General features: G+C 37.9%; 23 protein-coding genes and 1 non-coding gene across 45 annotated transcripts; 11 read left to right on the top strand and 13 right to left on the bottom strand.

The window, feature by feature from the left end:
- Positions 1-4,138: 4,138 nt before the first annotated feature.
- Positions 4,139-43,684, bottom strand: elf1 (E74-like ETS transcription factor 1). Of its 2 annotated transcripts, XM_041990237.1 has the most exons (10): positions 43,515-43,684; positions 42,949-43,238; positions 15,456-15,765; positions 10,615-10,789; positions 10,239-10,343; positions 9,976-10,137; positions 9,755-9,838; positions 8,887-9,079; positions 8,307-8,648; positions 4,139-6,970 (listed from the first exon to the last, which is right to left on the bottom strand). In XM_041990237.1, exons 3-10 carry the CDS (start codon positions 15,525-15,527, stop codon positions 6,160-6,162), a joined length of 1,944 nt encoding a protein of 647 aa, XP_041846171.1. In that variant the 5' UTR covers positions 15,528-15,765; positions 42,949-43,238; positions 43,515-43,684; the 3' UTR covers positions 4,139-6,159. The 2 variants fall into 2 exon arrangements, with proteins under 2 accessions (XP_041846171.1, XP_041846170.1); XM_041990236.1 differs by lacking the exons at positions 42,949-43,238; positions 43,515-43,684 and adding an exon at positions 31,867-32,330.
- Positions 43,685-43,884: 200 nt separating this feature from the next.
- Positions 43,885-43,956, bottom strand: trnae-uuc. Its single transcript has one exon. It is a non-coding gene; the product is annotated as a tRNA-Glu (tRNA).
- Positions 43,957-44,619: 663 nt separating this feature from the next.
- On the top strand, positions 44,620-48,310 carry LOC121643359 (ubiquitin-conjugating enzyme E2 A). Its single transcript, XM_041990730.1, has 6 exons — positions 44,620-44,806; positions 46,034-46,114; positions 46,312-46,337; positions 46,716-46,805; positions 46,900-46,988; positions 47,192-48,310. The coding sequence occupies exons 1-6, from the start codon at positions 44,763-44,765 to the stop codon at positions 47,318-47,320; spliced, it is 459 nt and encodes a 152-aa protein (XP_041846664.1). The 5' UTR covers positions 44,620-44,762; the 3' UTR covers positions 47,321-48,310.
- Positions 48,311-48,369: 59 nt separating this feature from the next.
- nkrf (NFKB repressing factor) lies at positions 48,370-52,605 on the bottom strand. Of its 2 annotated transcripts, XM_041990720.1 has the most exons (3): positions 52,238-52,605; positions 51,766-51,890; positions 48,370-51,288 (listed from the first exon to the last, which is right to left on the bottom strand). In XM_041990720.1, exons 2-3 carry the CDS (start codon positions 51,854-51,856, stop codon positions 49,040-49,042), a joined length of 2,340 nt encoding a protein of 779 aa, XP_041846654.1. In that variant the 5' UTR covers positions 51,857-51,890; positions 52,238-52,605; the 3' UTR covers positions 48,370-49,039. The 2 variants fall into 2 exon arrangements, with proteins under 2 accessions (XP_041846654.1, XP_041846655.1); XM_041990721.1 differs by lacking the exon at positions 52,238-52,605 and having other exon boundaries at positions 51,753-51,864.
- Positions 52,606-54,476: 1,871 nt separating this feature from the next.
- Positions 54,477-71,328, bottom strand: sept6 (septin 6). Of its 4 annotated transcripts, XM_041990725.1 has the most exons (11): positions 71,222-71,328; positions 69,513-69,627; positions 65,412-65,607; positions 63,591-63,777; positions 62,234-62,395; positions 61,703-61,799; positions 59,820-59,988; positions 59,589-59,721; positions 59,313-59,503; positions 58,005-58,051; positions 55,859-56,928 (listed from the first exon to the last, which is right to left on the bottom strand). In XM_041990725.1, the coding sequence occupies exons 1-10, from the start codon at positions 71,249-71,251 to the stop codon at positions 58,048-58,050; spliced, it is 1,284 nt and encodes a 427-aa protein (XP_041846659.1). In that variant the 5' UTR covers positions 71,252-71,328; the 3' UTR covers positions 55,859-56,928; positions 58,005-58,047. The 4 variants fall into 4 exon arrangements, with proteins under 4 accessions (XP_041846658.1, XP_041846657.1, XP_041846659.1 ...); XM_041990724.1 differs by lacking the exons at positions 55,859-56,928; positions 58,005-58,051 and adding an exon at positions 54,477-54,917; XM_041990723.1 differs by lacking the exons at positions 55,859-56,928; positions 58,005-58,051 and adding an exon at positions 54,924-55,400.
- A 593-nt stretch (positions 71,329-71,921) lies between these two features.
- Positions 71,922-75,388, top strand: pttg1 (PTTG1 regulator of sister chromatid separation, securin). The gene is made up of 6 exons (XM_041990729.1): positions 71,922-72,034; positions 73,046-73,132; positions 73,208-73,344; positions 73,493-73,574; positions 74,232-74,393; positions 75,257-75,388. Exons 2-6 carry the CDS (start codon positions 73,051-73,053, stop codon positions 75,331-75,333), a joined length of 540 nt encoding a protein of 179 aa, XP_041846663.1. The 5' UTR covers positions 71,922-72,034; positions 73,046-73,050; the 3' UTR covers positions 75,334-75,388.
- Positions 75,389-75,466: 78 nt separating this feature from the next.
- On the top strand, positions 75,467-77,153 carry sowahd (sosondowah ankyrin repeat domain family d). The gene is made up of 2 exons (XM_041990728.1): positions 75,467-75,699; positions 75,866-77,153. The coding sequence occupies exon 2, from the start codon at positions 75,980-75,982 to the stop codon at positions 76,952-76,954; it is 975 nt and encodes a 324-aa protein (XP_041846662.1). The 5' UTR covers positions 75,467-75,699; positions 75,866-75,979; the 3' UTR covers positions 76,955-77,153.
- Positions 77,154-77,431: 278 nt separating this feature from the next.
- rpl39 (ribosomal protein L39) lies at positions 77,432-80,423 on the bottom strand. Its single transcript, XM_041990731.1, has 3 exons — positions 80,332-80,423; positions 79,914-80,017; positions 77,432-77,653 (listed from the first exon to the last, which is right to left on the bottom strand). Exons 1-3 carry the CDS (start codon positions 80,332-80,334, stop codon positions 77,605-77,607), a joined length of 156 nt encoding a protein of 51 aa, XP_041846665.1. The 5' UTR covers positions 80,335-80,423; the 3' UTR covers positions 77,432-77,604.
- A 970-nt stretch (positions 80,424-81,393) lies between these two features.
- On the bottom strand, positions 81,394-84,554 carry upf3b (UPF3B regulator of nonsense mediated mRNA decay). Of its 2 annotated transcripts, XM_041989610.1 has the most exons (10): positions 84,308-84,551; positions 83,922-84,028; positions 83,734-83,840; positions 83,527-83,625; positions 83,277-83,387; positions 83,103-83,146; positions 82,830-83,018; positions 82,594-82,748; positions 82,198-82,501; positions 81,394-82,112 (listed from the first exon to the last, which is right to left on the bottom strand). In XM_041989610.1, the coding sequence occupies exons 1-10, from the start codon at positions 84,416-84,418 to the stop codon at positions 81,975-81,977; spliced, it is 1,365 nt and encodes a 454-aa protein (XP_041845544.1). In that variant the 5' UTR covers positions 84,419-84,551; the 3' UTR covers positions 81,394-81,974. The 2 variants fall into 2 exon arrangements, with proteins under 2 accessions (XP_041845544.1, XP_041845543.1); XM_041989609.1 differs by having other exon boundaries at positions 82,594-83,018; positions 84,308-84,554.
- A 411-nt stretch (positions 84,555-84,965) lies between these two features.
- Positions 84,966-86,824, top strand: ndufa1 (NADH:ubiquinone oxidoreductase subunit A1). The gene is made up of 3 exons (XM_041989614.1): positions 84,966-85,221; positions 85,333-85,422; positions 86,732-86,824. The coding sequence occupies exons 1-3, from the start codon at positions 85,120-85,122 to the stop codon at positions 86,750-86,752; spliced, it is 213 nt and encodes a 70-aa protein (XP_041845548.1). The 5' UTR covers positions 84,966-85,119; the 3' UTR covers positions 86,753-86,824.
- A 724-nt stretch (positions 86,825-87,548) lies between these two features.
- On the bottom strand, positions 87,549-92,201 carry LOC121642744 (NFKB activating protein). Of its 2 annotated transcripts, none has more exons than XM_041989612.1 (8): positions 91,625-92,201; positions 90,515-90,595; positions 90,340-90,404; positions 90,159-90,254; positions 90,033-90,072; positions 89,760-89,951; positions 89,353-89,502; positions 87,549-87,980 (listed from the first exon to the last, which is right to left on the bottom strand). In XM_041989612.1, exons 1-8 carry the CDS (start codon positions 92,044-92,046, stop codon positions 87,806-87,808), a joined length of 1,221 nt encoding a protein of 406 aa, XP_041845546.1. In that variant the 5' UTR covers positions 92,047-92,201; the 3' UTR covers positions 87,549-87,805. The 2 variants fall into 2 exon arrangements, with proteins under 2 accessions (XP_041845546.1, XP_041845545.1); XM_041989611.1 differs by having other exon boundaries at positions 90,033-90,075; positions 91,625-92,200.
- Positions 92,202-93,183: 982 nt separating this feature from the next.
- zbtb33 (zinc finger and BTB domain containing 33) lies at positions 93,184-98,285 on the top strand. Its single transcript, XM_041989608.1, has 2 exons — positions 93,184-93,292; positions 94,605-98,285. The coding sequence occupies exon 2, from the start codon at positions 94,607-94,609 to the stop codon at positions 96,491-96,493; it is 1,887 nt and encodes a 628-aa protein (XP_041845542.1). The 5' UTR covers positions 93,184-93,292; positions 94,605-94,606; the 3' UTR covers positions 96,494-98,285.
- Positions 98,286-99,244: 959 nt separating this feature from the next.
- Positions 99,245-111,584, bottom strand: tmem255a (transmembrane protein 255A). Of its 7 annotated transcripts, none has more exons than XM_041990572.1 (10): positions 111,248-111,584; positions 109,158-109,300; positions 108,645-108,707; positions 106,029-106,118; positions 103,679-103,744; positions 103,448-103,533; positions 103,207-103,278; positions 102,679-102,841; positions 101,140-101,286; positions 99,245-100,572 (listed from the first exon to the last, which is right to left on the bottom strand). In XM_041990572.1, the coding sequence occupies exons 1-10, from the start codon at positions 111,306-111,308 to the stop codon at positions 100,429-100,431; spliced, it is 1,035 nt and encodes a 344-aa protein (XP_041846506.1). In that variant the 5' UTR covers positions 111,309-111,584; the 3' UTR covers positions 99,245-100,428. The 7 variants fall into 7 exon arrangements, with proteins under 7 accessions (XP_041846506.1, XP_041846499.1, XP_041846500.1 ...); XM_041990565.1 differs by having other exon boundaries at positions 102,679-102,847; XM_041990566.1 differs by having other exon boundaries at positions 99,246-100,575.
- Positions 111,585-113,383: 1,799 nt separating this feature from the next.
- Positions 113,384-119,662, top strand: atp1b4 (ATPase Na+/K+ transporting subunit beta 4). 2 transcript variants are annotated; one of them, XM_041990573.1, is made up of 10 exons: positions 113,384-113,464; positions 113,993-114,049; positions 114,224-114,291; positions 114,910-115,126; positions 116,618-116,746; positions 116,879-116,983; positions 117,333-117,532; positions 117,964-118,020; positions 118,097-118,189; positions 118,279-119,662. In XM_041990573.1, the coding sequence occupies exons 3-10, from the start codon at positions 114,229-114,231 to the stop codon at positions 118,438-118,440; spliced, it is 1,026 nt and encodes a 341-aa protein (XP_041846507.1). In that variant the 5' UTR covers positions 113,384-113,464; positions 113,993-114,049; positions 114,224-114,228; the 3' UTR covers positions 118,441-119,662. The 2 variants fall into 2 exon arrangements, with proteins under 2 accessions (XP_041846507.1, XP_041846508.1); XM_041990574.1 differs by lacking the exons at positions 113,993-114,049; positions 114,224-114,291 and having other exon boundaries at positions 113,389-113,464.
- A 1,311-nt stretch (positions 119,663-120,973) lies between these two features.
- lamp2 (lysosomal-associated membrane protein 2) lies at positions 120,974-130,852 on the bottom strand. Of its 3 annotated transcripts, none has more exons than XM_041990707.1 (9): positions 130,660-130,852; positions 128,703-128,815; positions 127,694-127,904; positions 127,442-127,603; positions 127,098-127,336; positions 126,862-126,981; positions 126,541-126,595; positions 126,257-126,424; positions 120,974-122,034 (listed from the first exon to the last, which is right to left on the bottom strand). In XM_041990707.1, exons 1-9 carry the CDS (start codon positions 130,703-130,705, stop codon positions 121,892-121,894), a joined length of 1,257 nt encoding a protein of 418 aa, XP_041846641.1. In that variant the 5' UTR covers positions 130,706-130,852; the 3' UTR covers positions 120,974-121,891. The 3 variants fall into 3 exon arrangements, with proteins under 3 accessions (XP_041846641.1, XP_041846642.1, XP_041846643.1); XM_041990708.1 differs by lacking the exon at positions 120,974-122,034 and adding an exon at positions 122,777-123,022 and having other exon boundaries at positions 130,660-130,851; XM_041990709.1 differs by lacking the exon at positions 120,974-122,034 and adding an exon at positions 123,229-125,837 and having other exon boundaries at positions 130,660-130,848.
- An 804-nt stretch (positions 130,853-131,656) lies between these two features.
- cul4b (cullin 4B) lies at positions 131,657-144,498 on the bottom strand. The gene is made up of 21 exons (XM_041990706.1): positions 144,432-144,498; positions 143,599-144,054; positions 142,586-142,701; positions 142,366-142,469; positions 142,194-142,263; positions 140,329-140,402; positions 140,092-140,254; positions 138,975-139,064; positions 137,443-137,525; positions 137,293-137,360; positions 137,062-137,180; positions 136,756-136,948; positions 136,557-136,661; positions 136,345-136,455; positions 136,130-136,215; positions 135,081-135,188; positions 134,857-134,970; positions 134,649-134,754; positions 134,378-134,550; positions 134,152-134,304; positions 131,657-132,238 (listed from the first exon to the last, which is right to left on the bottom strand). Exons 1-21 carry the CDS (start codon positions 144,466-144,468, stop codon positions 132,143-132,145), a joined length of 2,625 nt encoding a protein of 874 aa, XP_041846640.1. The 5' UTR covers positions 144,469-144,498; the 3' UTR covers positions 131,657-132,142.
- A 2,179-nt stretch (positions 144,499-146,677) lies between these two features.
- mcts1 (MCTS1 re-initiation and release factor) lies at positions 146,678-149,050 on the top strand. The gene is made up of 6 exons (XM_041990712.1): positions 146,678-146,870; positions 147,996-148,148; positions 148,240-148,337; positions 148,416-148,549; positions 148,647-148,714; positions 148,811-149,050. The coding sequence occupies exons 1-6, from the start codon at positions 146,860-146,862 to the stop codon at positions 148,890-148,892; spliced, it is 546 nt and encodes a 181-aa protein (XP_041846646.1). The 5' UTR covers positions 146,678-146,859; the 3' UTR covers positions 148,893-149,050.
- A 1,502-nt stretch (positions 149,051-150,552) lies between these two features.
- Positions 150,553-152,630, bottom strand: c1galt1c1 (C1GALT1-specific chaperone 1). Of its 2 annotated transcripts, none has more exons than XM_041990711.1 (2): positions 152,478-152,630; positions 150,553-152,053 (listed from the first exon to the last, which is right to left on the bottom strand). In XM_041990711.1, exon 2 carries the CDS (start codon positions 152,037-152,039, stop codon positions 151,083-151,085), a length of 957 nt encoding a protein of 318 aa, XP_041846645.1. In that variant the 5' UTR covers positions 152,040-152,053; positions 152,478-152,630; the 3' UTR covers positions 150,553-151,082. The 2 variants fall into 2 exon arrangements, with proteins under 2 accessions (XP_041846645.1, XP_041846644.1); XM_041990710.1 differs by having other exon boundaries at positions 152,473-152,630.
- Positions 152,631-156,550: 3,920 nt separating this feature from the next.
- urp1 (urotensin-related peptide 1) lies at positions 156,551-158,466 on the top strand. Its single transcript, XM_041990907.1, has 5 exons — positions 156,551-156,653; positions 156,819-156,918; positions 157,044-157,086; positions 157,592-157,697; positions 158,435-158,466. The coding sequence occupies exons 1-5, from the start codon at positions 156,551-156,553 to the stop codon at positions 158,464-158,466; spliced, it is 384 nt and encodes a 127-aa protein (XP_041846841.1).
- A 263-nt stretch (positions 158,467-158,729) lies between these two features.
- clic2 (chloride intracellular channel 2) lies at positions 158,730-163,020 on the bottom strand. Of its 2 annotated transcripts, XM_041990906.1 has the most exons (7): positions 162,945-163,020; positions 162,665-162,846; positions 161,411-161,520; positions 160,746-160,871; positions 160,540-160,640; positions 160,005-160,186; positions 158,730-159,365 (listed from the first exon to the last, which is right to left on the bottom strand). In XM_041990906.1, the coding sequence occupies exons 2-7, from the start codon at positions 162,716-162,718 to the stop codon at positions 159,204-159,206; spliced, it is 735 nt and encodes a 244-aa protein (XP_041846840.1). In that variant the 5' UTR covers positions 162,719-162,846; positions 162,945-163,020; the 3' UTR covers positions 158,730-159,203. The 2 variants fall into 2 exon arrangements, with proteins under 2 accessions (XP_041846840.1, XP_041846839.1); XM_041990905.1 differs by having other exon boundaries at positions 162,665-163,016.
- Positions 163,021-167,828: 4,808 nt separating this feature from the next.
- si:ch73-335m24.2 (protein eva-1 homolog C) lies at positions 167,829-172,115 on the top strand. Of its 2 annotated transcripts, XM_041990209.1 has the most exons (8): positions 167,829-167,991; positions 168,979-169,184; positions 169,308-169,431; positions 169,817-169,969; positions 170,129-170,272; positions 170,351-170,422; positions 170,509-170,589; positions 171,424-172,115. In XM_041990209.1, exons 1-8 carry the CDS (start codon positions 167,895-167,897, stop codon positions 171,807-171,809), a joined length of 1,263 nt encoding a protein of 420 aa, XP_041846143.1. In that variant the 5' UTR covers positions 167,829-167,894; the 3' UTR covers positions 171,810-172,115. The 2 variants fall into 2 exon arrangements, with proteins under 2 accessions (XP_041846143.1, XP_041846144.1); XM_041990210.1 differs by lacking the exon at positions 170,509-170,589 and having other exon boundaries at positions 167,830-167,991.
- An 810-nt stretch (positions 172,116-172,925) lies between these two features.
- Positions 172,926-193,924, top strand: ocrl (OCRL inositol polyphosphate-5-phosphatase). Of its 3 annotated transcripts, none has more exons than XM_041990207.1 (24): positions 172,926-173,396; positions 173,953-174,032; positions 176,400-176,491; positions 176,772-176,810; positions 177,165-177,278; positions 180,029-180,214; positions 180,348-180,585; positions 180,787-180,957; positions 181,107-181,208; positions 181,304-181,418; positions 181,917-182,033; positions 182,298-182,479; positions 183,333-183,444; positions 186,266-186,375; positions 186,840-186,975; positions 187,155-187,265; positions 187,442-187,607; positions 188,104-188,339; positions 189,042-189,065; positions 190,599-190,718; positions 191,160-191,244; positions 191,506-191,633; positions 191,764-191,875; positions 192,300-193,924. In XM_041990207.1, exons 1-24 carry the CDS (start codon positions 173,355-173,357, stop codon positions 192,422-192,424), a joined length of 2,943 nt encoding a protein of 980 aa, XP_041846141.1. In that variant the 5' UTR covers positions 172,926-173,354; the 3' UTR covers positions 192,425-193,924. The 3 variants fall into 3 exon arrangements, with proteins under 3 accessions (XP_041846141.1, XP_041846140.1, XP_041846142.1); XM_041990206.1 differs by having other exon boundaries at positions 172,927-173,396; positions 180,784-180,957; XM_041990208.1 differs by lacking the exon at positions 189,042-189,065 and having other exon boundaries at positions 172,927-173,396; positions 180,784-180,957.
- A 665-nt stretch (positions 193,925-194,589) lies between these two features.
- vimr2 (vimentin-related 2) lies at positions 194,590-213,193 on the top strand. Its single transcript, XM_041989732.1, has 10 exons — positions 194,590-194,699; positions 195,005-195,146; positions 195,265-195,420; positions 195,615-195,734; positions 198,094-198,189; positions 201,476-201,604; positions 202,761-202,889; positions 206,386-206,496; positions 206,616-206,740; positions 211,747-213,193. The coding sequence occupies exons 1-10, from the start codon at positions 194,590-194,592 to the stop codon at positions 211,787-211,789; spliced, it is 1,161 nt and encodes a 386-aa protein (XP_041845666.1). The 3' UTR covers positions 211,790-213,193.
- Positions 213,194-243,350: 30,157 nt separating this feature from the next.
- On the bottom strand, positions 243,351-265,816 carry apln (apelin). Its single transcript, XM_041990374.1, has 3 exons — positions 265,647-265,816; positions 252,037-252,209; positions 243,351-247,753 (listed from the first exon to the last, which is right to left on the bottom strand). Exons 1-2 carry the CDS (start codon positions 265,711-265,713, stop codon positions 252,043-252,045), a joined length of 234 nt encoding a protein of 77 aa, XP_041846308.1. The 5' UTR covers positions 265,714-265,816; the 3' UTR covers positions 243,351-247,753; positions 252,037-252,042.
- Positions 265,817-283,417: the final 17,601 nt, after the last annotated feature.

Here is a 283,417-nt window from a genome sequence, read left to right on the forward strand (position 1 = left end):
TCGGATTTGTGCATTATGTTAAGCTAAAGATGTATAGGTAAAGATGTTCAGACCATCAGCTGTCTTATGTGATGTACTTACTGATATGTTATTCTCCTATGTTTTCACCACTGCTGCAATCTATGAACTGTTTAAAATATTACTACTGTTCAAACATTTTCTTCTTTGCTGTAACAATGCATCAGCGTGTCGAGCTGAAGTAAGTCGCATCTGCAGCTAACAGATAAGCAAGCAAGATACACATTTGTAATTGGTGTTCTGTCATGACAATAACAAGGTGCATAAATGCCCAAGAGTATTCAAGCTATGCGAGAACACTCAGAAGTTGAACAGGCAGACAAAAATGGAGCACTCATGTTGTGATTGCTGGCTTTGAAGTCTTCTGTATGTTGCTTTTGCTTTACTTCTTTTTTCCAATTAAAATTTCATTGTATGAATAATCTCAGTTGCCGTCATTTCCTTGAAAGACTCTTGATACCCAGTGGTGTTTGTGTAGGAACTGATAGTAATATCAGTTTGAATCCTACTCAGGCAAACCATGGAAAAGACAGATTTCCCTCTCTCCTCTCCCTTAATCTCATTCCTCATTAAAAGACAGTTAGCATTACAGACAAGACAAAATAGATATATCTGTTTTTATTGTTTTGTGTGTTTGATGGATGATAATTCTTTGTTTACAGTGATATTAAGTATATCACCTGTTATATAAATATGGATGGTGAAACATCTGGGCCCAGTATGGTAATAATGTCAATGATATCAAAACAATTGACAATGACATAGATTTTGTAAAAGAAAAGAAAAAAAAAGCTAAAGCACTGTATATGTATGCAAACGTATTATGAATATGTTCATAAATGGAGTTTAGTCTGCAAGCATATTGTTATTTTTAAATCAATAATGTCAATAGCCCAAAGCAACATGTCAAGTAAAGAATTCTGGCATGAGTTAACAAATGCAATAATTGCAAACATACTTCAAATAACTGACAAGTGTACTGCAAAGCCCCTGAGGCAGTTCTGAAAAGTTTATAAAATCAGTGGTTATATAATTTATTTCTCACTATTTCCTGCTTATCACATCAAATAGTCAAGTCTTTATCAAAATGGATGCATTCAGCATGCTGCTGTTTGAGCTTTTGCACTCACAATGTATTACAAATCATTCTTAAGATGCTGCTAGTTGTCTATCTGGCAAGAACGATCTCCAAGGACTCCTTTGTGTAGCCATGAGAGTAAATTTCCATGGAAGCCCTGAGAGCCATTGTGAATGGGATGGTTCTCTCCAACTAGAGAGGCTGATACAGATATTACTGTCAGCTCCCTGAGAGCTGCTCATGCCTGTTGGGACAAAAGTCCAATATTAACCATGAAAGTCAAACTTTAAAGTACAGACATTTCACAATTAAAAATCATTATAGTGAAGACCTAGAATGACACTGACTGGTGGGAATACTGTAGATTACTCTATGTGAGAGTAAAATTTACAGTTTTGGTCAACATAACACAGAAATAAAAGAAAAATAACACGCACACACACAGACACACACAGGTGTTTGCATTTGGTCTTTATATTCCCTTCCAAACACCTGTTTATTTTGTAAATTATGTCATGTTAAGTATATTAGCATGATTATCTGGATGGTTTGTGATTAATATCAAAGACTTCTGGATCTAGACTTCTCAATCCCATTTATATATATTTATATATATTGTTTAATCTTTCTGGAAAGAAGTCTCAAGAAGCAAATGATGGGACAACATTTCTAAGTATTTTTTTTTTATCCTTAAACTTGCTCAATAATTTAGATGAAAATTGGAAATATGACCCACTTTCTATCAAAGCAGCTGCAACAGATAAATAATTTCCCAATGGCTCATATACCATCTTTCCACAGAAAAAAGGAGGTGTCTGAGCTGACATGGAATGAGCTTTATGCAAATAAGCAGTGACATCAAGCAAACAAGACAGTAGAGTTAAACTTAAAAAAAAAACTAAATCTCAACTGATTTAGTTCAATCAAATATTTGATTATTATTGTTTGGCTTTTTATAATTCAAAATGGAAGATTTTTTGCATTCCTATGATGTATGAAGTGTCTCAACACTGTTTCCATGAGATATGACAATAAACTCCTCCTTCACAGACCAGAATGAAAGAATATATCATTTCAAATTAAGTCCTGCTCTGTTTTTCTCATGCATTTTATATAAGAAACCAAACCTCCAGTGCTTGTTTACCCCTATTTTGATGAGGAGGGGAAACAAGATCAACTGCTCTACAGGATAAACACAGATAGTGAGCATTTACCAGGTTATCAAAGTTCAAAGGATTCTTTTCCCTACCTTGCCTGAGGAATGGCCACTTTTATTGAAGCTCAGGAGTGAATTAATTATTTTTGTTACTTATCAGAAATGCAGGAAACTTCACTCCCAGCTGCTTATTTTCATTTCAAATAAGTCCTTATTCGTTTGGACGCCCGACTTGCTATTCTGGGGCAAAAGAGTGAAAACCAATGTACGTGGAGTATCTGTATTTAGATTAGTGACCTGAAGGAATAGCTCTCCATAATCCAGACTGAGGCTCAGGCTCATCTCAGGAAGTGTGTATTACCAGTGCCATCTTGTGTAGAGAAATATGTACTACAGTCACAATACAAGAGGTGGTAATTTTATACCTTCTGTTTTTTGTTTTTTTTTTGTTTTTTTAAAACCATGCTGCTCCTGATGTCCTTAAATCAACTCACTGGTGTTTTTATGATTAAAACAGATCTTTTTTTCAAATGCCTATTCAAATCCAACCTTAACAACCTGCTGTCAAGTTAATATACCAAATTGCAGTTTCAGTGGCCAAGAGCTCCTTTTCTCTGTAATGTTGCAGTCAGTCTGGTGACCTGATGGTTAAATAAGCTCTCCCTGTACTGTTCCTGCTACAAGCTGGAGGCACAATAATGTCAGCCGTCATCCTTCAACCGCTCCCGCTGTGAGAGGCAGCATTGCACAGCAGTAAACACTCACGCTGTCAGTGGCTGCAGGCGACACAGAAATAGTCCTCCTCTCTCAGGACCCTGCTCTCGCTGTATCTTCAGGGTCTCTGACTCACTAACCAAAGGAATACCACAGACATAATGGCTGCCGGTAGCCTTTCATTATTCCAGTAATCTATAAGAGGCTCTCCTTCCATACTACCATATGGCAGGCAATCAATTAACCACTCAAAAAAATAAATAAATAAAATAGAAGCCAAATGTCTGTTTGAATGTAATGATCATGTTTAATGTAGAGCTTGTGCAATGATTTTTGTCTTGTTTAAAACATTTTCCCCTCTGTAAAAAGCTCAGCAAGATGTTTGCTGCAGTGAAGAAGGATGCGGTGGCTGTCTGAACTTACAGCCTTGTTTTTCTGTGTGTGTGTGTGTGTGTGTGTGTGTGTGTGATCACCCGATGGCTAGATTGAATTGTGTGGTACACAGCTGTGTATGTGGGTGTAAACAGAGCAAAGCACAGTAGGCAAACCCTGCTGCCCAACAGCTTCCTAAACACCACCACCCTAAATACACACACACATAAGCAGTCAATCGAAGAAATGCAACCTGAAACACACAGTCAATTTTTCACACACAAACACATTAACATGCTCTGAAAGTATCAGTCCATGTCATTGTAACCCTTTGTCTCACAAGCTGCAGCTTGAGCATACACAGACACACACACATTTCACTATGCAAGCTGTGGTGACAGACATAGCTGTCTTCAGCTCTGAGCGTGTCACATGCTAATATATTCATCCACCCACAGCAACTGGAGAAACAGTGTTCTTAAGTAAAGTCCAATCAGTCTTAGGATTGCTAAATGGCTCCAATCCAATTTCCTACAGTAGCTTTTTACTTTCTCTTCAAATGCCATGCGATCAAATGTCCCCGAAAGCTGCAGCAGCCCAACCAAACTGAGTTTTCAAGGCAGGAACTGCTTTAGCAGAAATTGATGGACTTAGTGCCCACTATTCACTTTCAAGTTTAATTTGGTTTTCTCTTTAATTCCTCAAAAATGTCGTTTTATACATTTTGTCTGTGGCTTGTGTGATTCACAAACCTATTTGCTTGTAAAACAGAAAAACAAACAAATAAAGTACAGCTGATATCAGTGTAAAAGATTTTGTTTTTAATTAGATTATTGACTTTTTCTTAAAAATCTATTCTAAATTCAAACAAAAGAGGCCATTGACAACCCAAGACAAGGAAGCAACATAAACACAGTGGACATACCTCAGCATTTCACAGACAACAGTGCTTTAAGGAAGAGGCAGAGAGGATACATGAATATATACAATTCGCAGCTTTAAAAAAAGCAGCATATCTCCATGGAAAGCCTGACAGATTTTATTGTAAATGTAACCCAGACTGATTGTCATAGATTTGATCATTTGTGTAATTTAAAAGAAAAATAAGCATACATTCAGAGTATCTGACTTCATCCCCAACAGGATCATCTGCCAATCAGATGGCTGGCCTGAGAAACTCTTAACCAAGTGGGACAGAAAATAAGGCACCGGCTCAACTGATCCAAGACCAGGACAGAAGACAAGAGCTGAGAAGGGCAAAGAAAGAAGTAGAGCTTTAAAGCTGCACTGGGGCCTCTTTTTGCCTAACAAATACAGATATTTAAGGTTAGATTTCAAAGACATACAGCACCGAGTGATACACTTGATGTTTGATGCAATACAGACGACATAATATTTTTAAATGCATAGCCTCGATTGCTTGACTGTTGGAAAAAGAGGTATGTCCGCTGAAGAGTGGGAACAAAAAGCATTCAGTACATGTTTAAATCAGACATATAACAGAAGATATGGACAAGAGAATATAACAGTGGAATAATGATGGTGTCCTGAACAATCTAGTCCAGAACTCAACAAAATACCCAAGCTGGTTATATGGAATGCTATACAAATGAAAAATGTTGGTCTTACAAATAAAAAAAAAAAAAAACTAAGATTAAAAACTACTAAATAAGCTTTCTGGTATTATCATTCATATTCTTTTCCCTCATGTTTACACATGTAAATAGAAAACAAATGTGCCTTTTTACAGAATTTAGGAATTCATAAAATAAATAAATTTGTTGTGGCCTTAAAATTGAATCTCAATTGTATATTATATGTGTACATATATATTTATAGATTTATTTATATTCCATTTTACATAAACAGGATTTAAACCTTGGAGCCTCTGAGGCAGAGGCTGATAAAATCTGTTTTATCCTGCATATTTTCTCTCTCCATTTGTGCCTCCCTATCTTGCTGTGCCTCCAGTCTGCAACTCTATACAAATAGTTTTGATGTTACACTGTCCTTGGTGGACAGAAAATGCCCATTTCCATAGTAACACAGTGTTTAAAGGCCACAACTAATAGAATGTATGCATACCTACACTGTTTCTAGCAAAACAAATGAATATTAAATTACTGGATGTCAAAGAAAAAAAAAAGTTTTTCATCAACTGCAGAGATCTTTACAAAAAAAAAGGGTCTTGAGCTGTTTTACTTCCTGTAAGGCACTCTTCAATTCAACTCTGAGATGTGTCTTTTCAGCAAATTGGATATAGCCATGACACTACAACAATCCCTCATCCATGGGGGCAGAAACTTGTATGTGGTTAAAGGAGAATGCACACACACATCCTCTTATTTCATTCCACCTTTTGGCATTCAGTACACGTTTTTGGTTTGTTGCTTTCTCCTCTTTAAACATATTAGTCCAATGAGATGTACAGTAAAAAAAATAACTAACTGGCACATTTGGTAGACAGGAATCCCCAGTTTATCCAATGGCAGTTCCCGTAGAAGGAAAGGCATTTTGTGTTTGTACATGTGTCTGTGTGTTGGGCTTCATGTCTACAGAAGATAATCTCAATATTAACTTCTTGGGGAAAAAAATCACTCCCTTGATTTCTAAAATTAGGCACATGGTCACACAATATGTGACTAAACAATAAATCCTGAGGCTGCACTGACCAACATTTAAGAGCAACATGCCGCAAGATCCCTCACTTATGACGTTTAATCAGATCACTGGGGTGGGGGGTGGGAGGACGACTGTTGTCAAATGGATTCTGTTTTTGTTTTTGGTTCAGCTTTTGTGGAAGAGTCCTCCAGCTCCAGCCCTAGGCCTCTGCAGGCTCAGTTTTTATCTGGATAAAGTTTGCAGGCAACTGAATAGACAGTGGCAACTCCTGCAGGCTTTTGATTCCCTGTTCAGGCTGCAGGGACATCTCCCCACGCACCTCCAACTCCTCCACAGGGGTCAGACCCTCACTAGGACTGCTGCTCTGAGAGGAATGTCCATTAGTTATAGTTTCACTTGGAGCCTCCAGGTCTTGGCTTTGACTGGTATCAATGATCACAGTCCTGTACTGCAGCTCTGCCTCCCCTGCTTCCATCTCTTCTCTTTCAAATGTATGTGCCGCAAGTGATGGATCACCATTTACAATTGACTGAAAGTAGTTGGGGTCCAGCATCTCTTCTTTGACCTGAAGCCCGGAGAGGTCGCTGGATTTCAGCACAGTGGCAATTACAGTGCCAGGCTGCTGCGCCACCATGGTCTGCCCACTGGTGGTGTTGATGGTGACGAGGCGGGGGAGACCATTGAAGCTGGAGGTGGCGGAACTAATGACTCCTGGAGGGGTGGTGCAGGAAGAGGAGGTGGAGGAAATGGGACAGGAGCCCAGACTGGTGACCAGAAGCTGCTGCGGGTGGCCGTCCTGCAGGCTGTTGGCTCCACCTGTGAGAGAGGCTGTCTGGATGGTGAGCACATCTTTACCACCTGCTGTCGTGGAGGGCATGGTGTGGAGAATAACCCGAGGAGGGGAGGAGTGGCACGAGTCCCCATTGGCCAGAACAGTAGTGAGGGGAACAGACTGAAGAGAGCCGGAAGACGTCAGCACCATAGACACAGATGTTGGACAGCTAATGGTTCTGAAGAGACAGAAAAAATAAATAAATATCTACTAAACTGAGCACATATAATTGAATTTTCTGTTTTATTTTTAATGGTCCCCTACTGAGATAGTTAACCAGAATACCGTCATGATGCTAAACTGCAGAACTAATGCTGTTATTAATATTACAAATGACAGAGATAACACTACAGCAGAAATCATTTTTCTCTTCAATTCCCAACTACAATGTTCAACAACTCAAAAAAAATCACTGCCTGTTCACAGTTGAGTCAGTAGACTTAACTATGCAACAGTAAAATGCTAAGAAAACCTTATAACAACAACAGCTGCAGTCTATAGGCAAAAGTGGTGCTAGACATTATAAACATAACAGTACTATTTACTGCTAAGCTATAATCTTTATTATATCTGCATTCTCCTTATGACATGTATCTGTAATGCAATCTTTCTCAACTCAAAGAAAAAATACAAGGTTTTAATATAGAATTAAGTTTCCTTTCAAGATACAGCAAGTAAGTAACATTTGATTATGTTTGATTCAGTCATATTCTGTGAATTTCAGACAAGTGCAGTGATATGCATGAGTGTGTAACATGTGTGTTATGAGTTATCAGGTTTAGGCCAGAGGCTGTCTCTCTGATGATGATATTTTTTAAGTTTATACTGATACAGGACAGGACTGATACTTGAGGACGCATTTTGACATTTTGGCAGAGTCCTATGTGGCAAAAAGATCAATACTGCTCTCCTATTTGCACATAGGCTTGGCAGCTTAACTTACCATTCACACTAAATATTTTACTGTGTTTAGATGAGACTTTACGTATTTAGTTTCACTTATACTTTATAGGCCATTTGCATAATCAATGCAATAACCTGAGTTGAAGAAGTGCAGCTATTTCTGGTCTTGGTGAACAAATGGAGTCACTTTATGGAGTCTTGTCATCACTGTGATGTTGCCAGGCAACCTGAAAACTAGCTGCTGGTTGTTGGAGTATTCATCACACAGGCATCAGAGTGATGTCAATCATCTCATCTAACTCTTGACATGAAAGAAATGAACTGATGGAAACATTTTGCAGCTGAATTGTAAAGAATGTTTCCTAGTAGGTAAACAATGTACTTGAGTAAATGTTTCTAAAGTCTATTTTTGCCCTCGTTTTACAGAAGTAAAGTTAGTTAGCATATCTGCCTACACATGAGCACACACAAAAACATATGCAAAATAAGCCAATTTGACTGACTTGTCTATCTTGCTTCAGGAATGAAATGAGAATATGTTCTAGCATCTATTGTGGTATGTTGAAATATAGAAGTAACTGATGGTTCCTCTTAACATGTATCTGATTTACCTCATAGCTTGTGCTGCATCTTGGACACCTGATCCTTGGTGGTCATGCATCATATGAAGGAGGTGTCCACCATTAGCTTCCTGGTAGAGATATTCATCATTGGGTTCTTTCTTCATCTGTTTTGCTGACACTTGATGTTGACTATGAGCCTTTCCGTGCCCTTTAGAACCTCCACGCACTATAGACCGCCCATTGGTAGATCTCTGGTTGCCATAGGTGGGGTTGGCATCAGAGCCTGCGTCTTCATCTTCTATCACCACCAGATCAGCTGGCATCTCTTTAAACTGATAGACCAGTCGCTGCCCCTCCACTTTAGCCAGGATCCCTCTCTGATAGTAGTACCTATGTGGGAGAAAGTTGGCAAGGGAATGATCAATATAATATACATATTACTATCCTAAAAGCTTTACAAGCCACGTAAAAGTTTAAATTGTTATGCCAGTTTGTTAATAATAATAATAATGATGATGATGATAATGTATCTGTGGAATTGTGTCTTCAAGGTTAAGAACTCAAAGAGAGCATATGTGCATGATTATGACACTTTGGAAAATGTTGCTCATTGGTATGTTAACCTTACCTGAGAGCTCTCCCCATGGTCTCATAGTTCATGTCAGGCTTGTTCTTGTGTTTTCCCCACAGCTTTGAAACAGCCTTGGAGTCCACCAGCTTAAAAATGCCTTTCTCACGCTGTGTCCACTTGATGTATTTAGGACAGGTGTTTTTATCCTGCAGTAAAGCCAGAAGGAATTCCCACAGGTAGATGGTGTTGCCTGCACAAAATGGGGGGAAATTATTTGAGTCACAGTTTTCATATTTAGCAACATCGACATTCATGGTAAAGCCTCAGAGCTGCGTTACAAACACCTATAATTCATTTAGCAATTCAGTTTACATAAGTCATGAGGTTACAGGAGAAACTAATCTTTTTTTCAACAGCTAGTGTATTGTGAGTTACGTGTGTGTGTGCATGTGAGCTTCAGACGGAAATTAATTATACCAAGCCTGGGAGTAGATTACTCTCATTTGTGAGACGCTTTGCCAGTAATAGTTAAAAACAGCAACACTCCCAGTAGCCACTTGAATCCCAGATATCGTGACAGGGTGATGTATATGTTTGCAGTTGAACCTGCCGTCCCCAGCCCCCTCCTCTTTGTGTCACACTGAATGGTGCAATGAGGGTCCACATATAGCGGCACTACTCTGCTTCTATCAGTAGAGCATCAGCGTGCCCTCCAGCCTGCAATCACTTCTGTTTCCCTGTGAAACACTGCACTCTGAGATCCCTTCATCCATTAACTCGACCAGATTCTACCCTGCTGGACTGCAGGGGTTGAGGACTTTTGTTTGCACACTCGGCAGGAGGAAACAAAGCGTACAGAAGAGGAGGAGAGACCTTGATTTTTATTGGCTCATTAAAGAAAAGTGGACTAGTTAGTGATCCTTACCTTTGCCCTCTTTGCTCTTCTTTCTGAGTGGCAGGTTAGGGGTGGTGATAGGAGAGCAGGGACGCACCGCCCGGGGCTTTCGCACTATGATTCAAAGGGGGCAGCTTGTTATAAAGGTGGAAAAATGCAACAGTATAATCATCTAATTACCTACTACATGGAATTTTTAGTGAGAGATTATTCCTGTGGTCTGACAAGGAGAACGGAAAAAACAATGTCACCTTTGTTTTTTTTCTGAGGTTTTGAGGGGCACTTGTAAGGAATCTCATCCATGGACGAGGTGTCCTCATCTAGCGACATGTCAAGGGCAACATTGTCCATCTGGTCAGGCCTCAGTGGGGCGTACGTCAGCTCTGACTCCAGCAGAGTGCTGTAGGTGTGAACTACACATACAAAACAGACACAGAAATATAAAATTACAAACCATAATCTGATATTGTCTGTTTATGGAGTTATAGATTGACAAAAATGCAAATTAACTCACTCATACGCTTCTCATCTAAAATGTTGTTTGGAGACTCCATGTTCAGAAGAGCTGCTGCAGCTTCGTTCGTTTCCATGCTGTCTTCTGCACCTGAAACTGTTGTTTCTGTTCACCAGATAACAAGAAATTGATCAATATAAAATTGTTGCCAGTAAATACTTGTGGATCTTAGTATGTGCAGGTCGTTGTTAAAGACATCTGAAAGAATACCATGACTGCAAGCCTCCTTTTTGTGTTTAATTAATTGAGAATTAGAAAGATACATTTGATTTTAGATTCACCAGACCTACTCAACAGGTTTACTGGCTGTTACTTAGTAAGGTATTAAAACTCAGAGCAGATTCATTTAAACGATCGTAAGGTGACATATTGTTACCTGGGAGGTCCACCCCTCCTGCCAAGATGGATGGTCCCTCCACCACATGGAGAGTGGTGTCCACCATGATACCATTGGTCACCTCGTCAGATTCGAGACCTGAGTATACCTGCAGCAGATCAGCTGGGGGCACCTGCTCAACAATCACTGCTGGGAATACTGACGGGTCGTCCAGCTGAACAGAAAGACAAGACACATACATATACATAGTGTAAAGTATGTAATGCTACACTGGTGGCGAGGGGATTGATTATCTAAAAACACCATTATTTCCTCCATTACACATCATGAATGCAATATAAAACCCCACATGACACAATATTAATGATATAACCTGATTCGGTTTCTTATTTTTATTGCCTTGTAAAATGTAGAGTCATACTCAAATTTTAGCTAAAGCAGAGGCATGCAGCATGGAGGAGAGCTCATTTCTGTGGTGTTGCAGGAGTCCACAGAGACCTGCTGAAGAAGAAGAGAACCAGCTGTTTGATCTGGCCTCCTTCTCCTGAGAAAGTAATCTTATGCTCAGAAATTATATAAGCCCAAATTAATGTTAATGGATCAGATATGAATTGCAGGCGAGCACCTTCTTCATCATGCTTTGGGAATTCCAAGTGCCGCCTCAGGCATTACACAGACTGATGCAGGAACGAGTGAGGGGGTTGAGGGAATAACCAGAGGAAGGGCGAAAGTGTTGAGCAACATCAACATGAGAAGCCAAACACATTCAAGAGCTCCTCAAAGACAGGTTTTGAGAGCGGTCATTAGGTCCCTGGTTCGTGACAACAGAAAAAACAGGATGACTAATAACATAAATTGTATCAGTGAGTCAAATGGGTTGCTAGAAGTAAATGCAGTAAAACATACACGCTGCCAGCTTGGTTGTAGAGTTCATCGATTTTCAGTAAAATTTTAATGATTTCTGGATTTCTTTTCAGTGTGTAAACGAAGGCGTCGTTTCAGGTACTTAAAGGCAACTTTCCACCAGCAGAGGGCAGCACACTACACTTTAAATGTGTGCTGATCCTTATTCTGACTACCAAGCAGCTCATGAAACTCTTTTGGCTATGTCAGGAATGAAATCTAAATGCTGGATGTGGCCAAACCTCACTGCCACAAATAAAGCTAATTTCGATTAAATGCCCATTTTATTTGCAACATTTTACCTCATCAGCTGCAGGGGAAATTACAAACATCTTTTTAAAACAAGTCTGTAAATATTTAAAGTAGCAGTAAAACACAAACATGGCCAAATCAAAGCTAAACGTTTGCAACATGTTGCTGTGTTGACTGGGTTAGAGGTGAGTCACTAAACGCTCACATCCAAAATCCACAAAAAGATAAATAAGAAAGTACATAAAAATAAGCAGCTGTTTGACTCTAAATATACAACGCAGGGCTTTTTTTTAGTTTTTTAAAAATGGGGATCAATAAAACTGACATGGATGGCCTGATTTAAGAGAGAACAAGATAGACAAAAAGGTGCTTTAGGAGGAAGATGAATAAAGGCTTATCTGTCTCTTCGTACACAAGTGTTCATTGTTGGTTTGGACCTCAGGGACATACCAGGTGCCCAGGCCTTGAGCTGAGTGGTGGGATGAGGGTGTAGTCAAGTGCATAGCTACTTACCCATTTCTGCTATACTTTAACTAGGAAACTAACAGACCGACTCATTATTTGGACAAGGTGTGACACAGTTAGGCCACCTAATCAGCTGCAACAGTAATTACTCCATGAACTGTTTATTGTGGACCCTTTAAATTGCAAATGATGAAGGTATTAATGCATCTAAAGCAAGATGGCACAACATGTTACTTTGACGATGAAAAACACACTGCTTGTGCCACCTCAGAAGTAAAACCACAAGACCGCCTGGGGCTAATAAAAACCCTGAGTTTTGCTTTGACTACAGACGCTATCAGTGTGTCTCTGACATCCACTGAATGTTTTTCATTAATCAGAATCTTTGGTAGACATTATCAGAAAGCTACACACAAAGACATTTTCTTGGGTGGACTGGAAATGATGTATACCGTCCTTGGGTGAGAGCTGTGTGTGAGTGTGCCTGTGTGTGTGTGTGTGTGTGTCAGTAGATAAAGACATTTTGACTTTTGGTCTGCTGAGCTCCTGGAACAACAGCACTTCCCACATCCTCCCATCAAATGCAAAGAGACTGAATCCCACATAGTTTGATGACAAAGCACGAGACATGAGAATCTGCTGTCTCTGCTGTTGTTTTGACCTTAACTTTTGCTTCAGACTTGTCCTATACTGTCATATAAGTGGTGATGTGACCATTTGAAAAACATGTTGCAATGTACTTGACAAGATCTATTACAGAAAGAAGCAAAAAGTTTAAAAAATGTGGAACAGTTAACCCGATAAACTAATGAACATAATGTGAATTTTAACTTTTAACTACTTCTTCCTCTTTATTTACTTGAATAGTATTTCTAATAGGGAAACAGGCACGATAGAAATCAGGCTGATTTGCATTTCTGAGTTCCCTATTCTGCCTTTGAAAGCAACATCATCTGTACAGGCTGTTCCCCAACGCCCCACTCTCTTCTGCTTTACCTGCCTAGCCACAATGGAGTTTAACTGTTGGTATGCTTTCAATATCCTCATTGTGACATCTGCCAAACTCAATCCACCTATCACCTGAAAAATACCATCATATTTACTTAAAAGGACATTGTGTAACATTGTCTGTTGTTTACTGGCCAAAATTTATGTCTGCATGTATATATGTGTTATCATTGATGTATAATGACCTCCAATAATGATCTGACACAATCTAGTTAGCGAAGAATTTAGCATTTGTTCGTACATGACGGGTATGGGGAAGCGGCATGACATTCTGCCATCTTGATACTGAGGCCGCTGGCAAGGGACAAATAGCACCAATGTGAGCCAACGTACAGTGATTGAGTTGGGAAATCTGTTAAATTGTTGGACCATGCAGGACCATGCATTAGCAGCGGCAGTACAAGAGCCTTTTTTACCATTGCCAAGAAAGTCTAAAAAGGACACTTAAAGGGCAGTGTGACCAGTTGATACAAATAAGGAGGATAAACATTGAGCTAGCTTTCCCCAGGTGGGAGGAGCTCAACAGGGAGAAAGATTTTAAAAGGCATGCTAAAGTTGCCCGCTTTCTCCTCGACAAGTAAGTCAACAGTGCTGCCTAAATGAGCCTAAAGCAACACTTTTTACATTTGGTTTTGTTAGACAGTGTGCTCATTACCATGGGCAGCATAACCGTAGTTTCTGCTAAAATACACCAGCCTCGTTGGTACAGAAGTGTATGTTTACCTGGTTTCAGTCGCTTTCATAGTCAGGGTAAACATTGGTTTTCAGTTGTGGTAAAGCTGGACTAAAAACCGGTGGGACGGCTTAATAACTAGGGCTGAGTTAAAAAAAAAAACGATTGATTGATTTTAATTGATTCAAATTAAATGAATCCAATATCGATTCATAAAACTTGCAGATTGATTATTTTTAATGTCCTCATTTCGGGTATTGTGACTCTACAGAGAGCACGCGTCTGAAAACACGTCAACCAGCTGAAAAGCAGACAAAAGCATGAGCGTTTTCTAAATTCTCTCAGGTAAGTGAAGATGGAGGCATCTTGCTCCAGTGAGGAGCAGATGGAATATTTCTCCTGCTCCGGTGTTATGCCGACAGCATCACGGTAGTCCTGGCAACGCACACAGCTGAATAGCTGTGTAATTATTACACAGCCAAGACATGTAGTATAAAAATGACCGGTTTCATTTTATGTCCAGATTGAAAGAGCAAGTTTAGATGGCATCCCACAATTGACTGATTGTGTCATGGCATTATCACATGATACACTTGAAGGAGCTTCTTATTGCCTTAAACGTCAATATAAGAGAGTTAATCATTACAGAAGATATACTATGATTTCACTCAGCCCCAATGTGTTTATAGTGGCCAGAATAAATCTATAAAACTTTAAGCTGAAATAAAACGGCATTTCAGCTTAATAATTAGTGTTTTCTTTTTTCTTTTTTTTTTCCTTTTTTTTCTGGGGGTTGGGGTGGGGGGATGTCCCCATGATTTTGTAAACAGGGGAAAACAGCTTGCATAATAGGCCGAGTCAGTGTGACATGGGACAAAACTAAAGCACTGGAACAATGCAAGATCTTTTAGTTGAATTATCCCCATCCCTTCCATGTAACAACATAACTGGTCTGTCAGGTTAGGCCTGAAGTGGTGCCATTCAGGGATCCAGTAACAGCTTGTGACTTTAGATACACATACAGATACCAGCACACATTAGCACACATACACCTACAGAAAAAAACAAGCCTGCTCCACAGGATTCAGACCCAGGTGTGGGGACCAGATAAATGCAAACCTGATCAGGCAACGACAAGACAGGCACAGGTTCACACTGTGTACCCACACAGCAACCTTTGTGCCATAAACACATTCACGTCTGAGCCCCGCCTGTTTCCTCCCACGCACCCTAACCTCACTGCAGTTTTTTTTTTAATCTTTCCATTTGTGCACTCCCAGCAGTCTTCCTTCCCAAACCTCTTTTCTGCTCAATCCTCCTCTCAGACGAGTATCAGAGTTAAAGACGTCAGGCTAATCCTGCCCCAATGGCCATGATGTATACACACGTCTGTTTTGAAGGTACTGCATTTATAAACAAGACTGCATATAGTATGTCAGATTAAAAAGGATGGATAGTCAAGCTTGTCCAAAAGTATTTTGATCAAGTACTAAAAAATGTATACTACAAGTTCACTTTATATATAAAAGTAGTAAACATTTATATAGTTTTAAATGTGGTTTCTGTGATTGACAGATACCTGATTGATTTCGTCCATCCCGTTGCTGGCAAATTCAAATACCAGTTCACTGGGTTGTACTGCAGTCGTCATGACAGTGGAGTTCAGAGAGCAGAGAGCAGAATAAAGTATTCCCACTGTGACTACTCCTCCTCCTTATTCTCTGCTTCACCTCAGAAAATGGCCTCTGTGTCGTCCTGTTTAATCTGAGCAGTTAGAGTTGTGAGAGACCGTGAGCTGGGTTTCAGAGGAGTGCCGTGGCCCAGGTGGGAGCAGCCTCGTCCCTCTCTGACACAGAGGCTGGGCCCCGCTGTGCCTGGAGCATCTACACCTGCCAGAGACACAGACAGAAATAGGGTCCAAGGTCAGCAAACATATTAGATCAGTTGAAATTTACTGAAAGACAACAGGCAGCGATAGTCTCAGTACAAGATGGTTAAAGAGGCCTTACTTGGTTGTGTAAAACCTAATTAGACCAACACATTTTCAAGAGAAAAAAATTATCTGGGTTATGATATTGAGGCTTAAAAGCCACAACATTTGTCCCTACGTGACAAATCTTTGCAGAAAATGAATGGTAAATGTTAAATGGTAAATTATTTAAATGGTAATGGTAAATTATCAACCCAAATAAAGATCAAGAAAAGCAACACCCACCCAATGTTGCTTACGCTTGCATGATGCTTTTATTTTGTCTGAAGAAGCTATTTTATCCTGTGCAGTTCCCTTTGGAGTACAATTTTAAAAACCCTAACCCTAACACAATGTACATCTTCATTTATCAATAATTGGGCATAAAATCAACGTGGATTACAGCACTAAATGTAATCTTCTACAACAACCAGAGCTGCTTTTTGTAATTGTTTTCCTTCTGGCCCTTTGCACCATGTCCTCTTTCTTTCTTTTCTCCTCTTCTTTGTCATTAAAATGATCTCCAACAACTTAGGGCTAAAAATCCCCCCCAGAAAATCTTCATCAATTTATTTTAGCAGCAACAACATCTCACCAAATAGCTGAGAGGATCTCAGTTCACCATTCATGGTGATTTAATTACTGACGGCCTTTTATTTCGTAACTCTCTGACCTTGACTGTGAGACTCCCCACTGCACACCACCCTAGATCATATGGTTCTGGGGTCTGATATTATGATCACATGAGTAGGTGCTAGGGTGGAGATGGTCTGACTGAGCCCTCCCCACTTCACACAAACACACATACAGATCACTTGTCTGATGATGCTTTGGAAGCCCCTCTGTGACGACCCTCGAGAAATTACTCTGATCACAGACAGAGGGGGAAGCCAACTAGTGGCCGGGCTGTTGTGTGTGTTCATGTGTGATGAGGTGTGCCCCAACAGCCCGATACCCAGAGGCAAGTTTTCTGTATGGTGGATGCCTAACGAGACCCAGCGGCTACCCCACCTCTACTCCCCCACCCCCACCCCCACCCCCACATCAAGCAACCTTCTCCTTTTCCAAAGACCAAAGACCTGGCAAGAGTAGAGAATTCAGATGGCAGTTTGGTACACCCCTCCTCCAACACTCACACGCCTTTCCCACTGCTGCAGGGTGGAGCTTATTTGCTTTGAAATGCCTGTGTGATAGTCAAAGTTACATACCAATTGTTTTTTGAAGGGGGTGTAACAGGAGAGGAGGTGATAGAGGACTTTTGCAGCTTGTCAGGCACAGGGGGCTAATGTTTGTGATTTAGTTTTCCAATCTGCTAAAGCATCCAGACAGAATAGAAACATGTGGCTGTTGTCTGTGAAGCCACACTTTGGATAAGAGGAGAGAGCCAAGGAAATTAAATCTGAAGGCTAGTGTTTCATTCCAGTCAATCCCCTCTTGCTGTCTCTGCCGGGCAGGGTCGCTACCCACCTCTGCCAGAGCTGGTCGCTGCTGCCACATGTTTGGAGCTCAGTGTCTTGGTCTACTTGGCCATGTTTTTGCTGGACACTATACACTATCAGACTCATGCACAAAAGATGAAAAATGCGGTTTGAGTTTTCCAAATTAAGGACGATGTAGCTATAAGTCATATTACTGAACAAAAGAGAAACCACTGAAAACAGTGTGGGTGGACATGCATTTGCAAAATGACTCCTTATTTGTGTTTCCAGTGAAAAAAATACATTTACAGCAGATTCCTTGAGTAACATTGCATTAACAGGTTATCAGCGGACTGATGGTTAGAAAATCTGCAAGAATTTTTGCCATATTTCTGTCTAATGTTTCATGTTTGCACACAATTTTATGTGCTATCTGTTGAATTCATAATACAGTGTCACAGACCATGTCAGTGGCTACATTTGTGTATTTTTTATATCCCTCCTGTCAGTGCTTCATTGATCTGGATGCCCCAGTTGGCATGGTACTAACTGCAGACAGGACTATAAGAGAGCCAGCCATTAGTCAGATCCAGCCTGCACAATATCCCCAAGCACATGACAACAGCTGCCTTGTCCCAGCACAGGGGCAGGTTTGTGACTGAACAAACTACGTCATGAAGAGAAGAGGAGGAGAACAGTGAAGGGAGGGATTTTACAGAAATGTTAGTCAATGTATAATAGTCCACAGAGCAAATAGACTGCCTGTGACTCGATCTGGGTGGGGCGCTCTTTTTACAGACTAGAATATTTTAGTATGGTTACCAGGAGTGGCGTCTTGATGAGGCCTAGAGGATGAAACGCTTAACTGTGGTGTCCTATGATGAAATACAACCAAACACAAGTGTCGTATGTACTGCTCTATATATCGGTCTCTTATTTCTGCTAATCTCTGTTGACACATTCTTTAAAGCCATGCTCTGAAACAAATAGATAATTAAACTATAAGAACACCTAATTAGGCACGTGAATCAGGATTAATATTGTATATTATGTGGCCTCCTGAGAGGAATAAATTTTTAATACAACAACATGGACATGTCAGATTATGTAGCTATTATCGCAATTAATATCAGCACACAGCTGCATTTTTACAGTACACATAACAAAGCAACCATTCATTTTGGACAATTTTCTAAACTCTGCCAGTTTAAGCGAGAAATCTCCCTCTGAAACATTGTGGTCACCAGGATGTCTCGTTTTCTATTAGTGTAAAAAAAATGTTCCCTTGTTTTTTTTTGTTTTTTTTTTTTTACTGCCGGCAGCTGCAACATGCAGTTGTATGACTGAAACAATAAAATAGTGGGACAAAACAAAACAACTGCTTTCACACTCCTTTTCAAAACTATTGAGAAGTGCAGCTTTCAGGACGCTGTCCAATTTTTTTCATAGATTAATTAAATTCTATCCAATTTTATTTTCTTGTCACTACCAACTTGTATGATACATTGTAATGTAACATGACTTAAGTTATCAAATTATTACTGTATGTCAATATGCAGAGATGATAGTGATGTCATGTGACCAATATCATGACATCATCTCTCAATTAACTCTACCCTGGTGTTTATTGTAATTAAGTGTAATATTCATACATGGCGACCTGGTGTGCAGTAGACTGAAACAGAGTAAGAAGCAAACACTTGCCGACTCCACCTCTGCAGCATGGTGACTGTCAGTCGCAATAACAACCAATTAGAGTCAGGATTCATGAACAAATGGAGCATTCCCAGAAGGCCCTACTTCCCCCGCTTTAGTCTCTTCAGCTGAGCTCATTGTTGACCATGAAAGGAGGTAATTTAAGCCAATTGAATGACTATGCAGTGACTCACCCTGCATGTGGTGAGTGCAAACATTGTGAGATGCAAGAAAAAAAAACAGGCAAACTTTACTTATCTGCCCATTCTCAGCTTAGGTTACAAAAATACATGTTTGCTCAGGTGACTGACTGTTCAGCAGTGTGCTTGTTTGGTTTTAATACAACAGTCACAGGTCTTAAAGATGGCTAAAGGTTGTTAAGGGAGTGTAATTGGTAGTCTTGATGTTTGAAAACTTTTTTTTCCCCACACAGGTGAAGACTTGGTAGATGACACCTGTTCAGTTTGATGTAGACAAAAATCAAGAGTCTCTTTAATGCCCCCTAATATATAAAAAAAAAAATTTAGAAAAAGTGTGATCTTGCCATCTGAAAAGGTTGAAGCGATTGATTACCAAGACGAATTATGTCAAAGTCCTAAAAAGATGTCTGCTTTCCCATAAAACACTAACATGGACAGCAGAACATTCAAAGGCTTAGCCCCACCATGTTATGAAATGGTTGTCAGCGTGCTGTTTTTGCAGGATCCTCTGGGTTCCTGTGAAGGAAATGACTCAGTGATATGAGACTGAAGCTCATTCCTGGAGCTCTGTGATGGCCCATATGGGCATCAGGACATCATGATCATAATTTCTGGACAGAAGTTTCCTCTTGTTTTACCCAGCTGTAATTAAACTGCCCACCAGTGTTTAACAATGGTAATTGTAGTGCCAAGAAAAATAACTCAGACACAACAGCTTTGGGAAAAACATGGCTTAATTTAGATGCAGAAAGAGAGTCAGTAACAATCACAAACTGTATGCATGTTTGTCATTTTACAGAGATAAAAAAACTGTTTGCTAACAGCATAAGAGGACAGCAATTAAAGGGTTGCAAAGATGGCAGACAAAGACCTCACAGACATGGTTTTTATGATTGCTGCAGCACTGTCAGCAGCATAAAAACTGTTTTGTATACAATACTTTTTGTGCATTCTACATTTACTCACCACCTACCATTGCACAATACAGCATGTCTCACCATGTTTCAAACTCAACTTTACTGAGCTGAGTAAATGAGCGCTTTCACAGCACTTTCCAGAGGCCGCACCATGCGTACAGCGGGTGAACGGCAGAAATGGGCACAGAGGCAGGCACAGACTCTGGCTCACAGCATGCAGCTGCAAAGCACAAGGCGTCAGAAACACAGACAAAACTGCATCTGAGGCAGAGCTCACTGTCTGTACTACACGAGGAGGTATTAGGCTGTGCTGTGCAAGAGCCAAACAAAAAAACGTCACCTCGAGCGTAGGCTTTCAAAAAGAGAATGGAATTTAATCTCATCTCCTGTGAAGGTTGTAGTTTTCCACTCAGGATTCAGGCTCTGTAATAACATTAGCTTATGCCATCCTATACAATTCTTGGTAAAAACTGGGGAAATAAATAAATAAATAAATATATATAGAATGTGACACATTAGCTCAGCAGGCGAATAGGGTGTAGAAATCTGGGATGAAAGCTCAGTTATATCCCCTGGGACTGTAGTTCAGAAATGTCCTCAGTGACCGCATTCCACCTCTCTTTTGGTCACATTTTCATCCTGATGTGTGAAAACATATTTTTCTCTGAGACATTATAGTTTGACCTTTCTCAGCTAACATTCTCAGCTAACATCTGGCAGCATGCTGGACTGTCCTGTTTCATGGCATACATTAAAAATAGGTGCTAGAAATGGCTATGTGTAAAAATGGGTAGAAAGAAAAAAAACACCCACAAACTGACCTGTGAATTTAGCATTCACAGGAACAGCATCACTGAACAGTGGGTTTCTGCAGCTTCCTGTCTGTTAAACCACACTCACAAGAAAACTCTTCCTCTGTGTAAGAGCGGAAAGTTCTCAACTCCCCCTCCTTCCTTCTCAAACAACATGCTATTACTCTACAGATATGAGTTTATTACACAGGTACCATTTCCCAAATGAATCATAAAGTTACTTGATTCCCTGAAAGAGCGATGAATAACACCAAACTGATTACAAGTGGATAATATTTTAGATAATGACTAAGTGTTGCCTATCTAACCAATAATTTCTTGTGTTTTAGTTGGTAAACTTGAAGAAAAAAATATTTCTAGTACTTTGGATTTACAAAAGTCATCAAATCAATACTAAGAACTGCATCACTGGCTTGTAAATATGTCAGTTATAAGACAATATCGGCAGATGTGACCACTGAATTTTCTTTCACATTCTGACATTCAGCTTGTTGCAGTTTAAAGACAGTGGAGTTGTATTCAAAAGGCTTACAGGGTATCTCAAAGTCATATTTGCCATTTGAGGAAATCTACTGCCCACAATGCTGACACAAGGCATGCAGAAACAGGCAGCACTGCAAACCCCCACCCTATCTATTGCAGATGAACATAACCAACTTGAGTAAGTTTCAGTGCAAATTCTCAGAACAAACTACAAAGTTCCTGTCACACGGTGTTCACTTATAGGTCAGAATGCATGACAAATATATCAGTATGAACATGTAATGAGAGCAGCCCACAAATGTTTCAATTGTTACTAAGAACTACAGACTTTAAGTACACCATCAACACTAAAAGCACCTTTTGTTCATCTCAGTTCAGCTACAAAAAATTGAATAAATAAAAAAGTAATGTGCTTACAAATGTCCAAACTCAAAAAACAATTCCAAAAATTCCATCTTTACTATGTTACTGATGTGAATACTACATACTGCCATAGAGAAGCATGTTTCAGTTTTACAGAGGCAAACTACCCCCAGTAGCTTATTTCTGTAATGTGGCAACAAGCCACATGTCACAGAAAGGAAGAACCACTATAGTTGTGAAAACAGGACAGGAAATTGCAGCAAAGTCACAGGAAAAAAAAAAAAAACAACTGCACCCTAAAGCATCACAATTTGATGTACTGTGTGCTCCTCTGATGTCCACTAAGCTGTTTATCAAAAGGATTTGAATGTTGTCAGTAAGACTGAAGTTAAGACTATGTGCTTATGTACTGCAGAAAGTGCATGTCATCGGCAGCAGTTAAAATCAGCCTCCAATTACGCGACATTTTAACAGGTTAAAGCTCAGTCAGGACAAGCAAAAAAGTGGAGAGCCAAAGAAGGGGGGAAAAAACTGCATTATACAATTTAATATTTTGTTATTTATATAGCATGTCCTGTCCTTCTGAAACTACAGCACTGGTCAAACCACCAATAAATGGCAACACTTCTATGCAGGTCTGAGCATGAGGGATGGTACAAGCAATACATGTGGAAAATAGTGATAGCACAAATGTTAAGTCATGTTTGTTGCTTTTATATCTAATTTCTATCACTGGTCATATCAGAGGACACTTCTTTTCTCACAGATGGCCAAGCAACAGCAATAACTTGACTGGTTAAATCACTGAGAGTGCTGCAGCTTCTTATCAAGGGCATTGCAGGAATTATGAATGTCATAGAACCCCTTTTAACTTCTCTACAAGACAAAGCTCTTATGTCCATTTAACTATGAATGAATAACATCATCTATCCAATTCTAGCATATAGAAAAACAGGCTTGTCATTGGAAAAAGAATGGGGCACAACCCTATTCTTAGTGCCATTTTTGTCCATTCATGTCTGACAGAAATATGTTAGATAATATTTATATTATGAATCTGTCCAGTTGTTTGTAATATCACTCCTTTTTGCCACACCAGAGTCTCAGCTTAGTCACGTTATTTAAAATATTAATGATTCAAAGTAAAAAAAGAAAAGAAAAAGAAAAAAAACAGGTGAGGAGAAAAACCATGCAAGTCTGTGCTTGTGTCAGTTGCATCTCACTGCCCTTCTTATATTTTCTTTGCTGACATAGTTTTAATGTTTTGCCTGACTTCCCAACTGTTGTTTTGGCTGCTGTGTGGAACCTATTTGATGCATGACTAGACTGAAAAAGCTAAATTCTCTCCTTTTACTTTGCATGCAAACCTCCAACAGGCAACATACATGTAAAGGAGGGCAGAACTGTGAATTAAGGAAACAAAATAGTAAAATAAAATACTGTAAATAAACTTTCACGAAAGACAGTATCTTAGCTAGATTCAAACCTAGATAAGTGATTTTAAAAACAATGATACAGTACTCACACATACATAGTTTGACGTGTTTACATTCATACCAACACTAACATGTCACAGCACAGGAATACTGGCAGCAGCAAAAGAGGATACCCAGAAAAAATACCAGCAGCACTCAAAACCAAGCTTAACAACAACAAGGGGAAGGATGACATCCCTAAGTTTTTATTGAAATATAAACTACACAGCCAACTTTACCCTGATGCAATCCATCACATTATGCAACATCCTATAACAGCTTATTATCTCAAAAGGAGAAATTCCATTTTAAGTTAATGTACAACATTAACTTTGCCAAAATACTTTCCAAATTGCCCTGCAACACTACAAGGTGTGTGTGTTTTGATGGAGTACAGAAATCTCAAGGCTCCAAGTTTGAGTCAAAGCTGAACATGGGACCTGGCTGTTGCACAGGAGACTGCATACCAAACAGGTCTGGACACACGTAGTCTGACGTGTCCACCCACAATCAGGCAACCAGTAATGTTACAAGGAACACATCTTCAAATGGAACAGTCACACAGAGATCAGATTATCTTATGTCTCCTCTGTCTTGTCATAAACTTTGTGTCCAGCTCAGCAACAAACAACATTAACATTCAAGTGCTGTGTAAAATAAGTCTGTTTGCATTTTTTGGCACACATGTATGAGAAATTTTTAAAACTTTGCTACAAGGTAATTAGCTGGAAACAAGCTAACAGAGCTAGCCTGGCTCTGCCTTAAGGTAACAAAAGCTGCAGACCAGTAGATAAGTTAGCACCAACGTATTATATAACTACACATTGTTTCTACACATTTTTTTGCACAGATTAAACAAGCTATGATAAGTTCATTTATGAGTTTTAGAGGTTCTAGAACATGTTTTTGTAACTTCTGGGCAGAACCTGACCAAGTGTTGCCCCTCTTTATGTTTAGCTTTGTTATATATTAGCAAACAATCAAGCTAACTGCAGTGAATTAGCTTTGTTAAATAGTTTGCTAACTGTCTTGTTGTAGCTCCTTGTTGGAGGGCGCAGATAAATGCCCTCTTCAAATTTAATTCATTTTCCGTAAATACACCCTCTAACATACTTTTTCAAATATAGAAGCAAACAGAACACAGAAACCTTATTTTCTTTCTTACAGCATGTACTATTGTTTATTTTATTATTAATTAATCATAACTTTTTTGTAAATTGTGAAAATTTGCAGCTTTAGCAGAAATATTTGTAAGATTTGTGTAGCTCATGTTTCAGTTAAATCACTAGCAACAACTATATCAACTTTTCCTGTCTGATCCTTCATAAAGCCTGACAGAAAGGACCACTCACACCGACTGCTTAGCCCCTTTAAGACAGCTTATCTGATTTCACACAGTTAGATACTGGGTCACAGTGTAAGGTGTCACTGGCCAATGTTTCTATCTAATCTTACAGCCAGTAAACATGTGCCCTGCCCAGATCTAAGGGCTGTTCAAGATGCCAGGTACATTCTTGGACTACAACAGAGGGGAGGAGAAAAAAACAAAAAAACAATCAAACTAACTAATTGTTAGGCCACATGAGTTATTAACAAAGTAAATTACAACTCGTGAAGTCGTGACTAAGTGTTGTGGGACAATATGTTTTATGTATGACATTACTTTTAACATTTCAGCTTCCCTTACATTTTTACAGCTATGTCTGATTTGTATGTCACTATGACAAATGTAAAAAAATATGATCACTGATGAACCCCAACATCAGTCTAGTTCACATATTCAGCTGTAATACATATCAAACGGAGGTTTATATGGAGAAGTGTTCTGTGCAGGAAGCAGAAGGACAGCCTGCTCAGGCAGGTAAATATTTGAGGATGGTTTATTAAATACACTTGTTTATGGCAGTCAGGGCATGAGAAAAGTGCTACAGGGGTGCACAAGATGAGGACAATAAACTATCTGGTTAAAGTCAGACGTGCTCAACTGGTTTATAAAACATCAGATTTGTGTTTTACAATATTCGTGATCTGTAATACTTAAACGTGAGAAAAAAAGACAAGCGATGATACATGTGATTATATAAGAAAATCATTTTGGTAAAAATGGCTCTAAAATGGAAAGTTTTTCAGGAAGATAAATGCATCATAGGCACATGTAAACACTGATCTTTCCCTCCAGTGTTATTTTGAATAAAGAGGCCTGAAAAGCAGTCTCTCAAGGGGCTGGGTTTATGTTGTCCTGATGAGAATCACGATGCAAAAACGCAAAGGTAAACAAGGAGTGGCAGTTGCTTAGGAACACGCAGAGGGAGAGGGCTAGTAAACCAGGCTCTGTGGTACATGACAAAGAGAGGCGGTGGGCCTCATTCAACTCAGTAAAGGCAGAGTGTGTTTGTTAAGACATTCTGAGGAAGTAGCATACTGTGATGAGCGCAAACAAGTGGATGGTTTTAAAAACTGTTTGATAAAATGCTGTTACCAGATGTAATAAAATAAATACATAAATTGTGAGACCTTTTCAGTATTTTTATAAACACAAAAACATTGTGATACAGAATGTTTTTGAGGGAAAAAGTTCTAAGATGTTAAGTGATTTTGCCACAACTAGTTAAACATTTCAAGTGGCTATGCTAAGCTTAGAGAACTGGTTGCAAAAAACAAGAGGGGAGTAAAGAAAAGCTGACATCACATTGGTTTGCTTACATGCTATATTGTAATATTGACTGCTTTGAGGTTGTCTATGTACATACTTGGCTTAAGCTGTGGGATCAGTCTCTAAGATCACAGATCAGCTCATGTTTAGTGCTCATAACTAAAACTTAAACATATGTCAATAGCAGGTTAAAAACGTTTTAATTAGTTTAAGACTTATTAATATCAATACAGTGGTTTATAAAATCTATAAAATATTCAATTCAATTGCAAGTTTAAAAACAAATTTCAGTTTACCATATTGCTTCACAATAACAGCTGCAATCACAGATATAAATAAATAAAAATAACAGGTAAATATAACAAACCAGGGTACAAACAGGGTACAAACCATTTAGTCTGTTACGTTTAACTAGACTTTTAAGTCAAGACTTAATATATACTCTCTGCGCTACCACAGAGAAGGCTCTGTAATATAAACTTATCACTGATTTTATTTGGAAGTGTTATTATATTTCTCATAAACTAACTAAGAAATGCGAGTAGGATTTTGTGGGGGATCAGATTTTGGCACAATACCAGTTTGTAAATGAGCAGATCTTGTATTTAATAGTGTGATTCAATTAGTCTTGATAAGATCCATCTTCTTTGTCTTTCTTCTTTTCCTTTTTCCATCTCATCCCCTCTTCACTTGATCTGACTGTTTTCAGCCAGAACAAAATCTAATCAGACAACAATGTCTTAAAGGAGTAATAAACAGAAAGAATTAAAAAATGGCTATGTGAATAACTAGAGGTGTAATTTCATCTGGAGTATAGCATGACGTCAATCCGTCTCTCTGTGTTGATCTCCAGCCCCATGTTTACCAGCCGGTCCGGCCGCACGTTCATGTACATTCATGTGAATCACCCTTGGCCCTCCCTGCCTATCAAAGGCTCGGGCAAGCGAGCAATGGCAGCTTATATTTTCAAAGTGAAATGGCGGAGAGTGGAAAGAAACGTTCACTTGCAGATGACCAGGATACGACATTAGCTCTAAAAAAAATATTTTTATCGGCTAAGATATTATCGTATGAAGAAAAAGACATAACCCGGATTAGCACTGGCCTGGTATTTCCAAAGTGGAGAGCACTGTGAGAGCTAAAGTGCCTACAGTTTGACAGTTGACTTCTTCTGGAGAGTAAGTACATAAACGTTTTAAGTTACTTCAACATGTTCCATAAAATGATGATATGTTTTGCTCAGTGTGTTTGCACTTCGCAAATTTGCTCACAGACAAGGCAAGTTTTGTATGTGTGTATGTGTGTGTGTGTATGCGCATGACACACACTGTTTTGGTCTACAATCAGCGCACAACAGCAAACCTTGCAGTAAAACGATTTATCTTTTTGCCCCTTTAAACAGAGGTAATGGGTGCTGACATCACAAGATGTAACACACCATGACCTACTTCTGCATTCTCTATTAAAAAAATAAGATCTTGCTATTTTTTTCTATAAGGAAGCATCAGTCAATTCTGTGTGTAGCATTGTAGCTACTGTATGTGAACATAGTCATAAAGACTAAAGTTTGAAATCTGTGTTCATGCTAACAATAAAAGTAAGTGTTAGTCACAAAAAGTAAACCATCATACTCGGTAATAATCATTTGAAGCTATATTAAAAACCTGCAAATGGTTTGGTCGGCACTTTGTAACACGCAAAAAAAGTGACAAGATAAGGAGATAACATGTAAATGAAATTAAAGGAAATTAGTTATGAATAGAAGGGATATTTAAGACAATAATTACTAACCAAACAGAAAAATAAAGTTTAATACCAGCCTCATTAACTGAGACTCTTCTCATTGACAGTTTAGCAGATTATTTGAGTTTTTGTGGGTATGGCTGGTTTTCTACATGAGAATCTGCTGTTGGAGCCGCTACAACCAGACATCACTGGAGCTGGGTGTCTGGGACCAAAGCCGCTGAAAACCATGTGCAAAATCAATTTCCCTCTGTGCCTGGGTCTGGATGTCTCTTAGTACCAAATGATACAATATGAGAGGCACAAGCTTACACTTTTTTTCCACTGACTTGTGTCAGTTTTACTTTCACATGCATCTCACACAGAGTGGTTGATTATAGCCTGATATCACCTCATGCAGGGTGGATGCAACAGAGGCATCTCAAACCTGCCTCCTCTACCCACACAAATACTGTGAGCAACTTCTGGGACAGATAAAACTTTTTAATCAACATCCAAATACCACAATTCCAGTGTAATTCACTTTCAAAAAGGTTCAAAGCATTAATAAAATGTAAAAATGCATAGTTCTATGAATTGTGTTCTAGTTAAAGGATAGTGATCGCTTTGCAGCATTATGTAGCTGTCTGAAAGTTTGTGATTTATCATAATTAATAATATACTCTTTTTTTTTTATCTTAATTGTCTGTTCACCTAATTACACCCTGAACTAATATTATGTCCCAACTGAGTCAAGAAATGTATTTCAAGCACTTTGCATCACTTTTTTTATTTTTTGTAATCTCAGCATAAACAGTTGTGAAAGAAGTTCTGAGATCTTTAGCTTAGATAAAATTATTTAGACTGCGTTTTAAAGAAACTATTCTTTTTAACATCACATTAGCACAGAAAGTGACTTTCCACAGAAATATGTAAATAAGGTACAAAATCCAAGTTACAGTTCCTCAAAACTGTACTTGCTACTTTCCAGCATTGCGCATGACACAGCGTTGCCACAAGATACAGCAGCCATGTCAGGAGGAGACTGAATCTCTGACCAGCATGGTGCATTACATAACCAGGAGACTTATCAAAAGGTGTGGCCTTATGTTCCACATATCAGCTTTTATCTTTCTTAGTCTTTGCCTTTAAAAACAATGCAGTTTTCTGTTCTGTAGGTCTTACTGAATAAGTATTTTTTTGCACTTATGTACTTGTCCACTCTTTCTCTGGCCAAATGATAGTAACAAGTATGAGAAAAAGATAAAAATCCATCATCACATGGGAGGAAATAAGTCTGAAGACTCAAGAAAATTACAATCACTGTTGCATCTTGGAGACCATACATAAGAAGTGAAGTCTATCTGGGTAGAAAGTCTCACCAGATGTTATGACGTCACAGCTCTAGTTCCAAATAAATTTCAGAGAAGTGGGCAGCCAGTCCCAGCACGCTCCAACTATGAGAGACCTTTGCAATGGAGCGGTAGTTGCTCAATTGATTTAACTTTATTCATCATAGAAGGATTTTCTGACAAACTGCTGCACATCAGCACAACTGAACAACTGGCTTACAGAATAAATGCAGAATGTGCCTTGCTCACTGGCACAGTAGCTGTTAAAACAGAGGAGAAAGTTACACATTAACTTTTCCACACCCAGATTTTCCCAGCTTGTCGTAAGAGTTCAAACTACCCATCACAAGTTCTCTAACCTTTAAGTCTGCATCCATTGCAAATGAAAATTAAAACTGCTTCAAAGACTAAACAAAAAAGGAGATATGATTAAAACTTTGGCATTATAAAGGAGATTATGTTCTTTCATAAAAACATTTTCAAGCCATGTTTCTAAAATAAAGTTACCGGAATGAAACAAGACACATGTATTACTAGTTTCACTATGAGTCCACTGGTTTTCTGCACCTGCCTCTAAAACTGGGACAGTGCAGAGATAGAAGTGATGATTACCTGACAACAAGGACCACAGCCACCACAGGGTCAGTGGGAAAAAAAAATTAAAAATTAAACATGGGAAAAATGTCATCACGCTGACTTTATATATCTGATCAGCTGTTAAGTCAAGAAATTCAACAAATATTTTCCACTTCATGCCCACTAAACAGGAAAAGTTAAAACTGGTTTAAATCATTATAATCAAAAGACTAAATAACTGACACAACCAATATGCATACTAAGAAGTTAATACCTTTCATACAGATTTCTGATGAACATGTATCTCACTACATTAAAATGGTTGTTAGTCTGTGTAAAGAATAACCAAGTTTAGGCCTGACCATACACAGTTTACTGTTTTTGTTTTCAGGGCATGTACCTGTAACATGAAACTGAGTAAACCCTCCATTTTTACATATCTCGGCATGCTGGAACTGTAGTAATAAACGAAACCGCACCTCCTCCCGCTTTCGTCATACCCTTCCCTCGCAATGCCTCTATGATCTTGCCCAAAGCCTAATGATCTAATTACAGGCTAAGACTTGTTGACTTGTATTGAAGGAAGAGCCAACCTGAAATTGTTGTTCAGTCCCCTCTCATGTGCCTTCCTACTCTTCTCCTTTAAAGGAGACAAACACAATGCTAGAAAACGGCAGCTACAATATGCGTTAATACTCTGAGGCACAGGGCCTCATTTACAAAACAAATCAGGGTGGGCATAGCTGAGAAATTTAGGGCAAATGCAAACTCATACCTGCTCCACAACAGAACCATTGACTCAGTGCATCATGTGCTGATGCTGCAGCTGGTAAGAATTCGGAGACAGAAGAATTATTCCTTTTCAGTCCCTTTACAAGGCAATTTTTAATAAAAGTTCAGTTACTGAAGCCATATGCAGATATATATTTGACATTTCTGAAAGAATCTGTTCTACAGTGCTTTTTGTACACCAAGACTCAACTCATATGGCAGACATTGCATCAACAACATTCGTGTTGAATGTGTTATTTTGCATTTAATTAAATAAAAAAGTCTGTATGCATGAAACTGTTCCGCATTGGCTCAGAGATTACCATAGTAAATATGATAATAAATAAATACAGACCATAGTGCTCTGTGTACTGCCAGTGCAGTGCCAGTTGAAGACAGTTTCAGACTAAAATGAGTCTGAAATCTGCATGCTGCTTAGACTGTAGACACATTTATTGAGTAATACAGCATGCACACGCTGTCTTATGTGGTTCAAAAAGTGCAGAGTGGATTCTGGTGAAACAGGAAGCAAGCGTTTATCTCTGCTGCACTGAGCAACTTTTAGAAATGAATACTAAATGACATTAAGCAGAATAATTATGTTCACAGGGGGCCAAAAATTAAAAAAAAAAAATGTCAGCTTATTTATGCACAAAAGAGGGATTAAATTACTGTAGGTTCAAACATTAATTGAGTAGAAATGACCTCCATTTTGACATCAATATTACAAGATGAACAACATTCTGTACTGGGGAGGATATGATGCATGAAGTACTGCATGGTTAACCTTATGCATAGAGCTGCCGCTGGGTACAGAAACAGCAACAAGATGTTTTTAAAATACAAATGTTATAACTCATCTTCTTTAACAAAAACTGTATCACATCTGGATGAAAAAGATGGATCAAAATCAACACGTGTGCAATTACTTATTAACACACCATGAGAAATACATGTGGGACTGGTTCAGAGGTTTGCAAAACTCTGCTCCCGCCCTAGCTCCAACATACCTTATATGGCAAAAAATTGTAAAAGAAATGCAACAAACATACACATCTGTTAAAATCAATCCTTTTAGTTCTTGAGATGGCAAGTATAAAAACTCATTCATTTATCCTATGAGTTGTGAAACTCAAGAAAATAGCAGGGTGTCTGGAAAATGTGAGTAATACATGCAAGCTAAGCTCCTGCAATAACAGAATAGTCAATGTTGTTAAGTTATTTCCATAATTGAGATTTGATCAAGAAGTAGGCAGGGAAGGAGTGAGATGCGGGAAACCATGCATCAGTTAAACTGGAATAACTTGTTAAAGCACCCTTCAGAAACCTTTCATATGGCAAGTTGTGCTGCTGAAATGCTGTAAACTCAATGGTGCTCATGATGTTAACTTAACTACCTTTATTACCGTCTATTCACACACACTGTTCCTAAATATACTTTAACCCCTGAGTATATACATTTGTATTTAAACGCTGTAGAACATTTATAGAAAACCATTTTAAGACATTCGTTTCACCATCACCACCAAAATTGTTTCAACCATACAACAAGTAAAAGTACAAAGAGAACTTTTCATCACTGACCTCAAAGACACAGGGTTCGGATGACAAGGTCCATTATAGCGATCAAACAAGTTTCGATCTCAGCAACCATTGAAAAAACAGAGAGAGATACACAACAAAGGGTGAAACTGTGAATAATCCAAGACGTATTAAGATGAGTAGAAAGGTGTCTAGAGATGAGGACTTGCCAGACCCACACCTCTTTCTCAGTGACAAAACAAAAGTAGAGAGGAGGGGGGAAAAAAAAGACAATGCAATGGCTGCTGTTTCAAACAGAAAAGGAGAAGTATAGTGAAGCAACTTGTCCTCTCCCTATGAGTCACGCAACACCATCGCCATTGGTAGAGGAAGCCTGAGGCAGAGTGCCTTCACCTGGCCAATCAGCGATGAGTATGCAAATCCTTTCAGGTGAGTTGTGCTCTGGCAGGGATTGGACAAAGCTGCATGGGGGAGGGGAGACTAGAGGCAACCAAGAAGAAGGCCACACCTAGACCAGCCTGAAAGACGAGCGACGGGTTTATCCTGCAAAGGCAAAGGAGTGTTGGAGTTGTAATTCAACAAATGGACAGGCATGCGCTTACTTTAGACTTTGACCATACAATATGTGCCAGACACGGTGATTAAAATCTGTAAGGTAGCTCGAGGGTAAAGTTCACATCTCTTTGTGTCCCATTAAAATGTTAACAGTGAAATGTGAGTCTATTAGTCAGAAAGTCAAGCTGCTTTGGAGGAGTTGATTTCCCTGGTGTATGAAACTGTCATCAAACAGCCTTTTGAAGGTTAAAAAAAAAGAAATAAAGCTGTTAACTTTTTACTTTTAGGTATGAGCAAGTGCTTCATGATAGAGTAGCAGAATTTCTTTCTTCCTCCCCCTCCTCTTCCTCCTCAGGATCACAGAAAGCTCTTGTGAACAATCATCACATGACTTGAGAGTTGATCTCAAGCATCTATTTGCATCTAAAAAGTCACATTAAAAGTGTTCTCAAAATATTGTGTACTGAAAGTGTGACAGATCACAAAGCCAAAAACATTATTCTAACTTTAGCTTGCTGAGTTGACGTTGATATAGCTGAGATATGACAAAAATCGTTATCAGAAATGACACTTGAGCAAACAGGAAGTGGTGGTCTGTGGTGAAGGTTGAGCTCTCTGTATGTTCATAGTGTGTGCACACTAATATGTTTCTCATTGCACGCTATATTTAACAGAGACAGAAGTCAAATGTTTATACAGTTAAACTGAAATAGTTCTAATTTGGCATCACTAGAAAAGGACTCAGAGCTTAATAGTTCTAAAAAATTAACCCATTAAACACATTTTAAACTGGAGTTGGATCTGTTTTTCATGGAACACCCAAAATCAGTGTCTCCGTCTCCACCAAGTGCTCTCATCGTCACATCAATTCTTCCTGGCCTCCTTTTAGTACACTTCAGCTGTGAGTTGAAAGCAGCTGATCGTCTCAGAGTAAATTGCATGCTTTGCTGGAGGGAAAGTTAAACCAAGCAATCTCCACTTATCTGTCTTTGGAAATACTGTCCACAATCCTGAAGCCTTGGAGAAAAATATTCACTTCTGACGAAAAACTCTTAAGGCTATGCTCTGCAGCAAGGCTACAATCCAGGACAACCATGTAAACATAAAAAATACACAGACACAAGTATGCAAAAAAAAACTTGATTCTTATGTTATTTACTTCATAGATTGCCATTAGTACTAAGTGAGGCCTGTTGGAGAGTCCTTAAAAGTTGTGCCACCCAGCTTTTTTGAGTTCCCCATCACATCTTCATGATAAGCCTCGATCTGCAAACAATCCCAGTGATGTGGAAGACATCATACACTCCAGTTTGCCTACCAGCTCCAGCTTGGAGTTGACGACACCATCCTCTACCTGTTGAACCGTGTTTATGCTCACCTGGACAAGCCAGCCAGCTCTGTGAGGGTCATGTTTCTTGACCTCCAGCGTATTGAATAACACCATCACTGTACTGGGTGAGAAGATGACTGGGAACCGTGCAGGTGGAACCGGCATTGCGTCCCGGATAGTTGACTACCTTACTGGCAGACCACAATATGTGTCAGATTGGTCACAGAGAACGGCCCTGCCTCTCATCCTCTTCACCCTCTACACCAATGCCATCTAAAGGAAGGGTCAGAGCGGTTTCTATTTTCTGAGGCAGCTGAGGTTCTTTCCCCATCTGCCAAACGATGCTGTTGTGAGTTAGGAAAGCAGACTGAAGGTGGCAAACACAGACAGACTCAATTAAATGATTAGTAAGGCCAGTCATGGTGTTGGAGTGGAGCTGGACTCTCTGAGGATGGTGTCTGAGAGGAGGATGCTGTCCAAGTTTAAGAACTATACTGGGCAGGCCTTTCCACCCTCTCCACAACATGCTGGACAAGCTCAAGAGCACTTTCAACAATAGACTGATTCCACCTTGCTGCAATTTGGAACGCCACAGGAAATCCTTTCATCCCGTGGTTATTACTCTGAACTCAACCAGTTAGTCTGAGCCAAAACGTCTTAAAATATTTTAAATATTTTAAATATTTATCTATTTGTTAATGTCTTTGTTGTATTATTTATATGTTATATTATATAACTTATTTACATATGTGCATATATATATATATATATATATATATATATATATATATTTATTATGTTTGATTTCATTTATTTTTTATCCAGTTTCAACACATTGTTCTAATTTCACTTGGACTCCTCTGTTTTCTAACTCCTTTTCTCTAAGTGTATGTAATTGTTTTAAGGAGCAGTGCAATGCAGCAACTTCCCTCTGGGATTAATATTTAATTGAGTCCAAGTTGCATACCTTCATTCATTGTTTAAGTTTAAGTAAATATCAGGAATGTGTCGACTTAATTGCAATTTCTGCTATGAGAAAATTAAATTAAAGGTTGAAGATCCATGCATGCTACTCTGCAACAAAACAAGTGCTCAAGTTTCTTACACTTATACTGTTTACTAAGTTCAGCACATTCCCTGACAGAAAGCCTTTAAAAGGCCGCAAACAAATACATGAGAAGGCATGAACTGCATCCCTAGGTGAATATCAAGGAGTACATCTATTTTTTCAGCCCCCACCCAGTATCATCAGAACCAGATAGCCTTCTAGTTTTTGTTTAGAGGAACTACAAAAGAAGAACTGAAGCATGTGTATTAACTGTTCTGCCAAGTTTGTAATAATCAGGACAGAGGCAGGATCTGTGGCTCTTTACCTGCTCGAAAAACAGGATCTATGTTCATGAAAGGTGTAAGATTAAATTCACTATCATTAGGGTTAAGTAAATTAAAGTCAACACTATTAGAAAATAATCCAAAGGCTCCCTAACAAGACATTTAAATAGTGAAGAGAACAAGCCATTGCACTAATATGAACTGTACTGACAATACTTAAAATTGACTGAATATATTTGAATGATTTTCCCCATCTTACCAAATAAACCATTTATTAATAATTTTCCAAGATTTATTTTCTTTGTCCAAGAAATCTTCTCACATTGGGTTAAATATGATGAGAAGATATCACTGTTACAAGCACATCAACAAATTATTTGATAAAGTAACTACAGAAAAATTATTTGAGTGCTGATTGTACTCCAGTTTTCTACAAAACAGATATTGGCAAGAGTATCATACTAAAAATATCCAGTTCAAACATTCAAATGACTTATTTCTGTAAACATTTTACTGGAAGAAAAGAAGCACTTTCCACTTCCTCTATTTATTGAACGTTGAATTTAATTCTTGGGAACATACAGACATTAAACTGTTTGACTCTCCAGACCTAACTGCTCAGCAGCCTAAAAACAGTAATTTGTTTTATTTTATTTCATTTTTATTTTTTATTTTTGCATGTGTGTTTGATTTGGCACAATCATGACAACTTTTGACTAAATCATAAATTACATGAAAAAATGTATTACTGTGTATTTTCCCTCAAAATAGCAGGAGCCTCTGTCGCCTAAGAATTTACTATATTTCCAGTTACCTTCTATAAATGCAAACTCATCCATTTGCACACGCAATCACATCCATACGCTGGGAAAAAAACAATAAAATTAAATATGTTAAAATTGCTTTTGCTTCAAGACAGGTCAGTGGGATAAAATTGAATTCAAAACCCTGTGTGAAGACACAAAAAAGTGTACCACAGGGAGCAATGTGTTCTTGTTTTATTCTTACAGTGGTTGTGTATTAACTAGAGCAGAGAAAAAATGCCTTGATGTGTGATCAGTGTAGAGACATGTGACCATGCAGACTATTTGAGAGGACACACCTTTCCTTTGCAGCCTAAGAATGAAAATGGGGTCACTTGTTGCTCTCATGCACTTTCTGTGAATAACAGAGGCCAACAATAAACAGAAACACACCTCACAAAGCACACGTTTTCTCTGACATGTCTTCAATAAAGGCAGAGCGTAAACATACAATGCAAAGCCTGTCAGTGAGCTTAAATGTGACCCAAGACATCAGGTAACTAATAGCATTTTAATCTAATAACTACTGGATTCCTGTTAAAACACTAACAGTCAGTCTCGGTATGACTAAATATGTAAATAAACCAGAATTTCAGTTAGTTGTTCCAAGTCATGATGTTCTAACATATATCATTAAAGTAAAAGAAATGTCTCAAAAAGCATGTGTTATCTAAACACGTATGCTGATGTAAATGTTTGTGAACAACAAAAATTCAGAATTATGATGGAGAGCTGTGGATAAAAGTTTAAACAATCCTTGACAGTGTGAGATATGGAAGCATTTGGAGGACAGAATTATTTGCGTAGCTTAGAGGTCATCCGATGGCTGCTCAAATCAAGAACAGGCTGTCAGGATGTCAGTTAACAGTACACAAGTGCACCCCACAAGAGACCCAGAATGAGGTAAACAGGAGGGCAAATAGGCATTTTAATTAACCCCAGTGAGATGGCAAAAAATTTATGTATGTATTGCACAGAAAATATTTGTCAGGTGTGGATTATTAAGAAACATTGAAGGTAACCAAGGTCATATAACAGTTATTTAGTATGCCAGCTGGTTGAGGCCAGACTTATTGTTGCAACAATCTAGTTTGTTTAACAAGCTGACAGCTCATGGTGCTATGTACACCTTATCATTCTCGGACAATGAGTATTCTGAGCTGAGCCAGGACCAAAGATGATTCACTGTGCAAGAGACTAGATTTGTAGATCTAACATAGAGTTGAATGTGTTAACAGCTGACACCACATTCAGTATGCAGGAACTCAACCCCACTGCATCAGAATGATTCATTGACACCTCTAAGCAGAAAATGATGATCACAACAGCTCCATGCCACAAAATGTTAGACTATCAGTGGGTTTACTTGACTACACCCACAAACTGTGTACCCATTTACGGATGACTTCCAGTAGATATACTGGATATCAATTGGCTCCATTTCCAACGATTAATTTAATTTCTAGACACAACAAAGCTCACATACTTATTTCTCAACCCTCTTCATTACAATTTTGCATCTAATGTAAAATATTGACAAAAGAAAAAAAAAAGAAAAACACAAGTACAACCACCAAATAAATCCTTTTCCATTACCAGTAAAAAGCATGTTTACCATCAATGATCCAAGGGCCACAACATACTCACAGAACTGGCTTTATATTCAGTAGCCACCTGCAGGACTAAGCTGGGACAACATAAGGGGCTTAGTTTGCACTTTATACTGCTGGCCGTATTGGAGAACTTTCTTACCAGACTCACAGCTTCCATGTGACATGTTATGATTGGCAAATGTGCCTTTACGGAAAGACGAAAAAAACATGCAAAGTCTTGCAGCTCAGAGTGAAGTAGTCCCATTTGAAATTAAGGGTATTATTTTGGTGTTGTGATGCTCTAATACTGAGCTGAACCCAATAAGTAACCCGCCACTACCCCCAAAGTAAGTTGCACATTATCCATATTGAGCTAACCTGACCTATATTCCATACCCTGCATAAATATGGAAAACCTAGATAGTTATTTGCTTATGTACATGGCTTTTATGTATGTCTTTCATATTGGTAACTGTGGAATTAAGTTTAGTTCATGTAATACACTCACTAAATAACCAAAGCTTTGTGTTGGCTCAGATCTATAAATTGCAGTTACTAGTATATCAGCCTGTGTAAGTTCCTACATATATGTATTTTATATTACTGGCAGTATTGGATGTAACATACTTCAACGGCATGCAGTAGTGGACTTGGATAACTTTTTTGGGGAGGGTACTAGTAATGTTGTAGCAGTTTTGCAATTCAAGTAACCAGTTACTAGCTACTTTCTCAAATACAAATTCTTGATATTGTTAAAACTTCACATAGCAGCCATCAGTCCTGTAAATGTCAGGGTGCAAGAGCTTCTCAATCAGCTATTGAAATGGCATGAAAATGTCATGTCATATCATGAAAATTCTCACATTACTTTAAATGTATGGATAAAATTGCTTGATAATAGCAATGCGCTAATTAAACTTTTTTTTAAGTCACTGGCTTTAATACCAAATATGTAGCCAGTATCTTGTTTTATAGATCTAAGTTACTGCACAAAGAGGGTGTTAGTAGGTTTCCCCATGCAAATGAATAAGGAGAAATTAAATAACTACATATATCATAAGGAAAAAAAGGAGTCACCATCTCTAGGTGTACTGGCCCATAAACCTGGGGTCCTGTGGATATTTCAAGTACATCATAGTGTAGTTTTTGTAAATAAGTATTTCATTGATTGGTACCATTAGGTCTGCTGCTGTCCAAGCCACAGAGGCACATGCAGACAACATCTCATTAAATATTAAGAGCAGAAAATAGGCCAACAAAACTATTCACATCATCCAAGTCTCACCTCTGTGGGCTATTTCAGATACAAGCAAATAGATAGATAACCATGTTGTGTCATTTACCATGTAAATTGTCTCCTCTGGAAATAGTTTTAACAAGAATACATTTTTTAAAATGTGTGTTTCATCAACTATGTCAATGCTGTGAGCATGTTTGCTCCAGTTTGTGTCAGTAGAACGTGCATTTTAAACCCTTTCATTGCTGCCTTGTTATTAATAAAATGCCACGAGGTCCTCAGAGTATATTGTGCTGTCACTCACGGCCTTGATTATAATAGTCTGTGCCTGAATGCAGTTAAATAATTCAACAAGTCTGAGGACCACTTGTCATTCTGAAATGAATCCTAAAGAACTCCTAAACCCAAAAGGACAAAAGCTGCTGATCATGAGGACAGAAGTGGATTTTAGCAGAGGCAATGGTCTCCCAAAGCTCAGTGTAAAATTCAGCCAGCAGTGTCTTCACTTGTAAGACTTATGTTTGTTGAATGTTGAATGAGGATAGATCATTTGCCATCTTCAGGCAAAGCTCTCTGTTGAAATCCAAGCAGCACTGGCTTAGCTGACTCATAAGAGGCCTCCATGAACCACTCACTACTACCTCATTAGCTGTAGACATGAAAAATGATAGGCTGGAAAATCATTATGTACCAAAGTTGCAGACAAAGACAGTTTCTATTTTTGTGAGGAACTACTTTGTGTGGTCAAACAACAGTAAGCTAAAACATTACAAACTAAGCCACTCCTTAATGCGATTACATGTACATCAGAGATACAGCACACAACGCTGTGGGCCTACATTGACCTTAGCGAGCACCATAAAGTAATGTGGTTAACTAATCTTATGATGTCAACATGCTGTAACCTGAAGTAGTTCTCTCTACAAATAAAGAACACAGTTTGTGTGTAAAGGCAAAATATTCCATCAATCCACTCTCTATAGCGAACTTATCTTGTTCATAGCCACAGTAGTTGGGGTTTTCCAAGTTTCATGTTATGTGTGGCACTATTTTAAATAATGCAGTCTGGCCTCATAGTAAATTGTGAAATAGTAAATATATAAGTACCATTTTATTTTGTAGATTAACACAAGCTGTTATTGTTTATTTGTTTTGTTTTTTATGGTATTTTTTGTTTGTTTTTGTGAGAACCTTTAGAGTCCTGTATTATAGTAGGGATTTCTTTTATATTTGACTTCATTGCAGACTTCTGGCAGCTTTCTAACATGGGATGAACGTTACGAAGAGTACTATTTTAGACCAACACATGGGGAAGAAAGTAATGGCAAAAAAGAAGTGTAAAAATAATATACATTTACATGTACAGTCCCTTGCACATTTCCTTATACATTCATCTGCTACAGGCCCAGAACTATATACATATAATATTTACTGATGGGTTTAAAACTTAATAATTAAGAACTCTCTCTCTCTCTAGGTCCTATTTGTAAAAGCATATCCTCCTGTGATTTTCACCACAAACTCTTTGTTAGTATCGCAATTAGTAGTTTAGAATTTACTTGGTAAAGTCTCCATGACTTTGCAAAACAAACTTTTCCTTCTTTAATTACATCAAGACAAATCCTTGCAACTCAAGTCAAGTTGTCCTCCTTCACTGAGCTAAAAATAGTTTTGGCTGCCTTCAGATTACATCATGACAATGTACAACTTCATGGAGAAACCAAGGCATGACTATGCATCCAAGTCACATGCTTGTGAGACAGGCAGCATGAGAGTGGAATGAGGTTACAGGTGGAATTTCCCTCCTGCCTCCTTTCTCCCTGACGTCATGTCCACTGGCAGCTGTTTACTACTGCTGCTTTGCAATCTAACATGTCTGACAAGGTGATACTCAGTTGTGAACAGCTAGGAGTAGTTAAGCAGCAAAGTACAGTTAAGGAACTTTGCAAACACTTCCCTTGTAGGTATTTAACAGTAATCAAGCCAAGAGGGTGTAATTTTTTTACATGTTAAAAAAAGGGAAGTTCATGAGTTTTATTTCTCTTTTCACTAGTCAGTTCCTGCATTTCTGCAAGTCATTTGAGGTTTCAGTCATCTCATATGATTGTTTGTTTAGTCAGAGCATATAAACATTGCCATCTTGTGGTTATTTCTAAGGCACCAAATGAGACTAATTTACACCTTGACAGCAAGGCCATTACACACATTTGGTGGCCTCAGAAAATGTCATTATGCTAGTTTTAAACCTGCAAAGTCAGTTTATAAGAGCATTTTTTTAGACATAAAAGTATCAGGTAAAGAATATAATAATCTAATACTTTACTAAACACTGAAAGAGGAAAGTTGGTGGATTTCTTTTCTAAAGATTACAAACTTGCAAAGGAGAAAGCTGTAGTATTCATTAATCTCTTGCAGGGCCTCTCTAAAAGCTTTAGTGAAACTGAAGTGCTGCCTTCTACACGGATAAAAGCCCAGTTCTTTTTGTGAAGCCAAATCAATACCAAAGCCCATTAAGGCAGATTGCTACATCTTGGGCAAGAAGATGCAACTGATGTCTGAGGAGTCCTTTGTTACTAAAGGTAGAACAATGGACGGCACTCTGCTGCTGCCCTTGGTCATCATCATACTCCTCAGCTGCTCAGACAGCAGATGATGACATGACTGTCATAGGATAGGATGAGTGCTGGGAACTGCTCCAGCCTCAATACACACAACCGGCCCATATCAGTCAAAGCCTGGACAATATCAAAGCCATCAGAGCACAGAGGAATGAGGCAAACATGTTCCTAAAACAAGAGCACATGTTTGAAACAAACAAAATGACTCCATACTGGAGTGTATTTTAAAATTCTAGTTCTGGATAATTGTTTTCAGTGGATTCAAGTTTCCAATTATCCACTAGCCTCTGCCAGTGTTCCCACCAAGGAAGGGCTGGATGGGGGCGGGAGTGGAGGGCCAGAGTAGGGTTGGTGGGACCAGCTGGTCGTCTCTCTGGTGGGACTGACTAACTAACATCTTGTAACTCTCCCCTTCCCTCTGCGTCATGGCTGCCTGCTCTGAAGTGAGCAATTCTGACCGACCAATGAGGCACTGTTTGTCTGTCCCATGATACAAGCATCTCAACCAAAAAATGTAAACATCTGGCAAACATTTAGACTCCCCACAGATTTGGGATGATGAAGTGTGTAAAAATAAAAAAAATAAAAATAAAAAACAAAAACAACATACCATAATGTCCAACATTGCAAATCTATATTTGTAAAAAAAAAAAAAAAAAAAAGATCAGCTAACATTACTTTGCTTTTGTCTTCTATGTGAGCGCAGTAGGTTTATGAGTCTCCCACAGCAGTTTTCTACTATTTTAGTCAATATTTCAGCCTAAGGCTGCCTAATGGAATGAGTGGCACACTGTGTGTCAGTGCTGGCTGCTGTAGGTTTTCCATGTTTTTAGGCCAAACTGTATATTTAGCATCATAATGAAAACCACAACGATTCTGAGAGGGCAAAGTCCCCCCAAAAAAGCAAAAATAAAAAAGACAAAGTGATAACTAGCTTAATATTATTGCAGATTCAACTATAACAAAGGGCTAGTTATATTTTTAAAAAGTAACAGAAAATGTAAAAATTTGGACAAAGTTCCCAGCAGCCAGTTTGTCACAGACTCTCAGTGTCTGAACTTTCCAGACACAGAACTGGAGTTTCTGACCTGGTATCAAGAACATATCATAATCAGAAAATGTCTTCCTATTAAAACATAACATTTTTTTTGTTTGTTTGTATGTTTGTTTTTTGTTTGCTTTGTTTTGTTTTTGTTTTTTTGTCCTTTCTTTAATTCTGACTGCAATATTAACTTTACAAATTGCACATTTCCAGCATACTCACACCATCAGTGTAGTCACATGCCAGCTGACTGTCACAAAGGGGAGTCACTGTGTGGAGTAGTGTGGAAAGCAACGCCTTCAGGCCGAGATCCAAGCTAATAATAATATTTTCTGATTTCTGTCATATTTCTTCAGTCTTACAAACTTTTGAGTGTGTAAGGGCATTCAAATGCATCTGGTACAGTAACTATTTGAACATGTAACAAATAGTCATGCCATGAGCAACTAAAAGTGGTATTTCATATGAAATTCGGAAATAATAGAAAGTGTGAGAAAAGATTATCATAAAATAACCTCCACGCTAATGTAAGATGCATACACAGTCACATTTGTTAGTTCCAAAAAGCATAAAACCTACTATGAAACAGGGTATTAAAATTCAGACTAGACTTACCCTGATTGAAGTTGTCGTCAGTGAAGCATATTCACGGGTTTTTATAGAGGCAAGTTATCGGCTGCTCGGAAGAAACGCAGCGTCGTTTTAACACATGATTCTTGGTGTGAGGTGCTAAAGCTACATCATCACAGCACAGCCACTCTTCAGATTACCCTCCCGCTCCTTTCGTGTGCTTCCTAACACAAGGTCGCGGTTTTCTCCGACAGAGGCTGCTGCTGATACATGGGGAATTCCTCGCAGTCACATTTTCCTGGGAAATTGGCCCGGCAGAGAAGTTTGGTAAAAGCCTGATGGTAGTAAACGAGTAGGGCTGAGTTTTACAGTGTATGCGAGAAGCATCGCGAAAAGATAGCGTACTAAAAGTTGAATAGTCTTGTTAAATCCAGTTTCTCAGAGTTCATAGTCATACACTGATAAAACAAAATATATATCAAATTCCTAAGCGGTGATTAACGTGCGTGTTCTAATCCAAAGACAGGCTGAATTTACGCAGTGAGTTAGCTGACTGTTAAATAAACAGGTATCCAGGCTACAATAAATAATTTTTTTATATAAACACTTACTTGCGGGGGTGCATTTATAGACAATTAACTGCTTCAAACGGGATTAACATAATTTTCAGACGAAAAATGTTGGTTGTGCAAGAATTATTCTTCAGTGCCAGGCTCACTCAGTTAAGCCTTGACATGGGCAGATGTAAATGTTAATGTGCATCTTCCGGGAATGTCCAAGCCCTTGAGAGATGAGGGCAGTGAAAAGATAACTTCCCAGCGGGCGGGGTCTCTTTTTTTTTTTTTTTTTTTTTTTTTTTTTCTTTTTGTTTTTGTTGTTGCTTATATTTTAATTTAATCCGCTATTAAAACCGTTGGTTGTTGCGTTGTTTCCAAACAATAGCTGTATGGAGAACCGAGTGTCAAAATTAAAAAAAGCTAGTTCCCATACCGGGAGTCGAACCCGGGCCGCCTGGGTGAAAACCAGGAATCCTAACCGCTAGACCATATGGGAAACACAGCACAAAAGATACACAGAAGGGTTTTCATGGTTGACATCTTGTGCATGTTTTCCTATGCATTTCTTTTTTCTTTTCGTTTAAAGACAGATTAACAATCAAAATAGTTGTTCTTTATCATGGTACTTTACATTTAATTTAATGCAGTCGTACAAACTTGCTACTTAAAAAGTTGGCTGTTCTAGCAAAATGATTTACAAGACCTGGAACCTAGGCACCATCGTGTGGTCTTACGGTGGTACTGTACACTATAAACAGAGACACTGTGTTAAGCAGTCACATGCTTTGACTTTAATTCGACTTATTTAATTAAACTAAGTGAAGAAGATAAATTATAGCAACGGTTGAACTAAGCCGTAACAATATCTGTATCTCGATTCCGCTTACCGAACAAACGGAATATAGATGCAAACATATGACGTAATTTCAGTAGAATTATTCAAGTGTAGACACGGGGTCCTCATTACAATATAAAACGTTAAATCTATATTTGCTAGAAGTTTAAGCTCGTTTAAAAAGTTTAATAATAACACTTTACAACTTTACTTTTAGCCGTAATACACGTTCAATATTATGCAACTAATACGGTTTACAAATTTTGTGCATCTCCACAAACTGTGCCCTCTCCCTGGTTTAATTGGTAGCGCCCGTAGATTCAGACAGACAGGCAAATATTTGTCAAACTAGTAGCTATCGTTAGCTAGTAAGCTGGGAGTAGAGAAATCATAACATTTAAAATTTATTTATTTTATTTTGACACGCTTGTGTGTTCGCCAAGAGTTTAATTTTTCGAGTTAACAGGATGTCAACTCCAGCTAGGCGACGTTTAATGAGAGACTTTAAACGGTAAGCGACACGAAAACAACAGAGAAGTAGCTTCGCTAACGTTAGCATCTGGACGCTAGTTTGTTAGCTGTAGCCTAAATGGAAGTCCAAACTACAAACGCACCTTAAAATAATGCTCTATATAGTTATATAATATTACGTATAATTTAGTGTTCGTTTTATTGAGTATAAATGTCTCGTATTTTCACTAGCAGTAAGATAATGGTGAATAATCGGCATGTAACGTTGAAAGTACTAGTAGATAGCTGACACCGGCATTAGCACAGCAATCGGAAGTTGTAACGTTTAGGTTGTGTAATTTTAGATCACTGCTTAGTTTGGTGTTCTACGAACGTTACTTATATATATATATATATATATATATATATATATATATATATATATATATATATATAAATATATAAACTTACTCGAGCCTCTACTTAAACTATTTGTCTGTATGCGCGTGATTTTTTGAGGCGTGTATATAAGAGGTAAAAGGGATTGCAGTACATGTCTGGACGAAATGTTTAGTTTGATTGTCTTAATACTCAGCAATGTAGGAAGAACGAGAAGAGGGCTACTATCCTCCGGCGTTGATAGGTCATCACCTCAGACTAAGGATCAGCAACCATCTGCCATGTAGTTACTGAACACTTCAAAACCCTGTGTTTAGTCATCCGCTGCCCATGGGTTCTCTATACATGTTCTACTTTTAAAGTACAGATGGTCATCGAGTTTAATCCTGTATGGTCCATGGTTAACATCTATCTCTTTGGTTTAATTTCACAACTCAAATAATTATTAAAGTTAAACGAATCATCCATTTGTTATGTGGTTACAATGGCCCAATTGATAAAGAAACTGTGCAATTGAATTCGCGTATGAACTTTTCTGTTTTGTTTCTTAACATTTTACAGTAGTAATACAAGGTTACAAAAATGATCATTTTTAATTGGTGATGGCATTATTTAAGTCATGTTTGCATAGTGTAGCTATGCTGCTTTACTGTAGGCTATGTCTTGGTGAACAGTTTCCTTCTGAAAATTGGACAGATTCATCCTGGAACTGGCCAGTTTGAGGGTTATATGTACTACTTGTGGCCTGTATTCCTTTTTCATATTCAGAAAAATTTGTCTAACGTGTACATTACAACTTAGTTCTGTTATTTTTATTATATACCCTATAAACTACCTCAGGCCCATTATGGAAAAAGTTGGTGTATTATGTAATAATGTGTTTTTACAGGCTGCAAGAAGATCCTCCAGCAGGAGTTAGTGGAGCCCCATCGGAAAACAATATCATGGTATGGAACGCTGTCATTTTTGGGTAAGTTCATGTTTTTTTGTTTTGTTTTTTAAATAATCAGACAGGTTTTAGTCATTAGTAATGTTTGAACAAAGAGTAATTATATTTTAACATGTAGTTTAGTGGGTGTTTTTTTGTTTTGTTTTTTGTGAGTTTTCCTTTTTTAAAAAAAGAATCTTGCAAGGTGATTTACATCCTTTTTGTTCATTTTCTTAAAGACCAGAGGGAACACCTTTTGAAGATGGTAAGTCTAAAGTTTTTTATATACAAAAATTTTTTTCCAACCACTGTACTTAAAATAATTAGAAATGAATTAGATAATTTCTCAGTTTTATCTCAACTGTGTAATGGCTGTGGGTAGATTGCACATGGTGTCTTGAAGGTGTACCAACTTACAGTATTATTGCACTTAATTTTTTGAGGTTGTCTTTTTAGGTACAGCATAGAAAAGTTCTTTGGAACATGTCACCTGTTATCGCTTTAGGTTCTGATTAATGTAAAGTCTGTTTCGAATCAGAAAGCAGATAAAAAAGATATTTAATGTTTTATTGTTAGTTTATTTTAATCAATTAGATTTAATTTCTACATTTGTTTATACTATGCCGCTTCCTACTAATTTCAGGAACCTTCAAACTTACCATTGAATTCACAGAGGAATATCCAAATAAACCTCCCACAGTGCGATTTGTCTCCAAAATGTTTCATCCAAATGGTTTGTATATTATTTCAGAATTTTTTATTCATTTGCTTCCAGTAAAACTGACCAAATGACTAAAGCTTTGTGTGTTATAAATGCTCTTTTGCAGTGTATGCAGATGGCAGCATATGCTTAGATATACTTCAGAATCGTTGGAGTCCAACCTATGATGTCTCTTCAATTTTAACTTCAATACAGGTAATTTAATACTCCTTTATTTTAAAAAATAATAATTCAATGCATTTTTTTACCAGTGTGAACAATTTGCAATAACATACTTTGTAAACACATTGTCATTGCTTGTTTTGCACACATGTAATGACTAACTAGCCTTAAGTGACTGTGCTGCTATAAAACTTTACTGGAAACCTAACCTGCTCATGCTCTGTGTATATTTAAAGTCTTTACTGGATGAGCCAAACCCAAACAGTCCAGCCAACAGCCAAGCAGCCCAGCTCTACCAGGAAAACAAACGGGAGTATGAGAAGAGGGTTTCTGCTATTGTTGAACAGAGTTGGCGTGACTGTTGACCTTTGTTGTCTTTGGAGCATGAAGTGTTCAGCCCAGAATCAAGAAACCACAGATCAAGAAAACAAATCTCACAGATATGACACACCGTAAAAACCTTCAGTATATTTGTCCCCGAACTGTTGCAAAATTTGTATCCTGTTGTGTTGTGGCATTCTCTTCTGCCGAATGCTGTTGTTGGGCAATAGTGAATGTTTGTTCAGAGTTAATGTACCTTGTTATACTTGGGTTACTTGCTATGTGCCACAACAGTTGTCTCCTCTCCCCCCCTTTTTTGTGTGTGTGTTTTTTAAGAATTTGTTACAGCCAGTCTCTCAACTTGTCACTTATCCACCTAATAATACATACAGGAAGTAAACTGGTTGTATATAGTGACAGTTAAGTAGATGTGCTTGCTGTGGTTTGTTGTGTAGATACTCCGTTTGTATTTAATCTCTCCTCCAGACCCCCCCCCCCCTTTTTTTTATTTTTATTTTTTGTGTGTGTGTGTGTTTTGTTTCAAGTCCCCCCCTCTCTTTGCATGTTGAAAGCCTTTTGGAGGGATAGAAAATTAACCTGGCATGGGCATCCATCTCTCCAACAACTCAACAAATGCCTTTTGGGGGTCTTTTTTCAGCTTCGTTTTACAGGCATGCCTTTTAAATTTAAAATCTTCTAAATATTGGTAAACATGACCTGCTTCGATACAGGGAAAAGACATAGTGTACCCTTACTGGGCACTTAATTTAACTTTACACAGTCCCGTAATTCTAACATCTAACCCATTTAGACATCAGATGGATCTACCCATTGCCATACTTACAGGACACCTTAAGTCCTTATGGGTTAGGCTATAAAATATTTCAATAAAATTTTGCAATCTGACAAGTCAGCCATCATAAAAATCTGATAACACTGTTTAAACAGGATGGTGTCTGTTTTCTTAAGACTTTGCACTGGTAACCCATATAACAAACTGTACATTCTCTTGTAAATAAAATAAATATACATCAGTCCTTAGTTGTTTCTTTCATCTAATACAAAAAAAAACATTTTGATTGAGATTAGCCTGTTGATATCAGTTTGAATTTATTCAATATTTACACCTGTGAAAACAAGCAGACAGGGTAACCCTACTTACACAAATTAACATCTCACTTAAAGATCACAGCTTACAGATTTGAAGAACGTATGAGTGTTGGTTCAGTTTGCAGTGGTCTCCAGGTGTAGAAATATGAAATTACATGTATTACTGAAAACGGATAAATCACTCAAGTGAGACTGATATGAGCTTGTAGCTACAGTTTGGATGTTAATGCCATCTAATCCTTGTCTTCCACGAGTCAACCGCCTACAATATTTCCATGCAAAGAAAAGCTGCATTTTCTGCTAGGTTAATTGAACAGTACAAAAACGGGAGAATTTTAGTGCCAAATACTGTCATCTTCTGTATTAAAAATAAAATATAAAATAACTTATGAGTCATCAGAAGGTGATCCCACAATGCACTAATAGCTCAGAAAATTAAAGGCTGGAGACAAAAAATATCACATTTCTCATCTTAGTCTCCTGCTAAAGCTGAAGTACTCAATGCAAAGGAATGCAAAAACTGCAAGTGGTACCTGATAACATTTATTAATGTTTGTTTTAAGTTTGTCACAGTTCAGTATGCAAGCAGGTACACTTGGATGTCATTTGATTTTAAATCCAAGTTAATGAAAATGTCTAATTTTTCATGCAGTTTAATGATTGGCCTGAGGTTTAACAAGCTCATAGCGTCCCACCTGCCCTTCCTGTAAAAGCTGGCCAATAAGTTGGTCTTTGTGTACTTTTCGGCTGACAACGAGGAACCGTTGCCTTCCCTGTCCATATGACTTGCTTCGTAGGCCATACTTTTGAGATATCTGGTGAATCTGCTTGCGCTCGTCATTGGTGAGGTCGGTTGAGAACCGAAGATCATCCTGGCGCTCTGAACTGGCATAGTTACGAATAATGCCCTCAATGTCATGCTTGCTGAGCTGAGTTCCCGTTTTATCAGTGTCCATACCCAAACCTTCTCTTGAGAACTGCTCCTTCACTCTGATTGGTTCTGCAATACCTTCTCCATCTCGGCCCAGCCCACCTCCTTTCCAGCCCATCTTCCGGAGCAGCTGGTTTCCAATGTTGTCTTCTTTAATCTCTTGCCTTGTGGCTTCCTCACCTGAGCGAGCTATGATCTGAGAACGGGATATGGCGTCGGTGTGTCCCTCCTTCCTCAGGTTCGATTTGACTACAGCTTGTGTCTGTCTCAAAGTAGCCAAAGCCTCCTTTGCTGCAATGTGTTTTACTATTTTCTTAGGCCCAATTCCAGCTGCAACATACTGTCCTTCTAGGTAAACTTCACACTTCCATCGATGATCGGGCAGAACTGAAAACTTGTAATCAGCAGTCACTTTATTAAACTGAGCTGTATCATTAATGATACAGATTGCGTTGTCAGAGTTCTCTAAAATTACCAGTTCGCTCAGATGCTTCTTTTTACCACCCTGCTGCCATCCACCAGAATCTGTCTGTATACTTCCTCTGAAGTACTGTGATTCTTTCTGCTGTTGTTGCTGCTGCTGCTGCTGTTGTCGTCGTGCTTGGTTCAAGCGAAGTTTTCTTACAGCTTCTCCAGCTGCAGCATGCTTTGAGCTCTTTTTAGTACCCGTTGCCTGTCCCACCAGCTCATCCTGCACAAAAACACTGCACAGCCATGCGTTGTTGTCAGGTAGTGGATCAAACTTATAGTCTATCTGCATGCGACTGAAAGCCGCAGAATTGTTCAGTATGCAGATGGCATCGTGAGCGTTGTCCATAACCACAAATTCTGTCCAGTGTTTATGTTTGTCAGGCTCAAAATGACCCTTAGAACTGGGTGTTGGTTTATCGTCTGGGTTCCGGAGTGCAGGGAGAAACGCTGGTGTCGGACTGTGCATCTGGCACACAACCATATCATTGACCATTAGGTGTCTGTATTTACGCTGCACAACACGAATCTCAACTGGTTTAAAGAAAAGTTTTACTGCCTGCTCAGAAGCCCGGTCCCTTGCTCCATTCTTACTGCCAGAGTATCCTGTAGCAAGATACACACCCTGACATCTCAGTTCACAGGCATAACCATCTGTTGGTACTTTCCTATTCTTCGGTAGGTCAGCCTGAGGAATATCCTTCAGGTTAACATAAATATACTCCGGGTTGGTTTTGCAGGCCTGGATACTACGGCTTAGCATGAAATTATAGTTTGGTGAGTCACTTCCAGTCATCAGCACAGGGTCCCTAAAGGCAACTGCCAATGCATTTGCAACACTTGTTATCAGCCTTTGCTTTTCTTCCAATGTTGACTGAGATATCGGAAGAAGCTGTGAAGACCCTGGTTGAAACACATTAGGACTGCTCCTGCCAGGGCTGTTGTAGACTCTGATAAATGGTCGGCTTGATGATGGCCTCTCCTGATGACTGTATCCCAAACCCTGACGTCCCGATTCCCAGCCTCCAGACCTGCTCCCTCCCCCATATCCATTATATCTCTGGGGCTGACAATAAGAGTCTAAACTGTAAGAAGAAGCGTGGGCTTCATACTTGGCTATGTAGTCCTGCTGCGTTTTTGCCATGAAATTTGAAGACGATCCATGACCTCCATAGCCAAGTCCACCTGTGCTACCTGAGGAAATCTCTCTGTCTCTATCTCTGCCTCTATGAGAACCCCAAGAGTCAGATGTGTATGATGGTACTCTGTCAAAAGAGGGCCTAAGGGAAGAGAAGCCTTGTGCTCTGCTGAAGCTGGTGTGGGAAGAGTGTTTAGAATCCCACTGTCTCGCTCCATATGACTCGCTCTTCCTGCGTTCCTTATTGTTCTCCTTCTCGTCAGTGCCAATTCCTCCACTGCTTCCACCACTGACAAAGTGCACAGGCTCAAATCGTGGTTTGGAACCAAATTTTGTCACAGGCATTTTCCTCATAGGTTCGTCTCCTGCAATATCAAGACCTGCTGTTAAAAAACAGGTAAATCCTCTGCAATGTTAGAGTATTTGTGAATGTATTAAGAGATATGACAACAGTGAATAAGTTGAAATTTGTCAGTATAGTTTTTTATTTATTTGTTCATTTGCTAAAAACTGTAATCACCAAATGCATTTATCATGGCCTCTTTAAAATAAACTATTCTTAGTGGGAATGTAAGGGTTTGACACTATCCTTTAATAGAAGAAGGAACAACAAAGGTTGTCACAAGCTGAAAATAAAGGCACAACTTGCTCTGCTTTTGGATCTATTGTAATATAGTTTCAGCAAATAAGTTATTTCCTTGTTTCTTTAACTTTAGGGTCATAATTATGCATTTCTAACATTTCAAGATACAAAACACAAATATTTTGGTGTAAATTACAAATATGTTGAAGAAAAATACCAAAACAAACACAAGAACATGCTCACAACCTATATCACTCACTGCCATCAGAAGACGTTGGTCTCTTTTTTGCTTCAGCGCTAGGACTTGAATCAAAAGAGGGCATTTCGCCGGTGCCAGTCCCTTCTGCCATCACCAGCACCTTCCAAATCAAATCCAGGCCATACCTGTTAATGAAGCCAAAGATACGGGTCAGTCTTTAATAAGAATGGGCGAGCCTCTAAAGCTAATGGGTTAACATTACATGCTACCGTCAATGGTACCATCTGCCAGCAGCAGGCAGTGGCTGCAATACAATCGGAATACAATACGGATAATCAAACGTTGTCATAGACTTTTGTATAATTATAAAGATAATATGTGATAGGCTGGAATAACAGCTGATTTTCGAGCCAACGCCAAGCATTGACAAGAGTGACGCAATAGGACAGGAGGGTTCATCTCTCATCAGTGAACATGTTTAACATAGTAAACTACATATATGTCTATAAAGTTCACTATTCTGTGGTCTTACCTTGAGGTGTAGCCTTCGGTTTGACTTGTACTTCCATTCTACTGCACAGGACACTGCGCACTTTAAGTTTCACTGCCTTTAATTGTTGTGCCAGCCACCGTTGCCAATCTACTATGGGGAGCTAATAGTAGCCACCTAGCTGGCTCTGTAGTCAACCAACCACTTTAACCGTTAAGGACCGTTTTATAGAACTACTAATTTTACCGCTGTCGTTACGGAAACCAACAAGTTGGTCTGTAAGACCGGTGGGTGAAAGCGCTGCGTAATAAACAGATACACACTGGACTAGCAGGAAGCATCCATTTTCTGGTCACAGCTTCGTTAAAATCATGGCGTCGCATTCCGCACTGGCCCACAATGCATTGCGAAGGTCAAGAGGCATTCAAAACACAACAGCTCTTCATTAACGTGAGCTTGCGCGCGTGTGGCTGCTGCGTCTGCGTCTGCGTCTATTATAGTCTATCGGCTTTTTCTAGTTTCCTTTTTTAATTGTATTTTCCGGTATACTTTTTTGAGTGCATTGTATGCATCTTTGGAAACAAAACATAATAAACATCTAATCATTGACAAAAAAGAAAATGTTTACTTATGATGATAACTTGATTACTTTTTACTTCCCACAAACTGCCAGTGGGAAGTGGCTTTGAACGTTGCATTGAATCCAATAAGTTGTGCTGAGCAGTTACTAATTTATTCAAGAAAATGAATGGGAATTTGACTTTTTTTTTTATAATAAATTATCAATAAACCATATCAATCTTACTTTACAGTCTAAACACAAGCAGCCAAAACAGTAAAGCTGATGTTTGATACCGTTTTTGGTTACAGCAAACCTCTTTGTACTTTTAATTAATCCGTTAAAGTCATTGTCAGGTGTATGTGCGTGTTATGTTGATTTGATGCTGAGAGGGACAAATGTAGACCAGACACACCTAAAGAAACTGAGCAAAACGGCTTTGACAGGCTGTGCGCCCTCTCAGATCGTCCTTTTTTTGCGAGGGAACGCTAAATAATCCCAGCGGACTCCGTAGGTTTTGTATATTTTTTTCTAAGTTTAGCATGGAACTAACATATTTTTTATACAAAATATGTCCTGTATTTGGTGATTACAAGTACCGCCAAATGAGAAAAATTGGTGTTTTTAGCGTACAAATGTAGCTGCGGACATACCATTTCCTTTGGCCAGGATGTAAGATTCAATAACAGACTATGTGATCTGATTCTGCTCTCATAAATTATCTTAAGGTCCCAGATTATGTTGCTTTTAGTTAATTGTATTTTTGCAACACAGATAAACAAGAGACATTTTATTCTTGTGGAAAAGCTGAGATAAAGTACTCAAACATATGTGCGATGTAATGCTTTATGAAACTCAAGACTCTTATGCCTAAAAGTTGTACTTTGCTGTTTTGTGTGTGTGTATGTATGCGTGTGTAAAAGGAAGACAGAAGTGTCATGAGGTTGTGGCATTTTGTTTTTTTATTCAAAATGTACATCAATGGAATCAAACTAAATTAAGATACTGAATCATTGGTGTGGGAGAGGTTTTGACTAACGTGAGGTGCTGACTGATTCTAGAAAAATGTATGGCAAATCCTGACACCAAAATGTCACTTCACACTCAGAAACACGTTCAAAGATCATAGGTAATAAACAACAAATCTCCACTCCAATACACAAAATATATCCTTATAAATTATATAAATGCACGAGTATTTTAAATACTCTTATCTGGGATTCAGTTCAACTCCATTTAATACTAAAAATTTGGCAAAATGGGAGCTGAAATCAAAGGAAAGAGCAAATGTACATGAAATATATGCACCATGTTGAATAAAACAGCAATGAAGGGAACATACTGCAAAACTGAGTAAGGAAGGGGGGGAAAGCAGATCAAAGATCACAGCAGTGATGAAATTCAGTTTAAAAAAAAGATGCATGCAAAATATAGAACAGGCTGGTGAGTATTAAAGCACAATGTGGAATAAAAGGCCATGACATGTGACCTCCATGGTATTTAACAGTGGCGTGTAAACATGGGAACCATAAAGATTGCTTTGGCTTTTCTATCATTAAAACCTATTTTAAATTGGAGTTTAAAAAAACTGTCAAAGCAGCAGATTTAATTTCTGACTTAATTAGATTCAAAGAAAAGAGAAAGAAAGAAACACCCCTACTCATTTTACTCTACTTCATAATATGGTGCATTGTATGCATCTGTCCTCAGTTTATTTTTAACAACAAGCCTGTCTTCTGTTTTTCTATTTGCTTTCAAATTGAATGTGTGCTTCCCATTTAGAATCCTTTCGAGTGCATAGTGCAGGTTATTTCAATCTAAATAATGAAAAAAAGACTGAATAATGATTTCACCCGTGAGTCCTGGATATATGTGAACCCTTCCTGACCTCTGAAAACTGCAAGAGTCTCTCTATGTACATTAAGACACAACACCATATTTAAACTGTGCCTGGTTCCCGACCTGCCTGGGTTTAGATGCTTCATTGGAGGGGAGGGTCAGAAATACCATGCAAGTCCACATAAGGCCATTTTTAACAAAAGGAGATGCGATGAGGAGAATAAAAGGTTGACACAGCAAGAAAAACAGGAAGAGGTAAAGGGTGCTTAGATCTTGCTGAAGCTGCATTCCCCTCTTCAGGTGGTCAAAACAGATTAAAAGAAGCTAAAAAGACAAAGAGAAACATAGCCGGCAGTTAGAGGAGATGGCACATACTTGCAAACAAGATTCAGAAGTGAATCTGGGGAGAGAAACACTTCAGGTTTGATTATAATAGACAAGAGGTAACTACAGTAACTGGTCAAGTCCAAAGTTAAAGATAACAATACATGAAAATATATTCAGCCTTGACAACAAATCATCGCGTGCTTCTTTCATATCTGCCATGGCTGAAGTGGAAAAGGTGTTAGTCACATCATGTATCAGTACACAGAAGCAAAGACAATAAAACAAGATTTAGATAGCTCAAGTTGAGGTTAAAGCAGCAGTGTCATTAACCCATAAAGCAGAGCATGTAATGATTAAAAACCCTGAAGGATGGGGTCCACATAGCCTCTGGTCTCATTTGAGGTACTCAGTACCCACAAAGGCTGGTCTTTAAGCAAAGCTTGATGGCTGAGGACCTATTCAGTGCAGAGCCAGGGATTACTGCAAAGGAAAGTGAAACCACACACACCAGTGAGCTGAGGATTGGGAGCAAGGAATGATTCTTATACTGTTGTACTTTGACCTAAGTACTATGTGGTATAGTGGTTTTTATACACTATTATCAGAGGAGGACTGTCGCTTAAAAGGGTAAAAAAAAAAAAAAGAATATGAGGTCAACACATGCCAAAAAATCCTGAGTATCAAGAAATATTTACATTTTAAGATTAAGAGTCTATTGGATGAAGACTAAATAGCATTTTGAGTTGTAGAGAGAAAATATCCTCTACAAACAGAGAGGAAATCATTCATTTGAAGTAACACTGAATGGCAATAGTTTTTATCACAGCAATCATTTCAACTTTCATCACAGAGATCAAGCACCTCCACTGGCTCATCAAACTCTCGCTAAGTTACAGCAATACGTCTCGCACACAATGATTATGGCCACAGCTGCATTGTTTGGTGAAAAAAAATGGGCCTTTATTTATTTATTTTTTTTAAAGATTTTTTTTTTTTTGAGTTAACACTGACACAGACAACATTGGTCCCTGAAGGACGATGGACATAATTTGGTTTGAATTTTAAATGTTTCCTAACAATAAGTATAAAAAACGAAAGTTACAATTGCACTGACATCATTAACAGACTTAGAAAAAACATCACATTAAAACAAAGTGCAAATGTGAAAGCTAATACAAGTATGCACATAACACATAATGAGGTATGGGAGAAGTGGTAAAGACATCAGGCTCAAATCTACTCATGCATCAGGCCAAAGAGAAACATCAGCAAAGGGACATGTATTAAACCTCCAATTCCCTTCTTTACAGCAAGATAGAAAAAGTCTACACAATCGTCCTCAGTTCTCACTGAATACAAGACATTCACAATGAAAAAGAGGCATTTGTAATCCACCTTTGACAGGCAATCTTATCTAGCCAACGGCAACAATTTAGTAAAATTAATTCTACTTTACTGCTGCTGCTGATTCACGTTTAAATGGTCTTCTATTGTAGAGGAAAGGGGATCTATTCAACAATTAATAGTTGAGACAGATTTCACTTCTATCTCTTTAATCTTCCACATTTCCCAGAACATGCTCAGGTCCCAGTATTTGATGCATGTTTCTCTTTAGCCTCAACACATTTCTGCCCATCATACAAGTAGTCATGTTTGTTAATTTATTTTTTTTTTATTTTTTATAAAAGCTCACATCATGCAAAGAATCACTGAGTATAAAATATGGAATGCATTTTTATAAATTTGTATAAAAAAGGACAAGTTGAATGATCGCTTGTACAATCCATGAAACCAACAAGCATCATTCAGGAAAAAAAAGGTGATGGCAAACTGATAGCAATTGCTGAGCGTCTTCCACAGAGCATGGGGGGAGGGAGCATGTGAAGGGTGGAGTTACGGGATTTTTGGGTGCGGGTGAGGAAAGGGTACTGTAAAAAGATGATGGGGATGGAAACTCATTCACAGCAGGATGGCCACAAGGGAGCACTTTTTCTACAGGAATCCTTAGCTGGAAATAAGAGAGAATTGCTGTTATTGCTTTCTGTTTGAGCTAAAACATCACGACACACATTAAAATATGAGCAACAGCACATCAACATTAGATGGCATTTAGAGGAAAACATGCTTTTAAAGCAACACAGACGGCGTAAGTGGATGGGTGAAGGTGAAAGAGTTATCCACGTCTTTAAAAGGTTTTCATTCTGCCTTTGAATGTTAAACAATATGTCTGATTGTTTTGTTTTTTCCTTCAGAACACGATCCAATTTTTTAGCTACTTTTATAGTACAGAAATGCTTGAGGAGTTTACAGATTGCAACACAGATGTTTTCATTCACTTTTACTCTCCCCAGTGGCTGAGTCTCAAACACATCTCTCTCTGTGTATTTGGCTTTTGTATCCACCCAAGAGGAAGGGAGTGGTGTTGGTGGGGGCCATCATATGTCTGAGAAATCAACAAAACATGCCATCTGTATAAAGAGAGATGTGCCCTGGGGTTGTGTGCTGCTCTGGTGTGACCTGGTGTCTCAGTTCAGCCTTGAATGGATCTTTGTGTGACAGCCGGGCTGGGTGGGGAAGTACTTGTGAGAACCACAAAAAAAAAGATTGTTGTGGATTTAGGGAGGTAGATGAAGCAGTACATCAAATGGGTGTGTGGGGATCTAATAAACTGGTTGATTTAGAAGTTGGCACGGCGACGATAAACACTGCCAGCTCAAGGATATGACGGGCACAGATGTTACCACGAAATACTGCAAGTCTGCAGTACACAACTGTCTGAATTATCCATTACACAGGCCGTCAAATTTAAGCTAATGAATCAAATTTGAGCAATTTAGACTATCTTTAGCAGTTTTCACAGGCTCACGTGACCGTTATTTTATTTGAAGAGAGGTAGTTATCTCATAACAAGCTGTATAGTATTTTCACCATCAAAGTTTGAGGTGCTTTAACCCAGAGTAGATACTTTAAAATCTGATTATCAGTAGTTTGTACAGAAGGAGGATGTTCACTTAATCATTTTGCACATTTATCAATATTATTGTTTACTTTTTGTTGGTGGTATAACTCAGAAGGTTGCCTTACCAGAAAAGGTGCCTCATGCAGCATGCAGCAAGTGTGGGAGGAGTTAACTGGAAAACATTATGGTTGCAACATAGGTGACACATGCACTCACAAAAGACACATCTACACAGGGAAAATCAACTAAATTTCTGTCTCCTGTGGACTTAAAATAGAAAACATTGACATTCACCTGAAGGTTAGATACAGATAAACACAATTATCATTCAGTTAACGCTTCAAGTGCAAGACCTCACAAGTCAGTTTTAGTCAGTGACCCACAGACACAGCTCAGCTTGAACAGCTGCATCTTTAGGGAAAGAAAATAATTAAGGCAGAGTTCATAAAGAAGAAAAAAAGTGGCTGTAAATTAAAAAAGAACAGAAAAAAATAGTACAAAATCTTCTTAGTGCAAGTGTGTTCTTCTTTTTCTTGTACACAACAAGGAGCTGACTTACAATATGAAAGAACCAATAACATCAGTGTGAGGTTAGTGGCATAGTTGAAGACATCCCGTTGCACAAATTGCCTGTATCCACAAGAGTCATTATGATAATCTCATATACCTCACAACTTAACTATTAGTTTAAACAACAGTATCAGATATGCCTATAAATGTATAAAAGTGAAAGTACTGACAAAGGCTGCTGCAGAAATAAAGACTGAAAGAAGATATTTCCTATAATGCTGCTGAAATAACTTCCATTTCCAGTTAATGTGTCTGAAACAACCTTTTAAAAAGGCTGTTTACAGTTTTATCAGATTTATTGTTGAATGAAGAGCACTGGCTGTCGGGAGTTTCATGGTTTCTGGCTGGAATTCACTCAACAAACTGTTGACAGTTGGCAGTCTCCCAACTATTTAGATGAGGACAGCTTGTCAGCGTCATTATTCTTCATTCCTCTCAGCTTCTCTTATTTTTCCACATTGGTAATGAGTTAGAAATTTTAGTTAGCTCTTTCAACATGAAAATTATATCCATCTATTATCTCTCTTATTATCCAGAGGATAAAATGTTTCCTTCTCAGAAATAAAGAGAGATGAAAGAAACAGTCTAACAGAATAAGGACTTTCCACAGCCTTTTGATGTCCTTCACATTATATAAACCTTAGATAGATTAATAAGTGAGTAGTGACAGACTAACCATTTAGCAGTTTAATCAGTTCTTTCATTTGTGCTTCTTGACTCATTTAGGAAAGGATTGTCAACACCATCATCGCATCACCCAGGTTTAGAGCCGCGTAGCTTTTCCAACCATCATGATCCCACATTTGATCTTATGCACCTGTGCTGTGAGGATAAAGACCTCTAAGGAACAGAACAATACTTACTTTTTCCTCTCTTTGTCCCTCTTGAGTGTGGTGGAGCCCCCTGCCTGCTGGGCTTGGTTCTGCAAAAGCTCTGCGGCAGTCTTTTTCTGTTTGAATGTGTTAAGCTCATCATCCAGACCTTTCTTCTTTTCCTCCAGTTTCTTCTTCTCATCCTGATGGAGCTTCTTCAAACGGTCAAACTTCTCATGGAGCTAAATAGCAGTGAAAAGAAACAGCACCTCTGAGTTTTAATGAAGATTAGGAAGAACATAGATCACCGTTGCACCTGATGATTACCTCTTTCTCTGCTTCTTTAAGCTCAGCCTCCTTCTCTTTAACTCTTTGGACAAACATTTGCCTCATTTCTTCTTCTTTCTTCTGTAGCTCACCCATGAACTCATTCCTCTTTGCTTCATATGTCTCTTGCAGACTGACACACAAAAAAAAGATACAAGAAAAAAAGCTAATGAAGGCTGCAAGTTCCCAAGAATATTACAGGTGCAGAACCAAAGAAAGAAAGCCTTCTACCTGAAGGGCTTGCTGTCAGGGTCGGTATCCTTGAAGCCCATTTCCTCAAGCTTACACCTGCGATATAGCTCGTAGTGCCGTGTATGGGTCTGTTCTCGCAGGTCCTCCATATTCACTCTTATCAGCATTTCTCGGAGTTTGACAAAGTCACAGTGATTTTCATTTTCCACTGTAAGAAAGAGATAAAAGCTACATGTTTTACCCAACAGAAAAGGAAACTGCTCAATATATGTAAAAACATGTTGCAGAAAGTGTAAAACACAAACAAACTGAAGGTTTACATAATGTTGGGTTATCAAAGACTGTTCTAGTACAAAGCAGAGCACTGTTCATGTGCTGTGGTTTCTCTGCAGACCATGTGACATCATGTGAGTACACATGCAGCCAGTCTGGGGTAAACAGACAGAATGAAAGATAAAGGCTTTGGCCAGAAATATTATACAACGTGGATGATACTCATCAGGACAGTGATATGTTTTATATTGTTTTGACTGTCATTCACCATACTGAATTTCAAATGAAATAATGATGATTTTTTTTTTTTAGCTTTGAAGAAGTTTGAAGGCGTTCACATTCATGCTGAGTAAACAGGATGGAAACTGAAAATGAAAAAAATAAATAAATAATCCGACTATTTCAATAATCATTTAAAAAATATAATTAATTCTGTTCACCAGTTGATTATGTATTAACAGGTGTACTGAGACTTGTTCATTATTATTTGCTAATTGTAACCTACAAACAAAAGGTGGAAACAAATTAAAAACTTTTCAGTAAAAAGAAAAAGTACTTTTGCTCCATAAGTGATTAAACCTTTCTATACATGAACATATTGCTACGTCAATCAATAGTCAATTTCATGTTAAATAAAAGCATTTTCTCATGGGATTATCTTGACTTAAACTCAAAGAATTTTTAAATCATGAACAGCATCTTGTCATTCATGGGTACAGCTCAGGAGACAACAGCAGAAGGTCAGACATCACGCGTATGCTATGGAGTTCAGCAACATGAGTAAATGCAGCCCAACAGTGATGCTACCAAAAGCAAGTCCCTGCAAAACTGAGGAGAAAACAAGGAAAGTGCTGCACAAAAAAGATCGACGGCAATGTTTAGGGAGATGCAGGACTTCCTGTTCCTGTGAAGTAGTGCTGACTCAGCACATATAAAACAACCTCCTGTATCCTTTGCATGTCTGGGTTGTGAAGTAGGGCAGCAAGACTAAGTTTGTATCCAACCCTCACTTCATTTTGGGAAAAAGATGCACCCAGTCACCAAAATCCATGTGGAAATTTTACAGCCTGATGAAACCAATGTTTATTTTTTTTTGGTCTAATTATGCTGCAAAACAATTCTATAAAAGAACGGTACAAGCTTAGACTGTTTCCCCCCTCTTAATAAGGTTTTGGTTTATGTTTAATCTGTAATCTTATAATTAAGGTAGAACTATTCTGACACGTTTCACTTAAATTTCATTTAGCAACAATCACAAAAAAGACATGATAGCATACATGAGGCTGAAATGACAAACTGAGCAGTTCAGTGTAACTTGAGCATTGCCACACATTTCAAACTACCTCTATTAAAGTATTGAGGCTGAAGTCTATCTGAAATACATTCAACACCATGTATTATAGATTGGTAATGAAAATCAATAAGAAATTGACTGGAACACCATCAGCGACATAAACCTTTGTGACAGCAAAGAGCTGCTACTGCTCTGGTATTCAATATGATGGTAGAGAGGATGCTGAAGCCAAATAAGGTTATATAAGCAGTAATCAGTTGTTGAGGAGAAGCATGACGGGAGGGAGTAGCTGCAGCAGCTCTGTCAAGGGGGGCACATGGTGTCATTTCCTGTGCAGGATGTAAACCAGGCTTACCCTGCACTGTCCCCCAGGGGTACTGCCTGGCCTTCACCATCTTATTCCCAATCTTCACTTCCTCTGTGCTCCCAACTACAGCAAAGGGCAAATGGCTCTGTGAAGCAGAGGGAAAAGTACTGTAAAAAAAATGTACAATCTGCACATTTTCCTCAACTTCTAAAGCTAAAAGTAAATCTTAGATGTGGCCAGAGTGAACAAGAGCAGAGTTATAGAGTTGAGGAATTTCCACAGTTTAGGGTTAATAAATATCAAAGTGAGCCTTGGCTCATATGTCAGTCGACACAAGATTATTCCTACACTGACTTCCTGCAGCAGGAGCCGACTGATTGTGCTGCTCTGCGGGACGGCTTCCAGACAGCCTGAGCAGATGTAGTGATACCTGTCCTCAATCACATGACATGTCAGTATGATGATGAAAATGTTGAAAAACTGCTGTGTAAACCTTATCTCTGCTATGAATTAAGAGGATATGGTTTGTAAATGCAGTACCAATATATAGCACTGGTGAAATCTAGCTATGAGCCTTACGTTCATGGTGGAGTTAATCTCTGCAACAGATTCATCATCCGTGGGGAACTGGTAGATCTGGACTCCGTTGCTGACCAATTCACTCGTGATTTTGATTTTGAACTTGGCCAGTTCACTCTTGGAGATAGCATCTGATTTGGCAATGATTGGGATGATATTGACCTGCAAGTGAGAAATGAGCTGAGACTTAATAGGTTGAAAATATTGACAGCATTAAGTCAGTGGTGTTAAAGATGTAGTTAAATTTATCGCAGCTCAAGCTCTTTCAAAGGCTCCACCTCTACAGTCCAAATTTAGAAAGAAATTAAAGTGTTGCTAAAAGGAACAAAAAGATTACAAACACACTACAAATCAAACAACTCTGGAGCTGTAGCTTCAACTGAGTAACACCTGGATTTAGTAAGAGACTAAAACAGACTATTTTCTTTCATAACATTCAAATCACTGTATGACTGAGAATGCAGTAGTAGTTAGAAAGGCAACTTCTAAAAGGAAATGGTAATAAATTGCCATTTCCATCTTCATCATTTCATTACAACACAATGCAGAACATCTCTGTAGCTTTAAAACTACTGAAAATCAGGTCTTATGTATTAGAGATAATAGCAAGGAGATAAAAACAGTAAAATGCAGCAAAGAGAGCAGCAGGTCTCTATCTTCTATTCCAAATCACTTATTTTATTAACCTTTTCCGTATTAAAATGATCCAAACAGAGATGGTAGTATGGAGTCACAGAGCCAGGAAAAAGCAAGAGGAGTCACTCAAAACTGACTAGTGGAAAATGAAAATTTCACTCCCACACAAGTTTTATTCCCATGCCATGTCTCCCACACAGTTCCAAACTATTTGCTCTCCAAAAGCAGGCTGCTGTAACTGCCAGCAGTGGATGTTCTGGGTCATATTTACATTATTACTTTAGCACATCCTGAAGTCTGGCAAGTATTCAGCACCTTGCTTGAGGACCCTCCAGCAGAGTAGAGCCTGAATGCAGATGAAGTGCCGTTCTAGCGGTGGGTGCTGGCTGGAGGGTACAGCTGCTCTTGCAAACACTAAGCAGGCTCTTTGTATAAACGCAAGGACTTCCATGCAAATAAGCAAAAGGGAAAGGACCTCATAAAACCCAGGCAGTGGTCACTGAGCAGCCTGCATGTCACAGCTGACCGACACCGACGCAGCAACAAGAACTAAGCCAACTTGCATTTAGGCAAATTGTCTGGAAAAAGTTCACCCATGACTCAAGTAGAAGGATAAAACACTTCCAACAACCACGCAACGCCAAAAGATTTACAGTACCATATAACTATTACAAGCTATAAATGGTCCTCATTCTGTGTTTATTAATGCAGCAAAGCTCACCTTGCTATCAAGTTTTTTCATGGTCACCAGGTCAAGGGATTTGAGCGAGTGTCCTGTTGGAGCAATGAAGTACAGGCACGCATGGATGCGGGTGTCATGGTAGCTGTGTAGCGTGCGCTTAATTTTCAACTCCTCCTGTAGATATGCTTCAAACTGGGCATCAATGAATTCCACAATGGATTTGTAGCTGGAAAACAGAGAGGCACTTTCAGCATTTCCTTCTTTTGTCAAAGTAGGTCTTATTAACACAGGCCATGCTTACTAAAACAATGGTCTCTGAGTCATTTAGATCAACTAATTTCCTAATTTTGTGGGTAACCGATAGGTTATTTAATCAATTAACTGTTAAAAAAACTGTCAGTTTAGCTTTTAATGACTTCATGTCCAGAAGTAAAAAAGGTTCAAACATAAATGATAAATTAAGTAACAAAATAATGATTAAAGAATAACATTGGACACGCTGTGCACCCCCCCCCCCCCCCCCCCCCATTAGCAGCTTTTCTTCTCCTTAAACCCATTCCCCTTTGAAGGTTAAGTCTCATGTTCCCCAAGTAAGTGACCATCACTTTAATTTAAATCTTTACATAAGTTACAGTATTGTTTGGGACTGAAAATCTCTAACAATCCATTATTTAGTTCCATCAACTTGTTAAGAATTAAATAAAAAGACACTTCAGGTTAACCGCATTCAGCTGCTTATTTACTCTTGCGTACAAAGATGATCTGAACTAAACTTCTAACAAACAAAACAGGATTGAGAAATTTGGAAAAGGGCATAAATAATTGAGTTATATGTTGTTGCTAATATCTGCAGCTAACCCACAGTATTCTCAATAGTCCATTATGTATTGATGTCAAAACTCAGACTTTTTGTTTTCTGATCATCATCTTCTGGAGAAGATGTGGGATTCTTTTGAAGAACCCCCTACCCAAGGTCTAAAACCATGCGAGGAGGCTGAGCAACCAGATTAGTGAGTTTTTATCTATATACAACAGATTTTCAAAACGGTCTATAATCACTTGATCATTATCTCCTAACCTGGACTGGACATGTGGTATTTAAACAATAGACATGAGGTAACAGCACTGACCCCATGGACTGACAACTACAGGAAGATAAAGGCATCCACCCTTTCCGGGGTACAAAGACACAGCTTGTGGTAATGGTATAGATATTTCCCCTGAAGGAGTTTGCATGACTATGAGTGAATTTTTGTGCAGTACACTAAGGCCATGTTACTTCTTCTGGAATTTATCATTTAAACTGTGGAGAGCTTGTAAATAACGTTCTTGTAGAGTTCACATATCATCTTTATGTTCATCTGAGAAGAGCAAAGTTACCAGTTACCTTCTGGAGTAGGCCTGGGCGATATGGCCTAAAAATAAAATCTCCAATTTGTTCTCCAAATAATAAATCTAAATTTTTTTATAAAAAATAAATCAGCAGAAACTAAAAATCTGATTAATCAATATTATCGATGAATCGCCCAGTCCTATTTTGCAGTGAAAGTTCAATAACAAAATTTAGTGACCATATACATCAGCTAAGTGATGGACCTTGGGGCAGTGATATCCTTCTGATTTCAGGCTGAGATGGAGATTTAATTCCTCATCCCTGAGGATCAGTAAAAGTCTGAATGACACCTGAGAGCCAAAAGGCTCACAGAGTTATTGTATTTTCTGGAATGTGCATGATTAAGTGTGGATTTCTGATGACAGGCTGAATCATTTTAAACAGAGAGTAGGCTTTATAGAAGAAAACAGTTTTCTGGTATCAGCCCACCAGCCCAAAAGATATGAGAGCTGTGCAGACTGTTTTACCTGTCCTCTTTATTAATCTGGTCTCCAAAGCCCACTGTGTTGACCACAGTGAGTTTAAGGCGCACGTTGCTTTCCTGGAGCTCATAGGTGTTGGACTTCAACGTGACTCCTGGCTGGTTGTGCTGGGTGGGTTCACCTTCAAACTTGGTGTTAAACAGTGTGTCCATCAGAGTGGACTTGCCCAGACCTGTTTCACCTGCACAACAGAGAAAAATATATGAAGTTATTGGGGTCTTGATTTTACTATCACATTATTTAAATCACACTTTACTGTTATTATACCTGCCCCAGTCATCCATATTTCCTTTGACAGCTTTACCTCAGACTCTTGTGACACATCAATTAAAAGAGACTTGACACTGATTTAGTAAAATGCTTCCAGGGACAGAAACGGCAAAGATAGCTTACTTGATTATGTATTTTGACAACCATTTACAGTTAGAGGCTGTTAGATGACTCAGATATAGAGCTCCCTCGGTAGGAAAATCTATTTTTATCCATAAATATGTGACCAACAGTCTGTGTTGGCTTGTTTTTATTAGAGTCATCACTATGCTCCAAATTCTCCACCTTTTTCTAAAGAAATCCTGTGCATGCTCATATAAAGAGTGTTGCTGCTTGTTGGGCATAGAAAAGTTCACTGCAAAGACATCTAGTACTTGGGGCAATTTGGTTTCTAATTTGAAGATGTTTTGTAATTATTATTTACTTTTTATTAAATTTTTCAAAAATAAAGAAAACATTATATATTTTGTTTTTACATGCAAATACCCTGATGCAATATTAAATATATTCAGTACAGTTTGAATGGCCAACTTGTTGCAAATTCACAACCTCTTCAGCTTCTGTGTTTTGGCTGAAAGCCATATATATATATATATATATATATATATATATATATATATATATATATATATATATATATATATATATATATATATAGCAGAAAAACAAACATTTCTGATGTTGTTAAACTGAACCATAGTCTGTCTAATAAGTAAAATATAACAAAAAATTATTTAAAGGAAAGGATTAATTGCACTTAATATGCAATGATCCTAATGTCACCAGCGTATCAAGCCAGAATAAAAAGCATGTTGTTTTCCACTGCTGTTCACAAATGTCTTCCCATTCCTCCACTAATAAGACTATGGATGCCTCTTCCTCCTTTATGTAAACTGTATTATGTCCTTTTAAATATTCTATCCCTTTATATAGTTTTGAAATCAGCCAGATCCAGGTTTTCCCTTCTAATTTCGGTTCCAAATAATATCTTAGTTGCAATTATCTATAAAAATCTTGGTTGTTTAAACCAAAACGTTCCTTTATTCCTTGGATGCTCTTCAGTTTCTCAGTCTTCAATAGCTCCCGATACATTATGGGTCGTCTTTTACAACTTTTAAAACTTGCATCCATTTTATTCGGTGTAAACTCTGCGTCGTACACAATCTACAAGGCCCTCCGAATTATTTTTAGAAATCATATGAAGTCATATCTTAAGTTATGTGTCTGGTCAAGGGTTTACATCATCTCTAAGATGTTTTCTCAGTTTCCTCAGCCCTTTGTGGCCTGTTTAGGCATATCATATATTGTATGAACTTTAGGTTCTTTCCATTGGGCCTGATGTGATGGATCACATAAGTACAGCAGTGTTTAAGCGAGGGAGTCTTTAATTTGAGGAATCTGAAGGCCTACTGGAAATGATTCAACAGGTTTAAGTCAGTATTAAACAAACACTTCCTAAAGGAAAGTATCAACAAGATGATTAAAAACCTAGAATATTTCAGCTATTAATCTGGAAGATTTTGCTTTCCTCTTTTTATGCTCATAACAAAATCAAATAAAAATAAAGATCAAGTATTTGCCTAAAGTTGTGCTTCAACACGTGAAAGTGAAACTTTTTAGTGACATTTACAGTTTGCATTTTTATTTATTTTTGTTATTTTTCACGTCACCTTTGCTCCCATATAGCATATGGATCATACTAATTCAGGAATTTGCAAGTTATCTATGTGCATGTGTAAGTCAAAAGACATTAGTGATAATTAATGATTCAAAATGGGTATGAGTGAGTTTATTGTCTCCCTGTATTAGAATTATAATGTCAAGATGTTCAAGCTTAATGTTGCTCAATACACTTCAAATCCTGCCACCCTGTACAGGGTGAAGCAGATAAAAATGGTGATGGATTAACAGAGGTTCTAAAGTTTGTCTACACAGTTAAAAATTTAAGTTATGAAAGCTCCAGATGAAGTAACTTGAGTTTGTTTCCATATTTGAAACAAAATAGGAGTTTTTGGCCTATTCTGAACCAATCAAATATACATTATGTGGAGAAATTGTTTTCTTGGAAGGAAGTCAAAACTATAAAATTATCCACAGGGCATTTCCTTGACAGAAAATCTTTAAATAACGTCAAAACATATTGAAGAAAAGCAACTACCTCTCTAAACTCCAACAAATCACCACTGTGTCAAATAAAAATCCATAAGGTAGAATTTCCTTGAAATGAAAACTGTCTGCTTTCTAACCAGTATGAAACTAATAGAACAGGAACAAAATGATCCAGTATCACTATCACTCAGCTGTCCATCCACTTTCTATTCTCAGGTCACAGGAGGGTTGGAACCTTTCCCAGCTGCTATGAAGCAAGAGGCGGCGGTACACTGGATAGGTTGCCAGTCCATCACAGGGCTAACATAGAGAGACAAATAATCACTCACACTCCCTCCTAGTGGGAGTTTACAATTACCAGTTAACTTAATATGCATGTTTTTGGATCATGAGAGGAAGCCAAAGTGCCTAAAAAAAACCTACATGTACAAAAGGGAGAACATGTAACCACAACACACAAAGGCCCCAGCTGGGATTCGAATCAGGAACCTTCTTGCTGGATGGTGACAGTACAAACCAGATGCAGGGTCTAGACATAATTAATTCTATTCAGTTTATTATAAAACTGATTTTTTTTAAATCCCATGGGCTCTTTGAATATAATATTTCTGTTAGGCTTGTTAACAGTGTGCATTATGTTTAAAAGCATGTCTGAAGAAGTATACAATACTTCATTTAGTCCATTAATGTACTTATTCCATCTGTTGCTGTAGGCAGCTGGAGAAGGAAGAAGAGATAGGGAGGTTAGGGATGACTATATGAACTGTGAAATTAGACTTTTTTTTTATGGGATCCCATGACTGGTTTTGTATGTTTGTATTTAGAAGGGTACTTAATTGAGCAAATGAACAAAATCAAATGAAGAGTTATTAGAAAAGACAGCAAAGCGTAAACAAGTCACAATATTTTCATATGCATGTGTACACCTCATTTGTGAGCACTGTAGGGTACCATGAAATTAGGCTTAGTAAAACACTGAAATAACAAATGTTGAAGAAGCTCACAGTAAAACACAAAGTGTTCCAAAACAAAATCAGAGTAAAACATTTGATGGCCCTCTGAAAAAGAGCATTAAATAGCAATATGAATATGGTGTACCAATTTGTAATGACTTTTGCTTAAAACCACTATATCTGGCACAGCCTTCTGCGTGGACTCAGTGTACCAGTAAAACACAGTAAACACATCTGTTATCTAATAAGGGCTGCATAATTCAATGTAATACCACCATAGATGATAGTTTTCCAAATGACCAACAAGTTTAATAAACATGACTCTAAATCTGATATAACACAAAGAGAACATTGTCTCCTTAAAAATGCTAATGTTTATTGCTCAACTGCAACATTAGATAGCAATTATATTAGCAGGATGCTAAGACATTTAAAACTGTATATGTAACTGCATATGTGGAATATTTAGTGAGGCTGATTTTGCCAAGATTAAAGAAAACATGCAGTAAAGCATTCCTCACTGCTGCACAATTGTTACAGACTGTGCAATATATATAAAAAAGTGTAATTGTAAAATTTTATAACCTACACCCAGCTACTTGAGTTACTAGTAAGAACCAAGAGCCTTTTGCTCAACATAATAACAAAACTGACAGGAGCCAAGGAACCTATAAGCACATGAAACAGTGAGTTGCTTTGTATCTCGAGAAAGAGATTAATCACATGAATGCATAAAAATACTTGTTACACCCACCGACACAGAGGATGTTGAAGCAGAAACCATGGTTGACAGACTTGTTAACCAGCTGGTCAGGCATACTGTCAAAGCCAACATGGCCTGCCAGAGGCACAGCACGAGCACCTTCACCCTAAAGAGGAAAGAAACCAACATAAGAATCAGTTTCATACCCAACAACTGCTAACACCTTCTGCGCAGAGAGAGAACTGGGTGCTCATGTCTGTGAATTCATGCAAAAAATATAAACGCGAGAGGTGCCCTGCAGAGAAATTACATTGTATGACCAAGTAGCACTCACACAACCTCCCTTCCCACCATATTTTATGTTAGTGACTGAGACTGACTTCAGGTGCAGTCTCAGTCACTTCCTGTTTTCTGAGCGGCAGCTTTCTTCCGTCAGTCGTGACAGTTTGAAACCACAGTGTACATATATGGAAATGTGTCACTGATCACATAACAATAATCCTCATGTCAACAAAAAGCTGAAACAACAAGTAAATTGAACGTAAAAGTAAAAAGTATTGCTGTTAGGGTGTGAGGGGGCATGTGGTTTGTAGTGAGCATCTAGATCGCCTCAAGTCTCATTTTTGCAGCCTACATCCATATTATGAGCTGCAGGGAAGCAAAGAATTTCCATCATATGCCAAAAGCAAGAGCTTTCCAACAGCTAAACCTCAGACAACCAGCCATTATGTGGCTCAACATAACACTGTGTTTTTGTCCAATATGGCAAAAAGCTTTGAGGAAAGAAAAAAAAAAGTCTGAGGGTAAATTTAAAACAACCAGGCAAGCTGGTGGTACTGAACAGTTGTAGATTTTTTAGATGGTTGAAAGTGGGTTTAAACAGCTGAGGGAGAGTTTGGGGAAACTGAGGGGAATGTTGCTGAACAGCTTATATACTCCTCAGCTGCAAGTGCAACATTCCTGAAATCATCCCTGCTTTTCATGACACTCAAGCCTGTTTCATTTATTGGGCCACAAAGGGATAGCTGACTGCACAGCCTTGCTATTCTAAGCACTCCATCTGGGTTAAGTGGCTTCATTTTTTCTCTCTCTTACAAAAACAGGCCAAGTTAACACATGCTTTTCAAATTGTATGCTTAAATGGCTAAAACCAGCTAGAATCTGTTTTGCCCACATTTTATGAGCGATTACGACAACGCCCGTTTCAAAGTTAACGGCGCGGATTGGATGAAAAAAACATAACGGAAATAACGGAAATGAGCACGGAACCTGCGCTGAAACGGGGGCGTTCAGAATGAATGGCCTACCCATAGCTTAATGTTGGTTTGACGTTTTAGCGATCAAGTCTACTACATTTGATTTTAAGATAATATAATACACAGCACGCCATTTCAAGAGAATTTACCTAACGATACCAGCACAGGAAATCTGTTGGCGTTGAAGAAAATTTTAGATGTTGGACTAACCTATACTGTCAGAAAGCTACGAATGGGGCGTCTTGGCCTTTAATTTTAAATGGTATGCTTTACAGGATTATGAAAGGCATGATCAAAAATTTAAAAAGTAATAATAGATCAAAGTCAGCTGTGCTACAATGAATTTAGGATGGAATGGCGATTGAAAGGCACGAGAACGGGTGGTGGCTGGTTAAATCCACATCAAATCTCCTTCTCTTATGTATGTTTTTAATATGTTTAATGCATATCGAAAATATAAGCTATATGCGACGAATGCATCCAAGAATAAAACAGCCTACTTACAGCTTGTCTCGCTATCTCGGTTGACGCCATAATAGCTGCTGTTAGCCGGAGGACTAGCCCTCTACTGCTCTCTGTTTAGCAAAGGAAGCTGCACCGTAACGTTACACTAAAAGCTGGCCCGGGAATGTACCACTTAATTGAGGCGTTTCTCATACGACAAGCAGGTATAAACTAAGATCTCGTTTCTCAGTTGTTGCCATAATAACTTCTAGAAACACTCTGCCTTCCTTTTAGATAAATGTCTTCCCAATAATTATAATTAAATTAGCACAACCAGCTAAACTCCCCCACAGGATGCCATCATGGTTCCGTCTGATGGGAATAGTAGTAAACCGCAATCCGTCAGCGTTGCAAACTACAAAGATTTATTAGCAGCATTGGCCAGATAGACATTGAAGTAAAATTTCCTCTAGAGACACATTTCTGATGTATTGCTATGACCTCATAATGAGAAACATAAACGGACATTTGTGGCATTTGAACAAAATAAGTGGGACTGCCATCAGTAATTTTCACAAGAAACCACAAGGCATAGATAAACCACACATTGTTAGTTATTAAAAATTGGTCATTACTTAAAAAAAGAAAAAAAGAAAAAAAAACATTAGACAACCCTCTAAAGTTTGTTTTAGCTGCATCTGCTACGATCTGCTACAAAATCATTGGGGATATGCCTACTCGGGTCACGTGTGTTACAGTGACCAATAAAAAAAAGGCACTCAGTTTAAAATGGGGTTGCAACGACGATGTCAACAACATTTTTCAAGACTGAGATCGGGAAGTTGCTAACAGCGACGGGCATATTAAACTGAGGTAACAAACATTGAGAGTAACGGTGTGTTGAGGCTACCTTTGCCTTTTATTAAGCAGTATTGGCCAATAGTCGTACATTTATCGAAGAAGACTTTATTCAACCAATAGCCACAATTAACGTGAGCTAACAGAAAGCTAACTTAGATTTAGAGCCTAAAGCCTTAGTCCTGGTCATTTTACTTGGTCAGACGTCAAATTAACGGTCTGTTAACGGCAGTCTGTTTGGTTTATTATGGTTAAATCTGTTTTTAAATTAAACCCGAGTTAAATATACGTAGGCTAATCTTGTTTTTTGTTTGTTTGTACCCGGTATTGCTCGCTGTAAGAACTTTTTTCTTACAGCGAGTAGATTTGTCAGAATTTGCGAGATTTGCTGCAGGGTTTTGGTGCATTAGGCTCTCATAAAATGAATAAACGGATTCTCCAAACACTACTGCTGACAGAACTAATAGCAACATATCCATCATATCATAATATTATCTGGTAGGTTTCTTTTCATATCAAGTGACCTAATCTACTGGCATTACTTATAGGGGGGATCTTGTTAATATCTGTGTTTTTGTTTGTTTGGGTTTACTTTAGTTCCTTCCTCTTAAAAGCATGGAAATCTACATATAGTTTAAAGTTTGTGGATCTTGGCTTAAAGTTCTTTCCCAGGTCAAGAATGGGCTTTCACACAAACTGTCTAGGTCAACATGTTTTTACTTTTACTCACCTTGATTCAGCTGGTTCTTGAACAAAATAACCTAAATGCCTTTCAGTTAACATGGCTAAGAGGCTGTAGCAAAAGAATGTGTTGCATGTTTGCTGACCTTAAACAGCAAAGTGATCAGAATAATTTAATCTCTTAACTTAGACCATTTTCACAGCAATTCACTGAACAATTAAAATTGACTGTATTAAACTTTCAGCTTACTTACCATTTAAAAATATGACAAGAAAATAAAGTCGACCTTTTTGTCTTTACTAGTTGCAGCATATTGCAGAAGCTAACATCAGTTCATGTTTCAGATACAATGGCAAACATTGCGGAGCAAGAAAATGCATGTATTCATGCACCTTCTCTGAAGATGCGACAGCGACTTCAGTCTGCTCCAGGTATGGAAGTGTCTTCTTGTGCCACAACATAAAGCTGTGTGTAAGTCCACACTAATAATGTTATTTTTCCACCAGAGAAACTTCTGAAATCTCCTATGATTGCTAAAACCACTCGCACCCCTCTGCCATCTGGCCGTAAGGCTTTTGGTAATGTGAACAAAAAGATCTCCACCCCAGCTGTCAACGTACAAGAGAAGAAGCTGTTGGCTCAGGTTGGACTTGAACATTACAGTTCCAGCCTAAAAAGCAATAATGTGATTTACTATTTGTTTGTTCCATGCAATATGTAATAAGTTGTGTGTGTGTTTTTTTTTTTGTTTTTTTTTTTTTTTTGTTTGTTTTGTTTTTTTCTCCCTATAGGAAACAAAGGTCAAGCTAACTCCTCACTCCAAATTGGAGGAATATCCAGAAATTGAAAAGTTCATCCCTTATGATCCTTTAGGTAATTGCCTACTGTTGTAATAGTGCAGCCAATCACAGGTTAAAAACTGTCCAACAAGTAACAGGTAACAAGAAAATGGAGACGGATCGGTCATGTTTACCAGTCTAGAGTTTCAGTCCTCTAATTACAATCACATTTTCAACTGGCTACAAAGCTAGTTTTATAGCGCTTTTCCAGTCAGCTTCCCTACTCAAAGCACTTACTGTATGTCACATTCACTCTTTTACATATACACACAGATGCAGTGTTCAGTGTCTTGCCCAAAGACTCCTAAGCATGCAGTCAGAGGAAGAAGAGATCCGCCGACCTTCTGGATGGGGAGGCAACTGCTTTTCCTCCTGAGCTACTGCTGCCCTCTAACTCTGGACTCCTAGTCTGCATTGCAGGCATTTTTAAAGTGAACATTAATGAGTTGCAACATGGTCTACACCTTTTAAACTGAGAAACTTTCAGTAACATTAAATTTCAGAAGCTGTTTGAAATACACAGTGCCAGCATTGTGGCTCACTAAATTTTTGGCAGTTTTTGGTTCCATGCGTTTGACCTTTTTTTTAAACCACAAAATTGTTTGGCAGTTATGAATCTAAGTGTGCATGAACAGAAGTTTACCCATGCCAAGGCTGTTTGTACTCAGATGTCAAACAATTTATCTTCCAGAGTGTGACAAGTATGGTATACCTGAAGACTTGATTCCTCTTGGTGGCTTGGCTCTACCTGGATTGGCTTGTCTCTCTCAAACTTCGCATCGATATCAGGAGGACCTGGAAAAGATTGATCCACTGCCAAATCTTTCACCAGTGAAGTTGCCAAAACGTCAAGGTATCAAGTTCCTGTGAGGTCCACATTAACACTTACTGTTGAACTGAACCATATAGATGGGCAACCCATATGTATTCAACTCACCTGAATTAGACAACATTCTGTCTTGCATTTCAGTATGAGGTTTTATTTTTAAATTTTACTATACCGAAACTACACAAATATCTGTCTTTAGAACAATGTATATGGTTATTTTTTAAGTGTAGGGTTGTATAGTGTAAGTGATTCCCCACCACTAGTCCTGCTCAGAATTGAGTTTCCCAGCCATCTCTGAACTGAGGGGTGGGCTACAAAGTAAGTTCAACATAACCAGGTTTTGTTAGCAGACTTGACAAAACTTAAACATCCTTTTCACTATTAGTCACTATAATCTTCCTTTTGTTAGCTAAGGCTTGTTGTTCGTTCTATTCTAGATTCTATTTTACTTTCTTTTAGCAGATGCTTTTCTCCGGAACAACTGTTCAGTTTTTGTTTGGGATATCATCAGGACAGGGATTATGAAATGATGCTGGTCTTTCCCTAATGACAATTTTTAATCTGATATTAGATATAAACTGTTCCTGAGCAAGTTGTGTTCAGTCCAACTCGTCATGACCTACCTAGATTAAGAGAGCCCCCTTGTGCTTAAAAACTGACTGAGCTCAACATATACTGTCATGAGTAAAAAAAGACAGAACTATAGGGTAATGGGTTTAGTTGGCGTCTGACATAAGTTTGTAAGTTAAGTTTTAAGACCTCAGTGGTATTCGACCAGCTGTAGCAAATAACATTTGTGCAGCAACGGTAATTGTAGCCTGAAGAAAGGGAGGAAATTGCAGTATCATTAACTACATGTATCATTAACTCGACACTATTCTTTTCAGATTACTGCCTGGAGCTGGATGCCTTTCTTCAAACCATTGATGAGCTGACCATTGAGCTTCCTCCAGAATCTTTCTGACCATGCATGTTAACTGTTTTTTATATTTTCTGAAATAAAGTTTTATTTACCTTTCCTTCTCTGCTCAGCACCATTATAACTGACATGCTCTGACAGTATCAGGGGAGTAAACTGTACGACTTCCTGCTTTTAAAGTCCATCAGTGGTCACATGTGAGGGATTCTCGACATTGGTTTAGCCAGAGATTAGAATGAACTTTGTCTCAGTTCCTCTTTGAAGAAAAAGGAGAATTTCTGTTTGTTAAGAATCTGATATTAGAATATTGTCCGTTTGAAATTTCACATGGTTTAAATTAAAACTATCGGTACGTGTGTGTGCGCACGCGCTTCTGTAGACCAGTCGACCTGCGTTTTGGACTTGGAACAGGTGAGTTTATGTCTGCTTGGTAGTGGACAGAATGCTGTAAAACTCGAAACTGGGGTTATGAGGAAGTGTAACGTTTTAAAGTCCTTTAAGTATGTGTAACAGTATTATCACGTTCAGAGATAGTCTATCTTCAATCGTTCGTTAAATAATTTTTCTCCCGACACAGGAAAGGAGTAGGACCGAAAGGAAATTATTGGAGTTAATAATCTGAGGCTTCTTCAGGGTGTAGCCAAAATAAAAGGAAGTAGCCTTAAATCTTCTGCAGAGGAAGCTGATCAGCATGTACGAGAGCGCTTCAGATTTTACTGGATCTGAACCAGCTGTTGGCAATTCCGACGCCCACGACAGCAGGACGTCCAGACAGGGCACCGTTGTGGACCGGTTGTCGAAATATGGCATTCAAGTCATGCCCAGCACGTTCCAGCGTAGGTCGAGGCTGCAAAGGCAGCAAGAAGTCAGTGACTGCTCTGGACCGGGAGGACTCCAAAAGGAAGGTCCGGAGAAGGGGTCGCTCACACCCGTTATGCGTAAAAAATATCTAAAGGAACTGCTCCTGAGCAATTCATCACACAGCGGATTGAGCAGCGTGCTGTCCTCACAAACCTACAGCGCGTCATTCCAGCAGGACACCGACTGGGCTTTGTACCCGATGGAGCACGCATGGATGTTAGCGGCAGTTGAAGGAAACTACGAAACCACTCTGGAGTTTATTACCCTTGAACCCCATCTGTTAACCAGGAAGGATTTTATCAGCGGCTATTCAGTTCTGCATTGGCTGGCTAAGAAAGGACAGGACGAGACTCTACTCAAACTGTTGCAGTACGCACAAAGTGAGGGCATCCCTGTGAATGTTAACTTGCGGGGCAGCGGTGGTCTCACCCCGCTGCACGTCGCCAGCATGCAAAGCCAGTACATGGTTATCAAGCTGCTGGTCGGAGCTTTTGGTGCCAACATCGATGTCATGGACTACAACGGGAAGAGACCCTGGCAGTATCTGAAGAGAGACGCCCCTCTGGAGATGAAGGAGCTGTTGGGGACTTGGGATGATGAGCACAACTGCGGATGTGCGCAAAATTCCAACAAAAACGTCAATAACAACTGCGCTGGCGCAGTAAACTTGACAGCTTGTGATGAGGTCGATGGTGGAAAGACAGAAATTGTGAACAGTGACCAGATTTCCAGGAGGAACAGTTGGAGATTTGGGTCCATTAGAAAGTGGCTACCTTCCTTCTCATTTCTTGGAAGCAAAACCTGATCAGTTGCTTTCCATGTTTTATTGTATATGCATTAATTGCATTAATTATGATTTATGAACCGATACCTGGTCACAGGGTTGTTCTATACATCTGATTAAAAACCCTACTTAAATTTAAATAAACCTTTTTTGTACGTCAAGACTTTTCTTTTAGTATTGGTAATAACGTATTTTTGCATGTTGCAGCTTTTCCCTCCAGATTTGAGTATTAAATTCATCCCACGGTCTGTTTGAATGGCTGTGCTGTTTCAGACCTCAAATTCAAGTCAAACTACAAATAGTCTTTCATGAACCAGTTACTGCGTGGTCACAGATTAAACCCCTCAATGTGAGTGCTTCTTTATCTGCAAAGCTGAGTCAACACAAACCTTCCCCATCTGAAATTTGGTTAGCCTAAAAATAAACAAAGAAAAAAGAAACAGCCTATTAAAGCGACTCAGATAAAAAAAAAAAGCAAAAACAGGTTGTGCAACCACATTTCAAGTTTGATCATAGATCTTTTATTGTCAAACATGGGCATAACCAGAGTATCTGTACAAAACAATTGCTGCTCCAGATTACATGGATCCCTGCCTGTGGTCCGGCCCTGCAGCAGGAGGTCCTGACAGATGTTGGGATGGAGGGATGCTGGAATCCACAGACCCTCATGTTTACAAGCCGAGCTTGGTCCTCCTCCAGTGTCTCCTCTTGGAGTTGTACCTGAAATCAAGTGACAAAATTAATGTAGAGCCTCTCGTGAAGATTTTAAAAAGCATATTCCCTGTACAAAACAGAATAACTACAGCCTTATTTATTGGACTTTCTAGTTGCAATTGAACCAAATGAATAGCAGAAATAAGTAACTGTTACTATAAATCTCAATATTGCACAGCCTTGCTCACATTTTAACTACCCATTGTTAAAATGTGCTTCACACGTGTAAAAGAATACAGTCTGTTTCTCTCTAATGTGACAACAGACAACCAATCTTAATCTTAACTGATCAAATAATTTCTTGGAAAACTTCCAAATTTAAACCTACATCCAGAATAATTTATCTGTCCATTCTTATAAGCAGGCAATTGTCCAACTAGATCAAAGTTAAATGGCACAGCTTGTTGTAAACTCAAACTGAAGAACAAAATTTAGGAGATACAGCATCTTCAGCAGTTTGTCGAGTTATGCTGAAAAATATATCAACTGCTACATATGTATTAAAACTAGTGTTGTTAGCTTATTCTTGCAGACATTCACATAAAAATAGTATAAATCAATCTGTCTTAATTCACATACAAATAAAACAAAATCAAGGACAGGTTTAATAGCAAATTCTGATGACACAAACACCATGTACAGAGAATATTACGAACATAAGTTTAATATATAATGAATAAATCTACAATTAACTCTTAAAGCTGATTTTATGACTTAAATGCTCTGAAACTGACTACTAGTCTCAGAGGAAACTATCTGATCCATCACCAGTGTCTGAGACTAAATGACTGGCAATCATGGAGCAGTCCCAGACTAGCAATTACACAAATGAACAGTCCAACAAGAAAGGAATTTAGTGTGTAGATCAGTCATTCAAAAGCAAGCACACAATCCAGCAGGTGTACAGCTAAAGAGCTTCCTCGTCACTGGAGCAGTGAGCAGGAGTAGGGGCTCTACAGCAGACGTGCTCTCAGCAGGGTTAATGACAGCACTCTATGGACGAGGAGTGCTGCATTTGCAGACCTGCTTTGGATGATCTTGCCCTTTTGTCTGCATTAGTGAGTCAGCCATCTCTGTACATGCTGACAACGTAAACAACTTGGAAATTAAATGCATCACCTGAGAGCACTTTAAACTCATTACAAACAAACTAAACTCTTTTGAACTGGCTATCCTGTACAACAGCATTTTTTCAAACTGGGGCTCGCAACCCCCATGGAGGGTCAGGGAATCACCAGATCAATGTAAAAACATAGCCTACATTGATATAAAAAATAGTGTGTCATTCTTATTTTTGAAGTATCTCAACAGATTTCAAACATATTTAAAGGATGGCAGCAAGATGACTCATTTGATATATCACACAATTAACCACTCAGCTGGGAGGGTGGAGTGCCAATCTGTGTTATCTTAGGGATCAGTGCTTAAACAGTTTTGGACCACTGCTGTACAACTCATGTCATGCAGCTTTTAAAGTTTTCCTGCTTCAACTCATGTGGCTTAAAATGAACGGGTCATTAACAGGCTTTTGCAAAAATTGAGAAAGAGATGTGCAAGTTTAGGAAACATACAGATAGCATGAAACACTTAAAGAAAACTGTACATTATTTTCCACTGCACACCAAAGAAAACCCGTTCAAATAAACTAAGATGCTTATTGGGTTAGAATATTACTGAAGGATGCTAAGATACCATTTCTAGTCAAATGCTCTGGGATGCAGGAAACAGGACTTTGACAGCTTATCTCGTTAACAGTTTGGTATTATACATCAGTCCCAGCTATGCAGGCTTTAGTTCTATAGGGACCCATTAAGAGAGATTTTACTGTATGTATATAAGCATTTATATGTTTGTGCATACAATTTATTCAGCTTAAAATCTTACCTTATAATAAAGGACAAGATATAAAATTTTAAACTGATAGTATGTTTGTAAGTCGAGACAGGAGGTAGCGTTCAGTTGTTATAATATAGAATGATGTTAAGGGAAGGAAATTAGCAGCCTTTGGTTATTACACTTGTCTAAGACAGTATCAGAATATTATAAAACCTCACAAAGGTATATTTCTGAATAATTTTACCTGACCCTGCATCTCTATGGCTGCAAACAGTACCTAAGATGAAAACTATGGGATAAAACCTTCTGTCCTTATTGCAGTCTCTCATTTCAGTAAAAATCTTTAGACTTCGTACAAAGGTTTAGACATGTGTAGACCCATATCATCTCGTGGGCTACAGGATGCCTGTGAAACAGCTGTTTAACTCACCTGATCTTGTTGCCGGTTTTCATTCTGATCCACTGAGGAATCGGTCGGTTCTGTTTCTGCTTCTTAGCGAGGAAACGCTTGATCCTGAAAGTCTTGTGGGACGACTGAAAACAGACAATCAGCTCAGTGTTAACAATAATTGCGTTTAAAGATGCGAAGATGTCATATCTCTAAAAAAAAAATATTCACACAAAGCTAAAACTAATACGCCAAGAAGGAAGTAAAAAGGTAACACGCGTACAACTACTGAGAATGTAGCGGCTAGCATCTCTGAACACAATTTTATAACTTCTGTCTCATCCTTACAGAAAACATACAGATATTTAATTAACCAGTTTAACGACAATAAATCATTTTTTTGGAAAAGATTTTGTTTACAGGGCCTAGTGGTGTGGATGTTTAAAGATTTTGTATTTACCATTTTGTCCACAGTCCTTTCCCCACTATGGCGGTGGTCGAAGAGAGAGAAGGAAGTGACGTCAGGAGTTTAACAAATAAGCGCCACGAAGCAGCGACAGCAAGTGGCCATTTAATGCATAGCATAAAAGCATTTTAAAAGAATACGTTTAAAACACGGTTTCATAAATGTGGCCGATAAAAAAAATAAATAAAAAAAATAAATAAATAATGCAGATGATTATACAAACAATAAATCGAAGTACGAAAAGTCTCAGGGCAGAGATTAACAAGCTCACTGTCCTTTGAACTCCCTCAATGAACCTGAAAGCAAAGATTTCCACATGGAAATAGAATTATGTTCTTATCTGACATAACACTTTATGATTTTACCAAAACATATAACTTATTTAATTTCCACTGACTCAGCGACATAGTTTTAATATCCCTTTATTCAACAGGAAATCAAACAACCAGCGAAGCGATAATTTTGCAGCTAATCACACATTATTATTTTGTTGATGATTTTTATTATGGTTATTAAACAGCTTACTGAAAGTGCAGATTTTTCTTTTATCAGTCCAGGGAAAGTAATCAGAGAAAATTGGTCAACTATTGAGATTTTGTTTACTGTATTTTGAGCCCAACAATAAAGAAGTATACTGGCAGAAATGTCATGATCTGTTAAAAAGAGAGAAAAAAAAACAGTTTCACATCAAAAAAATAAAATCATGGAGTAGACCCACTATGTGATAAAAAAAAAAAAATCACCCTTGTACTCTAAGTCTTAACCTTTAACAAAGTAAAAAGAGACAACACAAACTTCAGCAAAGATGATTTATTTCCTGTAAAAAGTGGGTACTATTTCTGTCACCTGCAGTAATTTGTTTCCATGCTCTACTATGTATCACATGTTTGTTTCAAAAGGGTCTGAGATTATAAAAGGGAAAAAGGCCACAGATTGGTCACTGTTTACTGACTTGCATGTCAAAATCTACATGCAAGAATAGCTGTCACAAGGCAGTATAGTCAAAATGGCTCTTTCTCCTCTAATAATGTAAATGAATGAACCAGACCAGGTACATGCAGTTGGTATGCTTTCCACGGCTTCTTAGACCGACAGATCATGAAAATGTTACTGCACAACTTAAACCTCTCCCCACATAGAGTAGCATGCAATTTACATGAATACACTTCAAACTGAAAACAAAACAGAAATGATGTTGTCAATGTATAATCTATATTGTAGAGCTTGACAATGTTAATTTATCAAGTTATGAGGGAGTTAAACCTTTACAAGATCATTCAGAGCTGAGAGAGCGATTTACCTGAACAAGCTGAAAACTAATGTTTGCCATGTACATTTTTTCCATCAGAGAAACAATACTGAAGTAAGTCACTTTCAGATCACGTGGTCCCAGAAAGCTTTGGCTTTACCTAATGTCTCCTACAGCCAAACTCATACCAAAGGTTACTGTCACCTCTCCTAACAAATAAAACACACATTCAGGCACTGACAGGCTCCACAATCACACCTCTTCCTCTGAGACTGGGAAAGCCGGGTGCAGCTCTGCCTCGACTGCGGTGCCAGATTGCTGCTGTGAGCCTTACAGGCCTGTCTGCTGTCTTCTCACCAAACTTAAAATTTCAAAACTAGAAATCAGCTCAGTCGTCTCCTTTCTCAGCCACCTTCTTGTTCTCAGTTTCTGGCTTCCTGTCAGCAGAGTTGGATTCAGCTCCTCCTCCTGCGACCCGGTTGCGGCTCCTGGCCCCTGGCTGGTACAGCTGAATAGCTGGTCGGTCCTGATGCAAAGAAACAACCTTCTCAGAAACACTTCCACATAACTGCAAGAAACATCTTGATGTTTTGAAACATATGAGTCATTACCTTATTCCGTAATCGCTCTCTTTTCTCCTCCTTTTTGCCCTCTTTGGTGGTTTTTTCCAGCTTCTCAGATTGGGGCGAGTCTGCCATAATCTCACTCCTCTTCTTCTCTATGGCCTTTCTTTTTTTAAATTGCTCTTCTCGCTTTCTGTACAAGTTTTCTCCATCCAGATGATCCTTCTTTCTCCGTCTTTCTTCATCCTGCCGTCTAATGCGCTCTTTCTCTTTCTGCCGCCGCTCCTTCTCCCATTCTCTGTCTCGGTCTACATCACGCTCCCTGAATTCCTTTCGCCCGTCTCCATCCCCTCTGCGAGTAAATATGATCTATGTAGTTACTGTGGTCAAAGCAAGCAAAGCAAGTGCCAAAAAAAAAAAAAAAAAAACGCTAAAGAAACTTACTTTCTTCCTCGATCCTCTTTATTTTCAATGTGACGCCTCTTGTGCTCACTACTTTCCAAAGATCTCTCCTCTTTATTTAGCTTCTCTGGTTTTTTGGGTTTATCCTTGGGCTTGTCAGAATCAGGTTCATTACATCTGTCTGGCTTCTTCAGGAGCTGGAAATAAAATACGATGAAAAATAAGATGGTGGAAATTACAAACAATTGCAAACAGGTATATTTTTCTGCAGCACAAACCTTAATTTTGGGTTCGTCTTTAACTTGGTCTTTGTCTTTCTCCAGCGGTTTCTCAAGCCTCATCATTTTCTCTGCTTCTTTACGTTTCCTCCTCTCCTCCTCCCTCCACTTACGACGCTCCTCATCACGTAGGCGCTTACGTTCAAGCTCCCTCCTTCTTCTCTCCTCCTTCTTCTCCTCTCTAAGTCTCTGAAGAGAAAAAATAGGATCTGTGATGCCAGCCTCCAGCTAGCAACCTAATATAAATACATAATTCAAATGCCACATATTTACCTGTTTATTCTTCAGGAAGTCCAACAGTGGAGTCGTTTTTTTAGCTTGAAGGAGAGAGAGAGAGTGAGAGAGATGGAGAGAGAGAGAAAGAATAAATCATGTCTAATGCCTTGCAACTGTTAACATACATATGGCGATATGTCTGGGATATCTAATTGGTCACGGCTAACATACCTACAAGCTCCTTTGATCTTGCTTCGATCTCTTCTAAAAGGGTCTCAGGTGTGGATGTCAACTTATCTTCATCTCCATTGTAATATTCAAGGAACTTTTTGTAATCTGGATCTTATAGAAATAAATAAAAAAGAAAAACATAGAAGAAAATGCCAAATGTATTCTGGACTGTTTTGGTGAGGTTTGGTAAAAATTACACTTAATTGACTGCAATATTATACCCTTGTCCTAGAAATGTCAAAATCTTTACCTTCAGAAATTGTTCCACACTTTGAATCCTTCTTCTTACTTCTTTTTTTGGCAGTCTTTTGAAAAGGCGCAAACTCCACGATGGCTGGATATTCCTGACCTATTTAAAAAAACATGTAGACAAGCATGATGCTTTAGGTCCAGACTGTAAAAAGCTCTATATTTTATTTATTTATTTTTTTTTTACTGAGTTTCATGCTCCTCATACCTCTGTTATCTATGAATACATATCCATCAAATCGGTCTCTGAAGAGGACTATATCCTCTTGATTTTTAAAATTGATGTAAGCCCTTGCAAAGAGGTGTGGGTAAAGGCTGAAAGGTGAAACACTCATGTTAGATAAACGCGTTGAGGCCAATAGTTATTAAGAGAATGGGTTTTACACGTTAACTCACCTGGTGTCGTTAGAAAAAAACTCCAAGTAATCCACTTCTGGTAGAGGCTGCAACTGCTCCTCTAACTCCTCCTTGGTCAGACTTGGTGGCAATCGCCTGATCACAATCTAGGAAATAATTGTCGACGTATGAAGATATTAACAGATATACAATGAAAAATGGCAGTTATGCCATCAACAATTTAGAGTTTTAACTGGAAGTTGGGGTTGATCAAGTGGTAAATAGTCTAATTTCAATTTACCTTTCTTTACAATCTACATTTTAGACTACGCAAGATAAGTCCGACAAAACACAAATACCAACAGCAACATTATATTTATTGTTTAATTATAGACATTAACTGGCGGCATTTAGGAACATTAGCTAACGTAGCTAGCAAGTTTTACCTTTGTCATGGCCTCTTTCTTTTCCTTGCACTTTTCTGTCTTCTCTCCATCCTCACACTTTATCTCCACCTTTTTCTCCTTCGGCCGACTATTTTCTTTGTCTTCCTTCATAATTAAGAAAGCTAATTTTTACAGCGATTTAACCTCATATCATCCAACAGACTTGTTTACTTTTTTCTGGCAAGTTAGCGGGCTAGTAGCCACCGAACTAAGCGTAACTTCCTCCCTGGCGGTTGGACCTGCAGTTCAACATCACCGAAAGAGGGGGGCGCTGTTGTGAGAAAAACAACAGTTCATAATGTTGATTTTATTATTCATAAAGCATTTAATCGATTTTATGTTTATCTAAATTACTTTCTTTTTTACATAATACCCCACGAAGAGTGACCTTATTGTTTTTTTTTTCCGTTTGTTATTTTATAAAAGTTTTCCCTTCACACTCTTTGCGCTCTTGAAATGAAAGCCCAGAAGTACAAGTTACATTTTTTATTTTCAAAACAATTATTAACTATTTATGTCGTTTAGATAAAAACGTTTGTTTTGTTGTTCTGTTGGATTCTATTAATGCGCTTTGTTTTACGGAATTAATCAAATATTAACTCCATTGCATGATTGTCAGCGAAGTTTAGATGCTTTAACTTTGAAAGACAACAACAGGAAATTCTTTCTTCTTCCGGTGGCGGAGCGCAGGTCATTAGGACTGTCGACATTTTGTCAGCTTCTTAGCAAAATAGACCGTCTTCCGTGATTGGGGGACAACTCGGTTGTCCTTAGAGTTGATCTTTGTCGTCAGGTAGTTCAAGCTAGTAAACATGTGGTATGAAATTCTACCTGGCCTCGGCCTTATGACCGTGTGCCTAACGATCCCCGGAATCGCCACTATGTACATACAGAAATTCACCAATGGAGGAAAGGTGAGGGTGATGCAGCCTGCTCACGCGACTTTCGTGTTATTTCGTAAACTACGCTGGCTTCATGTATGTTTTTGCTTTGATTGGACTAAAATCCCCTATATTTCAACGCAGGAGAAGAGAATAGCTCGGGTCCCTTGGCAGTGGTATTTGATGGAGAGAGACAAGCGAGTGGCAGGAACGGGACGCTGCTACGACTCCAAGGTGAGTCCTCCTTGTTTTTCACAAACCAGGTGCATACAGAAGCACAGACATGTAAAATTGCTGTTCATTACACCTTCTCAGGGATGGTCTCTCAGCTGTTCTTTTAAACTGTTCGTGTCTAAAGAAAAGAAAAAAAATATATATATATATATATGCAAAATAAATAAAATGTATATGTTTTTTCGATTATTAACTTGTTTAATTAATGACACTGAATTTATTTTATGTATCAACATTTTTATTTATTGAAATTATTTACACTTAACAGTTTTTGTAATTATATTTTTATGTTAAACTTATTTTGTAGTAACATGTATTTCATTTACCTTATTTTGCAGATCCATTTTTATTTAGTTCTTTTTTTATTTTGGGTCCTTATATTCAAATGAAGAGCCGTGTTTAACAGTCTGGGTTTGGCTGCATCTTTCTGACTAGAGTTCTTTTATGGCTTCTTCAGCAGATCAGCTTTTGGCAATCTTTAACAAATTACTTTTTTCAGTTTCTTCAGATCTGCCTCTATGAAAGACATTTTACACGAATGTCAAAGATTATTTTTGCTAATCGTGTAAGAACAATGATGCAAAAAAACGTTTTGTCCTCCACAAGTGGTTGTGCACATGCACAGAGAACATAATGCAAAAAATGAAGTGTTCCTCCCACTAGGCCTCGTTTGCTCCAATCCAGTGTCGTATTAGAATTCACTGGGTTCCTGAGGGAATACAAAGGATGCCAAAGTGTTTAGCGGGTAGATAACCTTAAGTTCCCTTACCTGCATGCCTGCCCGCCTCGTATCCCTGATCCACCACACCTTGCCCGATCCCGGGCAAAAAGTTGCTGATCTCGGATGGAATAGTAACGTCTATCCCTGCTTATTTCTGTCATGACAAGTTTTCCCTATTTCTAAGGACCGATATACAGTAAAATATGCTTCAATTACCAGCCAAAATTAAATATATATATCATGTATATTTAAGTAAATTAATAAAACATATTAAATGCACAAATTAAATGTCATTAAATAAGTTAATTATTGAATAATGTACATTTAATATTTTATGAAATATTTATTTCAGTTATTCATTTAATCATTAATAAAACGGCTCTCCATACCTGCCACCAAAATTCAATTACTTAAATACTAAATTCATAACAGAATCTGGAGAACTAAGATTAACAGTGTTATGTTTAAAGTTTTTGACTAATGACTATTAAGTTCAGTGTTTTCATACAGTTACAACTGTTTTTACAGCCGTTTTCTCACAAATGTTAATTTTTTCTTTTTTCCTTTCCCACTTTTTTTTCTCACCAGGGACTTGAAAACATCAACTGATGACGACGATTATGGAGACCTTAAAAAACAGAAAGTTAATTGTGCTGTACATTAAAATATTGTATTTAATAAGAATTTGTTTTGGAGTTTTTTGTTTTTGTGATCAAATAAATTGTCAAAATGTGGAAATCCTTTAAATATTATGTTCTACCAGCAACAGATGCTAAAAAGGAGGATCAAATATATTTTCAGCATTTGATAAGGTTCCTTGAATTTAAATATTTAGCCATCAAGATATCATCTCTGTGAGGATTAGCTTATTTTTTCTGATGTGAATGTGTGATGGGCTTTTCAGAAACTAATTTTAATAGGTTTCATAGTAATCTGTAGTAATGTAACTAATTTCCATAGTATTGACCGGTGTGCCCAGATCACAGCTCCTAAATCCTCTTGAAATATTATGACCAACAAATCACACCCTGGAAACTGAATTTTAACATGCAGCTGCTTTGGTAAATACTTACTGTAGCGAATAAAGAGAACAAATGTTGACGTTATACAGTAAACACAGCTATCACTACAGGTTGTAAAGCTGCTGAAACGTTTGCACGCTGATTGGAAAAATGTTATATAAAGATTTGTTGGATGAAATATAAAGTTAATATATTTTAAAAGACAGATGATTTTGAAGTAGTTTCAGCTGTGAAAAGTTTTCAAAAATTTGAATTTTAATGAAACAATGAAGGGAAAAATATTTGCAAGGCTAATTTTTTTAAATTTTCTTAGGAATTGTAGATATTTACTTTTTAGTCTTAGTTTAACTCCAACTGAGTACAGACAGAATATAACCATGAAATATTGATACTAATATTGACAGTTTATTGACTTTTCTGCTCAGGTGAATTAAAACAAATTTACCATAGGAAATAAAGAACAATCAGAGTGCATAAACATCCTGAAAAACACAAAGCAACTCCATACTTCTAATATGTTACTTTACAGTTAAAAAGCCTCTCACTGTACATTCAACTGAAACTTAAGATGAGTGAAAGAAAACCGAACTCAAACAGTAAAGGTGTATAGTTACAGAAATCAAAGAAGAAACTGGAACATTCACTTCTCATCCTTGCCTTTGGTTTTTCTGTAAACCATTTCCCTGAAGCTTGACAGGATCTTGCTTTCCCTCTTCCTCCTCTCTTCCTGGTTGAAGGATGCCAGAGCTCTCTTTTCATCCGCACTGTAGATCTGGTTTTCCTTTCTCAGACGCACAGCCTCCATACGACGATGTCTGCAGGGTGATAGAAAAATGTTTGCATTACAAAAAACGTGCATCCACGTGAAAACCTATGAGGTAAGCAGGTGTAAAAAGCTCCAGTTAAACAATGCAAAACTGTTAGTGTGCATAGTTACTGTAGTTAATTTAGGGAAAATGTAATATTAATGTTGATCAGGGGTTCCTGAAAGGAGGTTCAGCTGAGTCTAAAAATAAACTCTGGGTTAGCTTGATTCTGAATTGAACTACTCTGGAGTGTTCGGATCCAGAACAGCTCGAGTTTGGAACTACAAAAACGAGCCATCATCAACAGAGCACCAATACCTGGATTCACCATGGCAACCGCAGACAAAAAGCTAGTTATTTTACCTGATTGAGTGAGACGGTCTCATTGAAGCATGTCAGCAATACGAAAGGGGTATTTTGTAAAGAAGGGGACATTGCTGCTGCTGCTAAGGGGTGAGAAACATCATGGAAGAAAACTGCTGCCTGAGTCAATGTGGAAGTTGGAATCCACTAACTGAATATTTAACTTCATTAAAGCTGCAGCATGTGCGTTAAAATATTGGTGCATAGGACAAAATCGGTAGGTCCCATCCCATTTGGGGAATTTGGGGATGGGACTTAGGCGCTACTATCGGGTTAAGGCATGAATTAATTAATGCTATTAATTTTTTTTTTTTTTCTAAAAGTTTTTGCTCACTGGCTCTTAACACACACTATGATTAATAGTGTTCATTTTTTAACTCGTTAATTTTTTGTCATTAATCGGAATTAATGTATCAAAATTTCTTTTGTAAAGTCCCCTTTTCAAAAGAAATTTAAGAAGTAAACAAAGTAGAAATCTTGCTATGACGTCATGTTACGTCCACGATGTGACACGTTGGATATGTGCGACCAGAGTATCAGGGTACTGTTTGATGAGATATTGATCAGGGAAAAAAAACACGTCTGTTTGAGTTATGAAAAATCTTCTTATATGAACCATTGGGTATTAATTCAGCTTCTAATCTCTGGAATTGCATTGGTACCGACAATCGATGTCTGACAGCTGCTTCAGGTGGGAAGAGACAGGCGGTTACTCTCTTTTTAATGAACCTGACAGTGAGGAGGTTCTCTTCAGAGTCAGTTACCATGGTAACAGATTCAGAGTAAGACTTATCTTGCTTTCTGGAACAGAAATCCCAGTTTTCCTGAACTCAAGGTTAACGTACTCAGAGTTTCAACATAACCCACTTTCTGGAACAGGCTTTAGAACATCAGGATTCAATGTTTTGCTAAAATGTCAGTTTAAATTAAACTTATTCACTGGATTATCTGATGCCATGAAAATCCAAACACAGCCAAAGTTAAATTTTAGTCTGACTGACTTCAAAACATTGCGTACCTGCTACCGCTCATAACGTAGCCAGACTTCTCAAAGTTTGCAATCTCGTCACTGGTGAGGCCGATTTCTCCTCTTCTAGGGATACGTTTGCCAGCTTTTACATACTCTGCCATTGCAGCACCTTCACCTGGCAACAGTGCATGACCAAAACTGGAGGAAGACAAACATACTCCTGTTAAACACACATTACCATCATTTGCATTATAACTTAGAGGTTTTATCTAAAGAGACTCAAATACTAGCAAAAAAAGAAAATAAAAAAAATCACAATTAACACTTATTAATAAAGTATTTTTTATTTAATTTCATTTCATGAGCTGGAAGGAAAAAAATTGTGCTTTTGTTTTCTTTTAATTGCATTTATGTAAATAATTATGCGACAGAACAACCAAAAAGGAGACACTGACTCGAGGGGTTTGTCGTCCTGGGACAGATGGGTGAGCGGAGCTTCGGGGCCAACTATGTGTTCGTCCACGTTTGTTTTCTCCACCCACATCAATCCATTGGGATCTTCCTCCTCCTCCTCTGATTCTTCACTGCTGGAATCGCTGGACTCTTTCCGACTCTTCTTCGCCTTCTTCTTTTTGGACTTCTTTGACCTATTAAAAATATGATGTTTGGTTAATTATAATATACTTATATGTAAGCAAAGCTGCTAGAAGATTCAAATTAGAACCTACTTTTTGCTTTTCTTCTTCTTTTTTTTCTTCTTTATATCTTCTTCTGTCGGATAAAAACATGTTAGTTCAAATTATTAAACTTTGTTGATGATTCTTGAAAAATGAAATTAATCATGACTGCCTCACCATCAGAATCTGATTCCAGTTCACTGTCCTCCGAATGTTTCTTGTTCTTTCTTTTTTTGGACTTCTTTTTCTTCTTCTTTTTCTTCTTCTTTTCCTCTGTTAATCAAAGGGAGGATTCTGTGTAAATACAAAGGTTTACACGCAACATGTTCCTATAATTTATACATAGTCAAACACTTACCTTCTGAGCTTGATTCTGAACTGCTGTTTTTCTCATCTGCTTCTACAGGTGTGAATTCGTCAGAGCTGATGGAAAGAAATTATGTAAATAAGAGAAAGAGAAAATTTAAATGCTTCTCCAATGACAACAATATATAAACAACATGTTGCTGTACTGATGGGGAATCTTGACTTACTCTGGTTCTTTCACTCTTGGCGAATATCCCCAAACTTCAGGACAACCAAGCTCGCCAATCCTTTCCCTCTCCTGCAGGCGCCTGGAAAAGAAACTCAGATGGTTCAGTCTGCTGGTGTCTGAAACAAATCACTGCTTTTAACTATATAAATGGGCAGAGTTTAAACAACACATAGATAAGCTGCAATGTGAAAACGGACAGCTGATCAGAAGGGACCCATCAGCATGTCAGGTTCATACTGACAGATAAAGCAAAACAGATTCCCAACGCCTGGAGAATATTTATGAAATCATCATAAATTTTACATCCACAGAAATAATTATAATTAAAATTTGAACTAGAAGCCTAATATAATTTAATGACTTTGATCTTAAATAGATAATGGCCGACTATTATACAGAAATGGCCCAATGAAGTCAGTTAAAAAAAAAAAAGAAGTCAGAAACAAAACATTCATACACATCCATTCACCAGTGATGCCGACACTGGAAGTGGGTAGGGTGAAGTGCCTTGGCATAAGACAACAGATCTCCTGGGATTCGAACTGCCAACCTTCCGACGACTGAACAACCGGCCAAAATATATAAATTAATCAGTTTCTTTTTTATTCTACTAAATGTTGTGTGTGTGTTTAAGGATTTGCCACCTTATTGACTTTTGTTATTGCTAGTTGCTGTATTTTTATGTAGAACACTTTGTGCTACCTTTAATTTGAATAGTGTTTTATGAATCAAATTTTATTTGATTTAAATGGAATTACTTTTTATATTATTTCAGCTGTTGCTATCTTCCAGCCTCATCTTTGCTTTCTCCTTGTTAAAAAATGTTCCTATATGTTTAATCATCGTAATGTCTTTTTTTCAACAAACACTCCTGATCTTAGAATAGAAAACGAGGTTTCCCTATAATTTTACATGTTTTAGGTGTCGATTCAAATAAGTAAAGTTTGGGATGTTAAATATTGTAAAATTTAGGGCATAGACTAATAATTTAAGAAGATGTGGGTACATTTGTTTTAATATGGCCAAATGACACTGAATTCTTGTGAGGCTCTCGCTACCATTTGTATCTATGAATCGCTGAACTTGATTTGGACTTAGATGTTTATACCTGGCAATAAAAGCCTCTTGCCTCTGCCGCTGGACATCGTCCCTCTGCTGCTCGTAATAATAGTCATCTTTGAATGTGCCGTGTTTTCCAGGGGTATCCCTCTGCTCGTGCCAGTGGTGGTGGTTGTTACTGGCGTTGTTGTGACGTTCTCTGGACCGAGATCGTGACCTGGAGCGGCTACGACCTGGGCTTCCAATGCGTATCCGTCTGATGTTTCTCGCCTCTTTGAAACGACGTTCCCGTTCCTCGTGTTCCTTCTCTCGGTTTCTAAGTTTGGGGAGTTTAGGCCCGAAGCTATCCGGAGAAAGGCTTCGTTCACGGCTGTCGCTGCGGTTTCGGCTGCGGGAGCGAGTACGTGGTCTCCGGCCCCGAGGACTCCGAGATTCCCCGCCGTCAGAACTTGACCGATCCGACAGAGGCATAATCTCTGGATGATGTAGACTTAATGCTGAGCGGAAGTAAACTCAAACTTCAATTAGACTGAAAGAAAAATTGCACTCAAGATAACGCTCCTTTTTTTAAGTACGCAAGCAATAACAGGAAGTCCCAACGTGTCCGTCTTCGTCAAATATCCCTCTTTTCTATGTCTCATTTTTCACATTAGTTCCGCTTGTGCTTTGAAACAATTAATTTTGGGCAAAGATTAAATACAAATGCAGAACACGAACAACACCGATTAAATATTTAGTACTTCACTATTAAATCACCTCCCAGCCCCTTATTACGCCTTTTTCTTGGTTTCCTAAACTGATCAATTGGACTCTCCTGAAAAACAATTTGAGTTAACAACAGTCATCCAATGATATTTATTCTCTTGACTTTTAATAATCCATCAGTTAAGTTTTTGTACCAAAAGTTAAAGCATAGTTGCATTTGAATGCCCTTGTACATAGCACAATGTTTCCAAATTCTATCTATCTATCTATCTATCTATCTATCTATCTATCTATCTATCTATCTATCTATCTATCTATCTATCTATCTATCTATCTATCTATCTATCTATCGATCGATCTATCTGTCTGTCTGTCTGTCTGTCTGTCTGTCTGTCTGTCTGTCTGTCTGTCTGTCCATCTATCTATCTATCTATTCAGTATCTATCATCTACCACTCACAAAAGGTTCAGGTTTAGTGTGAAATTTATGGAAAATGTATGTGTATTTGCGTAAAGGTTATTGTGCATTTTAGGTCCATTCAGATATTATACCAAAAACCAAAGAACACTTCTCACTTTTTATGAGTAGTGTAATTATTTTAACTGAATACGACCCAAGTCCTTTCAAAACTTTGGTAAAATGAAGAAGCATCTGTATGTCTACAATACAGAATGCATAATTCATATAAACCTCAGTTTTAAATCAGACAAGACAGTGGTTTGTTTGTTTGTTTGTTTGTTTGTTTGTTTCTTTCTTTCTTTCTTTCTTTCTTTCTTTCTTTCTTTCTTTCTTTCTTTCTTTCTTTCTTTCGCTTGTTATTCAATCTAAATGTCTTGCACATATGTAGGTAGTAGTAAAAGCAGAGTTCTATTACAGGGCAAAGCTGTTGAAGAGGTACTTCCGGTGACGCAACCGACAGCGGCAGCGAGTTTCCGGTCTTTTGTAGCCAGTCAAGTTAACTCACTAGGTGGCAGCGGTCAGGCTAGTCTTGGCACAAGCTTCGAGGTTGCAGGTGAATATTGTTGTATTTGTACGACCTATCTAAAGACAAGTTTTAGAGAGAGAAAGGCTTTCATTAATTTGAGTCTAGTATCTGAGGCTAGCATGCTAACAAGATGCTAAATAGAAGGCCGCGCTTCCTCCTTATGAAGAGGAAGCAGTGTTACCTTTGTTAGCAGGCTAACATCAGCGACTGATTATTGTGTTGATAATGTATTAAGAAGCAGTAACAAACGATTCGTCTAAGCAGGTGAACAATTCAGTAATTATCAAGGGACACTGTTTTAATATTATCCAGTTTTTTTAGTTTTAATGTATGGTAGATATTGTAACTTTTACAAACTAACGTTTATCTTTTAACAAAAGGTAAGGTTATTGTTTTGTTGTCGTAACTATAACAACCACCAAGTTTAAAATATTTTGTGCAGAACACTGTTTTCAAAAGTGTTGTTGACTGTATGAAAGGTTATGTTTAACTGAGAAAAGACTTTATTATACTTTCATTACTACTGATTTGCTTTTATATAATTGCATCCCATTAGCTGCTGATTGTTAAACAGAAGAAAATGGTGTGGTAGGATGATGTTTTTAAAAGAGTTTTGGAAAAATTTTGTGATATTTTTAACTTGGTTACACATAAATTAAGAAAATTTTGCACATTCATATCAGTGCTTTTCTTATTGAATTAGCTCAAGTTATATGTGTTCTAGTTATAGCTCGAACCCAACTAAATTATTAGTTTATTGCATGTTTGCAGTTCTGTATTTAGTGGTTAATAAGTCACAAGAGATTTCAGCTTGTCACAATTCAAGATTTTCCTTCAGGGATCAATAAATTATTTCCTGTCCTGATTCTGACAGCTCTGAACAGTTTGGACAGTTTGGACAATGGTGATGCAGTGACTCAAAACAAAGCTATTTTTCCACCAGATCAGCAACTTTTTGTCTTGGTTGTGCTGCATTAGAACAACACTTTTCAGTAATAATGGAGACTAATTTATTAGTACCTGAAACTAAAACCTCAACGGCCATGGACTTGTGACTGCTGCCTGCTTGTGTCAATAAAATAGTCTTGCATGGCTCTAGCCTGCTTAGACACTTTAAATATAGTGTGACATAGAAAAGGAAGTAAAGTTTAAAATGTTTGAACGTATTAGCTGCCTTTAACAAACAATAATTTCATTATACATATCCTTCTACAACTGTTGTTATTCTGCCCCAACTGGAAAAGCTGGATTATGAAACAGCTGTAACTGTCAGTGACATTTCTTTTACATTCATAGATGCTATTTCTGATTTGTTTTTCTTCATTTTTATTCTCTGTAGCCATGCCAAGTCTAAAGCTGATATCTGCAACTGACACACAGTATTCAGCAGCTGTCCTGAAGTCCCTGAATGAGCAACGAAATCATGGATTGTTTTGTGATGTCACCATCATCATACAGGACAAGAAATTCAGAGCTCACAAAACAATCCTGTCTGCATCAAGTACATATTTCCATCAGCTTTTCAGTGTCGCTGGACAAGTGATCGAGTTGAACTTCATCAGGCCAGAGATTTTTGAGCAGATCCTCAACTATATTTACAGCTCCAAGATTGTCCGTGTCCGTTCTGACATGCTTGAGGAACTCATAAATGCTGGACAGGTACTAGGAGTGAAGTTCATTGCAAACTTGGGTTCACCATTATCACACGTTAAAGGTCTTCCTGGTTTGTCTATGGAGCCAGAAAACAAAAGTGACACATCCACAGAGATAATGCCAATCATCACAGAGTCCTTCTCCATTTCTGCAGAGGAATTCAACCAGACAAACAAATCTGTGGGCATTGATGAGGACTCAGACGGTGATGTTGTGTTTGTCTCATACACAGATGCTCAGTCCCGAGCTGCTAGCCAGAAAGCCAACCCTAGTGAAGTCATTGATTTGGACAAAGTGGATTCAGGAAATGCTGCATCAGAGCAAAATGTAGAAACAAATCATGCAGCCTCAACAAATGAAAAAAAAGCATCAACACCTACAGCAACTAATACTTCAAAGCCTCCCAGCGCAAGTTGTACTAACCCCAGTGTGTCGGTCAGCAGCCCTCTGCGCAGTCCTGACAGTAGTTCCAATAACTCGCCTTCCCTTTCTAGAGTTTCCTCAGGTAGTGTTGCAACAATACCAGCTAGATCAAGCAGTTTCACCCCTGAGCCACAGAGTGTCTCCCAGTCCTCTGAAAGCAGTGATCAAGTGGGAGTTCACAAGAAGCATGTTTCTACTTCAACTCAGCAAGGAGATTTTAAAATAAGGCTCATAGATGTGTCTGAAATATCAGCTGTAAATCCTAACATTCCCAACCAAACTGTTGCAGCAAAAAAGACTGTGACACTCAATACAGCCACAGAAATAGATTCAATTTCATCAGGCTGTAAAGTGTATGCCAATATTGGGGAAGATACTTATGATATTGTCCCAGTAAAGGAAGATCCAGGAGAAGGTGGCTCCAAAGCCAATAAAGGAAAGAGATCTTTGATGGCTACACCTTTGAAAACGTTTGATAAAGCACCTTTGTCACCAACGGCTGGACCAACCAAGAAGAGAACTAAAACAGAGCTTGAGGATCACTATGAGCTGATCATGGATGGAAAGACTTTCTACGTGTGCATCGTATGTAAGCGCCCCTATGTGTGTCTGACGAGTCTCCGCCGTCATTTCAACACTCACTCATGGGAAAAGAAGTACCCTTGCCGCTATTGTGACAAGGTGTTTGCCTTGGCTGAATACAGAACTAAACATGAAATTCACCACACGGGAGAGAGAAGGTACCAGTGCTTGCTGTGCAATAAAATGTTCATAAATTACCAGTTACTCTCGACTCACTGCAAGCAAGTCCACAATCAGGATCCTAGTGGGAGAAAGGAGAAGGATGATGGTAGCAACAATTTATACCGCCTGTTGCCGTGCAAAACTGTTCAAATGAAATCATACTCATGGGTTAATGATGGGCCAGGGGTTCCTGTCATATCCGAGGATGGCAGCATTCATCATATAACAGACGACGATGTCCACTCTTCTACACAAAGCAAGATGTTGAACTGGGACGACATCTTCGTCGAGCCTGATGCTCCCAATGCTCGTATGCCACCTGACACCCAGATGCAACCAGGGTCAACCATAAACTCTCCTCCACAGGGAACCACAGAGTTTGAGTATATTACACCAGACAGCTACTGAGTAACACTCACTGGTCATCATTTCCTGTGCCTTTTAGGTGCCCCTTTCTTTTATCCTCTTCATTTTAATATCATCAACCGTTTAGTGTTTTTATTGATGATGTTGGCTAAAGGTATGGCTGCATTTGCTTTTAAGTTAAGTGAGGTTAGTGGTGTAGTTTGGTAGAAATAGCAAATTGGTAATAATGCACTTAAGATTACTGTTGGGTCTGTGTAGTTGAAGTTGTTCAAAGGCTTTGGACTGAGAAGCCAGCTGTAGACAGCACCGGGATAAGAAAAAAAATCATTGGAGATTATCAGTCATTTGGCTTTATTGAAAATTAGAATAAGTTGGAGCAAATAGTTGCAGGTTGGTAGTGTAAAGGCTGTTACTTACTCTGCGAGAAGCAAGAACTTTTTTCTTGTTCTTGAAGGGACAGTTCTCTTTCTTCTTGTGGGGCTCAGAGAGGTATCGTGTGATTGGTCAGACATTTGAGGTGGGTGTTGTTAACGCGGAAAGGATAAAGCGGAAAGTTGTGGTTTCCTCATTTCCCCTGATGCAAGGCTGAATGGATAGTTTTAATGAACAGCTGGTCGAGGTGGTGAGAAAGAAACAACCCAGTCAGCTGCTCATTATAAAAACACGAACATCCCCTTGCAGTTATCTCTGCCCCGTCGCAGACGCAACTTCTCGTGTCTAAATTGACTTGACCAGTATGACCTTTTTTCTTGTTCTTGAACAAAGTTCTCGCTTCTTGCAGAGTAACTAACAAGCTTTAAGCAACACAACTGTACCTTTGCTCGCTCGTAGTCCTCTGCCTTTGTAATAACCTTGATCTACTACACTATATATATATATATATATATATATATATATATATATATATATATATATATATAAAATCTGAAATGAATAAAAGCACAACTAAATTAATTTAGAAAAACTTTCTGACTTTGTATTCTCAATTTTACATGGAAGTAAACGCTGATGCATGGATTCTGTGTTTTTACGTTTTGTAAAATCATGAAAGTTGATGTCATTGATCAAATGTTCACACGCAAGTCAAAAACACAGAAACTATTGGTTTGCTTAGGCTGGTGTTGTAATCAAAATACATTAGGAAGTCATGAGTTTTGCAGGGGTATTTCTTAGAAAAAATTTCTGAAGTACAAAGCACCACATTACAGTGAGACATTTTATATCATCTGTCATCTCCTCGTTTTTGACATTAATGTCACAGCCTAAAATATTTAGACATTAAGCCGTCAAACGAAGCCCATTTCATAAAATGAAAAACGGGGTTGCCTATTTTAGTAATGTGAAACCTCAGTTGAGGTTTTTCTGCATGTAACCAGGTGACCTTTCTTTTAGTCTGGTCTGAATATATAATAATATATATTAAATAAGCTTGCTCAGATGTTATGTCCACTATCAATACAATCCTAAATCTCTGGTTCTGAAAATTAGATGCAAAACTTGTCAGACTATGTTTCAGTCTTAATTTTGTTTTAGGAATGTTGTAAAAAAAAGTATATTTTTCATTATGTGCTTGCTACCACATCTGGACTTTGTGGCAGAAAGGTTGTACAGTTATTACATTTTTTTCATAAGCTTGAACAACTGTAGTTGTCTTCTTGAGTTGAACACCAATACAGTGTAAGCTAGAAATTTTAATACAAATGTAATTTTCTACATCAGAAGTTAGAGATTGCTTAGTGTAGGTAAAATTATAGCTAACATGGGATCCAGACTGTCATGTTAACGATTTAAATAATACAGATTTTGTTTTTCAATAAACTGATTTACAACCGTGTGTGATGTGCTGTATGTAATTGCTTAATAAACAAACACACGCATATATATATATATATATATATATGTATATATAAATTCTTAGGTGTGTTTATGGGTCTCATAGGCCAGCGGTTTCCAAACTTTTTCATTGACAACTTTAATGACTGCTGTTCACAACAGTTCATAAATAAACTACAATAGTAGTTTATTAAGTAATTAACTTGCTTTTCTTTGTTCAGATTGATTAGTCTCCAGAGGGGTGTTTTAACTTGTTTGGCTTCATACTGTCAGATGCTAATATTTTAAACATGTGACACACTGGTCTCTCTCTCTTCATTATCCACCGTTGTACTGGTCAAGCCCAGGACAAGATATGCCTTGTCATATTTTTTTTTTTTTTTTTTGGAGGGGATCGGGATTGTTTTAATTGTAGAAATGTCTGGTGTTTATTGATCATCGATTGCCTTATATTTACCCTTTGGTACTTCCACAAACTTGTCCATGTTTTGCAAGCAATGCAAGGACTGTATGTTTTTATTTAGCTAAGCTGCCCCCAGGGGCAGGCCCCCCAGTTTGGGAACCAGTCTTATAAGGATTAACAAAATGAAAATGTTGACATTTTACAAAAAGCCAGTCTTCAAATTGTTCTTTTTTTCATCACAAACAGAAGGCAGCAAAAGTCTCATTAGTATGGAAAATATCAAATCTATAATAACTGTATTAGTGTATTTTGATCAATACTGAATGTAACATGGATCACGTATGAGTTAAACAATATATATATTAGACCTAACAGCTGCCCACCCTTCTTCACAATAAGTCAGAAGTATCAACCTAAATTAAAAAATTATGGCATCATCAAAAGTCGGGGGGGTTTCAGCATCTGAAGACCATGAATGTTTCACCTCATCCCAGTAGAGAACTGTTTTCCACCAGCTTCCACAAAGTCACACTGCTGGCTTTGGGGGAATAATGTGAATGAAACAAAGCGAAACTACGCAAAACAAGTTTTAATGGCAAGACAAAGAAGGAGCTGAGCCTTTAGCCGCTCCTGAGAATGTAAAATTAAAATTATAAAAAGCAGTGATCAAAGCACACAGGTGCTGCGTTTCATGGAAATTGATAAAATGTACAATTCTGCCTCAATTTTTTCTGTTCCTCAATGCACGAAGAGTTCTTTAACTTTTATTGAGTCCTCTTATCAGTGATTTCAGCTCTGAATACTCACATGTAACCTTGTTAGTGTGAACTTCGGAAACTTTTTTCAGCTTTTACATGCGATATTACTACTTAAAATGTGAGAGACAAACACGCATACCTGCTACCAGCTTTCAGTGGAAATACAATAAATAGGGTTCAGTGTTATAGATAATTGTATAGCCTCAGCAGCTACTGTAGGTCCAATAGTTTATTGTTAACACTGCTCTGCTCACAACACACTGAGGAGATGATAGATATCATGATGTTGGTATATTTTAGGCCTAACTTTTCTATCTGTATATCATACAGCTGTACATACATTATGAGCATGTAATACCTTCATTACTAGTAAATTTGCCTTTAATGATGTTCTGGGACTCTATAAACAGCTAAAGAAATAACTGCTGGTGCTACACCTCAGAGTGTTGAATTTTCCAGCCATATTATATTTGGGGAAAACACCAAAGCTGCAATCTAACTCGTCATTGACTTGACATAGAGGTGGCAGCGCTGATAAATCAGTCTATATCCTTACAGTGAGTACAGTATCTTCTGTACCTTGAGGCAGGAAGCATTTACAGTTTCCACTATAGAGGCATGAACATAAAGCATGAGTTGGAGGAAAGTTTCTGTACAGTATCAGTCCAAGTGACACAGAGCTGCAGTGCTGGAATACCATATGCATTAAGGCAGAGAGATGTGTAAACAGTCCTGAAATGCAGGTTGTCTCTCTCTTGATGTGTATGTGGACACAGACATTGTAGACCAGAGTGTGATTGGTCCTCGGGGAAGATTTGCTCCGTTGATCTGGGTCAAATTAGTGTTCCCTGTGGCCCTCCTCCTCTTCCTCGGCACACTTCTGAATGATTGTGAGGAAATGCTCACAAGAACTGAGCAAATGCCTCGCTCAGCAAGTCATTACACCTGATTACACCTGTTTTTCTTCTCTCGTAGCCACCTTACTATGGGCTGTATGGTGGGGGCTTCTCGTCAGGGTGGTCGTGGGGAGGAGAATAGCGAGGAGGGATCATAGTGGGCCACAGGTGGCTGGCTCCAGACTGGGAGTCATCTGACAGGCCAGAGGAGTCGGGGAACATGTATGAGCCCTGCTGGAAACAGCAAACAGTTGATTAGAGAGACCATTTCTTCTGCTGACTGCTAACACTTTATATTTAAAACATAATGACTATGACTATATATATATAGTATATATATATATATATATATATATATATATATATATATATATATATATATATATATATATATATATATATATCCCAGTAATAACCATAGCCTGTCACACAAAATTGTTAGTTCATCTAACTTTTATCACGATGAGTAATTCATGTTGTATTTTACTTAGAGTCTTTCATTTTGAATTCCACATACAGCAGCTTGCTGGTAAAATCTCCGATTATAAATCGTGCCTTGCAAATGCATAATTTTCTTTTGTCTGAGTAACATAGATGACACTGAAGCAACAATCTTCCATAGGAATGCTTACACACCTTGTAGCACATTTACACATGCCTAGTAAAGCAGTAAATGTCAATTTAATTCACAATATTGTTGAAATGAGACCATCCATCTTCCAGAAAACAACTTTTAATGGAGACAGAGCAAATTGCAACTGTGTGACGACTCAGTGCTGCAGTTCTGAAGATGAGTACCTGCAGGTCGTAGGCAGTATAAGGTGGCAGGTAGGGGGCAGCATTGTGATACGGGTTGAGAGAAGTAGTGGGTGGAGGTGGCTGTGTGTGGACTGGAGCTGCAACAGCTTCTGGTTCAGGGGTGTTCTCTGAGTTAGGAGAGGGTGTCTGATAAAGAAACAAAGCATGTTAATCTTGCTTATAGTACTTCACAATGGTTATGAACCTGTTCTCAGTTGTTTATACACAGAGACGTAGGAAATGGCTCCAGTGGTTTATTGAAAAATGAACAAACATAATGGAAAAACAGAGTTTGCACAAATCAAACAAGCTTGAAAGTCACTGTTTTATATGACTACTTTTATTCTTCAACACAGCCTGAACTTTCCTAATTCAGGATTTTTCTAGTTATTTTACTTTATGTGGTTTTCAGGAATCTCCAGGCTTTTAAATGTCAAAGCTCTTCTTTGGGTGTTGCTGCGTTTTATTTTGTTCTTTGTCACCACTTCAGAAATGTTGAGATCCAGGTAATAGAGAGGATTCATCACTCCATTAAACCTGATGCTGCTGACTGCTTGTTTGTTGTTTAATATGGCATACCTCAGCCCTTTCTTCCTGTTTTCCTTTCTTAAGAATGGCTTCTTGACAGCCAAACTCACTGAGATCACTTCTGATGAGGTTTTAGTGAACCCTAAATGGATCAAATGAAGGATTGCAGATGCATCCCTCAGGTCTTTTTAAGATTTTGTCTCGTTTTTTTTTATGATTTCATTTCAGATAATGTTCATCTGATGTAGTTTTTCCTCTCTTTTTAGTCCTGTTACTTCTTCCTTGTCATCCAGTTGCACACTTTTACATTTTCATTACTTTTTTTAAAGTACAAACTGCACACCATGCTGAAATATTCTAAGTTTGCCGCTAATAGCTCTTTGGGAATCTACAAAACTACAATTTTATCTCAGTGTTAGCTATGTCTTTTTCTAAAAGCTGCAGCTAAAGAAATGGGAACAAGTCCAGTGCCTTTAAGACAGCCTGCTAGTAACAAAGATCAATTCAATTCAGCTTCATTTGTATAGCGCAATTCATAGCACGTCATCTCAGGGCACTTTACAGACAAATCAATTCGAGTCAAGTCCTTAAAGATATTTTAAATAGGTTCTTTGCTAAGTTGTATGTTATGTGTGGACCCAATGCTGGTTTATTTAGCTGCTATTTTATGCTTAACCATTTAGCCCCTCCTGTGTCGTAAAATACCACTTGTCATTCATACTATGGTACTTAAAGGGTTAAATGATCAATCGGTCAGTAAGTAACATAAAAAAAACATCCTCTGAAAATGAGGAAAGCCACCAATGACCAAAGAACAATCTGAGAGATCTTCAGAAAGCCTGCAGAACTACTTATCAATGTCACTTAAAAGTTTACAAGAAAGTCTGGCTCCTTAAAAGCAAATATAAAGATATGACAGATGACTTGATAGTTTTTCAGTAAACACCAGATGATTATAAAGACATTTATCAGATGGAATTTGACACATTTCTTGTTACTTACGGAACGTACCATGTCTTTGAAGCCTCCCAGGATGGCAGCAGTAATGATACCCAGGAAGAGGGCCACAATGTTGAGAATAGTAGCCGACCATAACAGGTGGTAGAGGTGCACCACGTCCTGGCAGCTTTTCACGTCTGTATACTCATGGTACCCTCCCATCACCTCCGCACGGCTAGGCCAGTGGGTGGGACAGAGAGGGAAACAGCCTACAGTCAAGCCACAATAATCACTGACAGTGTCAAACAGTTTTTGACAGTGTACCAACAACAACCACATACACAGGAAACAGCAAAAGATGTATAACAAGTTTTGATGTACGGTTTGATAGCATAGAGGGTTTTACTGAGCCACTGAAAACAGCAGGAAACTTAAATGAGGACATGTATGAATGTTTGGTCTGACAAAAGCAGGACATGCAAAAGAACCTATAACACATTTATATGATTACTTTGTTATAAACTCCACATCTGGATGAAAAAAAAAAAACAATAAACTGATAAGTAATGGCTATTATCGGTCTAAAAAAAAAGGACCTACTTCCAAATCATGGATGATTTCCTAAACTTTTTCAAAACATCTTTATTCTGAAGTCCCATAAGAGGATGCTCTCTGAAACAAAGGTCAAAAAGAAAAGTTCTGATACAATCAACGTGCAAATAAATCCTCCACTAAAAAGACATAAATGTACATATAAAAATCCAAATTAAAACAACACCAGCAAAGCAAAAAATCACAAATTCACAGATTATCTGGGCGTTTGACTGCTCAGTGAACTCACTTCCCACAGTTGTAAAGATCACAGCAGTAACAGGTGTTGCTCTTCACACGCAGGTTACAGGAAGTGCGCGATGTTTGACACGCCACCTGAAGGTCACAAATCAATTCATGTCTCTTCTTTCCGCAGCCCCTACACAGTTTATCGTTACACAACAATGGCCACACTGACCGAGAAAGGACTGAGGAAGAATACATCATTATATGTATGAAAACTGAGTTTTATGTTTCTTACGTCACGCTCAGATGCAGTCTCACTGGAGAGATACTCACAGCGGCCAGCATAGAGAGGCCTGAGGTCCTGCAGGAGGATAAATGGCATTATTATTATTTCTCTGTACAAACACTAAATTAGAAGTGGGACATTGGCAAAAGAGAAAATTTACTTGATTTGTCCAAGAAGAATAAACAGTTTTAATGTAAATTATACCATGAATACTAAACTTCTAAAGCAAGGCTGAATTATTAACTAGAAAAAGTTGGTTTGATTGGACCACTGTCCTTTTCTCAGAATACATGCATGGGAGGGTAAGAGAGTTATTTACTGGAGTAGGTTCAAGACCACAATGCTGTGGATTGTTTGTGAAATCATTCTCCAGCTTCTAACTTTCGTTGTGAGAGATCATCATACGTGTAAGCACAGCTGAATTTACTGCACAAATGTTGTCTGTGCACCAGGACTTTATTTGAGCAGAGCAACCGTCTGGAAATGCTTTAACTGAGTGAGAGTTGATACAGAGCCTTAACGAGCTACTTTTTTATTCACAGTTTGTGTCATGTTTGGCCGTCTAACAAAAGAAACAGAAAAAAATGTAAAGGATTTACTGTTTATACGAAAAGTTGCAGGAAAATGTGACTTCATACCAAATGCAAGGCATTGAAATCCATTTGAATCAAGTAGAGTTGACATGCAGGAGTTACTTGTCCTCCATTTGCATGATCTGGATGTAGTAGTCGGGATTTAAAAGTGTCCATTTTCTGTGATTTTGCAAAGATTAACACATTTAAATGCAATTTAGAAGTTAATTTTTTATCTGACAAACACAGTTGATATAGCGTAAATGGGCTGACTGGTATTACAACTGATTAATTTATTTCTTGGCAAAAATATGTAGCCTAATATATTTTGACTTGTTAAGGGGTAAAAAAAACATGAGAGTCATTAGGGACTCACACACTTTACTCCAATTCTGAATGCTCTAAGAGGGACAGAGATTATATCGTCAACGTTTTACAATACCTTTAGATCAAATTACTTAATTCAAAAGGAAAAAAGTTTAAAGATCATAAATCATAAATATCACATATATAGACATTTAATCAACTGGTTAACATGGAAATCAAGAAATTACTGTGTCTTCTGCCAGCATTAATGGGATTTAGTTTTTAAAAAGCAAAGCTGTGAAAACTTCTGGAATATAGACCACTTATAAGAAAAAGATTATGGCTACATTCATACTGCGGTTGCTGTTTTTTCACATTGCTGTTCATGGGGCCGCCATCAGACTCCAGTATGAAAAGAGGAAGACGTGATGTCACCAGCAACACGCTGTGTTTACAAAGGTAAATATAGATGTTTCACATGACAGCGTGTGTGTATTCTAAGTTGTTTTGCAACCGGAGTCAAAGAAATGATGAGATAATATTGCTCTATCTATTGTTTACAATCAATTTTACCACTTCATTTGGCTCAGAATTGTGACATCTGTCTCCCCTTCAATGGCGTAAAAGTCGGATGAAATGTGTCATGACCGTTCAGATTAAGGTTGCTTTGAAAAGGATTGGATTTTATCCAATTTAGTACCACATATGGTAGTAGCCTGGGTCAGATTTGGGGAAAAAAAATCAGATCTGTGCTGTTCAGACTGTCATAAAAAGATTGGATATGGGTCATGTATGGGCAAAAAAGTTGTATTTGAGCCACTTTTGTATACAGTATGAAGATAAACCATGTAAATGCATCACATTGATTTTCTCTCATTCAAAAGTGCATCTGTTTAAGGTTTTTTGAATAAAAGGAAAATCTTCATTTTTCCATTTCAGTGGCACCAGTGACAAATAAAAACCTGCTAATGGTGAGCTTCATTTTCACTCAGCCATAGCCCATTTCAGCATAATTGTTTTTACAGTACATTAGTGGTTATTTATTGTTTTTCTAATTTGAGTAATGGAAAATAATTTGTTCCACCGAGAAGGGTGAGGTTGCTGCCTCAGCCTGCTATAGCCATGCCAAAAAAAAAAGTGCACCCTATTTAGATTCTCAGGTTTTACATGTCAGAACATAAACGCAAAAAATCTGATCCTTTGTACTTCTTAAAACTAAGTACAACATAAGAAGAACAATAATACATAACATATTAAACTGTTTCCTTGTGTATTAAATAAAGATTAAGCCAAAATGCAGACGCATTTAAAAGTGAGTGAACTTTACTTTTCTTTGTCATTAAATGAGTACAATAGGCTTTTTATGGGGACATTTATAAGCCTCTGCAGTTTGTCCAGATTACTATATTTTTTACTAGTTATGGCATAAGAGTTATATTACTATGAAAAACTAAATAACTAGAAGTTTTAGCGATACTCACAATATGCCTCGCTGCAAAAACTCCATCAACAATAGCGCAGCAGAAGGCAGCCACCACTCCGAAGCTGATAAAGACAATAGATGCCACTAACTGTGAGAAAAAATAGAGAGGAGCATCAGCTTCATCACTACTGTATATTGTTTTTGTTTCAAGAGAGGACTAAACATACAATATTTTGATTTTCTCACCATTTATTTACCTGAATACATCCACATTACATACAAGATACACAGGACATGCAACATTAATCTATATTCATGTGTTTAGTAATGAATAAGAGGAAAGTAGAAGGGTTGAAGGTCATAGCAGTTACAGAGTGGTGTTGCATCACTGCTCTTCACTGCCATCGCAGTAATCAACTCATAGCTGCTGCGCTCCACAACCCACTGCCACACACTCATGCAATTCTCCTCCTTAGATGTCTTGTTCTAAGACAATGGCTTTTCTTTGTATAAAAGTTTAAAAGTATTTCAAATATAAGCTGCTGAATTTCAATATATGAATTTTGTTTTAATCAAAGCTCAGAGTGACTAAATGATGCATAAATAAATGTAGGATGAGCTTATTAATCTTAGACAATTTTAATAGGTATAAAGTAGTAAAGTAACAGGGAACTGATTGACAGTTATTTAATTTACTAAGCGTTTCTGCAGATTTTCTCTGTATTCTTTTGCAGTTTGGCTGCAGTGAGAGTAGGTCACTGCAAACACTGCCTATAGAGAATGCGCACCAACATCATCAAAGCACAGAGCTGTGTGATTGATTCACCATTTTAGGGGAACAGACCTTCTTTACATTGGTTCAGCGGCGGCTCTTTATTGTCTCCATCTTATTCAGAATTTCTGGCAAGTATTTCATCTTATCATTTTTTCACTGAGTTGTGTACTCGGCTGCCGCAGCAGCTTCATGGTCAGCGAACAAAAAGAAATCAATCAGCAGATTTTCATCCGCTGTTTATCTGTTTTTGTCTGGAGACAGCACAGCAATAAACACATCCCAGAGAACAGTGGACTTCTGCAGAAACTTTTCCAGGTGATGCGGTTCTGGCTGACTGTGGTTAGGAAAAACAGGACTGGGCTTTATGTGAGCAGAAGTAAAGAGGGCTGCATTTACAACGTGTCAGCAAAATAAACAGGATGATAAGAGAACAGCTGAGGTGCTAAACCTGTGAATTCATGTAGAAAGGGTTATTGGCTGCAGATGCAAAAAGTACATTATTTTAAATGAAAAGATACCGATCTGGATGAAACTCCCATGTGCAGATAAGAAAATCACTTTCCTCGACTACATTGTGATTGTTGTTCTCTGATTAACATGAGTCCCAGTGTTGCTCTGTCAGATACTCAGTCACAACATACAGAACTGTTCACCCTTTTCAGACGTTTTAGAGTTGATCTGCCATCAGATCCAGGGAAGTGTTTTGTATATTTTATTGTTCTTATAATAAACAAATGTACTTCCTCATTATTTTGCTTGCTTTCATATTTTTATTACTCATTTTGCTTAAGCAAGATGTATTAAATGAATGAATCCTGTATATTTAGAAATCTCTTTTCCTTTAATCAGAACAATAAATATTTAATTAACATATAAAATTTCAGTACGATGGTGTAGTTGCAGCCGACAGTTTGTAGACTCGCATGTCTTCATCCATTCAGTTGTAAAATGGCTGCATGAGCATTAAATGATTAGCAGTTTTTAAACGAATGAAGGGTGTAAGAACTTACACCCAACACAAGGTAACACCAATGTCTGAGACTGAAACAGGTGGCAACGCATCTAGACCTAAACTTCACTCACTGTGCAGCAGATTGTGACCATCTAACAAATTTTCATCTCTCCTGTGAGCTCATCGCAGTAAGGATGCTTCTTCTCAGTGTGTTTGAGATATGTTTTTCACATATTTTACTGAGATTGTTCATGGAAAGAGTAGCCAGGTTCCCCCAAAATGGCAGACAAAGCCGCTGTGATGTCACATGTGCATTCTCTATTTAAAAAAAAAAAAGTATTGATCATTGATTGAAAAATCAATTAAGAACATAATAAGTATGTTTAATAAATGTGAATAATTAAACACATCCTTTTTATCTAGTCAAACTGTAAATAATGTCACATTTTATGTAATATGCAATGACATCTTATATCAGTGTGATGTACTGTGACATAGCAGTATCTACTGTATTACATTGACTGGAAATCCTGCTGCATTATGGGAAAAAGGTGTCACAACACAAACTCATTCTTCATTTCAGCTCCGACAGTCCCACCCCAGCACCTCCCACCTGCTCCACTCATCTGCAGTTTCCTTCCCCCATGTTCTGGTGCAGACATCTCTCCTCCTCCACTTACACCCTGTTTCTATTCCTGGCTGTAGCCCCAACAACCTCACCCCACCCCTCAAGTCCAGGATACTTCCACTGATACACAACACGAACTTCCTCAGGCCAACTGGGACTCACAGACTGAGTAGGGTCTACTGCTTGTTGGCATGTTAACAACATAATTAAGCTGTATAGGCTGTTGAAACGTAACTGGAATGGATATGTTCTCTGACTATAGAGACGAGGAGACACAAAGCTCTGAGAGTGAGCTCGATACACAAAAAAATATTCTTACCATCTGTCTCTTGTTCTCTATCAAATGAGCACCAATAATTCCCAGAAAGGAGCCAAAGCCCAACTGAAAAGAAAAAAAAATGTACATTTTATTACATAGCACACTGCTGTCAAACTCTGAAGGAACTTAATGAAGTAACTGTTGATTTTTAGATTGAAGCTGTCCCTGTTAATTAGATTTTTTTCTTACTTATCTGAACGCTGAATCTGATCTAACTGATGTACAGTGGCAGGACAGTCCTTTAAGTTGGGCAGACTGCTAAAAGCTGAGTAACATCAAGAAAACAAATTCACCTCACTCAGCGTCTAATGACATGATGCTGAATAATAAATGTAGGGAAATATAGTCCTCAGGGACCTTTACTGATGAGGTTCATCAAAGTCCAAGAGCGGGAAGAGCTCACTGGAAACCCTCTTGTCTCACTCACATTGGACTAACAATGAACTCTAACAGCAAACAGGCCTGCAGACTTGGGTATGTCGCTGCTTCTTGCAGGTGTGAATGTGCACTCACAATGACACCTGGGTAGTAGCCTCCCACTGTGATGTTCTGCGTCCTTGTGGTTGCTGCCAGGCCGAAGATGAGGATAAGCACTGATACAATGAGCAGCAACACGGTCACAATTATGGATTTCCTCTTCCTCCTCTTAAAAGAACCTACAAATACCAAAACAAATAAATTAACATTATCGCTGGCATCATCCTGTGACATGCACATTATCATGATTTAATTAGAAGATGGATCTGTAACTGAGAATCAGCCACAAGCACTGATGTAGAAGGAAGTCATTAAAGAGATTCGTGACTAAACCATCATTGTTGTGGCCCCATCCCTTTGACCATTAATGGTCAGTTCTGTTTGGGTGTCTCAGAGGAAGTTATTAAGAACAGTCTACTTCAAAGATGCAACCAAACTAGCAACCACTGCTTATATATACCCCAATAGTAATAATTAGACTCACGTACTGTTAACAAAAATGTGACATTAACTTGTTGGAATAATTATTATCTAACATGGTCCAAACACTGTCATCATAATGTTCACACACTCACCTATACTGTACATCTCTCACAACAAAACTCAGATCAAAGCAGTTGTTTAACATAACACAGTTTCTTTTAAATGGCAAAAAATATGTTACTTATTATAAATATATATTTAAATATTCATTCTTTAAAATTACTGATGGTTTGGTTGGTCATGAAAACTTACTGCAGCTTTTAGGGCCTAATAATGATCTATTTTGGACACAGAACAAGACAAACTAGAGGACCCCTTGGACCTCTTTAGCATCTATTTCAAGGACATTCTTCATACATGTACACTTAACTGACATGTTTACAGAAAGAGACTGCAGACAAGTCAGGGCAGTTGCAATAACTTGGCTGGCACATGGACATGCACTGAGCTTTACATCATATGATGGCATTCATGTCACTCATTTTGAATAATAATGTCTGCAAGTTGGAGAGTATATGGGTGTCCTGGATTCGAGTTCCTACCAAATCCAGGACACCCATATACTCTCCAACTTGCAGACATTATTATTCAAAATGAGTTTTAAATTAAATATATAAAATACATACAACATAAAGTTTGGTTCAACTTAATAAACTAAAGACATACATGTCAAGGAGTGATACCTTCTCTGATAATTTAGTTTCAGTAGTAGTTCCACTTGCATCCTGTGTGCAGAAGAGCACATCATCTCTTCTCCATTACTTTTGTTTCTTCCTGCTAGATTTACTCTGTTTTCAGTTCAGACTTGTCAGATCAGTCAAGCCACCATTGCATTCTTTTTTTATCAGCTCGTGGACATCCTGAGGCCATAGAGACTTGTCTGCTGTTGAATGCTACCAGCAGAGATAGATAAGAAAATAAACTCTCCTTCTGTAAACATAAGCATCCAGTGTTACCATGGTGACAAGTGAAGGACACAGCCATTGGGATTAGTGATTCAGTTAAACAGCACAACTTATTTTTTTTTTTTTTTAAATCGCATTGGAGTTGGACTGTTCGTCTTGTGGTCTAAATAAACGGAACACTTTATTTGCTGCTTATATAACTGCAACAGCACTAGTGACTGTTTTGCAACAGTAAATAAGTGATTACCTCAGCTGTGCCATCATATTATCTCATAAGTCTACTGAGATTAACCTGTTTTAGGCTTTTTTTTCCTCTCTCCTGTACATGTCCAGATCATTTTTATTGATTTCGTTTTCAGGCTAGTTGCCAAGCATCCTGCCAAAATCTTTGTGGCAGCAGCCATCAGAGCCAAACATAGAGACTGCTGTGGCTGCTCAGCGCCGCCGCACCTGCAGTGACGCGCTGCGGCCTGGATCAGGAGAAAAAAAGATATCCTGGTGATGCAATGAGGGTTTTTGTCTGCTTTTGTAATGGCTTAGTGTTTTGGTTTTTTTTTTTTCTTTCTTTCTTTCTTTTAACATTTACCAGCGGTCACTATTTTTGACAGTGGTGTTTGAAAAACAATAAAGAGATGCTTTACAAAGACGTTGTGTAATTTTCCCCAATTAAGAACGTTATCTCATTCATAAAAAAAGAAAACCTGCTGCAGACAACCTGGTGACCTTGCACACACCTACCCATGCTTGTTTCAGAGAGTGTCAGTCCGCTGGATTGTAGGCTGTGAGGAGGGGGAGGCATGCTTGTTGGACGATGTTTTTCTTTTCCGTTCCTCTTGCAAATGAAAAATCAAAACAACAATCACGACTCGGTGTTAATGAGCGATATACGTCTTAAAGCTAGCGAGTGACAATCGTGATCCAACGCCGACGCTGTGTTCCTTTGTTGTGGCATTATCTGACACAGTACCGGTCCGTCCCGCTGAGCCTGTCTCAGTTGTATCCCCAAGGCGTCTCTCGGTCTCCGTCCTTGCGGTGCGTCGGTGTTGGACAGAAGGTTGCTGGTACTGCTGCTGGATGTATGTGCGCATGTCACACACATACTCGAAAAGAGTAATCTGGTAGCCGTTAGTGTAACGACAAACAGTCCCCATACGTGCCTGAACGTTACACTTTGATTTATAGTATTTTCTGTCCGTTTCTGTTATGTCACATTTGTAAGAGTAGCTACAACTCTTGTCAATCGCTATTTCTGGAGATAATTTGCTTACTTGAATATTCCGAGCACCTGGAAGATGAGCCAATTTATGTTTTATTTACCATCCAAATCATATATATATATATATATATATATATATATATATATATATATATATATATATATATATATATATATATATATATGTGTGTGTGTGTGTGTGTGTGTGTGTGTGTGTTTGTAAAGTAATAATAACAATAATAATAATACGTTTTTAAAAAAGTAAAATAAAAAAATGTTCAAAATTAGTGAAATCTCATATCTATCGATAGTAAAGTACTTTACAAATGTTTGGAGCCATGGTTTAGGAGAAAGTTGGCGCTGAGTCAGATCGCGCTATTAGCGCCATCAACCGTTACGAATACGCCAAACGTCACGGTGCGTTCAAGGGCAAACCGCCGTTGTGGAAATTAACGACACCATAAAAGGATGCCGCGTTTAGGTACTCGCACGAGTGTTAGAATCGTCAAAGACTACTTCCATATAACACCGAACACTTAAGTTTTTGTTTGTTTGTTCGTTCGTTCGTTTTTTTGTTATTGTATTATGTAATATTTTCGCCATGTTTCACTTTTTGCGCAAATATTAAATTAAATAATAATAATAATAATAAATAAATAATAATTTGTTTTCTTCACAGTAGCGTAGGCTACTAATCGTCTTTTGGGAATTTAATGGTCTAACCATAAAATAGAAAGAAGTAGTCCAGTTTGAATGAGATTCAGAGACTCGTGTGGATTTCAGGATCTATTGAAAGAGTGAGACGAGTTCTATTTAAATGAAAATTGCACTTTTTTCACCTCCAATTTCTGTCTGACAAATAAAATATTAAATATACATTGTAATATTTATAGCTTTAGTTTTGTAGGCTAGTGGGGTTCAATTTGCACAAAAAATATCCCAAATTTCCATTAATTATTCAAACTGGGACATTCTGCTACTAAACAGATGTTGTCACTGCTTGTCGTTTCTATAAGATGGATAACCTGTTAAATTAACTTTTAAATGCAAAGTTTGCTTGAGACCATTTTAAATGACCTAAGTGTTAGTCTACAAACATCACGTGTTTACCCCAATGGAACTTCACAAACTGGTTCAAACATTAGCTAACTTGTGAGTATTTCCCAGTTTCAAATTATGCCATCGTCTGGTAAAAAGCAAGGACATTAGCTATCTACGTTTTAAAATCTAAAGTTAAAAAACAAAATAAAACAAAAAATAATAATTTTGTATGTGTATACGTATTAAAAAATAGCCCTATTATTGTATTCGTGGAAATTCACTTGTCAAATCTGTGGTTTAGAAACTGTTTAAAGTGAATGAGAGCACATGCAGTCTATTTCAGACACTAAAATAAAGATTTTAAGGACAGCAAAGACAAAAGACGGCCTTAAACGACTTGTGGAAACGGGAGCATGCAGTTCCCACTAGATATTATCTGTCGTCCTTTTTCCTTAGATCTACAAGGCCTGTACTGTAAGAGACATTCTCTTTAGTACTGCACGCGCGCACGTTTTTGCCTCGCAGATCCCCCAAAAGACAGATTTTTCCGTGACGCAATTTCTCTTTTCATGTAAAAGAAGAAAAAAAGTTCCCCCTCTCCCACTTCTACAGGGGGGTAACAGAGCGTTACGTGACCGGAGTGCAGATTGCATCAGGGATGAGGTCTACTTGAACTTCCACAGATGAGAGAGCTTATGGTAAGCAGTTGCTGCAAAACTCAAGGTAGATGCGTTGGCAACTGGATGAGTGCAAATGCATGGAACACAATGACCGATTTATGATCAGTTCAGTTAGTGATTCACGTTAGATAAAGAGACAAATAGACATAAAATCCAACAAAATAAATGAATGAAGTTAGTTGCTTTGAGGTCTTTGTGCGCGTACAGTATGTAGCAATGCAGTGACTGACTGTGTCTTGTGTTGGGATAAGCTATAAATATTGTATTCAGGCTTTATTTAAGTCTTAGCCCAGCTAAGCAGACAATGCTTAATGGTGTGCGTGTACAGAATGCAGTGCTGTGGTCCAGTTTGCTGCCAAAACGACTCTGGGACTCCCCCAAAAAAAAGCACTCTGTATTTCACCCCCGGTTTTTCCCTGTCCAGCGTCCATTCACTATAATGCGCGCCTAGCTGAAGGAGGCTCTCCACACCCGGTCCCCTGCGTGCCTAAAACTTTTTTTAATGAACCCCTCACTTATTTTTTGACAATTTTTCTTTCTCTATAGGAGTCAAAAGGGTTTCCGACATATTAATCCGTGTTTTTGTTGAGAAGAAAACTTCAGGTATGTCTGATTCTTCATTTGAATTTCCTTCTGGACAAGTACAGATATTTGTTAACCTATATAATTGTATATGAAGTTATCCAAATAGATTAAATTTGGTTTGAAAGGTATGCAGATGTAATATAAATGATTTTACCTCAGTGGACATTCCTTCTACCTTTTCTTTCTGTAAAGAAAATATGGACCCCAATTCCACAGAAGGAGGAGCAGAAGAGACACCCCTTAAAAGTCATTCAAGTCCTGTAAGTGCTAAGAGTAAATTAGTTTACTTGATCAGTTTATCTTTTGAAGCGCATCTTAATAATGAAAAGTTTTCGACCCGCAGTGAGGCTTTTAAAAAAAAAAAAAAAAATTTAAGATAACATTATCATTTAGTCTACTAAATAATCTCCCAACAGCAGATTCTCTTAAAGTTGAGCTTTTCACAAAGTACTCTTTGATGGCACTCTCAAGTGTTCTGTAATTCTCGAGTTCCTCTGGGGTCTGTGTCTCCTAGCCTGTGGATGCTGAGAGTCAGTGAGCAACATCTGGATGTCAGATTGACCCTCCAGCTTTGCTGTATGCAGCTGCTGCTCCAAGCAGGAGGGTCCACTCAGGAGAGGTCAGCTCTCCCAACGAGTGCCACGAGGTCACCAGCGGGTTTATAATTTGCAGAAACAGGGGGACAGGACCATCAGTGTGACGTTTATTAACATGAAGAGCACTGTCTGGCAGTTTCTATTATCGGTCATACTCAGATCAGGAGGCATGCCAATTTTTTCCTGCGGTGCTTTGAAAAGAAAATAGGTCGGCTGCAGAACTCAGCAGTTAAGAATATGTGTGGAGAAGGCTTTTTCACTTCTTCTTCCTCTTTCCATCAGCCTCACAAAGTGATACTCAAACATGGCCAAGAGTTGGAGGAAGAGCAGGAGGAGCTGGCCGAGCACCAGCCTCTAGAGCAAGAAGACCTGAACTTTGAGAGATGGAAGCGCAGGCCCATTCCCCAGAGGACGCTCCACCAGAAAATAGACGACTTGAAGAAATACCTGTGGAATGCAGAGACCAACGAATTCATGGGTCGCTCTGGAAAGAGCTGGAGTAAGTTAAAAAGAGAGGTTCTGTGCTGGTCGAGTGTGGGAAAGGAGGTTTGGATTAATGAAAAAAGTTTATTTTTTGGTGCTTGTGTCCAGTGACTATAGTTATAATATTGAATTCATTAGCTGGCTCATCTCAAAGCTTAAGGGCAGACATGGTGTTTGAATGTTTTTAAAAGATGCACTTAAGGACAGTTTGGGAGTGAGAAATGTTTCTCCAGACCAGTGACTCTGCTCACCGTGCTTGTGTGTGTGTGTCCTAATGCTCAATGTTTACATAGGTGCTTGGACAATTCAGAGAGTCACGACAAAAACAGACTGCCTGGGGACATATCCCCAGCGGGAGCATGCTGTTCCAGGCCTCACATTGGCCAGGAATCACATTCCTCTAAATCTTACCATGATCTCCACTGCCTCTTTCCCAAAGCTTTGGTGACCTTTTTGCTGAACTTATCATGCTTATGGCCCCTCAGTTGCAATACAACACTTGAACATGCTTATGTATTTTTTCCCATACAGTATGTGCTATTGCACTTTGATGCAGGGGAACATTTTTGGCAGAGGCTACAGATTTGACTAGTTTGACCAGTCAATGATGATTGAACAGCCCCTTCTAGAGTATTTGCCATGTGATGAAGTTGTGCCCTCCTCTCTCAGCACCAATGCACACAATGACAAACATGAGCCAACTGAGGCAGCATTTAAGAAAAGTACTGAAATGTTGCATCTCCAGGCAAGGCTAAGAGCTGATTTCAGCTACATAACCAGTGTGTGCACACTTGTGGGGGAGTGGGGCCCATGTGTCTATTAAAGAAAGGCCCTGAGTTTAAGTCTGCGCTGCGTGTCCTGTGAGACGAGTGCGTAAAAGGGGACACAATACCAGAGTGGGGTGATTGGGGCTCCTTGGAGCTGGCTGGGCCTCTATGGCTGCTAAAGACCTTCACTACGATGGCAACCGGAGGTTCACTGTGTTCCTGAGTGAAAGGACAGCTGGGAGAATTCTCAGTGAGCTCAAACAGAAAGGCCTTTGTGGCTCTAGGGACGCAAGGCTGGCTGCAGCTAGTCCCCTGTGAAATTGCCTGCACAGCAAAAGCCATTTCATTTAGGACACATTTAGCTTGATTAGTTGCTAATGGACTGTTGATTAAAAATTGCCGAACAATGCTAGTTCTCAGAATTTCTCTGTTACAGAGTTCTCATATTAGCTCAGTACAGTGGGGTTCATACCTAATTCATTGAAGTTGTTTGTAGGTCCAGACATGAGGGAGGGACAGTGCTTTTGTATGAGTAAACAAATTAGTATCCCTGCTGATCTTGGACAGTATTTGGAGTCCAGACAAGCCACATAAAATGGTTAATTATTTCCCCTTATTCACATCAGACATGATCTACTGAGAGATGTGTTGTTATGTAAGCTACATTTGTGCAAGTACTCAAAAAAAAAAGAAAAAAAGAAAATCATCCCACTGAGTAATTGTTCACTCTCCTTGTTTAGGCCTCATCCTGCTCTTCTATGCTGCACTTTACGCATTTCTTGCAGCCATGTTTGGTGGCTGTTTGTTTTGCCTCATGTGGTCTATTAGTCCTTATCATCCCACCTACAATGACAGAGTGATGCCACCAGGTAAATATAACTCCAAACCCATACTGCAACCTCTGCCATCTCCCTTCTCACCTCTCTGTTCAGCTGTCCTTCTCTCTCTTGCTTCTAAGTGAGTCTTTGCACAGTTGACTGTCTTTGGGTTTCTGCTGGCAGGTATGACGATGGCCCCACACCTGGAAGGGCACGAGATTGCTTTCAATGCATCAGACCGGAAATCCTGGAAGAAGTATGCTCGGTCTATGGATGAATATCTAAGACGTGAGTCAGTCCTGATAAAATTGTAGGGGATATTAAAGCTGGGAGGTCTGATGAGGTTGTTGAGTTTGCTGAAAATTAAGCAGACATGCAATGTCTTAATCCTCATCTTCTCTACCTTTGTCCTGTATTTCCATTCACTTCCTGTAGAGCATGCTGGGGAGGGAAGCCTCTTTGTGGGCTGAGGGAAAGCCATTCAGAGCATTTTTTTTTCACATCCAGCTTTTGTCAAGCTTCTTTAACCAGAGGCCTGAGCCTGGCAGGGCCCTCCTACTGCAAAGGTTTATTTATGCCCCCCTCTCTGATTCTCCCTCCCTCCCTCTGAATCCTTCCCTCTGTTCTCCATTTGCAGCATATAATGATGGTGTTCAGGAGAGGAAGAATATTCACTGCACTCATGAGACATACTTCATGCAAGATGACTTAGAAGAGAGTGCAGAGCGAAAAGCGTGTCAGTTTAAGCGGTCCTGGTTGGGGGATTGTTCGGGGCAGCGAGATCCCACTTATGGCTATGCAAAGGGAAAACCATGCATTTTACTTCGAATGAACCGGGTAAGAGGAGCATCAGGTAATGCAAGCATGAGTATGTCTATAAAAAAAGAAAGGAAAAAGAAAGAGAACAAAACAAGCTGGAAGATAAAACAGGAGGAACACGCTGTTACTGTACTGTATGATCTCTTTTCTAGTGACATCTTGTGGCCATTGTAGAAAGAACATGAAGACGCCCAAAGCCACTGTGCACCATTCTTTGTCCTGACATTTTGATTGGTAACTTTGCAAGTTCCCAGAACTGAAAGCCGTTTTATTGAGCACATCCAACCAGCACTGGACAAAGAGCATTTTAAGGGAAAATTCAAATTCACTTTTTAAGTTTTCAGTGGTCAAGTTTGAATCTTTCAGCATACAGATAAGGTATCAAAACATGCTGTCTTTACATTTCTAATTGCATTAGTTCACTTTCTTCTGTTTTTCCTCTGTTGTAGATTCTTGGATACTTACCTGGCCAGGGAAAACCAATTAATGTGACTTGTGGAGTTAAGGTGCAGCAACCATCTGTACATGTAATTTTTAGCTACAAGGGACAAAAAGTCAAGCTAATAACTCGTTCTCTTTCAGAAAGGACCTGGAGAAGCCTTGGGAGAAGTCCAGTTTTTCCCTAAAAGCATTTTTGACATGAAATACTATCCATACTATGGGAAGCTCAGACATGTGAGTGACAGCGTCTAAATGACTGCTTGTGGCACAAGTTGAAAACAATACCTGTCACATCTCAATCTCCTGCATCTCTTTTGTCTCAGGTGAACTACTCTTCACCGGTGGTAGCTGTGCGTTTTGCAGGAGTGCAGTATGACACTCACATCCAAGTGCAATGCAAACTGAACGGAAAGGGGATCATTAACGATTCACCCACTGACCGCTACCTGGGCAGCGTGACCTTCTCCCTGGAGGTTGGAGCGTAAAGCAGCACGATGCTCCCAGAAGAAATGTAAAAGAAAAGAATTATGTTGAACATTTATTTTTTCCTTGAATACTTTATTTCCCTCACTTCATCCACCTATTCCGCTGTGAACAAAATCCTCAAGAAGTAGATTTTTACTTTTGTGTTTCTGTCGTATCTTCGAACCCTGAGCGTGCTGTTGGCACCTGCACCTACAACAAACAGTGCTGAGCACAGGACAAGCGCATAGTGTGAGTTACAGTTCACTTCCTGATATTTTGTAATGACTAATGAGTTTAATCAAACTAAATTACACTGCCCATTAGTTAGGACTTCTGGCTATGCAAATCCAATTATGACTTAAAATATTAATAGGGAATTAGTAATTTTGCCAGGTTAGATTGAAGTTTTGTGTGCACATTTTTGTGTGACAAAGTGTACTAATTTGTTTTGCTTTATATTTTTAAAATGTGTGTTGTAAGAATTCGAAGACGTATCATGCAAATACTGAAAGCAGGACTTGTACTGTACTTACACAGTAAAAAAACAGACATAATAAATGCAAATACATGATTACTATATTTTTGTTGAATAGAGAGGTATTATACATTTATGAAAAAGTATCCACTTCTTCTTTTGAAAAAAAAAAAAAAACATTTGCTTTTGAAAATGAAATACTACACCACTGATCAATAAAGTGAAATACTGTGAAAAAAATAGTTTGTGACAGGTCTGTGACATTAAAAACAAGACATAACTATTTTATGGTAGTATTAATCATGCCTGAGCTGTGTTACTAAACGTGGTCTCAATATTGTATTTATTCTCATTACAGCAGTTATAATAAATACAGTTTTCTGGTATGTACTCTCAAGCTTTCTTCCACATGTCTATTAGCTGTTAACGCATCCCAGAATCAGAAAAAACTTTATTAATCCCCAAGAAAAGTTAGAGTATCCAGTATAGTTCTTTAACTTGGACACCACCCTCAGAGAGTCCAGCTCCTCTCCAACACCATGACTGGACTTATGGATCATTTTATTGAGTCTGTTGGTGTTTGCTACCATCAGTCTGCTTTCCCAGCTCACAACAGCATAAAGAAGGTCACTGGCCACCACAGGCTCATAAAATATCCCGAGCTGCCTCAGAAAATAGAGACGCCTCTGACCCTTCCTGTAGATGGTTTCAGTGTTTTTGGTGATTTAAACTGATTTGCAATAAATCTCAACATGCTGTACTTTAAATTTGACTTTTTTCCTTTTGAAATAAAGCTGTTTAAACAGCAAAATCACAGAACTATATTGGTTTCTACTAATTCATTAAAGAACGCCTGGGAAATCTACAAAATAAAAAATTAGGCATTAGATGTCATGATAACACAATTTTAGTTTTATTGCCATGCACTCTAGTTTTTACATGATTTTCTCTTCTACATTACATACATTACTGTATTTAGATTTCATATTTAAAGATTTTAAGCAAGTTGGTGACTTCCTTCATAGCACTGAAGTCCTTCTCCAGCAGATTCCGTAACTCATCTGTTTTACTGAAACTTGTATATATTTTAATTTTGGCCATGAAAAAGAAACTCTTATGGCTTTAAAATTGCATGGAACATTACCCTGCAAGGTGGTTAGCGTCAACAGCTGGAGGGATCCTGGTTTTTCCTGTATCCTGGAACTTTGGTTGGGGCCTTTCTGTGTGGTGTTTGCATGTTTTGCCTGTGCACGTATGGGTTCTCTCCAATAGACTGGTGACCTGGCCAGGGTGTACCCTGCCTCTAACTTAATAGCTGTTGGGATAGGCTCTATTACCCCCTGCAACCCTGCATTGGAATAAGCGAGTAAGCTGATGGACGCACGTCTCCAACCCCTTCCTCATGCAATGAATGGGGATCTGTGATAATGACCTCCACTCAAAATCCAGTGTCTTAGTAAATCCTTGAAATCTCCTCAAGCTCTGCAAAATCTACTCTTGCTATGATCACATTGCAAAGAATAAACAGTAATTAAATGTTACTCTCATTCTACCAGAATCACAGACTTTTCATTTAAGACACAACAAGCACTTAGCTCATTTTCAGCCATACACTGGTACGGCTGTGTAGGTGTCAGAGGTAGAGGTCGATGCTCTGAAGATTCACAGCAGAAATACAGAATAAGTTTATGGCTGACTTTGCTTGTGATATGTATTGCAACACATTTTGTAATGACCATAGTTCATGCTGAGAGACATATAGCTGTGAGAAACATAATCCAGCACAGAGTCCAAAGATCTTTTACAACAGAGAAAAAATAATAAAAGTTTCCTCAAACTTGGCTCAAAAATTGCTTAAGTCTCAGGCTACGTCAGAGTCAGCATGCATATCTGCTTACATGCAAAATGAGAGTCATCCCTGTGTGTTTTAAAGGTAATAAAAAGCATCTGCTGGATCAAAGTCAAAACAGTTTGAGCTGGTGAAGCAGTTTAGTGTTCAATTCCCTGGAGTTAACCTTGGCAGTCACTTCTGTCACAAGACACAAGCCCAGTACACACGGCAAGAAAAACGACAGTGATACAAACCAGAACGAAACTTTATTTAATTTGTTCCCCACTTGTGTTAAACAAGCTCATCATGACACATTCTTCTTCAGATGGAGACAAGCTTCAGGTAAGCAACTCAAAAGGTGCACAACAGAAAGGCACAAAACTAATGGGGAGTGATGTACACGGATCAGATTAATGAAATGGTGACGTCACAGGTAAATTACTTGTCTTCATGATAATAGTCTTTAAAGTCTTAGTCACAAACATTAAAAAGAAAAAAAAGAAATGGTCCCAATTCTGGTAAAGTGTCTTTATGTTATTGTCCCTTTAATCAAGCTACAATTAAATGACTATTTGTGCAACGTTTCATTTAGCGGTTCATTCATATTACATGAAAGTTAAAGAAGCAATGAAAAAATGATTTCTAAGAAATGAATGACAGTGGCTCTATTAGCTTGCTCATACATTCGCGTCCTTAAAAAAAAAAAAAAAAATGTATGTCGTTCATTCTATACAAGAGATTCATTTACACATATACTACTATACAGCACAAAAAATTAGAGCAAAAAGCCTCTCAGGGGTGGGAGGAGGGCGAACCCTATGGGAAGGAAGTGGATGGCTACTCACAGCCATAAGTTTAATTTTTAAAACATGCAGTTGATATTGAAACGATACAGTATCAATCAAATGTTTTGGTACTTGATTCAGTCATTGGCATAAGCAAAACAAAGCTAACTGCTGAGTTGGTTGAAACTGGGTGCGGCAAATAAGCTTAAGATTATTGCAGAGAGATGCCTCAGGAGACAAAAGAAGGGGGAAAAAAAAGACAAATAAAGAGGAAAACACAAGAATCTGGGAAGCTTTTGATGAACTTCAAGGGTACGGAAGGTGTTTTTAAGAGCCGAGAGTGTTGAAAAGGGATGGGAGGCAGAAGCAGCTGGGTTCAATTAAACAGACTGGTAGCCAGTGCGACTCTTCCTCCGACCAATCAGGTAAGAGATAAGCACAAGGATGATTAGGAAGCTGAGCGCCACGCCCACAGCAATGGGCACCAAAAAGCTCAAATCAGAGTCCAGGAAGCATTCCTCAGCTGACAGGAAAAGAGACAAAACGACAGACAGCAGGTTAGCGCTTTAACAGAAAACTACTTTGAGCTGGATTTGGGTTAGAAACGAGGTTAGAAAAGGAGCAGGAAGTGGCAAGAACAGCAAAACTTATGACAAGAGGAAACAATAATGTGAATGTGGTGTTAAAAAGAGCAACACTAACACAAGGAAGCAATTCAAGTGAATGCAACTTAAAACTACCAACAATGTCTTTACAGAATGTTGAAAGGAATTTTAGAAAAGATGAAAAATTGCTTAAACAAAATATCAAAACCGCTCTTCAAGATAAACCTGGAGCCAAAAACTGATTGGCTAAGCACAAAACTGGAAAGAAATAGGAATATGTCTTCGTCAGCATGAACTCTGTTATCACCTTTCACTTAAAAACTTGCGCAGAGTAAAAGAGCCTCATCAAAATCACACTGCCCTGACATTAACAGAAGAAAACTAACTCCAAAGTAGGATATTCATTTACCAAAAACCCTTTAAAAACTAATTTTGTTGCATCTGTTTTAGTGAAAGAGGTTTAAGAGAACTGTATTCATACAAATTTTCCTTCAGTCATTGTGTGGATAAAACATGTAACGGAGTTTTAGATCTTAGTAAATTCATTTTTGTATAAGTTTGTAGTCTTTATGCATAGTTAACCCACTATTACGCCCCTCTCAGACAGAAAACAGAACGTTGAACCATTCCTGTAATCGACACTCACCGCTACATGGAAAAACGGAAATAAACACATTTATTTTCACAATTAGTAGAAGCAGCGTGGTAAATAGGCAGTAACTATCCTTTGTGAAGGAGAAAGCTCTAAATCAGGCAGGTTCAATCAGAAAGACTCGTAGCCGGTGGCCATGTTTCTCTTTCTCCCGATGAAATAGGCCAGCAGAACAATAAGAATGAGAACAAGCAGGGCAATTCCGACAGCAATGGGAACAAGGAAGCTCTCCGCATCACCCAGGCAATCCTCGGCTAGATAAAAGTGAAAAGAGCACAGAAATAAACGTCTTACTGGCTAAACACAGGAAAAAAAATTTTTTAAAAGGCACCAACAGCTGAAAGGGATGAGTCATGGTTGAGATCTATCAAGTATGTAAAGCATGAACATAGGACTTTTTTTTTTTTCTTTTTCCCCAATATTTTTATTTACATCAAAATACTAAAAAGCTCCAATGACACAATTTGAAATCCAATTTATTATAACTAACAGCATGAAAGAATGCAGATTAATTCATTCATTAAGTCATTTTTCTCCACATAACAGACTAACAGATGGTTTTGCAGCACAGATTCCCTTTGTTGAACATTTGTGCAATTTTCTCCACAAGTGAAGGAGAATTAAATAATCACACCTGCATCAGTGAGTTACTGATGTACAAAAGAAGAGAAATATTACTGTGTTGTCAAGTCATGGTGGCAAACCTGTCAAATGAGCATAGGAAAGGAGAAACTGAACAAAGTCTCATAAAAACCTTTATACTGGTGGGTGCTGCAAAACCATTGTCATAATTAAGGCAAATGAGTTTGTACAAAGCTGTAATACACAAGACAGCAACAATCACAAGCAAAAAAAAAAAAAAGAATGAAAGCTCATATCTGATTGAGAGATTTTCATACATGTACAAAGACCTGTGAAAGCAAATTTTGTCATCAGCTTAAAAATGCAAACATTTCCTGTTGCCAAGAGCTGGACCAGTGCAAACAATACACAGCACTCTACTATAATCAACACAAAACATTAACCGTGTCACATGTGCCTTCTATCATTACTAGTGACTGCCTATCCCTGACACTGCTCTATTGAAATAGGCCCAGAAAACCTTTTTCAAGCCTTACATTAAAAAAAAAACTTTCTGCAACTAGCTGGATGAGATTATACCACATCCACTGGTGCACTGACTGTCAGTCCATCAAAATCTGCAGATAGTTGTTGGGTTGTTTGCTTGTGGTGCTGAAAATCAGATGGAAAACCTCAGCCGCATGGTCCTGAGGAGACTAAGCTTGTAAAGGAATGGGATGGCATTTTGGGGTTTGTACTTTCTTCAAGAGAGCTGGTAACATGGACAAATTTTGTACAAATACAGAGGGGTTAATTTTCTTTAATTTTTGGAAAAAAAAACAAAGCTAAGCTACTGTAGCTGTTCCCTCTTGTTTCCAGTCTCTGTGCCGAGCAAAAGTAAAGCATCTCCTTGCTGTAGCTTCATATTAAACTACAAAGAGCATTAGTCTCATCCAACTCTCTTCAAAGATGTAAAAAAAGTTCAAAACACATCAAAGTAATCTAGTGGTTAACTTTTTAGCATATTTTCAGTCAGAGCTCTAAACTGTGTCTGAATTTTACAATTCTAAAGTGAAACAAAGTTTTCATGAGCTTTAATGTCCCCTCACTCAACTGCTGCACACAGAGAAAGTCTAAACCCAGACCTGTAGACTGGTGAGATCACTTGATAACAAGCAAATCATGTCTTAGTGCATTTATATGTAACTAGCATCATTTTCAGCATTGTCTGTGCTGAAAGAATATACACAATAGTACTATCCCTTTTCTAAACTTAATGCCAAATCTATTCTGAAAAAACCAAACAAACAACAAAAAAAAAACAAAAAATTCAAGCGTATTTCTTGCAGAATTGGAGTGTGTGCAAATGCAAAAGCAGAATATGCACAGGTGAAATGAATCACACTAACGATGGCTTCATCACAGGAGTTCAGTAAGCTCCAGGCTTTCATACTTGAAATATAAAAGAGCCAATAAAATGATCAGTTCAATCTGGGCTCAAACTTAACCTGGTGAAGTTGGTTTGCTACAAAACACAAAATCTGATTTCACACTCATAATATGATCGAAGCCAAATAATTCCAATGTTTCTCCTGATCTACAGGCGCAAACACGGGCTAATACATATTATTTTCAACAATTATTCAAAACAAAATAGACATGAAAGCTTCTTGACCATTTTGCTTTAACTTTTGACGGAAAATGTAGTTGAAACATTCAATTATGTCCTAATTATGGGAATGGTAATTCAAATCATAAATATGCTGAAAGATTATGCAACAACTAAAAGGCAAACAAAGATGGGAATGTTTGCTGAGCGAGTGCCTGATCCCACTGCAACAAGTTTAAATGGTTGCAAATCTTGTGCTAATAATATGCACAACTTATGGCCCAGAGGCTTTTGTAGATGTCAGGGGATAACTCTACCTGCACCTAAACACACTGCTCGCTGAACATTGCCTCTAAGGTAACTGTATAAATTGGAGTTTTTTTTTTTTTCTGAGGATCTTGCACTTGCCCATTAACAAAAAGCAAAACAAATGGGGATAGACGAAACATTCAGGGAAACAAAAACAAACACAGGGGTTAAGACAAGTTTGGTCCTTGAGTAGAAAAAAAAAACATCTTCACACTGATTTTACCCTCGTTAAACATGATTAAAAACCCTTATGACAAATGCAGTTTATGTCTCATAATTATCAATCATTTCAAAGCCATTTTATGACGATTGTCTTTTTTCATGACATCTTGTTTTCACATTAGAAATTTTTTCATTGATTTTTATTTGCCAATTTAAACAACTATGCATAAAGCCCAAGGACCAGGCTTGGAAACCCCATGACAATTCAAGAACAACTGCAAACTGGATTTAAAGGGTCTGATATCCAACATAGGTCTTTCTTCGACCAATCACGTAAGCGATCACTACAATGAGAATCAAGCCAGCCAGTGCAGCGCCAACAATGATTGGGATTAAGATGCTGGTGTCATCCAATGAACATTCATGGGCTGCAGATAAAAAGAGAGTCAGTCAACAGGTGGAACAGTGATTATCTCCTTAAAAACAAAACTGGGAGACAAAAATAAAGCAAGAGAAAAGCAGTTCATGTTATCGGCCACCCTGAAAAACAGCTTGAGTCCCACTGTGTTGGAATACAGTAATGACTGAAGTTCCCACTTAATGTTGGTTTAAAAATACATTTTTAGTCTTTTCTTTTAACCCCGTCTTATGTAAAGCATTGAGTTGCCCTGCTTTTCGAAATGCATTCAGCAAATACTTTATGCTACTGTTTTAAAAACCACTATCAATTACTACCATCAAGTGTCTTGATCCAGTTCTGGGACTGGTGCATTACAATCTGATTGTCTCAAAAAAAAAAAAAAATTATAATTTTAAAACAACTACAGTACGTGAAGGTATACCCTACCTGTACTGAACAGACCCTTCTTCACTTCAAATGGCTGCACATGCAGGTTGAAGGTGTAGATGGAGAGCAGGCTGTTGATGGTGTAGTTCTGCTCCTTGTTGCACATGTAGGAACTGCCCACAGCTGCCTCCCACAGACTCAAGTTGCTGTTTCCCTCAACAAACAAACCTTGGGGAGAAAAGAAAAGAAAAGAAAAGCAACAGGTAAAAAGAAAATTCTGAATAAACTTTATTCCAGGAAGCACATTAAGAATAAGCAGGCAGATCTGACTCTTCTATAATTACCAGAGCTTGTGTTTACGGTGACGTTCAGGGCATGAAGGCGGAATTTCTTTGCATCCTGTGAAAACACAAGTTTAGAAACTGTCATTGACAGAAGCAGTCAGTGTTTGACACAGGCAGTGTGTGAACACTGAGATAAATCCACATATTCCTGTTTTATGGGTAATGAGATCTATCTGTGCGTGCTTCACATTTAGTTGCTTTCCATCTAATTCTGGAAAGTTCATAATAAAAGCTGTTGTGCTGATTAAGTGAAAACAGTTTAAATATTAGTTTGATAAAGGAGGAGTAGCAGCAAATGTTACCATACTGCTAAGGACTTACAGCAACAAAAGTGAGCTTTACAGTGATTTCTTCAGACACCAACAAAAGCTCACTGCTGTTCCCTCCACAAAATCCAGAGGCGTTGACTCCACTGGGATTAAAGTTTGCTTCTTGATATTTCTAAGTCAGACAGAAGAGAGGAAATCAAATTAAATATTGTTGAGGATCTTTGTATAATCCTAAAACAGCAGGTTGGTTAAAACTGCAACAGAATTTTGTTGCATTTATGAACATACCTGTTGTGTGAAACCAATCTGCAAGCCAAAGTTGGCCAACAGACAGGCCGTGGTGTTCTCACCAGACCCGAGGCTGTAGTTTCCAATGTTGGGTGTAGGGAGGGTGGGTGTTGGGGTGCTGGTTGGAGGAGGAGAAGTGGAGGTGGTGTTTGTGACAGGCGCTGCAGAGGTCGTACTGGTGACAGGAGTGGTGGTGGGGGCAGCAGGAGTTGTGGGGTTGTCAGCAGCACAAGAGGTTACTGTGTGACAAAAAAAAAAAAAAAAAAAGAAGAGAAAGAGCAGAAACAAAAGATGTGAAATGAACACTGCGGCTAAGAGATGTGTGGTGGTATCTCTGTACTTACTGTTCTCACTCTTGCTTCCATTAATGACAAAAGCCTGTACAAGCATGTTCCACAGAGTCATGTTGACCTTTTCAACTTGCATCATGTCTTTACTTTTGCAAGAGTAGCAAGTGTCCAAGCCAACATTTGTTATTTCAGGCTTCTTGGTGACAGTTACGGTTTCTAAAATACAGAAGATAAGAAAACAAAAATCAGTATCAAGGTCATTCAATCATCTGTGTACTTTTTCTTTTTCTTGAATTTGAACGTTACCGTTTGATGAAGAATTTGGGAAGAAGGTGGAGTCACTGAGATTGTAGATGAAGGTTACAAGGTCTGCCTGATAATTTTTTTCATTCAAGGAAAAAGTCACAGTCCAGGAATGTCCTTCTCCAAACTTAAGCTTAAGGGTTGAGTTTTTGGCATCACATTTACTATCATCTGATGCAGCATTGGCAGGAAGTTCAAAGACAGCCATTTCACTCTGAAAAAGAGCAGAGAATCAACGCATGCTGGCTGCTTTCAAGCAGGCTTTTCACATTGTTTTCGGCCATTGTTGTTTTTATCCACTCACTTGGAAGAGGGGATCAAGTCAGAGGTATATACCAGCCTGCAATCTGCAAATTTGCCACTAAATATTACTAAACCCCACAAATCGGACCATTAATGAAATAGTAAATTAAGGGATATTGATGTTGGTATTGGACAAGTGGTCTGTTCTAGTGTTTTGCTGCCACTTGGAAGAAGAGTGTGAGGGTGGTGCTCCTCTTGGTTGTGTTGGGGCTGCTGTTGGTGTTTTAGCTTTGCTCTGATGTGAAAAAGATCTGCTTTAGACAAGTATTAAGTAATAAGAAAATGAAAATTGCCCATGTTTTTTTTTCGCCTGTGGTTCTTTGCTATTTACGGTTTTTGGCCTCAATCTTATTGAATTGCTTGTTGTTAAATAAAATGAATATTTTTCTGTTGTTTCCCAGTCTTTAGCCCAACATCCAGGAAGTGTAAAAACAGGGCATGTCAACTGAAGGATATGCATCAGGAAAACACGGCAACTGAAATGCTGAATAGTAAGAATCTGCCTGGAAGAATTTCCCCTTTTCATGTTGACACCTTCTTCCACAGCAGTGATGTGACAGTCACATTGCTAACGCTTCTTGATAAGAATAGAACAGCAAACACATGCAAGCAAAAGCCAGATATTTCAGAAAGACTTCGTGACTGGTGTACCAAATTACAGCTGGAAAACATCAACTTGTGTTTACTGTAATCAAGTCAAGAAACCCACCTTATTGTCTACTGTACTGTAGGACACTGAGAAATTGAGCAGTAGATTGGCATACAGGCATAACTTGTCGTCCTTTGTGACATTCACCTCAATGCCATGTGACATCTGGAGCACTGAAAAGAAAAAAAAAAACATGCAAGCAATTTATTTATATTCTAATATATTATGATGATTCTTATTTAGCTTAGACACAATTTTAAATATTTTCTCAAAGGATGTAGTCGTAAATAATGGCAGTTCATATCTTCTTTTATCCATTAGTTACAACCCCACATCTTCTTTAGCAGGTCATAAAGGGCTGGCGTCATAACCAGCTGACTCTAGGCAAAAAAAAAAAAAAAAAAAAGTGTACCCTCATTGGTCAGCAGATAACTTTGAGCAGACACATAACAACTCATAATCACATTTATGATAAGAAGGTTTGCATTTTGCTGAAAGGTAACAGTGCCAACCGTTTAAACCAAAAGAACTGGCCTCACCACCCTGAAGAATAAATCAGATAAACCCTTAAGCTAGTGACAAAACAGCTTTATTTAGAGGCTTCAAGTAGTAGGAATGGTGGCACAGAACCTGATCTTCCTCATTTGGATATTCCCAGGCTATAATCACCAGACACATCCGAGATCAAATGTTTTACTAAAATTGACAAGAAAACAGTTTTTTGAATAAGAGCGACACTCGTACTGAATGACTTCAGCGGCAAAAACTGCAGCAAACATGTTACAAATCCACTGATTTTGAATAGCAGTACACAATTCAGCAGAAAGGACAGAGTCCAGTTAGATTACTGATAAGGTTTTTGACATACTTTGTCATCCTCTCAGGTGACTGGTAGAATCCTCACAATAATGCACATAACACTTAAGTTCTTCAATTTGTTTACTTGACCTATACTTGACCTAAAATTTGTTATTTTAATGATAACCAGGCTTAGACTTTATGAACACATGAAATCAAATGCTCAAATGCTCAGTCGAATGACAGCACATAAAGAAATCATATGCAAGTATGTACGAAGAAGTCACTTACAATGGCATTACTGAAATTTAAGATGAGGTACAGCTAAATAATAATGTTCGCTGGAATTAAATGATAAAATCTCAAATGAAATTAACTTTAAACATGCTTGCTTAAAGCTCAGCAAATAACTAAAATAAAATAAAACTCTGATTAAGGTTAACTACCGTGCCACATATTTCTTTAACTTCATGGTGCTGTTGTGGCTTTCATGTCACGTGCTAACACTGTAAACCGAAAAATGAGGCTAATGACAACCCATCTAGCATAATATTAGATCGTTTTCAACCTTAACAATGAGTGTATCTGCGTAAGAATTACTCTAACTTATGTTTGTAGCTAGTGATGTCTAGCAGCAAATGGGTGTACTGTTCTAGACTTCGTCAGTAACGACCTAAAGCTATCAAAACAAGTACTACCCAACCAGTTAGCTAACAAGTAAGTTAGCTGACACTAGTTGCCCTAAACATTAGCATGGGATATTGTTAGCGCCACAAATATTTAAAAAAAAAAGCTGAATGTCTTGGCAGTAAAGTTGGTGTACGTTTAATTCGTGTTTATGAGCATACGGACAGCGGCAATAGGAACAAATAAATGTTAATGCTACATTAATGCCTTTCAGTTGTCCAGCTGACGCAGGTAATTAGCACCGAAGCTAAAACAGCAAAACATTACGATTGTCGTTTCTCCTGTAATTAGCACATGACGATGAACTCATCTGAAGGCCTGTACTCTCGACCCAGTTTATGAAAACGGACTGACAACTGTAAAATGAAAGACGAATGACAACTAAGATACTTTTATTTTCGTTTCTACAGATGCATTCATCCCTGGCCCTGAAGCACCAGGCCCGGAATATCCCAGAAGTTTACTCACGTCACTTCTGAGAAACGAACCGCGATTTTCTTTTAAGAGATGATGGGAATGTGATGATGCTTACCAAATCCAAAAGAAAAGAACAAAATCAATGCAGCAAATGATGACATTTTCGCTGGCTAGTTGGAGGGTCAGTCACCAAAGAGACAGGGACAACAGTCGCCGAGGACGCTCTCAGTTCAGTGAGCGATGCTTGTGATGAAGATGACTCGACTGTACCAGGAAATGGAAGTCATATGACAGAGAGCCAAACCTTGAGGTGGCGTAAACTGCGGTCCAGCTTTACTTTTTTTTTTTTTTTTTTTACGAAGTTATTATACCCTGCATGCTAAGGCTTAGAAGAATGTGAATGATTAATGACTTCTGTGACTACATATCATATGTGTGTGTCTATATATATATATATATATATATATATATATATATATGTACAAAATTATAAATAAAAATGAAAAGTTGCTTGAAAGCTATTTTAATCTGAAGCAGTAATTCTAACAGAGTCATACAAACAACAGTAAGACTAATCCATCATATTTTTTGCCTCCAGTGTTGAGGCATATAACTTTCACTTTTCAGTAACGATCACCAAGCCCCCTCAAGGAGTCACAGAATAAACAATGTGTAGTAAGACACTGGAATCTTACTGTGCTTTGTGTCAACCTAAAGTTATCAAAAACCTCTCAAGCAGTTGAGTGTTAAATGGGTCATTTAAAGTAACACTGGTGACTCATAGATATATATTTTAAAAAATGATAAAAAAAACAAAAACAAAAAAACAAAACAAAAACAACAACAAAACAACCAAGAATCTTGTATGCATATACTTGTGAAACTGACCTGGCTTAATGGTTTTATTACACCCTATGAATAAAGAAGTGCTCCTATTTTGGCACAAACTCTGGCTTGAACATTTTTTGTTCATGATCAGAGTTTTGTCATGTGGCTATGAGACCTTTTAAAATTGTAAAACTTTACTGCAGATCACACTTTACGCACATATTCATCTAATTATTAGTTCCTACTTTGAATTATGGCCCATAACTTCCACATTTGACACTGGCTGAGGAAACAAGCAATTTAATTTCTTGGATCCCTTTTCCCCCTTCAACGTGGTACATGTAGAGCATTGTTTAATGTGCCAACATTTGCTTGGGATACTGGATGGAGAAAAGGGGGAAAAAAGTGATTTTATAACAAAGAGCATATTGATTCAAACTATGGACAAAGAATCTAAGTTTGAAAATAAATATTTTTCCTCTTCATTAAAAAAAAAAAAAAAAAAAAAAAAAAAAAGAGCAAAGTGAACTATGTCGTCTTTGTCCCAGCTCTCTTAGAGGCACAGAGAAATATGGACAATATTCTCTATTCAATGGGCATGCAGTCCACAGGATCACAAGACCCCTGACAACAACCCTGTGGAGCAGTAGCCATTTGCTTGTCGGTCACTGGGTTGAAGATGATAATGGGTAACATCCACTGGAGAAAAAGATTTAGAGACCGATCACTCAGAATAGCTTTCATTCAAACTGGAACTGCATTTTCTCCTCCTAGGCCACATAGTTGTACTGGTTAGAGTTCTCCTTGTCACGCTCCATATAGTCTCTGTCAATAAGAGACTCAATCCTCTTCTTCAGGTCGGCAGGCTGCAAAGGAAGAGGACACAAGACACTTAAATTAATCCTTGAGTCACATGCAAGAATTAGTCAAAATTTATTGATTGATTTATTGATTAAGGGTTGAATTTTAACAAACACCACCAAAAGACACCATTTCCCTGAGAAACCCATTAATCTCTTCACAAGATAAAACCTTTGCCTGCAGTAGTGTTTACCACTGCCAATGGGAGCTACAGCCAATAAATACCCACGATTGTTGCAGTCATTTTATACTCGACACTAGTAGGTGTTTGTGGATTTTGACCAGTGTAAAAAAAAAAAAAACAGATATAGCCTCATAGTGTAAAAAAATATTTACAGAACCTCTGAATACAAGATAGTGGCTGTGTCCGAATGTGCACTCTATTCCCTACAAAGTGCCCTATACAGGGGCCACACCATTTTGTAGGGGTGTCCGAATGTCCAGAGAGAACAAAGTAGGGCACTCAAAATTACCCACAATGCATCTTGAAAAGTAGTGAGCATCGATGGTCACTAGACGGGTCAATATAGACCACAATGCATTGCGGGCAGAAGCTCAATATGGCGCAAGGAGGCGAAAAAACATTTTTTATTGAATAGATATGCAACAAAAAATAAAATACAACATAAGGAATAAAAATATTTACACACAGCTTTAGATTGGATTTGGAATGACCTCTTGACGGCTGGTAGTCACGTGGTTTGCGGCGAGGAAAAAATAGGCAGCTTCGTGTCTGAATCGCCAAAAAAATTAGTGCACTATGTAGTGAACGACGGGTTAGGGAGTAGGGTGGACATTCGGACACAGCCATTGACTTATTTAGTTATTATATTTGTAGTAAACTCTAAGCTAAATAAATACCATATAAGTTTAAATATCTATAAGGACTAGATAAAATTACATTCCAGCTGGTATTGCTACAAAACACATTGCCTGTCCCCAAAAAAAAAAACTGAATTTAACTCAGCAAATGGGTAAGAGCATCCCATTGGCTCATAACTGCATGGATGACTATGTTACAGCTGGCAACAAGTTGCTTCTCACTTCTAAAACAATCATGTCAGACAACACATCCTGTGGCTGAGGAAAGATATTAATCTGGTTCAGAAGGGTCAAACTGTTGGCATGCACCAAGCAAAGAAAACCTCTGAGGGTTTTCATCTTAACTGGGTTAAGTACTTTTGTACTGCTACCATGGATACACTGTCCAAGAAATAACTGCAAAATGATATTTTCATTTAAATCCATTACATGTTACTAATACAAGTTAAATTAACAAGATTTCTGTGAAAATCATGTTTTTGATTTTTTAACATGTTTAACATTTCTATTCTGTTTTGGAAAATGCATAACACAAATGACTTAAAATGTCTAAATTATCCCAGATTCACTCAGCAAAGAACCGTTCTACTGTGGTGACAACCTTCATGTTACACCATGCTTTCTCAAGTAAACAAATGTACAGGGTAACACAGTAATATGGAGGTTTAGAAAAAATATTGGGCTGCTCTCCGTTATCCTTTACTTCAATCAGCTATATAATTGTAATGACAGGCTGTGACTATCAGAAAGATTCGCTCAGAGTTTAACTGATAATTCTCCTGGACTGATTATCATGCGGTTAGCACTTATTGCAAATAAAAAGCTATTGATTTTTCTGACATCTGATAGGTAATATATATCCAACATAAATCCACAGGACACACATAATACAGAATATATGAGTGGATAGATCAAAGCTCATTAACAAATTTTGTGTAAAAGGAATTGGACCGGTTTCATTTTCAATAAAATCATTACTTTGGTATTAAAAAAGTGTTGCAATTTAGTGTTGTGTGAAAGCCTGGTTACTAAGGTAAAGGCAGACCATGTTGTGTAAAGTCCTTGATTTGCTTGCTTATTATTATTTGCTTATTACCTTGACAGGGAACTTGAGCTGGTTGTACACCTCAGACATCAAGAGATTATGGCTCAGAGTCTTCCTCATTTTCATGATCCGCACAATGGCAGCATCAATCTGATACTGACGATCCTGAAAGACTCTTTCTGTCGTGCTGGCTTGCTCCTCCACCTGGGGGTCAAACTAAAGTTAGAATCATTTAAGTATTGTTATTAGGCTGCTTCTTGTGAGACAGCAATTATACCGTTTCTTTCATCTGAATCTGGTTTATCTTGATCCTGAAGAGCTTGTGTTTGAAGTCATTATTGCAGGAAAACTTGTCCCCATCCTCCACATCTTTGCTTTTTGGGATTTTGGTGAGAACACGTGCTTTCCCACATGCAAGTGACTGCAGCGTCCGACGCAGCTCGCTATCCTCTATAAACCAAAAGATACACAAAGACATCAGTAACAGAGATACAGCATTCATGCAAATTGATGTGCTGCCAAACAAACTTTGATGTGATAGTACAAACCTATTCCTGTCGCCAGTTTGATCTCTTCCAGGGTGAACTCCTCTCCTTCATTAAACATCAGCAGCACAAGTGTTTGAAAAAGTGACACCTGGAGTTCCTTCTTTCCCTTTTTCAAAGGAAAAGGAGAAAAAAAAGAAAATGATCAGCATCAGGCTTTAGTCACTGAATAGACAAAACACAACAAAATATTCTAAGAAAAGTTACAAACCTCTTTGAATTCAGCTTTTAAGACACAGTGTCCTAATGTTGATTGCCACTGCAGCTTCCTGCCACTGTGTTTGCCCAAGTAGAAAGTCTTGAAGATCTCTTGCAGTCGCACCATCTGGACAAAGATAACAGCATAACAAAACAACACTAAGTAAATTAATTGCATTAGGGATTATAAAAAAAAACCTCATGTTGTAAAGATCTCAATATTTGTTCAGAACTAACCTCAGGAGGCAGGTGCACTTCCATCGGGACATAAGTTGGCCAGTAACCCATAGTGAGGATGTTCACCGTCAGCTCGATGTTGCCGGGAATGTTTTGGCACTGCATGTACTGCAGAAGTAGAGACATATTACATTATCCAACTACCACTTCCTGCATAAATTCAACATCAGTCAATCTGCTAAAGGGTATTTGTGCTGAGATGCATAAAAAAAGATGCAAACTTTGTTCACATCTATGAGTTTGCTTTAATAAACAGGTTAGTTTGTAGGGTTTCAATGAATAATTGGAGATGGAAATAAGAAAAGAACATTATTAATATGACCTATGAAGCTCAGTATGAATAATAAACACACAAGTTTAAGAAATTACTGGGGTGGTGGTGGTGGGGGGGTGGGGGTTCTTCCATGTCCAACCACAAGCCATTTTCCCCACAATGTCACATGCTAAACCCACAATGCACTTTGCTTTGCAGTCCGCTTTTTGTATTTGGTTCGCTTGACATGGACAGAGATTTGACTTTGTAGGCAGACTGAGTTCGCTTTATCAGAGTTTGTTTACAATTCCTCACACAAAGCAGACTTTCCAAACAAACGAACTAAGACTCAAATCAAAAAGGCTGGCGTGAACATGCCCTTAAGTTGACATTAGGAGCTAATATTTTAGATGTGTAATGCAGTTTCCCACGTCACAGCCTACACCAAAGCTTCCTCATAGCTGCACATCCCAGCAACTCTAATTACATCGCACAGCTACCACACCTCTGATAAGCTGTTTACATGATATACTGCTTCATTCAATATGATATCGCTGTGAACAAAAAGCTTAAATATTATAGGCTATAATTATTTTAGGCTTGGGGATAGTGCTAATGCAACAAAATTATTATACTTATTTAAGACATTTTATAGTTGTCTAAGCTTTTCTACTCATGTATAAGTTTAAGGGGTTTAATGGCTGAACACACCACCTTCTCTAACTGCAGACCCATACAGCACAGCTATGAATGCTCACCGACTTTAGGCTTCACCACAAGCTCCTGGTGTTCATACCTGTTTGAACTGCACCATGATGTCTTTAGAAAGCTCCATGTCCTTGAACATCCCCTCTAGTTTACTGGTAAAAGCTGCTCCACATTCTGGGAAAACATAAAAGGTCACAGGTCAATATGGATTCAAAACCAACGTCATAATTCTGTTCTCATTATTTCCCTCTATCTGCGTGTATTCGGATATGTCTAGAAGTGACCCGGACGGGTTAAACTAACCATGTTTCAGCTTTGACAACATGGATTTTTCAGCATCCACTGAGGCACTTTTTCCAACCAGCAACCTCTTGGCCAGATCTTTTTTGTAGAAGGCCTCAAAAACATCTTTTCCTACAAAAACAACACATCATTACACATAAAAAGAAAAGATGCTAAAGAAAGCACATATAGGAATATAATACAACTGAAACAACAGTAATAGTAAATATTACCATAGATGAATCTAAAGATAATCATGATTTTATCCAGCATTTTCTCCAGCTCTTCATCAGTTGCCTCTTTGTTTCCTGCTCTCAGCTTTGAATCCACATGTTTAGCTGTGAATATAAAGCCATTCATGTAAAAAACAAAACAAAAACATGATAACGAGTGTACGTACATATTTCATATAAAAAGTGCTGGTGAACTAACCTATGAGCTCTGCAGGTTTATTTGGGCGTTTGTTTATGAACGTTTCAAAAGCCTCCTTCATGGCGTTAACAAACTTCTCATTCTTCATGAAACACACGTCAATGATGTGATCCACCTTATCTTTAAAGTCCAGCAACTCTTGCACCATTGTCTTGTCTTTTTCTGGGTTGATTACAATTGTGCTTCCAAAAGCCTGGATGTAAATAGTTAAGACATTGGAAATCAATAAAAGCCAGTAAGATAAGAAGATAAATGTTTTAAAACCACTTTCACACAGCATTATATTGACCAATATTCTTGTCATACCTTTATGTACTCTATCCAGTGCTGCAGGAGCACCTGAACACCGCTTCTTACTCGACTGAAGAGCTGATAGAGAAGAGACAGATCCTGAATTCTGTTCTCGTCCAGCAGATGAGTCAGCCCTGTGGGTTTCAAACAACAGATAAACACCATCACCTTCCCACCAAAACTACTCAAATTCATTTTGAGCATTTACTCTATGCTGCAATGATACTATCAAATATGTTACTTTACCTTTTTGCAGTGTTGCGGTGAGATGTTCACCCAGCAGCTGTTTCTCCACAGTAGCAATGAGAGGTTTTCTGAAAGGAAGATGACAGCTCAGGTTACAGGTGAATATTTTACAGTTACCTGGCTCAATGAAGACTATAGGCCAATACTCACTGTGTGCTCTGGTCTAGATATGTAATAACTCTATCAGCCTCCTCCTCTAGGCGTTTGTTGACATGATGGAGATATTCTGGTACCTAAAAAAAAAAAACGAGAGAAAAAATAAGGTGAAAACTGGGATATTTACACTATGATCAACATTTTTTTAAGTGTTTCGGTCCACACCAGTTTTTTCCCTCCAAATGTGTTATAAAAACAAATTGTTTTTATATGAAGAAGCAATTTCTCAAATATCATGAATTTAAAATAACAACCATTACACATTTATTGTTTACAGGTCAGTACATTAATATATCAAGAAGAGAAAATTTAAAGAGATTCTGGTCATGTGACAATTAATTTACACAGAAAGAACAAGTAGTTTAGTAGCATATTAAAGGAACCTTAAGCACATCAACACTATATGCATACATGAGCAATACATGTGTATGTGTGTGTGTATATATAAAATACACTAAATAGAATACCTCTGCCTGGACAGAGATATTTAAAACTTAAAATCCAGTGGTATAAATAGGAAGAATGTTGTTATATGACTACAGACAAATTAATATATTATCATAATAAATAGAACTAGAAATAATAATGTGATATAAAGTCTCCACAACAGAGTCCAAGTAGACATACAGTTGCTTTTAACTGTCTTCAACTTTCAGGGAAAAGAAAATTAGGAAACTAAGATGTTGGAAAAAGTAATACTCAAACCAAATTTAAATAAAAAAACAACACTTTAAATCATTATTGTCACAAAGACTTAACAAAAGTGTTTATTTTCTCAGGTAAATCTTGAATTAAGGAATAACTTGCTTGTGTTTTTGCTGTATGTTTAGAAATCCCTTTATTAAGCAAATCTAAAATAAAAAAAGCTCTTTTTTACTTGAACATTTCTGAAGACAAAGAAAAATGAAGGCTGATCCTTTTGACAAACTGAGCTGTCAACTCAGCAGAGGAGAAAATACTGTAACCCAGAAGAGCTGCAAGCTGGGGTATTTGTAGTAATTGTTACTTTAACAAAGAAAAGAAAAACTCAAACTTTAAAATCTGTTTTTATGGTGTTTGAATCTGCAGTGGATCTAGCAGTGGACATATTTGTATTTTAACCTCTTTCAGGATGGATATTTTGTTTGAATGTTTGTGAAGTTTTTTCAACATCAGTATAAGATGCTGAGTGTTTTCTATTTCTTTCACAGTTCAAAGATCAAATCCAGCAGAACTGGACTGGAAATTTTAATCTTCTAATTGTTATTACAATTTTTCCCAACAGAAGTCAGATGAGTGTGATAGTTTCTAAACTATTGAGTAACCAATCAAATTGCTTGTTTACTCCAACTGCTAATCAAAAGATATCCAGTGAGTATCATAAAAAAAAAAAGTTTCAAATCCTCACACCGGTGAGAAACCAGTTAATTTTCTCAAGTCAGACCCCTGTAGATCTAATAAGACAGAATCACTTTTAACCATCTCATTAATGAGATGAGAAAAACAGGTAAAAAGAACTGTGTCTGCAGAGCAGCCACATCAATCACCTCTCTCTCCTGCATCAGCCTCTGTCCCTCTGCAGCGTACAGCCGATTAGTTTCCTCCAAAAAGCGTTGCTCAAAGGAATCTTGATAAATCTGTCATGGACAGAGAGAACACAGGTTTCATTAAGACCATTTGTCCACATGTAACAAGACTCAAACAACACACTGTAAAAGCCACACTCTTATTATGGTACCGACAAAGGAGAAATCCTAACAATCTGTCACTTTGAAAACATGTAAACACAAGTTTTTCGCGATACGCTATGAGTTAAGCATGAATATGGATATTGTGTTACCTGTGGGGCTGGGTTAAAGAAATAGATCAACTGATTTAAACTTAATCCAATATCGATTCATAAAACAGTGACCTTATTCTCACACGATTTATCGATGCTTGGTGAGATCGTAGTGTATATACACAACTAAAAGGTTGCCCGTGTCGTTTCCGTCCAAAATCAGCTTCTCTTGTTGAGATAATGCCAAATTCTGATTTTAAAAATAACACTCTAACTGTGTTTCTGGACACATGATGTCACGCTGGAAAACGATCAGAAACTTCATAACTAAGGAGGACAGATGGTTTTTGGTGGATTATGTTTACAGCTATGACAAGCCACCGATATGCCCAAAATCAGTTCGTCTGGCTGAGATAATGCCACATTTGGATTTTTTCTATTCAGCACTGGATTACATTCACCTGTAAACTATTAGCAGCTAACGCTAAGACCGTAGACTTCGCCATGTTCAGCAAACTCCGAATGTTTTGAAAATAACAGGAAGTGACGTCGCTGTGCACTTACAAATAAAAATCTGATTATGGACTGGTAAATTTAGACAACGCTCTTTCGAATATCGTATTTTAGAAGTGCATGTGGACGCATCATAGCAGAATTATCTGATTACTCCCACATATCTGATTTTGATGGTTATGTAAACAGGCTCAGTGTTTTGTAAAAATAGCTATCTGAAAATGTCTTTAATATTCAAGAAAAAAATGGTGTCACGTAAACATTTGTAAATTAATCGATACTGAATCGAATTTAATCAAAACCACATGGAGTCAGGCTGTTTTGAATCAAACTGGTTTAGGAAAGTAGTGGCGATACTCAGTCCTAGTTACCTGCAGGTCAGAGAGCATGCTCAGCAGGCTTCTGAGCAGACTGCGGTCTATGGCCTCTCCATTTCGCTCCCTCTCTATGAGCAGCAGAATCCCATCAATGGTTTTACTCTGGACCTTTACGTCACTGATTATGTAGAACCTGAACAGCTCCAGGCCCATGTCCCTGCAGAACACAATATCTTGTTCAGAACCCACTTCGACAAGATTCAGACTCACAAACGATCACTCTTCACTCACCAGATCGATGGCAGCATTGAATTTTGTAAAACATAGGTGCGGTCCAAAAACAAAAATATACTCCTAATCATGATCTGTGAAACAAAAGAGAAGATGCACAATAAGAAACAATAAGTAACAAATTGTTGGAAGATTTTTTAACCAGTTTTTTTTTTACTTTTTATTTCAAGTGTTACTCCACCCACCTACTTTGTCAGCATGTGGACTTGTACAACATCCCATATGACTCAAAAGACAAAGGAAATGACACCTATCTTCAGCTGTGTTGAAAATGTCACTTTAACAGATTTTTTTTCCTTCTTTCCTTTTAAAATTTCAACAGAATTTGAAAGAAGCTCCTAGTTTGGTTCTAAAGTAAAGGAAAACTTCGAATTAGAGTCTTTAAAATGAATTAATATCTAAAGTACAATGCAAAGTTTAACTTTGAGGGCAGAATAAATAAGTATAGTCTGTTGTAGAGAGTAACAGAAACCTGCCTTCTCTCCAGTCCTTTCTGCCCTGCCAGGGTTTTTTTTACCTTGTTGGACAAGTTACTTTTACTGATCTTGCACTTGATTACGTTTACAAAACTGCTGATTATTCAGATGCTGATAAGTTGTTTTTTTTTTGTATAAAGTGTAACAACTGGAATTGTGAGATTCAGCTGCTTTGATTTATATAGTTTGCATTATTATATTTTTTCAAGCAGTTATGGCTGCTAATATGAACAATGTGAAACAAAAAGTTATTTATTTTTTTAATTATAGAAAAGCAAAAGCTGGAGCTGGGTGATATGGCCTTAAAAAAAACAAAAAAAAAAAAACAAAAAAAAAAAATCTGATTTTTCCAACCAAATCCAATTTCCGATTTTAATCAGTTTTTCCTCTTTTCTTTCTTAAAAACATAATAAACTTATTAAAATATTAAACTTAAAGCTTTTGCATGCAAAATGTGTGCGTTTTATTTATATTAATGAATGACAGCAAAAAAGTAATGTAGACTTTTCCACCGTATAAAAGACATATATATCTTGCATAGATATGAGACACAGCTGCATCCGCGATCTCTTTCCATCTGGATCCTTATCATACGGGATCCACTGTGGACACAATTCCCCTGATGGAGGTCGTCTCTTATGAGAGTTTATGGGATGAAATTGCCTTCTGCAGCTCAAAGACAGCAGCATTTGTCACTGCAGTTTAATGCACAGCTAAGCTTCAGGCGTGAGTGACGGCTCACTTCACTGTCTATCTGTCGGTGCTTGTAGACAGACACCGTTCAGTTGTGGAGGGAGGGCCGAGTCCACTGCTAAAGCAGTTTAAGGTACATATAAAAAAAGGGAAAAAAAAATCCCAATTTTTATAGAAATAAATCGTTAGAAACAAACAAAAAAATTTTTTTTTTTATCAATTTAATCAATTAACTGCCCAGCCCTACTACAAATCAATATCAAATGACAGTTTCAAGCCAAAGAGCCTGCTATCTTCAAGACCAACACAGGCATATGAGGTAAAGAGTGCAAGCAAGATTCCTCTTAGCCTACTTTGATACTGGTGTGGTTGTGTATTATGATTGTGTGTGCATTTCTGCTCTAGACTGTCAACATCAGGTTCTACTGTAAAATCCTGAGGAAAACATAATTAATACCATTTCCCAACAGAACACCAATTTTGGAATTCATAATGAGGATTTTTTTTTAAACATCTGATTTTTTATTTCAATGCATGATTTAGCTGACATCTGTTTAATCTGTCTTTCCAAGGTCCTCCAACTCTGAGCAAGTTAGTACAATACTTACGTACACTCTTGAAAAACTTGTGGAATATATTGCCAGTTTTAAAGGTTAAAAGAAGAGGTTCAAGACTTAATTTAGTGACACAACTTACCATTTGTCTGCAGTGATCTTGCCAACACTTGTCAATTTTCTTCAGGAAAAGCACGCTGTCCAGAGCATCCGTAACAACAGTTAAGTCAAAAGTGGACTGTAAGAGCTTTACTGCAGATAAAATATGCCTGATCTACCTTTAATACACACTGAGATTAAACTGTAAAGGATATTCTCTGAACTGATCAATCTGTGCCTTGATGTGGTCTTCACACACGGCCCTCAGCTGTTTGTAAAGCTTGGCAGAAATCTTATGGGAGCAGAGGTTTTCAACAGCCTGAGGAGACAGACAAAGGAAAGTGTCATCTCCTGTTTGCGATGACCAGAGCAGCTGTCTGCAGACAATACATGCTGCCAGCTTCCCATGAGAGGTCAGCTGGTCTGCTGAGATACCTGGTAAAGCTCTTCTAGATTGTACTTGATTGAAGTGCTGTTCTGTATGGCCTCCACTGCTTCTTTCAGCTTCTGCCATGTTTCCTGTGTGTAGTTCTCAGGCAACTTGGGCTTTTCTGTAAGGAAAACAACAACACTGACATTTCAGCAAGACAGTGGAAGTGTTTCTATTTAAAGAATAACTGGAACATATACCTATAATATCTTTACATTTTATTATATTACCTAAGATGTGCATTCCTTCTCATTTAAATTTAATAACTTAACAAATGGGCTAAATCACCTGTTATACTTAAAAGACCAGCCAACCTTTTTTTCTTGTTTTTTTTTTTTTTTCATTTGAATATTTCGAGGCTTTAAACTCCTTAAATGACACCTATTTAGTTGCTGTTTGAGTTTAATAAACCTATATGATTTGGGTACAAAAACAAACAAACCAAAAACCCTTTAAAACAATATTAATGTAAAGATTGCTTCTACTATGTTCTTCTTTTTATTAATTAGATTCACTTCAAATCTTTACACTCTGTAGTTAACCTGTACAACTACTGTTCTTTGCAATAATATAAAACTGAATTACTTATTACTGAAGTACATTAATAAAACTAAGTCTCTGCCTTTTCATAGCCTTCTTGGCAACACCTAGTTTTTCTTTTACACTTATCAGGCGTTTTCCAGGTATGTTAAAGAAGAAAGGCGTGCTCCACCTAATTATGTCAGCATCTAATTTTGTGCTTAAATTTCACACAGGTAGCTCAAGCGTCATACTGTCTTGTTAGATAACATGTACGACATTCAATGACATACTTTTTTAGTTCATCCACTGAGCTAAATCATTTATAGGCACTTTAGGACCAGCTAAAGGCCTCTCAAATTAATATGTAGACACACACCACTGCATTAACATGGACTAGTTCAATCTTGCGATTAAGCTTCAGTTTTTTTTTTTATTATTATTACTCTTATTGTTTTTCTGGGGCTCAGATCACATCATCCAATACTGCCTCTGATACCTCTGAAGTTCTTGATGACTAGTTTCTTGGCAGCACCGGGTTTACTGCTGGAGAAGGTGCCGGATCCTGCGGTTTTCGTTAGTCCGTTTGCGTGGTGCCCCACGCCACCGGGCAGGAACATGGCTTTGCTTTTGTTATTAGAGCACGAAGCGGCGGCAGCAGCAGCAGCCTCTTCGGCCATTTTCACATCCAGTCCAATGAAATCCACTGAATCCTCAAACCTTAACTTCTTCTGTATGTGCAGCGGAGTGGGAGAGCAGGAGGAAGAGGGGGAGGAGGAGGAATTCAGGGTTTTGGGAGGCGAAGAAGAAATCGTGTCACTTGCGTCTTCCCTCTCTGAGCCGTTTATTTTCCTCTTCTTCGTAGATATGATGTTGCCGCTGTCGTTTTTGACATCAGTAGCCGCGGGTCTAGCCTCCTGGGTTGGCGGTGGTTGGGGATTAGGGGAAGATAAACCTGTTGGAAACATGAAAAAAACGGGAATACTAATTCTAAACAGCCAATATTTTGATCCAAAACTTCCAGGCTAGCCGGGGGAAGAGCACAATGTCCGAGAGCTATTGTCTGCTTAAAGACAGGGCGATTTTACCCAGTTTCGTTATCCGGTGTAAAACAGACAATAAATTGAAAACTACTCAGCTCCACTTAAACCTAGCCTTGTCTCTTTCTTGTTATTGCTGGCAGAAGAATAAAGATGGTTGGCTATTGCTTCCTCTTCTTGCCTCTCTTGTCCAACCGCGCCGTAAAGTCGTTTACTGAAAGCGGCTGAGTGAAGTGGTCGTTAAACAAAATTATTTACAGAGGAAATGTAACTTTAGCATGAACAAGCTCACATGATAATTGAACAGCCGTTGGTAAACACGAGAACATTTTCGCTCATAAAAGCTAGTCGGTGACCCCACCGGAAGTACTTAAGTACAAAAGTACTTTTTGCACAAGCGTGTTTCTTTCTATTTTTTCCAATTCCGACTACCATGCTTTAGCCATTTTGGCCACAAGATGGCGCCACAGGAACGCTGTAAACTCAGTTTTACGTTACTATTGTGGTCTTTTATTTAAAAATCTGTTTAAAAACTTGAAAAAACAATAATAAAATTCCTTAAAATTTTGCTTAAATTTTGTCTCATATAATTAAGAGGACAGACAAAAATCCACAATGTTTGACGTCTATAGATGTTTGTTTTACAACAGTCTGTGTGTGATTTATGTAAATCAATTCACATTTAATGACTATTTAAATTAAACAAAAGAAATTGACATGAAAGTTCTACTTTTAGGAAAAGCTAATAAAAGTTTAATTTATTAAAACTTTAAGTTGTTCATTTTCTATTAATTTCCGCCCTTCACAAATTTAGTTAATGTATCATTTAAAGCATATTTATAAAGCCAAACATTTTTATCCTAAAAGCATGGCAAAATGGGTTCTGTTTTGGACACGGGAAAATTGTAATAATAAAAGGTCAGTAACATGACAAATAAGTATTGTTCATGTCACTTTACAGGATTTATCACATATAAGTCGTTTTAAATTTAGATGTTTGTTGCTTATGTGATTTGGCTCATGTTGCTAACTTTTAAAAGAAAGAAAATACACCATATTGCACATCATTTAACTGATGATATTTTTTCACACTTTGGTTCAGAATATGCCTACACTCACTGTCTTCTCTCACATTGTCACACCTTTATTAATTTATAGGTTATCTAAATACAAAACAGTGTAGTTTGTTTATTATCTTCTAATTTTTTTTATTTGTTTCCAAACATTTTTTATTTGTTTTCATATATATTTTAGGAACGTGTACTTTATTTGTCTTTCACTTATAATTCACTTTAATTTCACTATTTTTCAGCGGTAATGTTGTCATTTTCTCCTTATTACTTTTATTTGACAGCCGTAGTTATTTTACAATGCATTAGCAATTTAAAAATTCAGTGAAAGGTATTTTAATAAAGCTTAAATATTAAATACAACAAATAAATCAGTTGTCATTTTACTGTAACATTACATTAAACTTTCAGCTACTTAGAATTTTTAAAAAAATATTTAATAATTCATTCATATTTTCCTGTGACACTTTAAATAAACTTTATTGACAATATGGAAACAATGACAATGTGTTCCATTATAAAGATAAGAAGACGTACACAGGAAAAAGTAAATAAATCAAAAGGAAATAAAGGATACAGAGTATACATAAAACAAATATATGTACTAAGTTGTTAAGTTTACATTCTTTTACTAAATTTAATAGATTCATGCCATTTCCTTTCTCCAAAAATTTAAGTTTTTGGAAAGAAATACAGAGTTGATTTTGGTGGAACATCAGAAATTATTGTTCCCAGAAAGCATTTAAAAAATAGTGTTCAACTATTTTTATCTTGATATTCACAAAAAGAACATTTATCATGAATGAATGTTTTTCCTTAATTGTACATGGAGCTAGACTATGGGGTGTTGTGGGGATTAAGGTTAGGCTTAAATATACTTGTGCAACAATGGAAGACTTGCTAATGAAAAGTAATAGAAAGTTTTTTTTTATTTACTTGTTAGAAAATACAATCAAAAATAGCAATAACAGCAAATACAGAAATTAACAAGACATTCTGATAACATACATAAAAATAGGAGAAAAAGAAAGAAAAACAGATTCAATAACCAAGAAAGATATTAAATAAGTTTGCGAGAGTGCATTTCATGTAAACAGATTTAGAGATTTACTGATAGTTTTTAGAGCCTTTGTGTTTTTTGATGATATTGTCCTCAAATAAGTTCTTTTTTCAAAGGAAATAGTTCAGGTTTTCTGTTGATAAATTTGCTTTTGTGTATGTGAAATTTAGCTAAAAATAAAAATATTTACAAAAAAGAAAGCATCACCGTCTTTGTGATTAAAATTGTGGAAACCAAATATAACATTTTTTGTAGTAAAAGTGAAAAACAGAAAGGACAGACTTAACAATAAACTTGTTGTACGTGACTTCACATGACCAAAATAAGTGAGTAAAAGTTTTCATACCTTTTTTTTTTTTTTTGGTCTGCTCCAGTTCCACTGAAAGTAGCAACCTGCCGTGTTCACTGTCGTAAAATGTCGCGACACTCCTCACTGTTGGCCCTCCCGTGCTGAATGAACGTGCGATTGGTTTAGCACTTCTTGGTAGATGAATCGTATTTAGTTATTTGTTTATTGTTCCTGACCTGGCACAGTGTGCTTTGACCAGCCCTGACCCACCTGAAGAAGGCTGCAATTGTGACCATCGAGAATGTTTAAAAAGTAGGTTTGTGGTTCTTTTTGTGTTGTAACGCTAGCTAGCAGCTCACTTGATTGGCTAATGCTAATCAGAAGCCTGTTTGAGTTTGTATAAACAACGTTCAGTAACTGAGACAATCAGGTGTTAGTTATGAGAGTTTGACAGATCCTTAGTAATTGTTGGTGACAGTTTGCACCAGATGTGAGAATAAATGTCTTCCAGGGTGTTGGTGCAGGGCAGGTTCTTTAGAGGTACGCGTTTTAGTGGTTAGGGACTTGTACTTTACCTGTCTTTTAATTATGATTCACTTACATTTCAGTATATTTCAAGGGGAAAATAAATTTTTGACGTTTTCTCCTTATTACTTTTATGTGAAAACCGCAGTTACTTTTCAATAAATGAGTAATTTAGAAATTCAGCGAACTGTATAAAATTCAGGAATTACATTGTGTAAAAATTACTAAAATAATCTTTGCCCTAGTTGGAGCAGAGAGTTTTAGTCTGAAACTGTAAGCTGCCCCTCGGATGAAATCTTAAGGAAAAACAAACATCCCATCCCATTAAGATTTTTAAACAGCTAATCCAGCCTAACTAAATTTAACTTATGCAAACCCCCCCAGAACCTATGTGTCTGAACGTTTAAACCAAAAATCACAAACAATCAAGATATGTTGCATGTTGTGCTTACACGTTGTATCTCTACAATGTCAGCTGTGTTGGCAAATTGTGACATTTATCCATGTATGAGTGGGGAAATATTTTAACTAATTTGTAATACAAAAATCTATTACGCGTGCAATAAATGCACAATTGTATTCTTTAAATTTCTGCACATTGTTTCCTGTCAATATTTTTATAAATTCATTTTACTGTGACTATCCTAGAATATATTATTTATATAAACATATTCTAGATTAGATTTATGATCACTGAATTAATCTTCTTTGTGGCCACTAAAATATAAGATTTGCTACAGAATTCCTGCTTTATTTAAATACCTTGAAAGAATTATTTGTTGTAAAGCAATAATTAGTAAATGTATGTTTCCTGTGGACATCAGGGGACAGTGGTTTGGTTTACTGTTCTGGGTTTAAAGGTCCAGTTGTGAGCATTCTAGAGATTCAGCATTTTTATTTCCTTCCTTTCAGATTTGATGAGAAAGAAAATGTGTCCAACTGCATCCAGCTGAAAACGTCAGTCATCAAAGGCATCAAAAATCAGCTGCTGGAGCAGTTTCCAGACATTGAGTCATGGCTCAATCAAATAATGCCAAAAAAGGACCCTGTCAAAATAGTGAGATGGTATGATGATTTAGCTTCTCTTCAGTGTTTCATATAAGTTTTTTTGTACATTCGATTATTTGTCTAATTTTTTTTTTCATGTTTATTCCAGCCACGAACACATCGAAATCCTCACAGTGAATGGAGAACTGCTTTTCTTCCGACAGAGAGAAGGACCATTCTACCCCACCCTTAGACTGCTGCATAAATGTGAGATCTCCTACACCAACTGGGTGACAGCTGTGTTTGAATTTCTTTGCATTTTAATAATTTGTTTACTGGTTTTAGATCCCTTCATTCTCCCACACCAGCAAGTTGACAAAGGAGCCATTAAATTTGTCCTAAGTGGTGCAAACATCATGTGTCCTGGGCTGACGTCTCCAGGCGCTAAACTCTACCCTGCTGAAGCTGACACAGTAGTTGTATCCTTTTGATGCACTTTTGAGGCTGTAGATCCCTATGTTACAACATAAACAATCACTTTTTTCCAACGTCTTTGTCTTTAATAAGTGGATGCAGGCCATTATGGCAGAGGGGAAACAGCACGCACTTTGTGTTGGTGTGATGAAGATGTCAGCAGAAAGCATGTAAGACTCTTTACACATTTTATTGGGTCAAATCCTTATGCTTTCAAGCATTTTAAAAAAATCTCTGCTCTTAATCTTTTTGTGTTTCGTAAACAGAGAAAAAGTCAACAAGGGAATTGGAATTGAGAACGTGCACTATCTGAATGATGGATTGTGGCACATGAAGACATATAAATAATGTCAGCACCTGAAACAGCCAACCCAAATCAACCAGGATGATATGTGGAGCTCTGGACACCGAGGCTGCCAGTCAACTGTTTACAGACATCGCTGTGTAACCTGCTGGAGGCTTTAAATCAATCACCATGATGCACAAATAAAACAGCTTGCTTTAAACCAGAATGTCAGTTGTTTTTCTCATATTTAATCCAGTTTTTCTGGTGACATGCCTGATTTTAGGATTGAAATCAGATGACAAAAATTTTAGGATTAATTACTGCAGATCAACCTACATTTCAAGCTTAACAGCTTTTATGTGTTCACTAGCAATAAACTGGATTAAGGATGTAACCTTAAACATTTCAATTCAGGATGTAGACATATTTGCATTGTGGTTTAAGGAGTGGAAGACTGGCACTCATATTTGTTGTTAGACCTGTTACTCCAATCACAGCTTTCATGCTTACCAATTCCAGGTATTAAGAAGCTGTTTTATTAAGGTCTCTCCAGCAGTTCTACTCTAAAATCTGTAAATTTTTAGGTTTTTGTTGAAAAGTTTGTATCTAAAATTGCATGGTAATGTGATGTATTTAGATTTTTTGAGCTAATTACCTGATAGAAATAGACATTAGTGTTAATGCCCTTACAGAGGATCAGGAAGAATTTAAGTTTTTTTTTCTGACAGCAGTATTTTAAAACAAGCCAGAGGTCACCACAGCGACAATTTTCTTTTTCAGCAATATGTATTACACAATGAAAAATAGTTGAATAGATCTATTTGAAAAGCACCTTACTCAGCTTTTGAAGCATCAAGTACCCTCAGTTAAACATGATTGCTGTTGGTTTCAACACAGGTGTAAAATAGACTTTAAGTATAAGACTTTATCAGTCCTGACTAGATTATCCAATATGCCAGTTTTAGTTTTGCCTTGGATGACATTAGGCATTGTGACTTATCCAAAACTCCTTTTATCATGATGAATTTCTAAGAATTGTCACTGACATTAAACTGATATTTTCTTTTTGTGTTAAGAAGCTAAATGATTCTTTTGTACTAAATTTCTTATCCTGCAAAGCAGCTTTTCTGCATGAGCCAATTGGACTGTTAATGCTAAAACAGATATTGCAATAGCCCTCTCACAATTAAGTATAGAAATCAGAATTATGTTTGTATAATCATTCAAACCAGCTTAGTGAAAGCATTATTGTCAATACTAATTTGTTCTTTGTCAGTATGTTTGTGTTTAGAAAGCCTTTAAAGACGAGCTTTTTTTATATTGATTTTCCTGTTTTTAATAATGTTTGTATATATATATATACATATATATACACACACATTGAGTTATTAACCGTTTAGTCAGCTTAAACTATAATAGCATAAAGTTAACAGAGAACACAATTTAATTGTAATAATTAAAAAGGACAGACCTAGTTTTTTCTTTTGTTATAATCATGGCAAAATATTAAAGTTTGGCCAGTTTGTAATAAAAATCTGTTTTATATAAAAATTGTACACAAACAGCCCATTCCCGTTCTTGTAAATCATAGTAGTACACACAATCATTGATTAATTATCTACACTTGAACAAATCAAGATCAAGTTTAATCTATAACAGTTTTATCAACTTAAAGCATATTTGGTCACTTTAATAGCCAAATATTAAAATAGACTGTTCCACTAGAAATCTAGTTTTTTTTAATGCTTGACAAAAGAGGTTACCTTTGACAGGAAAGCACTGCAAAGGCTAATTCTTCATAAACAGAGAAACCCGAAAACGTAACAAGAAAAGCAAGTCATGTGGAGCTGGACTAGGACATATGTCTGACTCAGTACTGATTAATGGTGCTATATGGTGCCAGATGTGTGTTTAAGAGTCAAGTTTAAAAGAATGTAATAAAAAAAAATCACGAAAAGAAAGACAATTAAGATACATACTACTGCAATGACAAACTTAAAATTATTTAAATAATGGTCTCACATTATGAATCTGATACATATTCTGATTGAATGTTACACCCGTCAACTCAATTTACTACTACCACAAAGGAATCGTGCCAAGTGCAAAAAGTACAAATATACATAAAAGCATAATTCCCACCCAGGATCCAGTTTTACAAACACCATCAGAAAAACCTTTCCCATAAATTTAGGTTTGCCATCATAGAAGCAAACATTTTAAGAGGGCACATCCAGACTGAAGAAATGAGACTAGTCATTGTCTGAACCATCTGGTGGGTAAAATGTTAACCAGTCATGGAAATCATGCCCATATGGACGAAGTCTGTATACTCCAAACATCATAACCTGCATCTGATTTGGGGTCATGTCATTGAATGTGACCGCCATGTCGGAGCAACAACCCTCCACCACATTAGTGGGGTTGTTTTTCATGCTGTCTGTAATCAGGCTGTCGATACTCTTGCTGTTGAACAGGCCTTTTCCGTGTGCATCTTCTCCATTCTCTGCAAATACAGCTTTATATTTGAGACACTCGGCCAGTTGCATGTCTTCACTCAGCTTCCACAAAGCACGTCCCCTTTCTGGACATTTGTCTTCATCCTGGAACACTTGCACGAGCCTTTTCAGAGCTTCATAACTTAGAACAATGCCACTATCGTACTCCACATACTCAAGCTCCCCAGACTTCACAGCTTTGCCCAGGTAGAAAGGTTCATCTGGATCCTTTGTGAGCACAAGATACTTGAGATTCTCAATGATAGCAAATGTGTTGGGTTGTGCCACAAAGAACCAGCGCAGATCACCAGCATTCTCATAAGCATGCTTCAGAGCTTTGCGTAACCTTGCCCAACCATCCTTTTCATTCAAGTCTATTGCTTCCAGTGCCTTAGAAGTCTCTGAAGTGTAAAACACAGCTTTATCACAATGTTTACTCCAAGTGTCCAAAGCAGTCGCCCAATAAACAATGTTCTTTGGCTGGACCATGATCACGCAATATACCCGGACTTGATTTTTCAAATCCTGTACCTGACTGTTAGAGAATTGTTTGAGCTCCTCTCTACTTGCAGCTTTAACGTGATGATGAAGATGATTTTCTTCCGTCTTGGATTCAGCGATGGGACTGAAATTACTCATGAGTGATAATACTAAGCAGAAGAGGCCTCCCAAGACCATCCCCTTCATAAAAGAGCCTCCTTCGGCCAACATGCTGGCAACAGTCACTGAAGACAGAAAATGCATAATTGCTGGTTAAGAAATGCAACTTGGTTCCTTTAGCTACTCAAACAAAACAATAAACGTCACTATTATTAGCCTACTTCCCATAAACCTTGTAGTAGAGGACTGACGTATATTATGACTACTTTACGTCCTTATAAAGCAACCTTTAATGCTTTTGGCATGTCCAAAAATCGACAGTTGAGAATGCTATCTAAACCTTCGTGTTATCTTTTAGTCTGAATAGCTATTTTACATTTAAGTCAGCGGTCCTGAGAAACTAACAACTAACTTTATAAACACTAAACAGCAGGTTTTAGCGAAAGTCGCTTTAACAACAAACTGTTTGCTAACTGTTAGCTCATAGCGTAGCTACCTCGGGTGTTTTGTTTACAACATAAACATTATAAGAAAGAGAACTTACACTACCGAATCAAGTTTATGTTGTTGTGCCAGTCGGTGCTCTTGCACTGACTATCTTTCTGCGTACTCTTTTCCTGCTTGGCCAGGATACTAACGTCAGGTCCAACAGATCACCGTCAACCCAGGGGGAGTGTTCTTCTTCTTCGCTGTCGTTCTTCTTCTTCCTCGTTTGTTTTGGGCATGGTGCACGCAGCCATGGCAAATGCTGCCCCTGTGGTCTGAACTGCACAGCCACACTTTGACACCGCTAATACTGATAGAGAAACGCAATTTAAACGACAAAACAATTGCCATGCGTTTCCACTAATACGGGCCTGCGTTATTGACTACCATTTCTAAAGTATTTATTTAAAAAAGCAAAAAATGAGAATTTGTACATAATATCACCATCGCAACCTAAACTCACAGCTGATGGACATTTGTCAATCAACAACTTCTTTAATCTAAGTAATTTTTATCAGAGGTTGATATATGCACTTTGAACTTTCTAGCCATTAGCAATAAGAAATGGGCAATAGTCTCAGCAATCTTATTGAAAATTCTCCAAGAAATCTAATTTAGTGTGTTTTGTTTTAATCTTATGTCTCTTTGTGATAATTTTGCATCTCATTCAGGTCACCTCTTTACTTGTCTCTTTGCTATCTTCTTATGACCTTCAAGAAGAAATGTTTACAGACTCACTTTTAAAACAGAGCCTGGGCATGTTGCTTGGCAGACCCAGTCATGAAATCCTCTACATCAGAACCAGCCTATTCTTGTGCTTGTAGTGCTCTTTGGTCAATCTAAATAATATTACTATCGTTTCTCCCTCTTAGGGTTTGTGGTAGAAACAAAAAAATTGATTGGACGGTGTCATGTTTCATTCTGTTTGAGTCCTTTTTCTGTCTGGAGTCTGGAGTCCACATAAATACAACTATGTGAACTCTTTTCATTGGTGTCCTTATTTTTCTAACAGCACCTGGCATGGTCCTTATATTATTGTTTTCCACCTAATTCCTCACAAAAATAACTGCAAATTAAGCAATAGATTGGCTTTAAGGGTTCTTAAGACTGTCTGATGATCAATAACATGTTAGGGTCAGTTGTGCAAATTTATAGACACAAGTCATCTGTTTTTTTAAGGGCTTTTTGGTGCTGAATTGTGAAAGTCTTCAGGCAGCTGTCAGGCCTGGTGTTGTTTTGTTGCCACCTTCTGGCTGGAATTGGTAACTCAGTTATCACCTTTCTCAATACACATTTCCAATATTTTGAGAAATTGTACTTTTTTTGTTAGATTTTTGTTAAATTAACAGGAATTCATTTTTTTCATTCATTGTTTCTGCTCTTTTGTTTTTTTAAAGTTATTTATCAGCTATAATTATATGAATATAAATAAACAAAATAAAAATATAAAAAAGGTTTAAACCGTAAACCCTCTTGCTGTGAGGCACCACTGCTGACAATATCACAATTTCTTGTAAACACCATAATAATGTAGTATTTGGATCTTCAAATCCTTTCATCAAATATTCAAACGATGTAATCAGGTGTTTGATTTTTTGTGTGTTGAAGTTAACTGAACATACTGACTAACTGAAGCCTCCTAAACTGCCTTCAAATTTGATCTGAGTTTGAATCAAAGAGGAAATCATGACTTTAAAGCTTATGTACCAAAGTAAAACAGAAAAGTGTGCAGTTTGACCAACCACAGAACATCATAGTTTTATTATATTTCCTAATGTGTCTGCTGTGTCAAACTCCCTCTGCCCTTAAAATGCCTGGCACGTGTCTTTGCTTCTGCAGTCAGATGCATCAAGTGCTGTTGTTTTCAGCAGCAGCTTCCCAGACATGGAGTCAATACATCATCTAATACCATGTGCACTCATCTGAAGAGCATTAGTGTCCCTTCAGTTTGACAAAGAACTCTGCAGCTGAAATGCTTTCTGAAAAGCTAAAAATCTGAAACTTGTCAGTTTCGTTGTCTTTTTTTTTCAAGCTTTGAAAACTCTTTTTTACTTGATGTTCTCATTTAAATAAGAATTAATCTTAGATCTAATTTTATTCTAAAGTGCTCTATACATAGTTAATTACTGACAAAATTTCTTAAATATGTTGAGAAAATGTTGAGCTCAGATTGCTTACAGGATTGGATGTGTGCAACTCCATGAAATATTTAGAAATTTTTATAGCCTATTTTCAGTGTAACCAATAAAATTTAGCTTTTATGAAAATTTTGGCAACTCACTGTCAAAATGTAAAAGTACAATGATTTCCAAGTACATCTTTGTCACAAACCGGTATAAGCCCAAGAATTTAGCTTGATAGTTACACCTCTATTAATAGTTCTCACATCCCATTGGTTTTGGACAGAGTAAGACTTTGGCTATTAAGCCACTTTGTTGAACTTAAGGAGGAGGAGCTGTTGTATTCACCACTGCGAATCCTTTCAACCAAAACATTTCATATGTAAAAGAAAATTGAATGCCAACATTTTCTAATCATACAGTTACATTAAATTTGGTAAGGGGTGATTTGTGCACCCTTTGTGTGGTCAATATTCACCTTTGTCCAGACACTGAGTTGTTGGTCCCATAAATCTGAACTTGGACCTAATAGCATACAAAAGTTGACCAAGTAGCAGATGCAAGTCAGAAAAAAAAAGAATTTGCTCACTGACTAGGCAAGCTATTGGCCTATAAGAGTAATAGCTAACCTAATTGTAGACTTGCAATATGTATCAATAAAAATTGCAGAGAAACATTACACTTTTGTGCATAAATAAGGCAAACGTTTCATTGGTTGGAGAATGTGTACAGCTGATTTAATAAAGCACAAATTGACAGAAGTAAAAATAAAGATTTTTTTTATTAGGGTTATAACAATCATACATGTACAAGGCAACCTGGTTGAAATGTGAAGCCTGGGCTGATGAGCTTCATTTGCCTTTCAATGTTGGAAATGCCACTTAAAGAGAGCCGTGCAGTTAAGATGCATTTAAAGGTAATTGGAATTTTCAATTTCTGAACTGAAGAACAAAAGCATACTGGCTTCTAATCTGACTTTAATTCAGTATAGATTAGCAAAAATGTTTACATGGCATGTTCACGGTAGTTGACTTCAAGCTCAAGCCACAACTTTCATCCTTCATTTTCTAATATTGCTAATTTTCAGTACATTGTATGAAGGATTAATAATTACCTTGAGTTCAGTTTATTTATTAAGAAACCACATTAAATGACAGCAAACTTGTAGCAAACTACAAGTGCAGCACAACATCCGAATTTTACAACACAGATCTTGGCATTAAAGCAATTTCATTCAAAAACATTATGAGACAATATACAAGACCCGTCATTATGTCTGTCACAGAGAAAGAGCATTGTTTCTAAACTCCCTGCTCTGGGGGAAATATGTATAATTTTTATTCACTCAGTATTTGATGTCTAGTAGTGAAATAAACTAATGCATTTGTAATAGTTTGTATCTACAGAAAGATTTTGAAAGTATTGCATTTAAGAGAGAAGCCTGGAAAACAGAAATCCTAATTAATGACTTGAACATAACGTAATTGGATGGTGTGATGACATGAAACATGAGACTAGCTGTTTCACTGTTTGCAAAGGCCTGACATCAACCACAAGATATATGCATGTGTGTAGCATATTTACGGCAATGTGACCTAACAGTCAAACCTCATGGCCTCAGAAATGTTAATCATTCAACACAAAATGACGTAGATACCTGCAGTAACATACTTCCACCAGATTTGATCTTAGACATGAGCAATGACACGTTTGAACAGCCCATCACACAGAAATGGTGTCGAACACAAGCCATCAGAGCTGCTCTGATTACTGCTGGAGAGCAAACATTTGTTTGGCTGGTCTGTACAAGCATAGATAGCCTTCAGCTGAATTGACAGGGCCCTCTAAATTGTGTCTATGACGCCTGGTTCATCGCGTCAAAACCATTAAGAGGGAGACTGGGTGTAATGATAATGTATTGATCAGATAGTGATGGATGGTCATGGTGGAAATATAAGTTAAGTTCTCAGTGGGGCTGAGGAACAGTTTGGACCTGGCCACCTAAACACAGACACCATGCTTTCTGTAGCTCTGCTTTATTTTGTAGCTGTGATTTGTTCTGCAACAAGGACACATCCTCTGCCCCTGTATCCAGACTCCAACTTGGAGCCTCAAGCAGGTATGACTGTTAATTATTTTTCAATTTTTTTTTAGATTGATGCTATTCCAAGTCTTCAAATTGACCACTTTTTGTAATGAATACTATGATTTTTATTGTGCACAGTTTTCCTCTCAAATTCCTTTTGTAATTACTTATGAAGAAAAAATGGTTTAATCTAAACAGATTTGATTCAGAAATTAGTGTCAGAAGTGGAGGATGGAGGCAATGCTGACGAAGGGGAGCAGAGAGAGGTGAATGACCTGTATCCTCTATTGATGCAGCAGAGAGAGACAGGGAGAGACCCCTGGAATCAAGGTAAAAACCTTAAAACACAACATTTTAAAATCTGCACTACGTAGACGAGTTGGAAATGATGGTGAAAATAACAATGTTTCAAATTTGATCTTCAGGGACAAAAGATGCAGCACGACAGGACAAGTTTGCAAATATGGTAAGATCAATAATAAATGGATCTGCTCATAATAAAAAAAATAAAAAATAAAGAAACACAGCACTATATGATTAGTACAGAATTCCAAGTGAAATCCCAGGTTTTTCACTCTAAAACAGAAATAAGGACAAAGAAATATTTAAACAGCCAAAATAAGCATGATAACACAACACATAAATAAAATGTGCCACTATGAGAGAGTGCTTAACTGCATAGAAGTAAAGTTTGTAAATTAGAAGATGTCACTGAGATAGCAAGACTTGAAATAGGAAAGCTTCTAGATGCATGTCTTTAATATGAAGAGAATTGGTTGCAGACTTTTATTGCACGATCCGAGGTTGAGTCCAGGAGCATTTGAGCACAGAAGTAACAAAAAAAAAGCTTAAATGCTTTAAAAGTAAGAACCTTAAAATCAGCAGAAAACAAATGCAGAAGCTGAATGGGGGTGGTATTCCGGTTAAACCTGTCAGTATGCAATTATTTTCACTGTGTTGCTTGTCTTTAGGTCGAGGACCTCAAAGAAGTTGTCCTGAAGCTGGCAGCAGCCGACAAGCTTCGTTCTCACGGTTTTCTCAGATCAGAGCAGAATCTCCCAAAAACAAACAAAAGAGGTGAGACACTGATTATTCTCTGTACAGCATATTGCAGGCGTTTATGGTCATTTATTGCTGAGTTATTCTGGTTAAAAAGAATGTGGCGACTTTTTGCTTTTCTTTCTTATTTTGTTGATAAAGAAATTTCTGAATGTATGACATTTGCTTTAGATTGTAAGCTGCAATATCAGCTTCATCCCCTCATGTGTCATTTATAACAATTTATAAAACTGTAGTAAACAATGTAATATAACTGTTAGATATTAATATTACATTCATACTAGTGTGCTGCAGCTATGCAACAGATATTACTGCTCATGTAAACACAATATATTATTGAAACAGTGTATTATCATGTAACAATTTATTATACCTTTATAGTACACATGCTTCCATTTATTGTAGTTATATATGTAAAATATTCAAGCATTTTTAAGACACACACACACACACACACACACAGATATGTATGTATACATATATATATATATATATATATTTATATATTATTTATCAGGGTGAGACATAATATATATGTCCCCCAACGACCCTGAATTTGACTAAATGGTATAGAAAATGAATAAATGAAGTAATGAAGGTCTGATTGGGTTACAAGACTGTGCAACATTAAACAGAGGAAACTTATAAATATAGACACAGCCTGAAAATATTCTGGAATAATAACAGGTTAAAGGATTTCAAAGGACTACTGTAACCGGTGTTAATGTTACTTTCTCTGATTTCTCGGATGACAGCTTGCTTCTGGAAGTACTGTGTGACCAACTAGAGCACAGTGGAAGGGCTTTGGTGCGGCTCGAGCGTTGGAACCCTTTCCATCATCATCCTTGTTTCCAATCAAATGGTTTATTCATCATCCATTCTCGATCAAAAGAAAATATATTTTTTAAACTGTAAAACTGTCTTTTTTGTGACTGAAAATAAACTTGAATATCACAAAAGATGCTTATGTGAATTGGTTTTACATTTTGATGTTAGCTGTAGGAGCCTAAAAGAATGGCAGAATTCAGGATCGTGGCAACACACACGATGGACAAGTGTGATATTTTTTATTAGCGTGTTAGTGAAAATGTTGAGTCATATCAAACTACTGCATGGAGAAACATACAGGCGTGTGTTACATATTAAGCACATAAATTAACTGTTTCTGCAGCATCTGCTCACACTAACAAAACCATACAAATTTCAGCACAGGTGTTTTGATTGTAAAAAGCATGAAAAAATATATTTATTTACACTATTAACAAATGCTTTGCTAAATCATAACTGACAGTCAATTGCACATTTGGCCTTTCTTTATCTCTGAATGACTGGAAATAATCAGTCAACACATGCTACCAATAATCATGCATCATATGGTTTCAGCTCAAGGTTTTTAAGGTGAAATAGAGTTTGGCTCAATGCCACAGTTTGTTCTTATGGTAATAGCATTCTCCACAGGAACATCATCCCCAGATGCACTTACATGTAATAAACCAGGATTTTAACAAGGAAAAAATCAAAACTTTATTTATTCTTGTTGGCCACACCGAAGTATGCCTTCTCAATCTCGATGTCGGCTGGACACGTCTGTTTGAACTCCTCTCTTTCGTAAGCGTTTTGAAGGTATCTCCAAACACCTGTGAAGTGAGCGGGAATGTCAAAGCTGCAGTACTTCTTGGCAGCCACCTAAAATAAAATAAAAAGGATGAATAAGAAAATTTGCAAAGAACAGATGAGGGGGAACTCAGGTGATTCAGAGGTGCATGAAAGTTTGTAAACCAGAACTTTTTATAAAAAAAATGTGTTTACATATCATAGACAAAGAGAAGCCATTTAAACAAATGATCGGGTAGATGGTTATTATTTATTTATTTTGAATAACTAATGATCATTGTTAAGTAAAACTACTTATTAAATTGGAGGATTTTAAAGAATTGAAAAAATTTTTTTTTGTAAAATAACTTTTGTAATTGGGCTGTTTTTCTTGCTGCATGGCCAACTTTCTATTATGATCCAATTAATAAAAACATACACCTCACACTATCATGTGGATGCAGGTCGCAACCCAGTGACCCTGCACTGGAATAAGTGGGTCTATACAATGGGTGAAGGGATGAATCAGGTGGATTTGATGTTGGAATGTTTGCTGGTCGCCCCACTTATGGGGACAGTAATAAAGGTATAGGTATCTTCATTTGTGTATAATCTGCTTAACTTTGACTCTTCACAAATGCTTAATCACTTTTTAACCGCTCTGAGGATCTCTCTGAGGGGCATCAACGACCCTTTCTGAGGTCTTAAGAAACAATAACACAACTGTCTCACCCTGATAACATGAAGCTTGGGCAGCAGGTTGCAGTCTGCTAAGGTGAGACGGTTTCCATCCAGAAACTTCCTTTTGGAGATGGTGATGGTTTCTGTTGAGTTGTGGTCAATCTCCTCAGGGAGCGGGGAGTTTAAATAGTTATCCAGACGCTTAAACTCTCGCAGCAGGTTTTTCTCCTGCACTGGAAAACCACACATACAAAAACACATTTAGTTTTCTGTTAGTAATTGCTTGTATTGTAATGTGAATACCTTTATTGATTAAGAGTGCTTTCATCTAGATGCATCAAGCTGTTAATTATTATTATTTTTTTAGTTTTATTTCTTTATTTTTAATCTATTTATTCAATTATGTATCAATCTGTTTATCTATTTTATTTAGATTTTATTTATTTTAAGTGTTTACTGGCACTTGATAGGCCAACATTGTAAATAAGAATGTGTTCTTAATGTTTTGTTTTAAAATAAAGATTAAACTAAATAAATAAAATTAGAAAGTAAAGCTGTCCAATGTATCTCAAGACACCAAACCTACAGGCATTGTTGGGGCTGTTCTTGATAAAGGCCGAGAACTTGGCAAAAATGTCAGCACCCACGTCAAAAGACTCTTTGTTTAGTGGGCTGAGATGAGGATACCTGTAGGGAACAGAAGAAAGGAGTTATGAGAGTACACTTTGTCCAAAGAGAATAAACCATCATCAAGCTTTAATGTATTTGTGTAATGATTAAATGCAACAATACCTGGGAGGAGCCAATGTTTGCTCAAGAAACTCCTCGATTTTGATAAAGTCTGTTTTCAGGGTGCCGTTGTAGAGGAGGAAAGGAGGGTTAGTCCCAGGGGCCAGGTCTTTGAGCTCAGCTGGCTTCCTGGGGAGGACACCGATAGATGAAGAGAAATTAAATATGTGGTGGGGGAAATTTTATGCTGTTATCAAACATGTCAAAACTAAGAATTAAGTACTCATTGAGCCTGTCAGAATCAAATGTGGCACTCAGGATTAATGATCCTCCTACAGGCTGTTAGTTTACGCAGCTTTGGGAGTAGAAGTCTGTTTCAAAGGCCTGTTTTTGTGTGTTATGAATGACTCATTTACCAGCATCCTTTCAAAGTTTACATGTTATTATGACCCTGAGAAATTCACACAATAAAGCCTAAATTAAAGAAGGTGTTTGTTTGAAAGTGACAGAAAGCTCTTTGTATGTGTTGGTTTTATAGTATCCTCCCTTATACCTCTGCAGGAAGAGTTAGCAATGCGCCTATTGACTGCTAAGAAATGGGTTGGATTACTGAATGTTTTTTTCCTCAATTTGTAACTGGCTTGCTTCTAAATAGAGTTGGGTGTGAAAGCCCCCACGACCAGATGCTCAGGAAGTGTTGCTTTTGCCACACGAGGGGTAGTGCTTACTTCCTCATATCAACAGTGGTCACTGTGAACCTGACTCCTTTCAGCCACAGCACCATGAAGAGCCTCTGGCAGAAAGGACAGTTCCCGACATTCTCACCATCATGTCCAGCCTGAAAAACATAAACGATAGCAGAAATGTAGTGTTATGTTGCCTTTTATCTCATGAACCATATCCCTTCCATGTCTTTTCCTGATTAAAAGACGGGTTTGGAAGTGAAAGGAGTCTCTGGGATTTTAAAAGGCTATTTCCTCTATGGAGGGGAAATGCAGGCATTGCGTTGTAGTGGAAAATAGATGCTAACATCCAGACTCCTCCTTCAGCCATCTCACAGCATGTTCTTGTGAAAGCCCCTTGTGTCACCCATTTGTTAACAGGAAAGGGGGGTGTGTGACCTTTTGAAAAATTATATGGCTTTTTGCCAAAATTTACACAAGAATTACACAGCTCTATAGCTGCTTAGCTTAGCTTAGCACAAAAATTAGAAACATATGGAAAGAGCTAGCCTGGCTGAATCTGAAGGGATTAATGTTCCTGACGTCATTGCTAATGACTTACATCTTGTATTATTTTTTTTTTTAGTTCAAAATTCAAAAAGGGATATGTTTTTTGGGTGGCAGAATAGGTACTTTTATTTAAATTTTCCATCATTTTTTGACCTTGTTTTGTGTATCAGAAACTCGACCTCTGCCCTAGTTCCATAACAAAAACATGTTTGCACACAACTCATGTTAGAAGATAAAATTCAGACATCTCTGTGTGAGAAATTTTGCTCGTGACTCTTTTTGATGACCGTTTCTGAATGTGTGTATGAGAAAAGTGGGTGTGCCAGGTTCAGGCATGACGTTCTCCATGCTCCTTGCTCCTTCTGGGTATGCAAAGATAAGGTGGACTCTCAGTCTGTAGCCAGAGTTTAACTGATAACAACTTGCATGACCCTCAGCAGGGATACAAACACCTTACCATGTACAGCACACATCATCTGGAGGCAGCGCCAATCAGAAAGAGAGTTGTCCTCTGATTGATGATGCTCATATGTCAATGTTTTCTGTGCTATTTGATATTACTGAGGACTAATAACAAATCCAACTGTGACTTACCTATTCCTCAATAAGAAAGGGTGTAAAGCACATATAGATAAATTTAATGTGGAGTCAAATTCCACACATCACAAAGTTTTGACACTAAATCCACAATTCAATAAAATAAAATAAATAAATAAGTAAGTAAATATATATTAAAAAAAAACTACTGACCTTAATGAACAACTCAATGCTTGGCTCCTTGTCTGAGTTCTGTCGAAGGGCCATTTCATCAAAAAAGAAAAAGAGGTTGTTTTTTGCTTCTGACAAGTCCAAGCACTTGGTCCAGCTCCTTCAGTTCTCCTTCAGTAAATGGTTTTTCCTTTTCAGAAATCCACAGAGTAGGAGAGAGAAAACTAACAGAAGTGTTATCGAAAGACTGCTGCCCTTGTGTCTAGATTTTTTATTTTTGTGGTGGTAGATGTCTGGAGAAAGAATAACACCCCACACTTACTTGTGTTTGTCTGAGGACTCTTAGGAGGCTATCGCTCTGAGCATACTTCACAAGCCTTGGGGGAGGGAGGGTCCATTGAAATGGGCGGGGTACACTAGCTTACGCTCTTATATACCCGAAGCCAAACTATATGAGGAGAGAGCTTAAAATAGATTCCTATGCATATTGCAAGAGACAGGAACTGATAACAAGAGCTGACTCAAAATACACTATTCAGGCTATTCCTTTGAATATTTCAACTCTGTTAGCTAAGGAAGCACACGCTGAGAGGTGAGGGACATGTGGGGAGCAGTCATCTATCATTGTGACACAAAAAAAAAAAAAAAAAAAAAAATTATGTATATATTACATATAATAAAAACAATACAGTGTATTTGCTTTGGTTAGAAGAATGAAAGAAATACCCGACTAGATTTTTTTCAGAGGGCTTTTGAAAGAAAGAAAGAAAGAAAAAAAGAAAGAAAGAAAGAAAGAAAGAAAGAAAGAAAGAAAGAAAGAAAGAAAGAAAAGAAAAAAAAATCTAGATTTTATTTTTTAAATTTACCTCACGTCTTTGTTTGAGAACTAAAATTTACTGAGGAACCAAACTATATAAACAGATAACATATGAGTAAATGTAAATATTGATCCTTCATTTTTTTCCCATTTGTTTTGTAGTATCTTTGTATGTTTTGTTTAGGGACACATCTGCACTCAGTTACCCACTCCTCCATTGAAACTCCTCCAGGTTTTCATTTACTCTTTGTTAGATCCTCGTCTTAATTTCCATTTTGTACATTAGACACTAGAGTTGTCATATTATGGTTAGTTTTGTTCCTTTTCTGCCACATGTTGCTTAGAACTTTGGATTGACAGTATGTTTCTGGACATCCTGTCACAGCAGCACCTTTTACTTGTTCAATAACAGTTTATTCATGCCTTCACTGCTGCAACTCTATATTAGAGTGGTCAGACAGATGCATACATACATACATACATACAACAGTTATTTACACATTTTAAATCTGTCCTTTTCTCCCTTTTTTCCCCCTCTTCCTCTATCACCCTGTCAGGTTCGGCACTGACATATAAAGACTAAAGAAAATAAGATTACAATAAAAATAATAAAAATATCAAGGGCAGCCATGTATATAACATGTCTCCCTTGGTAGAGCAAATCTGTCAAGCAAAATATGGCACTGTTCTGTATGTTAGGATGCTGGACAGGACAGGGTAAAAAAAAAAAGAAAAAAAAAAAAAGACAGATGCATACAGACAGATACACAAGTCTCTATAGTACAGCGTTTTAGTTCCTTAAGGCTCTGGTCTCTTTGTTGCCTCTCTAACAAATGTCCTCCTTGCTGCATATCTTTCAGTTTTGTGATGATAGATTTAATGGTACTCCATGGGATTTTCAAGATTTCTGATTATTCTTATAACCCAGCCATAATTTGAACTTTTCCACGTCTTTGTTTCTCGTCTGTTTGGCTCCTTGATCTTCATGGTGTCGCTTTCTTGGTGGTGTCTCTTGATTAGTGGTGAGACAAAGTTTGGAGTCCATACATACTGAAATCATATGACACTTATTTAGCACACTTATTTAAGTAATTTTGTGACTTCTAAAGCTTACTGAAGGTGCCAGAGCTTATTCAGGGACTTCAGGTGTGAATAAACACAGCACTTCTCTCTGTCATTTCACTTCATGTATTTTGACTATTTTTCTTTTGTTGTTGTTGTTTTCCTTTTTCTTTTTTTTCTTTTTTTTTTTTTTACACAGTTTTTACACAAATTCCCCTTCTCCCCAAAATCTGCTTAAATTAAGGGTTATGAAAAAATCTAGGGGAATTTCCAAGGTGTATGAATGCTTTTGCAAGCCACTGATTCACTTTTGCTTTCTTATTCATTTTGGGGGCTGCCACCATCTGTAAGTCAAAAGAGGTACAGACAAGAATCTTTAGAGGTAATATTACATATGTGCCATTTATAATGCATTTTGTTAAAGTTTAGTTTTCATTTCAAGTCTGATTGCTACTCTAACCACTGCTTTTAGTGTATATTTAGCTAATTGTTCAACATTTTCTTTTCCACTGTACCTATGGGTTTAGTCTCTGTTCATTAAAGCAATGATGAAATATCTTGTTGATTAAACATTCTTCATGGTATCATAAATCCCCGTAAGACTTTGGAAAGTATTGAATGCTGACTTATTTAGACAGTAGCTTCTTGCTGAAAAACCAAAACATAATTTTATATTTTTCCACTGATTAGATAAATTTATGGAGCTGTAGTAGTAAATAATTAGCAAAAATCACAGTGATAATGGACTAAGGGATCAGCTTTCAGAATGTGTTTCATATAATATGATCTTCATTACTGTAAATAGAGGAAGGGAAATTTCCCAACAAAATCCCCATGATCTAATGTGTACTTCCTCAAAAAATAAAGAAATAAATAATTAAATAAATAAATAAAAAATAATAATTAAGCAAGTTTATTAAAGTTAGTGTCATTTAAAAAGAAAGCAGGCAAAATAATATTCAGTTGTATACCAAGTGTTTTATTTTTATGAGAAAAGTAATCTGAAGAATTTATTTTGTAGAGAATAAGCTTAAGAAAACTAAACGTATCATTGAAAGCACCAGCAGATATCTGACACGTCACGCTAAACCATTTCAGGGTGTCCAACTGAGACAGAGAAAGTAGAAGGGGAAAAACGTGTCCTCCCATTTCTTCTTAAATTTCTGTGAGGTCAGGGAGGGTATGATGTAATTTTCCAGCTGACTGGAGTCTGATCTCCTTTTACACACAGTGGTACACACCTCCTCCAAGACAGCTAGAGCAAACATATGTTAGGAACATCTAATCATTTCATCCACACTTCCTGTGGGGGGTTAATGGAATTTTACTGCAGTATTCGTTGGGAGTATCACTCCTTCATGCACACAAACTTTTTCCTTTCATTATTTGATCCTCTGGTGCTTCTCTGGTGGGTGCATTTACTGGTACTTGTGTGATAAATGATTTAATAAACAATAATCTGAACATTATTCAAAGACAACTTTCAATGCCTGCTGTCACTGAAGATATCCTGACCTCTGTTCTGGCTTTTGACTTTTTCTGTGCTTGGTCTCTATGACAAAAGTTGTTAAAAAAAGTGTTGCGTAAGAAAGAAAATTATGAAGTGGAAAGTGAGATTGGCATTCATTGTAAGCTGTAACTGATTCTGGCTACACTGTCTGGAATTTAGCTGGGGACGTTTAATCTGAGAGTTGTAGAATTGTGTACAATTTCTTTAAGTTCCCGGTTCCACAGGAAAAAAATAGGAAAGCCCTGTCTCATGGAGAGAGATATGCATTTCCCCACCAGACATACACAGCAGCTGAAAGTGACCTGTTGGTAATAAAAAAAGTCTATTCTCCATAAACAAAACCCTCACTGTTGGAGCCAACAACCTACTGGCTCCAAAAGAATGAGAGTTGATATCATCATTAAACACAGAGACACAGAAATCTATGACATATACCCTGCACTGTATGGACAAAATAGATATATTAATGAGCAGAGACATTTCTTCAGACATCAAAGAAAGTCCTCATCATTTGGGCAAATTATAAACTGTTTACTTTTTCTATCTTCTAACACAACTAATGATCTCCTTATGCCCCACATGGAGTAACTAAGTGTGGTCTCTTTGTAGGCTACTCGAGCAGATAGAGCAGCAAAAACAAAACGAAGACTGTTGAGCAGTCCAAGGTAGGTGGAGGCTATATCCCTGCCAAAATCATCTACTGCTCAGGCAAAAGTTGAGTTGATGCAGATAACTGATTGTTTGTCAAGTTAAACTACAGCTTTTTAATTTGACCTGGGAAAATGAAAGGAATTGCACTTATGGGTGTCATGGGTCAATGGTCTTGCTTCTTATTTACTTTGAATGGGGATCAACTTGTGCTGCCAATTGAGGTTTGTGCCCTTGTTTTGCTTTGCTAGAGTAACTTGTGATGGAAAATTTAGAACAGCTTACAAGTTGCAGTGCAGATCTGACCGACTGCTTCTCTCACCTTGCGAAGGATGAACATTTCTAATCATCTTGTGAAGTTTGGAAATGTTTGCTACTCCTAGATAAAATAATGTAATGATATGTCTACATTGGTTTTTTTTTCTGTACAGGGGTAAATATCCAAATTAGGTTTATACAACAGGTTCATACATTCCTCCTCTTAAAGAAAAGGTTGAAAAAGCAGGGACCTCAACACCAAAATATTCATGGCGTTCCTAAAACAATTTTTAAGGGTAATGTGATGTAATGATTACACTGGTTTAGTCTTATTTGCAAATGACTTTATAGCATAAGAATCTACTAAATGAAGCCAGGATATTAGAAATTTAGGGAACAACTTTCAGTCCGTTGAAAATATTGTATGTAGTCTTCCCCACACTATCCAGATAAACTCCGAGGCCGTAAAGATAGTAACAAGCAACAGGGAGACAGCAGTTATATATAATAATATATCTTATTATTGTCCTTTAAGAACTGCTGCAGCAGTTAACGGAAATACATCAGAACAGCAGTTCATGTCCCCTCTCTGTTCATTTTTAACTCTTGGTGATAAATGCAGAGGTATTTTTTGTAACTTTACATAATGAAGTATCACTAAAAACAATGCAACAGGCAGTCAAACTGCAGTTTTATTTTTTCAAGGTTGTGGTGTAGATTTAAACATGTCTTAGATGAAAATGTGCTTTTGAAAAGTACCTGCTTTGACTTAAACATGTGTGCATATCTGGTATCTGAGTTTGCCTACTAGTTCTGTTTTAGAGCAGTTTTTCTTTTTTTTGTGATTTCTTTTTATTGATAAATGGGGGTGGCTGTTCTTTGTTAACACAATAGCATCTTTGACCCACTGACCGCTTTCTCCCATCACAGCAACCCATTATGACAAAATCTCCATAATCTGTTGCTGGCTTAGCACAATGACTTTGCCATGGAGTTTCAGCTGGTCTTTCTGTCTTCTTTCTCACCTTCTGGCTCTGAAGACGCACACTACACATGCAGTGCCCAGTTTCTCTGGTAAGTTTTTTTTTCTTTAATTATTGTTAAAAAAGAATTGCTGATGCATGATTTTCCAGTTGTGCAGGCTTCCAACAGGAAGCTTCAAAAAGATATTTCCGAATCTGCACATCCTGCTTTCTAAGCAGCTTGTGAAGATCATGCTGAGAGACCAGAATCAGGGTAAAAAGGCTGCAAAATGGCCCCTGAACTTAGATATGCAGAGAATTGGACCGAAAATTGGACAGAAAATAAGTAAAAAATAAACTACAGTGGACTTTGTATGTTTAAATTGAGTTGTTTTATTGTATAAACTATGCAACTGACTGGATTTTGGTAAAACAATGCCAAAGGTTGCTTTTGTCTCAGACACCTCTATTGTGAGCTTAGTGTATCTTTTTTTTTATCTAACCACAGCAAAGATCTCCATTTTCGTGTGGCTGCACCCTAATAATAGCTTATTGTGAAAGAGTGCCTGGTACTGCTGCTGTGCCGCACACACACATGGTTGAGTTTCCATGATTTCAGAGGACAATATTCTGACTCACAAGTGTTTCCTGGAGATTTAACAGCAAAACTAATAACAATACATAAACACAAAGTCTTCACTAACAATGTACCTACAGAGTTTCATAGTAGAGTTTTTGTTTTATGTGTCAATATACATATGTAAACATGCACACACACATACACACACGAGATAGGGGTCATGTACAGGAAACACAAATGGGAGGGGAAATTTCAGTCCAGTATCTGTGTGACATTGCCAAGCATGTTTGTCTGCATGGTCATATTCCAAACATTGTCTTGGAGAGTTACACCCAGTGATGGTGGGGACACCACCCTGTCCACAAGCAAACTGAGCTCAAAGTATTGGAATCTAAGTCAACCGAGGATAATGACTCAGTTTATTTTAATTAGTCATTTTGGCAAATAGATATTAAACTTTTGTTTTGTTTCTGACATGAAAAAAAAAGTTAGGTAAAGTCACATTGTGTTGTCTCTCAGTGTATCTCCACAGTATACTGAAGAACCACACAGCTCAGGCTTGTGAAGGAGACGTGCTCATCATCAGTTGTCCCTCTAGGACATCTGTTGCCATCCTATCAGCCTTCTATGGGCGCCGCGTTCCTAATAAACATTTATGCCCTTCTGCAAGCCCAAACATCACTGTGGAGGAGGACACAGAATGCACGTCCTCACTAGCTACTGTGGTAAGTGAGGCTACAGTGACATTAATTTGAACTCTGTTTTATTAAAGCATTGCCCTCTTAAAATTCTTTCACACATGACTTCTGTTGCAGAATGTAGTAGTCAAAACATTTTTCCTGTTGCAGAAGGTACTGTCAGAGTGTCAGGATCAACAGTCGTGTCACATCCCTGTCCTGAGTCCAGTGTTTGGTCAGGACCCTTGTCCACTCACCAACAAGTACCTCCTGGTCTCCTACAAGTGTCGACCAGGTACAACACTGAGCAACTACAGTCAAAATAAACCGGAGAAAAGATTTTTTCCAATTTTGTTTTTAAAAAATCTGAAGTGAGCGTGTTAAACATCCAAATCTGTGTTTAGACGTACATAAATAATGTTAAAAATAATCAAAGATTGTGTTTTATTCAACAATGGTTAACAAAGTTTTATGAAACAATACAAATATGATGCCTACACACTGTTTTTTTTTTTTTTGGAGTATTGATCACAAATATAAGTAGAAAAGTTTTCATCCAATACAAGTTTTAAACCATTAGATATACAGAAAAATATGAACCAGGCAGTGAACAAGGGCTTTGTGGATTTCCATCATGATTTTATTTGTGTAACCTTTAAATCATGTCATGTATTTTTCAGAGCATCATCGCACAAGACTGGTGTGTGAAAATGAGCGTTTGAGGCTGGCGTGTAAAAATGAGACAGTTCTTGCCATTTATTCTGCTTCATTTGGACATTTGCTGCATGGTAGTCCCAACTGTCCCCAAGAACCTGGATCATGGACTGACATGGGTTTGAAACTGAGTGACATCTAGTGCTAATTATTCAGCCTAGTGTAATGTTTTAAGTGTAGTTTTATTGTTGTTCAGAGCTGAGATGAAGTCAGTTTTACACCACAGTTTTACCACTATGCACCAAGTCCTTCATTCTGATAATCTTTATCTCTTCTAGAGTGTTTGTCACCTGTGGCTCTGAGGAGAGTGTCACGCAGGTGCCACGGTAGAGCGAACTGTTCAGTCCTGGCTGATACGCAAACCTTCGGAGACCCCTGCTTTCCCGGCACCAGGAAGCACCTGCGTGTATCTTTCACATGTGGTAGATAACAGGCCAGATGTTGTTGCTCACGACAGAGGCAACATGCCGCTGAATGTAAAACTCTCATTTCCTCTTTAGTGCCCAGATATCTTCTAGAAGACATGGGTAGAGGGTCGACAGATCCTTTCATGATCTCAGACTACACACATGGTGAGAGTGAAACCGAATATTCACAGCTTTTTTTCAATGCAGCAGAGTTTTGACTGGCCTCTTAGTCCAGACCCTCTCACCTGCAGGTGGATGGTACACTGGCCCCACCTACAGGCCTCAAAACGTGATCTTTACCAACTCTCTGGAGATCATTGAAAAAATATTTGGTATGTGCACTGAGGCCTGGATCAGGCGAGTGTCACAGATTTAAAGGGACATATGGATGTGTTCACGTGTACTGACAAAGACTTAATGTGTAAAATCATGTTAGATTCAGGCAAATCATATTGAAAAAGCATGTTGTTAGAATGGGCAGCTCCTTATCAAAGAGTATTTCTGCTTCTTTTTCACAAACTGCTCATAGTAAACAGATTTTCACTTGCTCACACTGAAAAGTTTGAAGTATTAACTATTTAAGTATATATCTTCCTTCTGCTTAATCCAGTCCTGAATTTCTTTCTTTTCAGTTCACATCAACTCTAACATAAACCAATTAAGATTAAATAGATTAATCAGTCAAATGATCTTCATAAACAGAGCTGAAAACTTGAGGAGGTTTTTTCTTCTTCTTTTACTTCACCAGCATTGACATTTGACACTGTGTAGTTTTTGCAACAGTAATTCTTAACATGAGAAATTTAGCCTTGATTGAAAGAATATCTTATTTTCCTGTTGTTCAGTGCCCTGCTGTGATTTTTCAAAACACTTGATTTTTATACCCAAAATGAATTAGCTGGTTTGCTAAAATCTTTTAAAAATCTTTGTTAAGTACTGGAAAAATTTCCTCTGGTAAATTTTCAAAAATAATGGAAATCATAATCAATTTACATTAAACTGAACAAGAAAGCTCTCAAACCCTGCAGGATTGTAGTCTTTTCAGGAAAAATGCATCTTTGACAACATTTAAATGCTTCACTTGTCTTAAATGTCTTAAATGTTAGATTATAAAAAGTTTGGTGATGATGATGCTTCTGCTGATGACCACACACTTTTTGTCTCAGGTCTGCCGGAACGAGTGGCTCTGTACTTTGTATCTGGTATCTGTTCTGGTCTGGTGTTCCTGCTCTGCCTGTTCGGTATTCGCTCTACACTAGTCAAAGACGTCAAAGACCTGGTTTCTGACCTGAGCGAAGAACTGAAGGCCTCACGCAGAAACCGTAAGGAGCTCATGGATGACCTGTTTGACGATGACATCTCAGACACATCGTCTTTCCGTCGCCTGACACAATCCTACCGCACAGCGGACATCTTAAGCCCATCAGCTTTGACAGTGGAGCTGGTCGAACTTGATGTAGAACAGACAAGGGACCTATCTAATGGAGACATCTGGCCACACCTGGACTCCAGCCCTTATGCTATTCACAAGATTAAAACCTACAGCAATTGAGGGATAACCAGTTATACCATACAATATCAGCAGAAATCATACAGAGAAGTTTCTTTAACTTTAGCTGTCCCTCACTAACACCAACCAATGTCTTACTGAGGATTATTTTGATTGCAACCTCATTCTATGAAACAACTTTATATATTTTCAATTAATTTAGCTTCCATTAATATACTAAACATCTAATTAGATTTTGGTTAAATACTGAAAATAGAAATGCTGAGAACACTAAATGCAGTCTATGTTGTTCCTATTGATAAACATGAGAGCTTAATCTGTTTAGTCATGTTTCAGAAAGTTGAAAAACAAGATAGAGTTTTCAGTAATTCTTGATAGAAATTAACTTTGGCACAGATGAGAGTCAATTGTAGGTTGTTGAGTCATTCTTATCTAACAGGGCTTTCTTGTATATACATTGAGATTTTGGTAAATCAATTTTAAAGAACATAAATAAATATACAGGGGGTATTGAATCAGACAAGGGAAGCAATTTTGCAAAGTCTAAAGATGTTTTGTTTTTTTTGCCCCGCAGAATGAAATCTAGGATTTTATGAATGAGGAAAGGGGTATTTTGGCCAATTCTATATGTGATTACTGTCTCTGAAATAAAATGATTGTTTAAACAAATGGATAAAAAAAAAATGAAATTATTGTTCAATTTAAAATGCAGAAAAAGTACAAACTTGTAATGAATGTTTCTTTCAAATAATGTTTAACACGATGAAAGGCATCCTGTAGTATGTTTATTCCACAATTCCTTTCCCACACAGATGATGTGGATTTTATGGAGAAAAAATGTGTAAACCTTTACCCTTAGACGTCCATGCCAATTCCAATTTATTATTATTATTATTAAAATGGCATTACTCCAGTATTTCTTAATAATGTGCTCTAATTTCAGTTTCTGGAAAAAGTCTGCATTATGCAAGTGATACGTTGACATTATCTGATGTAGGCTACTTTCCGCAGTTTAATTAGGCTAGCAATAAGTTGTGATAAGTTGATGGGAGAAAAAAATTTTTGAGAGTATTGATTCACACTCCGGGGCGGAAGATGGCGTTACATGCCTATATTTATTTCCCACTGCCGAAAAAATGTAGATGATGAAGCCAGGCCAGAAAAGCAGGCGGATTGACAGGCGGTGGCGGAGGGAGGCTTCATAGTACATTCCGTGTTGTAGCGTAGCTACGGGACTGGCAACCATAAGCTGCCCTCCGCTATTACTTTGCTGTCTGAAAAGTCTGTCTTTTGACACCTAGCGGGTTGCGAAAAAAGTCGGATATTTTACGACAGAATGTTGGACATTGACCTGGATATTTTTGTTCTCTAGCCTATGTTGAATATTTCTGACACCTTCCAGTAGCAGCATCAACAACAGCTGGCTAACGAGAGTTTAGCATTAGCAACCGACAGCCGAACAGCTGCCCGGAAGGAGGCCGTCTCAACACCGGGTGGGGATTTAACTTTGAGAGCCCCAACATCAGCACTGCTCCAGCATAAAGTCAGTGAAACACAATAAACTGAGCTTTATTTGTTTCGGTAAGAATGGAGCCTTCTTTGGGGATATGCGACGAGGAATGCTTGGCAATATCCTTTTGAATTATGTGTTTTGTACCATTTTAAACCGCTGTAGCTAATTGGCTAACGTTAGCTTCTTGTAACGTAATTTAGCGATACTTTAACCTAATTCAACAGTAAGCTTATATTTACTTATATTTTAAAATAAATACAGTTTTATTTTAATTCAGAAACCTATGTAAACACATGATCAGGCTTATGCTAATAACACTGCATAGTTATTTATTGTTTTAATAGGATAACGTTAGCCATTATTTAACTACAAGGTAACTTGATTGTATTGACTGTCACTAACAATCACAGTCCGCACACTGCTTTATCATTCACTATGCTATGACTTTTCATCTTTTCCGTTAGCATGTTGTCTTTTTTAACTCCTTCAAACTACATAATTAACACTTTAAAATTATAGCCGGCATGTTGTTTTTAACTCCTTCAAACTACATAAATACCACTTTAAAATTATAACCGGACTGTGTCAGTTTTAAACAAAACATGGCTAGTTTTGATATGCAAGCTTATTTCTCATCCTCCATCACAATAATTCCTTGATTGTTCTGCTCACACTGTAAAAGGTCAGGAGCTGAGGTCTGGCCAAAAGGAGCCCAGACTACTGTCACTAATTGAGCACAAGGGAGAGTTTATGTAAGTATCTGAGACCTAAGTACCTCACAATTAAAGTACTTTTGTCAGAAAATAGATCAGTTTAATGACATACTCTAAGTTGTGTACCTGGAACTATATCAAGTTCTTTAAGAGGTTTGTGTACATATGAATCCAGTAGGTGGATCTAAGTTCTTAAGAGCTTCCATTGATAGAAGATGCTGTACTGTATCTGAAGTGCTGAATTTGGGCAGGTTTTTGCATATAGGAGCTGTGTCATAAATTGGCAATCAGTAGCTTTCTCGGTTTAAAATACCAGATATAGAATTGATCATGCAGACAAGTTCATATCAGTATGGTTCCATTAGGAAAGCATTTGTCTATATATATCTGTATCTATATCTATATCTATATCTATATCTATATATATATATATATATATATATATATATATATATATATGCTTGATCCAAGCTGTTCCAGTTTTGCATGGAAAACCTTTAGATGTTAAGTGTCAGGTGTCATACACCTCAGCTAAATAGCAAAAGTCATCCCCATGAAACTGTGGCGATTCAGAGTTGCATCAAGCAGATTTTCTACTCGAGGACCTTTAGCTAAGTGAACCTATTCCTTACAGAAACACCACCCTTGTCACTATTCAGATTTGCTATGATTGAACTAAAAGTCAGGTGGCCAAAATTTGGCCAGTGTCGACTTGACAGCTCCAGTGTTTGTTTTTTAGAGGGGATGGGTTATGGCATAGGGGGATTTAAAATGATGATTGCAGCTTACACTCTGTTCTACCAGCAGACAGCTCACTTATCCAGAATTCCTGCACTTTATCTTGGGCAGTAATGAGACTCACATGGGCACACAAGCAGCATGCTCAGCTAACTATATTAAATCAACACAAGCAAAACTGAGGATCAGTTTTGACAGGGAAAACTGGGAGACCTAAAAACAAGGCATTAAGAGTGTTTCGATACAGATATCCTATAATGGCAAAATTTTTGGTACTTAAACACAATGATGTTTTGAATTTTTTCAGAGTCAGCAGTTATTGTTTAACATGGCATATTATTATTACAGGATGAATTTAAATGGAAACATAACACCGTAAAAAGGCTGTGCTGTTGATACTAGTGTTTGTTTTACTTGAGGTTAATTGTTGAGGCACCTGAAGTGTTTAAATTTAGGATTTTCTGCTTGGCATTCATTGTTGTGAAGGCTCAGACTTGATGTATTTGGTGTACCGCACATTCTTGCATACTATATCACAAATAGACCAATCCCACTTTATGGCAATTCATTAAGGTGATAGAGGTCAGATGAAGGACAGATGAAAGAAACTATTAAACCCTTAAAAATAAACTAAAAATAAACTAAAAAAAATATATATATATATATATATATATATATACACACACATATGTTGTAGCAACATGTCTGACACACAGACATCAGTGTTCCCAACATTACCAGTAAATCCAATGTTACTAAAAATGCAAGGTATTTATATTATACTGTCCACCCCCTTTGAAGGAGAGATGCTTATGTTTTTTACTTGGAAGTTCAAGAGCTTTTCATATCAAAGGCCCCTTGTAGATTCTAGTAAACTGTCTCTGACACATTTGGTCCTGCAGGCATGAATCAGTTTCCTGTCCAGCGATAATCACAGTAATTGTGAAGTGAAGGGGATTCGTGGGCAGTTCCCAGAGAGCTGCTTTGAACCTTGCTGTAGGCTAGCTACCAGTGAGCAGGATTTCACCCTGCCTACATATCCACATCATAGATTTGAAACTATTTATTTTGACTAAAAAACCCAACCCATGTTTACTTTCCTTATCTGAATGTGTGCAGTGTTACTACACTAGATTTCTGTTGAGAAACTTTTGAAGCACAGTGCTTGTTTTTTTTTCTCTCTATTGTGTGCTTGTTCAGCTGAAATGACTCAATTTTGAATTAATTTGAAGAAAAATCTTGCATGTGCTTTTCTGTGAAAATGCAAAACTGCCATTTTAATGACTCAGTAATCATATTCTAATCCTAATGGCTCATCTACCCACATTGCATCTCATATTGTTGGCCTCATAACAAAATTGCACAAGTCACATTTAGGCTAAATTGTGATGTCTAACTGTACTGTCCTAATATTGCTGATTGACTGTGCATCATTACCTATGAAATCTTAAAATATGACTTAGGTAATTATGCTATGAGGCTAACAATATATATATTCCAATAAATTGTAAATACTGTGCATGAATCTCCACAATAGGACAGTGGCTATTGTATGGAAAAGGCATTTCTGTATATACTTTATTTGAATGTTTTAAAATCTTAAATGATGTTGGAGCATCTGAAGACTGTTTTTTTTTTTAAGTCAGAGTTTGTGCTGTTCTCATCTAGATTGCGTGTATTGGCCACTCCTAATGCTGTTGTGTCTCATCCAGTGCCTGAGTTGTCCATACTCATCAACAGTAATTTTGAAATTGTACGAGGTATGTGGCTTTTTTTAAAAGTTCTCAATATTGGGATGATAGTATGAACTTTCCATTGTATTCTAAATATAATCAAATGTTTAGGACAAAATAATCTTCCAACTCTTCTAAGCTTTTCGTTGTCAGCGTTTATAAAATATGTTCAGTAGACCCTGCCTCACTTTTTTAACATATAGGTGTTATTTTGTTTTGCTTGTTTAAAATAATTGATTACCCCACTGGTTTACTCCCACTACAGATGTTTGATCTACACTTTTAAATCTTTCCTGTTTTCTTGCAGAAGCTGAAGAGGCACTACTAATTGATTTCTCAGCAGATTGTGAGTACTTTTTGTGTCTGTAAGTTAATTTTGTGTGGCCATAAGCTTTGCTTTTTCAGCTCAGGCTCAGTATTTCTATTTGCAGAACTCAGTTAGTGCATGCAGCATTACTTCATAGAGCTTGTTGTAACTCAGTTTGTTTCCAGTTTTACTAGATTTTTAGAGCATGCCTGAAGATGTGTGTCTTTATTTATTAGCATACTCCGGTCATGAGTTGCCAGGGCTTTCTAAAAGAATGCTGGATTGGTTTACTATTACTTCACTTTGCTTTGTTTCCTAGACAGTCTGTAGCGTGTTTGCAAAATCCAGATGAGTTGTCTGAGATACATGTGGGTTTTCTGTTCCCCTCTCAAGCCTGGGTTAGAATACGAATCAAAGGAGACAAAGCACCAGAACTGCTGTTGGAACTTCAGGATGATGAACGGAGTCAGACCTTCATTGCCCAGGTGAAGAGTGCTCAGCAGCAAGGTAAGACTGGACAGTCTGTCGACAGTCTAAAGTAGTGTGGTGATTAATTATTGAATCATTCATCCAACATTTATTTACAAAGGGTGGATTACGCTGCCTGCTTATCTCCTGTGTATCCTTGCCACCCACACACATCTGGGTACACACCTTTTGATTGCTATGTTTTTAAATCAACATGAAAGCTACCATCCCAAATCTGTGAATAGAGTTGTAAATGTAAATTCTTTTGAGAGGGAATATTTTAAGATAAACTGCTATGATCTTTCCTTAATGTACACCTGACTGTGAATGCTGGCAGTAATACTGTTGTTCACAGTCACCATCAGTGTGTCCTAGCAGCTTGGGTATCTTAACTGGAAATAGAAAATTTAATGTTTGCAGAAGTGTTTTTGGAAAACCACATGTATGGAGTACTAGCTGTTGTGTAACTCTTAGCACTGCTCTGGCTGAGAACAGGGACATAATAATTTTCACATTCATGTCACCCTAATCAGGGCATGCGACCTTTAGACGGAAAAAATGTGTGAACTACCTCAGAACCTGTCTTTATTGTGCTTTCCGCTTTCCTCAAGTGAAGCTGTACAGTCTGTATAATTTTAGCTATGGACAGAGATATATAAGAAGAAATATAAATACACACAATAGTTGCTGAAGAGATTGAAAATGTAAATAAGGGAAAAGATGTTTATGGAAATGTTGTCCATCAGAGAGACAGTCATTGGTAGTGAGATGAAAACCAGGTAAAAATTACCTAGTTTGAAAAGAAAAGCAACATTAACTGACTGCTAACATTGTTTTAAGCTAGTACTGTTAAATTTGTCACCACATGCATGAATATAATGAAACTACAAATGTTTTTTTTTTTTACTGCTGGTGTATTAAGCAGGACATTATGCAGGTTGTAATGCCCAGTGAAAGACAGTGAAAGCTATTTGCCACACATTACACACTGTATGACAGCAAACCTTTTCGTGACGCCACAGATGTCAGACGGGGTGAGAGAGGGTAAATCAGGAGAGGAAAATCTACCAACTATTAGATTAGAAAAGAAGAGTTACTGTTCCTGTCTGCGTCAAACTGCACTTAAACACTCACCGTCAGTCCCTCAGTCTCATACACCAGTGTCCTGGCACCCTGATGCCTAAAGTAGAAATGGGAGGTTCTACTTTCTGTTATAAACCACTTTGTTATCATTCTTGCATGTTTTTTCTTCTACATGCCACCTGTTACTTCATAACTTCCCAGGTAAAAAAGGAAAGCTGAAAAACTGGACTGTGTTTCTAGTCAGGATGGAGATTTGTGCCTTCCACACTAACAGAAAATCTCAAAGTGACAGAAATCCCAAATACACAGAACTATTTAACATTGCTGTCATAAATAGTTTATACAGTGTTGAAGGAGACACACATTTTAAATAAAATAAGGGCTTGGTTTGAAATTTAAAAGGAGGGAATAATAGAAATAATATAAATATTAGAAATAATATTAAAAATAGTTAATAATTAAATTGCTCTGAGTACTGCTCAGTATAGTTTTTACTTTAGTTTTCTGTATTTAACAAAATTCAAAAAAATATTTTCATAAATTATTGTGCATATACTTTGAAAATAAGACGCATTTTGATCTACAAAAGTGTTATTTTTCAATGTTTTTTTTTTTATATATTGCCCGTTTTACTATACTGAGCACCAAAATAAAAAAAAAAGCAATGTTGATCATTTTGATATTGAAATCATGATAATCAAACACAATGATTCATTAATGTAAACATCATCTCTCTCTTCTAATCTTCAACATCAGTCTCAAAGTTTTCCCTTTCTTACTAACCAAATGTGCTTTTCCTTTATTGACCAGAGGCCATGTTTCTTCATTCTTGTATGATTTAATACCTTGCAGAAAAACCTCAAAAGCATGCGTTCTCTCATTCCTCTTTACATGAGCAGCTCACAAACTGTACTGAGTGAAATGTGCTGCAATTACAATATATACAAAAGCAGCATGTCATAATGCACAATATTTTGTTTTGGGTCAATTTTTACTGCTTTCATTATCATAAGTCAAAATGGTAATTGTGATTGAAAATTGACGTTTAACTGCCCAACCTTGTCGCTTACAATAATTCAGGTCATAGTTCAGATTTTGGTTGGGGTTCAGATCTTTATTCTGCCTGGATCACATAAAAACTGTTTTCCATTAAACATTTCATGACCGTTTGGGCAGTTTGTTTTTTGTCTATGTATTGTTGTAAGGTTCAGTACTTTGCAAGACCAAGTTAATCGGCAGACTGCAGGGTGCCTTTGTTGAGTATAGTGTAGTGGTTAAGCACAAAGTTGGAGTCACTCTTCTGCTTAGAACCAGTTCATCCAGTTTGACAGTTAACAAAGCCATTAAGTTTACTTGACTTGTAATTTCCTGGGGTAGCAGAAGTGAATTGGAACTTTTCCTTCTTCAGTCTCATCACAAGTCACTCTTAAACTCAGATATCTTTCATCAAACGATGGCAACATTTTAACATGAGCCAACATCTTTAGTGTTGGCTCATTCTTGTTTATGTTAACATTTTCAGGGAGACGTTAAAGCAGGATGTACATAGATTTACATTCAAGTTTCTGATAGAATTGTTTTAATTTTCCTTTGCTGCAGGGTGTTGCATCTTTATTGCTTTTGCTTCATTGGACATAATGCATTTAAGCCAGGTTATGTTTGTCAGAAGGGAGCGTACAATGACTATGTGGTTTCATTTTCCTAAGCTGTGTCTAAACGCAAAACGATGGAGCCCCTTACACCAACACCCCATAGAGGTCCAGTCCCCATTCCACCACACAGGGCAACCAAGACAGCTAACACTATGAGTCCTGGAGTCAGCACACCCAAATCTACCAGCACACTGAATCCCAGTGTTAATAACGGCACGTCAACAAATAAGAACAATACAGGTAATACAAAGACAGACTTCTTAACAAGTAAGAAAAAGATAAATGAACAATAGCTGATGTGAAAACAAAAGCTTAACCATTATTTTATTGTTATTTTATTGTTAGAATAAACTTATTTTATTTTTTAATTCAGGTCAGTTGCTTCCTACAAATGTTGGATTTGACGAGAGCATCAACCACACAGTTAAAGTTGAAGAAAAAAAGAACCACCAGAATCGCATTGTTGCCTCCAGGGAACCTCCACCTGTTCCCCCTCTACCCCCCCGCAGAGCCTTCGCTCCATCAAATCCTCTTCCTCCTTTGCCTGACCTACAAGAAAGAGATGTCTCCTTACAGGCCAGAGACAACTCCATAAATAACAGCAAGCCAGAGTAAGTCGAGTTTGAAACAGCAGTTACTGGTCAAAGTACTTAACATCTTTTTAAATAAAATTGGCATTGCTACTATAATCCAGGAAGTTCAGTATTATGAGGGTTTTCTGTCTGAAATAATGTTTGCATTTTAATAATAACGTCTTCTTTCTTTTTTTTTTCTTTTTTTTTTTTATTTTTATTTAAAAAAAACACTAGTAGTTTTAGGTCAGGGTTTGACTACGCGGACAGGCCAACGTCCTGGTGTGAAAGTCCCACGAGCAACAGCATGAGACATGACATCCTGTCCAGTCAAGTAGGACAAAGAGAATACCTCATCAAACATCGCCTGGCTAAGAAGGAGAGCGAATATGTAGACATACGGTCCTTCAAGTGAGAAGATCTTCTTTATACTTTGTGGTTTTAGTTTGGTTCTTTTCATTTTGAAATGCAGTAAAACTTCATTTTATATATTAAAAAATTAAAAATAAAAAAATGGCTGGTTCTGCTCCCACTCACATAGAATTAATGTTGCTTCTCAGGTTTTTTGTAGGTACATGGAACGTTAATGGCCAGTCACCAGATAGTAGCCTTGAACCATGGCTCTGCTGTGACAGTGAACCTCCTGATATTTATGCTCTGGGGTAAGTAGTAAGCAAAGATTCACTATTTGTCTGACTGTAAGAGGAGTGTCATTTTCTCATATTTAAATAACTTGTAATATTCTGATTTTATGTAGTTTTCAAGAATTGGACCTGAGTACTGAGGCTTTCTTCTACATGGATTCATCCAAGGAACAGCTGTGGGTTGAAGCTGTGGAGAGGAGCTTGCACCCAAAAGCCAAATATAAAAGGGTGAGTTTGAAATAGGGCTGCACAATGTATTAAAGTGATTTGTTATTGCAATAACAACATGTGCAATATCCATTTCACAAAAACAAGACACCATGTTGCAATAAGGAAATAGGTTAAACACAGCTGTTTTAATGAAGGTTGTATTCGACTATGAAGGAAGTTCTTCTTTTGTGCATGTTCTACAATTATCATACGCAGGTGTAGAATTGGAATGCTGCCTTTTATACAACTAATACAACTATGATTGGCAGCCATATATCAAAGTATTAATTTGTTACAAATTTTATCATCAATGCAATGTTTAGAGATGGCATAGATAGGATAGAGATGATATTTACCCCCTCAGCCCCTAATACCATGCCACCCTGGTTTAAAGATACAACCAAATTGCTTTAAATCGACAAGGAAGACGCTGTAGAAAAAACTAAACTTTCTCTGCATTCTGTTCTATTCTATTTTAGATGTTGTTAAAACTACACTGTGTTGAATTTTGTGCAGGTTCGGATGATACGTCTAGTTGGGATGATGCTTGTGATCTATGTGAAGAAGACACAAAAGAATCACATAAAAGAAGTGGCTGCAGAGCACGTAGGGACAGGAATCATGGGGAAAATGGTTTGTTCATATTATACTTGAACTCAACCTTAAGAAGGGTCCATGGTGTCGTGGTGTAATTACAGACAATAAATTTTTTGTATACCTGACACTGTGAAATGTCACCTTACAGGTTTTAAGTTCTTGTGTTACTGTTTCTTTGAAATGTAAAATATAATAAATAAAATGTTATATTGAACTTCTGTTAAATAACTTAAATTTAAACCTGTCATTTATGCCTAATGGTTTGTATTAAACTAAGAGTGTGTTTTGTTGATCTTTTAGGGCAACAAAGGAGGTGTGGCAGTTAGATTTGTCTTCCACAACACAAGTTTCTGCGTAGTCAACTCCCACCTAGCAGCACATGCCGAAGACTTTGAGCGCCGCAATCAGGACTATAAAGACATATGTGCCCGCATGACTTTCCATTTACTGGACTACCCTCCTCTCAGTATCGTCAAACACGAGTGAGTTTCTCAGTTATTCAAGTCTGGCCTGGGAACATTTGTCAGAAGTATTGTTCAAAGTAGATTTTTATACTATATTTCTATCATTTTGAGATTTTGTTTAACACTGTCACTAGCTGCGTTTACATGGAGAACCTTTGATCCAGTCAAAATAAAAATGCATCATCTAAACATGTTGGCTGATCCAAACGGCTTCGATCGGAAAGAATTTTCAATCCGATCGATAGTGGAGGTTTAAACCTTTTCACGATTGGATCAGCAGGAAAAAATAACCATGTATACACTCATTCCAAAGGTTTCTGTGCATGTTCGAACTACATGGAGGTCACGTGATGTAATGAGTTTGGGAAGACTTGAAAAATGGCAGCAGCAAAAGAGATCCAGACTGTGGCCAATACATGTTTGTTAGAAACTGAAAGAATAAGGAATTATCAAGCATTTCGGCGGTCAAAAGGTTAAAATAAAAATTCCGAACTACTGGGCTCTGCGAACGTCAAAAGCGTTAGGATTATATTAAATCTGTCCATCATGTAAATACAACTGACCGGATCACTTTATCTAGCGTCCATGTAAACATGTCAGCTGGAATTTCTGATCAGATTGATTTCAGTCCGATAGCTTAAATATTTGTCCATGTAAGCATAGCTACTGAATTATTTAACTTATTCCACTTTAACCGTTTTACATACCAAGACTACCCGTGATCTACAGGAGCATCAATGACGTATTATATTTTTTATTTGTAATTTTTCTTTGTTTGTTTGTGAGTCAGACATTGAAAATAATCATTGTCACAATGAAGCTGATTCTGTACTTTAAAAGTTTTTTTTCATATCTTGTTTGTGTCTCTCAGTGTGGTTATCTGGCTCGGAGACCTAAACTATCGTCTCTTTATGTACGATGCTGCTGAAGTCAAACAGCTAATTGCTCAGAATGCACTAAAGAAGCTCCAGGAGGTTGATCAGGTAAGAGTCCACCTCACTGTTTTTCTTGAAGCTCCAGTACTCTGCCTGGCCAAAAAAAAAATACCAAAAAAACCACCAAAAAAATAAAAAGGACACATTCTAATATTTTGTTGAACCACCTTTAGCTTTGATGTCACAAGATTATTTCCATCCAGTGTTAAATAAATTTTTCACCAAGATCTTTTATTGGTGATGGGAGAGTCCGACGACTGGGTGGGGTTCGGTTCTGGACTGACATGGTTGCCAATCCATGTGTGAAAACGATGTCTCATGCTACCTGAACCACTCTTTCACTATTTGGGCCAGATGAATCCTGGCATTCTTTTCTTGGAATATGCTCGTGCCATAAGGGTAGAAAAAACTATTGATGGAAAAACCTGTTCATTCAGAATATTCAGGTATCTGCTGAACTCATTCTGACCTGACAAACTGCAGCAACTGCAGATCAGACCCCCCCCAGGCTTGGACAGTAGGCACTAGGCATGATGAATGCATCACTTCATATGCCTCTCTTCTTACCCTGATGCACCCATCACTCTGGAAAAGGGTAAATCTGGACTCATCAGACCACATGACCTTCTTCCTTTTTCTCCAGTTAGCCTCACTGATAAGTGGTTTTCTTATGGCTACACAGCTGTTCAGTCCCAATCTCTTGAGTTTCCTTTGCATTGTGCATGTACTTTAATTATTAAACATAGCCCTGAGTTATTAACCCAATGTTAGTAGTTTCTGCAATTTTCTTGGTTGTTTTCTCTACTTGATACATGCCAACGATTTGACCCTTCTTAAAGTGGCTCTATTATAGGCATTTCAGGCTAATTTATTTTAATATGTCAGTCCACAAGGGCACAACTCCTTTATTTTATATCAATTCTTTCTGTAGGCTCTCAGATCAGCCTCTGCCAGAAGCAAGCAGAATGAGACTCTTCTGCCTTGAGCCCCATACCGGCTGCCTTTGACTGGTGAAGACCAGGGAATACACTGTGTGCAGAATTATTAGGCAAATGAGTATTTTGATCACATCATCCTCTTTATGCATGTTGTTCTACTCCAACGGGTACAGGCTTGAAAGCCTACTACCAATTAAGCATATCAGGTGATGTGCATCTCTGTAATGAGAAGGGGTGTGGTCTAATGACATCAACATCCTATATCAGGTGTGCATAATTATTAGGCAACTTCCATTCCTTTGGCAAAATGGGTCAGAAGAGAGATTTGACAGACTCTGAAAAGTAAAAAATAGTGAGATGTCTTGCAGAGGGATGCAGCACGTGATCATCGAACAATCAAGCGTTTCATTCAGTATAGTCAACAGGGTCGCAAGAAGCGTGTTGAAAAACCAAGGCGCAAAATAACTGCCCATGAAATGAGGAAAATCAAGTGTAAAGCTGCCAAGATGCCATTGGCCACCAGTTTTGCCATATTTCAGAGCTGCAACATCACTGGAGTGCCAAGAAGCACAAGGTGTGCAATACTCAGGGACATGGCCAAGGTAAGGAAGGCTGAAAAACGACCACCACTGAACAAGACACACAAGATAAAACGTCGAGACTGGGCCAAGAAATGTCATAAGACTGATTTTTCTAAGGTTTTATGGACTGATGAAATGAGAGTGAGTCTTGACGGGCCAGATGGATGGGCCTGTGGCTGGATCAGTACAGGGCGGAGAGCTCCACTCCGACTCAGACGCCAGCAAGGTGGAGGTGGGATGCTGGTATGGGCTGGTATCATCAAAGATGTGCTTATGGGACCTTTTCGGGTTGAGGATGGAGTCAAGCTCAACTCCCAGTCCTACTGCCAGTTTCTGGAAGACACCTTCTTCAAGCAGTGGTACAGGAAGAAGTCAGCATCGTTCAAGAAAAACATGATTTTCATGCAGGACAATGCTCCATCACACACATCCAAGTACTCCACTGCGTGGCTGGCCAGAAAAGGTCTAAAAGAAGAAAAAAATAATGACATGGCCTCCTTGTTCACCTGATCTTAACCCCATAGAGAACCTGTGGTCCCTCATCAAATGTAAGATCTACAGGGAGGGAAAACAGTACACCTCTCTGAACAGTGTCTGGGAGGCTGTGGTTGCTGCTGCACGCAATGTTGATCGTGAACAGATCAAGACACTGACAGAATCTATGGATGGCAGGCTTTTGAGTGTCCTCACAAAGAAAGGTGGTTATATTGGTCACTGATTTGTTTTTGTTTTGTTTTTGAATGCCAGAAATGTATATTTGTAAATTTTGAGTTGTTATATTGGTTTCCCTGGTGAAAATAAATAAGTGAAATGGGTATATATTTAGTTTTTAAGTTGCCTAATAATTATGCACAGTAATAGTCACCTGCACACACAGATAATCCTCCTAAGATACTAAAACTGAAAGAGCCCCACTCCAACTTCCAAAAATATTCAGCTTTGATATATGAGTCTTTTGTGTTCATTGTGAACATAGTTGTTGTTCTATAATAAAACGAATCCTCAAAAATACAACTTGCCTAATAATTCTGCACACCCTGTAGTTGTTAGGAGCACACACTGTTTTCGTCATAGAAACACCGGCAGAACTTGTAAAAGAACCACCGTCATATAAATACTCAGTAAACAATGTCAACACAAAACATACAGCTGTACATGTTTGAGCCCAAATCAGATCCCAAGAACGAGAGTGAACAACCTGCAGCAACTAAGCATATCAGAATACTGCATATGTATGTGTGTGTTTTTTATTTTATTTTATTTATTTATTTTTTTTTTATATTTGTGACAAAAGTTGTTCTGTTTTTAACTCTGAAATTAATTGAGAGTGTTGCTTCCTTCGCTGTGTAGCTGAACATTCAGAGGCAGACGAGGAGAGCCTTCACAGACTTCATGGAAGGAGAAATCAACTTCATTCCCACATACAAGTATGACCCCAAAACAGATCGATGGGACTCTAGGTAAAACCTTATTACTCTATTTAGTTACTTATTTTGTATTAAGTGAAAATACAAACTTTCTCTACGATTTGAATTTATATAAAAAAAGTAGCCTTCCTCATTATTAATAAATAATCTAAATACATTGTCTCATTATGAAAGTGCATCAATGGTGTTCCTTTGTCAGTTCATTCATAGCCTGTTTTAATATAGATAAACGTGTGATTTGTTCAGAACAGGTAAAGTCAAGGAGAAATATGTTTGAACATTGGGTAGTGACTGAAATAGGAACTCTCAGATTCATCTTATTTTAGGACTACAAATTGTCCACAGTTCAGTTTTCATCTGTGGATTTATGATTAAAATGTATTTGTAAAGAAAACTTTTCCAACCTTATCGCAAAACTAACACAGAGTCAGCAGTGCTGTGCTTTTATTGCTGATATCAAGTTCCTTTCTTTTCCTCTTAAACTCTGTTTCCTACAGTGGAAAGTGTCGTATCCCAGCCTGGTGTGACAGAATCCTGTGGAGGGGCAGCAATGTCAAGCAGCTTAAGTACCGCAGTCACATGGAGCTGAGAACTAGTGACCACAAGCCTGTCAGTTCTCTTTTCAACATGGGGGTAAGAATCTGTACAGTTTAGTCCAAGACTGACTGGTTGAAGTTGAAGCCTGCAAGGTAGTAAAATTAATCTAAAGCATATAATTTTTGCACAAATATGATGAAAATAAATCATGATGAAGCTCAATAGAGCAGTGTTTGTATGAAGCTTATGAGTGTTCCTGTGTCTTTGTGTAACAGGTGAAGGTTGTAGATGCGCAGCGCCAGAAAAAGGTGTTTGAGGAGATTGTTCGGGTAATGGATAGACTAGAGAACGACTTCCTTCCTTCTGTATCTCTAAACAGAAGAGAGGTAATAATACTGGAGACCTGTTTTTATCTTTTCTTGATGATATAAAGTCAATAAACCCTTACAATTTGTAAAAATCTCTCAAAAATCGAGAGATTTAAAAAACATCTCCAACACTTTCTGTAATAATGATGTTGCAAAACTGTGATTAATGTGGATTCTTCTTACTTGTTCCCTAGTTTACATTTCAGAATGTAAAATTCCGGCAACTTCAGAGGGAACGCTTCCTAATAACAAATGATGGGCAGGTACCCTGTGCCTTTAACTTTATCCCCAAACTCAATGACTCGCAGTATTGCAAGCCTTGGCTGCGTGCCGAGCCAAGCGATGGATTCTTAGAGCCAAGTAAGTCCTTTTGATCTAAATAAACCCATCTTCTTTGGGCTTATTAACTTTCATTAAACACTAGAGATTACTTTCCCCCCTTTAATTTATACACAGATTGTACTTTAGATGTGTATTTATTGCTGCAGTTTGACTGTAGTTCTTCCTTTTACATGCTTGTGTTCATTATACTCTTTTTATGATTTTGTTATAGCCCCCATTTACAATGCAGCTTGTTCTTCAACCAATAGATGTTTTAATTTCAATTTTGCTTTTAACGTTTTTATTTAGTTTTACTTTTTGTTGTAAGTGGGCATATGAGGTTTGCTCCAAACATTTCATTGTACCTGGAAAATGACTAAGTGCCTGTCCAATGTGTGACACAGCAGGCCACATCTAAGAAAAATAAATAATTCTTCTGACAGTAGCTATTTGAGGTACACTTTAAAAGGTGTTTGCTGTAAAAAGATAAATTTAGTTTGCAGTAATCTTAACGTTATCCTACCTGCTTGAACAGATGAGACCCTGGAGATCTTTCTGGAGGTTTATGTCAGTAAAGATGCCGTCACCCTGCTGAACTCTGGAGAAGACTCTATAGAAGACATTCTGGTGCTCCATCTGGATCGTGGTAAAGACTACTTCATCACCATCTCTGGCAACTACCTGCCCAGCTGTTTTGGCACCTCGCTGGAGGCTCTATGCCGCATGAAGAAGCCGATCAGGGAGATCCCCATCACCAAGCTCATTGACCTGGTGAGGGAAATTTAAACCAGCAGCAATGAAATGGAAATGCTGTCAGATTAATTAAAAGCATTAAGATTAGTGCACAAAGTTTCCTCAGAGTAGTTGAAACAGATTTATTTAAGTCAAACCAGTTTAGCTGGGATTATAATCTGACAGCAGCTCCTCACTATGGCTCTCCATTACCTGAAATATGAACAGGGACACGTGAGGGCTTGTTTTTTGTCTCAGGGTAAATGCAGTCACACATAGAGTCTATATTTACAAAGTATAAAATCTCTCAACTAGTATATTTCTGGCTTTGATGTGCCAAACAAACAAGGAAGTAATAATTATATAGGAAGAGAGCTCCTCAAGAACAGGGAAGACTGACTCAAGTTAGAACCGCTGTAGTCTGCTTCATATAAATAGTCCTCCTGTCGCCTCTCTCTGCTTCCATTATGCTATATTTAATCTCATCTGATCTGACTTTGGTATGCAGTGTTACTGTCATGCCTTAATTTCCAATTTCTTAAACCATCATTTTCCTTCTGGGCCAATGGCTTGGTCAGTGATTTAGGCAAAAATGATCCACAATTGATCTTCTTATCTTATCCTGTGTTTATACATAGTTTGTCTATCTACTATTCTCTTCTTTTATTTCCATCGCCTCTTCTTGTCTTGATCATTCCTTTCCAACTCTTCGCTGTGGTTGTGGGCTGACTTCTTGCTCAGGGAGAGGACAGCTACATGGAAAAGGTAAAATATTAACACTGATACTGATAAGCTTTCAGGCACTGCAGGGTCAATATCACTCCAGATATCAGACTCCTGTGATCAGATAGCTGCTTTATGGCACATGAATGACCTTTCTCTATTGTCTACAACATTTATTGAAAGGAACATAAGTTTTATTTGGATAAGTCATTTCTGCATGTTACAATAACATGACTGATGTGTAATCTTAACCTTAAAGATTGTGTTTGCTTTAGCCTTAAACATCAAGGGTGCATTGGTGTGACTTCACATGAGTTAGTGTGTGTAAACATGTGTGTTTGAATGAGTTCTTCTAGTGCAAGAGGGTCAACCAAGGGAAGACACTTAAAGAAATTAACTGTTTCCAGCCTCTGAAAAAGATTTTGTTCTTTTGAAGTCATCTCTTGTTTTTCTCATTTGGTCATGGATCAGAAAAAGACATGTAAGTCTCTGGGAATTTGATTGTAGTTTTAAAGTGAAAATGTAATTCCTCCTATAATATTGGATGTTATTCAGAGTCTGAGACATTTGTAGGTTTTGAATGAAGTGATTCCACCGTCTTTGGACTCGGCAAACTGAGGACATTTTTCATTATTTTCGACCCCGTGGTTTTCTTTTAGTTTTTTTTTTCAAATGATTTACACAGTTACATGTAACTTGCTGTTTTGCTCAGCTTTTGTATGCTGGCACAAGCAGCTTAAAATACTTGAACATCTTTAAGGCTCATCTGAATCTGGATACTCCCATTCACTTTCTAAAAGCTTACGTGAGCAATAACAAGCTGGTTAGGTTAGTTATAGTTTGTATGTGAATCAGTGACCCATTAAATCTTCCATGGCCCATCAGGGTACAGAAGATCCAGTGAACATTAGATGCACTCTAAATCTCATTTCACAGTAGGGACCCTTTCTGCACAGCGTCTTTGTAAACATGACCTACAGTTAATAAGAGGAAGTGTTGTAGTCTGATCAGTTAATCTCAGACTCTAAATAAGCAGAGCAACTAAATATACTTCTAATAAGCCGTTGTTTGTTAACAGTGTAGCAATAAAATATTTTATTTATTATGTAGAATTTTCTACAATGTCCGGGCATTTCCTTGCATTGTAGGTGTTTAATTCTCAGTCGAATATTTGTTGGTGAAATATTTCAGATTTTTACACTGGCTTTTAACTGCAGCATCTTCCACATGGACAGCCCTCTCCAGTTTCCGCTGGCTTCATGTGCAGCCTCAGTAGCTGTGGTTATTTTTGGATGTCTCTCCTGAGTCTCCAGGATCCATTTACTGAGACAAAAAGAACATGATATCCAGCTCAGTGAAATGGCTTGCCTTTATTTCTCCAGACCTCAGAGATAAACTTGACCTCACTATTGCTCCATCACTAATTGTTTACATTTGTTATGCCCAGTCATCCCACTAGTCTTTGTTACACTCTGTTGACAGTATATATATGTTTTTTTTTCATATGTTTTAAGCTCCAACAAATATTAAATCAGTATTAGAGCTTAGTAAAACAGCTTTTTTTCTGCTAATCAGGAAAAGTCCAAAGTGAGTTTCCTCATGGCAGACGGGGCAAGTACTGAGGACAAACCTCTGAAGATCCCCAAGGAGGTTTGGATTCTGGTCAACCACCTCTTCACCAAGTCCTGTGATCAGGTGAGAAAAAAGGTTAAATACTGGCTGAAAGATAAGTAGTAGTTAAGTTTAAAATTTTCCAAATGTGAAAGTGAGACAGAAAGTTCAGTGATCTATTGGCACATAAGTGATGTTAAACATGAAATGATCTGAACAACTCTTTTCATGTAATATTATTAAGTGTTTTTTACATCAAAGCATACTCTTAAACTTTAAATGTATCTGCTTTCCCTGCTTGTTCTAAAATTATGAATAACTTTGTAGAGCCTAAAGACAAACTTGATGCTGTGCATTGTAATTTAAATCATGTTAAGTCTGGATAATCTTACCACAGCAGTAGTCTTCTTTGGTGTCCCACTCAGTGGTAATGTGGACCCTGTGCTTGTAAATAACACATATAGTGATATTTAAAGAACTCAGGCTGCAAGGGAACTGGTGTAATGTGCCATACTTGTCTCGTAGGAGGACTTGTTCCAGACACCCGGCTTACAAGAGGAGCTCCAGAGCATCATTGACTGTCTGGACACAAGCATACCAGACTCCATCCGTATCCTTTCATATGTAGTCGGGGTTTATTTCAGACCTGCATTTAACTGTGTTGTTAACTTGAAGGCATTAAATGCTCAGTCAACTTGCCTTCTTACTGTTGACAAATGAATGTGATGTGTAGGCAAAAACGGGTTTTGAAGATTTTGTGGTAGAAAACTTGCCATTATTGTTGTGCTTGTTTCAGATGTCCACTAGAGTACAGCAACAAAGCCCTCACTGGACTCCTTACATGCTTTTTCTTCCCTAACTTCTCATGTAGCTGGTTGTAACCACTCTGTTGCTGAGGCTCTGCTGATCTTCCTCGAAGCCTTGCCTGAGCCAGTGGTGTGTTATGAACTCTACCAACGATGCCTAGACTGGGCTCATGACAGCCGTCTCTGCAAACAGGTCAGGGATCATGACTTCTTTCTGGTATCTGACACTTAGGATGGACACTGAATATGACAATGCAGACAAAAATATAGTATAATTTATGTACTACATAATTAATCCCTGTCTCTACTTTGATGTTCAACAGTTGATCTCCCAGTTGCCCCGGGCTCATCGCAATGTGTTTCGCTACTTGATAGCCTTTTTGAAAGAACTTCTCAAGCACGCACACAATAATAATCTCACAGCTAGCCTCATAGGTAAGAGACAGAGTGCTTTCATGTTATACATGTCGCATCCTGCAGAGCTTATTAAGGGATTAAGTCATTATTTTAGCCAGTATATTCTTGCTGATTTGATTGGATATTCTGGGCTGACAGACTTTATTTAAGCATATAAGTGTTGCTGGGTATTCATTTATGTCATCATAACATCTAGTTTTTTTTTATCCAGAACTTGACACTGAAATAAAAGTGGTCATAAATTTTCATCAAAGACAGCATTTGACTCGTGGTAGCGTTGTGATTATTAAAAATTTTGTTTGGTTTTGTGTTGAATTTCTGCAAGTTGGGCATTTTAGTCAAAACCTATACGTTATCCAGCCTGACAGGACAAATTCACAGCAAGTATTGACTGAAAAGCTTATATTAAACTCATTCTACAAATTCCTTTCTTGTGTTTTAGCTACACTCTTTGCCAGCCTCCTCATCCGACCACCCCCAAACTTTGCAGGCAGACAAACGTCACATGACCGTCAGAAAGCCATCGACTTCATTCTGGGGTTCCTTATGGCCGGAGACGAGGAGTAACTGTGTTGGAGGCTCATTGTAGTGTTGGTTGGGTTTGGAGCTTATTCTCACTGCAATCAACCTGGACCCATTGTTGGACCATGTAATTGATCTTATGGTATATTTTCATCTGTTGGAGTCCACCGCAGCTGTTCTGCAAACTAACGTTTACCAACTCTCATTTTGGAGATACTTCCAATGGAACTTTGAAGATTTTAGCTGTTGTCTGCAATATATCTTCAGTTCATACACAGTATGACTAGTTGCTGGATGGGGAAGCTTTTGGGAGAACTTTGAACTGATTTCTATGCACTTTCTATAAGGACGAGTGCCTCCAAACCAGACTTGTCCTCAATGTCAGCTGGCACTTCATGTTGTAGGTGCTTATGCCAAAGTGACCCCTGAACAGTGAGTGATGTGAATGTCAAACACTACGCAACTATAAAGGTTAAAAGAAAAAACTCACACTAAAGACAGGAAGATTACTTCCTGTAGTTCTAGAGGAGCAGACTGAATACAGTATGTACAAGTATACTGTTAAAAGTGTTAAGTACTTTAAAATGGGTTAACTCTGTAACAAATAATGTTTAAGCTTAAGGTAAGTCATGACAATCATTTGTTGCTACGTTTTAGTTGTGGGGACAATGATAAGATACCTTTGAGATTCATTTGTTAACATATCATGTATTTTAACTGTTATTTATATATATTTCTTTCCTTTACGTGTTCACCATTTGAAACTTTTTTTGGTTTCTACAGCAGGATGGTTTATATTCAGACCTACATTACTTTAGAAAGAAAAAAAACTTTGTATGTAACCACAGCCATGCACCTTACCTATAGTTGTGTCAGTTTTCCCTGAGTTAGAAAACAAGTTTGTTAACACTATAACTTCCTGTTTAACAAGAATCAAGTGAAGACTCGGCCTCGCTGGTTCTTGATGTCATAGATTGTTTAAATAGTGATTGTTTCCTGCTTTATGAGTGTTTGACTTTATGGTGGTGCGAATCTATGATGTTGTCTACAGTTTTTTCTTGTTCATCATGGCAGTGGAAATGTTAGTATCTGTGTTTGTTTACATGACTTTTGTTGTTTTTCATGACTTAAGGCCTTTGTGACGTCATGACACATTTGTAGAGTAATATTTCTCATTGCTGCAGCATTTTCTGGGAGCAAGTTTAGCAAGATTTAATGGTTCATTACTCTGCAGGATACGCCCTTCTGTGTTCCTTCCTTTTTTTGTGCAGTTAGTGTTGCAAAAAATGTTATGCTTATTGAAATAAGGAACTTCTCTGCTTTGTTAATGAATATTTCCCAACAGATGTTGGTGTTCGTTTTCATAACTCATTTCCCTCTCACTATCTTGTGTACTTGTAGTGATACCTGATTAAGCCCAAAGTTGTTTTTTTTTCCTCTGATGTTTTAGAAATATGATTTTAATTGATGTTGAACATGAAGACATGATGTAATGTGAAAATGCTGGCAATCAAGTCAAGCTACATAAATTCCCGTTGGACTTAAGTTACTTTCTTTGTCTGCAATTTCTTCGTCCTTATTGCCATCAGCATTCTTATTTTTAGAGTTTTCTGTTAGACTTTGTTTAGGCTGAACTTGAAAGGCTGAAATGGTATTTTGAGCCTGTGGGAATAGATCCTGGTTATTAAAATTTGGGAGAACCATTTAACAAAAGCAGTTCATTTTCTGTCTTTAGAAATGCAGCCCTCATTATGTCAGACATGAAAATGCAATCAGTATCCTCTGATTTTTAAGCATTTTGTACAAATCTACCGAGTAATGGCATGGTGTGGATATTTTTTTGTTTTTAACTTTTTATTTTAAGTTTTGTCATAAAATCAAGGTACATTTAAAGATATAAGATGACACAGTTGTTTTAAACTTTACAGCATTTTGGTACATTTTAATTTATTGAAAATAAAATAAAAGTGTCTATAAAGCCATTGTATTCTGTTTGACATCGTCTTTCTGGGGATAATGAACACAACTGTCCAGCAGATTTAGTAGCTCACTCCTCAGGTACCTGTGAAATCCTTACTAGCTGATGGTTGTGCTATAGTTGGTCTACTTCACATCAGTGCCACATTCTTATTCGTGTGATTATAAAACCCACTGTAGAGCTGCCACTGTTTGCCTGTTGTGTTTAACCTTGTCTGTACACATCCAAGGCTATGGCGATGCTTAGAGTGTCTTCTTACCGCAAGCTGTTTGAGGAGAATAGCTGGAGTCAAACTGGAAGAGCAAGTGTGCGGTGTGCCGGGCAGTACCGGACCTCTGTCAGGTCAGTGTGGGTCACAATCATGAGTTTTTTGTTAAAATTAGATGTACATGGATTAGATAAATATTTGTGGATGTTAACTCTCAAAGAGTTTAAATACTATGATAGTTCAGCAGACATGTTAATGAATATATTTAACTACACTATGTAAGTGGTGTATAAATATTCTGAGGTTAATAAATTCAATAAGGCAGCTTCTCTACATTAATGTTCAAATAATGTTTGCTATGTCATGTAAAAAGCTTAACATTTCTTCTAAAATCTCCCAGATAAATCAGTCCAATCTTTGGGTCTGTGTGTCCTCTCAGAAATGCAGCTGATGAGTGTGGCTGTGACAAATTAGACTTTGTAGCTGCAAAGGATCTAAACAAAGAGGGCGTGAACCGATATGTTCAGGAGCGCGCCACCATCGCAGCACTCAATGACCGCCTGGTCAGACTTATTGAGCTGGTAAGGACTAACGCTATGAGTGCTGCCAATAACACATCAGCACTCTTATTTTCCCTCTGCTGTCATGCTTTTATTTAGCATTTACCTGCCTTATTAAAACTGTCTCTGTGCCGTTTAGGCCCGTTGGTTTGAGGAGGAGAATGAGTATCTTGAATGTCAGATCACTGAACTGGAGGAGCAGCTAAATGGAAAACAGACCTCCAACGTCACCTCCACTGTGGTGGAGCCTGACTTCAGTCTGGATGCAGTGGTGGAAAGACTGCGCAAGCAGAGGGTAGGGTGATGCTGGGGCGTGTCTGCTGCATGCTTCTCGCTGTGATGGCATCCCTAAAAAAAGGCTTTTGCATCTTAACACACATGCATATCTTATTCCACCCCATCAATTTTATTTTAGTTTGTACAGTGACAGGTGGCTTTATCTGCAACCATATCAAAATCCATAATTGCATCTTCTGTGTCTAAATGCAGGATGCGGTTCTGTATGATACAGAGGAGCTAAAGAAAGAGCTTGAACATCTGCAGACAGAATATGAGAAAGCTGCACAGCAGAGGGTCCTCATCCAGCAGGAACGACAAGATGTTGCTGAGGTAATATTCGGTGTGTAAATCAAATCTAAGGATTATACAAAGACTCTTAAGAAGTGTAATCTGACCATCTTTGTAAATCTAGTCATTAGATTAAAAATACAACTATATATCTTGAGTTTAAATCTGAAGTAGTATTTTCATGTGTAATTATATGTTTTTAGGTCAAACATTAAACATTAAACAGCAAAAACATAGAAAGATCCAGAATCATATGAGAACTAAATTTTTGAGGGCATCATCTTGTGTGGTTATTGATTAATAGGTCTGTTGACCTTAATCATCCACATCTTGAGCACACAAACATAATTCTTGATGGGATAGTGTTTTCCATTCCCCCAGCTGTGGTTGAGAAACCTGGCTCTTGTTTCTTTAAAAACTAAGTCTTATTCATTCAGAAAAACATTGAAAGACTGCAAATCCATGCTTTCACTGACCTAAGTTTCCAATTACTCTTCTTATACACAATTACACTCATAAAACAACTCGTGAGACAAAATTAAACTAATTAACTGGACTTATTTCATTGATGAGACAAGTTATTTTTTCTGTCCCAGATCAATAGAAACATTTCTATTCCAACTAATGCAAAATGTACTGTAGCACCTAATATAGCTTGAATATTTATCAATAAACAAGGCAAAAAATATCTGATTTGAAAATGAAGCTTAACATAACTGGAGCTACAAAGACCTTGTACAATTATTTGTTGACATGGTTACATCTTTTGTCAGTTATGATGAAGAAAAAAATACGCTACTTGTGTATGTACAGTTAATATCGGTCCAGACCATGAAATGTTAAACTGTTGATTAGTGATTTATTTTACTTGTGGTCTCTTTTTCTTTAATAAGGATATTTTGAGCTTGTCTCGTTCAGACAGCCTGTTAGAGGCAATGCAGACAAGATAAATACATATAGATGGAGTAAGTGACTTTTAAATAAATATGATCATAAATCAATTATTAATCTATCCACAGCGTCTCATCCTTATTGTGATAATGTATTTAAACCACTAGATGGCAGTGTTTCATCTCTGGTGATTCAGTTTCATCTCGGCTCAGCTGTTGCTGTGCAGTGATAACCGGTGGCTGTTGATCAGCAGCAGTTGAACAATCTGGACTGCTCTGCAACCTGGACTACCAACTTTTTCAGAACCTCTTCCTCACACAAGCCTGAGCTTATCTCCGTCCAGCTGGACCAGATCCGAGGGAGGCTTTAATTTCTCCCTGGCAGATGTAACGTTTGCTATAATACAGTGCTGTAATGTTCCTGTTTGCTCAGTTTTTTGGTTCTGAATTGGAAGCAGCTGCAGGCTGACAAGATTTGGTGGGAAACTGGCAGAGAGGCAGAGGAGTGAATACTACACAGATCAACCCCACCACAACCTGTACTTCTTTTAACATCAAGAAAAAGTTGTGTTCAGTCTGTCAAGTTTTCTTTTCTTTTTGTGGGGTTTCTTTTTTGCTTTTGTGTTGCTCCTGCATTATATCAAGGCTCAGAGTTCCCCTTTTTAATCTGTGACTGCATGTACATAGAATTGATTCCTAGGCTGCAGGTCCACTCAGTTCTACAAAGCCTTGCACCGTCTTCTGCTTCATACATCTTTAAACAATTTTTCAGTACTTGCAGCTGAAAAATAAATTCAGCTGATGTACATAGATTCATTGACGCTGTAACATGAACGAGTTAAAGTTGAATGCAGAGTGATTATTAGGTTTTACATTCATCACGTGGAGTTGGATGTGTTTGAACTGAAGGAACATATGTTTCAGGTTTTGAGTAGAACATAACAGAAAAGTTTATATTAAGGCCCTGTTGTGTTTGCAGTTTGCTTCACTTGCCAAATAAATCAGTGAATATCATGTTAAAGTTGGTCAGAATTTGATTTGCTACAAGCTTTTCTCCAGCTCCTACTAACACAGTCCACCAGCAGCAGGACCAGATTACAATGACCCTGCATTCCCAGTCCCCAGTTCCCTCCCAGTCGGCAACCACACTGGTACACATTCATGTGTACAAATGCAGACACACACAGTAATTGCATCCAATACTGATTAATCTGGTTCTTTAAAAAGGAGCAGATGAGCTGAGAACCCCTGCTGGCAAATGGATTGGGCAACAGGGGTTTTTTGTTTTTAGTTAGTCTCCTTCTCATCTTCCTCCTCCTCCCCTTTCCTCTGCATTGCAGTGTCTACTTGCTGTTCAGTGAAACAGGGTAGATGTGCTGGAGGTTCTTTGTGAAAACATAGACTGTTTCCAACCAGTGGTTTTATTTATTGACCTATAGACCGCTTCTCCCAGACACTTTGAACTTATTTACGTTCAGTATAATCTACTGTTAACTTGATTGTCTTTGCAGGAAGTGGATGCAGTGACAGCAGAGTGTTTGGCGCTGAGGGAGCAAGTGGCAATCTACGGGGAACAGCTGGCCAACATGGAGGTCCAGCACAAGATGGTGAGAGAACATGAGCATATGTAGCTGCTGTCGGATGAATTTGGGAAGGGTTTATAGCCATGGAAATGGGTTGAAATGCCGCGCTTGGGTCAGATTAAAGTGTTGGAAGAATGCCCAGATCTGTGATGACAAACACAAATCTCTGACCCCAGTCACCTTGTGGAAGAGGTTCAGCCAAAAGAAACTGTGCCAACAGAACAAATTGGGGGATTAAAACACAAAAGTCAGATTGTGCCCTCTTTCTCCTGTTTTTTATTCCAAATTGGGTCATTAAGTATTTCAAAAGTTAGATTATCAAATCCAATCTCATTTCTGTGTGGTAAATGTGAAGGTACAGTCAGCAGCTAATTAGCTTGGGATTAAAACTGGAGACAAGGGGAAACACCTTGCCTGGCTATGTCCAAAATTAACTGACTTAACACTGAGTCTGAGCTCAGTGATGGATGTGCACACAGACATGTGAGCAGCATGAACACACAGTTGTCCTTCATATATTAAATCTTACGTATTTTTCTTGGAACAAATCCACATGTTCACAACAAGCAGACTCACTCTAAGGGTAACCTCTGATAATATTTAAATCCTGCAAACCCGACCAAATAATATCTTACTAATGAATTTTAGTGGGGTTTATTGGCATGAATATTGCCAACAAGTTGGCTACACTCAGTAAGAACGTAGGCAGCTTTGATTCCCTCCTATCATGATTTGTTAATTCCTGTGAACTGGCATCCCCAAAAACAGGTATAGGTACAATGAATCAAGCCCACCCAGCCACAACATGACATTTATGCAATATGTGCATCACTGGAACATTTCACCCTTGCAAATGCATCTTGTATAAGAGTTCTAGATGTATAGACAGACACATGGACAGCTGTGGGCATGTGCAAGTAACAAGCAATTTGTCTGCTTTTTTTGTTTGTTTGTTTGTTTTCTGTATTTGTAAAACAAAAGCTGATCTGAGCACAAACTGCAGATATGGATGAAAATTGTTCTTACCAAGGTGAGGCTCAAAGTCCACACCGAACACTGCTCCCGAACTGCCTGAAACACCTTGTTTCTGTTCTAGGCTTTCCATCCCTTTTCGTTTTATATCATCATGAAACGCATCCATATTTCCTGACTAGTGGATTGTTTAGAATAACTAAAATTAAGAATGAGCAGCGGCCTCACACTCTAATATTTGGGACCACTTGTCAAACAATCAGAGCAGAAAGAGACCAAAGAGACAGGATCTAAAATGGAAGAATGGGCGACAAGAGGCGCTGCAGTATTTTTGAAAAATGTGTTATTTGAACATTAGTGCAGGTAACCATATAGTACACTCCTGAAATAGCACACAAACCTGTAAATGAGCATACAGTTATGTATTATTAAACTTAACATAGCTGCCATGCATTTTTTGATTTAGGCTTTTTAACCCTAAATGTAGTAGAACTGCTTACCTGGAGAGAGCGAGAGAGAAAAAAAACCCACATATTTATTCTTTCAATAGAAGATGAGTCAGCAAGTCAAACGTTACTGGGTACCCATCAGTTACTGTAGTTTTGAAAGACACAAAAGTCTTATCAAGTTTCAAAATATTATTGGCCAAGCAATAATTTATTAAATGTTATACAGCGTGATCATTTCTTGGACCTGTATTTAGTAATCAAGTCTTTACTGAGTCGAAGTTTAAAATGTTTCGTGTGAAGCAGGCGGTGGTTTGAAAGCAGCATCTAGTGGAAGTTGGAGACATTGCAGGATATTTTCCTCTGGCTTCCCTGTTGAGCCAATATGGTCAAACTCTGACATGCATGTTTCTGATGACAGCTAGCTTACAGCTTATATCTTTCACAATTATCGAATTTGAATGACTCTTCAGAAAATACTTGTCCATTTTTGACTGAAGATGCCTTTGTATTTAACAGAAAAGATGTTAGTATTGATCTTTTGTAACTCTTAGCTAGAAATTAATAATTGAAGCTTAAGATTTGGAACTGCGTCTTTAAAATAAGTACATTTGCAATCATTTCCTGTACACATCATTCCCTCAGACACACTCTACAATCTATATCTTTTACAATTTTCTCCACCTCCCCAGAAGATGACAGACGCAGCCCAGTATAACATCTACAGTTGCTGGCAGGGAGTGAGGCAGCCAAAACAGGAGTAAACCCATCACTCTGTGTTTTTCTCTGCTAAGCCGGCCGCCCAGCGTTTAACCCACTCCCTGTGGGACAAGCTCGATAACTCACCGTGCGGAAAATGTGGCTGAAAAACCAAATCAAAACAGAAGTTTGCTTTGTTTTATCAACTGTTGTTATCAGCACTTCCAGATGCCCAATGTTCCCCTGACGAATGGCAGCAGTGTCATTACTCAGGTGCAGTGAAAGGGAGGAAAATGTTAGACTACCACTGCATCTCTGCAGCTGTTCATTTTCTTTGTGAGGGAAGTAGGGCTGCTTATGCGACGCTGATGTTGTACACCTCAGCAGCTATGCTGTTGGAGGTAAATACTTCAATATGGACCATTTGTGTTTGTTTGATCATGAACTGTATTTTACTGTATGATTATTTGATTTGGTCTCACTTTATTATTCTGCTTTGAAATGTTTAGATGGGAAGTGTTCTACTTTTTCTCCCACTATGTCCATGAAAATGGTTCCAAATTACTTTGCAGACAGAAAATTTCTAGGCTTAGAATATAAATCCATATGAAATATAACCACTTAGCTGTAGATGAAGTAGATAAAAATGTGCTCTGTCTCAGTTAATTCATGAAATGTTTTATTATTACAGCAATACAATTGCATTAAAAAAAAAAAAAAATTGTAATGCTGTGTATTTGGATTGTGTATATCTGAGTATGAGATTGTCCTTGGTGCTTTTATACAGATTTCTCTGGATTGTCTAACTCATTGAATGGTTTTGCATTCTTACATTCAGATTGTTCTTGTAATCTGCTAATCTGAGAATTTACTCAGCTAGATGTGATTTTTTTTCTTTTTTTTTGCTTTCTTTCTGTTTGTTTGCAAAATAATGCAAAAACTACCAAGCCAGATGTCATTAACTTTGGAGAGTTGCAACATACAGAATTAGCCTTGAATTTGGATTCACTTTCCATGGAGCAGAAATATTATTGATATATTTTCTACTAATTGAAAATTAGATTCATTAGTGACAAATTAAAGAAATTATGAAAATACCTTAAAATAATGATGTATTTTTAAAGCGTTATTTATAGCAATATTAGGAATATTCCTCAACATTGTGTATTTGTATGTTCTGCATGTACAAGCAGGAAGTGGAGGGTCTGCTGGAGCCAGATGAAAGGACTCTTGGAGCAGTGGCTATTAAATATGGCAGCCCTGACATGACTCCGGCCTTGGATGTAAAGGAGTACTACTGCCAGCTGGCTGAGAGCCTCCAGGTACAACACATAAGACACAAAACATGCCACGAAGAACGTCCAACATCACAAAGTCTGTTTCTATATTTTCTAGCTTTAAATGCACACACAAGCACATTAATAGATCCAGACAAACCTTCTGCACAACAGTGAGTGTGTTCCTACTGCATGCATTTTTAATGCCTTTATCATTTCTACTTCCATTGCATGTCTTTACTTGTAATAAATGATTTTGTGTTTATTGAACTACTTCTCTAATTTATGAGACCCAATCCAGACACCCGCTCCTCATCCGCCCTTCTGATCACTTCCTCTTCTTACCACATCACCTTCACCCTCCCTCTCTGAAACGGCCTGGTCAGGTCCAGACGTAAATCTCAGCTTTCACAAATCATACTGTGATACTTCCACTTGTTTTCTTTACCTCTTAACACAACACCAGGGAAGAACTTGAGAATCAGAGGTGCAGTTCTAGACCTGAACAGAATGCTTTTGTCCACCTATGTGTGTATATATGTGCATATTGCAGTGCAGAGGTACAGCATTAGGGTCAGACTATAGCTCTGGTGGGCCTGACCCCTCCTGGGGTGAGGATGTCTGCCGGTTCAGAGGTCAGGGTTGTAATCAGACTGCAGGCCGCCTTCCCAGGCTCCTCACCAGCACCGCAATGGATGCTGGTGCGTATGTGACCTTCATTTAGAGGCTTGACTTAGGGTGATCTGGCACATTTCTATAATTTTGCGTAATTCTTGATGTTTTAGTGTGTTTTCTCGCTCTCCTTTAAACTCACTCTGTTACTCCTACTCAGACTCTTCCATCACCAGCTGGACAGTGTTCTGCCTGTGCCTGGCTTCGATTACGAGACACGATTGTCTCAATGCTAAAATGATTGCTGTTGGTTTTGAACAGTAATTGTGATTGCTGGCCATCTCCCACACACCTGCACAGCCCTGTGTTGCTTGTTTCAGCTGTATTTTCCAATTTAATTACAAATTAGGTGCAAGCAAGAAGAGCTTTACCCATTCGCCACACCAAGCGGCTCTGATTGCTCTTTGCTCCCTCTGTCAAAGTGCAGAATGCCATCCTCCAAAATCTTTGTAGACTTGTATTGAAAACTTAACAAGGACAAAGTTTCACAGTTGCACTGTCTCATAATATATTTTCTTTTTTACTTCAGTTTGAATGTGTGTCATCTGCTGCTGTGACACACAGAAGTAATGGAAAGAAACTGGAAGTGGGAGGAACTGCAGGGACAACAGCCAAAGACCTCTCAGAGATAAAGGATATGGGTGAGATGGAGATGCTGGTGAGTGTGCTTCCTTTCTCTTTTTTATTTCCTAACAAAGTCAGGTTATCCAAATTACTAAAACAGTTGAGTCACAAGCTGTACAAAGTTATTTAATTTAAATAACAAGAGATGAGAAAAAAATGTGTTTTACATTAGTACAAGATCATTTTTGTATTCATTTTGGATAGTAATGTCTGAAATTGTTTATATGTAAACCTTCAGACCTGCACATTGAAGAGAGGTTTCATTATTTTGTTTCAGATGATAAAAAACATACTTTTCTGGCGCTCCCATGCTGGGTAGCTTTAGCTTAGCTTTCCATTCTGAAAATAATCAGATTTTTCTTAATATCATGTTTAGGTTCCTAAGGGTGGTTGAGTATTTTGAGAATACAACTATTGTCTTCTTGAGAAAACAACAAATGATATGATTCAGACCACTTTTATGGTTTTATGTGTAATATGAGTAGAAGGCTACACCTTGCAGCTGTTAGACTGAACTCATTACAAACACTGGACACTCAGTGAAAGTTTTTAACCTTATTAAAAAATTTAGAAGGTGTTCTATATAGCCTACATTACATCTATGGTTGTTTTGCGACTGTGGATACTAAGCTAGCAGTGTATTTCTAATATTGTCAAAAGCAATAAAGAGGGAATAGACCACATCAGCCGTTTTATACCTCCGCTTGCATGTGAACTTGTATAATTTAACATGTTTTTTAAGCCATTAGAAGCTTTTCATTAGAAAAAATGTAAAAGTTTGAGTAACATTAGTTTTTAAGGGATTAAACATGAGATGTTACTAATAAAGAGATACCTGCTGTATGTGCACAAAAACTGTAGTGTAAGAATGACCCACTTTCATTTTTTCATTTATTTTTATTTTTTTAAGATAATCTCAGTGTAGTCACTTCTGAATTAAACACCAATAATTCATTTTCAATTTTTATCTAGTTCTGAAGTGGGAAAACATCCTAAAACAGTTTTTACATTACAGATGACTGATGTTAACCTTGTTATTTGTATCTCAGCAAGAAAGTGATATTCTCCAAATACTGTGCTACTTCTTTAAGAAAGGAAAACACATGCCCAAAGCATGATTGTTCCACCACTATGCCCAGCAGTTGGAGGGATGTTCTTTTCATGTTATTTTGTTCTCCAAATCTATACTTGTTCATTGTAGTCTGCAGATTTTGTCCACAAGATTGAAAGAATGCATCAAGTGTTATTTAGATATTTATTTGCAAATTTGTGACACTGAATGCATCAGTTGGTACAGCAGAGGTTTTCGTCTAATGACTCTTCTATGAAGATCATATGTATACAGCTGCGGTTGCATAGTAACAGAGCACCATCACTTCCACAGTCTGCTAAATCCTCCTGAAGCTTTTTATAATCAAATTACGAGTTTTATTTGACTTCGTAGTAATCTTATAAGTTCTCTTGGGAGCTTTTCTTTATCTTTTTGACATCAGTTTGATTTTTAAACTCTCCTTCTAACTGCTATTACTCAGTTATATTGAGAACGCCTGTTGAACAGTGTGTCAACAGAGCTTTTAAATGGTATTTTCTAGCTTATTTTGAAAGTGAGATTGATATTTGATATTGATATTATTTTCTTTGCATAATATATTTTCAACCTCTTTAGTGACAAGAAAAAGATGAGACTTAAAATTTACATCCGGCCACCATCTCCTAAATCAGACTTTGCGTTGAAAATGAATAGTTTCCCACAGCAGGCAAAGGGAGTAGAGAGTATCTGAGTGACAGCAGAGCAACAGTGTGGGAGATCCTGCTGACCAGAGTGTTTACTCTGTGGACATTTTCAGCAGGAGATGTGAAGGGGCTCGGCTGCAGCTCAGACAGGATTTATTGCCCTCTGTGTCCTCAGTTATTAAGTACGGCCTTTTGGAACGGCTGCAGAGTCAAAAAGCTTAACACACATGCTGCCAAGAGACGTCTTCTGCTAATAAAACAAGGAAATCAACCTTCATCAGATATTTTTTATCCAGTCAGCAAAAAAACCCAAAAAACAACAGAACACTAGGAAGGTGAGTGGTCTTTAAATGAATGAGACAAGAAAGTTAAGCATTAATAAAATATGTGACCCAGGTAAAAATCACTAGATGGAAACAGAAACTACACCTTCTGCCTTGCTCTGTCTTTAACATCCATCAGCTGCCTCTCCACAGCTGGTACCTGACCACATCTGTAACAAACATGGTGGTTTGGTTCTCATTACTGTGGCTGTAGCTCTGCTTTCAGCTCTTTAAATAAACAGCAAGCCTCTGTAACCACAGCAGAACTCTTCCAACATCATCTACTTCTCTCTAACATGCAGCACACAAGCCCCGCTCAGGTCACTCCAGCCTGACGGATGGACAGCTCGGCTTGATCTGCTCTGTTTCCTCCCCCTCCTGTGATGGATGCCTCGGGTCTGGTTTCTTACTGAGACACAACATGGCCAAACAAACAAATTGCAATGAAATCAGCCTTGACTCAGAAGTGTATATAATAGAACAGGCTGTGATGGGGTTGTACGCCACTACTTGCATATACATACACAGCCAGACTTCACTTATCATGCCAGGGAGAAGGAAGAAGAGTGTAAGTTCTTGGCTGGACCAGACTGGGAAGTCATCATGCGTCTGTGAGTAGTAACCGAGTCGTCTTCTGCCCACATGATCTCATTGAAAGATGAGCAGGATCTCCTGGATTCCCATCTGGCTGTGACAGCAAATTGTTGAACTTTTGTGATTGGAGTAATTACTCACATTCGGGCACTACGGGGGGGCGGGGGTATGCTTCTCAGTGAGTAAATAACCAGGTCTTTCATTGCTACCTGTTCATTTCTTCTATTTGTCAAGACAACAAATGATTGCTCATTGTTTTAGCTTAATCACCAAAGACTTTGCTCCCATCTTCTTCTGTACAGCAATGGTAGGCAGGTGTTAGCATGCAAATGTCTGCGCCATGCTGTGCTATAAACAGAAGCTGAGGATCATTGCAATCCCTCCAGCAACTTCTACAATATCAGTGCTGCAGCACAGTACAATATTTTACCTTAAAACTACACATGTGAACCTTGTGGTAGGACTGTATAAATTGTCAGAGGATCACTAAAGTCAGTGGGTCTTGTCATCTCAAAATACTGAATATGTGTAAAGTTTTTTATGTGAATGAATAAAGTTGGGGCATCATACTGATATGACTTGCAGCATTATTAAATCGGACCTTAAAAGATGAATGAATAGGATATTTATTATAATCAAATACCATGAATATTTAGAATTTGGACCAACACTGCATTCACTGTCTACTTACTATCTACTTACTATCTACTTACTATCTACTGACATCTACTAGCTGTTCTTGCACTCCAAAAGTCCATGAAGGGAACATAATGTTGTAATCAAGCATCCTTACATTATTATTAACAAAAGAATCCAGCTAAAATGTTTGTTTTCCAGGTACATTTTGAATGAAAGAATGTTGTTTTATCTTTTCTATAGATTTCAGAGTTACAAAAGGAGATAGCTGAGCTGGAGAAGTGCAACGAGGAGCTGGAGGACGAGGTTGAAATGAAGAAAACGGCCTACGTGGATGAAGTTGCTGAGTTGGAGGTATGAGAGTGAAATGATTAATGTAATCACAACCTGCTATGGCCAGCCATTTGGGCTAATTTTGTCATTTAATCTCATCCTCCTCGCTACACCCTACCCTGAATGTGTGTGTTGTTCAGTGGACTATAGATGAAATGAGGCAGCAAGAGGTTGATCTTAAAGCACAGATGAAGGAACAGTGTGACGATAACAAGGAGCTGCTCAATGAGAAGATGGCCAGGGACATGGAGATTGCTGCATACAGGTCAGACAGTCTGATGTAATGAATCTGGTTTATGTTGTTATACTCCTGCTGCAGCCATGGTTGTAGTCATTATGTTTTTGTGGTTGTTTTAACATACATCTGTCTATGTATCTGTCCATCCTAGCCTTATGAGCAAAATACCTCTGGAAGGCCTCTGGAATTTTCTCTAATTTGGCACAGATGTTAACTTGGACACAAGGATGTAAACTTAAAAAGATAATATCTCTCCTGATCTAAAACCAACTCTAGACATCGGAGTTTATCCTCTGCTCAGAAACAAATCTACACATACTCCTGCTTTATCACATTGCGACCATAGAAATGAAGACAGATACCAACCAGCTCTCCTTGTGAATATGCTTAAATATCACATCTGACCCATAAGCAGGAGAATCTATTTTTGTGATTGATCACAGTGAGACGTTTTACCCCTTGTGCAGAGAGAAACACACTTTCCTGTGGTTTTATAAAGATATCAATGGCATGTTTTGTTGAGACTTCAAACTATGAATTTACACTTCATTGCAACGCATTTCAGGTTGTGGAGTGAGCAACTCCCTCCTCTCTTCCACAGGGAATGTCTTAACTGAGATCTGTCCTATAGTTTCAGACTTGATATCAATGCAAATTTGACACAAATTACACTTAATAACTCATTAATCACATTATTCGCGACTAAGGGAATATACAAACCTGAGTCTGCAGTCTTGCAGAACATATGTTGAACTGTGCCAAGTTTTTAAAGCCTCAACCCCAAACACCACAGAAAAAAAAGTGTAAGTTATGTGGGCTCCATATGTCAGCTCCATAAACCCTGGATGTCACTGCTGTTTCTTCCCCTGAGTTTCATGTTTTTAACCAACTGTCTGTGGACTATAATTTATTTTTTATAGTGGTACATTCAGAGACAAACTGTGACTCAGAATTTCCAATATCAAACCTCCAACAATTTGCTCCAACATAAACAAAACTGAAAGGATAACAATTAAAAGTTGGGTTTTCTATTCTAGATATAAAAGTGTAAAAATAGTACTTGTAGAACATTTCTTGTAGAGCTTTTCTTTTTGAAGTGAACTCTTAGTGAACTTTGCTAGTGCTGAAAATTTGCCTTTATTAACAAAACCAAAAACAACAATGAGACAGTTTACATTTCCCAAATACAGTATGTTCACTTTTAAGGTAAAATACTGCAGGTTCTTAATAAGTTTAGGAATATGTGCAGTATGCAAACATTGAATTCAGTTGAACTGGATTTTAATTGTGGAAACTAAGTAAAACAGTCAACTAGAATAAAAAAATGCAAACAACAAATCATAAAAATCATCTAAATGGATCCAACTATGACTTTACAGTCACATGTAATCAATTAGCTCTTTGTTCTCTCTCTATCTTATCTCTCTTTGTATTGGGTAGTTAGGTTACAGCTGAATTAATATATTTAGAACTCAGATATATAAAACAGCAAATAAGTGTTCACATTATTTCGTTCATCATTAATATTAGTTAAAGTTGTGGAAAGGATGAAAGGGTGAAAAATGCTTGATAAAATGTATCTGTGTAAACTTATTAATCCCCGTCTCCACTCTTATGATGAATATCATGTTTTGGTATGCATTCATATTTATTTAAATGCACAAAGTCACATGTCTGCTGCCACGATAAATCATGCTATTGGAGCTGTATAAAAGATGGGTTTTTAAAAGCACTCATTCAGAGTAAACATACTTGAAGCCAATTGTAATATATCAGCTGTTAAAGAGAGTTTGACTTTAAGGTTTGTTCAGCAACTTTTCTGGATCCAATCCTTGATGCTGACCAAGAGTTTCACACTCAACTATAAAGATCTGAATTATCACAGAGGATCATTTTACGTCAAATATGCTTGTTGTTTGAATTAGTAATCGAAAGGTGATAATCTGCAGACTCTCTATCTTTTCAGGTAATTCATTTTAGTTGCAGAAACAATATTAAATACTATCTGATTCATACTGATCCACATCTCTTCTGCTCAGTTTGAAGCTGCCATAAATACAAAACTGACAGTGATCCTTTTTATGACCCTCTTAAAAGAGCTGCAGGGCATTATTCTCAAGTGAGACCAATAAAATTTTAGCACACACACTGACACGGCCAGCAAAGTTTAAAGCTCAAACTTAGAAGACTTTGGGATGGTGTGGTTTAATTATTATTTTGACTGTCAGTCAGAAAATCAGCAGCGAGGTTTTCCCTCCAACAAAAACACTGCTGTGGGTGATTTCACTAATAGGTTTGTCCTCCTTTCTTAAACTTGCTCAAGTAATTTGACCAGCTGCTGTATTACCTGATTGTAATTTACTTCCACATGCTCCGAGCTCTCTCTGACATGCATTGTGGTTCTTTTTTATTATCTGAAAACAGATGTGACACATCTTTTAAACTTGTCAAAAAGAACAGACTGAGATTATTTAATTAGGTTTCACTTGACGCTCAGTTTATTTTTCACACTCTTTGGATATCAACAAATCAAACAACTGTGGAAATGACATGTCCTCTCTGTTTCTACAAAAAAAAAAAAAAAATAATATTAAGAAAAAGAAAAGAAAAAATCCTTGTGAGAAATAAAAGAATTATTTCCACACACTGGTATTCAGGTCCAGGTCATGTAGCATCACCTGGACATCCGCAGTGTATTATAAGATGCTTCTGTAGACAAAGAACTAACATCATGAGGTCACAGGAAACAGCTCCTGGATATGATGCAGTTTCCTGTATGTGGCCTTGAAGATGTTTCAAGTTATTCCCCTCCATTCATTGAGGTTGTTCAACCATCTGCCATCCTGGTATGTGAAGTGACGCACTTCAGCCATCCCATCCCACTGCCACAGACTTCCTCCTGGCTCTTCCTTCACCCGTCTGACCCACAGGGGCTCCACTGCAGGCCTAAGCTCAGACCCTCAAAATACCTCATTAGAATGGGCAAAGAGGACCTCTCGCTGTCAGTGCTGTGAGATGGGCCAATGCCAGCTCCTCTACATGCCAGCCTCCCCTCTCCCCCTTCAACACATTAACTAATTCACTGCAGTTTTAGTTCCCTCTCATTACCCAGCAGACTATCCCAAACACATTTCAGCTGCAGGAAAGACACACAGGCGATGGCAACTTTTTTCCTACTTTTTAATTCACTGGATGTTTTGTCATCCGTGATTAAAGCCATGAATAAGAGATGAAAATGGCTGTTGTTTATTCTCTACATGCCGAAGCGAACTGTCTGCACAACAGACCTTAATGACCCCAGGCTGCCATTATCGAGTAGCTTATTGCCTGTGAAAGTATCTCAGAGCAGTTTGGCCAGATGCTCATTGCTCTTGTTCTCTGTTTATGTGAACAGTATTATACTGTAAGTCATCTTGCTGTGGTTGAATGACAGAGCAACAAGTAGCCTAGATAAGGATCCTATTTTATTTACACTATACTGTATATTATGATTGCTTTAATCAATTTTATGAAATCAAATCACTCCATGTCAGCTTCCCCAAGCCTTACAGCATCTTTACACACACTGTTTTTGTCTGTCCAGCTAAGTTACTTTTTTCGTACACTGTTGCTGCACGTAGGCCCCAGTTTTCACTGAATCATTTAACTGAATGATTTCACTTTTTGATGATTTTTTTTGTTTGTTTTTAGATCAAACATGACTTCAGATGATTTGTCAAAAAGTTAATTATATCAAATATATAAGAAGACAGTATTTTTGTAGCTCATAAACAACAATCAGTCAATCCAGACTGCAATGCACAATTAAAACAACAGATTATTAGGTAACATACTTGTGTGATGCCACGTTGAATTGCAACAGTGATACTGATCAACCAACCCATCTGAAGTTGTTTTTTATTCTTCAACAGATGAAATATGCAAGTAGTTATACCTTTTATACAAACCAGAAATGTTTTGCCACCTCTGGACAGGAGAATAGCTTAAACAACTTGGAGAAAAGAGTAGTCTATGACAGAAAAGTCTGAAGTAACAACCAGATTCAGTGTAAATAAGACCACACTTACACTCAGCTGTGATGTTGGTTTGCAATACTGTAACAACAGATATACAAAAATATCCCACAAGAAGTGTATGAAGTATTTTAGCTAATGGCATTTTGTCATGCTGTTTCATGGATGCAGTTATATTTATACTAGTGTCACACTGGTAAAAAGAGATGTGATGGGAATATTACTTCATTATTAGAGTTTATTTTAAAAGTAAATAAAAAGTTACAGAAGTAGAAGACGCTGTCACAGCCTGCTCATCTATGCTGCTCAGACTCACCCTCCTGTCTTAACCATTTTCGCCCTGTGCCTATTTTTTACACCTCTACTCAAAAAATGCATATCTATAATATGTATATCTCTGCAGCCACAAGGCCTATTTGAATACTTTTGGAGTAATAGTTAAGAGAACACAGGTTTTAGTAGACAGTTCAGGAAAGGTCTCCAAAATGGCCATTTTGGCATAGTTTTGCACAGTTTTGCACCATCTGTTGTCAAAGCTCTCCGACTGGGGGACCTCAGGTTTTAAAAGGTTAATATTTATTTCAATGAATCAGTGTTAGTATGATTGCATGACAATAATGGAGAGTTGCTTTGGAGGTTAAGGAACTGTGTGATGGAATGAACTCCATTTCATACAGGATTATCCACTGTTCCCTATGTTAAAGGATATACTAAAGGGAGGACTGAAACTCATTTCTGTTCACAGAATTTTAACATTTTTCTCTGCTTTCTCTTAAATAAGCTTTCAGATCATCTCACCATTTCCTGTCTTAATCTTAAAGTCCTCAAAGACATATGTTTCAAACCAAAGGGAACTCTGTCAAACATTTAGAAGAATATACCAAACTACTCAAGTTATGAAGTTTTCTTAATCTACAAATGAATCCATATGGAATGAATTGAGCTGATCTATCCCTTGGCATAACCTGTGAACATTTTCATTATTGTAACCTGCATGTTTTATGTATTGCTTTGGTTCAGGAGTCTATTGGAGAAAGAGGATGAGAGGCTGTGCAGCCTGTGACTCAAGCCTGAAGATTCACACTGGCTGGACGCTCGCTGACACTTGGATTAGAAAACAGGCTAAAGAGCAACATGAAAAACAGACCCCTAATCAGCACTTCAATGAAGCTTAAGGTACCGATGCAACAATTTGAGCAGATGTAAACTTATCATGATGGATTAATGCAGTCTGGAGTCCTAAGCTCAGCTATTGATAACAGATCGCTGGTAGATGACCTGGAGACTCCAAGAAAGATGGAACTGTCTGAAACTGGTGGGAGGATGGGGATTGTGCAGTGTGTGTATTCATTCAGTGTCTGGAAGGGTATTACCTTAAGTGGGTTTTATCTTTGCCAGCTCGCTGATTCATAAATGTTTTGTCCCCTCTTTGTCGAACAAGGTTCACACACAAATGCAGACACGCGAGCTGAACAGTGTGGCTCCGATGACTCATTTCACTCTGATACCACCTCGTTCGTCACTCAAGCTTTGTCTGATTAACCAGCTCTTAACCTGTGACCCCTTAACCGTTATCAAAAACACTGACAACCCTCTCCTCAGTCACTAAAAGCATCTCACCTTCCCTTTGTTTTTACAGTCATGTGTTCATGTTGCTTTTGACAGTCAAGTGTGCAGTGCACTGTGTTTGCTTTTCAAATGGTTCATGAAGTTGTTTCTCTGCAGTTCTTCCAATGTGAACACCTGCATCCGTCTACAAGAAAAGTCTGAGTGATTCATTATTTCCTCTTTGAAAAAAGCACTGTCCCCATTTGCTGTCTTTTAGAAATAAGCTTTTTGTAATACATTCCTCACTAATCTTTTCCTTATTTTCAACACAACATTTAAGCTGTCTGTGATAAATCATTCCTCCTTCTGCACGAGCATTAAAATGTATTTGGGTTTTAAATTGAATAAAATTTGTCACTTGAGAGATCACCTCGTGCTGTGTGGCTTCTTCTCTGAAAACCTCCATTTCATGAGAACTGCTTGCAAATCCTTATGCCTAAAATTTCCCCCTGTACTGTAACTTTGAGGGGGTGCAGCATGATTTATGTTCACTGATCCCACTTTCATTCATCTCCCAGCTTAAAGTGAGATTTGAACATTCCCAGCTATTAAAGAACTCAAAGGCTTGTTAGCTCTGCCGTGAAGATGAAAAATGTTCCTAATAACAGATCAGATAAGATTAGCCACACTCCGTGAACTTGTGGGGAATGAAGAGTTAGTCTCAGTACTTGAGCTCAGTGTCTGGCGAAGAGGCTTGGTGGCTGCGGTGACTTGTTTAATTGTCCCGACATGAAACATGGCTGGATCAGGAAGAAGCTGCTTTGTCTGGTTTTTCACAGTTCAAAAGAGAGGAGCCAGAGGTCTTTTCCAGTTGCTGTGCTCCATGTCCAACCTCTGGAAAAAGCATGATGGAATCACTGCTCATGGAGGACGTTCATTACACTGTTTTATCTGAAGAAGGTGGGAAAAAAAGCAACAATTCACAAATGCATGACACAAAACTACTTTATTTAACAGCTAAATATTCTGACTTTTTAAAACATACCTCACACATTTTTTATATTAAAATCCTACAGTGAATTTAATTACTATTAGTGTTTTGTTTCAGTTTCTTTAGCTTTGATGAAAACTAAACAACGCAATGCTCGTTATGATTCAGGTTCCAAGATTATTGAGATCACATTTCCTGACAATCAGAGATGTAACAGCTTTTTAAGCTCTGGAGACACTCTTTGAAATACAGACTCTTTTACATATTTTCAACTTGTGTAGGTATTTATTTTAGAAAAGCAAATTATGAGGTGATTCCATTATTTATGCCTCATGGTTGATTCCATATTTTTCCTTCTACTTTTTCCTCTTTTTAATCCTCTCCTGTCTTCACAAATATAAGAGTACTTAGCTATTCTCTTTTTTCAATTTTCTGCAATCTTCTTCAAGTTCAATTTACCCTCTTCTGTGTTCTGACTGTACTATACTGAAATTTGAAAAATACAAGGAAAACATTGAACATCCAGAGTAAAATGACTAAAGCTTGATCTTCTGATCTGTACTAGAAAAGTTATCTTTACACATTTTCACTCATTTTCTCACACAAAACAAATAAACCAAGCAAACATTTTAATAATACACCCAAAGAAAGAAGCAGTATGTCCTAAATATGTAAGAATGTGTAAAATCTAGATCTTCTTAACAACTATCAGAAAATACAGTTCTGTGAGGCTCTATGTAAACACAGGAACCTTTATTGCTAAATGTTTATATTTTAACAGCTTCTATGGTTTGTACAAGAAGACAGTTCACTGTGTGAATCAAAACTAATCACTCATCAGTGTTACATGCTAAAAACTCAAGTATCTCTGTGTGTAAACAGAAAGTCAGGTTGTATACTTTTGTCATCTGAAACACTGAAAATGACTACAATGTCAACATGCTCAGCATATGAACTTTTAACGCATTAAGTATGCATAAAGTAAAAAAAACTGATACCCTGATAAATTAATAGACACATTAATCATCACACCTACTACTAACTACTTTTAACTTCACCAACTCTTTTTATAATGAATCCCACACTCAAGTCACATCATCTGATTGTACCGGCGACTAACACTCCCTTTCCGAGCGTACAAAAATTAAGCTAATATAACTGTGGAATAACCTCCTCCCCCTGAGATCCAATCAACTACAACGTAATGAGTACCAGACCAACTGAATGCCGTAAGTCACCATCTCAAAGCAAGCTGACAAAATGTCACAGCAGGAAGCTTCTTTAAGCTAATCACTGGATGTTTCTGGAAATTAATCACATTGCTGTAGCTGTGTACTTAGTAAACTAACACTTCAATAAAGAGAGACTGGTTGAAAGGCGCATGTTTAATTAATAAAGATTTTTGGTAATTAGATTCATAGTAGAGTCCTGACCTGCAGAGGCGGCTGGAAAAAGACCCCAAGGAGTCTAGATGCTGCTGTGGGTGCAGTTAGAGGGTCGCTAAGGCTTCACATGAGAGTCCTGAATATCCTGAGGAAGTAGAGATGTTGAGGATGAGAGTTGTGCAAAAGGAAATTTTCTTTGCATTTGATAACAACAAGCTGAAGCAATCTAACTCTGATATGTCAACACTGGTTAAATAAATAGCAGTACCTACTTTACTGTGGACAACACTCAAATCCTGACATGCTTTTTTAAAAGATATTAAAGATATATTAAATGTTGTGCATGGGTTTAGGAAGTTGGTATTCTCAGCCTCTTTTACTACACAATTAAGCATTTCAAAGACTCTTGATATTTGGGGTGCCCTGACCCCTGATCTTCTTTGTATTACTTGGCCTTATCACACATCTGTGACAACTGAGGGAAATGTGTGTTAACCCCTTAAAGCTGGCTGGTGACACTGAGTGGCCTGGGTCAGGACTTTCAAAGCTGCGTGGTGGATCAGTGGTCATCCAGTGTTTATCAGGGGGAGGGTTGAGAGAACAGCAAAACCTGACCAGCGCAAACAAATATTTAAATGAGCAGTGGAATAAATCAAATGTCTCAGCCCAATTTCTCTGAAAGAAACCATTTCTCACAACACATACTGAGCACATAACATCCAATTAAGTTCACATGGTGCAGGAATGGCTCAACATTAAGAGTGGCAGGGCCAGGCTGATAAATTATGACATCTGAGCTTGTTGTATCAGTTGACATATCTTCAGTCTGCAACAGAGGAATCTGATTAAGGCCTGAGGTAATGGTAACAGAGGTCAGCTTGTATGATTCAGCTCAGCTGTCACCTACACATAGGTATCCCCAAAATACTTGTATCCCTTCAGGTTCACTCAGACAAATAAACACTGTCCTCACTGAGGACAAAAGCCATTTTTTAAAGTCTCTTCTTGGCAGCTTGAATGTAGCAAACCAAGATGGTGTTTAGAAAGCAAATAAATAAGAGTAGACAGGGTTGGATCAAGGAAGAAAATAAGAACAGTAAAAATATACAAAGGAGAAAGGGCTATTGAGAAAGTATTTCCTTAACAAGAGGGGAACCAATAATAAATTAAGGGGCCCCTTTCCCTTGAGGAAAGACTGGCATGCCTGAGGGTGGAAGGAAGTGGGCATCCCTCTCTTTTTATAGGGGTCGTGGACAGGCTTCCAGTGTAAGAGCACCACATAAGATGAGGCCTGAGAAAAAACTATTTAAAGGAACGTTTACACATGCAAACACACACAGCTCAACTCTCAGCATTTATAAGGCACGCAATGTTGAATGAAGGTAGTGGTGGTAACTGTGTAACCCTCCTGTCCCTCATCATGTCATCGTTGAAGTTTCTGGCCTCCTCATATCTGCAGTCCCTCTTGGCCTGTATAACTGAGAGACTGCTGACAGCAATGACCCCACATTTACCCCAAACTCCTCTCACATCAGTCCCAAAGCAGGTGCAGACACTACCAACATAACACTCCTCATTGTGATCTGCCATTTGAGACATTTTCTGATATCTTTATTTGTTGGCAAAGACTTTAATGCTTTTCTTGTGATCAGGAGAAAAGAGGAAACAAATTTTTATTTCCTCTAATACCACTCAGCGGGTTAGCCATGGCCAAAATTGATAAGTTTCTTCTTTGTCCCAAAGTGTTGAGTTAATTAGCTTCACCAGGCATGCTAGAAGGAAGTGGATAGTCTGGGCTATAGGAAACACAAGAAAAAACAGCCAGGATTTGCGTTCTGCTGCAGTGGCTTTCATAACTATTAAAGAATGTTAGCATCTTTTTAAGTATAGTGACTTTATTTTCAGCTTAGGGCTTAAGATCCAACCATTTGCTGAATTGGATTCTTGGCAGATGGCCTGCATGGATCTTGGCCATCCTTGACTTTAATGCTCATGCTAAGCTTCACCTTGTCAGTAAATGGGCAGCTCACTCCATTTGCCCAATATAAAGGAACATATGTCTTGGTAATGTAATGGTATCTTATCACTTGAAAAAAATCACACAGGTCTTGCAACAGGTCCTCATATCTGCTGTGAACAGAATGTTCCTCAGGAATTTTTCTTATAGTTAAAATATGGTGAATGCACTATTAGAATCAACTGAACTAAGTCTTAATGTGCACACACTGTGCACATAATATATACATATATAATGTGTAGGTTTAAATAATTTATAAGTTTTTTTTATTTTCTGTACAGTTGAAAGCAAAGTTTCTATATATGTTTTTGATTCAGTGTGTATTACCCAACTAAAACGTTGCTTTATTGTTTCGATATAATTTTTTTGCTCTACCAAGAAACATGCTTAATTTACATTTTTCTTGTAGCAAACCCTTGAGAGTTCACTCACTCAAATTCACTGAACAATTATATGGAGACAAGGCTAATCAAGACATTCTTTCCTGTTACGATCTATTGATTCATTTTGGCTCACAACCAGTTCCTTTTGCTTTGCCTCTGAGTAGCTGGAGCCAGAGCACCAGTAGTCCAAACTATCATAATTTGAGCTGGGAGTAAGAAATCACATGTGCCACAGTTTATGTCAGCAGCCGTGGCCTGGAGCAATGGCTGGTTTAGGATTTGGAACAAACTACGAAATCATTTTCTTTGTGCACCAGTCATTCATCTTTTTCCCAGAGACTCAGAGCGTCTAAGGCCTGCTTCACCTCAAAATGACATGACTGGCAGGTAAGCAACATTTCACATTCCTGCACTGTTTTTAGGATTTTTAAGTATATTTTCAACACATATTTAAAATGTAATGTGATTTTAAGTTAACATGATTTCCACATTTTAAAGTGCGTGTCTGATTTGACAAATGATGTCATGTTAAGGACAAATGCGACTACCAAAGAGAGATTATGTTACAGGGATTAATAGGTTTTTCATCAGTTTAATCATAGAAATATGGCTCACATTAATTACACTAAAGGGACAGCTCAAATACTATATTTCTGATGTATGGCAACTTAAAGTTGTTTCTTTGTTCAATTGAAATCTTTACTCTTGAGCAACCATTAAATGGATAGTTGAGTGTTTAGCCACCAATGAGTCACTAAAAGTCTATAAGGGCCTTGTGCCATTTCACCTCAGAGAGGACCTGTCAGACCTGCGATGTTTTACAGCTCAGTTTGCAGACAAAACACCTCACAACCAAATCCCCTCAACAACATCTGCTGCCAATTGAGCTGTGGCATTCCTGCAGTCTGTGCTGTTTAATATTCACAGGGGTTAGGATCTGCCAAGATGGGGGGGTTCGTTGGGACTGTGGTGGTGGAGGGTGGGGGTTGGCCTCTGCAGTCCTTTGGTCCAGACATAGTGAAAAATGAGGGGTTAACAAAGAGTGAGCTGGAGCAGGGGCAGGTTAACTGGGCTAATTTGCAGGGATAATAATGGTGTTCACTCAAGTCCTTTGGGGAGCAGTGGTGTGGAACACACAACCGACGGTGCAACCACACAGGAAGTTTACAACAAGGCCCGGCAAATCAAAATGTATTTAATCATCAAACAAGCAATAAGGAGCTGGTGGTAAGGCCAGAGCCAGGAGCCATCCTGAAGATGAAGACAAATGTGTAAAGAGGGAGCCAGACCATGGACTATATCTGCACCTCAAGGATTTCAGAGTACTAAAACCACTCATTTTATTGGCCAACTCTAAGTACAAGGTGTCAGAGGTGCAAATTTTCTCCTGCTTTTGCCAGTAGCCTCAAGCATTTTTTTAACACTGAACAATGACTATAGTAATTTGTACAGTACATAATATATGTTTTTAATTATTCTCATGTGTATGTCTTAAATATGTTGTTGTACCATGAAATGACCAATAAACCAGAATACATAGCTACTTTTACAGGAAATTGCTTGGAAATGGTGGAGCTAAAGTATTTTATTAGCTTTAATCAATGCATCCTGTGCACAAAAACGGCACATATGTGCTGGCTGGCTGAGTTAAGAGAGAGTAATAACCCAGTTAATTGATAATTAGAGCCATGGCCTCCTTAAATTCGGCCACACAATGTCCTTGTGATATTTTTTATGGATGTATCCCAGGCATGGCTAACTTTAGAAATCTGGGAAACTCAAACCAGTTTCCTCCTACTTGTCTAAGTTTGTCTGTGTATGCTTATGCCGATGAGAAAATTTTCAGGAAATACAATACCTTGCAAAGAAGGAAATTATTCAAAAACAATAACACACCGGATCTAAAAAGCTTTTAAGATTAACTGTTTTTCCTGCAGAATTTTCCCATTAATGAGAATATTTCTTTTTCCCATCATATGAAGAAAATGTCAGAAATTCCCTGGTTGTTTTGAGATTAAATGGCATTTCATATGAAAATAAATACTTTTTCTTTTTTTTTTCTTTTTTTTACAGTGTGCATCCTAGTTCCCAAATGACTATGCCCACCCTGGTGAGGCAACAGTATTTCAGCAGTTGACACAACTGGGGCTGACTGATGACACTCTGAAAGGGCGATGTGGATCATGCAACACCTCTGCAGCTCCACATAATGACATCCTTTGCCATGGCAACTGCATAAACATCTGTCTCTCCATTCAAGAGAAGGTCTGGAGGAAAAAAGAAGGCTGCGACATATTGTATACAGTGTACAAGAAGAGAATTTGCTTACATCTATCTCATTATTAGGGCTAAACAGACTGAAAAAGCGGCATAATAAACCAATCAGACATGATATCTTGCAGAGTGCAGTGTATCCTGTGATAAATGTTTCATGTGTGATCTAAACATGTGAAATCTAATGACAGGAGAAGGGATGGTTTATAGTATGGTAGTGTTTTCCATTTTATGCTTGAGCAAGAATCCAAACTTCTCAACAGTTCAGAGCTCCTTCTGTGGGATTTTAGGGCTCACAATTCAGTAATTGTATTACAGTGTGTTGCAGGCCAAGCTGCAGGCAGGTCAGTATAGTTCCTGGACTTTTCCTACAAAGCTGTGCAACTGTAATTTAAAAATTCAGTTTCATGATGATTTGCCTCTCTTTTACGTTACCCAAGCATATGTGCCAATGCTCCCACACAAAATCAGATGCTGGCTTTTAAATAAGCGTATGATAAGTTGGTCATCCTAATCTTTAGTCTGGAGCACATGCTGGTCTTAATTTTGTGTTAAAGGTCAATGGCAGTTTCACATTTTGATTCATTAAATCACATGACAATTTCCCTTCAGAGCTGCATCAGTCCATCTTAGAGTCAGGGAAGCTAAGTTCATGATTACTGTTTTTTTTTTTTCATGCGGTGCCACCTGAGCACTAAAAATCCCATTCATTTAAAATTAATTGAATCTTTGGTTATGCTGTCAGACATTACAAGTTAAATGTCTTCCCACTCCACCCTTTTTTAAAATAGAGGCTGCCTATTTGTTTATGTAAAACTCAGCTTCAAACCTCAGTAATACGCAAATCACTGCACTTTGTATTTATTATGTTTACACAATAAATAATATTTAGTATTATTTTTGGAAACAGGTTTGTATGCTTGAAACGACAGCTAGCAACACGTTATTTTGGCTTACTAGAAATCACAGGTAAAAGCTTGCCCAATTTTGCTAAAACTAAAAACACATTAGAGCATCGCTAAGCGTGCATTCACACCAGCGTGGTTTGGGGGATTCGATTCGATTGGGCGGGAATTCTAAAAATTTTGCACCTTGGTTTGCTTTGGTTTTCTTTCACACTGCTCTTTTTTTAAGGGGATCAAACTGCCTGGATGATGTCATGCACTTACAACAGCTGCTTGCTAGAGTGATATGAAATTATTTTAAATTACATTAAATGAAAAATATTTTACTAATCCCAGAGAGAAATTGCAAATTTGCAATTCCATTTGACTTAATAGGCTTTGGTTGTCCGGCAACTGCTTCTTCATGTGGACTCTGCCTAATGTCAGACAGAATAAACCCTTGATACTTCTTGTTTAGTTCATTAAATCATTTGATTTATTAGTTTTCATCCATTTTGCATTTTTAGCCCACAACACATTCCAGCCCAAAACATTTAGCTAAGACAATATATGGATAGTAAAGATAATTAAAAAAAGAAGAAAAAAGATAATAATGAGGAGCCAAAATGGACAGAAGATCTCCACTCTGTCAACAAACATGCAATGTTTGTTTAATATACAATGTTTGTTGTAAAATGTTTTAAAACGATGTTCCATAAAGAAAGACTGGAAGGAAATTTGTGTTTTTTCTTTCTACAGTGCATAATGCCATTAGAATTAAACTAATCTAGAGGGATTTCAGTGCAACAAATGTAAGCCTAAATGGCCAATCTTTGATCCTTCAGATAGAACAGATCAAAATACATAATTCAACACACCTGATATAACCATTCAGACAGACCTTCTCAGATCTGGAGGTGTCAGCCAAACTTAAAGCTGTCCATCAAAACATTTTTACCTGATTTAAAGTAACTAGAGATGTTAAAAATCAAACTCTCAGATGCCACTGTAAATGTACCTCATTTTCTTCTCTATTTCTTTAAAAGGCTAATGGCAAAATGTTCGCATGTCTTGAGAATGTTTATACGACCTGTGCACAGGAACGGACTGACTATTGGGTACACAAAGCATTTTCCTGGTAGGCTGTCATGTCTTTTGGGCCAACACAGCTAATTTATTAGTCTGACTGGTCCATGAAATGCACAACAAGACAACAATAAAACAGCTGTTTTATTCTCACATATTTTATTCCTATTTACATTTATTGAATTAGATGATAATGTCAGTGTTTTCACAAGGAGAACAGCTGGTTAACTGGTTGTGTTCACTGGTTAAACAAGCAGATCTTAAATTTAAATATTTTATGTCTTCCTAAACTAAATTGTGTTATTGAAAGTAACAGCATTCATTTTTAACTATCATTCATTAACGTGAACAGTGATTCAGCAAATTTCAGATTTTCTTTATCAGCCTATCTTTTATTGGTTGTGAGCTGATACTTTTGGGTCAAAATGTGTTAGAGGCAGAATCTGTGTTGATGGACAACAAACTTTTTCAGATTGTTTATTTACATCTTTATCAATATGTTATAATGATGAAGCTGTTTGTTTCTTTGTCAGAGAATTTAATAATTCTGGACCTGACTGAATCAAAAAAGTACTTAATTCAATATTTTATTTAACCTGGTTGAGATCCATTGTCTCCACTGCATAGTTTTAGTGGTTTTAAAGAGTTGCACAGCTGATATTCACATTTAAGGCAACGCAAAGATTTGTGGTGTGCACAGTCGTGTAGGGGAGGGGTCTGGGCCAAAACGTTAAATCTGATTTTTTTGTCCCAGCCTGTTTTTAGTGCAACATATGACTCCTTCAAGACCTCATTTCTAAGGACGTCTGGAAGCAGAATGTATATGTAAATAGTAGTTTCTCTCTTTCTTTTCTTTTTTTATTCGTCTTCCACAAGTTAGACAACATTGTCACTGTTCACCCTAAGCTCTTCCGTGTGCAGCACTTTACAAGGAGGGTTGGAGTTGTTAGGATTTCTCAATAGCTTGAGGATCTAATGTGTTTTGAAGGTTTATTTATGCATTTAAGCACTTGTTCAGGATTTTATTTATTGACACTAACACACAAAACGTGACCATTAACATTCAATTGTGAAAACTAAATAGATAAAAATGTAAGATTCAAGGCTTTTGTTAGTGACCATGCACATGACTGTATGTCATGTTATGATTTGTACATGCTAAATATTTTAATTAAAAGTTATTGATGTATTTTAAATATTTTAAATTAGTTCTCGGCAACGATTAAAATTTTTAATCGTGATTAATCGCATTGTTACCCACAAAATATCCTTTTCCTTCAAAAGGTCTACTGCTATATGAAGAAAATGCAGTAAATTTTGGTTTACAAACGTTAAATCAGGAGCCTGCGACGTCCGGAGTTGCAAGTGGCTCGACATATTGACATGATAATTATATCTACAACCCATAGAGAAAAGTCTGTCTATTCTCTTTTTGCAAAAGTTTTGATTTTCTTTATTTTAAAACCTAGCCGTACTCCTTTAGTGGTTCATTATTCAGATTTCTTGCCTATAAATTCTCTAACTTTGCATTCTTAGCTTGACCATTTAGCTGAACCTCTTGTGTCTGTGCCCTCCGCCACTGGGAGTTAAGGGGTTAACATCTGGTTTTACAGGTGTAACATCAGGTCTGTAAATGTAACTATAAACATGTGTGGTATCCACAGAAAGTCCAAAAATCTCAGCTAACAGCTCAACAAAACCATTTCTATGACCACCAAACACAGTTAAGACAACAACAATTAAAAGACCAGGTACGCAAAGTATGAAAAAAATATGTGAACACAAATTATGGCTCTCCCTGTCCACCCAATGGCATGAAAACGAACAAATGACACCTCTACTAGAAGCACACACCTCACAGATTCCAAAACTGTAAGTTTCATCTTGGTATGACCAAGATTCACCAAACTAGAGGCACCAGGATAAAACTGCAGTTAAAAAAGAAGAAGAAGAAGAAGAAAAAAAAGAAAAAATATATACAGTGTATGTTTCTTGTTGTCTTTGGGAGCAGTTTCCTGTCCAAAAATCACAATTTTCTGTCCATTTGCATGGGTTTTGACAGTCAAAGAGAAATGTCAGGTTTTTTCCTTCTTTCTTAGGTGCCAGACAGAAAACTTCTCTTCGTTGTAATAAACCTGCTCTTTCCTGATTACATCAGATGCATTGCTGCAGCAGGACCAGACATGGCGGAAGAGGCATTTGGCTGTTAACGTGTCCAGCCCTATTTTAAATACATACTTTATGTCTTGTTAAGGGGAGAAAGTCCCAAAACCTCAAGAACATCTTCACTCATAATGACCCAACAGCCAAATATATATATATATATATATATATATATATATATATATATATATATATATATATATATATATAAAAATAAATAAAAACAGTGTAACTTATGAACAATTTGTGACCGATCTGTAAAGATATAGTGTAGAATTGGCTCATAAAGCCAATAATTTACACATAATCGCCTCATAAAAACTACTAACACAAACACAAAAATCAGGCAGATGTACTGTATGTTACTCATATCACTTTCATCATCTTTATGTTGACATGTTTCCATCCACTGACCTGGAATTAAGGCTCAGCAGACATTTTTCATTTTCACCCCCATACATCATTCAGGATTCTGTCTTTCCCCCATCTTAGCTGTGTCAAAACACATTTCAGTGAACTGTTATAGATGGCATTCAAGAGTCATCCGCACTCTTTGACATGTTTTACATTCCCACCTCATGCCTCACACACATTTTACTCAGTGGAGCAATTAGCCTGAAGCTGACAGAGTACCTAAACTTTTGCTGTAGGAAGAACATTTTGCTCATGCCGAAAAAGAAATTACCTCAGGGATAAGGAAATGCTTGCAATGACCTCATTTTTAAATGGTTTGAAAATAATTTACGACAATGTGATTCATGGCCAAATACCATTAACTATGAAAGTAGTGCAAGTTAATGTTTCTTGCCCTAAAATACATCTGATACCCAACTGCACTGTTGCACAGTAAAATGGATTAACATATCTTTGATAAATTGAAATATACTAACAATTACATCAGCTGTGAGGTAGAGTTGAAGCATTAGTCTTGTTGAAAAATTAATTGGTTTCTTTTAATGCAAATAACAATGATAAAGACACACCAGTCTACAAATGAAAGATTTTTCTACTCAAAAGTAACCTATTTATGCTAAAAATCTGTCAGCCCTGTTATATGTGACCATTGGTAGGCTGAAAGGCTAACACTTGGTGAACTACATCCAGCAGCAACCAACTCCTACCTTTAAACTTCAATTATAGCTGGCTTTCTGTCTTGACTGTAAGTGAAGTACATCTAATGGGATAATAACCTGTCAGATTTCCAGGTTGAGCACAAAGCTGCCCTGTTTTTCAGGTGATTCTGAATGTGTCAAACAGCCAGGGGTTTGTCAAGAGCTTCCTTTTGTTGCCTTCTGAATTGTGTGTTGGCACACAGTGAAAGGTCGGTGGAGAGCTGCCAGTGACCGGGGTCATTATAGTGCGAGCTTCTAGTAAACTGCAACCACAGTTACACAAGTTCTTTTCCCTGAATTAGACAGCAGACAAACAGCGTCACCAGGATTGCTCCTTGTTTGGATTGGAATTATTCCTGCAGATATACAGGCATGCTGAATGTTTTTAGACTCTTTAAAGTTGTCCAGGTTTTACATGTTTCAGACTCATCTTGAATTTTATATGAAGTATACTCCATTGTGATGTATACTGTGATAAAGCAAAAAACTTTTTTTTTAAAAAAGAATATTTCTTCTTGTCAGAAATATAAAAACAGACTTTCTTGTTGGTTTATACTTCAGGTCATAGTCAAGCTAAACATTACTGCACTAAAACTGAGCAGTGCTCCACCATGGCTCTCCTTTGTGCAGTCTCATATGAAACCCATCCAACACTGGATAAATGACATTGATTGGCATGGCCCGGGTTGTGTAGTTTAGAAATCTGTTTTAACAGGAGGGGGTTGAGATGCAATCTGCCAGAGCAAATAAAAGGCAAGATCTCAGATTCATTTGGTTCCCAGGCTGTAAACCTTCTCTCAGCCTTTGATGCTAAGCACTTTAGAAAAGGTTTTTTACTCTGGATTGCTCTATATTTCTTTGTTCAGCCTTCTCTTTAATCTTTATTAATATACCAGTTTTCCCAGAAAGACATCTCTGCAGCATGATGCTACCATCACCATGCCTGATTGCACGAATGGAATTAATCAAGTGGTACTCAGTAATTGGTTTAGTGTACACAACGCCTCAGGAAATGTAACAAAATCAGACTGTAATTAAAAGTTAAGGGTAGTGATGGGAGGTCTGACTCTTTTCAAAGATTCAGCTCTTTTGGTTTGGCTCACTAAGAAGAACTTGCTCCTACAGCTTCCAGATGCCCTTTAATTCAGTATCAGCCTTCTATTTTAGCCCATAGCACTCATAAATGTCTTGTTGGTAAACAGTTGTTTATTCTGTGTTTTCACAGAAACCTTCATTTATGCTTTTTCTTCCATTACAAAAAAATACAGTTACATTATTTAACATTTTAATCACACATTTAAATGAATAACTGAACACAAAACCACAGCAAACAAACAAATAAAGCAGAAGTCTTAAGCTTTGCAGTCAACAATATATTTAGCTAAGTTTATATGCCAAATTTTCTTCAGTCAAGTTACAATTCCAGTCAAACCTGTACAGTTTACATGAGCCTGAAAACGTTATTCCGATCATGACATGTGTTTCAGGATGAAGGGACAACATTTGGACAAAAAGGTGGCGCTGGAGAGTGGTGCTTGACAGCTGATAAGACATAAATATTTATCTTTGAGGCAAATATGTATTCAATTATGGAATTATTTTTAGAAGGACCACCAGCACACTGATAGCTATTTTTCCCACAACCCCTGTTAAATAAAGAAAAATAACACAGCCTTAACTTCCTAAAACGTCCGTTGTTATAATCCCAGGAGTAAATATATACAATTTTCCCATCACATATTTGTTCCAAGGTATCTTAGCGTTACTGTTATAGCCTTGCTAGAAATGAAATGTTATGCCACAGAAAAGTAATTTTGATGATTTAGAAAATATAGATGTGACAATAAAATTGGTCGAATGATATGTTTTTAGAGGATTATCGACTTGAGAGGATTTCCACTTCTCACTGTCAGGCGACAGAAGGAGAAGTGTGCGATACTGCATAGATTGATCTGAAAACATGAACCCAATCACTTTGGAACAAAACAGAGGTACTGACAAAGATAAGTTATTGAAATAAAGTTTTTTGCTGTCTTCTACATATTTTATCATTTGCATGTCATAGTGGTTTGTTATGCTGCACAGAAATGATTAATAGCAGATGTCTTCTTATTTTTTTTAAGAATGCCAAAAACACTGGGGATAATGTGAGGAGAACCAAGACAAGAGCATTATCTGTTAAGGAAACCTCTGCCTCGCTAGATTGTCCATAGTGGAACATGACAGGAAATTTGGGAAGGAAACAGATGATGCCTAGCAGAGGTCATGAGCTGGTTTTGACCCCATGATGACAGGAACACATGGCGCTCACCTTCAGTCCGCTGAGCTGCACAGACCCATGATTTATCTTTAAACCAAAGCTGAGAATGTGTCACTGAATTTCTCTCGGTGTCTCTGCTAAGCCATGTGTTTGGCGCACACATACTTAGTGCTTGGTCTGGTTTTATGGCAAGTCCCCCAGGAATGAGATTACTTTTGAAATTTTTCAGGCTGCTGTTAGTCTTACAGAGGTCATGTTTACATAAGTAGAGGGGCTGTTGACGTGACGGCCCCGTGTAGGCCAACACTACTAAGCCACAAAGCATGTCTGGCACTTCAATGGTTAAAATCGTGTATTTTTTTCATCATAACATTGACAGTCCTTCACATGAGTTTAAGTTAAAAGACGATGAAACAACATTTTAGACATATAAGATGAGGAAAAGGATAATATTACTAGTAGGATCATAGTCTTTAGATATTTGTATTTACATGTAGATATTTTAATAAAATGGTTTCCTAACATTGTGTGGCACCCAAAAAATGTGTCCTTAGGAGATTGGAGTGCTGTCAAATAATTTTTAATCCAGTTTCATCCTCATCAGTCCGTGTGTGTAATGGATACCTCAGTGCTTTCCCCACCGCCATTTTTCTGTCATGTGATTGGTCAATCCCTGTGGCTTGCCTCTAATGTTTACCTTCTTCATGCAGATGTTCTGAAGGAAAATTAGGATGACATTCTGGTTTCATGCCAGTACCCAAACAACAAAGAATACACAGCCAGATGTAGAGAAAACCTAAAATAAATTGTCCAAAACAGCTGTTACAAACTAAACTCCAAGTTTAGTTTAGTTGTTTGAGGTGTTTAAGGAGCCCCCCCCCCTGACTTTCTATAAAACATATAAACCTCTCTGCTGATGCTGGAAACAGTCACAACAAAGGTCAACACCTTTCTTAACGTTTGTGGTTTCCATGTGATGTGATTCAAGTCTGTGTTTTCTTTAGAATGAACTCAAATAAAAGTAGATTAGTCCTGTAAAAAGATTAAAAGGTACAGTCCTATAATGAGTATGTATTATTACGCCAAGGTGGAGGTCATGTATTTGGAGGCGTTGGTTTGTCTGTCTGTTAGCAACATAACTAAAAAAGTTATGGATGAATTTAGATGAAATTTTCAGGTAATGCCAGAAATGGAATAAGGAATGCGTGATTAGATTTCGGGGGTGATCTGGATCCCTGCCTGGATCCAGAGATTTTTTTAAAGATTCTTTACTAGAGAGAAATGGGGATAATTTTGCCATAAAAGAGTTTAACTCAAAAATAATGCACACTGTGAAACTTAAGACATGTTATTACTTTATAATTACACATTTATTCTTGTAAAAACAATGTTTTACAGTTGTTTTATATGGAGAAATAACATCTGAGGCTACATCAAAATATTATTTTAATTATAAATCAGGTGTTAGATTATGTACACTTTCAACTAATTATTAACCTTTTTTCTTTATAGGAAATATTTTTCTAAAATTTCATTTTAAGTCATCAAATAAATATAATGATGTTGAGTAGTAGTAGTAGCAGTGTTAAGATTCCCAGTAGGAGTCTGTTTTTAAAAGTAAAGAGTTTATTTATTTACAAATTTATTTATTTTATGTGTAACACATTTCTTTCCAACAGTTTGTTGTAGGTGTTAGGTGGCTAAGATGTGAAAGGCATGTTACAAAAACAAAACAAACAAACAAACAAAAAGCACCCCCATTGCTCATAGTTGTTTCAGAACTTTACCTTAATATCCAATGATGATGTCTGCAAGAATGATCTTGCATGAACAGCATATAATACAAGAGTGTGAGTCAACCTGTGATAATGACAGACACGTGTCATAATAAACTTTTTGCACACTTATAAACACAGGAAATAGCAGGTGTAAATCACACCATTAAAAATATTGCATTCCATTTAGATAAGCTTGCTGAAAGGTTTTATGTATTGCACAGTCTTGCTCATTGTCACGTATTGCTGCAGGGAGACTTCATCCAACTACCATGCCAAGTAAAACTCTTGTGCTGCAAAGAAAAAAAAGTTCATATAAGACAAGCGGGAATTATCTTGCCAGTGGTTACAGGTAACTTTATTAGCATATAAATAACAGTTTAACAGTACTGCATGAGCATTTCTGTTAACCGGTCTTGTCTTTGTGACTTCATCACTTTTTAGAAATGTTAGCTACTTTAGCTAGGTGCTAACAACTAACTGGGTTAGCCATTTGTTGGTATATTTATTTATATGAAACACATCTCAAAAGGAAGAAAATGTTTCCTGTATTTGCTTTAGTATTACAATATATGTATATTTGTGTGTAGGGCTGCAACTAATGACTATTAAAACGACTACTCAACCAATCAGATTATGTATCTCATAATTATTAAATGGCTCTTATTTTTACTTTAAGCTTTGAAATCTTGCATGAGGTTGTTATGTAAGTCCGACGTGCCTCCTCTTTAAATGTTCGAGCATTGCAGACGTACTTCTGTGGTACACACGATCCACTTTACAAATCTCACACATATTTAACTTAATTTATAAGTTTAACATGAAGTTATCCCAGACTTTTTATGTTTTGTTCCCTGGTAGGTCACAATTTTTTTCCCCTGGCGGACTTTGTTGCGCATGTGCAACTCTTAGAGATAGAGAACAAGACTGTCTCACTCTGTAGTCCCCCCCCCCCCAAGAATAGTCAATAAATTTGTTGTCAACTATTTCTATTTTCGACTATTGTCGACGTCGACTAATCGTTGGAGCCCTATTTGTGTGACATGTCATAAGAAATAGTTTTAGTCTAAGAGGTAAAAGTAAATAACGTGATCATAAGATAATGGTTTCAAACGTTTTTCTTTCTTTTTTTAAGAAAGTAATTTTATATATTTATTTTACCACATATCACAGTCATGCACCTTCAATGGTGCAAACAAAAAGAAATAAAAGAAATTTTAAAAAAGCAGAATCAGACATACTTTATTAATCCCAGATTGACAAATTTCAGCCTTGTAGCAGCATAAATGTCAAATGGGAAAAAAAAAGAATAAAATGAAACTGTAAGATACCTTGATCTGTCTTTGAGCTTTGTCATCAAGCCTTAGGGCCCATTCACACCAGCCTTTTTGAATAAAACAGTCTGTTTGTTTGGAAAGTTCACTTCGTTTGGGGTATTGTTAATGCGCAAACAAATTCTCAGTCGATTCAAAGAAGTGGACTTGCTCCCTCTACAAACGCTGGTATCTGTGCGCTTCAAGAGGACCAAATACAGGAAGCAGATCTACAAAACAAAGTGCTTTTTGGGTTCTGTGCAAGGCATCATGGATAATCACAACTAAAACATAGGCACATGTGGGGCAATAGGCGGCTCTGGACGGGACAAATGGCTCATGGTCATGCAATTGCTTTCAACGCAGTCTCAGTCTGAAAGAGTGTTGCATCCCCAAACTGAACCGAGTCCCCAATCGGACCGAGTCTAGCAGACTTTTCTGCTAGATTCCACCAATTTGGGGAGAAAATAGTCCCCACTGAGGTAAAGTATAAAAATGCAATTATATGGCATTACCTTTATTTAGCAGCCACTATGCCCAATAACTGCACCATCAAGACTTTTACCCTAAGTGCATCTAATTTAAAAGGCAATGTTTGCTTATTTCAGCATTAACATGCCAGCCCTTCATCATTTCCTCCACTTTCTGGCTCTCCTGACTCATCTCTACTGTGACTCCCTGTGGCATCTATGGTCAGTGTGCTTTGTATATTGCTGATGTATGTGTTTACTACATTACATGCAGTGTTAGCCAAAGTCCTGCAAGTTGAGCCTCACGAATACCCTTTGTACACTATTTATTATTTAGTTAATTAATGTCCTGAAGGAGAAATGAGGAAATGTATGTTTGGTTCGTTGGGAATATAGAAACAAGGAGAATTATGTGATATTTACAATTGGGTAATGCTGGGATTCTTGTGCGTGTTTAAAATGTGTGCTCTTATATGACTTGAAAGACTGCTGTCTGACATTTCTGAAGTAATTAGAAGCTTTGACCACTAAGACAGCTGGCCCATTAAATGTACGCACTGAGGTTGCTGCTGCTGCTTTTTGTGTTGGGCTTCACACAGAGGTGTAGATGGGAGAACAAACTCATCTCTCCTTAGTGAGGGGTAGAGATGCCAGGAAAGCTTGGCTATGTCTGCAAGTGCTGTGTATGTGAGCTTTTCAACTGGCTGTGTGAGCAGATAAGAAAGAGGCTGAGGCAGAGCTGCTGATTCTGGGTTTATTCCACACATCCACCCCATTTTTCCTGGTTTGTCTTTCACTGTGCAGCTGCAGGTCTGAGAGTTGACCTGCATTAAGACATCAAAAACTGCTTGACGGGCTAATAGGAAGAGTTTTTTAGAACATCTTCAAAGCTTGTTAAACTGTGTAGTTTTGGCAGTGATTTAAGAAAATGTGCCATTACGATTTAAATAGACTTCACGTAATCTATGTTGGCAGATTCGAAATGCTTGGACATCACCCAAATGCTTCCTAGCTAACTGATGTCTCTATCACCACATTAATGTGTTTATTAGACATGAATAAACAGCCTTTTTCTTCTTTAATAAATGAATGACACTCAAGCCAACATTCCTTTAGCCTCATTATTACTTTTCATGCAGTAGCACTCTATTCTTCTCTGACCTCAGCACTTTTGTTGAAACATCCCTAAAGGATTCTTTCTTTTTATGTGGTAACTACTTCAATTTGATTGTTTTCTGCAACCACTCTGATACTGACAGTAAAGTTGGTTTGGGTTAGAGTAGTCTAACCAGTGGCCATCTGACAGTGATTTGCTGATCCTTTGCAATTGCATGATGGCTCTCATCCTCTGAGGCCAGAGGGCCTTAAGAGCCAACCAATCACTGCCCCTTGGCACTCTGCTGTTGGCAATTATAGGTCAGTGTGTGTCACAGCATCATTGTCTTCCCTTGGAATGGCTCAGTACCAGCTCCTGCAGCACTCAGTTACGTTTTTCTCCTTGCTAATTAAAATGGACCTGAAATGGATCAAGAACTTGAACTTTTTTGGTTGTTCTAGTTGTAATTGATATCTTTCTTGGCCAATTATCAATCAAACACTAGTGTGTAAAGTTATAAAACCTCTAAAGACTATCAGTCAAAATCTTTCATTCTTCGAGTCTGAAGCTTCTGACACTGGTGATAAAAATTTTTAATACTTCAAAATTTTAATTGGTAAAAGCATGAGACATGCAAATGGGCAACTTGTTCGTCCAGCTGGGCAGAATTTTGATTGTAAATTAAAGTATAATTCTACACTCTACACTGGCCCTCTGTCCTTTTGAATCAGTCTGTCAGAGGACAAATTAGGAGGGAAAAGCCAGATCTAATAATGAAAGAGTATAAGACCCACAGTGGAACTACCTTTTAGTAAAAAAAGAAAAAGCAATTTGCCTCAACAACTAGCAAACATTTTTTCCTATTTCCACAATAGTTTAACATAGCAAGAACACATTGCAAATAACCGTAGTCACAGACAGGGTTTAGAAATACAGAGGGGAAGAAACTGACAGAGAGATGTCATTTTGTTAAATATTCTACTGTCTATTAACCTGGATTCATGCCTCAACAACAAATCAATTTAGAAACTTTTATCCAACCAGCCAGAACGAATATTTGTTATGTTAAGACAGTGAGCAAGATCAATTTCAAGTTAAACTATTAACACGATTTGAGCAAAATATCCGTTGGTTTTGATTCCGATATACACTAGTGTATCTACAGTAAGGGTTTATTGTTGCATGTAGAGCAACAGGTTGTCACCACTTTTCAGATTATAATATAGTTTGCATGCGTCCTTTTTAGTGATATCAGTAATGTGCTTTCTTCTCTCAAATGTTGGCCTTGTATGTAAAACCATTTTGCCTGCCCCTGTTGCTAATATTCACACTCAACCACATCTGTGGCAGCCCTAAAACCACAGAGCCCCACCACAACTAACCACTGCTCATAAGTCACTCAAACAGTAACAAAAACGATCTGTCTTAATAAACACTTACCAACCAAAACTCCCACGTCAAGGAAAGACAATGTTGAAACACTTTTATATTCTTATTTAACTCGAACAATAGGTTAAGTGTGTAAATAAGCTTTGTCTGGCATAGTCACATGTAATCTGTAATCCAGTTTTTCTAACTGCTCTACTTGTGCAAATATTAACCAGTTGCATCATAAGTTTGAGTTGTAAACAGCATGTAACAAAACAGTGTACTTAAGTTGTGCCATAGCATGGTGCAGCATCTCTGCTGTATTCAGTTTAAACCGTGTTAATGCTTACATATAACTGGTGCAAGGAACTGTCATTACAGCTGCATTGTGTAATTTTGGCATTATATATTTGGTTGACTAAATTTTAGTTCTCTAAATATTATCAGCAGACACCAATACACACAGTGTCTCCTAAATGCAGATTTGTCTTTTGACAGATCTCCAAAATACCTTGAAGGTAGTGAAGTGACTTGTGTAGCTATCTGTCTTTGAGTGTGTGTTTGTCTCTTTTGAGTGTCCATGTGGCAAAGAGGTTTAGACCGTTAACGCCTCTCTGGCTGCATGGCAGCCCACAGAAGCACATTGACGCCTTCCTGACAGGGTCAGCATAGTCGTCAGAGACCTGGCCTTTTAAGTGGCCCCAACAAGATACAGATCCTTTGGTTAAAAGAAGGAGTGGGTTTTACTGACGTGAATCGGTGGGGGATTCATAAATGATCTCTGTGAAGTTCAGGATGTTTTGAGATAATCTGTGCCATGAACAAAGCTGATAAATATGTCATTTTTTGTGAAACTCATTTTGTCAGTTTACTCACTTCCCCAGCATGCTGAGCATACATGTGTATGCAGTTGATTAAAAATAGACTTACTGACAAAATACTCAAGGACAAATGGATGTTTCAGTTTTTTTGTTTGAAGCTGTTTACATCCTATGGTGTTGAAGATATCACCAGCAGGACAACATGAGGATGTTTTCCTGCTAGCGTCCAAAGAATAGAAAACATTCCTGTCTCAAGTTATTGCTCTGTAAAACGTTTTAGGTCCTTTTTAATTTGACTGCATAACACAATTGCTTCCAGAACTTTACAGTGCAACGCAAATTACTCAAAGGGGTTTCTTATTTACTACCTCTTATATGGCTGTGAAGAGCTTACCAGTGTTATCATGCCTCTGTATAGATGTATGCATGTTCATTAAGCAACTCTTCAGAAAAAAATGGCTAAAGACAAAAGCGCCAGTATTTCCCTTTGTACTGTAAAAGGAAAAGAAATGTCTTCTTGGCCTGAAAGGGGAATGGTTAAAGACGGGCTTAAAGAAGCTAGCAATTCATATCCTAAGTGCAGCTGTCATCAATGTGTAGCGTTTCAATGATGGGAAAGTTATGACCCTAATGATATTAGCCTACGGGCTGGTGCACTCGCTTTGTTCCTGGCATGTGAGATAAAGCTAATGTGACTGAGCTGTATAGTTTATAAATTCATTCTGAGGGGAAGTATTGGCTCACTGACACAGAATTACAGGTAAAAGAGAAGTGCAAATTTACCAGACTGTTATGTCTTTCTGTAAGGTATAAAAAGATCAAGGGAAGTTCAAAATTACAGCAAATCCCAAACATGTACAATCGAGGGGAAAACTTAGCAGTTCATGCAGCCAGTGCTACTCTTTTCTTTATGTCACCCTCATCCCAGTCTTGCATTCTCTACCAGCTACCCCCTGTCCTGTGTTTGTGTTTGCTTTGTTTTTATGACCACTTCAGTGATCCATCGCTAGTGCAAAACTGCTGGTGTTAACACAGCTGAGGTGCATTACTCACTGTTGTTCCTGCCTTTTACCTGGCTTCGGGCTCTATTTGCAAGCAGAAGTTTTTGCTGTTTGGTTTAGTTGTAGATGTTCATTTTAGCAGGCACTTTCTCTCCATATAGTTTTAAGGCATGGCTCAGTATTTTCCTAACATTAACCAAATTTTTCTGAAGACACACTTTTCCTATTAAAGCCAATGAGTAAGTGTGTCCAACAGACTTGTATGGTATGTTCCTGTTATTTAGACATGCCTGTAAAATTGATGGAATCACTAATCAGGTTTCCTCTCACAGCAAAACCCAGCAGAATTAATCTTTCAGAAAGTTAGAAAAGAGAAATGTGAATCAGACACACTTTCACTTAGGGTTGGGTGATATGCAAAAATAAAATATATCGTGATTAATTATTGTCCAATCTCGTTTTTAGCACGATTTTTTTTAAAATACCGCCAGTTTTAAAGCATCTGTACTGAAAACTAAAGAAACTAGAAATTTGTTAAAAATTTTACTAGCATACACTGTAAATTGAGCAAATTAAAGAAGATCATTATCAGAATCTTCATAAATAAGGATAAAGTGTTTTTTGCTGGCTTCTATTCACTACTGAGAAGAAGCAGATGCTTCTCCAAATAACTTTTCTTGTAGTGAACAGCTCAAACTTAGATATTTCAAATAGCTCCAGTAGTAGCGTAACTTTATTTCTGAACGCCCAATGATGAATATTCTAAATGTAAAGCTTGAAAATGATCAGAATCTCCACAAATAAGGAGGATGAAGTGTTTTTTGTGGATTCGGTTCACCACTCAAGGCACCTACGTGCCCAAAATCAGCTTTTAAAGTCGCATCAGTAATAACTTTCTGTCCCTTTGTGAAATTTTTCTGAATCTACTTCTACTTTTCTGCTACTATTGCATACAGTAGTATGTACTGCAAATTAGTAGTAGTAGCGGAATGGTTTTGGCAGTAACCATATTTTTGACTGTGCAACCTTGCACCAACATATAGAGCTGTTCATTATGACTGGTCTCATGATTCTATTCGATTCAATTATGATAATCTTGTCAATGATTTGATTTTATTCGATTAAGCAATGCATCACAATGCATTGCATCCTCAATTTTCTTAATCACTCTATATTAATACTTTCTTCATCAAATAATTCAAGCTTTCAGATAAGTATGAACTTGTTATTTATTTATAATAATTTCAGAAATCAATCTGAATGTCCTGATTTTGACAAACATCATAAACACGTAAACAATAATGTTATTTTCAACTTCATTATTGAACTTTATTTTTTCATTGCTGGAAAATCAAGAAACATTACTGTATTGTAACTTTTTAATGAATTTCTTGCAATTAAGCAGTGTGTTTTGTCCCTAATTTTTCCATAGTCAGTTCAGACAGAAAATGGAAGTGGCCAGAACACATTTACTTGTAAGTATTCTAGTCAATTTCTAATTTAACACAGATAATAATGTTGAAGTAATAATGTTGAGGTGAGATGAGTCCGTTCGTGCATGCTAACCGCTAGAGTGCCAAAGGTTTTTTGGGTTTGGTTTGTCATAAATGCCAGAGATGTAGTGCTGACAATGCATACTTATGAATAATATTCATGAATAATGATAATGAATAATTATAGCCAAAGATTCTAGAGTGAAGCTTTAACCATGGACTTTCATATGAACACATAGGTGCAATAGATATACACACATACAAGGTAGTTATATAAATCAATATCTAGGCTACTAAAGCTCAGCATACCAAAAGACAACATGATTATATATATATATATATATATATATACATATATATATGTATGTATATATATGAATATTACCAATATCAAACATTTTGATTTATTACATGTAGTTTAAAGATGTAATAATTCAAATTATTTTATAATGTTAGTAATATTTATATTATCATAACACAATTCAATGTCTGTAAGACCTTGAACATAAAAGTGACATTTATTTGCAATACAAAATAGGTACAAATTTTTACCCATTTACATGAAGGAATGCAGCTTGTTGAAATCCCCACCCTGTACAGAGAACTAGACTATTGTAAAACAGAGAGATGTGTGAGTAAAACAGTGGAATTGAATTTAACATTGAAAAGGCCTCCAAGTTACACTGATATACAATTGAATTATCCAACCTAAAATTTCACTAGACACATACACAGGGCATAGCAGAGTGAGAAAGAACTTCAAACAAACACAAACTACACCTCAGTAATCAAAGTACAAGCACTTGTAAAACTTAAAAAAAAAAAAAAGCCCAATAAACAAGGCTTGGCTAAAACCTTTTGAACTGTTTAGTTGAGCTTCTGGCGCATGTTGTTTCTCTGTAAGCTGAGTAAAGTGTTCTTGGCAATGTGGTACAGCCTTAGCTTAAAACAAGGACTCAACTGATGTCTGCAGCATATGGTGGTGACTGTCTATGCCATACTGTGTGTAGCCAATATGTTCCTTGAGCAAAAACACATCCTCCGACCTGATCGTCTTCCGTACAATGTACAAGACTTCAAGCAGTCTGATGGGCTGTGATTGACTGGAACTTGTTGATGCTTGGCGAATGAGCTGCTCTGCTGCTCTGCTGAGCCTTAATGTGCCTTCTGACGGAGAACACAACTATACTGCACGTTTAAGTCATTTTTCAAAGACAAAAGCTGCAAGATTTCACCGAAATAAGAGTATTTATGTTTGTGCAGATCACTGACCTTCCCTCAGATACCACAGATCCCGCGAGAGAACAAGCCTGTGGCAAACTGGCTCTGCGTGAGGACCTTTGAAACTCCACCATAAAGCCTCTAGCCTTTATTGAAGATATCTATGGTTGCAGCGGGCTAGATCACGGCATGCGCAAGCGGCAGCAGAATATATACTTATACATTATTATAATCTATTATGTTCTTTTGCTGCGGTGCAAAATCGTCCATGTCTGCATCTCGAAGCATCGCAGAAACGATTAAATTCAACACACTTACGAATATAAATAAAAAACTCACCCAACCTCCCATCTCCCCTGGGTAGGCTAGGTGGCTGTTCCTTTCAAGCTAGGGTCCTCTACCAGAGTCCTGGGAGCTTGAGAGTCCTATGCAGTATTTTAGCTGTTCCTAGGACTGTGCTCTTCTGGATGAAGATGTCTGATGTTTCTCCAGTTATTTGTTGGAGCCACTTCTCCAGTGTGGGGGACAAGGCCCCCCATGCTTCAGTGATTACTGGTACTACTGTTGCCTTCACCTTCTAGGCTTTCTCCAGCTCTTCCTTGAGTCCTTGGTATTTCTCCAGTTTCTTGTGTTCCTTTTTCCTGTTATTTCCATTGTTGGAGATGGCTAAATCGATCACTATGGCTTTTCTTTGCTGCTTATCTATGATCACAATGTCTGGTTGGTTGGCCACCACAATTTTGTCGGCCTGTATCTGGAAGTCCCACAGGATCTTAGCCCTCTCATGTTTCCCATTGTGACCTAGGGGTCTACAGTTGATATTCTACACAGATGTTTGTTCTTCCTTTGGCCAGCTTATTATCCCAGCACGGTGTCTGATCACTGGCAGGACATAGCTGTTAATTGGCTGGATCTTTTTCTTGCCATTGAGCTGACTTCTCAGGACTTGCTTTACTTGTTGCAGATATTTGGCTGTGGCAGCTTTCCTCATGGTTTCTTCATAGTTTGCTTGTGGTATGCCAAGTTACCTGTAGCTCTCCTTAGCATGTTATTCTGCCCTCTGGGAGTGCAATGCCCTCTGTATGGAGTACCTTCCCTCTCTTTGTTACCATTTGACCACATTTCTCTAGGCCAAATGACATTCTGATGTCCCTGCTGTAGCTCCTGGTAGTGTAGATTATTGAATCAATGTCTTGCTCACTCTTAGCAAACAACTTGATGTCATCCATGTAGAGGAGGTGACTGAGGTGGCCTCATTCCTGAGTCGGTAGCCATAGCCAGTCTTATTGATTAACTGGCTGACGAGGTTCAGGCTAATGCAGAGCAGCAGCGGGGACAGAGGATCTGCTTGGTATATACCAGATTTGATGGAGACTTGTGCTCGAAGTTGGCCTCAAGGGTGGTCTGCCACAGCCTCATTGAGTTTGCAATGAAGGCTCTTTGAGAGTCATTGATCTTGTACAACTTCAGGCATTCCAGGATCCATGTATGTGGCATTGAGTCATAGGCTTTCTGGTAATTGCTCCAGGCAGTGCACAGGTTGGTTTGTCTGGTTTTGCAGTCTCGGGCGACAGTTCTATCAACCAGCAGCTGGTGTTTTGCTCCTCTGGTACCTTTACCAATGCCTTTTTGTGTCTCTGCCATGTTTTGATCCATGTGTCAACTTATCTTAGCTGGTATGATGCCCGACAGGAGCTTCCATGTCGTGGGTAGACAGGTTATCGGCCGATAATGCTCTCTCATTAATTTAATTCATTTTTGGGCTTGGTACCCAGCCTCTGGGAGGAAGTTGATGTTAACGCCCCCTTCTGACCTATCATCCTGTCTCCCTCTTGCTGTAGCATTAGCGTGTTCTATCTCTTCAGTCTCTAACTGTGATAGCAGCTGCCATTTGCAGATGTTAAGAACACTGTGCAACGAGTTGTTTCAATGTCAGTGTAGAATGTGGGTATTGAAGTATTGATATATCCCACATTCTCTTCAAGTAGCCCCGCTCACTAGGGTTACTAGAGTAGTAAGTAGCCCATTTCCCACCATAGTACCTTGGTTCCTTTGTACCTGATGCAGACCTTGTTTGACCAGGTGACATCTGAGCCGGTAAAGTCCCGGTCTAATTCAAGCCAAAGCAAAACTTTTGCTCCACTGTGAATGCTGCTTGTACAGCACAATGACGCCAAACAATGACACCATCAAATGCTGTTTTGGTCATGTGGCTGCACCGTTGGTAGCGGCTAAACTGCTAGGTCTACTTTGTGCCAAACTGGCAGGCTGTGCGGACTGTGCTCACATTTTCATACTTTCAGTATAATCACTTATATTTGTTGTGTTGCTGGTGTTTGCATCATATTACATTAGTACTTTTTGTGGTAAGTAGTAATTGCATTTAAACTGTTACTTTGTAACTGCAAAAGTAACCTGTTACTAGTTACTCTCTAAAATAAGGATTCAGTTATTTCTTTATTTACTTTCTCAGCCTGTGCTCTTTGTTCTTCACAAAACAAATAAAATGAGAAAAAAATCCCTAGTTTGCTTCATCTCAGCAACTCACTGAACTGACAAGAAAAAAACATTGTAGAAGTCACATTGTTTGACATTGAGGATTAAAATGGACAAGAGCAGTCATGCTGAAATGCATTAACTCGTTCAGATTGTTTCATTGAGCCCCACATACTTAATTTGTTTATTTGTTAAGTAATCATTGACAATGTGCTCAGGGAATTGTATCCATCATTCCTGCTATTAGCCTCAAAAGGTTCAGATTATTTACCATAAAAAAACACATAAGGAGGTTGGGCAGCTGATAAATTTAAATATAATAAAGTTAAATGTTGGCTGACTTCATAATCAAAGTTTTATTTTTATTACTTGTGAGAATGCTTTTATATTTTAGGGGTTTTGTCAATAACATGAGAAAAATAAATGCTTTGTCCTCACCATGGGGACTATTGAAAATTTGATAGCATTTGCCTTCATGCTGTGAACCAATGATTTATGGATTAATGACTCATTCTAAAGCTTTGGGAAAACACTGTGGGGTACACTTTGAATGTAACAGTTTAGTAAGTGTAGTTTCCACTGTATTCCACGGAATTGGTACAATTTCCAGCAAATCTTGGCTCAAACACTCCATGTGCTACCTGTGAATCTTCTGCCTACTGCTGCATAATGACAGAATAAAATTTATGAAGTAGAATAAGTTTTAATCAGTTGTGTTGTTACATACGTACTTAATTTGAAATCAGAATCTGCACATTCTCAATAATTCAAGTCCATGAATTTCAGGTGGTTGAGTGGCAGCTGTGAGCTGGGTAATATCCCTTGCTGTGGGTTTGTCCACAGCTCTCTGGGCTTTGTTGGTGGTAATACTGGAGAGCCAACTGCAATAAAGGTTTTTATGATGTGGCAGAAGTTGATTCTGGAACTTTGTGCCAAAAGCAATCCAGATGTTACTCTCACAGTCTGTTTCTGTGATATACATACACTGCACACATACACTGAGGCACAGATGACATTGAACAGCTCTTCCAGTCTTCACATCTCACACTTTTTCTTTTCTCTCTGGCTGAGGGAATGCTGTCTAAACCTTAAAGGACCCCACTTGAGTTGCAACTGTGTCAGACACTTATTATCCAGAAAGTTTTATTTATTTGTTTACTTTTTTCTGACAATAAAACCAACAATACTTAATGTTTGCTTCAGCCAGTCTCGCTCTTCCTGCAGTGAGCTGATGGTTTGCAGGCATTGACACACATTCCAACAGTGGCTACCAAGCAGCATTGGAGTCACTTTCACAAATGGACCTTGAACTCTTAAAAGGGACGTCTGGGCTCACAGTAACACACCACTAGTGGTCCTGCTTGCTGCCCGGCTACAAACTGTAACTCTATAGCCTCATTGTCACGCTCCATATCCTCCTGGTGACCCCAAGCCCAATTATACAGCTGACCCAGGCTTGATGATATAACCTTGGGCATATTTTGGGGTCTGCTGGGGCTCAGGGGTGCACCTCTTGTCTATCACGACATGTCAGCTCTGTGCGTTAACCAGACACTTCCTTGAGTGGTCCCAGCGGGGGTTAGGGATGAAGAGTGGCTCCCATACAAAGCCCAGTGCATTTCATCACATTTCCTGACTAAATCTCTTCTTTTACATAGCATTATGAAAAAATTTGTCTTTGTGTAAGGTTTTCAGTTGTATCATTTCTGGTGTAACCAGAATAAGAACCCCAGATAAACAATAAATCATTATATATTTACACATATTGAGTTAAATTCTGAAGTCCTGATTCCAAATCCCTTTTTTTGTAGATATAACATGCATGCACACTGTATTTCATTGCTTTATATATCTATAGTCTCAGTGCATGCTCAGCAGCTGTGGTGCATTAAGGTGCACCATGCTTAGTATGCACTATAAACTCTGGAAAGGCTAGCTGTCACTGTTGACGTGTTCCCTAATGGATGAGGAGTTGATTTACATTTCTGAAGGCATACAGAGATATTTTTAGACGAGATTTGGCTGAAGGTAAAAGTTAAATGGCTCTACCTGCCAGTTTATGTCTTGCTGGTTTTTTTTTTTCAAAGCTTCAGACTAGAAGAGAGATTTGGGGCTTAGATTTCATAGAACTATAAAGACATAAAGTCTATATTTGCGGACATTTACGAACCATAACCAGAGTGTAAAATTATACCCAGGAAATGTGACACTGCTCTGCTAGTAACAAAATTTAGGAGGAAAACAGGTAAAGTATTTAGAGCTGCTTGATGACAAAATGTGAAAATAACTTTGTTTTAGAATAAAAGTATTATACCTTAGAAGTAATTCCTTGCTGTTTTCTCAAACTCCTGTGAGTGAATTTTGTATCCTTGATATCACAGAAAATGTTCTTGTACAAATGTTTGCGAATAAAACCTCTTACTTAAACAATGTTTTTATAAAAGACTGAAAAGTCTTCCAGCATTACTTAAAAAAAGCACATAAACAGCTAATATTGGTGCCAGAGGCCATCCTTGGAAGGTTCCTTTGGTCTTATGAGCTGTTGATGGGTCAGTAATATTAACTTATTGACTTATTTAAATTTATTTGTCAACTTTTCTGATAACCTTGCCATTAAATATGTTGCTGCTGCTGCATTATTGTATTGTTTTTTATATTTGTCTTTGCACTTTATCCATTGATGTACTCGAATACATAAAACATGGCGTAACTTGATAGCCAATATTCTGGCATCACTGTATGTGATCTCTATTGTTGTGGTTAGAGTGAAGACAGAAAATATAAAATATGTCTTCCCTGTGTGGAGCTCATGCCCTGGATCTGTTACATGAAGTTAAATTATGTAAAAGAACTGGCCTGACTTTAATGTGACAGATTGTGAAAAAAGTACAGAAGAGGTTTCCTGATTAAAGCATTCCATTTGAACTGAGCAATTGTGTTTTATCTCTAAGCAGAGAGAGAGAGAAAAAGCTCTTATATACAGTTTTATTGTACACTGTAGATATAGTATGTGGTCAGGGACTGGTGGGTCTACCAGAAAAATGTGGCTTTAAGGAAAATAATGACAGTTTAATGGACAGTCTGCCAATCCTCCACTTTAATCCAAATCCTGAAATACCCATATTTCAACAGATATTGTTTAAATTAACAAAATGAAAAATTGTGCTTTTGAGACAACAAAGCTGTCTAAGTTCGGTGATAGCTGTAGTTTAAATCTAAATTCTTTAGATGAAATTGGTATAAAAGTTTATATTCATACCATCTCAATTCTTATTTATTTCTGAACTCTGTGTGACACAATCATTAAGTCAGTGCTTGTGAACTATATGCATGCATCTGGGTTGTAAGCATTGTTAATGTCTGCACTGAATTTAGAGCATCACAGTGCAGAAGTGCATGTCTTATTTAATTTTTTAAAATCTATTTAAGCATACTTTTCATTTGACAAAAAAAGACACAACACTCTATTTTCTTAAAATAAGATTTTTAATATTACTTATTATCATAAAGATATATTTACACACTTTACAGAAATAGAAAATAAAAACACAAAGCTACGCATGAAAGGAAAAAATAAAATAAGTACTCCAAGAGCTAAAGCTTATCTTTTATAAATTAGAAACCAAAAGTTCAAATATGTACACAGTATTTCAACCATTTCTGATACACTTGTTTTATTTATTTATTCATGTCATTTATTTTTGCCCAGTTCAACATCAAAACAGAGACAGGGACTGTACATTTGGCCTGGTGAGTAGTATGAGCACACACCATGAACAGAATATAAGTTTCAGGAGTAATACATTGTCTTTCAAATGGTATCTGCTTGAGACCTAGTAACACTGTTGTGATGGCGTGTAAGCCTACCGACTGCATTTCTCCTAAGATTGTTCTGAATGTGACTGTTCTTGGACACGGTGGTTACATATATGAAGGATGTCGCTATCAAGGCGGGAGGGGCCTGTGCTATTCTGGGTGTAGGAAGTCTCATTTTGAGGCTCCAAGATAATGACAGATCATTGTCATGTCTCATGGGAGTTAAAATCTAGTTATCCTTTGGATTGCCCAGCCAGAGGAAAAGTGTGTATTCATCAGATTGAATATCAGCCACTTGATCCTACAGACACCCACTCTAAAGGCCAACATGATACAGTTTGATGGGCTTAAAGATTCACAAGATAAAATCATGGAATGTGTTGTGTGCCAACTCTGCTTCCAGTTCTGCAATCAATGAAATGTTTTGGTAAATATCAAAGCAATTTCTTCCGGTAGAGAATTGAGCGTAGAGTGGCAATAGGAATAATAATAATAATAAAAAAAAACATAAACCTTGTGTTTTTCTGTGATCTTTTTTTAATGAGGGTGTTGTGTCCGTAGCTATGGGAATCAATGGCTAAGCTAATATTTTAAAACCTGCTTCTAGCTTATTCTCATCTCCATCAGTAGCTCATATCTATCTCTCTGCTCGTCCCCACTTCTTACACACTCCCTGCCAAATGCAAAAATAATTAAACACAGAGGGGGCAAGTTCTCAGAACAAACATTTTTCTACCAGGAAAACATGCTAACAAGTGCATAGGAACATTACTCAGGCCTTGTGATGGTCACAGAGAAGAGGAGTTGGAGAGGAAACATTGAGAGGATAGGAATCGTTTCTCTTGTGTAAGCTTTGCTGGAAAAGACCATTAAGGAAAATGGTTTTGCTCCCCGAGCATAATGTATTGGTTTACCATTTCAGTTTGAGCCTGGACGTGCTTGTCCTTCCACACCACCAGGCCCATTAACCTGATGTGCAGGGAAGCGCTGTGAGCTATGATCTACAAAAAAAGAATGCCTGAAAGCTTTCACGTGTCCACGACATATTGTGCTGCAGACTACTTTTCTATTTTGTTACATCCACAAAAGATACAGCTTTTCACACTGTATTAAAAAAGTAAGCTTTGGACAACCAGCTAGACAAGAATCAGACAGAAAATTGTCACAATACACTGGAAAACCATTCCATACCAAGAGACTCTTGTTTTCAGGGTGTATTTTTCCAGCAGCATAACGGAATTTCAAAAGTGCAGCCTTTCAAACCCATACAGAGAAGTCTTGGAGCAAAGCCACGTCTATTTCTTGTAAGTTGTTGACACCAGAGGCTTTGGATCTGTGGAGTATTTGGCTTTTGATTTTTTTGGATTCAACTGATAACCAGACCAAGATTAAAATGAGTTTTTACATAAACATTGGTTTGCTCTGGTCTCTGAAAGGGTAGCATGGCTGGTGCAGATGGTGAGGATACATTCATGAAGAATAGTGCGGATACAGACGTTACTCGGCTCCGTAACAATAACTTCTGATATGGGGAAATATTGATTTGAACCCCCTTGTCATGACCCAGTCTACTTTCAGCATCCAAACTCCTGCGGCTTTGAACTTTCATCCCCAGCTCATATCTTCCTACTATCTTCCCCAATAATACATGAGACATCCTGAGTAAAGCTGTCTCACTCCCGTGGAGCATTAATGAAATCTACATCTCTGTCTGCGAGGGTATGAAAAAATAATGGTAAAACTGAAATTATTACACTTCTCAGTGCCCTAGGATTTAATACATTTTTAATCAAGGTGAACTTGGCTGGGTGGATTACCACTGTGATTTTAGATGCTCTCTTAATAAAGGCTTCTCATGCTGGGACTGAGAAGACTGCATTTTATTATAATATTTGCATGAGACATGGCGAGAGGGAAAAAGTGTTGGAAATCTAGGTTAACCAGTCACCAAATGCTTATGGTCAAAACTGATTTGAACTCAGGGAGTTAGCTTTTCTGAATTACAATGGACTGAAGTGATATTTTAATCTGAAATCTTAATAGAAAACAACCAGGAGGCTGTTCAGCATACCTAACGCATAAACAAATGATTGGAAGGTGGTCAGTCACAGTCCTAATGTGTTAGATAATTACACACTGAATCAGCAGGGATTTGGAGATTGAAAAGGGGGAAGGGTGTGGTTTCAGTCTAAGCCAATTTAACAATGAGCTCAGACTAAGTGGCCCCGGCCAACCTTGGGGAGATCCATCTGAGAAAGATTAACTCCAGGATTTAATGAGCATAATGATCAAAGCCACGGCCACCTGTGCTGTGGAAGGGCACTCTAGAAAGGCAACTGTATCCAACTTAATGTAGAGACATCATGTGTAGAAATGACTGAATCTAGAAAAATCATGTCTATATTGGTGTATACATAAAGTGATAATAAAGATACAGTATATGAAAATATGCTCATATAAGTTTTAAATGTACTGTATGCTTGTGTTTCATTGAATAAATGCACAAAATAGACTGCTCTAGTACAAGCCTCTATCACAGCACCCTGAGAAAAAAAGAAATAAAACTATAACACAGAAATAAACAAACAGTAATATATTCCAGTATGATGGAAAGGCATAGCTTTTTGTCAGTGAAATGTGTTGTTATAAGGGTCAAACCAGCCATGTGCTGAATATTAAAACCGCCGGAGCACTAGTGGTAGGCTGATCGTGGTGACATTTTAACAGAGCTGATGCTTTCAAATGGCTCCTTTTTTCATCTATTCAACTTGTCCTCTTTGCCGACATTGTCTGACATGGGATGTCTGTTTGCAAAAATTTTAAATGCATAATGTATCAGTGTATCAAGACTTTAAACAAGAGGTAATGTGTTTTTCGTTTCACCCTAACCTTTTATTCCTCCGTTCCTGGCAGCATTGTGGAGAACGTTACTATTTGGCACTTCATTAAAAGGCAAGGCGGTCTGTCGGTGGAGCAAACCGCCACTGCCAGTTAACAGTCGTGTAGAGCAGCTGCGCAGGGCAGCAATGTGGTGAGAAGGCTTGGGATTGCGGACAGCACTGGGATTTGGGGTCAAAGGACTCATTCAAGGTGGGACATGTTACAGTAACCTTGAGCTTGTCAGGAAACCCCCCTTCCCCAAGGTGTTAATGAGTTCAGAAACACCAAAATAGCTTTGGATTAAAGAATCTCCTAAATGAGGGAATTATTCTGTCACTTTAATAAATTGTTTTGACAACATGTGCTCTCTTTTCAGTCCAGCCTTACTTTGCATGTGGACATACAAGCATTGAGAGGTACAAAGCACCATTAATAATGATAATTACGTGATGAGTATGATGTCATTCAGACGTGACGCTTCTCCTTGTCCAGTTTAAACACTAAATCTTTTGTTCTTTTTTGCAGCAGACATCCAAAGTATCTTGACTAAACTTTGCTTATGTCAATTTTTAAAACGGACTCTGCCTTTCTACATAATCAGCGCCCTCACCCACTAGTAAAGCTGTTAAGTAGCTACACAGCAATGACATCAGCGGCTGCTGTAACGTTGTATCTGAATCAAGTGAATACCACATTCTGGAGCAGTGACAGATGCTTTAAGACTCAGACTGTTTTGACCGGGCTCCCTCTCCACCACATGTCATGCAAAGTGTGTGAGACTCTCAGGGAGATCGCTGTGATTGGGCTCTATTAAGCAAATAATAGGAAAATTGAAAAGAAAAACACTTGGGAGAAGACAGAGATAGATAAGTAGTGAGGGAGTAAGAGAAAGAGAGAGACAGAGAAATAGAGTCTGGTTGCTCGGGTTCAATACCCCCCCACCCCAACCCCCTTTTCCTGCTCCCTATTCCTCCTAGAGCTGAGGGTGAGTGGCTTGTCCTGATTTTTTTTTTTTTCTTCTTGTTTTTTGTGGACAGAGTTGCTTGAAGAACCAGCAGGTGTTATGGACATCACTCTTCAGGCTGGGCAAGCATAGGCCCTTCAATGCAAGGCCCCCCAAGGCAAAGGAAGAGCATAGAAATCAGAACCTGGGGGAGGGCGCTCAAAGCATCATCTGCAAAACAGGAAAACAACACAGAGAATGCACAATCAGCATGTTTTGTTTGTTTTTCCTTAAAAACATGGTCGTGTAGAGAAGGGTTTGACTTAATTAGTGTTTTGTTTATCAGAAAAAACTCAACATCTCTCCAGGGGAACACAGTATGTAAGAGACCTTGCAACTTAATAAATAAATAAGTGAGTATTTCATTTATTTATTATAAAAGGATAGGCCACTTACTAATACAATAGTGCACATTACTAGTGTATTTTTCTTTTGTGTTTTGTTTTTGTATTTTATTAGAAAAAGCTAATGTAATCCTTATATTCTTAGCATAATTCAATGCTTAGCACATGCACTAACAATGGAATAAACACCTTTTTTTTTAGCAAAAATATATGTCTCATAGTATGTATACACAAAAACAAAAATGCCCAATGATTTACTCTTAAATGTGTCTTGTATTTTTGCTTTGTTTTTTAGAGGAGTTTTGTAAAATCCATTATGAGTAGTCCATGTCTTACCTGCAGTAGAATTAGTGTAGTACTTAGAACAAGATCACTGAAAAAACTACTTTATTTTATTATTTAAAGCACCTCTAACTTAAAAAAAAACAAACAAACAAAATCAAAACAGTTCAAGGATTCATGCAGTACTTCACTTGACTGTAAATTATTTATCTTAACATTTTCTTAATTGCAGAATATGGTCTATGTCACAGTAATATGTCAAACCATGTCACATATGATATAATTGTGTGATGCAGAAATAACATGATGTAAAACCCCACAATACAGCAGGTTGTGTGAATTTTTCATGTTTAAATAGTTTCAGATTGTAAAAACTTGGCTGTCTTGGTGGCCTCATGCTGAGTAGCTGTTAACTTGTGAGACCACTGCTGTCTTCTGCAAATAAGACACTGAATTATTATTTGTATTTCAGACACCTCTCTGAACCTTTTATCAAAAATTTAACTTTTAATTTAACACATGCAGGTCTAATGTACCACATTATCCAATTTTGGTGCCAAGAAATATCACCTTGTCTGGCTGTATCTGGGACTTTTGTACCCGATTGTATTTCTCTCTACATTGACTATTCAGTCACACACTGCACTTCTACCACACTCATGGAGGTATCTGTGAGCAATCCTGGACAATAGCTGGGTTTTTCAGTGTTCTTGTCACAGATGGTACTTACAACTATAAAACTTAATTTGTGAATTTCTCAGTTGTATCATCAGATCAAAATATCCCAAAATCATTAAGTTCTTTTATGACTGCTTCCATGCTCTTTTAGCTGTCTGTATCATGACTCATTTGTGGTGGTTCGCGTACCATGACAAATATATCGTGACAGAACGGGATACTTTTGAAGATATGTAAAATCATCATTTTGGTATGCCTTTATACCATGCAGACATTCAAACCCTAACCCAACAAGTATGCCCCTCAGGAAGTTTTTGCTGAAACCTTCTTTGTGTTGTTCTCTGTGTTATCTTGCACATCTTGAAGAAAAGGCTATCCTAGACATGTTCTAACCAGATTTCATGGTCTTTGATTGGAAAGTGCAGCAGGGAGTAAGAAAAACAATTGTATATCTGGCTGTGAAACACAAGCCCAACATTATACTACACTCTGGGGACTGGATTACTTCTTGACAATGAAAATCTTTCATCTTCTATCGTTTTTTAATCTTCTCCTATCCTATGATGATTTCAGAAGATTCAGCATGCTTCATTCGCTGATAAGAGCCAGAGCTTGAATCAAGACAGCATTTTTCTGTGGACATGTAATGTTCCTGAACTGATTTATGGTATATCTAATCTCCTGCGAGTTGTTTTATTTGTTCATGTCCTTTGTGCTTTTGGATCCATGATATGATTTCAGTGCAGAAACTCCCTTGAAGTCATGCAACATTATATAGTGTATGGGAAGGACATGCAGACATTATGCTGATGGGTAAATGCTTAAAAGACTCATTCACTGAGTTTTCTCACACTCAGGGTCACTAGGGGTTTCCTCTAGCTTTAAATCTGTAATATCCTGTTGTTTTTAAGACTGTCACTGGCATGTTCCAAGAGTTGTAATAGCATGGCTTAACCTGAATCTACTTAGATGCTCAAAGAAGTTGACCCAGGTTGCCATCTTTCTTCTCAGAGCTGCTCACATCTGGAACTTGTAATGATGAAAAATCCAACTTCGACTCAGGTGTCATACAGAATAAAAGATGAGCTGCTTTTGACACAAAGATTGGGTGATGTTGCTAAATAGCATGAGGCTGGAGGATGGACAACGTCAAGGAAATCATTGTCTTTTATCTTTATATAAACAGTGTAGTAATTATGTTTTGGACAGAAGTGACATATCCACAGAATCTGTCTGTGTATGAGTCCCAGTCCTCAGCTGGATGTATCTATTGAACTCTAGCTTTGATCAAACAAACTGCATCTCCAGCTGCTTCCAGAAGTGATTTTTCCCACCATCAGCACAAACTGAAGAAGAAAGCAGGAAGCATGAGGAAGAACAGAGCCTTTCAAGCTGATGCGTTAGAAGATTGGACAGATTGATGCTGGATATCAGGCCTTGTAAAAGACTTAATTCTTTCTGGCAGGCTGTGGTCAAACTGAACTGAAAAAAATCTGACTTTCAGTACCGATTTTCCTTGAAGCATTTATTTATTGATGGTTGGTATTCCACATTCACTAAAATACTGATGGACAGCCTTATTTTCATTGTGGTCAAGTTGGGGTAAAATGACATGGTATGTGGAGAAAACTCCATGAATGAGGTGAACTATACACTTAGTAAAGAATGAGGAGGAGTCAGAGAGGGGAGTGAAAAAGAAAAAAAAAACTTCAGTGTGTTGTGGTTTAAGTGGTGTTTGCGGAGACAGCATTGTGACTCACTGAACTGTTCACTTTTACTGAGCTTCACAACTTCCTGAAGCTCCTCTTATTGCGTGGCCAGCATTCTGGCACTGAACATAAGCTCCAAACACTCAACTCACTGAGAGGATTCTCACATTTTATTGCCAGACGAATGGAAGTTTTAAGACCCATCTTGTCCTTCAAGTGCTACTATCCTGGCTTGGACCTTACTCATTGTTTTCACCTTTGTTATAAGCCTCTAGAGTCTCGTATTCAAAGCAAAAGGGAGCTCAAAGAGGCCTAACCTAATACACAAAACTACAATAAACATTGATTATCCATAATTCACTATAGGTTGTAAAGCATCTCTGGATGTTTTAGAGAATAGACCTTTCAAACGTCTTTATCTTTGATCCCTATTCCTTAAAACCGATTAACCATGCCTTGACACTCTCTGGCTGCAGCCTCCTCTCACTATGGATTTAATTTACAGGGGACCTCTGCAGGTCAGTGCGGTATGGTTGGCACCTCCTGCAGCGATATTGTGTCTTATTCAGCTTTCCTGTCTCTCACATTGTCTAGGAAAGACGTTGAAATTCTGCTGTTACCTTCTTTTCATAAAAACATGCTGACATTAATGAGTTTAAACCTGGACGGCCTGTAAATTTGATAGTGGTATTAAATTGCCTGTAGTATATTTTAGTTTCTCAGTGAAGCTTGATCTGTTTTTACTGAAATACAGTGAAAATGTTTGGGTTCAGTATAGAAAATCAAACTGTGAAAAGGTGACAAGCAAAATATTATCTTTGATTATAAATGTGAGAGTTTTTCACACAAAATCTTGTTTTACCTGACAGCAAACTAAACATTCGCTTTCAAGAAAATAGTTGCTGCCAAGAAACCTAACTCTACAAATTATTATCTTTGGATAAAAGGTTTTAATTGACTTAACCAGATGGAGAGTAAAGATCTTTTCCAGCTGAATTAACTCAAAGGTTAGGTTGTATTAGGACATAAATGACGTAGATTTAAAAACAACCTTTATCGTTCTAGGAAGCTTGTAGGCAAAGTCCAATAATCGTTTAAGACATGCACTTTTTTTCAGTGCCAACAATAACATCCTTCGGATGGAGCTCAGTCTGACTGTGGTCATTAAGTTTCCATGTAAGAGTTTTTAGCTCGTCAAGTATTTCGGGGCTGAACTTCATATCTCTTTATACATTTCTCTGTTCATGAAGATTTTCTCACTGAACTCGTCAGTTTCTTTAACTGCTCAACTCTCACTCAACAGAAAACTGACCTGGTGGATAAAACACAGCTGAGACAGACAGCTAATCTATATATTTTTTATTTTCCAAAACTCTCTGAGGAGTAGAGTCCTTTTATTGCATAATGCTGGCTGTGTTATCACCGGTTTGTTGAAACTCACCTTGCTCTAGAATGGCATGGGGCCCTTGTGGGAAAGACGGGGTCGTGGGCGTCTTCTCTTCCAGCCGGCTGGTCTGTGGGTCTGACCGCCTCTCGGTGGATTTTGCGGCACCATTTTTCTCATCTTTGCTGCCTCTTCCAGCTCTCTGCCATGCTCCGTGGAGGCCATGGGACCTGGAGGACACATGCACAGAAAAGAGATCAATTTGACAAACAAAAATGGTCTTCCCAGTAGATTCAGATCGTGTTACAAAACTTTCTCTCATCCAGGTCATCACAATTTGATCCTGAGCCAAGTAAATCAGTGCTTATAAAGAAGTGGCACAATCCGAAAGAGGGATCACGCTGGTAATAGATGAGGAAATAAGAGACATGTATGGATAAACTTGTGGGAGATTCTGTGTGGCCCCTTATAAGCCCACCCAGCATTCTTGCTCATCAAGTTGGTGTGGTCCAACACAAAGCACCGCAGAAACACAAAGCCCTGGCAGAGGCGAAAACCCTAAACCCTCTGTCTCATGTCTCCATCACTCTCCCTTAAAATTACAAACTACATACAACACCAAACCCACTGGAGGTGAATCTTGTTGCAGGATTTGTCCGAAGCTTGGGGATGAGTTTAATAGCACTCAGTCTCACTGGGAGCGTGTGGATGTCTTAAGTGTGTGAGTATGCGTGTGTATGAGAATGATTCCAGATGTTTTTAGTCATTTCTCAATAAGTGTGGCTTGATCCCTTAAAGCCCTTCTTTTCCCCATGCCGTGGTCCACCTCAAGTGTCTGCGACCTCTCAACCTATGGCAAACTGACAGACCGCCTCTTGGGTCCTTTTTTTTAAAAATTTTTTATAATGATTCGCAGCAAAACTTTATTTGTAATGGGATATTTAATATGGGTGATCTTTCACACTGCACCTCATTCTTTAGTTCAGTGAAATTTGAGTAAAAGCAACAAAGGGCTTCATGTGAAAGTGGTTAAATATTAGCAGCTATGTATGTGGTGATGAATATGTAGTTTGAATCAGTTAATATCATACTATACTGAGCTTTTGAAGTGGAGTTTTATACCCACGATTAAAGAAACCCTGAAGCTGAGGATATTGTGAGTTTTAAACCATAGTTTGCCAATTTAGTATTATCTTTTATTCAACCTCCTATTTTTAGTTTTGACCAATCAACAGGTGATTTATTTTTTATTTAAGAGAGACTTCTGCTCAGGAATAATCAACATCTTCTTAATACCTTACCAATGATTCTCTTTAAAGGCAGTGATTTCTTAAGAGCCAAACTAACCCCTTTTTTTCTTTGCACATTTAACTCCATCAAAAAGCAGATTGACATTACACACATGAGGTCATGACATTCCTGTCTCCTCCCCTCAGAAAGACTGGCACCGTTTTTAGAATTCCCGAGGGAATGACCTTCCTTAGCTTTACAAGCGCTTCGGTGAGGACACAGCTTAAGATAAGTCAGCTGGTTTGACTGCAGAAGCTTGTAAAAGCAAAAAAAGTATACTGAGGACAGCAGCTGAGCAGCTTAAAAAAGTGGCGATGATGCTAGGTTTGCACTTTTCTTAAGAATCTTTTCATCAGTCATTGTGAGTTGTGATATTAAATGTTTTTAAATGAACAAGGCACAGCTGTGGCTCTGAACATGTTGGCTAACTTAGATTTTATGGTCTGGCTCTAAAACCTGATTACTGCATTTAAAAAGTCTTTAGTGTGTCAAGCAGATAGCCTCGATTTGTTGAAAAGAGAGCAAATTCAAATACAGGACTTAAAACATTGTCAGAAGAAAAGCAAATTCTTCCTGCAGACTTTATTAACTAATGACCTTCAGCTGTGGCTGTATGAAGACTGCTTTTAAAAGAACAACTTTCTTTGAAAACGAGGAAGAAAAGAAGAGTTTAAGGCTTTCAAATTTAAATAAGGGTTAACTGCATGACTGAACTAGACAGCTTGTTGAATGTTTTTATGTATATCCCTTAAATGCCAGACATCTCAAGTTCCAATTCCATGCTAATCCTCTTCCACAAGCACATTACACAGTATATTTATAGGCTAACAGTGGGCTAATTCATTTGCAGCAACAGAAAATCTTGGTTGCATATTTCTGCATCTAAAGCACATCTTTGCCCCTTGGAGCACTAATCTGAACATTATCCTCTTGATATTGTTCTAGATACACAATGAATGAGAGACGTTCACACGTTCTAAAGGCATTCAGCTCATTTCTTTCAAATCCAGGGGCTTGAATGTTAATACTCACAATGTTTGAGTAGATTTTGTGGCAAACTGAAGTTTTATAGAGAGGTCCTGTTTCTCCCTTTTGCCACATGAAACACCCTCTTCATTTAGATGCAGAACACACAGAAACACAAGAATGTCAGCAGGCTTGAAAACAAACTTGTTCATTCAACTTCTCATCTGCAGAAGTTGTTTTAGTTGATTTGAGTGATCACATTTAAAAGTGGGGTGAATTGCGTTTGATCCCACATGGAAAAAATAAAACTGAAAAGACACACTTTTGGATGTAAATTTCTGTAAAGAATTTCAGCAAACAAATTGGAGACATACCCTGTTTACCTATTCTGCAAAAGAAAGAAAGAAATGTTGACATGTCCAACAGCGATAACTGCAGCAAACACAGAGATACACAATGCCTAATGGCTGTTGATGTATCGTAATTAGACTGTACCGATTTAGCACCTTACTAGTCATGTTGACCACTCAAAGAGCTTTAACACTACATGTCACATTTATCTGTACTCATACAGTACTTCTATAATTATATACTAAGCTTTCCCCTTTCTCACATATTCATTTAGACACATAATAGACACATTTCAGGGTTCAGTGTCTTGCCAAAGGACATGTAGCAAGGGAGAAGCCTGGAATCAATCCACCAACTTTCCAGTTGGTAGACGACTGCTTTTCCTCCTGAACTACAGCTGCCCATGGGATGGATGAGTGGAGTGTTGGTCTTCTTTAACTAGTGCTGCAAACAGATAAGACTCAGTCACTATGTGCACACACACACAAAGGAGTGCAAGATAGTAGAGTAATTGTACCTCGGCTCATACAACTCATCTGCTATGCCTCTCCGGGTGGCTCAGCCTGTCATCTAGGACCATAATGAGACAATTTAGATGTTTCCCGTCATGGCAAGCTGTCAGCCACAACTCTGCACCGGGGTTTGAAGGAAGAACATCTTATGATTCTTCTGACAAACCTCAACCTATCCTATCTGGCTAGAGAAAAGTGTAATGAAAGCTGCTAAAAATAAGCCAGGTCTCAGTGATAATAGTGGCAGTATAGATTAACTCTTGCAGCCTGTATGGAGAGCATCTCAGTGTGACAGACACATCAGCACCTAGCTTCATGTCGCAACCCCATCTATGGTGAAAGACTCACAGATTGCATGTGGCATCATCTGTTGCTCCTCTGAACAAGATCTTTTGATTGTCTCCATGGCAGGTTCATCACTGGATAATGCAGATTTCATCTCCATAAACAAAGATATCTCTCCTATCTTATTGCTCTGAAATTGGATCCAGTCTCTGTAGTATCGCATCTGATCTTTTCCCATGGGAGATTTTAATGTTTGCGTTCAGCTGGTAAAACAGTCAAAGAGCTGGATAGCATATGTCGCACAAAAACAAGGATCTTACACCTTCCTCTAGTGACCTTAGAACCTCAATTTTGCACTCTTTCCACCAAAACTCAGCTCATCTTTTCTCACTTGGTAATTTCCTAATTAAAGTTTAATAAAGGGGGAATTTCAGGAATGCCTTGTTATTGCTGCTACTGCTGCTTGCAAGAAGTGTGGAGAAGAGTGGTTGTGGCCAGAAAAGGATAGGAAGAGGTGGTCATCTAGAGAAAAGAGTAGTTGACAGTGTCACAAACTGGCCAGACTCCAGACTGATGATCTCCATGTTCTGCTTTTTACATTTACTGATGTGATATCTGTTATTTTGTTTTTTTTTTGTTTTGTTTTTTTTAATGGCTCGCTCTCTGTCTTATTATGCCACAGCGGAAAGTAGAATATTGACAGTTTATCCTTGTTGATTCGGCAACAGTCCATCAGTGGTGTCTGGAGAGATGTACGTCTTCTACTTATCCATCCAGCCCGAGGAGAGATGAGAAATGGCTGTCCTCTGGTTCAATGCCAAGTTCATCAACTGCCCTCATGGCTGGCAAGTGCGAACTATATATCACACCGCTGTGTCAGTGCAGGAACACAGCATGGCAAATAGGCTGGAGCGGCTTATTAATAGTTGTAAAGGAGATTTGTGTGTATCGACTGCCAAAACAACCACATAACAAATGTGTGAACTTGTAAATGCAGCCACAGCATAATGGTTTTTGTGCCACCAGGACATAAGAGATTAAACTATGCCAGCCCGGGAGTTTAACTACAGCTACAAGTACACAAGAGGGCTTGTGTTTATTAGAAATATAAAATGTAAACATACATAGTGAGTTATGGCCACTGAAATTTGTTCTCAGCTGTGTTTAATTTTCTTTGTCAGTGTAAAATGATTTGCTGTCCTCTTGAATTTTATCTGTTTGTTTACCTGTCTCGCTCATTACTCATAACCCTCATCATGAAACTGTTGCGTGCAATCTCATAGATTCATTTTCATGGTCAGCTGATCTTTTCAGATTTAATCTCTCCTCTGTGTGTCTTTTCACAGTTGCTACATCAATTATCTGTCACCTCTCCATTCTGCTTACTGCTTTTTATACAATTTTTATCTTGAGGTGTAAACTCAAGCAGAACTGAGGAAAGGCATCAGCTGTGTTAGTTTCTGATTTTTCTTCAGGCAGCGGAACATCTTGACCAAATTAACAAAGCTAAGATATTTTTAAACAGTGGTGATCAGGCCAGGCCAAAGTATTCCAAGAGGTATCAGCTTCCTTATCAAGAAGCATTCCTCTGGTACCATAAGAAGGAATTTTTGGTGATCCTGTGACTTAGCTTGTGGCCTACAAATGTCAACACATTTTTGTATGGAGGTTCATGATTGTCAGATGTTATATCTTGAATTAATAATTAGTAATATTCCAGGACTAATTAAAGTATTTTCCTGTACCTCAGTTATCTATCAAAAGCCTTAATTTCTGATCAAACTCAATTCACCTTTATTTATATAACACCTTATCAAGCACATAAGAGCAATCCAAAGTGATTTAAAAGTAAAAATGATGTAATAAGGCAACAATAAAATAAACCAAGTAAAAAAAATTTCACAGGAAAAGAGCAAAAAAATAAGATTTGAGAGATGACAAAAATAAAAGCATATTACAGTAATAAATTATAGTAAAATAGATAATGATAAAAGCAATGATACATAAAATCATTTCAAAACTGCCAGACCAAAGAGACAGATTAGATGAAAGCGCTCTCAAATAGACGTGTTTTAAGTTTGACTTAAAAACTAGAGAGTTTCTGTGTCCTGACCTCTCTATCTCTCTCAGATATTTTATGTTAAGAGGTAATTTGCATAGTAGAATCCTGACAGGATCACTTAAAATAATGATCATGGTATACATTATTTATAGTCTTCATTGTCAAAATAGTCTTTGATCACCTTAAAAATTTCTCAGTGGCATTTCTGTCAGAGCCCCGCTGTGTTATTTACAATTATCCCAAGTTGCAAGTAAAATTTAAGTCTTTTTTTCTCCCTATCTGCAAAATGATTGGATTAAATAACAGACAATTCAAGCTTTTCAAACTTAGAAGCCATATAAATTCGCTCAAAACACTAATAACATTAAAGCTTTCCTTATACCTTAGGATATACATTTTTATTGCAAAATAATTTCTACATATGAATAAAAATGTAAAGATAGACATTTGGGTCTATATGCAAGGTATGTACAGCTTATTGCTCTTTTTGGCAAATGAAACAATGTTTGTCTTCGTGGGAGAGAAAGAATTAATACCCTGGTGTGTGTATCCATGGTTATTACCATGACACTAGAGGGACAGGCCTACTATCTACATTGTGTGCTCTCCTCCTTCATTCACTAAAAGGAAAGGAGTAGCTTTAGCTAATGAATCCCTGTATAGCATGCCATTACTTCAGACATACTAACCCACACTTCCAGACAGAATCATGTCATGAGTAGTGATGCTTCCACTACATAAACACATTAAAGGATCAGGGTTATTAAGGCAAGGATGAAATGTGTTAAATGTGCCAGATACAAGCCAAATATTCTTTAAACCTAGAATAAGCCCCACAGTGCAACAGCATCATACTGCATATTGTCTGCACAGTAAGTCTAGGCCTTGGAAGAAACTGGTACCAATTGCTTGCCGACTTTCAGACCATGTTACCATGGCAGCTGTGAATGGTGCTCAGTTTGGGGCAAAAGGAGTGGCATTGTCAGCTGATATCAACTAGGTTCTCAATTTACAAATTTCACAGCACAGAGTCTGAGTGCATGGTCAGCCCTTTGACTCTGTGTGATGTTTTCAGCCTCCTCTGTGAGCCACCACACTTTGCATCTGAGTGTTCATCTCAGGGAGGGTGAAGAGGGTTTGTTTTGGTCATGAGCACTTTTTTTTTCTATTGGGACTGTTTGATATGCAGCATTGTTGTACTGTGATAATGCTAGGCTTGTGGTTGAGCTGAAGGCTGGCTTTGTCTACACAAAATCCAGTGAGGAAACCAAAGTGCATGAAAAGTTGCTCCCATTACTGCAGCTTTTAAGCTTAACCCCTTGTCTAGCCTGCTCTGAAAGTTACCCCCCCCACGCACATAATGAAGGTTCTGACTAATTGAAAACAAACTGCGAAGCCCTGTGGCTTCCAACTTTCTACAGATGTCCCTTTGAGTAAGTCAGCCACATGTGAAGTGGTGCTATATGCTCCTGGACTACAGAGTATATGAAATGATGAGGTGTGAGACTGCATACTCTGCTATGATCAGAGCGCAGTGAGTTCAAAGGGCCAGGCAGCCGCACTGAGCCAGCTAATGAAGCCACTGACTCCCCTCACCACTTGACTGCCTGTTGGTTTATTCACAATCCCACTTTAGCTGAAGAAGTGAATTTGTGTATACAAGGTTACTGCAGGTTGAAACCTACTGAGCATGAGCTGTCTGTGATGTAAACATAAAATAACTCCAAGGGGAGATTTCTATTAACAACTTTCCACTATATGTGCCAAACATCGGAGGGCAGAAGCGGAAGAGATGCTGGTGCTGCTGTTTCCGTTAACAGCAGCAAGGTTAACCTCACAGCACATGGCAAGTACAGTAGGTAAGGATACCAACCGTTGCCCCAATCTCCAGAGATTGTTTGTCAAGGGCAAAGGGATCCTCCAACCATCCGTTTCCATGGGCACACTAATCAGATGTGAAACACAGCCCGCCCTCTCCTTTATTATAACCCCACCATGCAGTGGACTTGTGTGCTTTCTTCCATTTGTGATGTGGGAATATTTGAAAAAACATAAAGATTGTGCAGGGTTTACTGCGGCTTTTAAAGCCCAAGGAGACCATTACTATTCCCTATAGCATAAGCTATACAATTAAAGGAAAATAGCTCTAGCATTGCATCAGACAGTGTTATCACTCAACCAAACTAAAGAGTACAAAACACTTAGGAACTTAAAATTTTAATGAAAGGATTATCACTAGATAAGCTATTATTTCCTCCTGTCGCTATTTGGGATATCACTATGTCTAAAGATGTGGAAAAGATGTGCTAAATCGTGTGTAAAGTAGCATAATTAATGTTTAAGCCAAAATACAACATTAAACTGTTTTTCTGCATCACACAAAATCCTTCAATCATTTACAGCTGCAACCAAAAATGACCACATGGTTGCAATATCTCTGGAAGCCTTACAGTAGCTGATTTTCTGCCCAGCACTGGTTGGTAACAAGTTTTTAGTTGGAAAAATTGATGCCAGAGAAGCCAAATGGAATTGAAATGGCAGTAATAGCCAATGTTTGTGTTTAGCAAATAATGAAGGTAATTGGAATACAGGTAAAGTGAATTTTCTTTATATTCTCAGTAATTCTTCCATAGTGGTTCTCACTTTAAGTAATAAGTATTTCCTACTATGTTTTATCACTTATATCTTTGTTGTGTGGTGCAAAAAAAAAAAGCCCCTCTGGATAAAGAGAATGCAATAAAACTTGATAAGCAATTTCGTCATACATATTTAGTAAGGGAATAAAAGTTGTAAAGACTTTTACTGACAGGCTCAGCTGCAGAGTGCTGCAGGTGAGCGCAAGTTCACTATTAATTGGGCTGCTATGTCTACAGGGTGAGGATAAGCTGTTTGCCTGATGCTCAAGCATGTTTATGAATTCCATATATTGTTTTGCTCTTCTATTTTTACAAACATCTGTTCATGTTCAGGGGCTCTGAGTGCAGGGAGGCCTCTCCTCCTTGGTGAACAAGACAGAGGGACACAGTGAGGGGCCCTGTCCTGATCCAGGAAACAGTATGTGGGGAGATCCATGGTATTAGTCAGGGGGAGATCATTTGATTGACCAGCATTTAAGTGTACGTGAGAAATAGTCTCCTAGGGAAAATAACCGTTGTGATCAAAGACAGAGCGATTTAGATGAATAATGCATGATTTCATAAATGAATGATTTCTGTGTTGTCACAGAAGGGACCCAATTTGCAAGGAAGATGGAGGAGATTGGGCATTTTTACATTTTTTTAACGTTTAATTATAGAATTGAACATAAGGTGCATTATAGTTAGAAACCAACTGAGGTATACCACCCCATCCCATGATTGTCTGACCGTAAGGGAGACAAGTATATCCTCTTGCTTAAGGCTTTGAGTTTAGTCAGAGCCCTCTGGGGTGTCAATAAATGAACCCAACATCTACTAAATCCCACTCCATAGCCCCATTCCACACTCATACAGTATCTTTATAGCTCTGAAATCTCTTATCTGGCGTAGAACTGCCAAACAAAAGCCAGCTGTGTGGCAGTTTTAGCCATATATGAAAACCATACATGATAGTGCCAAAAGAAGTTTGAAGTTAATATTAACCATATTTATCTGATATTTTAGATTAATTCACTTCTGCTTCTTCAGAACCTCGTAACTGGTAAAGAATAATTTTCTACCACAAATGACATCTCCAAGGCAATATAAAGAAGTCATATTTTCCTATTCTGGGTTCCTACAAATTGAGCATGAAAGTAATTAAAGCACCTGCATTCTTAAAGACCATAATATTTATTCTGTGGTCTGGCAGGCCGTTAATAAAAATGTCCACTCAGATCTTGATCAGCAATCCGATCTGCTGGTACAACCACTATAAATGTAACACTTAATGTTTGAAAAAGGAGTCATAAATCACTTTAATATTGGACGCTGGTGGAAAACAGAGCTGTTTCTGAGAATATCTGGGTCTAATTAAGTTGTAAGGAGTGCCCCGGGCCCGAGGACAGGGTCTGGCGATCACATGAGCTCTGGTTAACACAGGACCCCTTCCTCAGCCCCACTACCTCTCACCCAAACATGAGGGGTTGCACCCTCAAAACTCAAAGGGGGGCCTCAACTACAATAGACATAAAAAAAGGAAACAAGATTAGTTGGACAGACATCTTTTTTGCTGACTTGCAGTGTCATTATGCCACACATAAAATCCCCCCCCAAAAAAAGGACAGGATCAGCCAGTTTTTAGATGTAGCTGAATTCCTCTCAGCTCTCTGCCTGTCTGCCCTTTTATTTTTTTGCCCCTTGGACTGTCTTTTACTCCTCCTTTGCTTTTTTTCTCCTTCACTGGATTTGCTTTCAAGGGAAGATCTAAGTGAGTAGATTTATTCATTCAAATGATTCTGAATTACATTACAGCAGCCCAGCAGTCACATATGCCAAAGTCTTCAACAGCTTAGCTCTCTGGAGACTGTTAGCCCAAAGGTTAGCCTTATATCCCTACCAAATGAGCTATGATTTCTCACCAAATCTCTTCGTTAACTCCCACCCCACGGCAATTATTAGTGGGTGTCATTCAACAAGCTCATATTGAGTGATAATATACAGATGTGAAATCGTTTATCACACATAGTCCTTTAAAAATTACCTTTCTACAGTCTCCAGAAACAGTGAATTACATATCATGTAACTTGCAGTTACGTTTTTAGGGTTGTGTCATTAAGATGTTTCAGAGTGGTAAAAATAACTGCAATGGATTTTCTCTGTCTGGTTTAATACTTTATATTTCAAGGTACTAAATCACATCCAACCACAATACAGAGCAGCTGCTTCTGAAACTCCTGAGGTAATTTTATGCTGTTTTTATTCTACAATCCCAACTATAACACAAACATTAAAATCCTGCTAAAGCAGTATAAACTGTGTCAAAATCTTACAGAGCTGTCAATCTTCACTTTTACAGCCACCCATTATTCTTATATTGTATTATGTGTGATTAGAAGGATATAATTCTGGTGCTTCTCTTAAATCCAACAGAGTATTATAAAAATTTAGATAAATCAATGAGTTTCCAAACAACTCATCAGGTTGAGTGTATTGAGTTTAGGTGTGTGTGTGTGTGTCTGCAGTGGATAAAATCCAGTGATGCTGCAGGTTATCGGCTCTATTTCCTTGCAATGCTGCATCAAGAGGAAATCCAGGTTCTCCACGAAATGGATTTCATCTGACCCTGTGGGAGTGTTGTGTAGTGTGTGTAATATAAACCCAGCTGGTCCTCACAAGCTTCTGTGCCTAAAAAAAGGCCCTGTGATTTTACTGTAATCCTTCAATAACCTTACCACTGCTTCCCCTTTGACAGAACTGTTTGCCCACAGTTATTGCTCTATCTCTGGACATCTGGAAAAGTTTAGTAGCTTTTCTTTTCCCTACAGCGACCATAAACACATCCACACACACAAACACCTTCCTTAGATTAGAGAAACTGGGGATTATGAGTTAAAGCTTGCTGGTTAAGGTTGATTTACGTCCATAGATTTTGTTTCACATTCTATTAAGACTTAACTAGGCTCTATGTGCCTTAATGAGCAGCTGCATGTGTAGTGGTTTCCCCTGCATTGGCTGTACTTTGACTTGCAACATTTGGTTGAGCATCTGAACAAGATCGGAGTTAGTGAAGTATGCATGCATGCTGGTTCCACAGAGCAGGTATAGCTCCAACAATACATCAAAGTTTAATACAGAATAATAGCACTGCTGACAGCTCTCATAAAATCGCCCACTTCCCAAGCAGACGATTTCTCTGCCAGATAATCTCTCTGATCTGGGCCCCTGCTCACACTCACCACAGCCTCACCTGTTCCACCCAGGCTGGATAACTGCACCTGTGTATATGTGTGAATGGGTGACTGTGTGTGTGTGCATGTCTGAACTAGCCGCCATTGTTTTTATGCTCTGACTCTCTAAGTGAAGACTGATAGTGTGTTGCAATTGCAGAAAAAGTGAAGCGTTGGTAACTTATGAGAGACTGTGACAGACATGTTTTGTAAACTGTTTATGTGTCATAAGACTTTCACAGAGGGAGGAAGAGTGGTCGACCTCAGGATGAATTATGGATACCACATGTCTAAAGCTGGAGCCCACTCTTGAGCCAGAGTGCTTTTCGAGGATGGGTAATTGAAGTGCACTGCTAAAGGATGCTAATATTACATAGAGAAGGCCTCAGGAGCTCATTTAGTGTACTGAATGAATATTGTAAGTAGCTTTATGTTGAGTGAATTGCCCTTTGTGCTAGAATTCTTGTTAATATGCATCTCCACCCATAATTACAATCAAAGCTCACACAGGCACACTTCCCCACCGTATATCAGTCAGATTCACTTCTATGTGCACACACACATGCTCTCCTTGTTTCACTCGTTATATCTTTCTCAGACACAAGCACGCACGCAGATGCCTAAGAGAGAGAAAGCCCACTAAACGTGAAAAGCGTTTGTCTCAAGATGAAAGGCTTCACACCCACTGCCTACATGCAGAGTCTCTTCCGACACCTTCCCGCGACAGCGCATACTGTAGCAGAGGCTTGTGCTACGCAGACACACTCCAGCTAGCATCCCTCCCCACACCCATCAACACCGCAACACACTTGCATCCCTGCCTCTCTTTCACTCCATTTCTCTCTCTTTCTCTCTGATACTACAGTAGCAGCCAGGGAACCAATAGGCGCATAAGTGGCATGACTTGACCGTTGAGAAGGATAAGCTTTCATGAAAGCCCAAGGCACAGCAACCTTGTTTTCCTCGTCATTGGTAGCACGGTGGGCTCTCAAGCATGGAACATGCTTAGCCACACGCAGGGCGTGAAAAGCGACACTGACTATGATGCTAGATAATTGCTTCCCATTTAGACAAAAATAGCATGTCGCTGTAACGAATGTGCTGGGGAGCATGGGAGCTTTGAGTGCTGTGGCCATGGATCGATACACAGAGTGGACGGTGTTTTGCAAACATAAAGTCTACACTGCATCTTACAGCCACTATCTATAAAACAACTAGCAATATAGTCTATAAAGAAAATTCTTGTATCTTCCAAGATGTAAAGATATATCATTCTTACATAATAATTTTAGCTTAAGCATATAATAAGTGATCTACATGCAGACATATATTGTTTATGTAGCATCTTCCACATGGGCTGAATATAAACACAACCTGTGAGTGTGTTTTCTAAGCCACTCTAGTTTGTAGTTAGGTGATAATCTCAGGAATAGTCTAGACATTTACACAGGCCTTAGTGTTGTTTTTTCACAGCACAGTGTTACCTACATCACATCTGCACATCGCCCATTATTCTCCAAACTGGTCCCAAAACCACATTTCTCAGAACTCATTTCCTCCCATCAGCCACCAGAGAGAAAATGCCCTGTCCCTGTATGATTTTTCCATGTCAATGTTTTTGTGACAAATAACAGACATTTTAGGTGCACAGTGGAAAAGATAACTAGTCCAACAACGGCTCCAGAGACACAGCAGCACTTTACTGGGCGTCAGGACTGAGCCCCTCTAGAGACAATCCATGCATCTGGGATCTGTGCTCCCCTCATTGATGCGTACAACAATTATGTTCTTCATTATCATCACTACAGGAGGCGTGCATGCATCTATAGGTGCTACACATTTATAGTCATGTAATAATAGCACTTGAGTCAGATGAAGTACATCAAGCCATAAATTAATCAGGTTCATTCCACCTTAGAGAACATGTGCTATGCATATCTTACATTTCATAACAGCCTGTCACACAGTCACAGTCACACATACGTCCAACATATCTATCATTCAGGCATAGCTCAAGACATTAATAGCCATTAATAAAATGCTTAATATTTCATGTCCAGGTCTAACAAGCATACACCAAGGTGAGGCAGGGAGGAATATGATCCATCCAATCTGAAACCTACATTCAAGTTTACCATTAAGAGCTATGACAGTACAATAGCAGACAGTATAACCACTGCAGTGCAGTACTGTATACAACCAGGTGCTGATATTCCTGTCTTTTAGAGCCCACACAAGGCTAACCATACTGGGTAACTGATCAACTATAGCTGCCTGCACAAGCCAAACGCAAACAGAAAGAAATAGAAGGCAGAGAGAGAGGACAAGCGACAAGGCTGGCCTCTCCTGTACTCACCAGCACTGGCAGAACACAGCAGAGACACCAAGAGCACAATCACCAGCGTCAGGATCTTCACATTCATTTCTGCACTCCCCTCTGGCTCTCTGCTAGTCACTCGCTGATATACTGTAGTGGTGTGTGTGTGAGTGTGTATGTGGATGGGAGGGGGAGAGAGAGGGAGAGAAAGAGAGAGAGAGAGAGAGAGAGAGCAGCTGAGCGAGCAAGAGAGAGAGACTGTTTGCTCCCCTATGTGTGTATGTGGGAATATGTGTGTGTGGTGGCTGACTGTGTATGTGTGTATTTGTCTGATTTTGTATTTGTATATCAGTTTGTGACAGCGCCACTCTAAGACTGAAGACACGTCTTTATCTGAGCTCTCTCACGGAGGTCTGTGAGTGTGTGTGTGTCTTCTTTTCTTCTGTCAGAGAAACGGCAGCAAGTTCAGTGAAGCTGTGAATGTGCTGGAAGTCAGCTCGCAGGTCTGTCTGTCAGCGTGTCTCTGTGCATGTGAGTGCTGCTCGCCTTGGATAAGAAGACTAGCTGGTCATGTGGCTTATGTATCATTGACTCTGTGGGTCACGGAAAAGTCCTCCTGCCCCACCATCTCCACCCCTTTTCCACAAACATGCAAGTGCACAGGACTGTGGAAAGAAGGAGAGAGGTAGCAAAGAGTGGGAGGGGAGGGGAAGTGGGGAGGAGAAGGCAGTCGGGGGGGGGGGGGGGGGGGGGGGGGGGGGGTGCATGCAGGTTTATGATAATACCCAAACAGATGCTCTTGTTGAAAAGTCTTTGAATTGCAAACAGGGCAGCTTGCCAGGAATCCAGAAATCAAAATACCAGCTTATGAGGGGAAGTAGATGAAAGAAAGGAAGGTGTGAGATGAGGTTCATGTTTTCCAGCCTTTGTATCTACGCCAGCGTTCTTCCTCTAACTATTCTTTGCCCACAGTGGCAGCTCTGTCTTGCTTGACGTATGGCTTAAATCATTTGCACCGTTTGAAGTTAGTGTCCGTGACACTAGGGGTAACTGCAGGAAAAAAAACGTACCAGAATCTGCCTGATTTCATCGCGTGCACTATTTGTTTTACTGCCACTGAAGTCATTTGTTTTATTTTGCTACAAAGATGGTATTCTTTCCATGAACAAAAGCCACAAGAGAACCACCATTTTACAGCATGGCTGTAAAATATTTCTTATTTCATTTGTTTATGGGACAATAAACAGGAAAAGTTGCATTTCATGCTGTGAATTGTGAGAACTGTAAGCAAGCACTTGAAGTACAACAACTTTTCTTATCAGGCTTTGCCATAGAGTGCTATCAAGGCAAAGTTTCTACATCTCCTCTTGGGAATGAAAATTTTCAGGAAGGGACATAAATTTTGTATTGTATACCGTATGCATTCTGAATATGTAAAAGAAACATAAACAATAAACTCCACCCCTCTATGACATTTTCAACACTGCCCTGGTTCAGTCTCTACAAGGAGCTTGTCCAACAGCTTTTAATCAGACTTCTAAATGAGAAGGAAACCTCAGTGGTAAAATTTAGTGAATAAAGAAAATAAATACGACACCTAAAAATTGATTAATTTTAGATTTAGTTGTCTCAGTGAAATGATGTTTACTTGGGGTCAATTTACTATGACCCCAAAGATCTGAATCCCCAAAGAGCTGCAGTGACACATGATGGATGGACCGCCTTTGGTCACAGCCTTCATACCAAACCCCTCCCCACCATGGTCCTCCATGCAACCCCTATTTTGTGTTGTCACTAAACAGTCACTTTAGCTGTGCAGACCTGAGAAGAGAGGCCCAGTGACCCTCGACTCCGCTGCTCCTTCTTCACACAGCCTGGTCTTTGTCTCTGTAAGGCCAGGGTCTCAGAGGGCAACATGTCCGTGCCACCCACTTGAGATCCAACAACAAGAGCACCTTCCTTTTTTACATCCAGCACTTGAAGCCTTCGGTTTATATGAAGCAATCCTCACACCTCAGGGGTGGCCAAACCCTGGGGGCTAAAGATGCTTATCCAAGCCTGTCCTTTTTTTAGCTGAAAGATAATTCAACCTAAGTGACTTTAGAAGCATGTTCACAGTATTTTCTCAGAGACATTCACTGATCACTGACAGGAAGCCCGGGTAATTATTTCCAATAGTATATTATGAAAGATACCAGGGATTATAGTGCCATTACCAATCCACTACATCATTACAGGCAGTTAGGCATGATTTAAAAATTCAATTTGAAACAATGTTCAAGCATAATTTCTCAGCCATGTGGGATAACAGCCTGCAGAGTTGTTTCAAATGAACAGTTAATGTGGGTATCAAGAGTGAAACTGAGGCAAATATCCAGAATGTGCTGAGTCCAGGTGTTACCGATGATAATCTATGACTAGACTGACAAGTCATTAAAATGTAATATAGACATTGGATAAGACTGTGTGAGACAGTAAAGTTGGCAGAACAATGTCAAACATTTATACTCTATTAACTTTAATAGATTTAGCTTGAAGGAAAGCTGGTTATGAAAATGTAACAGATGGCGTTTCCTCGGAGTGCATCAGTAGACCGCTTGCCATGATGTGACTGTAAACTGGCGGAGGATCACTTTTTTACATTTAGAGATTTAGGGCGAGACCGGGCAGCACAACACCGGCAACAACAATCAGAGGGCAGCAATACAGCCACATGTGTCTCAACACAGGAAACACTTGTCTGTTTACAGGAAGCGTTTGATGAAGGAATGCTGTGTATGTCTGGACATGGTCACTGATGACGACTTTTCCTGATTCCTGAGTTTTTAATAACGAACACATTCTTGAGATAAGTGTAACATGGATGATGAAAAGGTAACTTTGATTTTTCAGTACGTGTTGCAGGAATCATCAACAGGTGGCCTCTCAGCTGTGGCTAAATTAGTCCCCTGATATCTGAAAAGATTTGCTGTATTCACAATTAATGTGTTTCCTGTTTATCATTCGGCTCTATAAAAAGCTCCAGATTTCTGAGATGCTAATGAAGTGTGCGGATGTTTGTATGAATTGTTTTGATGATTGAACGAATAGTGGCAAGCATCTAATGTTTTTTTTACAAAACCAAACTCAATGCTTCCACATATGCTTCTGTGTCTGCAGCATTAATCAGTTACTGTGCACCTTCATTTAAATGGAAAATAAATCAAATCTACCAATAACAGTCATACTTATTAACATGTATAAATGCAGAATGCCAGAGTGGGATCTGGCTGGGGTCGCTAATTAGCTTCTTTGGAGCAATCACCAATGAGAGAGAAAACTATGACATCTTCATTAGGATGCTCTGAAGTTAAGATTAGGGAATCTAAGCTCTCTTTTACTTATTGGAAGCTTTAAACAAACACAATCCTCCCCACAGGCAGCCTGCACTTCATATCATTAAATGTCAGCAATCAGAGGCTTGGCGGATTAACTTATTTGCCTTTAATCGTGACATTATCAGCAGCTCTGCAAATTCAGCTGAGAAATGCTTTGGGATCTCTGAAGCCTGCTGAAAGATAGGCCAACAATTTTCTGCCAGCCTCTGCTTCTCATTCTATTACATTGCCTCTGAAAAAACTTCACACATAAAGAGATTTACTGTAATTTCATACTTGAACGAATCAAATTCTGCATAATCATCAACAGACAACAAAGAACTGCTCTCCCCTCGAAATCCTGTAGTTAACAGCAATCATTTCATGCAGATTTCACAATGAATTATTAAGTTGGTATCTTTTAGCAAAGAAAGCATGACAGACAGGGGGTCTGTTTTACCACCAAATTTGGAGGCCAGCTGTGGTTTTTCATCTTAAATGCTGTTTAGGGTCAAAACCCAGTTATGAATTGGGAATAATCCCAAACCTTTGACATCAGAGTGCTGCTGGTCCAGAAAGGAAAGCAATCCAAACAGCAGTAACCATTTAAATACAAATTGACTTCTGATCTCTCTCCTCTTATTTTATCTTTGACAGGTTCATCCTCCTCGGTGTATTCCAAGTCCAAAATAACCAGATAAAAAAAAATGCTCATGTTAATTACTCTCTTCTGTCACTTGGTTCATCAGTCTTTGGAAACAAAGTGTTCTGGTGACAGAGAAAGATAGAAAACCCAACAAAATAAGTCCACACATGTGGAAAACCTCATAACCAATTTCAAATGTTATCATCTCTCAATGATAGCATTTTTTCCTAATTGACAGGTGAAATAATGCATCCTATTAACTATCACCAATTACTTTAAACAACAGCTATCTTAAAGATATAGACCCTAAAACAAAAGTTTTTCTACCACAAAACTGAACATCTCTCTGTGGTAACATACCCATCATTAGAAAAAAATAGAAGTACTTCTGGGATTTCCCCTAAGTTTTATCAGATTATTCTCAATTTTGGATTTATTGGGTTTGTTTATTACAAGTTCTCCAGTCATGACAAACAAATAGGTAGTTTTTCATTTCCTATAGGGACATATCTAAACCAATGATTCCCAACATGGGGTACCTGGAATACAAGGGAGTCCCCCAAAGAGCACAGGGGGTCCCTGTTCAGAGCCAGTGTAATTTAAATTAAAGCTTGGTCCACACAGAGATGAGTTGAAATGTATTTGCATATATTTCAAGTCTTATTTATTTATTTGTGTTTTTTATGTTGGTGTTTTCAAATTTCCCTGAGGACTCTCCAAAGGGATTAATAAAGTATTTCTATCTATTCATTCACATGGAACCCATGTCTAAGAAATGCCACAGTGCAGATAATTAAGCCTTATTTATTTTTGAGGCTATATGTTGATAATTATCTCAACTTTGGTTGTATCAAAGGACAAGAGTCAGCCAGAATGTATCATTTATGGAAAGAATCTAGCTAATGAAAGCATGAAACCAAGTATGGTTTCAACATAGGGCGGTCTGAGGTCCACAGCTTTTTAGTATCATGAAGGGGGTCCTCAGGGAAAATAGGATAGAAACCACTACTCCAAACTACCATCCATACAGAAGGCAGGAGGGTAACAGTACTCATAAGAGCGTTTCCATGATGCAAACATAATCCTGAAGTATTCCTTTTAACAACCCCACTTAAGGAGGATGGAGGGGGTTGGATGGAGTGATTAGATGCCATGCTTTTCCACTGAGTTCGACACTCAGATACAACAATAGTTTATTAAGTCAGAAACACTACTGTTTAACACTTTTGTCACTTACAGGCTGGGTTTAGGCAATAACATCTCTGGTTTAATATTACAAAACAAAAATACTTAAATAAACTTTTTGTACCATGCCACCTAAATGGAAGCCATTTTAAGACCTCACTTTCATTTGCTCTCATGACTACCAGAGGTGACATATCCTTTGAATGTAATTAAATGTTTTTTATTCCTACTCCTATATATATATATATATATATATATATATATATATATATATATAAATTTTACTTTCACTGTAATATTATCCTGCATCATAATACAAATTGCAACGAATGCCTACACTGCGATAAAAAGTAGTCCCCATGTTTATATATGGTAAAGAAGTGATGTTCTGAATGCCCCTGTGCTTCAGTGCTGCATTCAATGTCAAATCAGTGTGACTCTGCATTCATACCAGCCCTTCTGATCAAATCCTATTTAGTTTGCTCTGAAATTTTGGTTTCTCTGGGGAGATGTGAATGCAAAATTGAACTCTGATGTGGATTAAAAAAAACACCTACAAACTTAGTCCTTGGTTCACTACAAGTGAACCAATTGCAGGAAGCGGACTGCAATACAAAAGGCATTGTGGGTAAACACAACCGAAACTTATGCACATCTATAAAGATGAGTGGCTTTGCCCAGGCGAAATGGCTCGCTGTCAGCAGTGTTGTTTTTGTCAGCGATGACAAATTTGTTTAGTTGATGTCCCTTTTTTCACGAAAAAAACAAGAAGTTGGCGAACTAAACTTGGCTCTTAGATAACTAAAACATCTGCATGAGTTTTCGTTGACAAGACAAGACTGAACGAAAATGTTAGTGGGTAGTCTGTCAGACGGTCAGAATGCAGGACATTTCTGCATATTGTGCTTGTATTCTGGCTTTTAAAAGCTAAAACATATCAGCAATGTTGTTGCTTCCTGTTACGCCCGCCACCTGGCATGCATCACAGATTCTGTAACACACGTGTGGTCCACTAGTCACGCACACACACACACACACAAATACACGCACACACACACACAAATGCAACTGAGTTTATTAATTCATTAATAGACCATGGTGGCAGCAAAGGGGCTTGGTTGTCAGAAACAATGAAATGATCTATGGACATACTGATGATCCATCAGAAAGAAAAACAGAATGCATTGTACAGGAAGACGGCGGTAAATGTGGCCACCAGCAGCAATAAAGTACAACATGACTTTAGAAGTATACAGCTAAAATTATATTTAAAAAAAGTTTTACAAAACGAAGTACAAAGCAACAATTGTAGCCTTGTTTGCCACAGAAACAAACCTAATCAATTTGCACAGCCTAAATGTGCTTTAAAAAAAAACAAAAAACAAAAAAAAAAAAAACACAATGGGAGTGGATAAGCCTGAAGTGATGGGAGAACACCCAGACAACTTGGCAAAAGTTGGGCTATATGAAGGCAAGAATATTTATACTGCCATGGAAATTTATTCTATTTACTATGATGCTAAAAACAATTATTTAGAAGTCACAGCAGCACAGATCTCACCTCTGGTCTTGATGCAGTACCAGTGACCGCTTTGCCTCACGTGCTGCTGGTGTGTGAGTTTTATTTATTTTTCTCTTCCAGCTTCTCCGTACCCGATACCGCATCCTTTAAGAAGTCTGCTGCACCTTTAGATTCTACTACAGTCCAGGTTGTTCCACCTGCCTTGCTGGCTGTTTCCCATTGTAAACTTTGCTAAAAATTGTGTGCGGTCAGAATTGCCACCTGTGGCTGAAATAGGTAGAAATGATCATTTTCCTCTGTCATTTAAATACTTAATATTAAAACTAGTTTAAATGATAAATGAGTTTAAATGATAGTTTATAAGTTCACAGAGCTAATTTTAGGAAAAGTCAGGAACCGGAAAGACTTCATGATTTTATTTGACAAAGTTTTTGAATATGCAAATTTCAAAATGGTGAAAATGATTGCCTTGGCTGTTCTTGTGTTAAGACTAATACTTTTTTCTTCTTTTTTTATTTACAAAAACTGGCTAAAACTATCACATGACTAAAATGTGAATAAAGCTAATAAGCATTTTCATCCAAAAGACAAAAACTAAGACTAAAACTAACAAGCCTGCCAGAAACAATACAGTGGTGTCAGATTAATGTAGTAAAAGTCCTGATACGAACTTTTACTATATTAATCAAAGACTGCTAGAATCTGGTGCAGCTCCATGTTTGCTCTTATGTGGTGGGGACAGAAGTTGTTCTGCAATAACCAATAGATTGAATGAGTGAATTTTTTTCTTTGTTTGTCTTGTCTTCTTTTTCAGTAATTCTTTATGCAGCGTCACCTATAGTAAGGAGGGGAACACGTTATTCTAAAGATCCAGTTCGTTTGAGTAAGTGCAGTGTGAAAGCAAATTTGGGCCCAGAAAACATTGCAACCTCAAATTAAACCTAGTACCCGGTCAGATTGTGTCTAGCGGACCATCGTTCTGGATGCCTCCTCCATGTAAATGCTGGTGGCTGTAGCAGTGGAGCAGATTAAGTGAGTGTTGTAATGATTGAACGTAGCAAGTCTAATTTGTTTGCATGTCTGCACCATGGCAGATTATTTCTTATATGGATAGAACTAGCACAGAAATTAAACAATCTGATTATTCAATCCAATGGATGCAAAAAAAAGAAAAAGAAAAAAAAGACAAAAAAGAAAAGGCATCAAGTTTAGTTATCAATAAGTGACAAATCTGTAAAGAAAAAGACAAAAAAAAAAAAAAAATAAAAACTTGCTGAAAAAAGACATAGTGCCAGTACTAATAAAAGTTCACTCTTCTTCTAAAGAGCCGGGTGGTCTGTGTACATTCAGGTCATTCGATTTTTCATTTAAAACGAAAATTGAAAATTGAAAATTGAAAAAAAAAAAAAAATCACTTGTTTTTTCTGTTTTTGTTTCCTAAACCAAAATAAAAAAAATAAATAAATAAAAAAAAACATTGACAACGGACAATGGAACGTTATCCAATTTCTGATTTTGAGCACAAAACTAAAATGGGAAAAACAGATAACGAGTGCTCAGATCTAGACTTTTCACTTTAGGCAACAGCGTGACCCGGACGTTTTTTCTGCTTCGTGTACGCTGCGTTGGCTACACGTCCAAAACCATGTTTAAGTAATTTAGTAATTATATTAATATCCTGGAGATATCATTTATCAGACTGAAATACTTTTTATCCTTGGTAAAAGTTAATCACAAAACACTGTATTACATTACATCCTAATGGATCTGCATCTCTGCTAGACACCTCATGACTACAGCACTTTAGCATGAACTGCAATTAGAGTGGTCATAGAACAACACAAAGCTACAAATATTCATGGGAAATGCATATTTTGCAAAAATGTATGCTTTGATTGTTACTTGTTGTAATGTGTTTTACTGTTTCTCTTACAATGCATTTAGACAGCATTATATGAATATCGTTTAATATGTCAATGTGGCGTTGTAATTGGCACCATAAGTGAATGACAGTACATTGTGGGGGTGAATGTGATGGACACGGATTGTTACTCTATGAAGATTGCTCTTTTGTAACGGGGCTGGGTCAAGAGGAGAAAGGCATCTGGCTCTCATACAGGATTGCACTTCTTTAATCCATTCTGTATTACCAATATCAGTGGTACCTTTAAAAACCAGACATCTTCCTGGGAATATAAATGATTCGTTCCATTGAAGCAAAAAGTGGAGGTCCATTCTGGCATTCAGCACCAGTCGGATGTAGAGCCCGGAGCTGCAACGGCATATTTTGTCACAGTTGCTGGTTATCAGCCCGAAGCTGGCGGAACATGTCCTTCAGCATCTGCAGCTTAGCTTCCATTTCTACTCGAGACGACAGTTTCAGAGAAGTTATCACTCGTCCTACCCAGTTCTAGTCAGGCACAAATCCAACGCAGTGCCTGCTACTGTTTATTTTTCTCTAAATTAGATTCTTGCTGCTCCTCCAAACTGACAACTCAATATGAAGGCATACTGATTCACTCCAGTTCTAACTTCAACCTACAAGCCTTTAAGAGAGGTCCTTACAATTTTTGATGATGTAAAGAGTTGAGTTTTTACAATAAAAACTAATAAATTGTTAAAAGATAGCTTCAATAAAATCACAATAAAATGGTTTAAAATTGAACTGACTCTGGACAATTTGTAGGAGAAAAAAGGTAAATTAAATGAATTATCACATAAACAAGTCCACTGCTGGCAAATGTAAGTCTGCCACACCTAAAATTTAAAAAAGGTCACATATAAAAGGAAGTATCGCGTACGTGGTCCAAGAGTGACACACGACGTAACAAAACAAACCGAAGGGGGCCAAGCCTCCCCACACAGTGGGTGAATAACCAAATCCCCTACACTAAAACCCAGTGGCCGCACAAGAACCAAACAGCCATTTGTCAACTAAATAAATAAATAAATGAAAAGTGGCCAGCAATAAAAACAGGTGTAGGTCTTCTACAATTTTAAAACAGTTCACTTTAAGCAAAATATAAAAACAGCACAAAAACCGTATCAGGCTAACCTTTGGTTCAGAAAAGGTGAACATTAAATCCTCACCTCCCCACAAAAAGCAACTGGCCACGGCGGGTGCAAGCTCAAACCACTCAGTTCAACCTCAAAGGGCTCTAGAGTGCGACCATTTTAGTCGCACATACGACCAAAAACTTTTTTCTTAGTCGCACTAGTGCACCTAACATTTCTCAGATCACCGATAAAAAAAAGCTAAGGGGGGGCTTGCTTCACCTCTGAGTGACTCTGATCCACAGCCTTACAGTGTTGTGTGTTGGTTTGAAATTAACAGCGGCACATATTAGACACCCGATACAAGAATCTCGGAAGCTAGAATCGAGTGTAAAACATAGTGAAATTTGCACATATGTGTGTGTTATGTATTATCCTCACTAATTTACTAATTAAAGAGTTTTTCCACTGTGCTTGAGTAAAATGAAGCAGAAAAGCTGGATGAGAGTTAAACGCTGCAGCTCCCCGTCTTCCCCAAAAGTCCAACAATGGTTAACAGGTTTTAAAAAAAATCCAACACAAGGCGGCTCTAGACTTTAGAAAATGTGTAAATGTTAATAAAACCTACTAAAAATATGGCAATCAATTTTAAGCCGTAATATGACTCTGAAATTCCTACAATGACAATAGATTCTGCTTGTTCAACTGTGTGTCCCTATGATGGAACGGTGTTCTCGGTGTAACACCGGCACAGTATATAAACCTGATCCAGGGGCGCTGTATAGAAAACCAGATCAAAACAAATGAACGTGACCTTTTAGTGAGGGCGCACCCCCACAATATAATGGTAGGAGAAACATTGTAGTATAAGAGGCTGCCGTGTAGTTAAAGCAAAGAACAGAATAACAAAATCCCTGGATGTTTCTGGCTGTTTAAGGAGCCAAAAACATGGTATGTAAAAAAGCCAAAGAAAAGCTGCCTTTCACAGAATTCAGGTCCAATTAGATGAATATGAAAAAGATTTCATTTAGTTCAGGGAAGCTAGAACTTTTTTTCAACTTAACATTTATGCTTCAAATAAAGACCAAACTCATTATTGTTCACAATAACTTAAATAACCAACAAAGTCTATGTGTAATGGTCAAAAGACAAAAATAAAATGCATTAAAATGAGTTGCTGAGAGCAAAGCTGTGAAAATTGGGGTTCACCTATAATTTTTGCTGGAGCACTCAAATGAAAGAGTTAGGCACACTAGTGCAACCAATACAAAAAGTCAGTCTAGAGCCCTGCCTTGGCTGAGGAGAAGCAAATTTCTCGTTCTGATCACTCCACCCATTATAAACACCTGCCAGACTCGCTCAGCTCTCACCGAGGTGGGGTTTCCCATACAAGGAAATGCACCTTAGCAAGCTGTTAAGGTGCAGATGGGACTTGCTACAAAGTTAACAAGAAACAAAACTATTAATAATTCAGAGCAGAAAAAATGGCAACCATTCTAAAAAAATTGATTAATCAATTTGAATAAATTCAAATTTAATTAATCCATTATTGAGTCATAAAAATCTGAGATTTTTTTTTCCTTTTCTGGTGACAACAGTTACCTTACTGTTGCATGACTTACTGATGCTGAGTGAGATTTTAGCATATTTACACAACTGAAAGGTTGCCTGTGTTGCTTCTGTCTAAAATCAGCTTCTATGGTCGAGATAATGCCCAATTCAGATTTTTTCATTCAGTGCTGTATTACATTCACCTGTACATTTTTTCGTAGCTTATTACCTCACACATTAGCAGCTAACGTTGTGGGCTTCATCTAGTTCAACAAACACAGAACATTTAGAAAATAACAGAAAATGAAACCAACAATGGGTATGTTCTCCAAAATAAATCCAATCTGAATTTGCAAATGTAAACAAGGATCTTTTGAATATCATCTTTCAGAAGTGTATGTAGACACGCCAGATCAGATTATTACAATTATCTGATTACTCAGGTATCTGATTTTGATGGTCATGCAGGCTCAGGGTTTCATAAAAACTGTTACCTGAGAATGTCTTTAATATTCAAGAAAAAATAGTGTTAAATAAATATTTCAAAATTAATCAATACTGAATCCAATCAAATCAGATTTAATCAAAATCAGGCAGAATTAGGCTGTTTTATCAAACTGAATCGAATCCATTCAGGAAATAAGTGGCGATACTCAGCCCCAACCATATTAGGGAATAATGTAATTGATAATGTACTGTTCTTGTCATGCAGGGTGCTTTTTTCGCCAGCAGTCCATGTCAGGTAACGTCTTTCTCAGCAGATTTGCAGGGAACAGTCGCAGATTTTTCATCCTGTGTTCCATCTGCAGGACATTTAAAATCACAAAGCAGTTCCCTAAATCATAAAAAGGACTCATGATATATATTTTCATTGTATTTTCAAACAGCAGTGGGATCAAACTCAGAGCATGTACAAAACACGCTCAGCACCCTCATCTCCTTGTCAAGCGCAGATTCTCCATCGATATTGTAAAACAATAAATAAGGGAAGTCTTTTGAATGTTTGTGCTCCCCACAGTCTAATCAGTAACAAAAATCTGCTAAGGGTTTTTCTCCAGGTGGCAGGTGATACCAGCCGTTCTGACATCACCTTCTGAGCTTTATGTTTCACTGCCAGTGGTGAATGCCTCTTCAATACACAGAAGTTTTCTTTAGTTTGACTTCTCACCTTTTATTTAACTGTAGATCTTTGTTGGTGATGTGAACTGGTTTTCTCTTCAGAGAGAAGAATCCATAATGGCATGCCAGACTTCTACATGCTCCCATGCACATAGAAATACCAATCATCAGCTCCCAGTGTCCAATTCTTCGGGAGTGTTCTTTTTCTCAGTCGTAGAAGACGAAGAGATCATCCACCCTTACCTTATTGTAACGGAGGATCAAACAGAGTCAAAACAAACTAAATGAAGGAAAGAGGGGGAGTTCATGTATCCCTCTAATATTGTTGCAGTTATCAAAAATTTCATCTGTCTGAACAGAGGCATGTAGTTTGGAAATGGGCGATTTGTTCCCTATGGATTCTGTTTTTCTTTTTCTTTTCTTTTTTTTTTTTTTGGTAAATTCAAGAGCAGGGGATAGAGCGTGCCGCGGCTTGGTCACGCCAACATACCTCAAGACACAGAAATGCGACTTGACAGATGAGAGATAAGGAGATGTTTTCTCTGGGAGAAGACAGTCTGAAAACAGACTTTGAAAGCTCACAAAGCCCAAGTCTGTATTAGAGAAAGAAGAAGCTAAAGATCATCTGCTACCGGAACTCAGCTTCCTGAGCCTTTTATGTTGATTTCTTCTTGACAGAAATTATAGGAGGTTTTATGGAACAAGAGAAGTGCACTATTAAAAACGTCTTTTTATTTATTTATTTTTCCCTTCATAAATAAATAGTGTTTCCAATAGTGTCTCCTTTGAAAAAAGTGAAGTTGAGGAAGCTCATCTTTACAACAGAGATAAGTCAGCATTGCTTAAAGAAGGCTTAGTTTTCTTTATAATAATAATATTAAAACTGTCAGGTTAAATGGCCAGCTCATAATCTTTTAAGTATCAAGCAAAATGAAAATAAACTATACCCAAACTTATACTACAGTTCATCACTTACCAGTAGTTACCCCACCACTGGCACCGGCGGCTGCCACCAGTCTCTCCTCCTTCCTCCTTTACTTGTGAGCCACCTCCATCATCACCTGCGGCAGATTCTGATGCTGCTGAGGAAACTCCGCCACTAGCAGCAACAATTTGTATTATTTTACCACATTTAGCTGCATCTGCCTGAAGGGCTTGCTTCTTTCTGTCTTGAATTTTTTTAGTGCCTCCTTTACGTTTTTGTTTCTCCATCTTGTTCTCTGTCTCTTGCAGTGTGATTGACTGACATGGCCCATGAGGGAGGGAGCATCGGCCTTCTGCTGTAATTGGTCCAGCCCAGAATCAATCTATCTATCTATCAGATTTGTGTGCCAATAGGTATCATACCTTTGATAATTAATAGCCTAAAAAAATAAAAGAAAAGTCCCAGCCTAAAATCCCCATCGGCCCACCAGCAAAGTGTCTGGTACGCCCGATGGCCAGTCCAGCACTGTATGTGGTGTATATCCCTGGTGCTTCCTTTGTATACTGGTAATGATGGTTCCCTTAGCTGAACTTTAACATCTGAGAATGTCACAAAGCAGACATCCCAACGTCCTTGTTGGAAATAAACATTTGGTCCATGACCATTTTGCCAACTTGTGAATTTTGTCTTTTCCTACTTTGGCATTTGTCCCTCTCCCCTGCTACAAGCTGCCTACTCCTCCTCTGTGGCAGGGTATCCACACCCTGCCGGCCTGCCTGTGCTCTTTTTCTGCGCTCTCTTGATTTATTTTGTTTTTCCTTTTAAAATCTTTTCTTACACCTCATATTGCTTTCTTCCAGAACATTAATACTTTTTATTTTTCCCTCCTTTCTCTTTCTCCATTTTGTTTCTCAAAAGGTTCTCCACTGAACACTGTTTGTCATGGGATAAGCATACACTTCCCTCAATAAGAAATAACTTTTTACTTTATCTTGAAAGACTAATAAAAGGATATTCAATTTAAAACATAAAGCTATACAATTAATAAATCGCAGACCTAAGTGGCATTTGTCAGCACAACCATTGAGAGAGTCAACACAGTTGACAGAATGCTCTATTTCTTCAGTTAGTTGAAAAATATTTTTTTGTGTATATTTTATTCAAAATCTATACTTTATCCAGCAGTCATCTACAGTCACTGATCTAAAGAATCACTGGTAAACATGGCCAATATGAAGGCGATCACGGAGGGGAAAAAAAGAACACATTTTCCATTGTTATTTCCTTTTTTATGCTTACAAGGGATGTTGATGTGAACTGCTTCTTAAAGCAAGGAAAACTTTGAGATGGAGCTTCAAATAAATGCAGGAAAATAGCTTTCATGTGAATGTGAGCACAAAGAAAAGTGAGCATTATAAAGAGCAAAGTGGGAAAACTCAGTGTTTTGAAGTCACTTTGCTTTTGCCTTTTTTTTATCTGTAACATTTCTCTTTGATGTCTTGTCACCTTCCCCATTATGTATTCTCTTTGTTCTGTTCAATAAGAAAAAAAAAATCCCACAATCTTTCATTTAAAAGGTTCCCTTCTTATATGTACTGAAACGTACAATTGAAGTAAATTATTCATGGTCACACAGACTATAAAGTTTAAGCAGATCTGGTAAGTATTTCCCCAGCTGCTAATGTTATGAACAAAAAGGAGGAAAAGGGCATGAAAATGAAACTTCATTAAAGGCACATTTATGCACATTATGTTTTATGGTAGACTTGGAACGTCAAGTATCCTGAGCAGAATTTGTTTCTGTTTTATGTTAACCACTTCAGTCCCCACCTGCCTATGATGGGGTAAATAAGGGGCATTTCTCGACATGAGCTAAGAGACCCATTAAACAGGCTTTTATATGTACCTCAATGAAATGCAGATGGACAGCACCTGACACTTGAATGAAGCTCATATTCCTTCAGTTCTTTTCCCTATTTCTTTTTTCTTTTTGGTTTGTCTTACTACACAACTACTAGGACACAATATTTATGGGAGGCATCCAGGATTATATTGGAAAGTAAAGGAGTTACTGAAGCGTTTCCGTTTGCAAAGTCTACTGGGCCAAAAAAAAAAGAAGAAATGTGGTCGTTTCTTTGTCCTGTGGCCATTTCAAAGTCGTTAAATACAACTGTGAATGGAGTTTAAAAGAAGAATAGAGATGGGAAAGACAAACAAAAAAGGAAAGGGAGCCGGCAAAGGGTATGCAGTCCTTTGTAGTTCTGGCATGTTGGCAGCACTTGATGAATGGATGTCTCTGAAGGAACTGCATCTCTTCACAGAGAAGACTTGACCTCTTTCAGTTACGTAGCTAATAAACTTTTGGTATAAGGGATCGTATTTTCACATAATAATAAATTACTTATGAATGCACAAAGTAATAAATCTAAACCACACATTTGTTCCATTAAAGAAGAAGGATAACTTTTTTTTTTTCTTCAACTCTTTTATGTTTAAGGTCAATTGAAAAGTTCCTGTGATTTGGTGTTCAGTAAGTGGAAAAGATTGTTTTCTGGTATTAGATGTGACATAGTCCAACAAATGGCTTCAATGTAAAATCTTTCCACCAACACGCAAAACACATGTACACACAGTGGAGGGCTCGACTCTTTCACACCAAAGCCTTTTAGCGCTACGATGTCAGTTCATAGCTACATTCAATTAGCACATTTTCACCATTTTAAATCTCTAAAACATTTGTTCTTGCCTTATTTTGAGAGGAAGATAACATGTGCTGGTGACTACTTTTCACAAGGTGGTGTCAACACAGTAAATCATTATGTGGAGATGTTTTCATCTCTCCTCTCACATCGAGAGAAAAGAGCTTAATTTCATTGTAATTCTGTAAATTGCTGTTTACTGGTCAAACTCTCTACTCAAAATAGTTTAAAGCAAAAGGTAAAAAAATGATTCATTGATTAAAAATGTTGAATCAGACTGAGAAATGTTCTGGTGATTAGGAGCTGCAAAGACAAGAAATGATCATGACAATTTAAAAAACTTCTGTATGTTTCTTAGATAGACAAACAGCTGTTTGATGCTGTAAAATGGTTGTGATGACTAGCGTGGTATGCTATGGTTCTGGCTGCTCTGTATGTTAGCAGCTGTTTTTCCTGCTTCATATTTCAGCTGTGTGTTATGTAATACTCCTGTCATATATATACGGCACACCACAAACTGAAGATGAGTGCATACATGTACACCATCATGTACAAAGCAAAAAATAAGGAAAACTCCAGAGAAAAATACAAAATGAGATAAATTTTTGTACTGATTTAGCAAACAGACTACCCTGCTTACTAATATTTATTGTAGTAATTTTTCTATAAATTTCTGTTCTTTTCTGTAATTATATTTATGTTATAGTTTTAACTTGTGATTGGTCAGCTTTCCATCCTTGTGTTTCACATACTTGTCAGTAACGCATACATCAAGCAATACTTTTGCACTAGTTTGTTTATTTACAATTACATTTATCATGAACGAACAGGAATTGTCCATTTACAAATACATTTGTAGCTAATCATCGATTTGTATTAACAATAATAAATTATAAAATATAATTGGTGTGCTGTAGTAAAGGATATAATCCAACCATGAGTCAACAGCATAACACAAATACACAAGTTTTATTTCTTTACTGATGAAAAATGTTATTGAAAAAGACTTTTTAAAAATGGATTATAAGTCTTAATCAAACCTTACTGAGTTTAAAGTGCTGATCAAAATAAAGTAAGACATAACTAAAGTAATGTAATTATAAAATCTGATTCACTCAAAAACAGTAGGGTGATTCATGGTTTTTGTCAGGAATTAAACCCACTTTATGTAAACGTTGCCATTCCAGTTTCGTATAACTTCAAAATAACTTTTTTTGTCCCAACATTTCAAAATATGTTTGAACATTATTTTGCAAAAAATGTGGTATGTGGAAACTTGTAGCAGTAAAAATCAAATCTGCTTATTTCAGTCCATTTCCTGTCAACACAACACTGGCATAAAGCAAATAAAAAAAGTCATGATTGCAGAATATAATCCCCCTAATGTTTGCCCTCATGCTGTATTTTTTTTCTTTTTGGATGCTGTTGGTGTCTTGAAGCCTCTCCAGCTCTGTGATTCAATATAAACATGTCTGGATTTCAGCACCAAGACTATTGCTTTCTGAGATCTCTGAACAATCAGTGGAGCTGGTGAGGTGATTTGGTTACCATGGGGAAGCAACGGATGATTCTTGGGGGGTCATAACATGGCTCTTTGCAAACTTCTCCAGCTGGTTTAAATGAGAGCAGGCAGCTGAAGCGTTTTGCCCTGTTTTTCTTGATGTGTTTTTGATCAAATGAGTTGTCGGGTCCCTTGGTGCACACTCATTATCTGGACACTGAGCCTGCTTTGCACCGTGGGAGGCTCTTCAGCTCAGATAAGCCTGGTATGTTCTATTTGTGGTGTCACTTTAAGGAATACAATGCTTTGAAA

Source organism: Melanotaenia boesemani, chromosome 7 (genome assembly GCF_017639745.1).
Source record: "Melanotaenia boesemani isolate fMelBoe1 chromosome 7, fMelBoe1.pri, whole genome shotgun sequence".
Lineage (NCBI taxonomy): Eukaryota > Metazoa > Chordata > Actinopteri > Atheriniformes > Melanotaeniidae > Melanotaenia > Melanotaenia boesemani.

What these genes read in the sequence shown, in the direction of transcription:
- elf1 (XM_041990237.1), bottom strand. Translation starts at nt 15,527, where the DNA reads ATGACGACTGCAGTACAACCCAGTGAACTGGTATTTGAATTTGCCAGC. An exon ending in AGGAGGGGTGGACCTCCCAG is followed by an intron (nt 10,344 to 10,614) that starts GTAACAATATGT and finishes TCTGGTGAACAG; the next exon opens with AAACAACAGTTTCAGGTGCA. An exon ending in GAAGAGCAAAGAGGGCAAAG is followed by an intron (nt 9,080 to 9,754) that starts GTAAGGATCACT and finishes CATTTTGTGCAG; the next exon opens with GCAACACCATCTACCTGTGG.
- LOC121643359 (XM_041990730.1), top strand. Translation starts at nt 44,763, where the DNA reads ATGTCAACTCCAGCTAGGCGACGTTTAATGAGAGACTTTAAACG. An exon ending in CAAAATGTTTCATCCAAATG is followed by an intron (nt 46,806 to 46,899) that starts GTTTGTATATTA and finishes GCTCTTTTGCAG; the next exon opens with TGTATGCAGATGGCAGCATA. An exon ending in CAATTTTAACTTCAATACAG is followed by an intron (nt 46,989 to 47,191) that starts GTAATTTAATAC and finishes GTATATTTAAAG; the next exon opens with TCTTTACTGGATGAGCCAAA.
- nkrf (XM_041990720.1), bottom strand. Translation starts at nt 51,856, where the DNA reads ATGGCAGAAGGGACTGGCACCGGCGAAATGCCCTCTTTTGATTCAAGT. An exon ending in ACCAACGTCTTCTGATGGCA is followed by an intron (nt 51,289 to 51,765) that starts GTGAGTGATATA and finishes TTGATATTGCAG; the next exon opens with GAGACGAACCTATGAGGAAA.
- sept6 (XM_041990723.1), bottom strand. Translation starts at nt 71,251, where the DNA reads ATGGCGTCAACCGAGATAGCGAGACAAGCT. An exon ending in CAGATTAATAAAGAGGACAG is followed by an intron (nt 63,778 to 65,411) that starts GTAAAACAGTCT and finishes TCTGTTTTCCAG; the next exon opens with CTACAAATCCATTGTGGAAT. An exon ending in CCTGACAGCAAGCCCTTCAG is followed by an intron (nt 59,722 to 59,819) that starts GTAGAAGGCTTT and finishes TTTGTGTGTCAG; the next exon opens with TCTGCAAGAGACATATGAAG.
- pttg1 (XM_041990729.1), top strand. Translation starts at nt 73,051, where the DNA reads ATGGCAAACATTGCGGAGCAAGAAAATGCATGTATTCATGCACCTTCT. An exon ending in GCGACTTCAGTCTGCTCCAG is followed by an intron (nt 73,133 to 73,207) that starts GTATGGAAGTGT and finishes TTTTTCCACCAG; the next exon opens with AGAAACTTCTGAAATCTCCT. An exon ending in CATCCCTTATGATCCTTTAG is followed by an intron (nt 73,575 to 74,231) that starts GTAATTGCCTAC and finishes TTTATCTTCCAG; the next exon opens with AGTGTGACAAGTATGGTATA.
- sowahd (XM_041990728.1), top strand. Translation starts at nt 75,980, where the DNA reads ATGTACGAGAGCGCTTCAGATTTTACTGGATCTGAACCAGCTGTTGGC.
- rpl39 (XM_041990731.1), bottom strand. An exon ending in AAAACCGGCAACAAGATCAG is followed by an intron (nt 77,654 to 79,913) that starts GTGAGTTAAACA and finishes ACTTGATTTCAG; the next exon opens with GTACAACTCCAAGAGGAGAC.
- upf3b (XM_041989609.1), bottom strand. Translation starts at nt 84,418, where the DNA reads ATGAAGGAAGACAAAGAAAATAGTCGGCCGAAGGAGAAAAAGGTGGAG. An exon ending in AAAGAGGATCGAGGAAGAAA is followed by an intron (nt 82,502 to 82,593) that starts GTAAGTTTCTTT and finishes ATTTACTCGCAG; the next exon opens with AGGGGATGGAGACGGGCGAA. An exon ending in GAGAGCGATTACGGAATAAG is followed by an intron (nt 82,113 to 82,197) that starts GTAATGACTCAT and finishes TCTTTGCATCAG; the next exon opens with GACCGACCAGCTATTCAGCT.
- ndufa1 (XM_041989614.1), top strand. Translation starts at nt 85,120, where the DNA reads ATGTGGTATGAAATTCTACCTGGCCTCGGCCTTATGACCGTGTGCCTA. An exon ending in AATTCACCAATGGAGGAAAG is followed by an intron (nt 85,222 to 85,332) that starts GTGAGGGTGATG and finishes ATTTCAACGCAG; the next exon opens with GAGAAGAGAATAGCTCGGGT. An exon ending in GACGCTGCTACGACTCCAAG is followed by an intron (nt 85,423 to 86,731) that starts GTGAGTCCTCCT and finishes TTTTCTCACCAG; the next exon opens with GGACTTGAAAACATCAACTG.
- LOC121642744 (XM_041989611.1), bottom strand. Translation starts at nt 92,046, where the DNA reads ATGCCTCTGTCGGATCGGTCAAGTTCTGACGGCGGGGAATCTCGGAGT. An exon ending in CAAGAGGCTTTTATTGCCAG is followed by an intron (nt 90,596 to 91,624) that starts GTATAAACATCT and finishes TTTCTTTTCCAG; the next exon opens with GCGCCTGCAGGAGAGGGAAA. An exon ending in CCAAGAGTGAAAGAACCAGA is followed by an intron (nt 90,405 to 90,514) that starts GTAAGTCAAGAT and finishes TCTTTCCATCAG; the next exon opens with CTCTGACGAATTCACACCTG.
- zbtb33 (XM_041989608.1), top strand. Translation starts at nt 94,607, where the DNA reads ATGCCAAGTCTAAAGCTGATATCTGCAACTGACACACAGTATTCAGCA.
- tmem255a (XM_041990564.1), bottom strand. Translation starts at nt 111,308, where the DNA reads ATGCCTCCCCCTCCTCACAGCCTACAATCCAGCGGACTGACACTCTCT. An exon ending in GATCTTTACAACTGTGGGAA is followed by an intron (nt 103,279 to 103,447) that starts GTGAGTTCACTG and finishes CCTTTGTTTCAG; the next exon opens with AGAGCATCCTCTTATGGGAC. An exon ending in TGGGAGGCTTCAAAGACATG is followed by an intron (nt 101,287 to 102,678) that starts GTACGTTCCGTA and finishes TTTCTTTATCAG; the next exon opens with ACACCCTCTCCTAACTCAGA.
- atp1b4 (XM_041990573.1), top strand. Translation starts at nt 114,229, where the DNA reads ATGGACCCCAATTCCACAGAAGGAGGAGCAGAAGAGACACCCCTTAAA. An exon ending in TTAAAAGTCATTCAAGTCCT is followed by an intron (nt 114,292 to 114,909) that starts GTAAGTGCTAAG and finishes TCTTTCCATCAG; the next exon opens with CCTCACAAAGTGATACTCAA. An exon ending in ATGTGACTTGTGGAGTTAAG is followed by an intron (nt 118,021 to 118,096) that starts GTGCAGCAACCA and finishes GTTCTCTTTCAG; the next exon opens with AAAGGACCTGGAGAAGCCTT.
- lamp2 (XM_041990707.1), bottom strand. Translation starts at nt 130,705, where the DNA reads ATGTCATCATTTGCTGCATTGATTTTGTTCTTTTCTTTTGGATTTG. An exon ending in TAAAGCTCACTTTTGTTGCT is followed by an intron (nt 126,596 to 126,861) that starts GTAAGTCCTTAG and finishes GTGTTTTCACAG; the next exon opens with GATGCAAAGAAATTCCGCCT. An exon ending in CACCGTAAACACAAGCTCTG is followed by an intron (nt 126,425 to 126,540) that starts GTAATTATAGAA and finishes TTTCTCCCCAAG; the next exon opens with GTTTGTTTGTTGAGGGAAAC.
- cul4b (XM_041990706.1), bottom strand. Translation starts at nt 144,468, where the DNA reads ATGTTCTCGTGTTTACCAACGGCTGTTCAATTATCAT. An exon ending in CAGATTGATCAGTTCAGAGA is followed by an intron (nt 142,264 to 142,365) that starts ATATCCTTTACA and finishes AACTGTTGTTAC; the next exon opens with GGATGCTCTGGACAGCGTGC. An exon ending in AGCTCAAGTTCCCTGTCAAG is followed by an intron (nt 132,239 to 134,151) that starts GTAATAAGCAAA and finishes CTTCCTTTGCAG; the next exon opens with CCTGCCGACCTGAAGAAGAG.
- mcts1 (XM_041990712.1), top strand. An exon ending in CCTTAGACTGCTGCATAAAT is followed by an intron (nt 148,338 to 148,415) that starts GTGAGATCTCCT and finishes TACTGGTTTTAG; the next exon opens with ATCCCTTCATTCTCCCACAC. An exon ending in AAGATGTCAGCAGAAAGCAT is followed by an intron (nt 148,715 to 148,810) that starts GTAAGACTCTTT and finishes TTTCGTAAACAG; the next exon opens with AGAAAAAGTCAACAAGGGAA.
- c1galt1c1 (XM_041990711.1), bottom strand. Translation starts at nt 152,039, where the DNA reads ATGTTGGCCGAAGGAGGCTCTTTTATGAAGGGGATGGTCTTGGGAGGC.
- urp1 (XM_041990907.1), top strand. Translation starts at nt 156,551, where the DNA reads ATGCTTTCTGTAGCTCTGCTTTATTTTGTAGCTGTGATTTGTTCTGCA. An exon ending in TATCCTCTATTGATGCAGCA is followed by an intron (nt 156,919 to 157,043) that starts GAGAGAGACAGG and finishes AATTTGATCTTC; the next exon opens with AGGGACAAAAGATGCAGCAC. An exon ending in CCCAAAAACAAACAAAAGAG is followed by an intron (nt 157,698 to 158,434) that starts GTGAGACACTGA and finishes CTCGGATGACAG; the next exon opens with CTTGCTTCTGGAAGTACTGT.
- clic2 (XM_041990906.1), bottom strand. Translation starts at nt 162,718, where the DNA reads ATGGCCCTTCGACAGAACTCAGACAAGGAGCCAAGCATTGAGTTGTTC. An exon ending in GAACAGCCCCAACAATGCCT is followed by an intron (nt 160,187 to 160,539) that starts GTAGGTTTGGTG and finishes GTGGTTTTCCAG; the next exon opens with TGCAGGAGAAAAACCTGCTG. An exon ending in CCAAGCTTCATGTTATCAGG is followed by an intron (nt 159,366 to 160,004) that starts GTGAGACAGTTG and finishes ATTTTATTTTAG; the next exon opens with GTGGCTGCCAAGAAGTACTG.
- si:ch73-335m24.2 (XM_041990209.1), top strand. Translation starts at nt 167,895, where the DNA reads ATGACTTTGCCATGGAGTTTCAGCTGGTCTTTCTGTCTTCTTTCTCAC. An exon ending in TGGATCATGGACTGACATGG is followed by an intron (nt 169,970 to 170,128) that starts GTTTGAAACTGA and finishes TATCTCTTCTAG; the next exon opens with AGTGTTTGTCACCTGTGGCT. An exon ending in GATCTCAGACTACACACATG is followed by an intron (nt 170,423 to 170,508) that starts GTGAGAGTGAAA and finishes TCTCACCTGCAG; the next exon opens with GTGGATGGTACACTGGCCCC.
- ocrl (XM_041990206.1), top strand. Translation starts at nt 173,355, where the DNA reads ATGGAGCCTTCTTTGGGGATATGCGACGAGGAATGCTTGGCA. An exon ending in AATTGATTTCTCAGCAGATT is followed by an intron (nt 176,811 to 177,164) that starts GTGAGTACTTTT and finishes TCCCCTCTCAAG; the next exon opens with CCTGGGTTAGAATACGAATC. An exon ending in TATCTCTAAACAGAAGAGAG is followed by an intron (nt 187,266 to 187,441) that starts GTAATAATACTG and finishes CTTGTTCCCTAG; the next exon opens with TTTACATTTCAGAATGTAAA.
- vimr2 (XM_041989732.1), top strand. Translation starts at nt 194,590, where the DNA reads ATGGCGATGCTTAGAGTGTCTTCTTACCGCAAGCTGTTTGAGGAGAAT. An exon ending in CAGTACCGGACCTCTGTCAG is followed by an intron (nt 194,700 to 195,004) that starts GTCAGTGTGGGT and finishes GTGTCCTCTCAG; the next exon opens with AAATGCAGCTGATGAGTGTG. An exon ending in AAAGACTGCGCAAGCAGAGG is followed by an intron (nt 195,421 to 195,614) that starts GTAGGGTGATGC and finishes GTCTAAATGCAG; the next exon opens with GATGCGGTTCTGTATGATAC.
- apln (XM_041990374.1), bottom strand. Translation starts at nt 265,713, where the DNA reads ATGAATGTGAAGATCCTGACGCTGGTGATTGTGCTCTTGGTGTCTCTG. An exon ending in GCTGTGTTCTGCCAGTGCTG is followed by an intron (nt 252,210 to 265,646) that starts GTGAGTACAGGA and finishes TGTGTCCTCCAG; the next exon opens with GTCCCATGGCCTCCACGGAG.